General features: G+C 38.4%; 2 protein-coding genes across 3 annotated transcripts; both read left to right on the top strand.

Annotated features, from left to right (window-relative positions):
• Window positions 1-38,871: 38,871 nt before the first annotated feature.
• TSPAN7 (tetraspanin 7) lies at window positions 38,872-162,768 on the top strand. Its single transcript, XM_079122969.1, has 8 exons — window positions 38,872-39,031; window positions 139,739-139,927; window positions 143,721-143,795; window positions 146,201-146,296; window positions 148,156-148,311; window positions 155,129-155,212; window positions 161,408-161,480; window positions 161,747-162,768. Exons 1-7 carry the CDS (start codon window positions 38,951-38,953, stop codon window positions 161,474-161,476), a joined length of 750 nt encoding a protein of 249 aa, XP_078979095.1. The 5' UTR covers window positions 38,872-38,950; the 3' UTR covers window positions 161,477-161,480; window positions 161,747-162,768.
• An 84,926-nt stretch (window positions 162,769-247,694) lies between these two features.
• Window positions 247,695-249,977, top strand: MID1IP1 (MID1 interacting protein 1). Of its 2 annotated transcripts, none has more exons than XM_079124946.1 (2): window positions 247,695-247,960; window positions 248,238-249,977. In XM_079124946.1, exon 2 carries the CDS (start codon window positions 248,494-248,496, stop codon window positions 249,046-249,048), a length of 555 nt encoding a protein of 184 aa, XP_078981072.1. In that variant the 5' UTR covers window positions 247,695-247,960; window positions 248,238-248,493; the 3' UTR covers window positions 249,049-249,977. The 2 variants fall into 2 exon arrangements, with proteins under 2 accessions (XP_078981072.1, XP_078981073.1); XM_079124947.1 differs by lacking the exon at window positions 247,695-247,960 and adding an exon at window positions 248,068-248,091.
• The last annotated feature ends 26,793 nt before the right edge of the window (window positions 249,978-276,770 follow it).

Below are 276,770 nucleotides of genomic sequence, written 5' to 3'. Positions count from 1 at the left end.
AAGAATTGTTAGTCATTAGAACCCAGAAGTTATGAAGCTATTGGAATACAGAAATTATGACACATGCTACCAGAGGAAGTAGTAAAATCACTATTTAAAGACTCATTAGATACTCATTCATTTTTAAGACAGGATTTAAGAAAAATAATGAGATCTATCTTGTGGTAGTGCTGAGATATGAGCTAAATGACCCACGAGAGGTCTCTTCAAACCCAAGTGATTCTGTTTAAACGTTAAAATCCATCTGCCCGAATGGAAATTAAATCTGATAAGCATTCTCCTCGGAAAAACATTGCTTTATATGAGCAATGCTCTATTTGCTCTTCTCTTTCTTTCTCTTCATCCCTTCCAAATTAAAAACTGGCTCAAACCTATCTCAAAAGTAATTTTCTTGATATTAACCCCTAAGAATAGGATTCATAGCCTAATATACCAAGAATGTCAAATAGAATTCAACAGACTTCATCTTGATAAAGATTTCCTGAACTTTGTGTTCAGAAATATTCAGAAGCTGCATTCAGAGAACTGTGACTGGTTAGCAATGCCTGCCCTGCACCGGAAGGGGGATTAGAGCATGCTTACCAGGCATTTGCTCCTCCTGCTGTAGAACACCCTAAGGAATAGTGATAATTAATCACAATTAAAAAAGCAATCTAATATTTTAATAACTGAGGCATATATGATCCTACAGGTATCAGTGAAATTTGGTGCACAGTAGAATGGACTCCTTCCAAGAATATGGAAATAAGAAGTTAGTGGTTGTTTAAGACAAAGAGATTCAATAAAAGAGGAAAAGATAATACTGGTAACCTAAGAATAGATAAACTGTATTTGCAAATCTACTAGCTTAAGATTGGAACCCTAAGGAAAATATTTAGGTATGATTTAAAATAGAGAAGAATCAGAACTGGTATCAGTATTTTACATAACACATTGCTTAGCTTATTGGAGGATATTGATGGCAAAACTAATTTTGCAGGCATAGAATTGAACTTCAGTCATCATCCATTTCCAAAGCCATCTCATTAACCACAAAGCCACACTGTCCACACCTTAGCTGGAACTCTGAACTCTCAATGCTTAATAACTTTTATTTCTTTAGATAGCCAAGCCTACTCAGCTGCCAAGTAGCTGTCAAAGTCCAGAAGGTAAATCTTGCTGGTAAAATCACATTGGTTTTCTGAAAAGCTCTTCTTTCAGGGTCTCAACTCAGAATGTCTCAAGCCTGGAATCAAAACCCACATTCTTACTATATCATTTAAAGTTGTGTAGAGCTATTTTGTGGTTCTGGTGGCTGTGGCAATATGTAAGACCCTAGTAAGGTGCACACATTCTCCAGCCCCTACCTGCTATACCCAAGACAAGTTGAAAGGGTGTGTGTCTGTGTGTGTGTGAGAGCAGTAGCTGAGGATATGTTGGGGGGAGTTGAGGAGTTACTGCTTGACACAGTGTTGAATCTCAAAGATTTATGAACTGAATAAACACTTGGATGAATGAGTGAAATGATTGGAAACCATCTTAAAGAAAAGTGCCTCTTGTAGTTTGGGAACAACTTAACAAGCCAGAAAAACAGAAGCAGGCTGGGGGAGATAAGATTAGTACTTTCCTGCCCTACTGTCACCCACTATTCTCCTCCTAAGACCAGAAAACTGGAGTATTCTTACATAGGAGGTGTGTATGTCTGTGAGAAAATCCCAAGACAGGAAGGTTAGCTTTCAAAATAGCAGGGGTAGTTTATGCAGGTGTGATGACATTTAGCAGCATTTAATCTGGGTGTTCTCCAGCATGTATAGATGAAATAAGAGGGTTGTGCACAAGATCATTCAAATGTATAGTTTGTTCTGTCAAGCTGGCTTGGACAAATAAACTTTTTTTTTAACAATATACTGGTTGGTTGGGAAATAACCAACATCTAAAACTCAGGAGCCTTTAACAACTCCATTGTAAGAAACAACTGTGCTTAGGTATACTGACGAGAGAACTTGAGATCATTTCTGAATGAGAAATTTGTTTTTAATTTAATATTTTCAGAATGGCTCATTTTGGATTTTAAACTGTGCTGTCATTATTACTCTTAAAGTTTGGTGGTGTTTTACCATATAAATAAGTTAAGATGTAAGGCTGTATGTAATTGGCTAAATTTATGCTTTATTAAAAAGTGCAGATGCAGGACTGGGGCTGTAACTCAGTGGCAGAGCACTTGCCTAGCATGTGTGAGGCACTATGTTCAATCCTTAGCACTGCATATAAACAAATAGCTGGGCACTGTGGCTCACACCTGTAATCCCAGCGGCTTGGGAGGTTGAGGCAGGAGGATTTCGAGTTCAAAGCCAGCCTCAGCAAAAGCGAGGTACTAAGCACCTCAGCGAGACCCTGTCTCTAAATAAAATAGAAAATAGGGCTGGGGATGTGGTTCAGTGATCGAGTGACCCTGAGTTCAATCCCCAATGCCAAAATAAAATAAAATAAAGGCATTCTGTCTATCTACAACCATGAAAAAAGTTATTTTTAAGTGCTGATGCAGAGGATATACAGTTATGGGAATGAGAGATGTCTAGAATTTGGTACCAGAGCAAATTTTGTCTTTGGTGAATGCTAATTTTGTTTTACATTTAGTTGGACAATGCCTTTGCCTTTTGTGCTTCGTCAATTTCAGTTACTTATAAGCATATTATTACTGAATATAAAATTAAATATATAAGGCCAGGTGCAGTAAAGCACAAGTAATCCCAGCAACTTGGGAGGCTGAGGCATGAGGATCGTAAGTTCAAAACCAGCCTCAGCCTCAGCAACTTAGCAAGGACTTAAGCAACTTAGTGAGGCTCTGTCTCTAAATAAAAAATAAAAAGGGCTGGAGATGTGATTCAGTGATTAAGCCTCCCCTGGGTTCAATCCCCAGTACCAAAAAATAATTAAACCTATAATTTAATCTTCATTTGAGTTTTGATCTTCTAACTGAAATAGCTCACTATCTACTTGGTGAAATTATGTGGAAAAAAAGATATTCTGATATTCACTTACCCATTATCCTGGATTATTGTTGATTATAAACAGGTATTTCATTCCACCAGTGTGCTCTATACAGGCAGCATATTTTGAACCTAATGCTCTTTTATGTAATTTATTATACTGCTTATTCCCATCCCTAACTGGAAAATAGGCAGAAATATTTATTTCATTCTGCCCAGAATGCAACTGCATTTTTTCAGGAATTTAGAAAATTAGGAATTTACAAAATATGTGTTTTCATGTTTAATTAAGGAAAGTATAAAATTATGCATTTGGGGGTTGAAAAATTTTCATAGACTTCAGAATACCTACCAACATATTCTTCACTTATGGAAGGCCAGGCTATAAGTACTGGGAAATTAAAGCCCTTATCCAATGATGAATGGAAATTTGTGGATAAGCACGCTCAAGCTCCTCAGATGGGATCACTCTGAGGCACATGTTCTACATCATGGGTCAGCAAACTATTTCTGTTAAGGCTAGATAGTAAATATTTCAGGATTTGTGGGCCACGTGGTCTCTGTTGTAGTTACTCAGCTCTGCTGTTATAGAGTGAAAGTAGCCAGAAATAATTCATAAGTGAATGAACATGGCTATATTCCAATAAAACTTTACTTACGGACAATGAAATTTGAGTTTCATTTAATTATTTTTTGGGGGGTTCCTGAGGATTGAACCCAGGGGTGCTTAACCACTGAGCCATATCCCCAGTCCTTTTTACGTTTTCTTTTGAGACAGGGTCTCACCAAGTTGCTTAGGACCTTGTGAAGTTGCTGAGGGTGGATGGCTTTGAATTTGTGATCCTCTGGCATCAGCCTCCCAAATTGCTGGGATTACAGGCGTGCACCACCAGGCCTGGAGTTTCATATATCTTTTATGTGAAAAGTAAAATACCTTTTGATATGCTAAAACCATGAAACACATTCTTACCTGCTATAGTTTGGATGTTGAATGTCCCCCAAAGGTCTATGTGTTCAAGCCTTGGTCCCCAAGGTGGTGCAATTAGGAGGGAGTTGAACTGTCCGGAGGCAGGACCTTGGGGGTGGACCTTAGCTCACTGTGGGTATGCTACCAAGGGGGACTGTGGGGCCCTGATCCATCCTCTTTCTCTTTGCTTCCTGGCTTATGACGTAAGTGGCTTGCTCCACTACATGCTTCAACCATGATGTGACCCCTCACCAGATGCCCAAAACAATAGGACCACTAGATCATGGACTCCAAACCAAGGGCCAAAATACATTTTTTCTCTTTACAAGTTAATTACCTCAGGTATTTCATTATAGTGATAGAAAGATGACTGATATGTTAGCTAATAAGCTATATAAAACCCAACTGGATTTGGCCCGCGGGTGGTTATTTGCCAATCTCTGTTCTATATTATCTCTCAAAGTTTCTCTGGGGATTCCACAGTGACATCTTGCTAGAAAACTCTCCCCTTATTGCTTTCCTTCTCTTCCTTATCTCACTTTCCTATTCACTTATTAGTGTTCCCTGGAATCATCTCCCAAACAAGTTACTTATGACTGAATATTTGTCTTGATGCCAGCTTCCTGGGGAATCAAAACAATCACTATAACCAATTAATCACTGAACCAAACACTTCTTGCTTTGGCATCATGAAGACCCCAGGAAGAATTTCCAGAATCTTAAGAGTAGATTCAATAAAAGGCTCTTTCTAGTATATTCTCAGACTCACAGCACAGTGGGTTAAAGGAATAACCTTTATCATTCTAATCTCCCGACTTTCACCTGAGGTAAAATTGAGGGTATTAATATCTGCAATGAGCCTGAGGCAGCCATTTCACCTTCTTGGTCCATCACTCTTAAACCCTCATACTGGATTTATCAGCAGTGAGGACATCAAGGTTCTTCACAGCAGTAGGTGTCAGTGACTCAGAGTCAATGGAGCCATGTAACAAGTCCACAGGAATCCAGGGGTGTTGGGTGTGATGATAACCATAGCAGCAATCTCTGTAGTCATGGGGAATTATGAAATGTGTTCCTTTCTCAAAGCTCCCTGCAAATAACCAAAGGACTAAATTATTTCTAGATCAAGAACAGCAGGTGGGTAGATGGGGGCATTCGTTTTTGGGTCCCATCTTGCTTATTTTATGTAGTAATTGCTTTCTCTGCAAATTGTAAAAAGCTTTCCTCACCCTGTTCTCTGCTGTTCCAGATGGCTGTACCCTCTCAACCTGGCAGGTACCTGCCTGTTGGCAGTGAGGCTGTGAACTTACAAAGTGCAGCATTTTTCGATCTTCAGACACAAATGAAGCCACCTAGATTCTCCTATTAGTAACAGGCTTCTCTGTTGAAAGGAGAGGCCATGACATGTGGACTATAAGAAATTATGAACCTGTTTCAAGTTCTAAAGTACCAGAGACTTGTGCATTGTCAAAGAATTGATTAATGAGATTGATTTCTTCTAGCCCTACTTAGTATGCAACATACAACAAAAATATAATTGTAAACTTAAAAGAACAAAAAAGCTGACTATCCAGAGCCAGCTCTGGGATATTTACAAGTTCTAACAAAATCCTTCAAAAAATACACTTTAATTGGGTTTCTATTAGCAAGTCTAATCCATTGGGACTCCCTAATTACTAAGGTAAGTCTTAACTCCCTTTCATCATTATTCTCTCTCTTTCAGCCCAAAATAGAAAGAAAGAACTTCTCTTTATTAACATGCAAATTTTAAATGGCGCTTGAGTCCAGTAAAGTAAGCTATCACTGGTTCTTTCTGAGCCTAACCCTCTTGAGGGCTTCATTTAAAAATTCAAATACAGGGAGATTATCAGGGTGGTTTTGGCAGTGACATAATTGCCCCTAGAAGTAAACAAGTTGGCAACCTTGCAAAAGAGGAAGCGCTTCTCATTTATTTATTTATTTATTTATTTATTTATTTATTTATTTTGTATGGGAACTTGGTTCTGCAAACAAATCCCTTTGAGTACTAGGGTTTAAAAAATGCTGTATGGTATTCAAATGAAAAAGCAACATGAAACCAGTGAATGCTCATGGCCACAAAGTGTGGGAAGCAGAGGCATGATAATAAATACCAAAGTGCCAGGGAGTAGCCAACTAGTGCTCAGATCCATCAGCTTGTCGAAATTTCTAGTTTAGAATTCACATTCTTGGTTGAAAAACACCTTCCTCTTGATCAGACAGAGAGACCTCTGTTCCTGTGGTGTAGTAGGATGCAGTTAGGGTAGAGGAGGGAGAGAACTGGCTCAGGTGTAGGACACCAGGGTTATCTTCCTGCCTGTGACAGTCTGGTACCATATGCTGCAGGCTGAAGCAGACAAGAGAGTAGAGCTATTTCTTACCATCAGTTAGCTGCCAAGCCCTGGCATTCTTTCACCAAATTGTGTAACTGGGGACAGCAGGTATATTTCAGAAGCACATGGACCATTGCCCTACCTCCCCAACACACATTCACCTTACCTAGGTCTCCCTCCAGGCCCACTCCATCAAACACATTCCCATCTGCTTTTTTTTGGAGGAGGGGTAACCAGGGATTGAACTGAGGGGCACTTAGCCACTGAGCCACATCTCCAGCCCTATTTTGTATTTTATTTAGAGACAGGGTCTCACCGAGTTGCTTAGCACCTCATTTTTGCTGAGGCTGGCTTTGGAACTTGTGATCCTCCTGCCTCAGTCTCCCAAACTGCTGGGATTACAGGTGTGCACCACTGTGCCCGGCCCCATCTGTTTTTGAATGCTAGAAAGTTCCTAACTAGAGATTTATTTTTGGATGTGGGACCCTGTTTCTCACTAATATGCATATAATCCTGAGATGTATAACACCTCCTTAACTTTTGAATTCCAGCAACCTACAATGTTTTTTGTTATTAACTCCTCTAAAATGGTCACAAAATTAAAAGGGATAAGTCCTCTTAATCATTTCTACTTTACTATATACAGGTAGATGATTAGGCAAAGAAGGAGGCAGAAAGGGGAGACTGTGTGATCTAAATAATGATTAGGTCAACAGAAATGAAAATTCCCATTATTTTACTCAATCCACTTCTAATTGCCATGAAGAAAATGATACACAGGTGTTCATTTTTATATATTCTAATGTACATTCTTTTCTAATGACATATGTAATAAAATTAAATTAAAAAATAAGAATCAGATCGAATACCCAGTTTGGGAACATGGAAATGAAATTTATCAGAAACTCTTCATGATTTTATCCATTTGGCCTACAGAGATATTGTTTCATGGCATTTCTCCAAGTTCCCAAGCTTATTTATATCATTTTGCTATTCTCGTAACATCTGTGTTCTTAGGAGTATAGTAATATACTTAACTGAATACATTTCTGTTTAGCTAGGAAAAGATGCATAAAGACATGAAAACATAAAAATTGCCATATTGTGACCATATTAGAAAAATGGAATACTCATAAACTGAGCATAAGTCAGAGGACTAATCTGGCCATTTTATCAAAATATATCATGTACCATAATTTAAAGTAGCAGTACTTTCCCCAGAAACTTATTATATAGAAGCGCCCTAACAAACAAGTGAACCAAGGTACAAGATATAAGCAGATACAAAGATATTCATTGTAATATTGCAAATATGGTAAATATTGGAAACATGCTAAATGCTGATTAGTAGGTTAAATACATTATGACTTATTCACACAAAGAAATAGTACACCAGCTTATGTGTCCCAATGATATAGAGGTACCCAAGATATTTTATTAAATTAACTATATACACATGTACATATATGTATATATATTTATATATATGCTTTTCATGTGTATATGTGTATGTATGCATTCATATATATATATATATATATACACACACACATATATATATGAAATCACACATATATTTTTTATAAGGAGAAATAAATTGGCACTTTTTCCTGTAGTTACCTCAGGGGAAAGGATTTTGGTGGGGAAAAGTTTTTTAGTTTTCATTTGATAGTCTTCTGAACTGTTTGAATTTTCTTTTTGAAATGATCATTCATTAGGTCTGATAGAGAATAATAATATGAAAATACAGTAAAACAAAAAATAAAGGAAAAGAGAAAAGCAAATTGCCCTTCTGCAAGTACACTTAGACATCATTTTGGGGAACCTCCTCTCCTGGTCTGTGACTGAACTGGGTTAGAAGAGGTCAACATTGCCTTTCCCAATGTGCACTGAACCTAAGTGTCCCTGCATAGGTTATAGATTTGTCACCATGAAATAATATATATCTTACTTGAATCAGTGTAAATAGTTCATCGTACTTCTTGGCAGTTATAAATTTCATAAGCCATCATGCCAAATTCACACCCCTATCAGGGCTGCAGAGGGGAGAGGGCACTACATTTCAACCTTTCAATCTTCAAGAGCTACTTTCCAGGTGCAGGATTATAAGCACTGAATGGATAAGTCAATGTTCATTCTTCCATGTCTTTCAAAATGTATACAGACTTTGACTCTCTCTCCTTTTCATCCTTGTCTTTCCATGCAGAAGCATCCTAAATCTTTTCATCTGTCTTCAAAGAGAGAGGTCCCCTATTTTTCCAGCCATTTTTGTTGCCCTTTTCTGGGCACTTTTCAACTCCAGTATGAATTTTTTTGAGAGGTTTCAGAATCAGAATTGCAAATGGTTTCCTCAGCATGGTTGTGCAGGGATTTTATACACTGTTCTGTTTTGTTTCTGCTGCTTTTTTTCTTGACAAGTCCCACTGCTTGGCCAGCTTTTTGGAATTCGTTATCCAACTCCTTTCAGCCATTCTTTTCCCTCTGCAAGACACCAGAACTTCCTGATGAAAATGGAAAATATTCAGATGTTTCTAAATCATAGAATCCCAGAATAGACCTCAAAGGATCATTAGATATAATCTTGTCCAAATCCCCATTTTGTCTATGGGAGATACTGAGGCCCAGGGAGGTTAAACAAGGACTCTAACTTAAATCTGCCAATTTCCATGCCAGCCTCCTCCCCAGCACATCTGTGTGCAAAAGAGATACTAAAATATTTAATAGTTGTGTATAGCACTAAAAACTAAAGACTAAAGATTTATCTGCATGTTGGGGCAGGGCCCTAAAGGCATCTTGATAAGGTCAAAATACCTTTTTATTTGCTGGATCAAGGAATGGCATTTGGGGTCCTGGGGGAGTGAAGGAAGTGACTGTGATAGCAATTGAGGTGACTTTTGGAGCTCAGAGCAGCATCCCTTAACCAACCAATATGGAAGTATTTCAATATATTAACAACAGTCATTTAAGTGTATCCTGGTAGTGTAGCAGTTTTGTCTACATAGTGATTTGGTCTAATTTAGATAAAACTCAGCTATACTTTTTTCCTTCATCTGTAAGCTTTGATGTGTGAAGACTCAGAGTCTCTGGCAAAATGATGTGTTTTAATCTTCCAGTATTTAGGCATCATGAAAACGACTTCCAGGTACTCTGAACATTACACATAATAAACCAAAGTCTAAGTAAGGGTCTCACATATCCAGTAGCATTAGAGTACTGCAGGCTTTTAATATCAGTCATAAAAATGAAATATTTAAATTGCAAAATAGATGCATCTACATAGCATCTGTGAGCTCTCTAAAAATGCATGAGCTGCTGCTTATCCGTCTTCAAGGAAAAAATGAGTCACAGTAATGTTTCTCTTTATGCAACAGATTTTTAAATTGTGATTTATGCAGTTTAAAGGCAGCTAAGTAGCCCTTGTCAGTAAGACTATCACAAGATGATTTGATGGAGACCATTTTGGACAAATTACCTAATCAACACAATTCCTCCTTCCTTGGAGCAGAAGAGTGAGAAATAGCCAATTGCAGGAATGTGTGTGTGTGTGTGTGTGTGTGTGTGTGTGTGCAAAAAGGTTCTTTGTTCTTTCATTCTGTTTTCCTCTCTCCAGCTCCTCAGGAGGTACTACATGAGACACAGCATACATGAAAGCTAAACAATAGGATGTACAGAAATATTCCTCCCCCTCCCTTGCTTAAAACCAAAACATCTCTCCCACAGCTTGAAATCCCAACATTCCATCCTGCCTTTAAGTGTCCCCAAATAAAGCAAAATTATTCCAGCAAAGCCTCCTTCTCCCATGGGAAAATGGAATTTAGATTATCACAAAAATGTATTTTATCATCTATTTATTTAACAGGTCTTTTAAAAGTAATAAAAACGCCACACTCTGCCCCACTTTTAGAGAAAATTTCTATTAAAAATAAAGACTATGTAAATAAAGGTATGGAATAGACTTCATAAAATATCTGTTGAATGTTGGAAGAATGAAAATATTAAGCATTAGGTATGTCAATTAGATCTCAATAAAGCTATTTTAAAATTAATTCCTAGAAACTGGAGACTTCTGATGCTAAATTCTGCATCATATTGGGTTCAATCAGAGAAACCAAACCACTGCACATGCACACACGTACATACACACATACACACACAAAGGGATTTGACCTTACACAATTGTGGAAGCTATAGTAAAGTGGTCTTTGTAAGGTCATTGTCTTTGCTTGTGGTGCTGGAGATTAAAGACCTCAGGACAGATGTTGGTGGTAGGAAAGATGGATATGAAATGAGGGAAAGCAAAAATGAACTGGAGTCCATAAGTAGGCACTGAAAAAAAGTATGAGCTGAAATTCCTGAGTTTTTGCTTCTCCTGACCTTGGTAGCACAGTTATCCTATAGAAGCTGGGGAAAGCAGGGCAAGGTGGTCCATGCCTGTAATCCCAGTAGCTCAGGAGGCTGAGAAAGGAGGATCATGAATTCAAGGCCAGGCTCAGCAATTTAGTGAGGTGTAAGCCACCTGGTGAGACTGTCTGAAGATAAAAAAAAAAAAAAAAAAAAAAGGGCTGGGGATGTGGCTCAGTGGTAAAAGTATCCCTGGGTTTTATCTATAACACAAAAGAGAAAAAAAAAAGAAGCTGGGAAGCCTTCATTACAGAGCTAAACCCATATATCTAACCCAGGAGTAGAAGCAGCTGAAAGAGGATCCAGGGGAAAGTAGAGCAATTAAAACATAGTTGTTATCTCACTCCAACTAGGTGAGTTAGCAGGTCAGTGACAATATGGGCGATCTACAAAATGACTGTTGTTCTTCTCTACTCTCTAAATCTCACCTGAGAATCTCTCTTGTGGCCCACTGAAATCAGGAACATAAAAAGGACATCTGAAAAATATAGTCCAGCTTTGTCAAGTTGACACAATTACAAAGCCAACACAATAGTCATTTTATTCTAGGAGATGGAGAGAAACATCAACACATTTCTGAGAATCAGGCCCTCAAAAAGTGGGACTGAAGGTCTTTGCTCAGTAGGGCAGAGAAGAGGGCAAGGGTGTTGCGAGGAGAGGTAAGAAGGCATATAGTTGGTTGGTTGCCCCTTTCTTTCATTCATTAAAAATTGCTCATTGAGCATTTACTCTGTGCCACGCCCTGTACTAAATTGTATTCTGAAGATAGGTACAATAATATATCCCTTCAATCATGTTTATTTTGTAATGTGATACTGACACTCCTATATCAAGAGATGTAACCTATGTTGATTCCCCAGAAATCTGATGAGATCTGTGACTGGTAGAAATGACACTGCATGACTTTTGAGGCTAGGTAACAAAGATTATTAATTTCCACTGGGCTCTGTATTTTTTTGGAGACCTTCATCATTGACTTTGTCCACATGTTATGAGGTAGCCCAATGCACAGGAAGAGGTCATGTGTAGATGTTCTAGTTGACATTTCTAGCTAAGATCTTGGTATCAACTAACCAGCATCAATCCCTAAACATGTGAGTTTAGGGATGTGAGTTTTGAGATGATTCCTGCCCCTTGTCTTCAATTATTGCCCACCCTACACTGATGCCAGATAAAGCAGAGAGATTGGCTGTCCCATTGAGTCTTGCCCAAATTACAAATTTGTGAGCAAAATTAATGTTGTCATTAATTCAAGTCACCAAGTTTTGAGTGTCATTTGTTTTCATAGCCATAGTAACAGAAAAAGTCACTTCACCAGATCAATGAGGGATATAATGACTGATATATATATATATCATATATATATAATATATGATATATTATATTATGATATATATAATTTTATTTATATATATATAATTTTATATATATAATATATATATATAATTTTATTGAGTTATCCATAGTAACCTAAATTCTTTTATTTTAATATTGGGGCCATTGGTTTGAACTTAAATTTTTAATTAATATTTTTGTACAAATAATGGTATTTTGTTAAATTTTTGTCTTGAGATAACTGTAGATTTGTATGCAACTGTAAAAACAATACAGAGATCCAATATACTCTTTACCTAGTTTCCTTCAATAGTAACAGCTTTGCTTAGCATCTTTGCTTAATAGCATCATAACCCAGAAACTGACATCAATGAAATCCACCAATCTTATTTAGATTTTTGTTAAAATTCCCAACCTGTAGACATAAGGTCTATGAATTCTATTGTATGTAAATCTTACCTTAGCAATAGGCTAAAATTAATAGTTGAGTCTTGGCAGGGAACAACTGGACAAGGGTACTGCTAGCCTTACCCAACCAACCAATCATCTTCAAACAGGGAAGAAATGTCAGCTTCCTTGTTGGTATGTTGTATATGGGTGCATGTGCTAGACCAGTTCCACATAGAAATGGTAAATCATGTATGTAAAACACCTGAGAGAGAAAAATCCTTTTTTTCCCCAGAATATTCCCATCATACAGAAAGGCAATGCAAGTTAATGGTTAACAGAATGACTTGACTCAGATAGCATATATTAAAATTCTCGCTCTGTCAAATGTTACCAGGATAACTTTGAACAAATTCTTTTACTGTTCTAAGCCTCCTACTGCCTATCTGTAAACTGCGTATATGAGTCCTCTAGGCAAGACCTGAAACTGATGGACAGGGCTGGGGGTAGAGAGTGTGGTAGAAGAATAAAGGTTGAAGTGGGGTTAATAATGCTTTCTTCAAAGCGTTGTCATGGGAATTGTATGTAAAGTGCTCACCTAGCACAGTCATACACATAGCAAAGTATTCCACAAATGAAAGCATTTCATTCTATAGTCATATAGGGGACAAATGTCTAAACATCAACCTTTCAAGGCTTGTCTACCACCTTATAAGACTCTTGGAAGGAGTAACATACTGAGTCCTTAACACCTTAGTGCAAATTAATTTTAGCCAAGAAATGACTTTCTCAGAGACAAGCAAGATGGGCAAATCATAGGGTAATTTATTTGGGACAGATGTAGAGGAAAGCAGTGCTAAAGGAGGATGTGGCACTTAGGGTTGACTGTTTGCAAGTAACTGAAACAATCCCTGCTTTACAGATGGCAGAAGGTTGGAAAATCAGGCTTAATAGTCACTCGATAGGCCTAGTCCACAGAATCCATAGCCACCAACTAAAAGTAGGAAGTAAGTACTTAGTGCCTGTCCTCTAACTGTTTCTTTGCATCCATTGCTCAAGATTCAAAGTCCTAGGAGAAAGCATCAGTTAGTCAAGCTCAAGACAACTTTTCCATCCTGGTTCTCAAACTGGAGAAGGTAAGGAAGGACTGAACAACTCTGACTTCCAAAGAGTGAACCTGGCATTGCCTTCCACCAAATCTACCCTAATGAGGGATGGATATTCCACAAAAGAAAATTGGGATACTCTTGGAAAATGGAAGTAGATACTGAGCAGCTGAAAAACAACAAGTATCTACCAGAGAGAATTCAGGGTGGAGTAGCAGAGTGCCATAAAATGCCCTTTTCTCCATATCAGGTTCTTAGGTGTATTTAAAGCTCAATGACCTTTTCGATGATCCCATTATTAAATTCATCTCAATAACATCTATGAGCAGCAGCAAAGGACTATCAATTTATTTCCTTGTTAGTGACCTGTTATATCTCTTATTGTATTTCTTAATAGTCTAAGTGCTTTCTGTGGAGGTCAGCAAGAAGTCTAGTGCAAATATTTAAAAGCATCATTTGGTGGTACATTTTTTTCACACATAAAAGATTGGAATGAATTCTTTCACAAAACATAGGAAGCAAATATACTAGTAAGATATACACAATAGTCATCAGAATACTGAAATACAGAGAAATTTAAATTTTAGTTTATTTAAATGTTGCCAGAATATATTTTACTTCCATGGAAATATTACCTTAGTACTGCTCACTAAATCCTTCTAGGGAAGAAGGAAGCCAAAATATAAATTTGAAAATTGCAATGTGCCTAAAGTGTATTTTTAAAAAAATTGTCCCAGTCTTTACTATATGCATTCTCTTCAGCTTAAGAGAAACCATGTATTTCCATGCTAAAATATTTTTTGTATTAAATATCAATTTTACCATAAGGGTTTTTAACTTCTGTTAATCTGTGTGTATGTTTGTATATATAGAGATGTTGTGAATTTTGACAACTACCTTTTTCTATTTTGATTGATGTAACATCATAGGTTTTTGGAAACCAGTTTTGAATTATGTGTGCATGTCAACCAATTCTGAGTACAACTCTACTCCATAGACATCTTCATTTAGTAAAAAAAGAAACAAAACCCTTGTTTTTGCCATGACACTTTACTTCATGGAAAATTATTTTCATATTATATTACAAAACAACTGTATCCTCAATATTGAACTTTTAAATATAATTTTAAATAGGTTTAGTAATAATGCCATATTTTCCCTTTGACAGAATGTACTTCTAAAAACTTTATGTTGCTTCCATGAATTGGATAAAAATAAAATTGAGCCCACATTAGATTTTTAAAAATCATAATCAACTTTCTTGAGAAATATGAAGTCAGTAGTTTGGCATTAATAATCATGTACTTCAATTTTTATCTCATGGTAATTAAAAGGGTCTGTTGTAAAATTAAAGCATTATTAATGAATAAAGTCATTGTGGATTAGCATCATACAATATATGAAAAAATTGCAATAGCAAGAACATTTAAGATCATCTCCATATGAAAGATTGACAAACTACTGCCAGCAATCTAAATTCAGCATACACCTGTTTTTGTAAATAAAGTTTTATTGGGACACAAACACTGTCTTTCATATATCAGAATTGTCTATGGTTAAAACAGAAGTCCTATGACCTATAAAGCCTAAAATATTTGCTATCTGGCACTTTAAAATGTTGGCTTATACCCCTACTATTTTTGCAACATAGCTGGGCTAGTTGCTCTCTATTTTCAGCATATATTTTATATACACCGAACCCAGGATTTCACTACCTCAGTGCTATTGCTATTTTGGGCTGGATAATTCTTTGTTATCGTGGGAACAATTCTATGCATTGTGGGATGTTTAGCAGCATCTGTGATTTCTACTCACCAGATGCCAGTTTCACCCTCTCACTTGAAACTACCAAAAATGTCTATAGACATTGCCAAATATCTACTGGTGGGCAAAATTACCTTCAAATGAGAGTCACTCACATATCTTATAATTTCCCACTGACCATACAATTCCATACAATTTAATACATAGCACAACTGATTGGTACAACAAATGGCCAGCAGTGTGAAATACTTCTCTCACCAGATTCCAAGACCAGTGGGCATTAGCTGTCTGTAGTCATTGATGAAACACATCATCAAATCATTGAGTGTCCTGTATTCTATCCTTGGAAAGTGTGTAACAGTTTCTTTATCTCTGGAAAGGGTCAGGAAATGAGTAATGGGTTATAATTCTACTTGTTTTTTAGATTTAACTATGTGTTAACTAAAAGTTTGGTCCACTGCCTATGTATTGTACACATTACTACAGGAGCTTCATGCAGAAGCTTATGTAGAAAGTGGAGGCTCATCAAACCATGTGAGTTGAATGGGTAAATAAATAATGCACAATAAATCCAATACAAATTTTCCATATTCCTGAGTATTTGGATTCCTTCATTATATCACATTGAGAAACTTTCAGCATCTCAACTTCCTTTATTCTGGATCCTTTATTAAATCCAACTGAATAAACATTCAGAACCAGTCCCAGAATCTTAAGGTAGCATAATGAAATCAGAATCTCCTGGTAAGTGGTTTCTAAACAATGAAGTCAGTCTCATCTAGTGTTTTGTTCTGCTTTTCTTGGTATAGCATCCACTCAACCTATTATGATTCGGGCCAATACACATTAGTGAATTTGCAATTTGCCACCTGGAGCCTGCCAAGATCTGATTCTAGTTTAGGTGTGGCAGTAATCAAAAGTAGTGGGCTAAGAGTTCAGGAGAATTTTCCCCCTTTTTCAAGGTAGTGCTGTCTGCAAGGTTGTTACAGGATCTTCAAGAAATAAAGGAACAGCCTCATTGACCAGGAGAAGAAACATTCTATGGGGTTTGGTGTACTGAGTTCTCTGAGTCCTACAATATGATTCCATTCCAATTCTTGGGATCCCACTCTATCCTAATGCAAATATAACTTTTATGTACAGCATCTGCTAGCTCCATGATTTTTACAGCAGCCTAAAAATCAAAATTTCACTTTTGTTCTCAACTCTCTCAGATCCAATGGCTATAAGTGATGAGATTATTTGAATAAAGCCATTAAAATTCCACAAATTTTGTTTTTCTTGATACGAGACATTAGGGTGTTGAGGTTGCCTTTCTCTTTTCTTCAATCTGCCAATTTCAGCTGGAAGCAACTTGCTTACACTGCAAATTTGCAATTCTTTAAGCCTTTCATATCATTCTATGACAACTGTCACTAGATCCCTTAGATCCTTGTCCAAAACAAGCTATTATGTCTAAGAGGACAGATAATAATTTAATCAGCTGTTTTTTTTAAAGGGATGCATGTCTTGGACTGTTTCAGTATCAGTCAGGTTTTTAGAATCATCAACAACAATTAGAAAATATAATGAACCTAAGATTCCCCCCCACCACATACACTATTTTCATGAGGATCTGTTTCTTGCAACCACTCTTGGCACCAAATTCTTGATCACATTGGTTATTAAGGTGAAAAGGCATTCATAAATAGTTCTTAATATTGCTTAGAAAGCTGGAGAATTGGGCTTGAAGCTAAGCTCCCAGGAACAGAACTTGAAACCATATCTCAAAACAGACTTAATGAATTATTGACCCTGATCCCTAGAAAAAGCCCACTACCCTGGTACCAGATCTGTGGCAGGAACTCAATTTTTCAACCACTAGGAAACTACTGGCATTATTATGACTTGATGCTAGACACATCCTCAGAAGAAACGGGAACACTACATCAGATCATTCACTTCTAGAGCAGTCTCACATGGGTGCATCTCATTGACAGGGCTAGTAGCTACAAATAGTGCTGTGAACTCTAGTTTTTATCCCTGTTTTGGGAGATTGGACTCATAGATGGGGTTTTCCTTGTTCTAGTTTTGCACTGGTGTTGCACACACCATTCTACAAGTCAGTAGCTAAAAGTAACAGCATTTATTTTGCCTATAAATCTAAAATGTGGGCAAGAATCAGAGGGGAGAGTTAGTCTGTGTTTCGTTCGGGGTAAGCTGGAGTCTAGAATCATCTGAAATCCTAGCCACTTATGTATCTGGTGGCGAATGGGGGCTTTCCCACTGAGACCTGAACTGAGGCCATTGCCAGACATATACATGTTATCTCTCCATAAAAAAACAGTTTACCGCTACACAACTTACTTTCTGCATTAACCTGAATGTACTATTCTGTTGCTTTGTTAGCATGATTTTAGTATTATAATAGACTGTTCACCAGGAAAATAGAAGTTGCAAGCAAAATTATTGTATTTTTACAGGAACTCTCTGAAAGTCCAATTATTCTTCAATAGAGAAATTAACAAGCTAAGAGTCTTTCAGTGTCTAGCCTCGAATTATTCACCTTGAAGTGTCTACCAAACCTGAGATCCTTATCCTGTCCTAATCAATCCCTTCTGTTGAAAGACCACTGTAAAGCATCCAATTCTCAATATAACATCAAACATTGTCTTCCCCCCATCTGAGACTCTCTCTGACTCTGTGTGGTATTTCTTTAAGCAATATACTCTGCTTAGTCCTTTCAGAGTGTTGTTCTGGCAATCTCTGGGTATCCAACTAGGGTGCCACATATTCTGGGCACACCACATGGTGACTAGGTTTCAAAACTGATTATTCCCAAAGAGAGAGCTGTGTCAGAGTGATAGTTTTTTCTAACCTATGGTCAGAAATCACACAACATTATTTCTGTAACATTGTAATCATTGAGGTCACTACAAATGCTCATCTAATTTCAAGAAAAAGCATTAGACTCCACCTTGTGATGGGAGGAATTAAGAATTTTCATGCAGGTTTTAAATTCATCACATTCTCCAACTAAAGAAAGACCATGTAAAGTTAATATGCAGCCATAAATATGAAGACTGTGATATCAAAATATTGATAGTGTTTAACTTAGGGAGTACAGTTGTGGAAGGATTTTTCTTGCATAAATTTTCTTTAATTAATGCATATTCCTTAGTTGATTAAAAAAGATATACTTATCTTTGACTTTAAGTTTTATAACCAAGTCGGAAAACACTTCAGTATAAAAGGTTGAAAAAATACCTATAATCTAAATGTTTAAAAACATCATAATGGTTAATTTGAATTGTCAACTTGATTGGATTAAGAGATGATGAAAATTAGGCTTCTGGGTTTGTCAGTGAGGGTCTGTCTAGGAATGATTGGCATGTGGGATAGCCAACTGAAGTGGAGACCCTCCCTAAGTGTGGGCAGCACCACTCAATAGGTTGGAGGCTAAACTTCCTAAGTTGGACTAACAAGGAAGTAGCAGCAGATGCAAGCTCTAGTCTTCTTGAACGTGTTCTTGATTGCTGCTGCTGTCACCTAAGGACATCAGACTCTCTCACTCCTTTGCTTTGCCAAAGTGTACTCTGCCAGTGATTCTCCAGGGAGTTTCCAGAAGCCTTCAGTCTCAAACCTGGGTAGCATTGATCCCTCTAGTTCTGATGCTTTAGCCTCTTGAACTGCGCAGCTACTGGTTCCTCCAGCTCTCCAGCCTGAAGACGGCCATTGTGGACTATCCAACCTCTGGTCTTGTAAGTCAATCTAATAAATCCCCTTTTTATAATCATACCTCCTGTTATTCTGTTTCTCTAGAGAACCCTGACTAATACAAACATTTAACTGTTTCATTGAGATCTGATTTATATAGCATGAAGTTCATTCATTTTATGGCACAATCCAGTGCTTTCTAAATCAATGTATAGCTTGCAAAAATTGCCAATATCCAAGTTTAGGACATTTCCATCACCCCATAATACTCTGCATGCCTATCTACAAATATGTAGCAATGAATTCCACTATTCTGTATAATAATAATGCACCAATAAAAAAGACTCCTCATGCCCATTTTCAAGTCAATCTTCATTCTTACACCCATCTCCAGGAAACCACTACCTAATTTCTGTCTGTAAATTTGCCTATGGTGGAGGTTTCATATAGAGGCAATCAGATAGTATGTAGTGTTCTGTGTCAGGCTTTTTAGCAAAATGCGTTTGGGGTTTATTCATGTTGTGGCATGCATTGGTACTGTTTCTTTCAATTTGCTGAATAAAATTCTATTGTTTGGTTATATTATAATTCGTTTCTTCATTCTGCAGTTGATGGACATTTTAATTGTTTCTGGGTTTTGACTATTATAAATAATAAGGCTATGCAAATTTGTATTCAAGTCCATATTTATATGAACATTGATTTTATTTTTCTTGGGTAGATACACAAGAGTAGAATTCTGAGTTGTATGGTAAATTTATGTTTACATTTTTAAGATACTGCCAAACTTTCTCCAAAGTTGCTGTACCATTTTACATGCCCAGCACAAGTTAGTTTGTTTATTTATTTGTTTGTTTCTTTATTTATGTATTTATTTTGATACTGGGAATTGAATCCCAGGGCACTTTACCACTGAGCTACATCCAAAGTTCTTTTTATTTTGAGACAGCGTCTCACTAAGTTGCTGAGGTTGGCCTCAGACTTGCAATCCTCCTGCCTCAGGCTTCCAGATTGCTGGTATTAGACATGCACGCCATTGCTTCCTGTCTCACCACAAATTTATTAGGGTATTTTTTCCCCACATCCTCACTAACACTTACTAATGTCTCTCTTTTTTTAATTTGTTTTAATTAGTTATACTTGACAGTAGAATGCATTTATGCATTTTGATAAATCACAGATAAACAGTATTTGCCATTTTTCTGACTGTACATATTGCAGGATCACACTGGTCATGCAGTCATACATGTACATGAGGTAATAATGTCTGTTTCACTCTACTGTCCTTCCTTCCCCCATATCCCTTCCCCTCCCTTCACTCCCTCTGCCTAATCTAAAGTAACTCTATTTTTCCCCAGCATCCCCACCTTATTGTGAATTAGCATCTGCATATCAGAGAAGATATCTGGCCTTTGGTTTTTTGGGTTTGGCTATTTCACTTAGCATGATATTCTCCAACTCCAACCATTTACCAGCAATTATGGCATTTGCTGGTAAATGTCTATCTTTTTTATTGTAGCCATTCTTTTTTTTATTAAAAATCATAAATTTACATAGGGCAATGTTGTTTGATTCATTCTGTTATTTTTTTCCCTTCCCCCCCACCCCTCCCACCCCTGTAGCCATTCTTGTATGTGTGAACGCACCTCTTTGTATTTCCTGTTTGCACTTCCCTAATGATCAACAATGTCAAAAATCTTGTTGCATAATTATTAGCCATTTGTATCTCTTTTTAAATGTTAAGTTAATTTTAACCAATCCATAAAACATGAAAATTACACATGTTTATGATGTGCAATGTGAAGTTTCAATGCCCAACATTGTGTAATGTTTAAATTAGGTTAAACAGGCAGATGTGGTGACACACTCTTGCAATCCCAGCTATTTGGGAGGTTGAAGCAGGAGGATTGCAAGTTTGAGGCAGCCTCAGCAACTTAGGGAGATGTTGTGTTTAAGCAAAAAATTTAAAAGGGGCTGAGACAAAGGGAAGGGATGAGTTGGGAATAGGAAAAACAGTGGAGGGAACTTTCCTATGTACATGTATGAATACACCATAGTGAATCTCAACATCGTGTACTCATACACAAGACTGGGATCCTAGTTAGAATAAGATGTACTTCATGTGTGTATAAATAGGTCAAAATATACTTTACTGTCATGTATAACTAAAAAGAACAAATAATAAAAAGTACTCAGTGGTGAAGTTCTCCCAGGTTCCATCCCCAACAGCAAAAAAAAAAAAAAAAAAAAGGTTAAGCATATCCATTTCTTCAAACTTTTATCATTATTTATGGTTTCAATCAAGACCTTTTTTATAGCTTTTTAAAATACAGTAAATTATTGTTATTTATAGTCTGAATGTTTTCTTTGATGGAATATTTATTCAAATACTTTCCTCTTTTTTATTTTTGGTGCAGGGGATGATGAATTGAGTGTCTCATGCATGCTAAGCACATGTTCTACCACTAAACTGTACTCCCATCATTTCCATATTTTTAATTGGGCTATTTGTCTTATTTTTGAGTCCTAAGAGTACTTATTCTGGATATAAACCATTTATTAGATATAAAATTTTCAAACATTTTCTTCTAGTCTATGAACTTTCTCCCAGTCGGTTACATAAATTTTATGCTTTCAATAGTATCATTATCACCAATTACCACGATAGCAAAATTGAAGCAAATTTGAATTGATGAGAAGGTATGTATTGGTGCAGTTGTTTCTAGGGTTGGATGTTGAAAAGACAACTGCAGTTTTCTTATAGCTAGAGATAATTTAATTATTCTAGGAAGCTTGTAAAATTACATCTTGACCACCAACTTGCCTCAGGAAAAAAATAAAAAAACTATAAAGAAGATGACTAAGTATAAACCTGAAAAACAAAATCAATACATTTAATATATGTCCACCTTTGGTTTACATTCTAGAGGCATTAAAATTTGTTTTGCTTTGATTATCTAGGAATTGGAAACCAAAACACATATTTTCCAAAATGATAAACCAAGTTTTCTCAGATAAACATTTCTTATTTCAAAATGAAGGTAGCAGATCTAGACTTTAATTTTACTACTGAAATGTGAATCATTTTGACATTTTATCTGCAACAAGGCTGATTTCATTAATGTAAAATAAATCTAGTGTTTGATTTCAGCATGCATTTATTGAGCATCTGTTAAATGAATGTCTGTGCTAGGTGTGGCAAGAAATGCAGAGATAAGGTTAGTTGCTCATTTGTGGTTTAATAAATGAAATAACCAATAACCTAAGTGGTGAGATATGCAGGACAATTTTATGATAGTTGTTACCCAGTTCCATGTTCTACTAGCAAAGAGCAAAAATGTATAAGAGAATGTAAGAATGAAACTTTTTTTGGTCTCAGTTTCCAGCTCATGGAGAAAACCAATAAATTCCAAATATGTTCCCTTGCCACAGTGACACCCTGGAATGCCTTTGCAGGACTGGCAAAGAGGATGGAGCAAAGGAATGTTTTTAAATCCTTAGTACATTGTTTATCTCAAAGATATATAATTGGCTTTAAGGTAGCCACTCAGCTTCCCATATGCCTTTGGGTTCTGGGAGACTAATGTCTGACATTTTTGGAGACAAAGCCAAAGAGAAGCACATAAGGCTCACTGCCTGACAGCAAAATGAGAGGAGAATGCATCAGAAGTGAGATGCCATTTCCTCCACAAGGGACAGTGGGGCAAGATTGCTTGAGTTTTACCATGGGCCAATGGAAGGAAGAAGTTGGAACTCTGTCCACAAGATTCAATCCTATTCTGCTTGTCTATTCTTCAGCCTTTCCACACTTCTCTCCAGAGCCTGAGCAAAGGGCCTGCCATTCTTTCAAGTTTTCCCCTTCAGGTGGGCCATAGTTGGATGCTTTCTTTTTCCAGTGCTCTGGGGCCTAATGGTCCACAACGGCATTAGTCCCTTTTGTTGTTTGTAGGGATGTCAGGAAAAACAATTCACAAATGAGGAGGTTCATAATTACAGCAGGATGTTTTCCAAACACCTGCAATTATTTTCTTTCTTTGCCTGGACTCTCCCTGATGACAGAGTTAAGGCGTACTCAATCTGATAGCTATGCCTTGTATGTATTTCTCTTGGCATTTCCCATGTCTAGAAACTCACAAAGAGGGATTGGCTGAGTAGCTTAGTGGCAGAGTGCTTGCCTAGCATGCACAAGGCCTTGGTTTGATTCTCAGCACTGAAAGAGAAAAAGCAATTCGGTGTGGTCAGCATGTGTGGATCCTGTGAGTGTGTAGAAATACATGAAGACTGATGGATGGCTTATTCTGGCAAGTAATTCTCCCATAGCTAAATAAATTATATAGGTAATGCGGTATCTATAAGCAGTAGGGGAGACTTGGAATCCTTTTACAGGTATCAAAATGAACATTTCTCTACTTTTCAACATTCACAACTATTGAACCGTGTCTATTTGAACAGGTTCTACCAGAGCTCTGTATGCCTGCACCCCATTGTCAGTATGTCTTCAATTAGCAGTTCTTATTTAGTGCCTTTCACCTTTATCCTTGACATAGCTTGGTTCAAGAACTTGACACCAAAATCAAGTGAATTTATTATATCCTGAAAAAGGAATTACATGATGATTCAAAAAAATTTGGGGGGGTACTGGGGATTGAACCTGGGGGCACTGTACCATTGAGCCACATCCCCAACTCTTTTATTTATTTATTTGTTTGTTTGTTTGTTTGTTTAAACAAGGTCTTGCTAAGTTGCTGAGGCTGACTTTGAACTTGAGATCCTCCTGCCTCAGCCTCCCCAGTCTCTGGGATTATAGTTGTGTGCCACCATGTCAGGCTTGATGATTCAAATTTAACACTGAAAACATAGATGTCTACATGAGCTGTTTACATTTGTCCACTGACTTTCATGACATCTAGCTTAAACTCTGATGGATGAGAGAACCTAGCAACACACTTTGGGAAACATTTTTTCAATTACCAGTACCTTGCCCTTTATAAAGAGAAGGATTAACCATGAAAATTTTATTATTTTATCTCCAGTTTTGAGAGGGTGCACATGTTTGGTGTGTGTTTGTTTATTTTGCCAGCATTTGAAAATAAATATTCATATTTTCTCCTTTTTTACACAAAAGTTAGCATATGCACTGTATGGCATCTTGACATTTTTACTTAAAATATTTTAGAACATAAAAAAATATTCCCAACCATTTTATAGTTGCATAGCTTTGTATTGTGTGGCTGTATCACAATTTCTTAAATCAATCCCCAATTGACAGACATTGAGTGTCTTCCAAACTTTTACTATTACCAAAAAAGCTTCAATAACCAAAGTTGCATATACATGTTTTCACATGTGTGTGTGTGTATATGTGTGCATGTGTGCACATGTAAGTTCCAAAAGAATTTCTGGGTCCAAATTACATGTATAATTTTGATGGCTATTCCCTCTTATATGTGAGAAATAGATATAGTGGTCCATTTTCAGAATATAATATTCAGGCTTAATTGGATCCAATTGTAGTCATTTTAATTATAGCCCTTCCCTTTGCCCCAATTTTAATATTAGCCAAATCGCATAGATTGTAACCCCAAGATCCACCAATCAGGATGAAGGGCAATGCTGCATTAAGGATAAAAGCAAGCAGAGTCCCCGCGAGATGTGCTTGCTAGCCTGGTTCCAGTAGCACACTCTCCTGGCAGAAATAAAGTTTGCCTTGCCCATCCACTTTCAAACAACATTTGATTTCTTGGGACACCTTGGTATTTCTAACAATTTTGGCACCCATCGTGGGGATCCACTCATCACTGAGGGGTGTGGGGACCCCCTCTTTAGAGGAGATGCATTTGCTGCCTTATTGCAGTGGACTTGGAGTGGGGGAGAACCTGATCCCTGAGGCTGACAAAGAACCCAAAGTCAGGCTAGAGTTATGGCTTAGTGGGAGAGCACTTGCCTAGTATGTGTGAGGCACTGGGTTAGATTCTCAACACCACATATAAACAAAAAATAAAGGTCCATCAACAACTAAAAATAATCAAGAAAAAAAGAACCCCAAATCTGAAGTGAACCAGCAATGCAGGCAAAGGCCACAAGCAAGCACCGTGGCAACCAGATGCATGGACCAAGGTAGGAAAATCTGATCTGAAGCTTGAGAGAGAAGTTTTTTCTTGGTTTCCTCGGTGGTTGAGACATCCCAGAGGTTGTGTGAGTGTGACTGAGACACGAATGCAAGATAACCCCCCAAAAGGGCAGGGGTTGAAACTCTGTTCAGAAACACAAGACCACACCCAGGAAAAGGGGATAGGGGTATGGAATAAATCCCTAATAAGTGAGATTGAGCATACAGGGGACTGGAGTGTACAAGAAACCTCCAATACAGGTGGGTTGAGTACACTTCTTGTGCTTTAGGAGTCTTGTTGAGGAATTTGGTTCCTAAAAAGACATGATGGACAGTTGGACCTACTTTTTTATCCCACTCCTTGTTATATACCCAATGGACTTAAATCAGTAAACTAGAGAGTGATACAGTCACATCAATGTTTATAGCAGCTCAATCCACAATTACTAAACTATGGAACCAACCTAGGTACCCTTCAACAGATGAGTGGATAAAGAAAATGTGGTATGTATACACAATGGAATATTACTCAACCATAAAGAAGAATGAAATTATGGCATTTGCTGGTAAGTGGATGGAACTGGAGATTTTTATGCTAAGTAAAATAAGCCAATCCCAAAAAAACCAAAGGTCTAATGCTCTCTCTTTTATGTGAATGCTGACTCACAATAAGGGGGAAATAGAAGTTCATTGGATTAGACAAAGGGTAATGAAGGGAAGGGAGGGGGATGTGAATAGTAAAGACAGTGGAATGAATGGAACATCACTTTCCTATGTTCATATATGAATACACGACCAGCGAAACTCCACATCATGTTCAACCACAAGAATGGGAAGTTATACTCCATGTATGTGTAATATGTCAAAATACACTCTACTGTCATGTATATCTAAAAAGAACAAATTAAAAAAATTTTAAAACCTCAGTATCAGAGTAGCAAGGGCTATATTCAAAGCATGAGGTGGACCACTGTTAAAGCCAGCCAGAGTATTGGTCTCTATAAAATGTTTAAAGTGCAATGTCCATTGCTTCTAAAGATTTTCTTTGACAGGAATAACTTAAAGTGACAGGAATACATAAAGTGCTAACTAGACTTGTTTGATATCTTGGTTTTCATGGGTAACCTAATTTAGAAATGGGTAAGTCAGTTCTAACATAAATGGGATTAATATTCATAAATGTGTATGTTAGAGGAAACATCTGATGAATTTGCAAAGTTAAAATACTAAAACATTACCTGAGTAAAATTTAAGCACTTTTGACTTCTTAAATTCCATGAGGTAACATATACTTGGGTCTATTAAATGTGTTTTTATAAATTGATAAATTAAAAATAGGGTTTAAGATTGCTGGTTTCTGGATCTCAACCTAAAAGCAAGTTTACTCAGATTTAACATTCTAACAGGTGTAATTCTATATGCATACACAAAGTTTCAGCTCTGTTTTGATTAAAGTACTGTAAAGAGTAAAGTATTTCATTTAATTAAAAAGGAGTAAGGTTTGTTTAAATGAGAGACAATGTAACTCCTGTCATTCAAGGGGGAAACTAACAGAGGTTTTATAGCCTCTGGATAAAGGCATTAATCAGAGTCCATGATAAACAGATATTTTTAAAAAGTATCCTTCCTAATGGTTGGAATCTAGTTGTCCAATCATTTGCGTCCACCCCCACCTCCATTTTCCTGCTGCTACAGGACAAAGGAGTTGACTGGAATGTTTGGCATCAGTCAGGGGGTGGTCTTTACATTTGAAAAATACCTTAATTGGGGCCCATCATCCTGAGTGCCTGACAATTAACAATATTCTTGTGCTAAAGTCCAAGATGAAAGAGAGGAGACAACTAAGGATGTAAACAAGTTGTAGAATGTCTAAGCTGCAGAAGGTTTATGGAAGGAAAATTTCAAAGTTTGTGTATGTGATTAAATTGGCCATAATTAGCACCATCAGTTAAAGTTAAAGCCCAGCGGTGCATGCTAGCCAGGTTCCAGTAGCACACCCTTTGGGCCGAAGTAAAGTTTGCCTTGCCCACCCACTTTTAACCACATATTTAATTTCTTGCAGCACCTTAGTATTTCTTCTAACACAGAAATATAATATTTTGTACCAGAAATGTACACAGGTGCTTGCTTGTTTATAGAAAGGGCTATAGTTTTCCATGTACTCAGGCTTTTTGTTTTTTAAACTAAAAAAAAAAAAAAAAAAGTTAAATGCCAACCAACCAAATGAAAACCCTCTAGTTTTTAGTTCCTCACTCAGGAACTAAAGATTGATTCTAGTCTTTATTTTTTTCCCTCTCTAGACAAGTTCGTTCTTCTAATTTGCAGATGAGCGAACCCATGTGTGAATAGTTTTAACAAAACCATAGGCCTTAAATTAGTTCATCTTGAAACATCTTCTGGTATCTTTTAGTTTCTGTTTGTATGTCATTCCATTTAACTATTACTTCTTAAAATTTGAACTATTAGGTCCATCAAGCTGGAATGGGTCAGGGGCAGTGGAGAATGCCTGTAATCCCAGCAGCTCAGGAGGCTGAGACAGGAGGATCGCAAATTTAAAGCCAGCTTCTGCAATGGCAAGGTGCTTAGCAACTCAGTGAGACCCTGTCTCTAAATAAAATACAAAATAGGGCTGGGGAGGTGGCTCAGTGGTGGAGTTCCTCCAAGTTCAATCCCCTGTAACACCCCCCCCCCAAAAAAAAAAAGATGGAATGGTGGTAGGTCCATAAGGACAGATAGACTTATGTTAATACATACTATAAAATCATCCCACTTCTTCACTCAAAGAATAAGTGTCCTAGGCATGGGGATGCATACCTAATTCCACTTACTCAGGAAGCTGAGGCAAGAGAATCACAAGTTTGAGACTAGCCTGGGAAACAGTGCGACTGTGTTGCAAAATAAAAAATAAAAAGAGCTGGGGATGAAGCTCAATGGTAGAGCACCCTTGGGTTCAATCCTTAATACTGTCACTAAATAGATAAGGGTCCTTTGAGGCTAAACATTAATGTATTTGACCTTATTGTCAGAAATATTACCAGTTTGTGAGATAAAAAGTCTGGAAAGTCTCACACATTTAGAGTTGATCCTTTTATGCTTTATTATATAAGTGAAATTTTTTAAAATATAAAACCACTCATTTAGAAAAGATTTTTTCAGATAATTTTTCCATAAAGAAAAATTGATTTGCTTTTTCAGAGAAAAAAAATGAACTTGGTGATATGATTAACATATCTTTTGTTTGGTATTGGGAATTGAACTCAGGGGCACCCAACCACAGAGTGGTCTACATTGTGTTTTATTTAGAGATAGGGTCTCACTGAGCTGCTTAGTGCCTCACTTTTACGGAGGCTGGCTTTGAACTTGTAATTCTCCTGCCTCAGCCTCCCAAGCCACTGGAATTAGAGGTGTGAGACTCCACCCCCCAGTCAGCCCTTTTTAATTCTGTGACAGGCTCTTGCTACCTTGTTTAGGGCCTCGCTAAGTTGTTGAGGCTGACCTTGAATTTGTGATCCTCCTACCTCAACCTCCCAAATTGCTGGGATTACAGGCGTAGGCCCCCATGCCTAGCCTGATTAACATACCTTAATGTTAAATAATGATATGATATTGATCAATAATTTATAATTTTTTGATATATAAGCTCATATAACAACTAGGCAGAATTTAGGGTCCTCTTTAGGTGTAGTATTATAACAATAACCACAATAACTCCCATGTGTATGGTGCTTTATAGTTTTCAAAGCTCGTTCATGTACATGATAATTCCAATTCCCATTGGTTATATATACCAGGTACTATATACTAGAAAATATTAGTCTCTTTTTACCCAAGATGGGAGCAATGAAAATGCACTATTATAAAAAGTCAGCCGATGTTAAATTATAAAGAAAGAAAATAGAATGATGGCTGCCAGGGGCTGCCAGGAGTGGGGAATGGAATGTTATTGTTTAATGGGTGTGGAGTTTCAATTTGGGAAGATGAAAAGAGTTCTGGAAATAGATGGTGTTGACAGCTAAACAGCAATATAAATGTATTTATGTAATGCCACTGAACTGCACAATTAAAAAAATGCTTAAGTTCATACATTTTATGTTATGTACATTTTACCACAGTAAAAATTGGGGGGAAAGGCAGTGAAGAGTGGATCCAGATTTTGATTTTATTCCTATCTAACCTTTGCTTTCTTATAAGTAGTTATTATCCCCATGATACAGATAAGGAGACTAAGCCCCAGAGAGACTGAATTGACATAAGCCACACAACTATCAAAAGGCGGAGTTGGAGTAATCTAATATAAATGATTTTCACAACCAGAGACTTAGCATAGGATGTCAAATTAAAACCAGGAGTTCGTCTAAACACTAAGGACTGGGTAATCTTCGGTTAATCAGTACACTTGTCTGGACTTTCATTTACTCAGTTGTAAAATCAAAAGACTGATGAAAATCAGAGATTTTTTAAATTCATTTTTTTCAAGACTTACAGTAAGAAATGTTTCATATTGATTCAGTACACACATGCAAAGTCCCATTTTATGAGCAATCCTATGATGACGTCCATGATATGGACTCTTGTGACAAGGAACTGGGGCCTGCCAACCATCATGTGTATTTGAAAGCTGATCCTCCAGCCCTAGTCAGGCCTTGAAATGAATGCAGCTCCAGATGACAGCTTGACTAAAATCTGAGACTTGAGCCAGAACCACCTGGCTAAGTTGCTCCTGGATTCCTGACCTTCAGAAACCAGGTGAGATAATAAATGCTTGTTGCTCTAAGTGACTGGATATTTGAGAACTTTGTTATACATCAACAGATAAATAATATAGCACATTAGGCTAATATGCCACAAGTAGCTGAAGGGTAGATGTCTCAAGAACTGGAAGAAAGATTCTTTAGGAAAGAAGCACAAAGACACGGGGGGAGGGCAGAATCAGGGGAAGAGACTTGAGGTGATACAGGCAGTGTCAATTGCATCTGCTATCCCCCTAAAGCTAACATTTCATAAAACAACACATTCTTACTACATGCATTGCACTCTGATATTTTCTATTCTTTCTTGTTTTATTAAATGCTGAAAGAAAGTCTTTGAATCGATTTCACAATCCACTAACAGATTTTTGTGAGTTGAAAACATTGAACACAGTAATCTTTAAGGTCCATTTTAGATGCAAACTTCAGAAATTAGGAGGTGGTGCAGTGTTGTTATAATGATAACTAACATTACTGAGCACCTTCTATGTCAGAATTGTTCCAAATACATTACATATTCTGTTTCACTGAAGACAATAAGATAGTTTCTATTAATACATCTATATGTTTTAATGTTTAAAGTACATTGCACTATGACTAGATAGAAGAATTTTTATATATTCCTTTTTATTGTTTCATTGTTATAATGCACAGATAATTCTCTAACAAATACACCTAACTAAAATAGATGTCAGCATCATGTAGAGAGCATTCCTTTGATTTAAAAAAATAAGGTCAATAAACATGACATAAGTGTCCAAAAAGTGGTAAAATTTGTGTGCAGGACCTGGGTAGCTGGGTCTATCACTTTTTTGCTGAATTCTAATAAGCCAAGTCTCTATCAATTATATCTTTCATGTCATAGGAATGTAGAATGGAGGAATGGGAGCCTAGCTCACAAATCACCTTCTGAACTCACTGAGCAATCATAGGCAACAGATTAGAGGGACGAATATTCATCAGGTTCTGGGGAAGGCAGGGAAGTTTTCTAGGAATCCAGAAACTGTCTATTTTCTTTCCTTATATGGTCTTTCCTGGTTGCTTCCACGCTGATTATAAACTATCATGGCATGCTAAACTATCATTAGCATGCAAATTAGATGATGGTTAAGTTTGAGGTCCACTAGAAGTCATTTGAGCAGCCATCTTGGACCCAGCTGGTTTTAGCTTATTACCGTGAAGGACATTCAAGCATCCTGCTAAAAATAAGCATGATTAGGGAATGGTAAGTAAAGCAGGGTAGGCAACACAGGCTGTGTGGATACTGTATTAGATGACAGGTGGAAGTAGTGCCATTAAAGGATATATTTTGTTCTTGGCCCCTTCCTCTTTGTGTGAGTGTGTGTCATGTCACCATGAGCTGAGCAGCCTTGTTCCACCATGTGCTCCCTGTCATGAGATTCTGCCTCACCACAGGCCTAGAAACAATGGAGCCAAATGACCATGGACTGAAATGTCTGAAATTAATGAGTCAAAATAAACCTTTTGTCTTTTAACCTTTTGTTGCTTCCTCTCAGGTATTTTGTCACAGAGATGGAAAACTAACTAACACATTAGGCAATGACAGTGGCCACAACCTAGCTTGGAATACTTTTAGCAGGGAAAAGCAGGCTTTTCATGTCATCTATTGTTTTGGGAAAAAAAAATGTCATTTTGAATATGCCACTAAAATGGGGGTTGCAGAGGGTACCATAACTCCCCTAAACCAAATATTAATCTAAAAGTCTTAAAAAATTAACAATTCAAAATAAAATGTTTTGCAATTGTAAAATACATGCTTTCAAAGAACATTTAGTAAATGCAAAAACCATAGAGAATAAAAGAAAAAATCTCAACCAGATATTGAATCATGAAGTAATAATTATTAGTATTTATGTGCATATGCTCATCTCCAAAATTTTGTGTATATGTATACTTTTTGCAGTTTCCCTTATAATGTGAGGAAATCATGTCAAAACGTTCCACTTTAACATTCACTCGACAGCTGTATAGAATTTCATTCTGTGAACATAGTATTTGGTAGTGTCCAGTCAGGCAAGCAGAAATCACTCTACATATTTAATGCAGAAAAGGACTTAATGTTAATAATTTGCTACAAAAATATAAAAAGTGCTGAAATAAATAAGAGTAAATATCAGCTAGTTATTGCTCCATAACAAGCCACCCTAAACTTACAGGAGTGTAAGAAACTTAAAATCAGTAAGTTTATTTAAGAAATAATTCTGTGGTGAGCAATTTAGACTGAGTTCATGTAGATAGTTCTCTGGTCTCAGCTGAGCTCCCTCACATTTGTGGTGGTTATAGTTTGCCATTTTTTGTTTTGGCTGAGCTCGCTTACATATTTGACAAATCAACTGGGATAAGAAGCCTAGCTAGACTCTGATGCACATAGTTTTTCATTCTTTAGCAAGCTGATCTGGGCTTATTCCCATAGTAGTCCCAGGGTTCCAAGACAGTGAGCAGGAGCCCATGAATTCTCATGAGGCCTTGGTTTGGCATTATTGCAATGTCATTTTCACTGCATTCTGTTATCCACTGTAAGAAGCAAGGCCAGCCAAGATTCAAGGAGAGAGGAAACAGATTCTTTATGGGAAGAACTGTAACCTTGCAATGAAAAATAGCATGGAAAGGGAGAGAGAGAATTCTGGTTAGTTTTGCAAACAACTGACAACAGTGAGTGTTCCCTATAGACCAGAGAGCTCTACTACTCCTAAGCTAGGCCCACAATCCTGAGCTTGATGCAGATCTACAAGCAGCACCATCACTGCCCCTTTTGGAAGTGCTGCTATCACTGCATAGGAATTGAGGTGTTCACAGCCTTACTAATGCTGTTAAAACTGCCACACAGCCAGTGGCACATGCCTGTAATCCCAGTGGCTTGGGAGGCTGATGCAGGAGGATGATGAGTTCAAAGCCAGCCTCAGCAACTTAGTGAGGCACTTAGCAACTCAGTGAGACCCTGTCTCTAAATAAAATATTTTTAAAAGGGCTGGGGATGCGGCTCAGTGGTTAAATGCCCCTGGGTTCAATCCCTGGTACCAAAAACAAAAACACCCCAAAACAAAAACAAAAACAAAAAACCCTGCCACACATGTTGAGAACAAATAGTTGCCTGTAGTACTGTTATTGTTACTCCTGATCTGGAGGGTTTTCCAGAGACAGGAAAAAAATTTCTTTTTTTTCCCCATGTAGTCCCACCACTGGGGCTTCCCACTGGTGAACCCAACAGGAAGTCAGTTGGAAATGGAATCTGTAGTTTGTGATTCAGAGCTAACTGAAAAATTACTGCAAAATAACATCATTTTAAACCTAATTCCCTGTTGCTGGATATTTAGATCGTTTCTTTTGAGGCACAACATAAATGTGTAAAGCAAAACTATCAGTGGGATTGTTTCCAAACTTTCCAGGGACGGTATTTAAGAATGGACATGTTCTCTTAGAGCTCAACAAGAAACAGTATGTGAAATAGAGCAGGTGTAAATATCTCTGCTCTATCCCTCCAAGAGTAGATTTGTGTTCATCACAAAGGGAACAGCACTGGAGTTCTATTCATGTGGATCTATAATCATATAGTTTACTTCAAAAACTTGTCTTTCTGGGTGTGGTGGCATACACTTGTAATCCCAGCAACTCAGGAGGTTGAGGTAGGAGGACTGCAAGTTTGAGGCCAGACTCAGCAATTTAGCAAGGCCCTAAGCAACTTAGAGAGACCCTGTCTCAAAATAAAATATCAAAGGGGCTGGGGATGTGGCTCAGTGGTTAAGTGTCCCTGGGTTCAATCCCTAATACCAAAACAAAATAAAACATTAATATCTTCACATTGTATCTCCATTTGGTTGAGATCTACCAGGATTATTTTAAAGTCATAATTATGATTTTTGGGGAGGTACCAGGGATTGAACTCAGGGGTATTTGACCACTGAGCCACATCCCCAGTCCTATTTTGTATTTTATTTAGAGACAGGGTCTCAATGAGTTGCTTAGTGCCTGCTTTTGCTGAGGCTGGCTTTGGACTCACCAACCTCCTTCCCCAACCTCCTGAACCACTGGGATTACAGGTAATTTTTGTGTCCCTAAATACAAAAAGTTTCACTCACATTTCCCTATGTTCCAACAGTCATATTAAATACAAGATCTCAATAATGATTCTCAGGAAGCATTTATAGTTTTGAGCTCTATACATAGCATTTTTTTATAAATAGCATTTGACAAATATTTTCATTGTAAATGCAGAATTGTTTGTAGAAAATCAAATCAACATTTTCAGAGGTAAAATTTCTTCCTAATACCATGTAAGTTTATCCATTTTTCTGATGAACACTCCAATAAATTTTATGATTATAATCACAGAAGTAGGATATTAAAATTCTCTTCTGTAACTTACATGTAAAAAGTTATGTATGATATAGTCTATCCTGATAGACCTTTCGCTTTAATACAGCTAAATGTATCTAATACTTAAACATAGTATCAGAGACTTCTATAGTATGCATATACTAAAATTTATTTCATTGTTTGTCTTCACCAGTATGGTACGAGTTCCCTGAGGACAGGGATCTTGCTTTTTGCTCACAGCTGTATTTCCAGTGCTTAGAAAAATATCTGGGAAAGAGTAGGTATCCTATAATATTGTAGAATGAATATATGGTGAATCACTATGGATGAATACCTGGATTATTTCTAATTTCACTATTTAGGTAATGGTTTGTGCAATTAATATTCTTACAGATATATTTTGTACATGTATTTCTTTTTGTAAGGAGAATTTATAGATGAGGCATTGTTGGATCAAAGAGCAAAAAAAGAATTAGGGCACTACAACTCCTCTCAAATCCCTTCCAATATGTTCAGGAAGTTCCCAGTGTGAAGAGCAGTGACACATGAATTTACAACCCAGTATTCCTAGCCCCCAGCGAGTGCTCCCAGGATCAGTCTTACTAATATAGTCCTGTTACTAAGTGACACTGACCTTTTCCTTCTTTTTAACTTGTTCTGTTTTAAAGGAAGTTGAGTCTCTTATGTTTCCACCCCATGTTCTGAGCCATTCAACTGTCATTCTGTTAAAACGAGAACAGTACTTTTTGTCCCTGCTATTTTTTGTTAAGCAGGCTATATTGGCTATGAAACTTTGTGTGCTCTCAATATCTTTATGACTATTTTTTTAATCTAGTCTTTTACAAATTTATCTCCTTAACCCCCAAACTTCAGGGGGAGTCTAAGGAGGAAAGCTGAGAACCTGCGACTATCACTCATTTCATGTTTCTATCAAGCCGTCACCTAAGCAACCATCCGATGCTTACCAAGTCCCCTTGAATCAGGTTTGCTAAGTTCAGTTCCCTTCTCTTTTTGGTTGAGTGTTTTCCTGAGTACTTTTTGTGAACATACCCTTGGTAGATCCAAACTCAGTTCTGTAGACATTTCTGATTCCCAGAGAAAAATGATTTGGGGAGTTCAGTTAGGAACTTTGGAACAACACAGATGTATCAATAAAAATAGAACTGTATATGAATGAACATATGCTCAAACTTTGTATAAGCATTCTCGCACTTTGAGACCCTCCACTGTTCTTGCCGTCTATGCTAGGGAATCTAACTTGGCCTTAGGCTGAGTAAGGACGACCTTCACCACAGCTCATCCAACATTTCTGCCTCCTTTCCTCCTCCAGGTCCTGTAGGGTGCCTTCCCATTTTCCTGAGTAAGCTTTCTGTTTTAGTTCAAGCTGCCTTTGTTCATACTATTTCCAGTCTGTGATGAACTTCTTAACAGGTTCTCAAAGACCACCATTATCCTAGCCATACTTCAAGGCCCACTCAGTTACGACACTCTTATTCAACCAGTCAACAATTGTCTATTTAGTCACTACTATGCACCAATAATCTGTTCAGTAATTTTCTTTAAGTTCCTACTGCATCTAGGTGCCAAGGATGTACAGTAGTCAATGAGACAGACAAAAATACCTTTCTCTGTTAGAGTTTACATTTTAGTGAGAGACATGGAAAAACAAAATAAAAAGCAATAACATAAACATGAAAATGTTAGAGAAGTGCTATGCAGAGAGTTCAACAGAGTAGCTATTTTTGACTGAAATGGCCTGAGGAGGTGATATCTATACTGAGATTGGAATGACAGCAAGAAAGGGATGAACTATTTAGAGTTTAGGGTGCAAAACATGGAAAAAATGGACCCCGCCAGTGTGAAAGGCCCTCAGAAGGAATGAAGCCCACTTTTCATGCCAAGGCAGCTGAAGCGCAGGGCCAAATGGAGAGCAGTGGTAGAGAAAGCTGGAGCCAGCTCATATATGCTTCCTCTAAGACTCTAGGTTGAATTCTTCCTTGCTTCTTTCTAGCTTCTGGTGGTGACCATCAATACTTGATATTATTTGGCCTGCAGGTGCATCACTGCAGTCTCTTCTTCTGTTACAACCTGGCCTTCTCCCCATATGACTCTGTCTTCATATGGCCCTCTCCCCTTGTCTTCTCTTTTAAAGTATACCAGTCATATTCCATTAAGGGTCCACATTACTCCAGTATGACCTCATCTTAAATTATTATATCTGTGATGATGTTACTTCTACATAAGGTCACATTTTGAGGTACTAGGGTTAGGCCTTCAATATATCTTTTGGGGGACACTATTCAATCAGTGACTGCCTGACAAAATAATTACTATGCATCTGAATCACTGGGGATCTTGTTCACATGGGCTTGGATGGGACCTGAGGTTTTACCTTTTCAACAAACTCTCCTGGCAGATGTGAGTACTGCTAATTTGGGGATAGGGTGACCAATTTGTTCTGGTTTGCCCAAGACTTCTGGTTTTAGAAATGAAAGGCTTGGATGCAGGGAAATCCCTCAGTTCTAGGCAAACTGGAATGGTTTGTCACCCTATATCACAAACCACAATTTGAGGAGCCAGAATCTAGTTATGAGGTATTTTAACTTACCTATTATGTTACCATGTATTTATAATTAAATTGTTTATTTTTGTTAGAACAGTTCAAGTTTTCAAGGATCTACACCTAATTATATACTCTAAAAAAGTTCCAGACGAACTGTGAAATGGAGAGATAGTTTAAACTGATGGATGTCATCTGTGAATATCATACATGAACTCCTCAAATTATTTATGCTGCTTAGCAGAGTTCCTGTTGAGCAATGGCCCTCAACTTTTGCTTCATGTTAGAATCTCCTGAAGAGTTTTAAAAAATGCCGAGCCTCTACCCCACACCAAATGACTCAGAATAGCTGGGATTGGACCCAGGAATTCATAGTTTTTTTAAACACTCTTCAGATGATGAAAATGAGTAAGTAGCAGAGAGAATCAACATGCTGTCTTCTTTTTTAATAGCGACACCTTGCTTACCTATCCCTAACCTTCTTCCATCTGCAGCCATATTTCCTCTCCACTCCCCCTTTGTTAGGATTGATCATTTCCTTAACCAGATTGTTCTCTTCATTGTATTTGTACACTTTATACAATGACTGCACTGACCTGGGACCATGTGTGACTCATTGAAGGTAATAATTACTTGTACAACAACTGACCCTGGAAGACTTTTGCCAAGCTTTATTGACTCTTTTTTTAACTCTTTCACAAAAAGGTATTCTTAACATTACCCACGACAGAGTTAGCTTGTGATAGTGTTGTTGTGAGTGTACATTCTCTTAGGAATCAATCTCCTACAGGATCTGTATTGTGTTCCTTTACAGACCAGCTATGGGAAATTTGGGTGGAGTGTACTTTGTTTTTTATAGTGATATAATAACATGCAATAAAAGTCATGCAATTCAGTAGTTTATAGTATATTCACTAAGTTCTGCAACCATTGCCATTATCTAATTCCAGAACATTCTCATCAATACAAAACGCAACCCCCTACCCATCAATAGTCACTCCTCTTTCCTGTCTTCCCCAACCACTCATCTATTTTTGTCTCTATGGATTTGTCTATTCTGAATGTTTCTTATAAATGGATCATTCAATGTGTGGTTGTGTCTGACTTCTTTCACTAAGTATATTTTCAAGGCTCATCTGTATTACAGCATGTTATGAGTAGTACTTCATTCCTTCTTGTGAATAATTTCCCATTGTACAAATACACAATCCGTCAGTTGGTAGACATCTGGATTGTTTCTACTTTTTGGCTATTATGAATAATGGTAATGTAAACATTCATGTACACTTGTGTTCATGTGTGAACATGTTTTCATTTCTCTTGCATGGATACCTAGGAATGAAATTCTTATGGTATCTCTGTATTCAACATTTGGAGGAAATTTCAAGTTGTTTTTGATATTTTTTTTACTTCCTTGATGCAGTTCTCCTTTATGAGTGTGAGGTGGTCTGTACTTGTTAGGTGGGGCAAATGATTCTCAAGCCCATTAAATTGTTATCTGTTAAACATTTTATATGTAAGAATGATGTTTCATACAGAATTCTCTTGTTATTTTATAATTTCCAAGTGTGAGAAAATCTAAAAAATGGAGCTCCTGGGGAGACTAATACCTGTGGTGGTGAGGATTTGGGTCTCTGTCTGAGACCCTGGGTTCCTGACCATCCTTCCAGCTGTATCTCTGTCCACCTGTCACAGTTTGTCCCTGACACAGAAAAGGCTTGCTTGTTGCCAAGGACATGACTATTGGGCCTCTTCCATCTGAGAAGACCAGCTGGGCGTCCAAATGTAGAAACGTGACTGATCGCTGGGGACACCCATAAACTTCATGTAGCCAGGTGCAGACATCTTGCAGATTTAAGACTGTACTCTGTTCAAAGCAGAAACCTAAATACCCTGGAGGTCTGGGAGAGGTTCCTGGACCTCTCACGGCCTCTAGACTTCTTGCTTTTCCTTCCCCAGCCCCACCCTCACATGGGTTGGGGGTCTGAGCTTGCGCGGGATGCAGGCGCGGGCCGCCTTCCCAGCATGCGCAGTCGCTCCTCGGTTTGCTCCTTCAGCGGGAGCTCCCGCGGGGTGCGCGCTCACGCACACGCACGGCCTCGCTTGCGCGCGCACGGGGCCTCGGGCAGCACGCGCCCCCGCCCCGCCCCGCCCCGCCTCCTCCCCCCTCCCGCGCGCCCGCCCGCCGCCTGCCGCCACCGCCGCCGCCGGAGCTCTGTAGTATGGCATCGAGGAGAATGGAGACCAAACCTGTGATAACCTGTCTCAAAACCCTCCTCATCATCTACTCCTTCGTCTTCTGGGTGAGTGCCCACGCCTGGCCGGGGGCCGGGCATCCGTCCATCAGTCTGGGTGATGATGCTCTTCTCTTAGAAAGGAAAGTGGGGGAAAACCCAAACCCAAAACCAAATTTTGGCCCCCTTTTTAAGGAGATAGGCGCGAGGTGTTGGGTCGGGGCTGCGGGATCTCAGGGCACAGGTCTGGGCTGCTCGGACCCTGGACTCTGCCTGGCGCAGGCTGCAGTTGGCTGCGTGGTGGGGGTGACTGCAGGTTGTCAACCTTACAAAAAAAAAATCATTTTTAATGTATTTATTTATTTTTTAAGCTCGCGGGATAGCGTCAGCCTCTGGGGAAAGTTGCGGGTTTATTTGTCCGTTTTCCTTTCTGGACTCCCCTTCCTACCCTACCTTACCAACCGGTTCGCGGCGCCTCTTGGAGCTAACCTGTGGCGGACTAGAAACCAGCAAGGGAGCGCCAGGTTTGATCCCAGATTCCCACTTATCCTCGACCCTGCTGGGCTGCAGAAGAGAGGCGCCCAAAGCCCCTGCCGGCTTAGGCAAGGGCGATCGAGTCCCCCGAGCGCACTAAAGCGGGGCAGGCGCAGCCACCGCGTGGAGGCGCGCAAAGGGGAGAGGGTCTTATATAAGCTAGGGGCATCTTTGAGGTTTCTTGGAGACCTAGAAGATGGATCTTACGACCCCTTTCCTTTCTCGTCCATCCTTATAGTCCCTATCCGCTCCTTCTGTTCACTGCATGAACCCAATTCACAGTGTCCTGGGGGAGGACCCCTGGCACTTGGTGATAGCGATAGCGCCCCAACTCTTTTCCCCATCTAACTGGTGTTGCTACCAGTCCTTGAAGCTCAATGCAGAAGGGTGACGTCAGCCCCCTCAGCCAGGGCCGCTGGGGGCTGCGTGGTGCACCTCGCTGAGCGATGCGCCCTTCTGCGCGCGGGAGGAGGAGGGGGAAGAGGAGGAGGAGGGGGCTCCAGACTTGTGCCTTACCTCATCCTGTTTGGCAATTCGTGGAATCAGTGCAGGGCTGACACTGCAGTGATTCACTTGGAGAGGTGGGTGGTACCTAAAGACCATTGCTTGTTCTTTCTCTTTCCATGTAGATATCCCCCCTCCCCCAGTTGCCATTTGCATACCAAGCCACAGTTACTCCGCAGGGGAATGAATATCTGTGCCCCCCCCCCCCCCCCCATAATCTGGGTCATTTCAGCTTCCAAGGCAGTCATTTTGAAATCTGAGGCTCTGTAGGAAAAAACAGTCCCGCCCCTGGTTGTTTTTTTCCTTGCGACCCCCCTCCATATTAGCCCTAATTTTGCTTTGAAACTGGAGCACAGTGCTGTATGAAGTACCCACAGTCGGCCTGATGGTGAACTGGGCTGTTTTCAATGGCCAGGGCAGAAACTGAGATTTATAAAGGATTAAAAAAAAAAATCCCTAATGTCCCCGGGCATTTCCTTGTCACTGACACTGGTGATTCTTCAGGTTTGGAAAACTATGGACTCTGGGGACTGGCATTCCAGGAGCTCTGCAGTGAGATAGGATAGAGTGGATTGCATTAGGCAAACACAGAAATGGACTTTATTTGGACTGAAAACAACACAGGTTGAAACATCTCAGTAGTGGAATTGTGTGCCGTGCACGCACAGATCCTATCATCAGATGTTTGCCTGGAAAAGCAATAAACACATGCTGATTGCTGAAACTTCCCTGTAGTCATTCCTGGGAATCGGTTTAGTTTTTTATGTATTTCCTTAAATCTGTTTTTGTTTGTCCCTTTATTATTTAGTTGACTTCCTATTTGTTGCTGGAGTAAACCATATGGGGGGTTATTTTTAGCCTCCTGAGGTTTATAATGCTCAGGAAGGAAGTTTGTTCTCTCAGCATCTCTGCAAACTGGTAAAGAAGGGGGTCTTCCAGGCCTAGGCATTTCAAATGAGCTCATTCACTCTCTGTGCTTCTACCTCTCCCCCTACACCATGAATCTGATTACTTAATGCTCCCTAATATACCTATAATTGCTGTACTTTATATCCAGGGCAAGTTCCTTGATGTCACGGAATTTTAATTTTTTTTAACTTTCAAGATTTTTGTAGTTATACATAAAATATTTACCTGGATTTTTTTCAATAGTTTAAGTAGCATTCAGTGATCACTTCCTACCTGACAACCAAAAGAATGAGATCTCTCTAGGTGTGAGGGTATTTTTTTTTTTTTTTTTTTTTTTTTTTTGCGGTGCTGCGTATTGAACCCAGGGCCTTGTGCTTGCAAGGCAAGCACTCTACCGACTGAGCTATCTCCCCAGCTGGGTGTGAGGGTATTTTAAGCAAAATCTTTTTGTCCTTAAGCCATGGTGTAAATGCCATGTTTTCCAGTGGACCTTAAATGCTGTTTTTTCGAAATGAGCCATATTGAGACGTAATTCATATGCCATGAAAGTCACCCATTTAAAGTATACAATATATAAAAATAAAAACAGAATATATAAATAGTATATATTTTATGTACACTATATATATAATATATAAATAGTATATTCACACCATTACTACTATTTGAGAACTGTTCATCTCAAAAAGAAACCCTATCACATCCCTTTAGCTGTTATTCCATTCTCTCCTAACCCCCTTCCAAATCCCTCCCACTTGCCCTATGTAACTATTAATGTACTCTCCATCTCTATAGATTTTCCTATGCTGGACATTTCCTATAAATGGAGTCATTTAACATTTGTCTTTTTGTGACTGGATACATTCACTTAAGTATAGCATTTTCAAGGTTCATCTCCATTGTAGCATGTATCAGTACTTCATTCCTTTTTATGGCTGAATAATATTCCATTGTATGGATATACCACATTATGTTTATCCTTTTGCCCATTGGTAGACATTTGGGTTGATTGGACCTTTTGGCTACTAGAATAATGGTGCTATAAATATACATGCACCAGTCTTTTTTTTGTGTGTGAACATGTTTACATTTCTCTTGGATATATACCTGGGAGTGGAATTGCTAGGTCACATAGTAACTCTATGTTTAATTGTTTGAAGAACCGCCAGACTGTCTTCCAAAGCAACTGTACCATTTCCTAGTTTCTCCAACAGTGAGGGTTTCAGTTTCTCCACATTCTTGTCAACATTTGCTATTTTCTGACTTTTTAATTGTAGCCATCCTAGTAGGTATGAAGTAATATCTCATTGTTCTGATTTGAATTTGCCTGATGAATATTGATGTGGAGCATATCTTTACATGATTATTAATTATTGATTGGTATATTTCCTTGAAGAAATGTCTGTTCATATCTTTTGACATTTTAAAAGTTTTATTTAGATTATTTGTCTTTTTTATTGTGAAACCGTAAGAGTTCTTTATGTATACTGGATACAAGTCCCTTATCAGATGTATGGTTTGCAAATATTTTCTCTTATTCTGTGGGTTTGTCTTTTCACTTTGTCTTGGTGGCCTATGATGTATAAAAGTTTTGAAAAAAAATTTAATGAAGTCCAGTTAACCTGTTTTTTCCTTTATTGCTCCTGCTTTTGGTGTCATAAAAAAGAGTCCATTGCCAAATTCAAGGTCACAAAGATTTACCTGTTAAAAGTTGTTTGTTGGAGTGATTTCTCAATTCAGTAAATGGAGTTGATACAATAATCTTTTCTACACCTCCTAGAACAACGTTTGGCATATGGTAAGTACTCAAATATTTGTCAAAACTACTGGAACTATGCTAAGTAATTAACAAAAAGATGACTTTGGTATTCTTTTAAGTGGAAGATGGAGAAAAGATTAGGCTGACTTATTTCCTTCATGTTATTTGTGAGTTGTTTTAATTGAACCTTTTCTCTTCCCTTACCTCAATTAAGATTTAAGACTAGGGCCAGGCGTGGTGGCACATATCTGTAATACCAGCTCTGGAGGCTGAGGCAGGAGGATTGCCAGTTCAAAGCCAGCCTCAGCAATACAGTGAGGTCCTAAGAACACTTAGTGAGACCCTGTTTCTAATACAACATAACAAAGGGCTGGGAATGTTGCTTGGTGGTTAAGTGTCTCTGGGTTCAATCCCTGGTACAAAAAAAAAAAAAAAAATTAGGTCTAGAAGACATTTGACCTTAAAATGGTCAAATGGGCAGTAGCATGAAGAAGGCTAATGTACTTGGGCATATATACTAAACCAGAAGTCTACAATTATGAATGAGAGATCATTGTTTTACCTGACCACTTCTTCTGTCCATAATCACTCTCCCTCTCTGAGGTGTTTTCTCTAAAGTGGTAGAACAGGAGGCAATTCCCACAATATTTGGCATTGTCTGAAAACCCCTTTTTTACTGGAGAGGGTACTACTGCATCTAGTGAGTAGAGGCCACAGATGCTGCTAACCATTCTAGTATGCACAGGATAACCCCTTGTAACAAAAAATTATCTGGCTCAAAATGTCAACAGTGCCAGCAACTTCTGCTGTATTGGACTTAACATGGTCCAAATCCTATGGTAGTAAATCCTATGAAGAAATATGGAGCCTCATGCAAAGCTCATGGTACTTACTGGTATTTGCAACCAGAGCATACTCAACACAATTACATGTAAGAAGAAAGGCATTGTCTATGGTGTATCATGACTCTCTACTTGAAGACAAAAGGTAGGTGGCTCTTTATGTAATTGTTCTAATGGATAGGATGGTTTGTTTTCTAGTTAAATAATATCACCTGAATGCTAAGTGAGCAGATCCTTTATTTTCTTTGATTTGTATGCTTCATTTTCAGGTTTAGAGGAAAGATGGGGAAAGCACACTTAGGAGTAAGTTATTGTGCTTTAAATAATGGCAAACAGCACCTGGCACTCAGGAGATTTACTCAGGAGATATTTGCTTACTTAATGATGACTGAATAATGAAATTTATTGACGACTCCTGGGCTTAGTTATTTATTTCAACTCATCTCAGTGGAAGGAGGCTTTTTGAAACATGTTGTTTTCAGTCTCCCTGTGGCAATTTAAATGTTCTTTTGCCAATAACATAGAAAAATGGAATAGAGCTCTTTACAGGGACTTGCTTATCTTAATGATATTTCACTTATATATTTGTGATCTAGTTTGCCAGACATTTTAGCCATCTAAATTTGTAACTGCAATTTAATTTGTTAAGCTTGAATAAAAAGGATATCTGTCTTGCCTTATGTAAAACAAATCGTCCCACCTTTATGATGAATAGAATTTGAAAGCAAACAAGAAAACTTTATAAATATGTTACTTTTACCAGGTAAACTGTTTTGATTCTTAAATGCTCATCTGAGTTCTAAGCTAAGATTTAAGTCCATCACATCTGAATCTACTAAATAATGTTGTAAAGAGAAATAGCTTTAGCTTCATTCCTGTGTTTATTGGATTTGATTTCCTCTTGACTATGTAAGAAGGTAATTAGCTTATCAATAGTGCTCTTAAATTCTCTTATGGTGAAATATCAATTTTTTTTTTCATTTGAGAAGCATCACTAATGTTTTGTGGAGAAAAAATTTTTTAAAAGTAGCCAAAATGTTTTTTTTTTTCATTTTGTCATCAAGAAATTTTAGCTACTTGGGTTATATAGAAGGGAAAAATCTTAAAAATAATACCCTAAGTTTTTTCACAGTGTTTCAGTTTGGGCATGTACTGAAACTTATAGTTATTTTTTTGCATGTCAGTGCAATTCATCAAATATTCATTGAATGTCTGTTATGTGCCAGATATTGAGTATTCAGTAATGTGTTTACCAGTTTACTAGCTGCTGCTTTTGGAATTTTATCTGCATTTCTGCATTTTGACCCTCAACTTGGATCAGTGTTCTAAGGGCTTTTGAAAGAGTGGACATCATTATAATCACCTTTTGTCATTATCCTACATTGGATCCTCAGTTCCCTAAATATTCTTTCACTTCCTTGGTTTGTTCCCTCATTTTGGTGGAACAGATTTTCTACGAACTTCCTGGAAAAGGATGCATGGAAGGTGAAAATCTTATTTTACTCATATTTAATATGATAGTTTGATTGAATAAAGAATTGTAGTTTGGGCATCATTTACCGTCAGCATTTTGCTGTCCACATTCCTCCATGAAATCTTCTTGTTCTTGTTATTAGTGTTCAGAAATCAGATGTTATTTGGATTCTCCTTGAATCCTTTTCTCCTCGGAAACTTTTTGGGATTTCTTGCTTTTTTTTTCTTTTAGTGCTCTGAAATTTTCCACTTATACTCTGATGTATGTGTATTCTCATTTCTTTCCTGTGTATCCTTTCAGTCTGGAAACTCAAGTCCTTACATTTGGAGAAATTTTCTTGAAGTGTTTGATTTCTTTTCTTTGTTCTAGTTGGATATTGGACCTTCTAGACTGATTCTGTACGTTTTTCCCCTTCTGTTTTCTGCCTCTGTTTTTTGCTCCACTTTTTTGGAAATCTTCTCTTACTCTATCTTATTGCTGTTGCATCTTTTCAGTTTTATATTTAATTTCCAGGAGTTCCTCTTTGATGTCTGAATGTTATATTTTACCATCCTGCTCATGTTTTATGAGTATAATATCTTTAAAATCCCTCTGACAATTTAGGAATTTTTTTGAAAAAATATTTATGTCTTCCTGTATAGTTTCTCCCAAACTGGTCTGTTTTATGGCATATTACAGTTTTATTTCAAATTTCTGGTTATATTTTGCTCATTTGTTGCACATGTTTAAGATGGGTTGCTGAAAGACTGATTGGAAGCTGTTAGCATGAAGCCATTCCCACGTTTGTTGATTTTAAGTTGGGTAAATTAAGGTGTTGAGTTTTGGAACCATGATGAATATCTTTAAATTCTTTCTCTTGATCTGATCAGGTTTCCTATAGAAGAATATTTTAATTTCTGAATAAAGAATGTAAGGATATGGGAGTCTCCACATACAGTGTATAAACCTTTGTTAAGCTCCTATTTTCAGTGCTGAATACATGTCCACTGTTCTTGTGTTCCCAGTTCAGAGACCTTCTGTTTTACCCTCTAAAGAAAAAAATATCTGAACCTATGATAGAATGGGAAAGAAGGCAAAGGTAGTGTTTTAGTCAGTTTTTTTTTCTCTGCTGTGACTAAAAGGATTTGACCAGCACAATTATAGAGGAGGAAAAGTTTATTAGAGGGCTCACAGTTTCAGAGGCCTTAATCCATAGAAGGCTGGCTCCATTCCACAGGGCTTGGGGTGAGACAGAACATCATGGCAGAAGAGTGTGATGAGGGTAGCAGCTCACCTGGTGATCAGAAAGCAGAGACTGTGCTCTTCAGACACAAAATTCATACCCCATAGCCACACCCCCAAAGAACCACCTCCTCCAGCCACACCCTACCAGCCTTCAGTGACCACTCAGTTAATTCCAGCAGGGATTAATTCAATGCCTGGGTTAAGGCTCTCACAACCCAATCATTTCTCTTTTGAAGCTTCTTGCATTGTGTCACACATGAGCTTTTGTGGGGATACCTCACATCCAAACCATAACAGGTAGGAAGTTGGAGGGAACCTAATTGCTCTTTTTACTGGATTCTCCTTATTTTAGCCCCCTCTCATCCCTAGTTCCAGATGTGCATGAAGCTACTATCTCCTGTCTTTTAGGGGTGTTTGGATGCAAATAAGATTTGGCTTTTTCTTAGCTTCCAAGATATCATTGTGGCTGTCTTTTCTTCCATCTATTCTCTTTGTTATTCCGGGTTTAAAAATTCCTTTTAGTGTCAGTTTTGGGAGATAGCCAGGTAAATGCATGTGTTTTATCCATCATCTTTAACTGGAAGTCCTTCATGTTCACATCTCTACACTATATGGTACTAATTAAGTAAACAATTGATTGTGAGTGATTGAACATAGCATCTGAAACAGCAATAGGTGGGATACTTCTATTGGTATCATTTAAAAAAAACTTTTAAAGAGATTTTGGGTGTCATGGGAAGTGTTCTAGGTTGGAACAGCTTTACTAAGGCAAATAAGGTCATGTAGTCATCAGGGACTGGACAAATGGGAATGTAGCTTTGAAGGTTGCCACTACATTTTCTGCCCTTTTCATTTCTTCCTACCAGGTGAAAGCCCAGTGTGTCTTCTGACCTAATTCAGTCCTTGCTGTATTAATTTAATATGGAAGCAGCAGTTTATAGTATGGTGTTTGTGTGTGTATGGGGGGTTTATGTTAAACTGATGATTGCTGTGCTGTTTTTCTACTACTACAATGATAATCTTACTGTTTGTTATGGAACTTGCATATTATAATCTGAAGTCTTTTCTTATTTAATTAACTTTACCTTCCATATGTAATATGTAGTTAGGATGTGTGTATTACCTTTTATAGCATTTGGAGAACATTAAACCTTTTCTGCTTAGTAGTTGCTTGGAAACTAGCTGAATATTTTTCCAAAAAAATGAAATGCTTTTCTCCATTTTAATCACAGCTAGAGTTCTTCATTTGATCTCACCATGAGCTACATGATGATGATTCATTGACTGTTCAGAGTTATATACTGTTTTAAGTAAGTACTTCAGAAGGTGCCAAGAATTGGAAGTCATCTGTGACTGTGTTTCTTTGTTTAAGCATGCTAAACCCTTGACACAGATGACTAATGCACAATTTGAAGCAGGCTTTAAAAATATATTATGCGTTTTTCTCCTTTGGTCCCAATTCAGCATCGTCTGATTTGAGTTCTTTCCTCATGGAGACAAGCAGATCACTGGATTGCTGCTCTTAAATTGCTTCTTTTGGTTGTTATCCCTCTTTCTGTGACAGTGCTTTTCATTGTCAGCTGAACATTTTTGTCCTTTTTTGTAACACCCCAACTTTCCATCAAGAAAAAAATGTAGGGGAGAAGACAGGAGAGGGTTTTTCTTTTGGTTTTTGGTCAGTTGAACAAATAAGCAGTTTGAACAGTTTGGTGATGGAATTAGGGATCCCAGTCATGTAGTGAAATATTTTCTTTAGTCCTTGCTGCAAGGTATGGTGAACTTAGGCCATCATCATGTGTTTCAGGAGAAATTTGGGGTGCATAAGGAGGTAGATTGGGCACAGGTGGTAGTTGAGCAATCTAGGTTAGTGATTCTCAACCCTGCTTGTCCATCTGAATTGTCTAAGTTCCCTAAAAAAAAGATACTTAGAGTCCATCCTAAGGCATTCTGATTCATTTGTTCTGGGTGGGGTGCCAGCATTGATATCTTTAAAATAAGCTCCCAGGTGATTCAGCTATGCAATTAAGATGGCAAATCATTGATCTAGAGAAATTTGGTAGATAATAGCAGGCCTGGTTCATTTTGAGACTCCTGGATCTGGATGTATCTAGTGCTCTAGTAGCTAGGAGGTATCTAGTATTTTTCTGTTGATTTAGCCTTCTTTGCCTAAGAGTCTGGGGCCAGGTCTCCATAGTCTTGTACTAAACTAAAATGGTCTTTTCACTCTTAGGAGACTGTGCTAGTCATTACTGAATGAAAAAAGCAACTTAGCAGGATTGCTAAAGGTCTTTTCAAAACAGAAATGCTTAATCCTATCTCTTGGAATTTTAATTTTAATTGATGTGGATAGGGTCCTGGGTGTGTACATTTTTTTAAAAAAGGATCCTCAAGATAATTTTGATTTCTGGGAGGTGGCTCTATGGTCTTTCATGCAGTTCATTATAAATGAATACTTGCCTACTGAATGCTTTCCTCTGGTGTGATCTGTAGGACCATAAAGTTGGTTTCAGGTGAGCGTTCCACCAAGTATGAGGTAGGTAATATTTTTTTTTGTATCCACTGAACTGGGCTCTGGCAAGGATCTCCAAGTGAACTCCTGGATTTGGGGTAGTTTTCATCTCTTAGAGACAATATATTTTTGTTCAGAGTTGCTCTAAGAAATTAGGAAGAGTCTTGACTTGCCTTCTGTTAAAAGATGAGGGCATTATCTAGTATGTAAACAAAAAACTGAATTCCTTACTTATCAAAGTATGAGAGAGCTATATTAGTCACGCAGAGTTTAGAAGTAAAACAGATTACTGATCTTTTTTGAGAATCATAGTGGTATTTGGAGGTCTTTTGGTCATAGAGACATGAATGGTTGAATTTGAGGAGAAATCTATTTGTGTGAAATGATTGTTGACTGTCTCTGTGAAGCATGTTCACTGTAATGTGTCTGCAGTTGATTGGTTGACCTTGAATTGTGTGAGACTGTCCTTGTAATTGCTTTCCAGATATGTGTTCTCTGAAGCAAGTTGAGTTGCCATTGATTAGAATGAGGTGAATTCTCATTGATCAGGTAGGTTTAGAAGTAAGTCCTTGTGGTTACCACTTACTGTGACTACTGACTAATCAATCTTTCCTCCCATTTCTAGGAGTAGAGTCTTTTATTCTTGCCTCAAGTTACTTGGTGAAATGAAGTTTCTTCTGTACTTCTGTTTCCATTTTCTAAACATGATGATAATGCTCTGTAGAGCTCCTGAATTAATTCATTGTCATAATCATTCCTCAAACACTAATAGATTTTATTGATTTCTAGGGATTGGACTAGGACTTCCCAAAGGTGGACCCGTTTGGGTTGAAAAGGACCCTAAAGCTTCGTAAAATGAGACTGGGTGGGAAATATTCCTAAACATCCCTTCTGCATCCCCATTTCTACTTGGGTTCATGTTCCTTGTCTAATGAAGCTTCTGAGAACTTCTCATTCCTCCCAAGATTTGTTTCATATTCTAGACTGTATCACTCACTTGGTATTTTTTTGATTATTGCCTTCTATTGCAGGGAATTCAAAATTAGACCTATGCGAAGTCTTGTTTGGATAATTACTGTATGACGTTAGGCAAGTCAAATAGTTTCTGTGAGCCTATTTCCTCTTCAGAATTTAGGATATCTGTGTTTACCCATCTCAGTCAAGTGTTGGCAGTCAAATGAGATTGAAGCACTTAAGTGTGATGCATCTATATTTTGGCAAAATTATTTCTTAGAATGTAGAGTATTGCTTTTTTCCTTTTTTGCACATGGGAAGTCCTATATCAGTATGTGTCGAATTAATGAATTGACCAAAACAATTCCCTTTCAGGGAATTAAGGGTGAGTCCCTTCTTGGGTTTTATAGTTTGCTAACAAAGAGGTGGTATCCAGAGGGTTTGAATAGAAACTAATAATAAAATGAGTTTGGGTACCTGAGTTCAGTCCTGTCATTGGAATAAAGGTGTTCCTATCTAGAGTGAATGAATGTAAACCTGACACTTAAAATTAAATGCACAGTTGATAATTTTCATAATTTTTAAAATGAATTTTAAATTTTAGAACAGTTCTAAATTTATAGAAAAATTGAGATAATATGTACAGTCCAAATATTCATCACATAGTTTCCATGTTAATAACTAATATTGATACATTTTAAATCAATGAAAGAACCTACTTCATTCATATTTCCTTCATTTTTGCCTAATATCATTTTTCTGTCCCAGGATCCCAGTCAGGCTACCACATTACATCTTGTAGTCATGTTTCCTTAAGCTCCTCTTGACTGTAACAGTTTTTCAGATTTTCCTCAGTTTTAGTGACCTTAACATTTTTGAAGAGTACTGGTCATGCATTTTATAGAATGTCTCTCCATTTGGATTTTTTCTGATGTTTTCCCTGTGATTAGATTGGGGTTGTATGCCTTTAGGAGGAAAACCACAGAGGTAAAGTGTTGTTTCCATTCCATAATATAAAGTGTAAGTACTATCAACATAACTTATTGTTGATATTGACCTTGATTGACTGGCTGAGATAATTTTCAGGTTTCTCCACTATAACTTGATTCTTATTCCCCCTTTCTATACTGTACTCTTTCAAAGAAAGGCACCCTATGCAGCCCATATTGAAGGTGTGGTATTATGCTTTATCTCTTTAAAAGTGGAGTATTCACTATTACTTTTAACAGAGATGATTTCCATTCAACAAATGTTAGAACAGTAAGTATTCATTCAAATAAATAGTTAAATACTAAAATCATTTGAGTCAATCAAGAACTAGATAGGGTTCTTGTTTAGTATTACTACTTATGATTTAGTTTGTCTAGCAAATGCGATGACAAATAACAATGGAGAAAGAGATATCTCTTTATATATGCAGTTGTATATTAAAAACCCCCGAAGATTCTGGTAAAAACTACTAAAAGAATTTGATGGGGTGGCTAGATACAAGGTATATATACAAAATTTAATTGCTTCTTATTATTTTAGTATATAAGCCTTAGAAAAGGAAAGGAGGGAACATTTAATTCATAGCAGCAACAGAAATCATAACTACTTCACAATAAAGTTAATAAGAAATGCTCTTATAAGAAGAAAACTAAAATCTTATTGAAGGTCATAAAATATGGTCATAAACCCGTATTGAGCATCACAAAATAAAACTCGACGAGATTAAAGAATGCCTAAGTATTTTGGGGTTGAGATTTAATATCATAAAGATATCAATTTTCTAAAATAATTAATAATTTCCATATAGAATCCCAACAGGATTTTTTTTTTTTTTTTGGTACCAGGGATTTAACCCAGGGGCACTTAACCACTGAGCCACATCTCCAGTCCTTTTTTGTATTTTATTTAGATACAGGGTCTCACTAAGTTGCTGAGACTGGCTTTGAACTCTCTGTCCTTCTGCCTCAACCTCCTGAGCTGCTGGGATTACAGGCATGCACCACTGCGCCCAGCTGGCCAAAAGGATTTTTTGGGGGGAGGATTGGCACTTGATAAAATTATATTATTTATATAGAAGAATAAATATCTGAGAAGAAAAATTGGGGGAGAAAAGGAAGTATGTGTCTTATTATCAGAATACACTATTGTGGCAGACAGTCTATAAATTGGCCTCCATGAGCCTCATGACCTGGTATTTATGCCTTTGTGTACTCCCCTCTATTTAGATGTGAGACCTGTAACTTGCTTTTAACTAATAGAATACAACAAAGGTATCAGATATGTGTGAATACACGTGCAAGATTGTATTACATAAGATTGTAAAGTCTTATCTTGCTGAGATACTCTGTCTCTTGCTGGCTTTGAAGAATCAAGCTGCCAGATTGTTAGAGCAGCCTTATGGAGAGGGCCATATGGCAAGGAACTAAGGGCATTCTCTGGCTTGACAGTGAGCAAGAAACTGAGGCCCACAATTTGATAATCCGCAAACAAGTGAATGCTGCCAACAATGAAGTGATCTTGGAATCAGGCTTTTCTTCATTTGGGCTTCTAGTGAGAACACAGCCCTACCTGACACTTGATTGAAGCTTTGCAAGATCCTGAAACAGAAGACCTGCTAAGTTGTGCCTAGACTCTGACCTTATAAAAACTGTGGGATAATAGGTGTGTTTGTTTTTAGCCTCTACATTTGTGGTACTGTAGTTATGCAGCAAAAATAATACAATTATAAAGTCATGAGTTAATTCAATATGATGTTGGCTTAGAAATAGATGAACAGGCTGGGTGTGATGGTGCATGTCTGAAATTCCTGCAGCTCAGGAGGCTGAGGCAGGAGGATTGTGAGTTCAAAGCCAGCCTCAGCAACTTAGTGAGGCCCCAAGCAACTTAGTGAGACCCTGCCTCAAAATACAAAAGGGTTGGGGATGTGGCTTAGTGGTAAAGTGCCGCTGGGTTCAATCCCTGCTACCAAAAAAGAAAAAAAAAAAAGAAAGAGAAAAAAGAAATAGACAAATAGATCCAAGGAATGCAGAAATAAGCTAAGGAATGCAGAAATAAGTTCTAGTGTGTATTATTTAATAATAATAATAGTAATTATTTAATAATAATAGTAATTATTTAATAAATGAAAAGGTACATTCCTTTCAGTGAGAGAAAGCTAGGTTTAAATGATTCTGGCACTACCAGATATCTATATTGGAGAAAGCAAAATTGGAGCCTTTACTTAAATTTTATGAAAACCAGTAGTTTTCAATGTTCAAATATAAAATAAAGCAAAATCATGCTGGAAAACATAGAGACCATATGTATAATAAGGAATCAGTGATAGAGCCTATTAAACTGGAGTCTCAATTAAATATAATATCAAAGTATTTAATTATAAAAATTTTAAAAATTAAATGGCAAATGGTATAATAAGGTCAATTAAACATTGTGGGGGGATAAAGGAGCTGTGCCAGACTATTAATTCATAAACTGCCTCCTTCATTCAGACATTCACACAATAAGTATATCTACTTTTGATGCAAACTCATCAGTGTGGACTGATAAGTTTGCTGGCCAGCAGTGGTTCACTAACCACTCTTGGGAAATTACTGCCATAGGGAACTTACTGGCTAACCTTTTCTTTTCTTCCTTTCTTTTCTTTTCTTCTTTTTTTTTTGTAAAATCTTCATAGCATACTTTAAAGCCTATTTCTTTTTATTGAGTTTGTATATTTGCTAAACCTGCCATTTTCTATATATATATATATATATTTATATATATACTGGAAAAAAATATATACATTATAATTTTTTTTTGGTGCTGGGGATTGAACCCAGGACCTTGTGCTTTCAAGGCAAGCTTTCAAAGGCAAGCACTCTTCCAACTGATCTATATCCCCAGCCCTAACCTTTTCTATTAAGGGTCAGGCAGTAAATATTTTAGGTTTTGTTAGCCATATCATCTCTGTTGCAGCTGTTCAACTCTGGTGTTTTAGTATGAGAACAGCATAGACAATAGTGTAACATTTGTTTGACCTGGGGAGAAGATCTGACTTTTGGATATTTGCTTGTTGGCTGGTCCAGTGGAGCTTGAGATGATCAGTGTTGTGTTGTCTGAATGGAGCAGTTCTTTTTTAGGCTTTTGAACTTGCAATAGAAGAGAGGTGGGTGCACGGCACACACCTATAATCCCAGTGACTCGGGAGCCTGAGACAGGAAGATGATGAGTTGGAGGCCAGCCTCAGCAACTTAACGAGATCCTAAACAATTTAGTGAGACCTGGTCTTAAAATAAAAAACAAAAAGGGCTAGGGATGTGGCTCAGTGGTAAAGCACCCCTGGGTTCAATCCCTGGTACCAAAAAAACAAAACAAAACAAAAAAAACCTGGTTGGTATAAGTACAAGAGAACCAGGGGGGAAAGTAGCAGACACGAGTGCAAGAGAACTGGAGGGGGCCAGTGAAATGGTCAGTAGGCTGTGTAGGCTCCTGGACAGCCCCACCCCTCGTGCTTTTCTCTTCTGACCTGTAAGAGTGACTTTTTTTGATTCTAGGGAGGCCTGGCCATGTGGGTGTGATTCCTCACTTCCGTATTTCCTCCTCCTTTAAATCCCTTTGATAAACCAAGAAGGATGATTTGTTGGATGTTTGAAGTGCTTAGGAAGGAGGATTGGAATTGTCAGAGAAGGCTGGGGTTGACAGGCCAAGTTGTGAAAAGCCAGTAAGTTCTTTTAAGACCTATGAGATAGTAAATTGGATCCTTTTCAACCACATAATATGCCCAGAGTTCTAAATGCAGTTAATGTGAAGTTGCTACCTGATAATAGGTGTAATAGGGTGTAGCAGACCATTTGGTCAGCAGTGCTAATGGAAGCCTGTGTTTCCAGTAAGTCTTGTCTAAGGGATAAAGGTTCTCCTACAAGGTAGGAGCAAATGATTTGAGCCAGTTACTTATTAATCTCCTTAACAGCAGCTGCTCTATGTGGGAAATGAGACTGGCAGTTGTTTTAGTTTATATTCTTCAGATATGTTTTAAGGACAAACAAGTACCTGCTTTGCATGTTGTATTTTTCAAAAAATAAAGTCCTGGTATACAGAAGGAATAGCGAACCCAACAGTTTTATAAACAACTTAGAACAGGCAGCTTTGAGGGCCTTTCATAAAAGTCTAGAAGACAAACGAAGGGAAAATGCTCTTCCATGTCGTTGGGAATCAGATCAAAGTCTTTGAAACTAAGATGTTGGAAATGAACTCTGGGTAGATAGTGAGCCAATTATTTTGAAATAAAAAGTACAGTAAATGAATGTTCTACTAAAAATTCCTGTTCAAATAAGCTGTCTACAAATCAATATGTATATATAGTTTTCCAGTTTGGGAAAGATAAAATACATGTAACAAATACTGGAGAGATACCCATGTCAAAATGTTAACAGTTATGGTTGGGTGGTAAAATAATTTACGGTTTACTATTTTCCATGTGCTTTTCTTTATTTTTTTCAAGGGTTTTCCCTCGCTTTACAAAATGAATTACTTTTTTTTTTTTTGGTACCGGGGATTGAACCTAGGGGCACTCATCCACTGAGCCACATCCCCAGCCCTTTTAAAAAATATTTTATTTAGAGACAGGGTCTCACCAAACTGCTTAGGGCCTTGCAAAGTTGCTGAGGCTGGCTTTGAACTCGTCATCCTTCTGCCTCAGCCTCCAGAGTCCCTGGGATTATATCCAGCTAGAATGAATTACTTTTGAAATGAAGAAAGCAGTACTTTTCTCTTATTTTAGAAAACAAAATTACTCTGGTTACTTTGTAGGATATAGTTTTATTTCTCACAGACAGACTTTTTAACCACATTTTCCCATATATAATGTAGCGTTTCATTGACTTAGTTAATTTTAGTCATTGGATTAAATTAATGTGGAGTAAAATCACCTTTACTTGATTTTTAAGTCTCGTCCTTCAAAATAAAGGAAAATGCCTATTCCTATTGGGCATTAAACATTTTTGTGATGTATTTTAAATGTGATACCAAGATAATAATATGATAATCACCTGTGTATCTACTAGCTAGTTTTATGAGATCTTAGCATTACACCTTTTATGCCTCAAGTATTTAGTTTTTAAAGAAATATGAAAAATTTGCAGTTGACTCCCCAAAATCTCCTATCATAAATTCAGAAGTTATCTGTTGAGCCTTTTTTCATACATTTACTCATATTTACATGTCCATAATAAGTATACAATATTACTTTCATATTTTTAAAGTATATGAGAAGATCATGCTATACTTATCATTTTGAAACTTGTATTTTTGCTTAATGTATTTCTGTGTTTCCATATTGATAGATGTGGGGTTTAGGGTTTGGGAAACTATGGCCAGTGGGCCAAATCTAGTCAGCCATTTCTTTTTGTAAATAAACTTTATATGTTGTCCATGGCTGCTTTTACACCAAAACACCAGCTGCAACAGATCCCATTGTAGTGGAGGCTAAAGAACACCTCTATCCATTCTACTTTCTAAGTGGGGTCTGTGGCTGGGTCTAGGAATTAAATTGACACAAGACAGATTAACAGGAGAAAATATGTACAAGTTTTATTTCTTTTATGTGCACATAGGAACTTCAAAAGAGAGTACAGACCCAAAGTCTTGTTCAAAGCAGAAAATGTTTACTCGTTTTAGACAAAGAATAATAAATGTGTGAACAAGTAACAGGACAAAGGAATCTAGGGGTAGTAAATTCTAGGGATGTCATTAGGTGATATATGGGGGGTGTAAACCTGGTAGAAGATAAAGGTTATTTCAGTAAGTTTATTTGTATGGCCCATGGCAGTAACAGTTCCCAGTCTCAATGATTAAGTATTATTTCTCTTCCTGATATGGGGAAGGCACCCCGCCGAAAGGAATCTTTATGACTTGCTCTGTGTAGGAAAGGGTAGGACAGCTAGCCCTTAAGTTTTCAGATGTTTTCAGCTTGAAATAATCAATATAAAAATCAAATTTTATATGGCATGTCCTCAACTCTTTCACGGTATGTCCTGGAAAGCCTGAAATATTTACCGTCTGGCCCTTTGTAGAAGTTTTCCAAATCCTAGTTCATTCATTGTGTGAACATATTATTTATCCATTTTTCTGCCCATAGACACTTGTTTATTTATAAGAAGTGATGCTTTGGTGAACATTGGTATGTATATATACTGTGGTATATCTCCTTACTGTGTGAGTTATAGAGTCTCCAATATAGCACATAGAACATTAAACAATTCAACTTCTGTTTTTTTTTTTTTTTTAATATATTTAGCCAAAATGGACAACCCAAGGCAGACATGGACCCTGTTGTCTGCTGGGCATTTTAGTTAGTGGTTTCGGTTTGAGAACATATTCTTCATATAGTTTTTTTTTCTCAAAGCAGATTATTATTGCATAAAGAGAGAAAAGGACTATGTTGTCCATATGGAACAAAGTGAACTCGGATTGTAGCTCAGTGATAGATTACTTGCCTAGCATGTGTGAGGCCATGGGTTCCATCCTCAGCACTAAAAAATAAAAGAAAATGAAAAAGAAACAAAAAAAGACACATATTGAGTAAAGTGAGAGTTATGAATAGTGCTGTCAGTAACAAAGGACTGCCCACTGTATGCAGTTAACTGAATGAGGTTAAAGCGATGCTATTACTATTAGTAACCACCACTACAATATGATTATTGAGCCTTCAATAAAGGTCAAAGATACTGTTAAGGACTTCATGTACACTATCTTGTTTAATCTTTATAACAACCTGTTGAGGTAGTAATTATGGCTCCTTATTTTGACAGGAGGCGACTGAGGTCCAAAGCGTGACCCAGGGTCCTATCTAAAGTGAGGTTTTAGTTTGGACCTCTTCACCCCCACTGGGCCTAGTGCTCTAGGTCCAGGAGCACATTTCTCTACGGAAAAATTTGGAGATGGGTTATAGGATGCTCTGAGAATCCTTACTGCTCTGAGGCACAAATTCTCATTGGCTGAGTCTCCTATAAGCTGACCAAAGCTTCATGCACAAGGGAGAAGCCTTAGTTTCTTTAAATTGTCAAAAGTTACAACTGCAATGGGAATAATTATCCACGTGCTTCCTTTGCAGAAATCTGAGGCCAGGGCCATCTTGTCTTATCCTTTTTTGTTCTCCCAGCTCAAAAGTTAGGTTTCCCAAGTGAGGATTATAATGCTTTACAGATAGTGGATGCTGAAGATGGTCCAAGAGACGATAATGCCTCTCGTGAACTGGGCAACTGCTCATTCATTCCAGTGGTTTAAATCTATAAAATATCTTTCTTCCTTTTTAATTTATGACTTGTGTGGGAGACATAAGAAATCCTGAAAACTTTCATGGGGCTAGTCTTTCCACTCTGTCATTTAAAACAAAATTATCTTGTACCGAAAAGACTCTAAATTGCAGCCCAAAGTGCATGAATATTATTTATCCTGCTGTTGTGAAATATGGTAAGGATGTGAACTTGACTCCCATGACAGTAAGCCCCTGGCCACTTTGAACAATCCAGAAACCAAGGCATTAAAAGCTGCTGGACATGCAGTTTTCCCCCCTCTTTATTTGCTCTAAAGAAACAAAGCTGAAAGCAGTGGGAATTATCAGGCATTTTCCTATGGAGCTGACACTAGCTAAACAGTTATCTAATCCACACATGGACACAGATAAGGCTCATTGGCACAGTTGCTAAGTAAGGGTTTGTCAGTTGGGGTGATCTTGTTTCCTCTCCCTGAACCTACTCTTAGGAAACAAATGTGACTAGTTGTTTATACTCCCTATGAATGGCAAGAAGAATTCTTACCTGTATCCATGTAATTAGCTATATTATCTCTGATGAGAAGAATTTAAGGCATTAGAGAGCATTGGAGAAAATCTAGTTCTAAAAAAGAAAAGTTTCCCAGGCTGCTAAAGTCATATTTTAGCCAAAAAAGGTCTGTACATGGCCCCTTTTCCCACTTGTAAGATGAACTATACAGCAACAGCAGTGATAATAGTTTATCATGCAATACAAATACAAAAGCTCATTAATATGAATTATTCCTTAAGTTATATTAGTTAATGAATGTGTGTTCTACTTCTATTATCACAAAAAACTGGGCCTACTCTTCTGTCCCTGATCTATCTCAGGTGACAACAGGAAGTGTTTTGGATCCTTGGGCCTGTCAACTTAGGGTCTGGCTCAAATCAAGACTTCCTGTGTAATCATAGTGGTATTTTAGCCTTCCTTTGTTTGGGACCACTGACTTCCCTGTGCATTAGGACCCTATAAACATAAAGATTTGACTAATAAGGATTTTGGAAGATTTCTGTTTTAAAAAATCTATTTGTAGCCAGGCATAGTGGTGCACACCTGTAATCCCAGCAGCTCAGGAGGCTGAGGCAGAAAGATCGTGAGTTAAAAACCAGCCTCAGCAACTTAGCAAGGCTTTAAGCAACTCAGTGAGACCCTGTCTCTAAATAAAATACAAAAAGGGCTGGGGAGGTGGCTCAGTGGTTAAGTGCCCCTGGGTTCAGTCAGTCCCTAGTACTATGTATGTATGTATGTATGTATGTATGTATAGTATGTATGTATATACATATATATGTATGTATGTACATACGTATATATATATTTTTTTGTGGTAAAATTGGAGCGTTGGCCAGAGACAGAGAAAGCTGCGTTCAGGTTAAGCCTCAATTAGGCAGAATATGCAAAGTTATCATCTTGTCTTTTGTATGTAAAATAGTCCCCAACACCATCTCCAGCAAAGAATTGGAGTTTGTCTTTTTTCTGTCACTCCTAGCTCCCCCCAATCTCTCTCATATATGTTTTACCCACTTGCCTACACTCTAAACCCTTGATTTTGGCTTGACTTCACTCTCTCTCATGTACTGTGAATCAGCAACTTCTGTTGAATCTAATTATTTTTTCCCACATTTTTTAATCAGTGCATTGTAGTTGTACATATTGATGGGATTTGTTGTTACATATTTGTACATGCACAAAATATAACAATACAATTTGGTCAATATCACTCCCCAGCACTTTCCCCCTCCCTCCCTGCTTCCCACCCCTTGGTCCCTTTCCTCCACAGATCTCCATTTGATATTTAGGAGATCCACCCCAACATTTGTTTTCCTTTCTTCTCTCTAACTTTCGCATATGAGAGTAAACATACAACCTTTGACCTTCTGAGTTTGACTTATTTCATTGAATGCGGTAGTCTCTAGTGTTTAAGTAGCTCTTGCACTCTGTCCCTTCTCTCCATCTCACTGCTGTCATCCTTCTTATATTGTTCTTTGGTTATTATTTTAATTGTATGAATTTAGGAAGTACAGCATAATAATGTGATCTATGTATGTAGTGTATACTGATCACACCCGTGTCAATGTCTTTTCTCGCATGCACCATTACAGCTATTTCCTGTTTCCCCTACCTCTAGACTCCTCATTTCACCCCACCTATTCTGTTGAACAGTTATTCTAAACTGATTAAAAACACTATTTGTTTTATGTTACTTCCAATACTAAGTTTAAATATTTTTGTGTGTGCTGATAAAAGATTCTTTATAATTCTCATGGTCCCCCCTCTCCCCTAGTTTCACTGCATTCTGGTCACTGGCTCCAGTTCCTCTGATTAGTGAATCTCACTTGTCTTAGAGATTTCATTCAACTGTTACATTCTCTGGGAAGCTTTGTCTTTTGTGACAACCTCTCCCTGCCACTTTTGAGTCAGTCTCTTTCCTTTATGCCTTCTTTGAACTTTGCCCATCTATTATAGTACTTGTGTTATGTAGGAATCATTTATTTGCCTCCCTGGTAACCTATCCCATTCATTCATTGCATTTACTCAGGGAATAGTCTAGGAATATTGAGTACCTGTTAAATGGCACGTGCTGGGATTTAACTGTGAACAGAATGAACAAGATGATTTGTTAGGAAAGGGGGAAAATAGACAACACACAAGAAAATACATATGATGATTTCAAGCAATGGTAAGTGCTGTGGGGGAAGAATTCATGAGTTGAAGGCATAGAGGCCTACTTGATAAAGACATCACACAAGGCCTCTCTGAGCAGGTGACATTTGAGTTGAGATCTAAAGGATGAGAAATTTCATAATCTAGAATCTAGGTGATTCAGAATTCAGTGAGCTTTTTAAAAATTTTCTGACCATTTAAAATCTGATTATTCCAGTTATCTGTGGTGAAGCAGGTGATTTAGAAATCTATTAAAGATTTGGACCATTATCATTTCTCCAATTGACAGCAGCAATAGATTTGTCTTCCTAATTATTAATTGCAGCATAAAAATATGAATCTAATTTTGGTTTTTTTGGGGGGAGGTATATAAATAGTGAAGTAGAAATGGAAGAAGATTGTCTTGGATAATGTGCACATGGGCAAGAAAGAGATGGCTATGAATTAAAGCACTTTGTTATTAAACATTGAACAAATGAAATTAGGGCTGCCTATTCTGTCATTTCCTGAATCTTTCCAGATTCTTCCTTCTTTCTCATCTCCTTAACATCTAATCTTGGAAATTTCTCCTCTTATTTTTCTTATCCATGTTGATCTGTCTTCATAGCTCATTCACACATAGAATCACTAGCTTCAATTTTATGATGTTTGCCACTAATTAAAAAACCCCCACAGTACCCTGCTTTGTAGTGACAAAAGTATTTTGCCATGAAACATAATTGTCAGTAAGGAATTTTCTGTGGCTAATAACTTTCAATTGCAGATTCAGCCCACATCTAGCCTTGTGTACACAATCTTAAGTCTCTCAAATCCACCTTGTGTGTTTGCCTTCTGAAAATATCTATTAAGCATCAATTCAGAGACTTGTGGTTAATCTAAACCCATTGTCAATTGGACTTCTTTTTGTGTATTGATTTTTTTGACACCACCAGCTCTAGATTTAATCTGTTATGTGACATCAATCAAATAGTTTTGAAATTATGAACCTAAGCACTCCTACAGGACGAGCACCTGAGGAGCATTTCTTTGTCACAGCACTTCCAATTAACCTGTGGTCTTTTTCATCATACCTTCCTATCTGAGTAGTTGTGATAATCCTGAAAACACTAACTTTTGTTTTTCCCACTTAGTGTTATTCAGGTGTTGACTTGAATATGTCTAAATGTTTGGGTGTCCTGTTTTATGTTTGAAAAATGAAGTCTTTATGTTGTGGGAGAAACATAAAGGACTGTGAAAATATGTATATATAGCTTAAAATAATTAAAAATCAAATACTAATGTAATTAACTTGAAGGTTTAGATCTAGAAAATGGTCAGTACCCCTAGGACCTGCGTAAGTTCCCTTCTGTGTGATGTCCTCCTCTTTCTATTCTCTCATATCCCAGGAAACTTTATACAGACTTATTCAGCCACCTTGATTTTTCTTTATACTTGTACCTCTTATAAATGAACTCTTTAAATGGTCTAGTTTCTTTCATCTTCTTTTGTGGTTTATTTTTAACATCATGTAAATTGAATAACACTGTGTTTTGTGACTTCTTGCACTTAATTTTCTTGTTTTCCTTTTACTTAATGTTATTTGAGATCCATTTTTACTGCTGCTTGGGGCTATATTTATTCTTCTTCATTGCTGTATATCATTTAATTGTATGATCATATCACAAGTTCTCCATCCTGTATTGGACATTTGGGTCATTCTTAGTTTGCTTTTAGGAATAATGCTACTATGAACATTCTTTTATTTCCTACAGAACATGTGTGAATATATACATGCATCTTTAACTCTACAGATCCTGCTAAACTGCTTTTAAAAGTGGTTGTATATTGGTGAGAATTCTAGTTAGCCCACATCTTAAGCATTTTTTCTAGTTAAAATCCTCAGTATTTTTCATGGTGCTTTCATTTTGCAATCTCCTTGTTAATAATGAGAATGTGTATATTTTCAGATGTTTGCTGCTCATTCTAATATCAATTTCAGTGCCATATTTCATTTTCCCATAAAAGGCATTTTATTTTTTAACTTATAATTTAAAGTTCTTTGATTAATAAGTTGCACTGTTAGGAAACAATGTTTTTATTAATATAATTGTATATTTGCATACAGTGTATTTGTGGACAGTACTTGCAAACAAATAATTTCATTATAAAACAGAAATATGTAACCCTTTATTGGGTCCTTCCTCCATCTAAATGTGCTTATTTCTTTGTTTCTCTGAACCTTGCAACTTAAAACCACTACCTAAAGTTTTAGCCTAGGTCTTTTTTTGAAGTCCTGAAAATGCCCAGTGGTCCTTCTCCATTAAATTCAAGTCCCTTCAACAATTCAAAGACCTGTCATTGGACAAGATGGATTCTTTCAATCACCATCTATGTCTGATAAAGTATGATGTGTTTGTTGCTTTGCCTCACTTTGCAGAACTGGGAGTAGTGAAATATTTGATAGCAAGGATGTTTTGAATGATTTTGGTCTAATTTTTTGGGGGAGTTATTTCCTTGAATATATTTCCAAACATGAAATTGTTGAACAGTTTGTTTCTTTTTACCTTTTATGTCATAAGTTAGATGATGAAAAGATCAAATTAGCTGTTTACTCAGTCTGTCTCACATAAGGCTTTATTTAATATGCATTTTGTTTGTTTAATTAGTAGGCAGGAATCATATAGATTTTTCTTTTAATTTAGCTCAATGTTGAATTTAGGGACTTGAATTTATAAAGTCAGTTTCTTGAAAAACCATTTATTAAAAGTCTAATGCATCTTTGCATTCCACCCTCAGAGTATATGATCAATTTTTTAATAACCCCATGTTCTACTGGAACAAATGAGCAGTTTATGAAGTTATTGAGAGGGCTGGTCAATGGCAATGATTTATGGTTATGAAACTCAGTATGTGAGTTTAATGATGACTCTTGGAAAAGTGTACTTGAGATACTTCCACATTTGCATGTGCTCATTAGCTAGGGAGAAAGGCATAGACTATATTGATTTCCTATGTTCAGAGGTGCCCCAAATGACCCATAAGCCACCAATATTCTTCATTTATTTCCTTTTCTTTGGGATTGTCCATAATGCTTAGCTGAATTTATTCTAAGTGTCTTATGCAGAGATTCTCAGCTAGGGATAGTTTTGTCCCCCCGCCCATCCCACAGGGCATTTGACATTATCTGGAAAGACTTGGTTGTCACAACTGAAAGGGAAAGGTTATGACTGGCATCTAGAGGATAGAGACCAGGAATGCTGTTAAACATCCTCCAAAGGCCAGGATAGCCCCCACATCAAAGCATATCTGGCCCAAAATGTCAGTAGTGCTGAGACTGAGAAAGCTAGTTCTAGTGTGAAATAGTTTTTCTCCTTCCTTTTATTTGCTTCCCTTTCACTGTTAATTCCATGTTTTATGACTTAATTTTCAGTTCATATTCATGTGCCAGGGGTCTCTAATATGATTAATATCGTTTGATCAGCACTGTTACGGAGATTTTTTTGTTGTTTTTTGTGTTTTTTTGATACTGGAGATTGAACCCAGGGGCTCTTTATCACTGAGCCACATCCCCAGCCTTTTTATTCTTTATTTTGAGACAGGACTTTATGAGTTGCTAAGTCTGGCTTTGATCTTGTGATCCTCCTTCCTCAGCCTCCAGAGTCGCTGTGATTACAGACATGTGTTACTGTGCCTGGTAGGATTTTTACATACACACATACACGCACATATTTACCTATGGTATAATAATGAATTTTGATAAATGTATTCAGTTGCAGGATCACTACCATAAGTATTTTTAATCGGTTTACATTTTAATTCTATAATTTGACATGCATTTATTAAATGATATTCCAGGACAGAAGGAGACTTAAAGTAATTTAGATGTTGTTGGGTAACTTGTGACTAATAGGTAGAATATATTTAGTAATTAATGTTGTCAGGGGATAACAGCCTTGAATTGAACTCTGAATTTTATCCTATTTTAATATTAATCTAATGCTTTTCTATGTAGAGGGACACATTTAGACCTCAGAATGATTAGCCAAGAGGATTGTTTCCACATTGTAAAGGAGGAAATCCATATTAGCCTCTAACATAAAGTATCAAGTTTTATGTCCACAATTTCTGGGTTCACATGGCATTTTAGGGCATTTTTTGATCTTGCAGATATAGAGCAAAATTGAATATGTGAAGCAAAAACAGAATATGTACTTCAATCCTAAAGGATAATTTTCAGAATATTGACTGCTTTGGTGGTTGGATTTAACCTCGATAAGTAGTAGCAGTTGTCTGTGGTAAAGTACATGGAAACCCATGTTTCCATTGCTGAACCACCTTCTCAGAATGAGAGGTTTGCCTTGACCGCTAATTGCTGTAATTGGAGCTTGGGAGATGGTTTGAGATGAGCCTTGAAATGATAAGTGAGTCTGACTGCTTGGCAGGTGTTTTCTCTCCAGTCAAGGTGGAACATTCAGGGTTTCATAGGCAATTTGCCAACATATTTCCAGAATAAACAGAAAAGATACATAGAATGGGGATCAGCAGTTATACTGGATTTACGTTCCTATCATTGTGGTATAATGAGAATATTCTAATTCTTGTGTGATGACAAAAAAATGAGGTATACACTAGAGCATTCAAACATTAGAGGGATTTGACTACATCTAGATACTATAGACCATGGCTCAGAATAACCATAGGAATCTTACTGGTTTTATTTGTGGGCTTGTTTTAGGCGAACGATCAATAGTACTGAAATTATACTCTGGGAAAAGGGAAAAAAAAAAGAACATACTCCCAAGTTTAAAATGCTGCATTTGCTGTTTTTACCTCTTGGTCTTATCCACCAATCAAGAACTGCTGGAGAAAGAAATCCTGTTGGAATAATCCTGCCAAATCCACTATGTAATCTTGGGATTATTTGTGTCACCCCACAGGGTAACCTTAGTATTTCAGAACATTCATGATGCATATAATCTCCAAGTTGAGAAAATCAGCATTCATTTGGAATAACATTTCAAATGCTAAGGAAACACTATAAAATGGGGGGATGTTTGTCCTCAGTCCTTTTTTTCCTCGTCATCTTAGCCCAAGGTGCCATTTTTTATGTACCATGTTCCATGAGTAAATGTCTTGTCTGGAAGAAGGGATCTTTTGAAATGGCCTTATCTCTTTTGTTTTTTGAAAGAAAGCACTAGTAGCAGTGTCCCAGTTTATTATTAATAATGAACTAGATCATGGACAAAAAGACCCCAGGTATTTAAGTTCCTCATTTGTCCCTGCTTTTCATTAACTACCTACTCTTTTCTACCACCTACTTTTAGTGTCTCTCTTGACATGGAGGCTGTTTTGCTAATGGATTTGTGACTATGGTATCCCCCATGCTGAGGTCAGGTTAGCATTAGAAGGATGAATTGATTGAGTTCAGAATTTCTATTTTGTAGTGTCCAAGCCTTCATTTAGTTGGTTAGCCACTTGATTGGCAGTAAGCCACTAAGAGGTTATAATTTGTGCTTAAAGAGCAGTGCAGAACTTTCAAAATCTGAGGGAGTGAGATAGATTTGGAATCATGCTGTGTCCTGACATTTTTCATTCAATTACAATTTTCCCATGTCTTTAACGATTCTTTAAAAAATATTAAATGACCATGTAATTTTCCATCCTTAGCTTCATTTATTTAGCAATTTCCCTTTTTTGCATATGTAGGCTTTTTTCTAGTTTTTCACTACTGTAAGATTGTGATTAGTAGCCCTTCAATTTGCGCCTTTACATTTCGTTTTTTCCCCCACATTTTCTTTCTTTCTTTTTTTGTTTTTGCTCATGGTTGAATTAAGTATGTTTTTAAATTTTGAAAACTTTAGCGAAAAGAGCCTTCTAAAAGAATGTTATCTCCAAAATTTATAAAGAACTTACAAAACTTTACGACAAAGATACAAAGGACCCAATTAATAAATGGACCAAGGAACTGGACAGACACTTTACAGAAGAAGACACTACAAAATAGACACTATTACCCTATGTACATGTATGATTACATGAATGGTGTGAATCTGCATTGTGTACAACCATAGAAATGATATTATGTACCCCATTTGTGTATAATGAATCAAAATGCAGTCTGTAAAAAAATAAATTCTGGTCTGGTCTGGTTTCTTCTTCTCTAACATTTTATGAGCTCCCCCACCCTACCACATTCCTGGGAAAAGTTACTTGCTTGTGATGTATTATCCTTTTCGTATATTGTAGGATCCGATTTGCTAAATTTTTTATTAGAATTGACTTCCATGTTTATGAGGATCGTTACTATGTAGTTTCTTTTGTAATGTCTATGTTTTTATAAGAATAGAATATTGGCCTCATAAACTAAGTTGGTGAGCATTTCTGGAAGCAATTGTAGAGAATTGATATTAAGTTTTCCTTCATTGTTTGGTAGATTTCGTCAATGTAACTATCTTGGCCTGAAGTTAGTTTTGTTTTTAACTATAAATTCAACTTATTTGATAGATACAGATCACTTTGGGTTATCCATTTTTAATGTTTTTATTAGTGTATTATGATTATACATAATATTGTGGTTCATTTTGACATAATCATACATGAGTGGAATTTAATTTCTCACATCAGTCCCTAGTACTTCCTCTTTCCTACCCTCCCCCTACTCCTGTGCCCCTTACTTCCTACTGGTTTTCCTTCTATTTATTTATAGATTTTTTTAAATTAGTGCTTTATAAATATACATAAAGGTAAAATTCCCTATGGTATATTATATATGTAGATAGCATAATTAGGTCAATTTCATTCCTATACTAGTTGTGGTAGTTTGTGTCTTTTGGGGAATTAGTTCATTTTATCTTGGTTATTAAATTTATTGACAAATTTTTGAATAATGTTCTGTGATTATGCTTGTCATATCTGTAGAATCCGTAGTGATGTTACCTTTCTCAAAACTTATATTGGTAATCTATGGCTTCTGTTTTTTTCTAGATCATTCAGTTAGAGGTTTATCAGTTTCATTGATCTTTTCAACAGCAAGTTTTGGTATTGTTGATTTTTTTCTTTACCAATTGTTTTGAACAATTTTATTATAACTTTGTGTTCACACACTTTCTTGGCTTCTTTTATGGCAAAGTGGTATTTGGAAACTAGGTCTTGGGTGTTAGGTGTATTTCTTGGTACTGGAGTGTCATAGCTTCTTGGCCGTACTAGCAGTTAGGAAAAGTATGCAAATATAATAACCATGCAAAAATATGTCTATCTATCTGACTATGGTTTAAATATTTGTTCCCTCCCAAACTCATGATGAAATTTGTCCTTGTAACAGTATTAAGAGGTGGGAACTTATAAGAAGTGATTACTCTGTGAGGCAGTTAGCCCTCATAAATGAATTAATGTCATTATTGTGGAAGTGGGTTTCTTATATTGCAGGAGTAGATTTCTTTTAAAAGGACAAGTTTGTCCCCCTTTTGGTCTCTCTTTCTGTCTCTCACCTTCTCTTTGCCCTTCCACCTTGGGATGACACAGCAAGAAGATCTTCATCAGTTGCTGGCACCTTGATCTTGGACTTCTCAGCCTCCAGAACTGTGAGAAATACATTTCTATTCTTTATAATTTTCCCCAGCCTCATGTATTCTGTTACAATGGACAAAACAGATTGAGTCCCTTTCCTTCCTTCCTCTCTTTTTTCTCTCTTAGTTTTCTTCCTTCTAATTTGTCCATCTTTCTATCTGTCCATCTATTCATCCATCCTTCCTCCTATCTATCCATCTATAAAAATTATGAGTTTCTGTCAATACCTTTGATTCTAATCTAACCACATTATTCATGCTAACCTTCTTTCTCTCAGAGTAAGAACCCTAGCTCTCAATATCTATAATATATGTAAATATATTCCTAAATATATGTTTACTTTAAAAATCTTAGTATACACAAACTAAGAACTACTAACCCATTCCCTATGAGAAATACATTTGATAATTTAAGTATAGTTCTACATACCGTTTTTTTTAACCATCCAGTAGCCAGTTAAGATACTATTTTACACATTTAATAAGGTTAGTTCTTTTCTTCCCCACATTGTTCAGTGTGGTTATGTTATTCACCTCTGCTATACTTAGGTTATTTTCTTAGTATGTATATTCCACTTTGCCTCCTTCCCCCAAACAAACATATAATGGTTGACTTTATTACTTACTTCTATTTTTAGTATGTTAAACATTACTATGCTTCTCAGAATCAGGGCTATATCAAAAGGTATACTCAAAAGTGTCATTTCCTTATCCCAGGATTCTTCCCATTTCTCTTTTTTATATCCCTTCCTATCTGCTATCTTAGAAATTCAAATGCTTTAGTTTCTGGTGTAGTCTTACTGTATTTCTTTTTTACAAATGAGAAAATACATGAATGTTTTCTTATGTTCCCTTCTTTCTTAAGAGTTTTTGTTTTTTTTTTTCCTCTGAGGCACTGGGGATTTGAACCACAGCCCTTGCTCATCCTAGGTGAGCACTCTCCAAAATGAGCTATTTCTTCTACTCATTTTTTAAAGAGTTTTTTTTTTGTTCCCTTCTTTCTTTACCCTATAAAGCATACTTTGTATACTTTCTCATACTCTGCTTTTAAAAAAGTTTTATTGACAAATAAAAACTATATATATTTTTTTCAAGGTATACAATGTGATGACTTGATACATAGGTACATTATGTAATGATGACCACAATAAAGTTAATTAACCCATTCATCACCACATAGTTACCATTTTTATTGTGTGTGTGTGTGTGTGTGTGTGTGTGTGAAGAACACTTGAAATATTCACTATGCTTTTCTCATTTAGTTTGTGTTGCAAATCATTTCACATAGTTCATAGGTATCTTCCTCATTCTTTTTTATAACAACACAGCACTTCATCATTGTGGTTTTACCATAGTAATCATTGTCCTTTGGGCATTTAAGTTGTTTCTATTATTTTGTAATTGCAAACAATTATTCAATGAAAAATATTTTCCATATATAAGGTGTTTCCTTAGGGCAGATTCCTAATGGTGAGATTCCTGGGTCAAATAGCCCTTTTCATCCCTCTGTTTCCTTGAAGAATTTCTGATCTGTATTGGAAAATAGCAGACTTTCTTTGCATTTCCTTCGTCCCATGATTTTGAGTAAAGCAAACAAATTTGTACAAAAATATAAATGAGGACTTTTTCTGATATGTCAAATATAGTCCTTCTAATATCTAACTTTTATTCTTTAAACACTGTATTTCTATAGTCATCCCTCCTCTTTCTTTAATATCTCTTTTCATAGACCTCTCTTACTGTTAGTCACCTTTTCATCACTGTGACCAAAAGACCAGATGAGAACAAGTTAGAGGAGGAAAACTTTGTTTGGGCTAATGTTCAGAAATTCAGTCCATGGTCAGCTGACTCCATAACTCTGGGAATGAGACAGGCAGAACACCATGGTGGAAAGTCATGATAGAGGAAAGCAGCTCATGGCAGCCAGAAAGCAGAGAGGGCTTGAGTGCAAGGAGCTAGGGATAATATAATCCCCAAGGGCGTCCCCCCAGTGACCCACTTCCTCCAGACATGCCCTGTCTGCCTACAGTTACCACCTCGTAGTCCATTCAAATTATTAACCCATCAAATGGATTAATCTGCTGATTAGGTTTCAACTCTCATAATCTAATAGTTTCACCTCTGAACATTCTTGCATTGTCCCACGTGAGCTTTTGAGGGACACCATGTATCCAAACTATAACACTTACATTCTAAAATGTTCTCAATTCTGAGCTGAAATTTGTCCACCAAGTTATCTACGTTTTGTCTTTATCTTGTCAATTAAAAAATAGGACAAAACCAGCGTTCCATTAGTGAGACTTAGTCAAATGCAGACAGTTATTTTTTTCTTCTTAAGTTCAACTGGTACCATGTGTGCTGAAAGAAACTTAGTGTAAGGAAAAAAGACAGCTGTGGAGAGTTCTCAAGTAGCATGGAAAATCAGACTGGCTTAAGTGGTGGAGAAGCCTATGCCCAGTCTCAAATGGAACTTTGAGTTTTTTAAATTATTAAACAAACTATCAAATTGTAGTCAGTGGTGTGAAAAGATGGATGTAGAGTGTCCCAAAGGCCTTTCTTTCCCTCTGTCTTCCTTGAATGTCTGCTTCTCTGAAGTCCTCATGCACACACTCTTCTTTTCATCTGGTTTGTGGTTCTTTTTTAAATTTTAAATTTTTTTTAATTTTTAATTTTAATTTTTTATTTTTGTAGATCTGCAACCCTTTGTGGGAGAATAATGCTCTTCTGAGTTATACCTTGGAAATCAAATTTCCACTGGGCTTTTTGCATCCAACTGCCCTTCTCACAGGCTCTTTGGTGCCAGATTTCCTCCCAAAATGACAGGTTGCCTGATCTGCACTTCTTCTGCCCTTTATTTCACAGAGTCATCTTTGATTTATTCTGTGTATCTGGGGTAAGAGTGCAGAGATGTGAGAAGCAAATGACTTTATCTGCAGATAACAGCTTCCTAATAATCCCAGCACTTATCCACATGTTAGAATGAACAAGTGGTGATGTGCTTGCTTGTGTCAGTTGCCTGCAAATGAAGCTTTCTGTACTTTTCAGCTGGCTGTTCCTTACTTTTTAATGCAGTCAGTAGTCTGTTGGGAAAGGAGGAAAAACACTTCCATATCTGAGGTCCTATTTGAGAAGCAATAATGACATCTTAAAATACTTTGTTTTATTTTCCTTGCAAAACTGATAGATTTAGGCAGGCATATGAATAGCATCATCTATTCCAAATTATTTCACATGTGTATCTGTTGATATCCTGGAAGATATTATTTTTATAATATCTTGATATCCTGGAAGATAGTTATTTTTAAATATTTGATGTGCAAACCTAAGCTGAAGTGCTTGTTCCTCCTTTAATCTAAGTAATTATCATCATTGGACATAGGTCCATGTTGGGCTGATGAATTTCTTGAGGGAGTGTGTGATGTATGCCTTGGCTAGTCAAAGCATGTACAAAAATCAGCATTATCTGGGAGGTGGGTAGAAAGGCAGGATATTCAGTCCTCACCTCACGCATCCTGACTCAGAAGTTGTACTGTTTACAGTATACAAGGGGATTCATGAGCATAGAAAAGTTTTAGAAATACTATCATAGAAGATGGAAATTTGACCAGGCATGGTGGCACACACCTGTAATCCCAGTGACTTGGGAGGCTGAGGCAGGAGGGTCATGAGTTCAAAGCCAGCCTCAGCAATTTAGTGAGGCCCTAAGTAACTCAGCGAGACTCTGTCTTTACATAAAATGTTAAAAAGGGGCTGGGAATGTGACTTAGTGGTTAAACACCCCTGTGTTCAATCACCAGTACCAAAAACAAAAGAAGATGGAAAATTCATTTAGGAATCAGGGAGTCTAGTATTTATTCCTTCTTCTTTCCTCTCCCTCTCCTTCCTCCCTCTCCTCCCTCCCTCCCTCCCTCCCTCCCTCCCTTCCTTCCTTCCTTCCTTCCTTCCTTCCTCCCCCCCTTTCTTTCTTTCTTTCTTTCTTTCTTTCTTTCTTTCTTTCTTTCTTTCTTTCTTTCTTTCTTTCTTTCTTTCTTTCTTTCGTATGCTTCTTGCTTTTCCAAAACTTTGATTTTTCTCATATTTAAAAATTGATTTAAAACTGAGTTTTTCCTGGTTCATGGGATATGAGCAAAAGGGTTACATTGATACAAAGTCTAAAGAGACACTTTTGAACTCCTTCAAGGAGAAGAGATAACTATAAAGATTTGATATTGTTGCTAACTTGTTCTGCCCTTTTGAAAGCTCTGCCATATTTGAAAAATAACTAATCTTCCCTTTTGAAGGGCAGGGTATGGTCTCTTGGAAATACAGTTCATCCTCATTATTCATGGACTATGTATTTGAGAATTTGCTTACTTGCTAGAGTGTATTTGTAACCCCCAAATCAATACTTGTAAGGCTTGTAACAAGCCAAATAGGTAAAACTATTTGAATCACCTGATGTGCATATTCCACACTGAAGTCCAACAAGGCAACACCTTCCTGTTTCAGATGTCAATGTAACAAGTATTCTTTTCACCGTCTCTTTAGTGCCATGTTTCTGCTATTTTTGTTCTTTTTGTTGGGGATTTTGCTGCTTAAAGTGACCTGCAAACATGGTGCTGAAGCACTGTCTGATGTTCCTAAGCAGAAGGCCATGATGTGCCTTGAAGGAAAAATATATCTCTTGATGAGCTTCCTTCTTACATAAGTGATAGTGAAGTTGGCCATAAGTTAATGTTCAGGAATCAACAATATTAAATAAGGTATGTATGAACAGAAACACACATACAACAAAGTCAGGTATTGATCACTTCACAAAAATGTGACCAAAGCTCATAGGAACCTAATCCTAATTTTCCCTAGGAGCAGAGGTTCAGTATTTGTTAATTCAGTGTTTGTGGTGACTTTAAAGAACTTGACTGCAGCAAATACTGAGAAAGAAGTGCATGTTTAAAAAATTATTGGATTAAGATTCCAACTGAACATCACTTTCTCTTTTGCAGATGATAGATGAGCTTGTTGGAAGAAAAGTTTAGTTGCACTCTGTAAGCACAATATCAAATAAAGATATCTTGTAATTTATAAAAATCATGCTTTAATATTTGGAGCCTTCCTGGGGATTGAAGCAATATTTCAGACAGGCTTTTTTCCTCCTGTGATTAAGGTGGTATTTTTTTAGACACTTAAGACAGATGTACTGCAGTTGCTTTTTTACCACTTGTTTGTATGTTAAGCTCATTTTTTGCGGGGGCCTGGGTCTGTGTGTTCTTTTTCAGTCAACTCTGCCACATGAACATCACATGATCCATGTAGCTGCCTCAGTTCATGTTCATATCATGTAGACCTGGGCCCTAGATTAGTGTTCCAACTGCCCTTACCCACAGTCGACCCTCCAATGTCCATTTTCCAGCATAGTAAATCTGATCCTATCCCTCATCTATGTGCAATCTCTAAGTAACTCCCTCAGATAAAGTTGCTTTGGGATAAAGTTCAAGACACCCTGAGATTTGACCTGAAACTTACTTGCCACTGTGCCTGGACACCTCTGACTGCTTGATAATCTCTTCCACATGTATGCCTTTGATCTGTCCCTCTGCTTGATACACCCTCTTTTCTTCATCTACCAGGAAGTATCCTTCTGTGCTAAGACTCTGTAAATTATCTCTTGTAATGCTATAGATTTATTATTATTATTATTAATTATTATTATTATTATTATTAACTACTCTCCATTAGGCAGTGAGAGCTCTGAGGGAGAGGAATGGTTTTGTTCATCTTGGTGTCATGATTGTCATGTATCTTGTATAGGAGTATGGGTCTGGCCATGAGGTCACTGGAAATGATGAATAAATGAAAAGTTACGGGTGAGTCTAATCTGATTAGTTTTTTTAAAAAAAAACTTTTAGACATTTATTTATTTAATGTGGTGCTGAGAATCAAACCCAGTGCCTCACATGCCAGGCAAGCGCTCTACCACTGAGCCACAACCCCAGCCCCTGACTAGTGTTTTAATGGACTGCTTTGTACCAGCAGCCTGGATCTGCATCAGTTGTGATATCACTAATCTTTAAGAAAACTCCGTATAAACTATGTAATCCTGGAAAATACAAAAAATTAAGGGTGAAGAAATTACTTAGGAAGTAAAGTACAATTAAAACATGGCAATGCGTTTTATATGTCTAGTTGTCTTCAAAAAATAATGCTTATTTAGCATTGTTTTGTTAAGGAGCAAAGAATGTGGAATGAATTAATGCAACAAAGTATTAATCTAGATTTTTAATTCCTGCTTTCATCCATTTACACAATGAGTAATGTACAGAAGTAGAAATGAACGAATCATTTAATATACAACACTAAGGATGGATTGTATTAATACAGTAAGTTAAAGAAGGTCCCTCAGGATTGCATGATAGGATTATTTCAAAGATGGGCACATGATTCCTGATAGTGGTTATCTTGGTATAAGGGAGGCAGGGGCAGGGAATGGGGACCATTATAGAGGGAGATGTAAGTTATTGTCCATGTTCTAGTCTCCATGTTAGATAATGGGTTCATGTATGTATGAATATAATAAACACAAATGAACAAGACCATGATAAGTTCATAGTTAATCAAGGATTTTAATTAATATGATTTATCCAATTCTCTGAGCTCTACACTTTAAAAATCCCTATGTCAAGTACTAGGACAGCTTCCATCCTTTGACCCTGTGTTGAAGATTAACCAAGCCCATATGTAAAAAAATATATTTTTTAAGGTAAAAAGGGCAACAAAATGACCAAAATATAAAACGTAGTATTAATAGTGAATTCAAGGACAATAGGCATTATGAAAATGAGAAAGTAATGAGAACACCGCACAGATAGCCAGTCTTTTTTGACTCAATCAAGGCCTGGGAATGTGGAGCTGAATTGCAATCAGCTTTAATGGAGTCCCATTTTGTGGTGCTTGTGTTAGCTTGTCCTACATTTTCTTGGCAGCAGGAAGGAAGCAAAGGGCACTATTCAAAGAAAGGCAACTGTGCAAGGCTTGTGAGAAAAATATGCATCCTATTTTTTTTTTTCTATGTTGCATGCCACAAAAAGAAAGGCTTGCCTTCCAATTTGTGAGAAATACTCTTCATCTGAAAATGATCTTAATATTTCTCCTAACCACACTCTTTCTCCTGCTCAATTGCTTGTCAATCCTACATTCTCTTTTCTGCTCGAATCCTTGAAATCACTTTCTAGTAGCAGTTGGTGCAAAACAATGTGCATTTATTTTGGCGGCAGCCTTTTCTAGGGTCCATGCCAGAATGTCTGCCTTCACAATGAGCTAGTTTTAAGGCACTTTAGATTTCAGCTGATTCCCAGTATCAGATGTGAACAGATAAAATTCTCTCTGGGAATAAAATCTGTCTTTATGCAGGAGCTTTAGTTATCCTCTTGGCACAGTCCAGAGAGAGGAATTGAGCATTGTTTGGTTTCCCAAGTCATTTAAAAAACTATATCATGAGTGTCTTCCTGTCTCCTTGGTGATATGTGGCCATTTTCTTCTGGAAGAGCTATTCCATATATTTTTAGTAAGAGCAGGAGAGGATGGATATTTGAGTGAGCTGTGTACCCAGCTGGAAGGCCTAAGCATACAAAGGGTCTTAAGTTTCCCTTGATGTTGTTCCCCACACCTCCCTACTTTTTTTTTTTTTTTCTTTTTCATAAAGCACAGAAATGGAAGGCCCACTTGTGAAAAGCATCTCACTTAGGGCTTACTGGCTGCCATTCTATTCTTTGGCTCTTTGTTCTGTTTCTTCTGTCAGCAAGAAGTGCATAAGCTCTGCCAGCTGTTTGTCACTTCCAGAGACATTAGGCTGTTTTGGTCACGACTGTCCAGCTTAGCCCAGTTAACAGTGAAATCTTACAATTTGATGACCTATAAATCGAAGAACCGAGAGAGTATAAGTTAACTTGGTTTTTGTTTCCCAGGCCTCTTTTCTCTTGTCTAGTTAGCTAGCAAGAGTCCTAGACTTGTAATTGCACTTGGCATCATGTCAGCATACCTCCCTTTCAGGATCACACACCCAGGGCTTAGAATGGACTGTGACTTTAGGAAAAAGGTTTTTTTGAGATGGTAGTAGTGACATTTTTTTTTCATCTTCCTGGTATAGGTTAATTTGTCCATTTGGAGCCAAACTGTGACCTCATTAATGCCATCATTGAAGAAGCCAGCCAGCTGTGTACAAGCATTAGATTGAACTATCTGAATCTCCCTTCATGCTAGATTGGGAGAAATCCCATGAGTGGGCCTCTAGGAGGCCAGCTTAAACTTCATCACAACATAGCAGAAGAGTTCCCAGAAGTAATGCACAAGGATTCTTCATGCCTGTGCTTACATAACATTTGCCAGTGTTCCACTGGCCAAAGCAAGTCACATCACCAATTCCATGTCATTGTCAGGGGAGACTACACAAAGGCTTGGGTATGGGGAGGTGTGACTTATTGGGGGGCCTTAGTGTAATTATCTCCCACAGTGGAGCATTAAGTTGCTGAAGACTTTCATTAAAATGGAAACAATGCTCTGATTGCTAGGATGAGGTGTGAAAGCTAAGGACAGGAAAACCACCCTTCTGCATTGATGCGATGAGTGTGTTCTGAATAAGAAATCATAGGACAGTCTGGAGAAGGGAATTTTATGAAAAGTGTCTTTAAGTATGAAACCTCATCACTTTTGCATGTTCTTGGGCAGAGAAGGCACCAAAGGTAGTGAATAAATGTGAAGATTAATAGATCAGTTTACATAAAAATAAGGAACCTTTATATGTCAGACACCATGAATAAACAAGGAAAACACAAACTGGGAAGATTATTGAAAATAGACAAAAATTAACAAGAAAGACAGAAATGGTAAAGGATCTGAATAGCTGTTTCTCCAAGGCAGATATGCAAAAGGCCAATAAGCACAAGAAAAATATTTAATTTTAAACCTTAGGAAGATGGAAATGAAAATGCAATAAGATACCACTTAATGTTCACTAGAGTGTCTATAATAAAAAAAGACAGTGTCGTGAAGCATGTGCAAAAGTTACAACCCTCATACATTGCTGGTAGCAATATAAACTGGCATTTCCTTAAATGGTAAACATACAGTTACCATATGATCCAGCAATTCTACTCCTAGATATACACCCAAGAGAACTGAAAACATACTTCAAATATACACTTGTATGTAAATGTTCAGAATAACATTACTCGTAATAGCCCTAAACAACCCAAATGTTCATCAGTTGATTACTGGATAAGTAAAATGTGTGTGTGTGTGTGTGTGTGTGTCCAAACAATGGACTATTATTTGGCAATTAAAAAGAATGGAGTATTGGCTCATGCTACATCATGGATGAATCTTGAAAATATTCCGAGTGAAAAAGCCAGTCACATAAGGCTCCATATTCTATGATTCCACTTATATAAAACCCCAGAATAGGCAACTCTATAGAGTCAGAAAATAGATTAGCATTTGCCTAGCACTGAATAATATGGAGGAATTTGGGAAGAATAACTACAGTGTGTGAGTTTCTTTAATATAGTGTAAAATATATCATTTTATGCATAACTAATATTTTTAAAAGGAATTCAAAATAGGTTGGTTTCAGGAAATTCAGTGATAAACGGAGATTAAAATTGAAAAGCATCAGGACCTAGCCCAACTGGAAGTGTCAGAGGGAGGAAGTTAGAAAATGTCTTAAGACAAGGTATTAATTGACTTTGATCTTGGGATCTAGAAGAACCAGAGTTGCAGCCTTTTTCAATGTATTAGGTCATATTTTCTAAAATAGTAGCTGATGTGGTTAAGTGTAATCTCTTGGTCCTGGAATCCTGAATCCTAAGTCTATAATACCTGCACACGATTAATGCAACCAAAGACATCTGTCCTCATATTTCTTCCTCACTAGAAGCTATTACTGTGACTTTCCTGCACCTCATGAAGATGCACCTAAATTGGAGCTTGGACACTTTTTCCCCAGTGGCAGCATTTTTAAATGATTAGATTTCTTTACGATGTCAGTTTTATCGTAAATCTATTGTGATTAGGCATTTAAGATCATTCGTAACATTGTTTATATGAGGAAATGTGTCCCAGTTTTAAACAAATGATTTAGAAGTGATCTTTTAGAAACCCAGCAGTTTTTGTGAGACAGAACTGCCTACATTTCAGCATTCCTCCCTGAATTTTGATGTGCTTGTAGAGGAGGACAGCCTGAGAAAATAAGATAAGAGGCCCCAGTTCTTTTTTTAGATTAATACATTGTCAAATTGCTATTCTAGCATATGCTGCTCCGATTTTCTGGGAGCTAATGTAGAAGTCTGCACTTTAGCTTGTTAGATATGATTTGCATGCAGTTGACATACCAGAACTCCCTTGTATGATGAATTTCATTAATCTAGTGACTTGTAAAAAGAGCTTGAATTAAACGCTTCTTCATGCTCCAGAGACTGCATTGGGCTGCTCTGTATTGGTTTCCAGAGTTTCTCCAAGTGTAGTGATGTAAAAACGAAAAGACAGCTAGGAATGCAAGATAATCCAGAGGCCTGTGGGTATAACATTGCAGATATTGAAACAGGGAAAAATAATATAGCTTTATTTAGATGTCTCATTTAGTATAGCTATTTTTTTCTCTCTTCCTTCATAAGACAATCATACCCTCAGTTTCTCTATAATAGTAGTTCATACTTAGGTAAGTTTCAGGCATCTGTAAATCAAGTAACATGCAGAGACCTAGACCCCAAACTCAGAGTTTCAGATTCAGTAGGCTAGTGGTGGGGCCAGAGAATCTGCATTTTCAACAAACACCCAAGCGATCAATGCTGCCATTGCTACATCAGCTCCCCTCCTTTTAGTAGCATTCATCTAGAACATTTGGAAAGCCATTTTCAATTCTAATGTATCTTAATTCTGTGATTTCATTTTTGGATATCTGAGGTATATACATGGGACCAAAAAATGAGCACTGATCATAGAACTTGCTCAGCCATCTTTAGGACACATTTTCTTTCTGGCCCTGTAGAAGACAAAACATGGCCATTTGTATTATGTGCAGAATCTGGGCTCTGGTCTAATTTTAGGCTTGAGGAACAACAACAAGGCATGAAAGAGGAGAAGCCAATCTGAATTGGAATTAAGATAATTGAGTTTTTTTTTTTTTTTTTTTTTTTGGTACAGGGGGATTGAACTCAGGGGTGCTTTACCACTGAGCCACATCCCCAGCCCTTTTTATTTAGAGATGGGGTCTCACTCAGTTGCTGAGGCTGGCTTGGAACTTGCAATCCTCCTGCCTCAGGCTCTGAGTTGCTGAGATTACAGGTGTGCATCACCATGCCCAGCACCAAGTGAATTTTGAGTAGCTTTGAAGCTGTACATTTTTGCTTTTTGGGCATTACCCAACTCTGGAATCCTCTGAATCTTTCCTAACTTACCTTGTTCTCTCATGGGGAAGAATCCCAGTCTTTCAGAAATATGGGAGAATTGGATAAATAAAGCAAAGGGGAAGGAGATGGCGAGTGCTGAGAGTTGTAGTCTAGTAAAAAGGGCCACCGAGCTGTTAGTTCCTTTAAACATTTGTTTCCTTTAGACTGTTTGCACTTCCTGTTCCTGTTTTCTTGAGATGCCATTTAAGGAGAACAAAGTGAAGTAACTGAACTGTCAATTTTTACCAAGGGTCCTGACAATCTAATGTTCCAAAACATTTGACTGCTGACCATCACTATGGCAGAATACAGGATAGGCAACCCTCACTTAAGAGGATGGTATATGATTTTAAAATGCTGAATGCCATTGCTTTTATTTTCTGGCCATTTCTTAGTGGAGCAGAGCTATGTGGGCACTTTCTCAGGTGCCATTTCTGAAGTTTGTTGGAGATAATTCTTGAGAAATATTAAACATTAAAAAATGGTCTACTCCGCCTCTTTATTATTATATATTGCCTATTTGATATGTCTTCATTACATTTAATTTTTTACTTCATATTTTATTCATTCCCTTATATTATGACAACCACACATAATCGAATAATCAGAAATTCCTGGCCCAAAGAAAAATTCTCCCAATTCCATTCATTAGAGATAACTTTCTTTAACATGTTTTGAATTTGAATTTTCTTTCTTTATTTATTTTCTTTTTCTCTCTCTCTTTCTTTCTTTCTCTTTCCTTCCTTCTCTCTCTCTCTCTCTCTCTCTCTCTCTCCCTCCTCTCCCTCCTCTTCTCCCTCCTCCTCCTCCTCCTCCTCCTTCTCCTTCTTCTTCTTTTTCTTTCTTCTTTTGTCTTCTTTCTTCTTTCTTCTTCTTTTGTACTGGGGATTGAACCCAAGGGCACTTGGGTTTAAAGAAATACTGCATGCCAAGCCCCCTTTTTATATATATAGTTTTTACTTAGGGACAGGGTCTCGCTAAGTTACTTAGGACCTCATTAGGTTGCTGAGGCTGGCTTTGAACTTGAGATCCTCCTGCCTCTGCCTCCCTAGTCTCTGGGATCACAGGTGTACACCACTGCCCCCGGCTATTTATTTGTTTCTTAATTAACTTTTTTAAAACAGCATTTTGCCATACATCATTCTGTATATTTTCCTAATGCTTAGTATCCTTATTTTCTACAAAAATGGACTCCTGCTATCTGAACAGCCTAATCACTTTTTCCTGATAATAATATTGCAGACACGTTTTCATTTATCTCAGTACATTGCTATGATCCAAGTCTACATTGTATGAATACACCTGCATGATATTCTTGTTCTTTATTTTGCCATTGAGCCCTGTTGTGATGACCTATCCTGCATGTGCATTTTTTAAAATATGTATTTTAAAAATATATTTGTTGATAGACCTCTTTTTTATTCATTTATTTATATGTGATGCTGAGAATAGAACCCAATGCCTCATACTTGCTAGGCAAGTGCTCTACCACTGAGCCACAACCCCAGCCCTTGCATGTGCATTTTTACAGGAGTGTCTAGTCACTTCCCAAGGGGAACTCCTTAGATGCTGAATCCTGGGTTCAAGTATGGATACAATGTAAATGCTTTTGATGCCCAATGCTACATTGCCCATAGAGAAGTGGGCCTGTTCACATACTCTGTCAACAATGTCTGATTAGCAATCTGTGTTTGAAAACAAGTTGCTATTTTTTTTAAAAAGCAACTTCATAGTGTTAGAGAATTTAAGTGTTATTTTCTGAATGAAAGCATTAGCAAGCTGAATGTATTTGAAATGTTGCTGGTGAATATTGTTTGGAGCTGTCTGTCTTCACACAACCCTCCTGCAACATTTTTGCACTGCCTGGATAATGAACCAGTTCTATTATTAGTGGGAGATAGTGGGAGAGACTACAAAATGTTTATCATCGGCTTTCCTCTGTGTTTAGAACTACATGTATAAAAATATTTTTCCTCAAATACTATTTTATATTTATCTGTGTAGTTGAAAAGCATATGCAGCCAAATATCTGTTCACACATCCATTTCAAGACTGCATTCAGTTTTGATCTCCAACTTTGATACCGTTTAGAATTAATGGATTTCTGTGCATGGTTCTTGGCATGCAGTATTTCTTTAAAAAGAAAAAAAAAAGAAAAAAAAAATTCAGGGACCTCTGTTTCCTACAAGGGCACAGAGAGCCCTTTGGAAAAAAGAAAACACTCCTTTATTTTCTCAGCAAGATAGTGACATATACCTTTGAAAATAAAATTTTAGAATTCTAAAGCTGTTCTTGACAATTCCTGCAAATACAGTGCTCAGATTTCACACCAGGTTATTAATGGAGACATGGAAGTCTAAAATGATGAAGAAAAGGGTGGATGCAGCAAAAAAGAATGTTGCTATGTTATGTTAAATTTCCCTGTTGGATCTCAAAAAATGTGCCTTTTGCTAAAGCTAAAGTTCCACTATCAAAATAAGAAGTACTACAAAATGTTTGAGGGATTCTTATTCCCAAAATGTGCTTTTGGCATCCCAAAATTTTGTCTGATTTTCATTTATTCTTTAGTTAATTCAGTGCCAGTATGTGTGTGTGTGTGGTTTTTTTTTTTTTTTTTTTTTTTTTTTTTTTTTTTTTTTGCGGTGCTGGGGATTGAACCCAGGACCTTGTGTGTGTGAGACAGGCACTCTACCAACTGAGCTATATCCCCAGCCCTCCAGTGTGGTTTTTTTTTTTTAATAGTTTCTCTTTAGGTCTTGACAGAAACTTATAGTTGACTATTTAGTAAACATTTCTTTTTTCTTTTTTTGGTCCGTGGGATTGGACCCAGGGGCACTTAGCTACTGAGCCACATCCCCAGCCCTTTTTATTTTCTGTTTTGAGGCAGGATCTCAATGAGTTGCTTAGGGCCTTGCTAAATTGCTGAGGCTGGTTTTGAACTTGTGATCCTCCAACCTCAGCTTCCCAAGCTACTGAGATAACAGGTGTGCATCACCTGCCCAGCTATTTAATAAACATGTCTAACGCATCTTGTAGGCATTTTATAAATTTCAACTAATACCACTGTTCTGTGAGGTATCTTCACAGATGAGGAAGCAGAAGCACAGGGCAGCTGTAAAGATTGCCTGAGATCAGCCAGTGAGTGACAAAGCTGGTAGTCCAGCTCAGGCAGTATGACTGGAAATTCAGTGCTCTTAATCACTTTGCTGTGCTGTGTGGCATATACACATGATGGTTTTTAGGAAATGTTAGTTTATATTTTGGACCAGAGGAAACTACTCACCATTATTATTCTCCAATAAACCATAGGTCTCATGCTTCAATGCACATGAAAATCAGCTAGCTGGGCAGCTTTTAAAAACAACCTATGCTTTACCCCTGACCTGATAAATCATTCTGGGGAGGTGCGATCCAGGCCCCAGTAGTCCTCCCCAGGTGATTCCAGTGACAGCCAGGGTTGAGAAGCTCTTGATTTCGGAGCCTTTTGACAAAAGAACAGTCTTCAAGTGGAGACAGTTTAGGTTTGGGGAAAATTACTCCTTCTCAAGATTCTGGTTCTGATGATATTTTAGAAAAGTCAGGATGTGAATCCATTCATATCAAAATACATTAGCTAGCTGTTTCACTTTATTACTTGGGTGAGTGGAATCTGATGCTTGTACTGAAACCAGTGCCCAGTTAGTTTGGACTCTCTGCAACTGAACTTGGTGGTGAATCTGAAAAGAGATAAGAGGACATCGGTGGTGGTGGGGCAGGCAGGCCATGTTTCAGCCAGATGGCTGAACAGTGTGAGGCTTGGGCTGTGGTATCCTGAGTTCTCTGTGAGTGCTGTAGAATTGTTCATTTCTTTCTTTGACCACAAAAGGGAAGCATTCAGCACATGAGAATTTGGAAAGAATTTTTCTGTTGGAGTGACTTAATGAAATGGAATAGCAAAATGCCTTTCAAAAAAGTTACTCTTAGATGTGATGGTATGAGCATAGCATTTGTAGCTTTTAAGGAAATATACCAAACATGGATCAGTAGTTAATGATAAACATTTTTACTGCTTCATCTGAATCATGCTGAGAAAGTGAATCTGTTGTTTGGGGAATTTATTTTGGAATTGCCAGTTTGTTCAAACAAGACTAAATCCTGTTGGGGAAATGGCAAGAGCAATGTCTTCTGACTAGAAACTGGTTTCTCTCTGAAGCCTGTCAGCTTGCAGGAATCCCACTGGTTGAGGGGCACTAGGGCATTTCTCATTACGGCTGTACATGAAAGCTAATTACAGAGGGGCCTGTTTCTGTTTGTTCCTGCCATAAAGTGTCTCCTAGAATTGCGTTTCTGTCACTGCTGTTTTGGGGCACATAAAAAGATTGCGATGATGGGAACAGACTTTGTCTACTGCTGTTTTGGGGGACAACAGAGACAAATGGTACAGATTGCTGTATCATGTGTAATATAATCTACGATCCAAATTTTTTTAAATTGGAAAATGTATTCTAAACACAAAAGAATATTTAGTAGATACAGGCATTGCATAAAGAATAATAAAACACATTCCCCTGAGCTCACCCCCCAGTTTAAGAAATGGGGTGACTGCAATTCCTTAAAGGTCCTCCCCGTTTCCTTGCCCAGTTGCATTAAGACTCCATCCTTCCACAGGTAACCACTACTCTGACTTGTGTTCCTCAATTTCTTGCTTTTATTTTTAGCATACCCCAAACAATGTATTATCTGGTTTTTTTGAAAACAGAGCAGCCAGCACAAATATAGCTGTGTACGGAAAGGGAGAGATAACGTCTGTTGGATGAAGGTCTCTGGTGGAGAAATCTGATGTCAGCATCCCCAAGCTTATTGTGGTGAAATTGGTGGGTAAACCATGAGTGAATCAAGGAGAGAATGGGGCTCCCCTCAATCAAGAACATTAGAGTAGAGTGGGCCAGGTTCTGAGTGTCCAGCAGGAATGCAGTCGGGGACACAGTCCACTCTGCATTTCCTTCTCTTCAGCTCATTGAAGAGCCTCCAGGTGTCCAGAGTAAGGTCAAAGCAGAACATTGCAGTGGAAGGAAATAAGAGTCCTCTGCTGGTTCAGACAGCAGAGAAGAGCAGAAATCTCATCATTCCTTGGCCAGAAACAGCAGAACGGAAGAATCTGGATCCAGCTCACCTGCTCAAATTTAATAGAAGCTGTGCAAATTTAATAGAAGTCGTCTGCATGTCCTTCTCTTGATTCACCTTGCTCCAATCTTGACTGCTTGCCCTACTTTTGGTGCACATTGACCATTCTGAGACCATCCTTCACTCTTGTCTACAGCTTCTCTTCCTTCTGTGTCATGTCTTCTTCTTTGCTTATTTTGCTGGAACTTGTCCTCCAGTAACTTTGTGCAAAGGGGTACATGAAGTATATTTTTTTGAGGCCTTACATGCCTGAAAATGTCTATGGTATCATTACTCGATGAGAATTTGGGAGTAGAAGAAGTCCAACTTCTAAAGCAGAAATCTGGGTCCAGGTTACATAACTCAGTGGTATAGCATGCACTTAGCATGCACAAGGCCCCAGATTCAATCTAGGTATAAATATATAAATTTATACCAAGTATAAATAAATAAAGTAGAAATCAAAGTTCTAAAGGAAAATCAATGCATTGCTTTATTGTCTTCTAGTTCTCCTATTGCTGTAGAGAAGGGTAAAGCTGTTTTGATTCCTGATAGGCTACTTATGACCTGATTTCATTTTTCTCTCTACAAGCATTTAAAGTCTCTTTGTCCCCAAGGATCTGAAATGTCACACTAATGGACCATGGCATGGGTTTGTTTTCATCTACTGTGCTGGATGTTCTCTGACATACTATGTACTATTTCATTCTGACACCTTAATTTTCTTGAATTATTTCTTTTTAACTCCATTTTTCTCTTTTCATTCTGCGGTGAACATCCAGGAGCTGGAATCTCTGAAGCAGTTTTTATGATTTCCTATTTTCCCCCCTATTTATAATCTCTTTGTCTTTACTCTAATTTTGGGCAATATCTTCTAACACTTCTATTGCTTTCTATTTCTCTATATTTTTCAATTCCCCAAAGTTTTTTTGACTTTTTAATTTTATGTTTCTTTTTAAAGGTCATTTTATTATTTCATGGATGCAGCATCTGATCTGTCCAAGAATATCATTGATATATATTTGCTTATTTTTTTTTCTCCTAGCTGTGGAGTCTCTGTTCCAAGTTGCTCTTTTGTTTGCTTGTTTTGATCTGTCTTCCTTGGCAGAGGCTTTTCTTAGATGTCTGGTAATCCTTGGTTGCTTGGGAACTAGAAAGCTGCTATGAAGCACTCACTAAGCAGGTGGGTGGAACTTGTCTAATTTGCTCACTCTAAGGTGATCTGGGTTGGACATTTATTGGAAAACCCCAATGTCAGTTGCTTTAGGTCTTTCACCGTTGATACCTTAGGTGCCCTAGAGAAGATTTCTACTTTCCTGTTGGGAAGGGTAGGTCTGGTGTCCAGTGTCAGGGAAGAGGACTGGGGTTGTATCTCTGCATTCAGGAATTGGCATGCATCTGGTTACTTAATGTCGCTGTTTTCAGTAAGACCCAGAACATCTGTTTCAAGGCCCAGATGTTTTTCTGAGTGGGGAAGGGGCAGCCCCTCAGTGGAATGGAATGGGGTGCTGGATGTAACCAGCTTCTCAAACAGCTTCCTTTCCAACCTTTGTACTTCCCCTTTCCCTTTGCCCCAGTTCCCCTAGAAGCCAGGGGCCCACTTTCAGCTGTCTTCTCTGCCCATTTGTGATCATTTTTCCCCTTGTCTGTTGAGCTGGCTGCCACTGATTTGCCTTCTTCACAGCTTCTCATACTGAAATGCTCTTGTATCCCTCCTGTTCTCCTAGGCTTGCTTTTTTTTTTTTTTTTAAATTCCTCTAAGTGGTCTTAGTGGGGTTTCAAGAGAGTGAAGTTGGATGCCTATGTTTTATCTATCCTAGAGGCTGGAATTATTTTTTCTTTTTTTTACATGATTTAACTCAGTACCTTTTTAAGTATTCAAAGCTGGAAGCTTCTGAGCATTCATGTAACACCTTTGTGCCAGGTACTGTTCAAACCTTTGCATGGCTAGAGATGCAAGTAGGAATAGATGTTATACTTAGTTTACAAAAGACAAAATGGAAAGTCAGATTAAGCAGTGCTCCCAAGGTCACTGCTAAAAAGTAGCAATGCTGGGATCTGAATGCAGTCCAAGATCTAGGTTTGGAAACTCTGTGAAAGTTTTTAGCAAGTCTAGCTTTCCATGTACCAGGGTTTGATTTAAAAAAAAAAAAAAAAAAAAAAAAAAGCCTGTGAATCCTATCAGGGTCTCTAAGAGTTAATTGGACTTTGAAGGAGAAAACTATCCTGACATGTATTGAGTTGAGCAACCTTGCCTGGGCTTTTAAAGAGCAAATGGGGCACCCGCAAAGCATGAGAAGCACCTGCTTTCCCCAGCTGCTCAGACTCTTTCCTCTCTGCTAGTCTGTGTCTGAAGGTCATTCATGGTCACTGTTGTGCCGTCTGTCTGGAGAACAAAGCATGCATGGTTTTCTGGCCCACCCAGTAGAATGTGTGTCCTATGAGTGAGACCGTGCTATAATGAAGGACTGATTTTCTATGTGGCTATGAGGCTAGGTAACTCATTACATATTCAATGTCATGAACGTCAGCCTCTTGATTCCCTATTGAGGCTTTTGCTTTTTTTCTGCAGCAGTATGAAGCCGTTGATCTGCAAAATGAATATGGCCATAAACGGGAGCTTTAGAATCTTCATACATTTAATTATTTGCTTCTATTATTTTTTGCAAATCTTTGTCAAATCATTTTTTTCATACTCAATTAGGCATCAAAAATGTTTGTTTCATTTTATTTAAATGTTTCAGCACTAAAGAGCTGTCTATAGCTTTGAGTATGGGCTGGGTAGTTTCTAGTATTAGAGTATTAGAAATATTGATAAACAATGCAATTTTCTCCTGGGTACTGAGAGTGTTATTCTTAGAACAGGTTTCAGCTTCAGTGAGCTTTCTATGCATGGCTGCTTAGTTGTTAAGAATAAGAGTCTGTTTATAATCCTTCTCATAACTCTAGCTAGCCATTTGCTTAGAAGAATATAAAATAAAATGCTAACAAATAGTTGAAAATAAGGTTTTTATGCCAAGTATTATCAACCTGCCTCTGCCCGTGAATCCTTGAATTGAGCTTGGGTTCCATTTTAATATAACGTTTTGAACCAAATTATTTTTAGTCTCTATAGAGAAAGCCTTTTCATTTAAAGGGATTAAGAGCACTGGACCCATTTCAACCACTTTAAAATGCACATTTGGGGCCTTTTTACATTCCCTCAAGTTCTAAAGAAAAGAGCATTATAAGGACACTTGGTAGACTGCTTTACTGTATTGACTTTCAGATTTAACTAGACTTTTTACCTAGGGGAGAAAATGATGGGGAACATTTGCCTTGAGTATTTTATTTGAGAGAAATCAAATACTTGACCTTGTATTTTAATTTGTTTTCAACATTTCTTCATCATGGGGATATCTTCTCTTCCATTCTTACCAAAGAAAAAAATTTAAGTTTCTCATATCAGAAAAATATAATTTTGAATACCAGAGAAATTCACAGGCCCTTGTGAATGCAGACCTATAATGTTGAGGTCACCATTACTTCAGAACTTCTACAAGAGAGTGTCTACTAGATTTGGAGTTCGATCCAGGTTTTAATTCTGCTTCCATCTTTTTTTTTTTTTTTTTTTTTTTTTTTTTTTTTTGCGGTGCTGGGGATTGAACCCAGGGCCTTGTGCTTGTGAGGCAAGCACTCTACCAACTGTGCTATCTCCCCAGCCCCTCCCATCTTGTTTTCTTAAGAAGAGTTTTTTGACTTCTCTGGGCCTGTTTTTGTATCATCAAATAAGGTTTAGAGAGAATGTACAGTGGGCCTGCTGGAGCAGCTGGTGTGTAATTGGGAACTCTAATCATGGTCATAGCACTGACTGAGAACACTTAGTCCCTGTTACTCTGTTCTAAGGATTTTAAGTCACTTTCTTTTTTTGGTGGTACTGAATTGAACCCATGGGTACTCTGCCACTGAGCTACATCTCTGGTCCTTTTTATATTTTTTAAAATTTTGAGACAGGGTCTCACGAAGTTGCTAAGGCTGGCCTCTAACTTGCTGTCCTCCTGCCTCAGCCTCCTGAGTAGCTGGGATTATAGGGATGTGTCACAATGCCTGACTCGTCTAAGGATTTTATGTGTGTTAACTTATTGAAGCCTCGCAACTCTCTATGATAGGTACTCTATCAATATCCTCACTTTACAGGTGAGAAAACTGAGTCACAGAATTTAGTGTGCTCAGTGTTATACTGCCAGTAAGTGTTGGAACTGGGCTTTTAATGCAGACAGTTTGACTCCAGACCCTCTGTCTTAACTGCTGTGTCTTAAACACTAGGGGTGGCTAAAAATGGTGTGGTGGACTGTGGGCATCTTTAGAGCAGGGTCCCTGTCCCATTCATCTATGGGATACACATTGCCTTTGGTAGGTGGTGATAGGTCCTCCATAAGTGTATACTGAATGAATATGTGAAGAAATTTACTGAGGCAGTCTACATGCTTCTTAAAATGTTTTTCCTCAGAGCTTCTCCATTCAGTTTCCCTGGGCCCCTATAAACCTCTCATCTCTGAGTGCTGGTGCCAAACCCTGTGTCAGTATTTCTACTGAGCTTTCCATAGTGTGGCTGACCCCATGGCCAACCTGGCCACAGTTGCCTTGTAGTGACTCTGAAAGATTTGATCCATAAATAGAGAGCTTTGAAAGCTGTTCCCCCAGAACCAGGGGTCAGCACAATTATTCTGTAAAGGCCCAGATTGTAATATTTTAGGCTTTGCAAGACATAGGCTTTCTGTCACTACTCTGTTATAGCTCGAAAGCAACCACAGATAGTGTCTGTGGCTATGTTCCAAGGAAACTTTATTTACGAAGAGCCTGTCTGGCTACATTCTGCCTGAGAGCTGTCATTTGCTAATCTTGACTTATAGTGCTGGTTTTCCTACTTTGTAGTGTTGAAGAATCACCTTTTTAAAATAGAGATTCCTGGTCCTGCCCCTGTTAAAAGGTAATATTCAGAAAAAAGCAAAATCATTACTTTCATACAGATAAAAATGAACATGTGTTGGAGATTTTATTTTACTTGTATATGAGGGAACCTGGCAGATGTTATAAGCAGTTCAAAGGGAACAAATCAAAAAGCATCGATTTATGTTGAGTAAAGGGACTGAATTATAAATGGAGTTGAAACTGGTTTTCCCCACTGTAGGGGATAGGGAAGTCAAGCAAAATGGGACAATGACAGTTTTTGTGCCCATCAGTCACCTTTAACTTGTGAGGTTACAAGATAGCTCAAAGGCAAAGAGTGCTTTGGAACTTGATAACCTGGAAGGATGTGCTGTATGTTGGCAACGCAGTGTTTTCCTCGGGAGTGTGAATTCTGGATACTCCAGAGAGACTGCTTCTGTAGAGTTCATGCAAGACTCAGAAACCTGTGTTTTGAATGGAACAGATAGCCAAAGCTTTGGTCATGCAGGGAGGCTTCATACCACACTTTGAGAAACACTGTACAAAGCTCATTGTGTGTTCTTTTCCATTTCTGCTTTGCGAGTCTCTCCTCTGATTTAGGGAAATCAGCTCTCGTCTTGTGAGGTTCACCATTTCATTTGACCAAATGGGTGACAAATAGTTTTCTTTGTTGTGGGGTCAGGGGGAGAATGGATATTGGGAAGAACTCCTCTTCATATTCTACCTTCAGTGTTTGTTTGTTCATGTCAAAGAGAAGGACCAAAGGAAAACTTAATCTGTATTGGTCATAAAGATATATATCTATCTCTATATACCTGTCTGTATAGGGTGGCCTGTCTATCTATCTATCTATCTATTTATAAATAGACAGATATAGGTACGATACAGATATATATCTATAGTGCCAATATTTCTATATCTCTCTATAGACATATTGGCACTGAGGTAGCACATAGGATTAAACCCAGGGGTGCTCTACCACTGAGATACATCCCTCACCCATTTTATTTTGTATTTTGAGGCAGAGTCTAAATTGCTGAGGCTGGCCTTGAACATGTGATCCTCCTGCCTCAGCCTCCTAAATCACTGAGATTACAGACATGTGCCACCACTCCTGGCCATGAAGATATTTGAGATGGAATAAGGAAAGGGTGTTTGCAATGGAGGAGGAGTGAACCTTGGAAGCTCTTGGTACAGTTGTAGGAAGGTAGAAATAGGTAGAATGGGAGAATCAGGCCATCAATGGGAAGGACTATTGGGTGTCACCGAATGGGAGAGCAGGAAATGGACATTGTAACCAGTCAGGAGGACAGAGACCTTAATAAGCATGTTAGGGAAGTCAGAACTCATTAAGTTGACAATCCATTATACATTTACTTTTTTGCCAATCTTTAGCTGCCACTAGCTGTTCTGCTGTATCATCTGTTTTCCTCCCTGGAAAGAACAGCAAACTCAGTTTGCACATTTCCGGAAGATGGGAAAGTTCAGAAAACCCCCAGACTGTCAGAAGGTCAGCAGGCTGACTTCCTTCTTGGTGCATTTTCTCTCTTTGTGGAAATGCAAAGGGACCGATGGACAGATGGATGGCATTCTCTGATACAGGGTATTTGGAAATTACCATCATGTCAGGGCAAAATTTCCACCTCTGATTTCCTTTCCAGTGGGAGCAGTCATTTGTGGCTGCGAGTGAGAGAGTTATGAGGATTCAAGTCAGGGGCAGTGGCACATGCCTGTAATCCCAGTGGCTCGAGAGACTGAGGCAGGAGGATCATGAGTTACAGGCCAGCCTTAGCAACTTAGCGAGGCCCTAAGAAACTTAGTGAGATCCTGTTTCAAAATGAAAAATAAAAAAGGGCTGGGGATGTGGCTCAGTGGATAAGTGCCCCTGGGTTCAATCCCTGGTACCAAAAAACAAACAAAAAAGTAATGAGGGTTCAGTTTTTCACCAATCTTTTGCTAAAATAGTCTGACTTCTTCAACTATACCCCAGATCACAGTGCTGCCTTGAGAATAGTACAACTTCACACTAGCTGGAGGGTCTTGATGTTAAGCACTTCGCTTAGCGAGTTCAGTAATTTATAGGGCAGACAGTTCTTAATGATGAGGTGCTAGATCCAGGAGCATCAGCAAACAATAGGCAGTTTCTGGTCATTTGGGATTGGACTCTGTGGTCAGAAGTCTCTCTGTGGAGAGTGACAGGTTGGGGAGGCATGCCAGGGGCAAAGACTGTGGGACAAAGTAGTTGCATTCTGCTGAAAGCACAGTGGCTTTTCTTCCTGGCAGTGAAAGTGTGACTGAACACATTGTGCTCTTTTGGTATTTCTGTCTGCTGCAGACTCTGTTCTCATCTTGTCTTTGCCCTGAGACATAATCATAGAATCTGCCAGTTTTTCTGGGACTGTCAAAGGGTCCCCACTCATTCTGAAATCTCAGCCCAGAAATGCAATTTTCTACTAGTGTCAAGAGCCTAAATGATAAGACTATCCAGGTGGTGGTCATTTGTTGGCCACTGGGATACCTTGGACCTCCTGCTTGACCAAGAAGCAGAGGAGGCAGCAATTTGGCCCCCCACTGGCACCTGGAATGTAGCATTGGAGTCTACCCTCCTGGAATTTGGGGTACCACTCCCTGTTGTGCTAACTCTACCTTGAGTATCTGGTGCTTCCAGAAACAGTAGAGCAGGTGTGCTGTACTCCCCACCCCCAAGTGATATTCTTCATGCTCTCACCTTGTTCAGAACTTCAAAGGGCACCTGAGATGGGGTGCATTATCAGTAATTATCTAAGGTATGGTCTCAACGTTGAGTTTCTCCCTGAGTACTGTGGGGAAAGGCCTTCACATTGTCTTTGAAATGATTTATTGCTACCTATTTCCAGAATTGAGTACAGAAGCCTTAAGGAGGCTGATAGCTGTATGAAAGGCAGGAGCCTGCTATTTATTTATTTTTTTAAGTATACCAGGGATTGAACCCAGGGACCCTTAACCACTGAGCCACACTTATTTTATTTAGAGACAGGGTCTTGCTGAGTTGCTTATGACCTCACTAAGTTGCTGAGGTTAGCTTTGAACTCTCAGTCCTCCTGCCTCAGCCTCCTGCCTCAGCCTCTGGAGCTGCTGGAATTATAGGCTTGCACCACTGTGCCCCATGCCCAGCAGGAGCCTGTTTTCAGGCAGGTCATATTGTCATTTTATATTCATAACCCTTTTTTCCTAATTAAGACTACAAATCTGAGCAACTGTGGGACTTCCAGAATATATTGACATTCTTGATTTTGTGTTCTTGGGTTGCCAACTCTGCATATTGAGATAAAACTGAAAAATATTTCTTTCCCTTTTATTTTTGTAAATTTTATTTTTAATTGGAAAATAATAAGTGTATGTTTTATGAGGTACAGTGTGCTGTTCACTACATGAATGTATTGCGCAATGATAAAATCAGGGCAGTTAGCATATCCATATCCTCAACCATTCATTATTTCCTTGTGGTGAGAACATTTAAAATCCTCTCTTCTAGCTATTTTGAAGCATATGATATGTTATCATTAACTGTAGTCACTCGACTGAGCCATAGAACATCAGAACTTAGTTTTCTTATCTAACTGTTACTTTGTACATGCTGACCAACACCTCTCCTTTTCCTGTTCACACTGAGCCTTCATGAATCACCATTCTACTCTCCTACTTACATAGGCCTGGCTTTTTTACATTCTACATATAAGTGAGATTATGAGGTATTTATCTCTCTATGCCTGGCTTATTTCACTTAATATAATGTCCTCTAGATTTATCTGATAAATACATTCCTATTTTTTTAAATGTGGAGTCTTACTCCATTGTGTATATACAGTTTTCAAATCCACTTAGCCATTGATGGACACCTAGCTTGTTCCATATCTTGGCTATTGTGAATAATGCTATCATTAACATGAGAGTTAAACTGCAAAATTTTATACAATTTCCAAATAGACTTTTAGCATTGTAGGGACTTTCCTGTATTGTACAAACCATCTTTTGTTGGAGGGATTAGAGATAATAAATGCAGAAGTTTGAAAACTCACATTGGAAGATGAATTTTTTTCAGAAAGCATGAAAGCAGTAAGCTATCCAAACTAAAAATGAAGCTACTCAGATTTTCCTAATTTAAGGATAATACATTGTCCCATTCATTTCTCTGAGATACTTGTATCCTCTGCAGTAGAGAAATGTGATTGATGTCTTTGTTCTCGTGCAGAACTGTTAGGAAGTTCCTGAGGGACATGGCAGGGGTGTCTGCCAGTGTATTAACCTTTTAAGAGAGAAATGACGTGGAACATGGAGGAGAAGCAGGTGGTATAGGCTGACTTCCACAAGAACAGTCTTGAACTTCTCTCTGCTTTGCAGTTATAGCTCGAGCCCATGGGTGATGAGAAATCATCAGGAAAATCCTCTTGTTTGGTCTCATGTACCCTGACCAACACCAAGTAATGAATTATTTTCCTCATGGGAGCAGACAGCACCCCCAGACCTAACTCTTGTCTTTTGTTGTCAAGTAAAGCCCTGACTTGGTCTTTGAGTGCTTTCCTTGAAGATAGGCCTTACACATGGGACATATGAAAATCCTTTTCTTAATCTTTGGTTTAGAGATTGCTTGCCTTTTCCATTTGACATTGGGAGCCAGGTTCTTCTTAATTCTGTTCCCTAATGAAGCACAAGAGTGTCACCATGAACCTACAATTTCCGTCTAGAGAAAAGTAATGAAAGGGGTCAGAATTCCCCCTCCCAAACTCTAGTAGTGGCCTGATTTGACCTCTAGTGACTTGACTCTAAGGTGGGAGCAAATCCCCTGTTGTCCACTTTCAGCTGGCAAGGGAGCAACCGCAGCTCTGGAGTAGTGAAGAAACCCACCATCAGGCAGTGGCTGTACAAAGGGTAGCTGGGGTTGAATATGTCTTGGCACCACATTTGGTAAGGAACAAACACTGTGGGAAAACTTGTGCCTGATCTCTGTGTTGGTGTCCTGAAATTGCTGACTCATGAAGGCAGGGCATGTGGTTTTTCTTGTTCTATTCCCAACATTTAGCAGGATGCTTGGCACTTGCAGAAGCCCAGTAAATAAGTACATAGAGTCTGCCAGAATTAGGGATGCTTTCTCTTCCAAATAGGACCTATGGGGCCTGAAAGGCAGGATACAAACAAATAAATAACTCTTTCACTGATTTTTTAGAAGCAAGATTCACCTATCATATAGAATTTTATTTTTTTACTTTTTTGGGGGGGATACTTGGGATGGAACCCTGAAGTGAGCCAGGGGTTCTTAACCACTGAGCCAACCCTAGCCCTATTTTTTACTTTTAAGGAAAATCCTGTTTTTTTTTTTTTTCAACCTTCATTTGAATTGCAGTGATTTAAAAAGTCCAGGGTGGGTTTACCCAGTTATTTTGTCACTGGTAGTGCTTTCAACTTTCAGGAAATTTATCCTAGTAAACCATACCTGGGTTAGTTAATAAGATGTTGTTTGCCCTTGTAGCTATAGAGTGGTAAACCATGGCTTTTCATGGGTTTTATGAATGCTCTATCTTAAGCCAAGAGCACAGAAAAACTCTGCTAGGGAAAGGACAAAGTACAATGATAAGATCTGAGGATATGAGGAAAAGAGTGGAAGGTCAGAGGAATTCTCATCAGACAGTCCCCTGTACACAAACTAGTAAAGGTGGTTGACTTAAGGGAGGAGAGTAGGGAGGTTAGGGGCTCTGGGTGAAAGGTAGATTCTCTTCATTTATCCCTTTGTATCTTCCAAATTTTGTATCACATTCATTTCTGATCTTTCAGAACTAAATTGGTTAAAAAAAATCAGTGCCTTCCTAACCAGGAAGAGGGAATAATTGCTTTGTCACTTGCCTTTCAGAAACACAGCAGCCAAACTCTGATGGTGTTTGTGGTGACCCATGCCACTTGGTTTTGCTGATATAATTACTTTCTCCAGTGAGGCTGATTTTAGAAACAGATGCAGATGCAGAATTTTAATCCAGGGTATGCTGTTTTGATAAGTAACTTCTGCATTTATCATCTTCCATTTGGCTTTTTATAGCTAATAGTTCATAAACATCCCAACTAATTCATAAAACCAGAAAGGACTGGTTTAATGTAGTACTGAAGTGAGCCAGAAAAATTTCAGGTTTCCAAACTTTGACCATACTACTATATTATTGATTGCTGACCTTGAAATTACTTCTTTATAAGAACTTGAAATTGTTTATAGTGAATTCTGAAATGTAGAATTCTTTCATTTGTCTGGGTTTGAAAGGCTCAGATTAACTGAATGTTATAGTCTAAACAAGAAGCTAGAGCTTTGATTATGACCCATACATGATTTCTTGGTCAGGATGGGGTGCTGCTTGGAAAAGTAGGAGGCTGATTACCATGTTGGTAATCCTTCTTCAGCAGAGTGGTAGGACTGTGGTGAGGCAAAGAAAAGCCATCCTAACTCTCATGCCTATGTCTGATTTTCATTTCTCTAACTTGTTAAGTTCAGACTTGGTTCTTTTGCCACTCATTCTCTTATGTGACCTGCAAAGAGGTATGCAAATATTAATTTGCTTATTTCTCTTTGTGTGATCACCCTGCTTACTGAGTATAAGAAGCTGATTTTTTTTCTCCTTTACACAATTCATATGGTGTGGGAGATAGAATGAAAGATTTGTAGTCTGAAGATCCAAATTCTAGTCTGGCTTTTTTATAATCTAGATGGTTGGCCTTAAATCCTGACTGAGTTATAGATTACTGTTGTTTTTATTTGTCTTCACAGATGAAACTAACTTTCTCATCTCACAGGGATGATATAGAGATGTGAGGAGAGCCCTGTGAGGCAATACTTTGTACACACTGAAGTGTAATCATTGTGGGTTTTCTTTACTCCCATTCATAAGTGTAATTGGTAGGCCCTTTGGTTTCTGACCCTTGACTTTCATTGGAACCATGAAACAAGATAATGAAGCTAATGCTGCCTTGTAATAAGATCAAAAGTCTTCCTTTAGCCCAGGGTTGAGATGAAACCTCAGTCCTTGAATATTTTAAAGGTCATCATACATTCTGGAAGTTTCTCTTAATGGCTTCCAAAGCACCCCATTCTTTTGGTTTTTCTCTTCCCTCACTGATTGTTCTTTCTCAGCTTTCTTTACTAGTTCTTCCTCTTTCCCCCAATCTCTGAGTGTAGGGTGGATCCCAGGTCTCAGTCCCTTGATGACATCATCCCATTTCATGATTTAGAATATCACCTCAATCTGGAAAACTCCCCAACTTTCTCCTGAAATCCAGGCTCACCACCTACATCTTTTTCTACTTTCACATCTCAAACTCAATACAACCCCAAACTGAACTGATCGGCCCTGAAAACAAAACAGAATAAAACAAAAACCGTTATATCTAAAGCTGTACACTTCCATACCCTTTTCTTTCTCTCTCAGATTATTTTCTAGATACTTCTCCCTGTTCCCCTGTCCCTCTGATAGAGTCACAAAGAGAAGAAATAAGTATCTCAGTATTAGACATGAAATACAACCTGTGTTGTCTTCCACTGGGCTTATTTTAAGGATGAGAAAACAGACCCAAGGTCACACGGCCAGGTTTCTGGGATTCTTGTCCTTTTGGCAAAGAACTCTGTGATCTTTTGGGAGTTTTGTTTTTTTGTTTTCAGAGACACCTAGTATAGTCATTTATAAAGATAGGATACCCCAGGCTGGTTCCAGGCAACAGATGCATCAAAATATTGCATTAACCAAACTTTTCTGCTCAGTGTTTCTGTTTTCTTTCCTAGTAAGCTGTGACCCTGCTCTCACTCTCAAAGTTCTGTTATTTAAAACTTTGAATCATGACATTATATCAAGCCTACCAGCTGGAGGAAATGTTGCTGCCAGATTGATTCTGGCCATGCACATCTCTTGAATCCCTTATACCAGATTCATGGGGAAAGGTGCTATGGAAGGGCACATCATCATATTTATTTTTAGATTATTAAATTATTTATGTTAACAGTAGAGAGGCTTTTCTGCTTTTTGAGCAGTAAATACTGACATCTTTAGTAGGTCATTATTCATGCCCAGTAATCCCACAGATTGTTTACAAATAGGTTTCAGTTAGCAGTGTTCTCTAAACCAAGAAACATTGCCTAGAAAGAGTTCCTAGAGCCTAAAGGATTAAGGGAAAAAAACCCAGTAATTAAGACAGAATTATCTTGCCTGGGTATTAGTATCATAATTAATTTTTCTGTATCTTGCCTACTTGAATTAAAAGGCAAAAATGTGATATTGAATGTCCATTCCTCTAAGATGGTGGTTCTTACCCTTGTCTGGCTGTCTGTATCACTGGCAGTGCTGATTTTAAAAACTCCTCAGGTGATTCTAATGTGCAGTCAATGTTTGAGAATTCCTGTAGTAGGACTTGAAAATACTTTTGCAGAGGTCTGTCTTAATTTTTGCTTTCTGGAAGAGACTAGAACCTCCTTGGACTTTTTAAAATCATATTTATGGAAGATAGGAAAATGACAAACAGTTCCCCCTCACCTTTAAGCATTATATTTTTCCAGACTCTTCAGCTCTAGCTACATGCACATAGCCAGTTGCCAGGGCATGGAGTAGATATATTTCCAACACTGTAGAGCTTAGGAGATTTATTAGTGTTGCCCCTAATCTGTCTAAACCCTGAGACCAACTCACAATGACCCAGTCAGTAATTGCAGGCCCAAAATTTGAACCCTGGATTTTCTGATTCCATAACTCCTTTGCAAAGTCTACTGGGATTTACCAAAACCCATTTTCTCCTTCTGGGCACACAGGTATACAGATCGCCTTCCCCAGCCTCCCTCCACATTACCTATGGTAATGTAACTGGGCTCTAGTTGATATAACAAAATTGGGAGTATTATATGCCACCTCCAGACCTGGCCTCTGCACATGACCCCCATTCTTTTCCCATCAGTTGACTGCAAGCAAAGATGACCTTTGGCTGGCTACCTGCCAAATACCCACAGTGTGATTCTGTGTGAACAGGGAAAATATGTTTAGGGAGAGATTTGGAGGTTTATCTGTTTGAACAGGTAGTCCTATGTGAAGATAACTACTGTGACCCAGTGGAGAGGGAGAATAATAAAGAAGAGAACCTGGGAGGTGGGCATCCAGAGCATAAGTGGAGGTCTTCGTCTTGACCAGGTGAAAGGATACGTCTTTGATTTTGACAACTGGAAAGTAAGGAAGAAGTCGATGTGGAAGCATATAAATTTAGATGTATGTCAAGAAGTTGAGGCCATTTTTTTCCTGACAGCTTCAATTTTCTTTGTGAATTCTAAGACAGAAGTCATCTACGGGCACTTCATGGGGCAGGATAAGTAGAATGAGGAGATAACTGTTCTGAGAAGAAGCCCTTATGGAGAGTGAAAAAGAGATACAAAGGAAACAGTAGTGGTCAATGTCAAGAATCTACTGGGGATGGAAATCACATGAATTTGTCCCACTAAAGACTATGTTTCTCATTCACTTCTATTTCCCCAGTGCTCAGCATTGGGCCTGAGACAAGGCAGATTTTGAATAAATGATTTTCTGATTGAAGAATAAATATAGTGGCACTAAAGAGGCAAGAGCTGGGAAAGTGGGGCTATGGTCAGAAAATGGGATTTTAAATAGAATATTCTAGAGGTAAAGTGTTCCATGTGCTGACAGATTTTATGTTTTGTCCATGGAAGTAGGTGACAGGTGACAGCCATGGAGTGGAGAGGAGGATCATTACCATTAGAGGTACTTTTGGGACTAAGATGCCAAAGGCAAGAGGTTACCCTGGATGATAGGGCATGGAATTGAAACTATAGCCATCAACCATCTGTCAGTGTTTTAAACATATAAAGGGATTGGTACTTGATGTTAATAGGAAAAGATAGACTGTGCTATCTGGTATAGGCAGATGGTGTGGGCATTAGGGAGCAGCATGGCTACTCAAGAGTGGAAGGGCAATGGTCTGGAAGTTGCATTGGGGCATGAGAGAGATGTTGACTGTTCCTCATGGCAGTGAGTGTATTGGGTATGGGACAAAAGGGACACAGAAGACAGTATTCTCAGATGAGATCTGGGTAATGGAGAGGGCCTAGGAGGTGAAAGGCACCTTCAGAAGAGAGGAATTTACTCCTCAACAATGGTACTGTGTTATAGTGGGGAGACTTTGGAAGGGATCTAGTGTTCCAGTTATCTCTTGCCACATTAATACTCTATTACAATCAACCATGAGAACATGAGAGTATATAATAGTATTTATTGTATATATTTCTGGAGTCAGATGGGAGTCACCTTCATGGCTCTGATGATCTTGCTTGGGTTTACTTACATGTGTGGTGGTAAGCTGTCAGCCAATCTATGCTGGCCTTGACTCGAATACCTTGGCTCTGCTATGTGTGTATCTCATTCACTTTCTGGCACCCATGGACAAGCCTGGGCATGGTCTTATCAAAGTGAAGGCAGGGGCAAGGTTGAGAGCAAGTGCGATTGCTCAATTGCTTTTTAAGCTTCTGTTTGTATCACATTTGCTAACATTCCTGTTGATCTGAGCAAGTCACGTAGCTAAGCATCCCAAAGTGCTGCACCGAAGGGTATGGATATAGTGGGTGGAGAACTAGGGTCATTTTGCAATCTACTACATGTTGGGAAAGACATGGAGAGAAACTGAAGACTGTGACTAGAAAGCTTTACAATGAGGGATGAGCAAGTAAGTAAAACAGGTTTGCTATTTGACCAACAGAAGCATTAGTTTCTATAGGCATCTGATGGATTGGGAACGGGCACTCTGGGCCATCTCAGAAGAAAGCATGATCCACTTACCCTCTTGGCTTTAGTTTACTCATAGGTCAATGAAGATATTGACATTTTTTCAGGTTTTAGGTTATAGTGATGTACTACTTTTGAAAGTATTGTGTAAATGCTGAAGTTAAGATCTGGGATAAGTGTGCATGTACATGTCCATCCCTGTTTTCCAGCACAGATCAAACGATAGCTAGTAATCCCAGGCATTTGAGTAAGCCTAGCCAATATCACCAGAGCCACATTGAGGAATATTGCAGCCATGTAAAATCCGTATTACCATATAATAGCTGTGTAGTTGTCTTAAATCCCTATTAATGTTACAGTGATGCCAACCATGAATCTCTTGAAAAAATTTATTTTCTATTTTTAGAAGACTGTATCAATTGAGTGGATTATGCCCCTGGGCACTGATAACTTTCTTAGTTCTTTTTGTGTTGCTATAACAAAATACCCAAGACTGAGTGCTTTATAAAGAAAAGAGGTTTATTTAGCTCACAGGTTTGAAGGCTAAAAGTCCAAGATCAGGGGGCCCTATCTGTTTGGCCTCTGGTGAGGACTTTATGGCAATGTTACAACATAGTTGATGGCACTGTAGAGGGAGCACATGCAGGAGAAACTAGTGGCACATGGGAAGAGTTCACATAATGAGAGAAGCAGCAGAGATCAAGGAGGCACCAGGTTCTCTTTTATCACAACCCATTCTCACAGGAACTGAATTGGTCCTATAAGATCTATATTATTCCATTCTAAGGGTAGTGTTCCCATGACCTAATCACCTCCTACCAGGTTCTGCCTCTTACCACTCTACCACATTTCAAAACCATTAAGTTGGGGGCCAAACTTCCAGCACAAATGAACTTTTGGGCAACACACTTTACCCTTTAGAGGCTAATACTAAATCCTCTGTTGGCCACAGAATTCTACAGCTCTTTCTTTCAGAGAACCTGCTTAGAGAGATACGGGAAACAAGCCTAACTCAGAGTGGCTTGCATTGGGCTGGCTCTCTGACTTCCCATGGATGAAGATGCACTTCCCTACTGTCTAGCACAGGCTTTACAGATGCAGGGCATCTCCATCCTATCACCTCCTCCTACATGATGTCCACAAATGGGTCCTCTGGTCTTAATACCAAGTACCCTTCCCATGCCTCCCCCACACATGGGGGCTGAGTTGGCATATGGACAACCAGAAGTATCCTCCAGGTCCCAAGTCAGGTGTATGGATGACTCTTGGAGTGATTCTGGTTACATCTATGAGTAAGGACCCATTTGTGACCATGAACAAAGCTTCAGAGGAACTGTACCAAACATGAGGTTTTCATCTTGGGATCACTTCTGGTGACAATTTTATACAACAAAACAAATCAAAACAAAAAACCCAACAATTCCATTTTTCTTTTTCCTGAATAGGGAAAGTCTTTCATATGTGTGGTGTGGGTGGATTATAGTACCCATTTGTGGGAGCTTTCAGATGAATGTCATGCATATGACTTAATTAGTACAATAAAAATCTCTGCATGCAAGCTTGTGCTATTTGCCTGATTCTGTTATGTTTCACCTCAGGTCAGTATTAGAGATGAATGTCACAGCTTCTTATTTTATATTCAGCTGTCAACTAACTGTTGTCATGGTTTTTAACACCTCTGCCCTCTTGACCATTCACTGGTGGATTTGGGAAGCTGAGTTGTTTTAAGCATTTATATTTATCAATTTATCGACATGGATCTCTCTCTCTTACTGAGTATTTTTGGGGGGCGGAATTGATGGCATCATCATTAAAAGGTACTCCATTCACTAGGGTGTATTTAGGTTTGTTTTGTAAAACTGACATATGGAGTAGATCTAAAAACAGATCATAATGAGAAATTGCTGCCCATTTATTTTGGAAATCAGTCATGCAATTTAGTATTGACCCAGAGTTGATAATGTGGATTCCTACTATGAAATTTTAAATTTTGACCAGTGGCCAACTTGGTTACAAATTTACTTAAACACAAATGTGTTACAGAAACTTGGCAAACAATTTCAGAAACTCCAAAATAACCAGCCTATTCTCTGCTATCATGTTTAAGAAAATGCATCTGCCATTGAGCATTGGACTCTGTAGTAGGATTTATCAGAATCAGGGTGGGACTGTCCCTCCAACATCCCAAGGGGTGAGACAACGAAGCATTGTCCATGGCTCTTCTGGTTGGGGCTTTTATAACTCATGGGAGAGTCAGTCCTCAGCTTCTCTATCCCTCAGCCACCATAGTCTGCTGAGATGGATGTCTTTGATTTAGCTTGACTTGGGCTCAGAGTTTCTTCTTCATCAATTTTGTACCTCTTTGCTGCGCATCCTATTTTTCTAGATCACCTGCTTAGGGACTTTGATGGAAGCAGGACTAGCAGCAAGGATAGGGGAGTAACATTTTGAAAGATATCAAAAGTACCTCCTTTACTTTGAAAGTAAAAATGAGAACCTCTGACCTCAGGAATTAGGAATTTAGTGCAGTGCAGGTGACTTTGCATTGTTTTTTTTTTTTTTTTTTTTTTTTTTTTAGCTATTTCTCAATGGCCAGTAACTTTTTGGCTTTAGGGATCCTTTGGGCTTGTGCTAAGTAGCATGCATATGCCATGTATTGTCAGTGTTTTCCCCTTTGGCATTTCGTTTCCTTTTTAATTACTATCTTTTATTTTATTGGTTCCTTTTAGTTTATATAATAGTAGGTTCATTTTCACATAATTATACAAGCATGGGATATATCATATTCTAATTCAGACCCCAGCACCTCTTCTTCCCCTTCTCTTTCCCCTCCCCTGCTCCCTTCTCTCTATTGATCTTTCTGCCATTTACCCATAGTTATTGTTTATATCAATTTCTTGTGGATGTACACAATGGTGAGATTCACTATGGTGTATTCATTTATATACATAGGAAAGTTATGTCAGATTCAAAAAATCTTCAGAAGTTTGTTCAATCTAAGACTCATATGTTACATTTTTCTAGTACCCACATTAAAATGTAAAAAGAAACAGGTATGATGCTTAGATATGCCAGGTGCAGTGGTGCACACTTATAATCCCAGTGGCTTGGGAGGCTGAGGCATGAGGATCACAAGTTTAAAGCCAGCCTTTAGAAACAAGGCACTAAGCAACTCAGTGAGACCCTGTCTCTAAAGAAAATACAAAACAGGGCTGGGGAATGTGGCTCAGTGGTTGAGTGCCCCTGAGTTCAATTCCTGGTACCTCCCCCCGCCAAAAAAAAAAAAAAAAGGCTTAGATATTGTTTTAGTCAGCTTTTTCATTGCTGTGACTTGAAGACCCAACCAGAACAACATAGAGGAGGAAAAGTTTATTTAAGGGCTTACAGTTTCAGAGGTCTCAGTCCATATACATCCAGTTCCATCATGGCAGAAGAGTATGGTAGAGGGGAGCAGCTCACGTGATGATCAGGAAGCAGAGAGAGAGGTCTCCACTTGCCAGATACAAGTACATACCCCAAAGCCTCACCCAATTCCCACCTCTTCCAGCCACACCCACCACTTCAGTTACCACTCAGTTAATCCCTATCAGAGGATTAATTCACTGATTGGGTTAAGACTCTAACAACCCAATCATTTCTCCTCTGAACCTTCTTGCATTGTCTCACATGTGAGCTTTGGTGGGACACCTCACATCCAAACCATAACAGATATTTTGTATACTCTATTTTTCATATTCTTTGAAATCTGGCTTATATTTTAAACTTACAGTACATCTCAGTTTGTACTAGCCACATTTCAAGTACTGAGTGACCATTGTGGCCAATAGTGACTGCAATGGCTAGCACAGATCTATAGTATTGTGAAAATGTATGTGATACAATATGGAGGGTCTTCTACCACAGTTCTTTTAGGTTTTTTTTTTTTTCCATTTTTTTGTTGTTGTTAGCAGCAGCATCTTGATTAAATTTGGGACAATTCACCGGAAGTATTTACATTGCATCAGTAATTGTCATACCATTTGCTTGATCACCATAGCACTGGAGGAAGAGTTGAGGACCACTGCTGTTTCTGAAAGACCTGTGAAATAGGAAAGCTACACCAAAATATTCAGTCTAACTGCTGTGAGGAACAGATAGCATTCATGTAGGTGTGTATACACGATTAAAGATTTACCATGTCAGTCACTCCTCTTACCAAAAAGGACAGGAGGTGTGATACTCAGGGCTAAAATATCTAAGAGCATTAGAGCTCATTCCAGCTTAATGCCCCTCTGACCTGAGGGCCTCCAGTGCCCTGAAAGATGGCTAGCTTTGCATGTATATGTAAGACTTTCAGGAATTTGTCCGTTTCTATGGGCTCCCCCAGCCAGACTTGTTTCTGTTTTGGGTCTCTGCTCCGTTTAGTATTTACTGATCTCCAATGATAAAGTGTCTTTAGAATCTTGTCTATAAACTCTGGAAACCCGTTCCTCCTTATCTAAATGCCACTGACTTTTTTTCTTTGAGATCTGGGATTGTCTATTGTATATTTATGGCTGGAATGAATTTGGCTTCTTTACTATGGAAGGTTTAGAATTCTTGTGGTCATGCCTGAAAAGAATGAGATGTTTTCAATATTTAGAATGTTCCTAAAGGGAAAAGAATAAAAACTGTTAACTTTAATTTCTCCATTTTAATTTAACTACTTTTGTGTCCAGTTACAACCCAAATTATCCAAATCAGATGAGGAAATGGCTCGTGTCCTTCATGTTATCTAAAAAGTGTTGCCATGCACTGTTAAATTCATGATTTTGACTTATTGCCAAATTGTTATTAGAAGAAAATATGGAGTGGATTAATGTTTTTGGAATGTCAACAAGTTATAGGTTTAAAGCACAGGAAATACACAAGCCTCTCCTAACAACTATTAATCTGAAGGTTTTCATTTTTTAGTTTGTTTCTATTTCCCATAGAAGGATTGAAATGATCTCTATCTGGACTTAAAAGTTTGGCCTCTTGGGCCTGTTGGTGAGGGTTATGTCACACTGGCATGTCCAGGTAAAGACTGTTTATGGATAGAGCAACAGCCTTGATATAATGTAATTTTAAATCCAAACATACAAACAAGGACCAAATATATGTAGCATGGTAGTGAGTGAGTATATCTACTATTCTGAAGGAATGATTCTGTTTACTGTACACATTTAGACCATTTGGGGAGCTAGAATGTTCTTTTTAATCCCTCTTATTTTTTTGTCCATTCTTTAGAGGTTTCTTTTAAGGTGGTCTAGGATAAATCCAGATTATTTCTTTTTATTTCTAAGTCTCCTTGAGAAGGCCTCTGCAATGTAGCACCATAATGGAGCACAAATGTCCATCTGCAATGAACACAGCTTGTGTCCACCTCTATACAGTGTGAGAGCAGAAATAAAGCACGAAGAACTAGATAAATCTTGAACCCTAGACCTTTTGTTTACACTGCCTATTTAGACATTTCTTTAGGGCAAGGAGGGGTGGGTGGATTTTTTTCCCCTTTATATTGATAGCAGATGAGTAGTTAGAATTCTTCATTATCCAGATATATTTTTAGGAATATTCACTGCTTTTATTTTCTTAATTTTCTTATCTGCCCTGCATTAAATTAAATATTTTTCATCTGAATCCTTTAACCAATTGGTTATGAATCTTTTAATTCTGACATCCTGATACCCATGGTCTCTGCATTTTATGGCAAGAAGTTTGGAGAAAAAATTAAAATAACAGGGAGGATTAGTGTGGATGTGTTTTTGAATGCCACAGTCCTTTTTGGAATTTCAGTTTAACCCCTGTTTGCATAGAGACCATTTGAATAAGCATTGCCTCAGTCTTCATTTTGATGACTTTGCAGAATTCCATGTTTAAAAGAGCAGTTGCTAAAGTTTCAAGACATTTCATCTATTGCTCCCTTAATTTGAATGGGAGAAATAGCAGTTGCTTCTTGACTGTTGATCTTTTATCCTTAATGGAAAATTGAATGTACTTACCTAACTTCTTGGCTTTCTTATTGTGACAGTACCCCTCCAAGACATTGCTTTCAATAGGTGTAAAACTTCCAAAGGCTTTGCATTTCCAGCTCTGGTACATCTTTGATAGATCCTTTGCAACTCTTTTGTAGGTCTTAGGACTGTGTTAAACTATGGAGAAGACACATCACTTCGAGGACATTCTTCTGTGGATTGGATCTAAAATTAGAATTGCCTTAATTGGTATCAACTGCTCATCTTCTAATTGTGCTAATGCCATTAAGGTTTCAACAGCACTGCATTCTGAAGTTGCCCCAGACAGTACATCTGCATTTTGTATTTGTACCAGTGATTTTGCTAATTGGTAATATGCCCCCCAACCCTGATAGGGTTGTAGGATTCCAAGCTAGCATATTATTTGTTTGGTTTGCATAAAGCTCTTCTATACCTAACTGCTCCCAAATCAGTGTCTTTTAAACCTTTTTTAGAACACTCTATTTCTAAGCAACCCTATTAAATGGTATTCTAAAAAACAGCATCAATAAAATAACAGGTTTGGTCTGGGGGCAAAAATAATTGGATTAACAAGAAGAACCAGAGTTAATTTCAACTACTAATTCTCTTGAGATACTCTACCTTCAGGAGTTCACTTCCATTTGTCTGCTGGCAGCCAAAATGGAAGATTTGAAATGGTTGGCCTTGTGACATTTAATTAACCTGGGAAAAGTTGAAGTCCAGTTCAATTTCAAGACTCCTGCCTTAATATTCATTGACTATCCTTTGCCACCATTCTATTACTGGGAATGCATCTCTACCAAGTGTTACATGTGTTACTATCTACAGAATTCTGTTACCAGGGAGGGCACATTATAAAACTTGAATATTCATCACTGTTGTCATCATTAGTAAGGAGATTTTTTTTTGTGCCAGTGCTCAAGAATAAATACTACACCATTAACTAATAAACAGGAAGGAAGATAATCTGTAAGAGAATAAACATAGGGAGAATGTGTGGCCATAGATTGATAGAAGGCCTGAGGTCATCTGGTCCAGTTAACTGTAGAAGTCTCTCTGCTGTTTCTTAGCATCCATCTTCCAGAGATAAGGTGCCTACCACTCTATCAAGTAGTCTGAGGCAGTGTGGTTTACTAAAGTACTAGGAATTTTTCTTTAAGATGTTCTTTTGGTCTTGCCTCTGCTTTGGGGAGCAAAGCAGAATAAACCTACTTGAACTTACATGTGATGAACCTTGAGGATATTTAAAGATATTTATACTTTAATACTTTCCTGATGCTGAAGACTATCTACCTTATACTATTTGTCAGATAGAAGAATTATTTTAGTTTTATCTGATAAGGAACTGATTCTCCTAATTGATTCAATCATTGGGTAGTTATTAATACTTTGTTGAAGGCATAACAAAATTAATTAATGCCTGAATTTGGCCTTATGGGAACTTGTCCAATAATCGAATTTATATATACAAATGATAGTTGCTCAGTGGACCACAAACTACTATTTTTATATAGATGACATTAAATTTAATTTTTAAGGACACCTCTAGTTCTTTTAGCAAAATAATGATGTCAAAACTTTGTGTTAACTAGTTAGTATATATTTACAGTGGTGACTGAGACATTGATATAGATATTTTTCCAAGTAAAGCTAACTGGTTAACTTAATCATAAACATTTTCTTTAATGTATACATTCATAAAGCAGTGGTATTTTGATACTTTGTTCATGTCAACATAAACTTATTTTGGGGTGATGTAGCTAATTGGACATTTCTTATCTTAGGGTTACTGTTACTTGGTTTCTCAAATTTTATTTTTTTTCCCATTTCCAAGTGTCTTTTCAATTTGAATAAATGGACCATAGAAGGAATCATATTTTAATAGCTATAAATTATATTGCTGTTTGTTTAAAAGCTACTTATTTTAATGATCTTTTGTACTGTGTTCTTACATGATATTCACCAATTTGCTAACTTGTTAACTAACTTTAGCCTTCAGATTTCAATATATTTGAGATTATTGCTACATGCCTATGTCAGAACTAGTTCATTCATATCAGTAAAAGAATGATGTAAGATAATACTATTCTAGCTTATGGTGGTTGGTGCTTGCAAGTATACAAATCAAAGTTTTTAGAATCAGTCATTTTTACTTTTAATTCAGATTGGTTTGCATATTAAATATGTATGCAAATATGCATATGACGTTCTTAATGCAAAGAAGTACCTGACAGAAAGGCACTTGGAAGTCGGGGACCTGATGGAAAAGGCTACTGGGGTATCTGAAAATTTGGGGGCAAGGACAAGGTAAATTTGACACACTCTGGGAATCTGAAAGCTCTCCCAGGCCTGTGTAATAATGCTTTAGAAAATAAATACTATTGAGCACTCCTCTATTATTCAACAGCTCAGGTATATAGTGCATAATTTCAAAACCTTTGGTATAAGGTTTGTTCATATCATTTTAGAGATCTGTCTTGCAACTGATTTAAAACAGAACTGGTTCTTGATTTCTGGGATTTGACTCTTCCCTTGTTCCGCTGTTAAGGCTGTGATTCCCCTGGTCATTGTTTCACTAGGCAGACCTCCATCCAATTATTTTAGTCAGTCCCTGGCTCTATTCCATCTCTCCCCAAGACAGGGTGTTTTAGAAGTGGGCAGGATAGAGCTGCTGAAGTAGCAGGATTACCAGTTCCTCTGTCTACTTAGGAACTTAATTCTCAGCCTCCAGATTTTGTTTTTCTTCATAAGGGACCTCACATTTATTGACCAGTTCTCTGCACCATCCATCAGATCCTCTTAAAACATCTTTTCAGCCTCTTGGGAACATGAGAGAGACTCAGAGGTGCAAGAACTAGCACTTGAACTTCAACCAACTGATGTTTCTAACTGCTGCTGAGTGCAGAAACTGATAAGAAACCATGTTCAAGAGCAATCTGGGAAGTGAGCCCTTCCCCAAGCACAATGAGAGGACATTTATCTAGGGCAAAGGCCACAGGGAAAGCAGGATGTGGCCCCTCAGAGGGAGGCCATTGCCCTGATTCTGACATTGTGGTGAACTTCCAGGCAGTGAACTTGGGTACATACTGTCTGGGTTCTGCATACTCTACTGCTGCTACTTTAAATTGTCCCTCCCCTCCTTGTGTATTTGGGGACATTTCTGTGACTTAGGACTTTCTTCCACAAGAGTAAATTACACCTTTACCACGATCTCTGAAGGTTGAAAGAGAAAAGAGCTAATTAGTCCAGTCCATTAGATCAAGGATCAAGGGTTTTCTAGAAGAGGCCAAGATGCCTTCAACAGAAGAAAAAAAATCATGAAAAGTTTCTTCCATTAAGTTTTGGCAAGACTTTTGGGGGCAGAGGTGGTGTCACAAAGGGATCTTCCTTCTGTACTACTTGATTTCCTGAGGAAGATGATGTAGGTCTTTGGTTACATTTCTAAAGAGATAGACACCATTTCCCATCTGTGTTGATAAGGAGTAATGATATTTTGTTTTCAGAAACATCCTTGCCAGAAAGAGGAAAAATAAAGCAAACTTAATGATGATAATACTTAATATCTTTCGAACACTTACCATATGCCTCATATTGCCTGGAAATTCACCATGGAGTCAGAATCTCATTTAGTTCTTAGTACAACCTTGTGAAAAAAGGAAGTAATATTACCTTCATTTAACAGATGAGGAAGCTGAGGCAGAGAATGAGTCACTTGCCCTAAGTTCTACAATAGTAAATTGCAGAGTGGGACTCTACTACAGCTCTGTCTGATCCCAAAGCCCATTTTCTAAAATAACTACTGCAGTGGTATGCATGGCACTACATTTTGAACTCCAGGGGGCGCTATGCAGGCCTCATTTTATGAATAGCACTCGTTGAAGTTTATGTCAGGCTTTCCATATTTGGCAAATTTATTCAGTTTTCAGACAAAATGTTTGAAATGTTTACTGGCAGCCTCAGTAAATGTGCATGTCCTTGCTAATTAGAAATTAAAAAAAAAAAAGCTTAAATCAGACAGGACCACTTTTAGGCCAAATAGTGCAAAACCTTCTTGCTATTGATAATCAGAACTAAGTTTACCTGCACTCCCACTTGTCATTGTCCTTGCTTGCCATTAAGGACAGAAGTCATTTCTTTTACTGTCTTCTTTCTCCTTGCTCATACAAGCTGTATCATAATCATTAAGCTGACTTTGGGTGAAGAACTGTTATACTTTGTCTCTTCATAGAGAAATGTTTTTGTTTTGTTTGTTTTTGCAGTGCTGGGGATTAGAACCCAGGGCCTTGTGCTTGTGAGGCAAGCACTCTACTATCTGAGCTATATCCCCAGCCCTGAGAAATGTTTAAAATTGCAAATTGCCCCCTGTTCTGAACAGTTGTCCCTGTTCACAAATTTCTTGCATTTAGGATCAATGAAGCTGCTCAGCAAATCCCTGAGCTAAGTGTTAGGATGAGAATTAGCTCAAAGTGAGTGGAGCATCATGGAAAATGTTGCAACTCTAGCCCCAAAGCCATCATGTGAACCAAAATTGAAAGATGACACCACCAGTGAAGGACACTGCTGTGGCATTCGATGGGATGAGCAGAACCCCAGGCCTATACTCCTTGTCACTGGCAGAGTTGGCGGGATGGGTGAGCAAGGATCCCCCCCTCCACTGTAACTTTTCTAATTAAACTATAGTCCCATTGAAGAAACATCACAGGGCATATAGCCAAGTTGTGACAAAGCACGAGGCTTTAAGAAATGACTCCTTCATCATCCAGGTTCATTATTGCATCCTGACATTCTGGGATGTGTTTCCGTAACCTGCCACACTGGAAGTTCCTGTGTACTGGTAGAATTTCAGCTTACTGCTGCTTTTTGTATCTTGCACATTGGCCTTTGGATATTCTAATGGGGAGATTTCCTTCCTGTAAAATTCCAAAAACATTGCTTAAAATTCATATGACCTGTATGTTTCTGTGAATATGGTTATGCTGATGTTGCTTTAACCTTGTGTGCCCCGGCAAATATTTGCTTCCTCAAAGACTCCTTCCTCAGTTCATTTCTGTTTTACAAGCTCAAGGCTGGTCTACTCTAAGATATACATAATCTTGTGTCTTCATTCTTAGACGTAAAAAATGTCCTGAGAGTCATTGCTTTGGTTTAGTACTGGATCCTACCAGTGGCCCAGTTCAGAAGGTCTTGTTTTCCTTCATGTCCTGCTTAGTTCTTGCTGGGGATGCTGAAGTCAGTTTTTCCTTCCCGGTGCCTCTTGAAACATAGCCATTTTTCCTCACAGGAGAGCAAGCCCCTGCTGATAGGAAATCTTTCCATGTGCACATGAACACAACAATTTGCCAGCATGGGCGGCTGCCAACAGTTTTCTCCTAGTTGCAAGGAGTTTATTTTCCCTGGACAGCAGCGCTGTACCACACAGGTGGCCTGCGATACAGTTGGCTCCCCATTGATAGAAGCTTCTTTGTGAGAATTGCCTCCAATTGACTTGGTGTTCCCATGACATTTGTGACAGTTGAATTATGAAAAAAAACAAATGTTTTCCCATTGCAGTGATATTCCGTCTGTTATGTAGCAGAAGGATGGGTCAATACTAGGGTATGCTGTAGGCTCCTCAAGAGGTAATGGATTGCCCCGGACCCAGGAGGGTGAGTTGGCTGTTCAATCAGACCTGGAGCCACCAGAGAGCTCCCTATCGCCAGCCATTTATGACTGACCTGTTGAATGGAAGTGTTAAAAGATTCTCCAGCATGGACTCGTACTGTATAGGACATGGCAAGTGTACCTTGCTAACCCTGTAATAGGGGAAAAAGAACAACCCATGGAAGTGCACCTTAGGAGGCTATGTCTTCCTCCCCACAGACTTTAGTAAAATGCTGTAGCCTTTAATCTTTTGTAAATTCTAGTAAAATGCTGTAGCCTTTAATCTTTCGTCTATTTTTAAAATTGAAATCGTATTGACTTATCTCCTTCATGCTATGTGAATTTTCCTGAAAATACAGGGCAGGCCCCCAATGGTGCAAAAAGTACTACCTGTAAGAAGGATTTTCATACCTTGGGTTACTAAGATAACTTAATGGATCATGGCCAACCATTTAAAATGTTAAATATAATACTGTAGAAAGCATCAGGATATGTGTTCATAGAGAGGGTAAGTATGGCCTTGAGAAACCCTTGTTTAATTCGTATTTGTTGTATGCATATGGGTTTCAGTCTAAATGTTATTTCTTGTGTAGATCATGGTCAGGTTTTAAAGCCCTGACTTGGAAGACCCTATCTTCTGTCTTAGTTTCCAACTGCTTCCCTCTCCTATCAGCTTGCTTTTGCAGTTGGCCCAGATCCTGCTCTGCAAAGCCTCAACTATGTGGAACCTTCCTTAATTATATGGTTGAGGGCACAGCTAGGTCTTAAATCATCAAAGACAGATTAAATTATGGCCACACTGCATGTTCTAAGGCAAGGGATATACTCATGAATTTAAGACTTTTTATGAGTTAAGAAATTTGGTTTTCTATTAATTCTTGGTTAATAAGAAACTCAATGACACACTGTAAGCATTTTGGTCATTTACAGCATTTCCCTAGAATGCAAGACAGCAATCAGGGACCTTGCTGGTGAAAGGCCTTGGTGTCTTCAGGAAGTTAAGTAACTTATCCAAGATTGCATTACTTGTGTGGTAAAGAAGAGATTTTGCTGAGTCCAATACAGAGACCTAGCAATTGCATGCCATTTGGATGGCCCCTTGGTGTTGTCTGATTTGGTTATTGTAGTTTTCCTTCTGCCTAGAATGTTCTCTCTTGTCTATCTTCAACCACGAGAATCCATTTTATCTGGCATGGCCTGGTCTCAATGCTAATTTTCATGATAACCATTTTTGCTTCCCCTGGTGAGAAGTGATTTCTTCTTCTCTGTACTCCTGTGGCACGATTGCCCCTCTTGTGGCATGTCATATTCTGGCACATATTAGGTTATTGTTGTCAAATGTAAATATTAACCTGTTCTGAGGTTGCAGATCTCATTTGGTGTTTCCTTTTGTTGTTGTTAGTTTTGGTGCAGGAGGACACATTGTCTTAAGCAGTGGGCTCTGCTTTGAAAAGTTTACATTCACCCTTTCCCTCATCTCTGAGCAGTGGTTCTTGCCCTTGAGCAATGGGAACATTCTCCTTCACCTTCATAGTGATCAGCACATTTTATATGAGGATTGTTTATTTTCTGATCATGATTCTATTTGATGGACTGTTTCTTTCAGAATCCCCTGTCATGAATGATGCAGGGCCTTTGAGAATATATGCACAAGCAAACAATGACAGTTTTGTTCTATACTGGATTAATGGATTGCTTCCATATTTTGCTACTTTCATGAGTTTTGAAAAGGGATAGGGAGGAAACCAAGAAGAATAGAAGTAAGTTTAAAATACTTTGGCATTGAACTTGAATTTTCATTGCATTTTAAAAGTTTGACCAATTAGAACAAATAAAAAAATCAATTAAAAAAAAAGCAAAAACAAAATGTCTGAATGTACTAAAATAAAAAAACTTACCAGGATTGTTAAGGTGTCTTCCTTGTACAAGAAGGGAAGCTACTGTTTCTTGAGCCCCTGCTTTGTGCTGGGCTCTATATGAGACCTGTTTCAGCTCCTCCTGGCTTTTCCCCTAGCCCTTTTCAAAATACATAAAGAGCATGACAGCAAAATATGGGACCAAATGGGCAATTCTCACGATTCTGTCTTATCACTGTTTTTATAGATATAGAAACCAACTCAGGGAGGTTGTGCTCAGTTACACAGTACCCATTTGTTAAAGCCCCAGTTGGAGCCCAGGCCCATCTTATCCCAAAGCTCTTTGTTTATAGCATTCCTGCTCAAAGAGAACCCCAGGAATTTTCTATGTGTGATAACAGGGAAACTCTTTCAAAGGGTGCCTCCTGAATAAGACCTTTGCCCCTTTTGCCATGACTGGATTTAATCACATGTACTTTGGGAGGGAGTGCTATTTTACTGCCTCTTTTAAGGGTGTTTTTCTCTCCCCAAATGCTGACATTGGATTACAAAAAATGTGCCTTTAAAAGTGAAATTTCAGGAACTCTGGCATCTATCTGGGAAGGAAAGATCAGAGCAGGAGACATCTGCCTATGAGTAAAGACTGATTGTGCTTTGGAGGTAAAATAACAGTGGTTGGCAATACATCTACTGAGTACTTGTTTGTTTGAGACCCAGTACTAAGCAGTTTAGCTATTTCTCATTTACTACTTGCTATACTTCCATAAGATGGGTTATTGCCTTTGACATATGAGGTAAGGGAGGTTTTGCCCAAGGTCACATGTTAGGGATTTGTGGGAGCTGGGTTTTGTGTCTGTCTGATGAAAAACTAAAGCCAATGCTCAGTCTTTCAGCTGGAGGATTTGTGTGTAAATTCTTGGCCTTGGAGACTGGGGCACAACCTCCCAGTGGGAGGTCTCAAGTTTGTTTGCAGCATGATTGATACTCAGAGCACAGCTCTCTCTCCCCAAGAATTTCTTTAGCCTGCAATTCTGAAGAGAGCCTTTGAATTTTCTCAAGTGAAGATTTTCCTGTGCTGTGTTTGTTCCTAGTTGAGAAACAAGAAAATTGTATAATGCTTGTGATACAGTTTCCCTTGGAAGACATATATTCCATTCTTAATTTGCTGAACCCCAGTTCCTGCTTATCTTTACCTTCAGGGTGATGTTGATAGAGTTAACTATGAGGGAAGGAGTTCAGAAACCCTCTCTGAAGGAAGCAGCTGTCTGCTGACCGGCTCTGCCTGTTGGCAGGACTCTCTTTGTGATGCCCTTCCCTGGTGTACCCTAAAACTGAAGTGTATAGGAAGGTGCCATCACTGTCTCTTCCCTCCTCCTTCCTTTCACTTTCCTTTCTTTCTTCATCTTGTTGCGGGAGTGGTGCACAGAGAGACAGGGCACCAGGGCGTTCCACAGGAAGCAGTGTTTATTTTGTGCTGGCATAGACTTGGTGGATTCTCATCCAAAGGCTGACCGCCCCCAAAGGCAGAGGGCCTTCACCTTATATAGCCCCTGCTAGTCCCCCTCTTCCTTCACCCCCCTTTACATATTATCCCCTTTCTCTCCCCTATATGGAAAAATACATTTTGTCTGGGTGTTCTATACTATAAAATCATAAGGAAGTTAAGACAAAGCTGCGCAGGCACACAGAAAGGGGGGTGGTTTGGCGTCTTGTGCATGCTCCCTGAGTGTGCCACATCACCTTTTTTTTTGTCTGGGAAATGCATGTGCACATGGTTACTGTAAGGAATCCCATGGAAACCACGCCAGACACGGGAAATCACATAAGGGAGTTTATTAAGCAAACAGAGTGTCTCCCTGCAGGATAGGAGAGAAAATGAGAGAAAAAGAAAGGGAACGAGAAAGGGTGCACACTAGAGAGAGTGTGAAAGCCAGGAGGATAGAGAAAGTGAGGAGGACAGACAGAAGGATGAGAAAAGATGGTGGGGAAGCTACAGTAAAGCAATTGAATTCCACCGGGCTAACAGGGGACCAATATGGGAGAAGGATACTTGCAAGCTGACTGATGAACCAATAGCTAGCTAGGATGTTCACAGATTGACAAGTGGTTGGCAGGCGGGGAAAATGACTGCACCGGAAAGGTCAGGGGAGCAGCTTTGTACATTACAGTTACTGAAGGCACCAATGTTGTCCAACAGAGTCACTCAAGCACACAGATACTGGCTGCATCATGTTGCTTGACCAAGTTGTGCGTGTGTTCACAGATACTGGCCTGGCTGCACCATCTTGTCTTTGATTGAAGAGTGCTCCTACCAAAACCTTGTGATCCTTTCTTTAAATTTCTCTCATATGTTCCTTCAAGCTCCTATAAATAATAAGATCTGAATTTTGTCTGGTGGTGAAGTTTCACGGTGCTTTTACACTTTGTCCCCTCAAAGCAGATATCATCTCATTTTACCAATTGTAGGTTGAGGCTCAAGAGATCTTAGCCAAGATCATAGCAAATAAATGGCCTAGCTAGGATGAAAAAAGGAGAGAGAGAGGGTAAATAAGGAACAAAAACAAAAAAGAAGAAATGTTTTTCTCTGGGTCTTCTCCTTCTAGTCTTCTGGAAAGCTTTTTTATTTTGTCTTGGGATTTGTGAAGTCTGTCTCCACTAGCTGCTGCCTCATGCTGTTCTTGCCCCTTGATTTTCATTACAAAGTGTGAAATAGTGATTTCTGTTAGGTACAAAGAGTCCTCCTCCTTTTACAGCAGGTATTTGTCATGTTCTCCTGGAAGCCATTAGCAGTTTCTTTTGTTCTGTTTCTGGCATGCTCTGGGGTGTGTGTTTATGTTGCAATAGAAGGTCCACAGCTTCTCTGAAACCCTGTCTGCTGTGGTTTCCTGGGCTAAAGGAGTTGCTAGGTACATTGGGCAGATATGGCTAGGACATCTCGAGACTGAACTTAGTATTCAGGGGGACCATGAGTAATTGGAAAAGTCAACAAAATGGTAATAAATAAGGGCAAGTAGGCAGTAACATCATAGGAGAAAAAAATTTACCCAATCTCCCAGAGGATATCCATAGGACAGTTATGCTTTCTTTGTTACTGTACTGAGTACTCTGGTAGACCTAGAAAAGGGTGGGAGGTTGTCTGTACCTTCCAGGAGTTTAAAATCTATTTGGAGAACTCAGATCTGAAAACATGAACAAATAAGGAAAGAATTCATTACTGCGAGTGTAAACAATGGATTTGAGTCTAGGGTGCTAGGAGAAATTGACTAAAAAACAGCAAATGCTGAGAGGATATAATATTCAGTAAAATCTATCCTCCACCCTACAAAAGCCTCTCTCTATTGCAGGGATGCATATGCAAATGGTTAATCCTGTGATAGAAACAGGTACAAGAGTAGGCAGCTGAAGAGCAGTGGTTAAAAGCACAAATTGGGGGCTGGGGAGATAGCTCAGTCGGTAGAGTGCTTGCCTTGCAAGCACAAAGCCCTGGGTTCGATCCCCAGCACCGCAAAAAAAAAAAAAAAAAAAAAAAAAAAGAGCACAAATTGGAATGATGCTGCTTTAGTTCAAATCCTGGTTCTGGCATTTACTGGTACTTGGGCAACTTCTTTAACTGGTTGTACCTCCATAGTTACAAAGATTGAATACGTTAACACACAAAGAGAGAGGAGGGAGGGGAGGGCTCCTAGTCCATGGTGGTGACTTGTACTTTATGGCAATGGTGATATTGAAGAACACTCCAGAAAGGGAAGAGGACCTCTGCTGGAAAAGAATAGGGTGGAGACGGGGAATGGCACACGGTGGGTCCTGAGAAGGTATTTTAAAGAGTCTAGGCAAATCAAGGTGACATCACCTCTGTGTCTAAGACCAACCAATCAAGAAGTAGCTCTCACTCACCCCATAGACTCTCTTTCTAACCTAAGACTTGGACTACTTTGTGCTGTCCTTCCTCTCTTGTCTACAGCCAATACATGTTCAACCTCACCAATTTATGCCTTCTTCTCTTAATAGTTTCTTTATAAAATATGAAGCATTTTTCCAACTACTCTCTGGTCTTGCAGCTGGGTTTTTGGGAATTAGTCCCAGCATTTCTAATAGTTCAATAAATGCTTTTATTTTAGAGATCTTTTGTTCTTTGACTAAGTTTTGATTTAACAAGTTTATTTGACCTGATCGAGGGAAGCAACTGTTGTACCTCATGTCTCTGGAAAAAAAAATTGTAAGAGGGAAATGGATCTTTATTCATAAATGTCAACCCTGGACTAGCAACAAAATCACTGTACTGATTAATTCAAAACCAATTCAAAACCTGATGGATAGGGCACCTTGAGTCTACACCAGAATACACCCTGTGGTCAGGGCTCAGGGTCCTGAAAATCTTAGGGATGGCCCTGTTTGGGTATCTGACACCAATAAAGTGTAGGCAAATTCAGTTAAGCACTTGTCCCCAATCCTTCCTGAAATCTTCTTTGAGCTTGAGGTGATCATAGACATTGCCTAGAGAGGCCAAATATTGACCCAAAATTTTATTAGCAAGTTGACACAACATTGAATATTTATCAGTTTATAAATGAACTAGTGGCTCTATATCTAAGGAACTCTGTGAGCTTCGAGGAGTCTTTGATGCTCTTGAACAAATTTGTGTGTGTCCATATGTGAACTATTCCTATGGAAGTGTCTATAGATTTCCTTAGATTCTAAGGTATCAGTAACCCAATTTTCATATTAATCTTAAAAAATGAATTTGGATTTGAAAACTGTGGGTCCATTTTAAGATTTTATGTACTTACATGCTGGCCTTATAAAGATGTTTATCGTCTAGGAATTTTTAGTGACTTCAAAATTTCTCTGCAAAAGTTTCAAAGTTTTGTGGGTAAGTATGAAACACCTAAAATTTCTGCATGTTTAAAAGTAAGTCAGATGGCTTAGGTTGCAACGATAGGTTTCATCCTCTCAGGACCTTAGAAAAAGCATTAGTTTAACCTCCCCTTCTGAAATATCCTGGTTTTCCTTTTTTTTTTTTTTGGTGCTGGGGATCGAACCCAGGGCCTTGTGCTTGCAAGGCTAGCACTCTACCAACTGAGCTATCTCCCCAGCCCCTTTCCCTGGTTTTCCTGTCTTTTTTGAAAACATCTCGCTTTGCTAAGGGTGGCCTTGGAAAGGAAGTGAATCATAAGTGTATCTTCCTATAATCTCTTGCAGTTTGCATATCATATTTGCTGTATGTATACTAGTGAGATTGTATTTGCTTTCTTAAATTTCAGATGTTAACACTTCACTAAAAGGTTTAATTAAAGTTTTCATCCCATAAAAAAAAAAAGTGCCCAGGCAAACAACGAGAAGAGGCACTAAATGGTATGATGGGTTGGGGAGGAGACTTCAGCTGACTGAATACTATTGCAACATCAGATTTGAGTGCAGTGGATTTAAATCCTGGGGGGAAATATGACCCAAGTTGGGCTTTAAAGGATGGGTAGAATATTGATTGTTTCCAGTTGGGGAGGATGTGTGAGCAAAGGTATAGAGGCAAGGCTGTTTGTTCAGTTAAAAAAAGTATGCATCAATAGACCAAACAAGGTCATGAGGGAAATGCATTTCTACAAAGTGGTTTGTTGGTAGGACTCAGCAGAAAGTATTTAAGCATGGAATTAAGTTTTAGATTATAATAAAATAGAATTTCCCCTATTTTACTAAGGAAAGCAAAACTACTGATATGGAAGCCGGACATGGGAGGACATACATCAGCCACCAGAAGACTAAGTCTACGTGAAGAAATTCATTGCAAACTTAGAATTATACCCACTTTCCTTTGATGGCAATGAATGAAAGATGATGGGAAGAAAAGGCAGGAAGGATGGTATCTCACTCTGACAGCATGAATGTTGCTCTTGGTATGGGACATATGGCTCCTGCGGGTGTGATAAAATTAGCAGAGCCCAAACTTGCCACTTTCATAGACTCTACTGACCTCAGTAAACTATGCACAGGAGAAAGGTTTTGAGTCAATAGGGTGATGTATAGGCTAAAATCATTCTGCAGTGCCTGTTTGGGGGAACATTTTGCTGAGAAGTGCTGATGCTTCTGAGCTTGAGTTTAAGAAATAGTAACACAGTTGTTCTGGTGGTGGTCTGTGATATTAAATCTTTATCTCAATCTTGTGTGATCGACTGGAAGGTGATTAGCAAGAGGGAGAAGTACACTAGTGTGACAATCAATCTGCATACAGTATACCCTTGTCAGGTTCTTCAGTTATTTAATGTGTCCCTTTTGATTTATATGTTTTGCATTTCCTTAATGAATTTTGAATTTTAGAATAAGTTAAATTTTGTCACTGTAAATAGTCCTGGTAAGTCTACCCATGATCCCCAGAAACTCTCAGTAATAGTTATTTAGAGACCTCCAAAGGCAGCATTCTGAAGGACTCTGTATGGATAAATAAATGACTTGGATTCTAGTCCTAGCTCTGTGTATAACCCACTGTGTGATATCAGGTCAATATTTGGCTTCTCTGGGCCTCAGTCTTCTCATTTGTGAAATTGTGGAATTTGATTCGAGTGATGATGTTGATTAAAACAGTAGCTGACATCGATTGAATGCTTCTGATACACCAGCTATTTATTCTAAGGATTTTAATTCATTTGATGAATTAATTCAATCCTCTTATTGACCCTGTGAAGTAAGTACTTGATCATCACTGTCCCCAAGATGCAGATGAAGGAATGCACACAGAGGTCATCGTCAAAGGTCTCCTAGCTGGTATGACATGTAGACAGGGTTATTCTAACCCAGAAGGTTGACGCCTGGGCCTGTTTTCCTGGGCTGTTAGCCTCCTGCCTCTCACTCTGTTCCTGCTGATAATGGAGAGGGGCAGCCTTGGGACCCTTGCTGGTTTCTGCACTTGTTTAGTTCTTCCCTGCATAACTCTTGCTGCCCGACTTGGTCTGTCTCTCTTGACTAAACATCCAACATCCATCCTATAACCAAGCTGTGGATGAAGGAGCTGACAAGCTTTGTGCCATTTCCAAGAGCTCAATTTAAAGCCACTACTGTCAATGATTACAAATTAATGACAGCAAGCTTTCTCTTGAGAAGTGAGCTAGAAATGGCTGTGCAGAAAATAACGAGGTCAGAATTCTCTAGTTGCAAAACATTATGGTTTATTTTACCTAAAAGGCAGGGCAGATCTCTGGATTCCTAACTGTCTAGATACTTAACAGAATAGACTTTCCCAAGAGGCAATTCAAAATATGAAAGAATTCTAGGCAGTATAGATTTTTGGTAGTATGTATGGCTATGGAAATATTTGGACATGCTAAATAATAACAATATTAATAATAATAAAATAACAGTGGGAAAACCGCAGCTTTTATTTAACATTTTCCTGCTTACCAGAACTGAGTACCTGCCAAGTCTATGAGCCATATTATCTATGTAAACCAGTCATCTACCCTGTGAAATAGTAAAGTCAAGCTAGTTTATTCATGAGAAATTTGAAAGAATAAGTTTTTTTGTTTGGTTTTGGTGACTGCCTAATTTATGTTTAAGTCAGTGTACTTGTCATTCCTGTGGTAATGAGTTGCTGATCTGGCAAATTCTTGACTATATTGGTCAAACAGTTTTAAAACTTTGATTTTTAGCAAGTAATAGTTGGTGTGCTTTCTAATGATGTTTATAAAGATGTTAAAACTTGGGAAAAAGTCATGTAACAAAGTATAGATATAATTGCACAGAATGTTTTCTGTCTTTTATGTTCATTAGAGAAAAGGCTGCAGGATTTTGTGACAGAGAGGATGTAGCTATGTCTTCAGTTAGTAAATTTTGTTTGGCAGTTTGACTCATGCAAATCTTAATGTGTGTAGCTGTGGGATTTTGTAAAAGTAGTGTTCATTTTTACTCTTTCCCTGAGATGGCAGTGGAATCATTCAGAAAGACTTCTGGGGATGAATACACATAGAATAGGTTCTTCACAGATGTCAGAAACCAAAGGAAGGAGGTGGATGTAGTTGGAGAAAAGTGTGTTCACAATCCTATTGCTTGGAAGAGATTTTGAACTTCCAGATAATCTTAAAGGAGGACATGAGCTGTAATATGCTGACCAAAAGGAATATCACTTTAAAAATGAAGAAACTCTAATTACTTCCCAGTTCAAGTGTATAATGATGTGTTATTTATATACTGTAATTATATGCATTCATGTGGTGTGGAAAGATTATAAATTTCAAAAATTGCTCGAAGGCAATAGGATTTGGGGATGTCATTTAAGTTTTAAAATTCTGCCTGTAAGAGAGAAAGTACAGGTGCAGCCCAGCAACTTCATTGCTTTCATCTTTACTTCTGGGATATTTGTGTCTTTACATTGCCAGAGATTCGTGGCTGCAGGAAAGCAGGTTTTCTCAGTTCATGGTCCCTCACTGAGGTCAGTGCTTATATTCCCTAGCAGTCCACTTAGAATAGTCCTGATCTGTATCTCTAAGGTAATGCAACCTGAAAACCATGTGACCTGTGATGAGAATTAGGGGTGTACTGGGTGAGAAGACAGGCTTTACAGTTTGGACAGTTCTGCCCTGTCTATGATCTTTCTTCCAATTACACTTGGCAGGAAATGCGTACGTTTAAAAAATTATGCTCAAATTGACTGAATTATGCTATGTACATTTATTAATTTAGTACAATGAATTTTGCCTTCATGTACATCTATGAAGCACTAATTTAAGAAATTGTAAGTAAATTGAAGAAAGACCAGTAGAGTAGAAGAAAAGAAACAGGGAGGAGGAGGGAAGGGAAAGGGGAAGAACTGGGGACTGCATTGGAGCAAATTACATTCCATGCTTGTATGATTTTGTCAAAATTACCCCAATATTGTGCATAATAATAGTGCATTAATAAAAACTTTTAAAAATTAGGCTCACTATTCTAACAGAAGTTTCTACAGGTTGGTTTTGCTAGCTCGAATTCTTTAATTAAGCTCTGTAAATTATTCTCCCATTTGGATTAAAGTGAGACAGCTCATGTACTTAATACATAAACCATCACGGTGATTTTGTCCTGAGGTTTACTGAGATACCTTTTAGTCTATGAAACAGAATTTTGCATGTAGAATTCTATTCTTCACAGTACTACTTTCTAGAAGGTACCAAATATATTGAGAAAAATAAGCATTTATTCAGTGATGTCCTATGTGTAGAATGCCATAGTGGTGCTCCTGGAATTTGATAAATCAAAATGCTTTTTAAACTGTAAAACACTTTACAGATTGTTAGAGGATATTTTAACTTGACTTTTTGCATAAAATTCAAGATCCAATATCTTCCTTCTGCTATCTCTAATGATTGTATATTAACATTTCTTCACTTTTTTTTTCTGCTTGTGCCTCGAACTTCTCCCTCACAACATACCCCAATTGAGATAAAGAACATTTTCATTACCCTTCCTGTCCCTGCCACTCCCATGGATGGTCACTGTTAGGACTTCTTTCGCCATAGGTTAGTTTAGGCATTTGCATTTTCTCATAACTGAAGAATTAACAGAGGACAGTTGTGTTATTCCTGTTAGGGAAGGGATACCCCTGCTGCATCCATGGATTCAACCAAATGTGGACCAAGGATATTTTTTAAAGAAAGAATTGCATATATTTGGGACACATACAGATTTTTTTCCTTGTCATTATTCCCTAAAGAATACAGTGTGAAACTATATACATAACATTTACATTGTATTAGGTATTCTAAGTCATCTAGAGATTTAAAGTATACAGAAGAATATATGTGGGTTATATGCAAATATTGTGCTTTTTAATATAAAGGACTAGGACATGTGTGGATTTTGGCATCCACTGGGGATCCTGGAACCAATCTCCTATGGATACTGAGGGATGACTATGTGTCCTTGGTTCTTAGGTTCTTTCTGCTTCCTAAATGAATATGTTAATATATCATGGCAGTGTGACACTGCTTCCTATACTATATTGTTTGCATCTTTCCTGACAGCTAAGCCCTTATCTTTTTTTAAATAATTTTTGAAATATTTTTTGTTGTCGATGGACCTTTATTTTATTTAATCATATGTGATGCTGAGGACGAAACTCGGTACCTCAAATATGCAGGCAAGCGCTCTACCACTAAGCTACAACCCCAGCTCATCCCTCATTCTTATTTGGGAGAATCTCTGCTCCTGTATTGGCAGCTGAGCTCACAAGTCAGGAGGCAGTAATTATCCGGATGTAGTGGAAGGCCCAGTGCAGGTGAGAGGATTTCCAAAGAATCCCACCAGTGCCATTGGATCATTTAAGATAGGCCTGCTTTAAATGGTCCATAGAGTGTAGTGAGTTGGCAGCAAGCCATTACTTGAGTATAGTGGCTTCATTTGCTTGAGGTCACTTGGCATGGAGCATAAAGTGTGGTCAAGGACCTGAGCCAGAGGGTTGTGCTGGTCATGGGTCTGCCACCAGCATTTTCTGGGACCGCACAGACTGCAAAGTGTTTCAAGTCAGGCTGAACACCTGCACTGTTTCGCAGTCCCTTTCCTGTATTCCAGGAGCAAAGGGATAGCTAAGTCTTATGGTGACAGGCGTGTTAATCAGTGGGTTGCTTTGCTGACAGCTCATTCTGAGTATGTGTTCTACCACTGACTGATAAGATGGGGTATTGGGACATGACCCTGCACCATCACAGCTGATGGCATCAAAGAGGTCACCTGACCTGAGACTGTCCCTTGGATTATCTCTTCCATGAAGTTAAAATTACTGTCCAAGACTGCTCATAAGTCTCTGTTGGATATTTGAATTGGGAGGTACTTTAACGTTAGACTTTTGCCATTGTACAGAGAAAGCCAGTCTGCATGGATAGAGGGGAATATGGCAGGGCAAGCACTCTACCGACTGAGCTATCTCCCCAGCCCCTCCCAGAGCCTTTTCTGTCGGGGAGGGAAAGAGTAGCTCCTCTGGCTGTCCCTGGAGTTGCCAGTTGCTTTTGGTTCCCCACAAGATGCCTGTGGCCCTGGGGAAACCATCCCTATGCTCAGAGTAGCTCATTTGACTTCTCTTTCCTGTAGCCTCATGATCTGTGGTTAAGATGCTTGCTGATTGAATAATACAAGGCAAAAATGAGTTGGGAGAATGGTTTAGCAAAAACTATGACACATTGAGCTCAGCATCAGAATATGTGGGACCTGCTACTTTACCCTGCCAGTGAGCCATAGTAGCCTAGTTAGTCATAGTCATTCACACATGCTAGTGCTTCATAGGATACTTGACTTCATGTCCAAACATACACTAAGATTACAGGGACTTCTCTGTGCCCAGGAAAACACATCCTTGTGTATTAACTTGTACAATAGGACTCAGCCCATTACATGCTATTTTAGGGAATGGTCAGTGGTCCAGTCACTTTCAGCCAATACTGCCAGAAGGGAAGGACTACACTTTTTCCTGAACAGACTAGCACTCTAAAGTAAATTACCAGTGGTAACTTTGGAGGAGGAAGGAGGCTTATATCAATGGCCTCTGAGTTAGGGGCCTGATTACCAAGCTGTGCTTTTCCAAACTACTAATTTGCCTAAGACCAAAGTAGTTATTTTCCCCCCTAAACACATTTAAGTAATGCAACAGCTTTTAATACTGGCGCCACATTTGACTGTCCTGTGTCCCTAGCCTTTTTACTTCTCAAGCCCCAGGACCTGCCTCTCTTATCCCATGTTCTTTGAATATTTCAGCCTAAAGTAGAAATGGATGTCTCCTAAATGATGGCTACCTGTGATCAAAAAGCACTCTTTCTGGTCATGTTTCATTATCAAAAGCAAACACTAAATGCCACAGGATGGTTATGTCTGTGTGTGTGTGTGTGTGTGTGTACACATAATCACATGAGGGACTTGTCTAGTTTTGAGAAGCATGTGACTGGAAATGCAGACAAGATGGTCAAAATCTTAAAATGCAAGGTGAATTGCCACTTATGATAGATACGTGGGCCTAGCCGCAGTGGTACATACATGTAATTCCAGCAGCTCGGGAGGCTGAGGCAGGAGGATCTCGAGTTCAAAACCAGCCTCAGCAACTTAGCAAGGCCCTCAGCAACTCAGTGAGATCCTGTCTCTAAATAAAATATATAAAGGGCTCAGTGGTTAAGTGGCCCTGGGTTCAATCCCTGGTACTTAAAAAAAAAGAAAGAAAGAAAAGAAAAAGAAAAGTGGAAAATCCTAAGCGCATTCAGAGGAGGAAAATTACTATCTTTGAATGTCACAAAAGACCTCTTGGTAGACGGGAGATTTGAATTGTGCTTTGAAGTGCAACTATGACCTAGCCAGACAGTGATAGGGCCAAGGAGGGAGAACCAGCACACACCTTGTAAGTGCAAGCTCAGCAGCAGTATTATGTAGGGATAAAAACTGGAGTTGGATTTGCCCTATGACCATCTAAGGAGCTATGTAATTGTTTTATAGAAATAGATCTCTGGTCAGTGGGTCAGTCACTTTCAGCTAACACTGGTGTAGCAGACCATTACTAATGGCCACTTTTTCTAATTCCAATGCGAATGTCACATTTTGGAGAGAATCCTTGTCTGTATGTGAAAAGTATGAAAGTCGCCTGTATAATTCTATAAATTTAAATTTAACCAGCTTTAGTTTCACTGAGTCTTAAAGTCAAGCAGGATTTCTGACTCTAGCTGAGACAGGAGAGAAAGCATATTTGCCTAGGGAAAATAGAGGTATTAAAGTAACAGGGCAAATGCTCCTTCAAGTGTAGAACACAGCTCATTTCAGTTGCAACCTCATTACACTGAACAGTTATTTCTATTGCTCTTCATGTGACAGAATTTCCTTTTGGAGATCAAAGGAAATGAAACTCAGGATCTGGGAAAATGGTTTCCCTGGTTCCTGTGTTACTAAAGCTCCTATTCATTCATGTATGAAAATCCAGGGAGATAATTGTCTAGGAAAATCACAAGACTTCCCAGACAATAGTTGGGATGAGAACAGCTTTTGAGAATCAGTGCAATTCAGTCTTTCCTGCTGACTTACCCTCTATAGGACTTCTGTCCTTGTGTCCTGCCTCTGGAGTCTCTGTGGGGATACCCAGAAAACTATTTACCTTCTGTTGTAACACCTCCCAAGGCAGCTCACTCCAATTTGGGCAGTGCCTATTATTAGAAAGTAAAATTCTTGAATTGAGCCAAAAATCTCTTTCCCTATAACTTTCCCTAATAGTGGCTTAAATATACACTTTTGAGTATTGGCCTAGAAACACAGCTACCATGTGTAACACTGTTTCCCAATGAAAATGCAGTTTTCGTTCCAAACAAGTAATGTATAAATAATATTCTGGAATATAGCTTAATTTGTCATTGGAGCATGCCCAGCGGGGGACTCAGGAAATATGCCCCAGGAAAGGAGAAAGGATGAGGCCAGCATCCACAGGGTCAATCTGTAGAGTCTGTTCTGGCCATCCTGCCTTGTCTCATCTTGTCTGGTTATTGACAATTTAAAATTGCCTAAGTGCTAGATGTGGTGGCACATGCCTGTAAATCCAGTGGTTTGGGAGGCTGAGGCAGGAGGATCTTGAGTTCAAAGCCAGCCTCAGCAACTTAAGCAAGGTCCTAAGCAACTTAAAGAGACCCTGTCTCTAAATAAAAATACAAAAAAGGACTAGGGATGTGGCTCAGTGGTTAAGTGCCCTGGGTTCAATCCCTGGTACCAAACCAAACCAAACCAAACTGAACCAAACCATTGCCTAGAAAACTCACTGTGGAAATTGGTTCAGGGTGTTGGCTTCCTCATTACTCACTCTCAGTAAACCCTTAGGCAGTGCAAAGAGAGTTGGGCTTCTCTTTATGACACAGAGTGGGTGACTGGGTAATATTGGATGAAGAGGAACTCAGCCCTAGGTCCTGCCCACATTGGTGTATAGTGCTGCAGGAGGCATTGCTCTCTTCAGGTTGAACAGAAATGGATTTGACTCTGAGCTGTACCACTTATTAGTTCTATGACTTTGACCAAGTTGTTAAACCTTTCAAAACCTCAGGTTTGCATCTGCAAAACTGATCAAGAACAAATGTGATGTGTCACAAATATAAGGAGCATAATACTGCTTGATAAATGTCCTCTCTCTCTCTCTCTCTCTCTCTCTCTCTCTCTGTCTGTCTCTCTGTCTCTCTCTCTTTCTCTCTCTCTTACACACACACACACACACACACACACACACACACACACACACACACAGAGTTAACTGTTTCCAGACTTTTTTGCCCTTTGTTCTTGAATGACCAGTCATCTTCTCCAGGTTGTAGGGTGAGCAGATTTGATGCCATTGCCTTAGCTGGTGACGTGGCCCATCTCTTTTGGGCTACTTTGAAAGACAAATGATTTCACAGCTTCAGAGAGGGTTCTCCTAATGTATATTTAAACTGTTGTCTCTTGTTTTTCTTTTCAGTGTCCAAACTAGAATATTTTATTCCTTAAACCTTTTTTTTCCCCAGAAGGTGTTGGTAGGAAAACAGTACACAAGACACTATAGCTTTTGTTCGTATGTCAAGCTCTACTAATTCTTAAGATTGGTCCTTCCATAAGTTTATGCTTAGTGCTTCTCATATTTAACATTCCTGGTTCATCTCAAATATACATGAAGATCTTTGTTCCCCATATTGGCTTTTAAAGTATTAATATGGCTTGGAGTGAAACATGTCTCCATTTCTATAGATTTACATGCTTGAAAGGGAGAAAATAATGGACAGCATTTTCAAAGAAATGAATTAATGATCATCCTGCATTTTAGTTTTTGATTATGGCAATCAAATTCTCAGACTCTGATTTGAACACTATCCTTGATTTGTCAGGCACAAATCTACTGCCAGATGGATGAAGCATCTAAACTCTTATGGAAGTTTGGTATAGGGATTTGGGAGATGGACAGGTTGCAGACAGGTTGAAGAGGATATTAAGGAAAGGCAGGGGTTGAAAGCCAGGGCTTTGAGTACCTATTTTGCCACTTAGTGATAATGACCTAAGGCAAGTTTCATAGGGTTACCAGGAGGGAGGATTGAGGCAGATAAGGCATTCAAGCACTTAGCATAGGACCCAGCAGAGAGTAAGCTCCCGGATTATAAACTTTTTAAAAGGGAGATAACTCTTTCTGGCATAAGCACTGTTCATTCTTTTGGCTCCTAACCATCAATTACAGACCCCTTGGAGTTTTAGGATGTTAGAACTTCAAATTACATTTCCATTAGTGGTGATGGATTAGAAGGAACCATTCCCGTGCTTTCTCATTTAGTCCCCCTTGTGGCCAAAAACAGACATGTATGAAGCAGTGGGCTGGATTAGAAAGTGAATTGGCCAAAGCACAGGCTTTTATGTGAGCACAACTGCACGGGTCTTCTAGGAATTGTGCCCACTATTTGGACTCCCCACTCAGTAGTGAAGATAGAGTTCATGGACTCTGAAGCTTGCACTTGCTCACCCACCTCTCATATTCAATCATTTAGTAAATATACACTGAGTACCTACTATGAACAGGCATTGCTTGTCCCTGGGGATATACCAATAAATAAGGCAATACCCTGCCCTCACAGAGCTTGCATGCATTTTGGGAGACAGACAATATAAGTAAATCAACAGTGCAGAGGCAACAAGTGCAGATGAGAAAAATAAAGCAGGAGCCCTGCTGGAGTGCAAGACTCTAATTTTAAATAGGGTCATCAGGGAAGGGCTCTTTGAGGAATAGAAACTTGGAGAAATGAGAGATTTTGGAAATCCAGCGGAGTGTACTAACCCAAAGTAAGAAGGCTGCGATGTCAATAGGTAACATCATCTTATGGGACCACTGTCATATATGTGGTGCTGTTGTCTGAAATATTTACAGTGCTTGACTTTACATCTGACTTGGTGGCAGTATCACATGTGGGTACAGTGTGGATATGGGAGTGTTGGGAGGAAATAAATCACTAATAGAAGTGGGCTTTTTGTTTGCTTTTCCTTAGATCGCCTCAAGACAAAGTTAGGACCACCAAAATGGAGAGCCCCGCCTCACTGTTTATATCAGAATACTTGTTCCAGAATACTGCATACATGTTTTCTGCCCCTGCTTTTCTCTCATTTAATTTTACGTCCTTTTCTGAAATTATGTCCCATCAGCTTTGGTTTCACCTAAAAGAAGGCACGAATTTGCCACCCCACCCACTCATAGCACAGACAACATGGAAATTCAGTGACTTCCTTTTCATCTGAGCTCTAGCAGCTTCTTGTTTACTTTATTTGGTACTGGGAATCAAACCTAGAGGTCTTCTTTTCCACTGAGCCACATCCCCAGCCCTTTTTGGTTTTATTTTGAAGCAGGATCTTGCTAATTTGCTTAGGGCCTAAGTTGCTGAGACTACCTTTGAACTTGTGATCTTCCCGCCTCAGCCTCCAGAGCAGCTGGGATTACAGGTGTACACCACCACACTTGGCCTGTTTACTTTATATATGTACATATACACACATATGTACACATATATATACATATACACATATATACACACATATAGGTATATATATGCATATGAACTGAATTTGTTTTGGTATTCGGAAGATGATAATCCTATAGACAACCTATGGAAAGAAAATACTCCCTTTTGAAAATAACGGGACTCTAGGAGAGCTAAATGTGTTCAACAACATGATTATGAGCAACACACGTGCTGTTCTGTCAAGATTAGCATTTAATTTAATATTTATGGTATAGTTGTTAGGATTAGTTTATCCAGGTTCATTCTCATCCGATAACTCCTGAGGACACAGCCACTGTAAGGAGCTGAATCTGAAGAAGAGCTCATCACTAATTCATTCTGTATTTGTCAAGCTCCCACTATGGGCTCCAGAGGGACATTGTACTATAGGCAGATTGATTGGTTTTCAAATTAAAAACTTGGACTCATAATCAGACAAGCAGTGATTCTGCTCACATGGATACTAGGACAGAATATTTGAATGACATGTCTTGGAAAATCAGGCAGAGGATGTGGCTGAGGCTTTGGTGGATATAAAGGAGGTAAAGGACTGGATTTTCTTTCATAGGACTCTTGAGATCTTGATGTGTACACAATTAGCAGTACAGGACAGGGTAAATGTGGTCAGCAGAAACCTTCAATATTAATGTAGTTTTAGCTCTTATTTATAAACTTATTCTGACATTTAAGAGTATCTTTTCTTAAAGTGGGATTTGTCCCATATTTTCATAGGTCTGGTCACCTGAGAAATGGAAGCAAGGGAAGCAGTCATTTCCCCACAGCTCTTCCTTCAGTCAGTGGTGGTTGGCCAAATGCCAGTGACACTAAGACTTAGTATTCCTGGCACTCATGTGGCCTCTCTGTGGGTTAAAGTGCACCAACAGATTTTCAGTACAAGTGAGATCAGCTTGGGGGTTTCATGAAGGAGGTGTGACAAAGAGGGAATCCCCCAAATGTTAAGCTTCTGTCACTTTAGCTACTACAGCTGGTCCTGATTTCTAAGTACATAAATCTCCTGGTAAGTGGCTTTGCTGGCCCTAATTCCTAATAGGCATTCACCTATGTGATGTCTATTTATATATCTGGGTCATTTTGAAAGTAGAGGTGTGAGCTACATCTAGAAAATTTTAAGCTCTGGTTTGCTCATTCTTTCTTCCTCTGATGTGCTCTTGAACACCTGAAGTTGGAGGAAGACCCTCCCTATCACTGCAGATCTGAATTCTAAGTCCTGTCTTAAACATTTTCAAGGAGAACTCATCAGTGCTTATAAATAAAAGTAATGCCAAGGGGCTCAGAAGATCCTACCTTTACCATTCTTCCCTGATGCTTCCAGCTAGACTCGCCAAGGCTAAGTACAGATCCCACTCACTGCAGGGCCTTGGCAAACTTGTTTGGTATCCTAGTTAACAGTTGGCTTGATCTTAGCCCCTCTGAGGACCTTTGGGCATTTCAAAGAAATGTAAAGAACTCTAGAAGTAGAAGAGCCCCTGTAGATGTCACTGGGGCCTGTTCTGTGAATATAGATGACAAATTAAAGCACAAATATGCAACATGACTGGTACAAAGTAGTGGTTACAACTTCAGAGATAATTGGAAGAAGGAAACATTGTTTGCTGGACTTACAGCATGCCTACGGCCATTTTCCATGAAATGATCATTTCCTTCACTACCTATGTGAAGAACCTATGAGGGACGCACAGTTATAGCTGGAATGTCTGTTTTCATAGTGTCCATCATAAGCCCTTTACAGTAATCTTCAAAATCATCTGTGATCTGTTAGGCAATCTGCATGTCTAATGCTGGTTATATGCCACTGATAAAATCCAAGTGTAACCAATTGCTCTAGGCTCATGACCTAGCTCCTGAAACTTGAAGTCTATGAATTGACTATAGGATGTAATATGTTTAAAATCAGAACATAATCTTGTGGGCCTTTCTGGGAGTGTAAGTAAAGAGAACCATGTCAGCTCATGAATGCCCTTCTCCCCATGGTCAATGAACTGTGCTGATGTTTGGTTTCATATAAGTCTTTAATGGAGCAAAAAAGAAGAAAGTGACTTTCTTCTACATCTTCTTCCATTGATAGCCACCTCCATAGATTTATCTACTCTGTTCTGTGTGTCTTCCTTTTTTTTTTTTTTGTGGTGCTGGGCATCGAACCCAGGGCCCTGTGCTTGTAAGGCAAGCACTTTACCAACTGAGCTATCTCCCCAGCCCTATGTCTCTTCTTTCTAGTGATGGTTTTCTTCAAGCCTTAGCCCTTGACCTTCTCACTACATCGGCTTTTGTTTCTTGAGATACATTGTTCCCTCAGCTGTCATTTATGGCTTCAGCTCTCACCTGCCACTTTGACACCCTCCTGAACTCCAGCCCCATATCTACAACTGCCTTCCAAACATGTTACCTATGTGGACTTTGGTCACCTCAAACCACATAGCAAACAGGGCCTATACCACATGCTCTGTGGATTTCCTGTGGGTTCTCAAATTCAATTTAAACAAATGAGCATTTAGGATCATCTCACTCCTCTCCCTCTTCAGCATCTATCCCTTTGTAAAGATACCATTCATCAGCCGGGCATAGTGACTATAATCCCAGTGGCTCCCAAGGCTGAGACAGGAAGACCACAAGTTCAAAGCCAGTCTCAACAAAAGTGAGGTGCTTAGCAACTCAGTGAGACCCTGTCTCTAAATAATATACACAATAGGGCTGGGGGTGTGGCTCAGTGGTCCAGTGCCCCTGAGTTCAACCCCAGGTACCAAAAAAAAAAACAAACAAAAAAAAACAAACAAAAAAAAACCACTTATCTCTCAGCCATGTCACATGCACTGGCTTACACACACACAAAACATGCAGCTCACACATACAGACATGACCATGATGGAGCAAATGGGCTTATGTGGCCAAATACTTGCCTACAAAGAAGTAGCTCAAAGCATATGTCTTATTTCTATTAAGATGACAGTCATCTTCATGTAAAAAGGGGCACTTTGATTATGCTAGTAAGCTTATGAATTTTTAGATATCTGTGTAAAATTTCTTGAACCCTTGGGCATACTTCTTTTCCTCTCTTACCTCGGAGCCTTACATCACATTAGAAACCTGGGAGAATAGTGAGTTTCTAGTATAGAAATGAGCTGACTCTCCTACCCTCACTCCTGGTGGTTTGGCAGTCACAAGGAAAACCTAATTTGCCCAAAGGCATATCTACAAATTTCCTTATATATGTTCACATCTGCAAATTTATTGCAGAGTGTATAAACATGTCACTTAGCAGAATGTCAGAGCTGGGAGGAGGTACTAGAAATCAGGTTCTTCCACCTCCTGATCTTACTGAAGAAGAAACTAAGGCACAGAAAGCTTAGGTGATCTGTCCAAAGTCACATAGCTAGTGACAGAACTGTAAACCCTGGTCTCCTAACCCCCAGCCCAGAGATCTACCATTCACCTACCTTTTAAATTTATTGAGTAACTTTCTGTTGCCCAGCTGGAGTGCTTTCCCAAGCCCAGTGAAAAATCCCAATAAACTCTGGTTCTTAGCCCATTGTAAAACACTTAGTATACACACAAATAATTCATAATAAAAACAAGTTGTAACTCATTAAATTTCTTGAAGTTTAAAGAGAGCATCACAGGATTATAGAAGCTGCTGATTTCTTTGCCTTTCTGGTTGCTTTCTCCATCTCCACAAAATTTGGTTCCCAACACTGTGAAGACTTGCCCCCCACCTCACCCCCCCCAACCCCTTGGCACACACACTCACATAAGAATTAGCTGAAAGAATTGTTTGCTGGTTACACTTCTTAATCTAACATCTGAGCTGGGTGCCTTGGCTCATGCCTATAATCCCAGCAACTTGGGAGGTTGAGGTAGGAGGATCACAAGTTTGAGACCAGTCTCAGCAACTTAGCAAGGCCTTGTCTCAAAAAGAAAAGCATAAAAAGGGCTGGGGGTATAATATAGTTCAGTGGTATAGCATCCATGAATTTAATACCCAGTACCAGTACCAAAACCAAAAAGATCCCAAAAAGTAAGGCATCTTTATTTTAACAATAGATGATGTGTATGGAGTTTCTATGTTGTGCATTTTTTCTGAGTTATAGAATTATCTGGAGTGAGGGAAGGATATTTGACAATACCTCTGTGTGTAGTCACCAAGAATGAATTAACCTGTAGACCTCTGGGATGATTGAATTGTGACTTTCACCCAGAATGCAATCTAGCTGAGATTTTTCACCTACTGCCTCTTCTGGACATTTCTTTCGGTCAGATTTTAGATGTCATGCTTTCTATCCCATATGACTTCTCAGAAAGGTGTCTCTTCTAGGTATTTTATATCTCTCTGATTAATTTTTGACTTCCATTAAATTTTTCTTTAATTGTATGATATGTTAAATATGAATTCATGCCATCATTAGAATGATGTGCATGTTAATTTAGAAGGTGGGATTCACAAACCAGGTATAGATACAGAGAGAAAGAATAGGAACTTTTTTCCCTCTCAGAACCAAACCTGGCATAACATGAGTGTAGCTGCAGCAATTTAATCAGAAAATCTGTGTTGCAGAAAAGGGAATGGGCATAAGCCAAAAGCCTCTGGATTGTAAAATGGCAGCTTGTCTTCCTTGGCTCTTCTTTGGGAATCAGGATACTGCAAGGTCTGCAGGGAGACTTCCTAGCATTAGCCAGGATGACCTAGTAGAAGGAAGGGGAATCACTGATATCTACTGACTGCTCCCCAAATATCAATTTTAGGATTAAAACGAACCCTGAAGTCTCTTGCAGAGCCTTTTGGGAGCCCCTTAGCATATGGTTTTCTTTAAGTAACATCAAGATAATATATACTATTACACAAACGTTTTTCTAGTTCTGATCTAGCTTTATGAATGCTACAATTATAGTTGTATTCAGCCTCATCACCAATCCTAAATTAGTAGTAGCTAGTGGTACGCTGTTACCCATAAATTTTGAGCTGGGGTGTAAGCACATAGGAAATGAGATGCTGGGAATGAGTAAGAGTTGGAGAACCTCAACTCGGTGACTACTGATGGAGCCTTGGGCCTGCCCTCCTGGCTTAGGGTTGATTTGGGAGCATGTGAAGTAGTGACGAGATCTCTGATCTCTTATCTGACTCCTCCTCAAACCACAACATTGACTGCTTCCTAATCACTTATGAGAAAGAAGCAAAACTGTCCTGAGAAACATAACATGGGTTAGTGATTAATTTAGGAATTTGAGGGCTCTGAAGAGTTCAGATACAAACTTGCTTTGAAAGAGAGAGAGATCAAAAGAATCTGTCCCTTGCTTTTCACTTTGACTTTCTAGATTTTGAGAAGTAGCTCCCCTATAGGAACTTGTACAGGTGTGTATATGGGTGAATGTGTGTTGAGAGGAACCAAGAAAAATATCATACAAATGACAATGATTTTTGTCCTTGACTTGTCTTTGTATATTTCCTATCCTTGGTAAGAAGTAATTTATAGTAGAAAATGTGAGCATGTGCTAGTTCATTGTGTTTCATGGCTCACTAGCTTTTGTTTATAGTTTATTTTCTTCAACCACTGGCAATTTCTTCTAACCCTCACCCCAAGTCCACCACCACTACCACTCACTAAGGGCACACATCCGTTTTCTTCTCTGTATGTTGAGTCCTTCCTTCTTTGTCTTTAGCATCATTATTTCCCCAGATTACTGTCCTGCTCAGTGAATCAGATTGACATTCTTGCATTTCTGAGAGGTTCTCACAGAGGTTCAGAGGGTACTGTGGGTGGAATGCTAACATGAAACTTTCCCCCTTTTTAAAAATTTAATTATACATATATATTTATATACATTGTAGATGGACACAATACCTTTATCTTTATTGATTGATTGATTGCAGTGCTGGGGATTGAACCCAGGGCTTGTGCATGCAAGGCAAGCACTCTACCAGCTGAGCTATATCCCCAGCCCCTTATTTATTTATTTTTATGTGGTAGTGAGGATCAAACCCAGTGCCCTCCGCCCCAGTGCCCCACACATGCCAGGCAAGTACTCTACCACGGAGCCACAACACCAGCCCCACTTTTCCCCATCTTAACTGCACACTTGACTGCTTTTTCATCCAGCAGACATGTACTGGGTAGTGATTGTGTGAAAGGCACACAGACAGCTCTTGCCTTCAAAGAAATCTTGGTCCTGGATATGCGTAGGAAGGGGATAGGTCACAGCAGGACCATGGCATACTACAGAATAAGTTTAAGGAGGCTGGAAGGAGTGGGTACAGTGTGGACCACAAGTTTAGGTTGTGAACAGGGAGTGACCAGAAGAATAGGAATTTTAGGTATGGTTATCATAAGCAAAAGTTGGGAACTACAGAGCACAGCTGTTTTCCTGGAACTACATAGGTGCATACAGGACAGTATGGACTGTAGTGTATGCAGAAGGCCTTATTTATGTGGAATTTGGGCTTCCAAACACACACCTTCTCCATCAGGAGTGTTTGAGTATGATAACAGCAACACTGGCAAAGGCCTTTCCTCTGTGGGTTATTCTTAGATTTCTAACACACAGGTGCTGGAAGGGGCCTATCTAACTTAGTCCCCACATTATTCAGAGGAGAATGAGTTCCTTTGAGAGTGGTTGACCTGCTCAAGAGTAGAATGTTGAGTTGTTTTTCTCCCTGGCAATATGATGCCCACAGTGTTTTTTCTTTGCACCCACTGGCAAACATTAAGAGGCATGCTAAAGTCCACAAAAGGAGTCCTTTTCTAAATTAAAAATAAAATAAAATAAAACTGGAATGTTTGTATAGTTTACATTATATGTATATTTTTAAAAAATGGTATTGTAGGGTTTGTACTTTAAATGAAAACCAGCTTCATATATACTTCATAAACAGAACAATGATTGTACCAGGGCAAATTATATTTAAAAGAATCAAAGGCATGAAAGTGGTCTTATGTAACTGCCTTAAAATCTGGATTTGTGTAAACTTTGACATACTGCATATAAGATTTGTTATGGTGGCAACTGAGCTTTGTGAAATTGCAGTTAAAGAAATGTAAGATAATATCAGATAATACATTTTCATTGATGCAATCCTATCCAATAACTGGTAGCAGTAGTACATAGTATACCTGTATATATCTGAAGTGTTATTAAATCTTTGGGAGTCAGAAGTCTCCAGATGAGACTGATTTTCTTCCTAAACAGTAACTGCCTTAGCTGAATTTTTTCAATACAGATACATTGTGGTATTTACAGGTTTAGGCAGATAATGTTAAAGTGGAAAGTATAGGGAAACTTTCTCTTTGGTTCCACTTTATATTACCTAACAGTATTTACCTAATGTAGAAATTTTTTAAGTATTTAGAATTGATTACAAAATATACATTCTAAGACTCAAAGATAGAAAATGTATTTCCATTCGTGAATACTAAGCACTGTGCCTGGACTGTGCTAGGCATTGAATAATAAGAAATAACTTCCCTTTTGTACATAGGCTTCATTGCATTCTTAATGACTTGAGAGTTGATTCTTAAATTTTGATTCCAGTTGGTAAAAAGCATATTTATTTATTTTATTAGTGCATATTAATTATACAGACTAGTGTGTTTCCTTGTGGCATATTTATACATGCATATAACATAATTTGATCAATTTCAATTCTGGATATATTTCCATCTGGAGGAGTAGTGACACAAGAGGCTGTTTAAGGAAGGTACATTTTTTTAGCAACCACCAGGTGTCAGCAGAGGATTTGGAACTCTTGGCAAAGTCTGTGATCTTGGTTTTCTTAATTCACCAAGGCCATCCCCATTGGCAGTCAACTCCCACTGGGCTACTGTCTCCCAAATATTAGTGTCAGTTACTCCTCAATACTACATTATAATTGTTCACCTTTTCCTAATAAAACTAGCACTCGTTCTTCAATCTCTTTTTTTCTGATATAAACTTTTAATGCTGTCATTCACAGTGGTGATTCTACAAAGTAGAGAGACTATTGGGGTGGGAGGTATCAGGGACTATCATCAATCTTTTGTTGTTTTGCTGACCTTTCACCCCAAATAGGTAAAGCTCACCCTTGTCCAAAGTGGGGAAAGGTACACAGTACATTCTTTTTCTCATACAAAGAAACAAACTGATAGTAGAGTTTGATAGTTCCAAACTAAAGAATGTATTTTCAGAGTGTAAAGGAGAGAGGCATTTTCTCTGGCCTGGTAATTTGGCTCATGGTGTAGAATGTATTTGGTGGCATTCATTCATAGATGTTGAAGAACAGCATGTTGAGTGACAGAGGAAACCTTGGCAAGGTGTACATTTGTATCATATTGGTTTTCTCATCTTCACTTTAGTGGGCTAGGCAGGTATCTGAGGTGTTTGATAGGAGACATTGGACTGTAGGGTGGGGCAAAGCTGAGGAAGTTCATCCTTGGATGCTTGAGTTTCTTTCAGGCCTCACACAGTGTCAGAAGTGGTAGCAATTAGAAGACCATCCATTTGAATGTGTTGCCAAAATATTGATAAACTGAAGAAGACATTTCATTGTGGGAAGATGGGTACATGGGTAGATAGGTAGAGGCCCGAAGCAACCTCTGACTTCAGCAGCCCAGTTGCTGGGGCCTGTGACCTGCAGGGAATGGAGACTCAAGCAGAGCACGAAACCCTGAGTGTAAATGCAAAATTCTAAAGTTTAGACATGCTGTGGGGGTTTCCTTTGGACTGATCAGTGAGATTGGACAAATCTCATTACAGCTAATTCCAGAAATTATTCAGATTCTTCTGTTGTTTTATGTTGAATACAGTATTGTAAATAAGGCAGCACATTAATAAGGATTAAAAATATTTGAAATATTTTATTTTTGTAGAACTCTTTGTGATACTGGTTAAAGAGAATCACCTTGTTCTTAAAACATCATGCAGGATGTCCTTAAAGTGTATGTTATACACTTCAATCCCCCACTCCCAACCCCCCCCCCCTCAGAAAAACCATATGATATACACACATGCCTTTGAAGAGGCAGCTGACATTCTTCCTGGAATTATACCTAGCTCAGAGTCAGGCAGCAGCTGGGGAAAAGCTCTCAGATCTTATGATATACTTTTTAAGCAACTGTTAAATAAAAGTTCCTCATTGTTGGCTTGAATTCCGATTAGCACAATAACTGCATGTGAGGCTGTATGTGGAGCTGATCTAATTGTACAAAATCAAAGTGTCTTTACCCTGTGATGGTTTTAGTTAATGGTCTCTGACACTTTCTTTTGCCCAAGGAATCCTACAGCATCCACCATCTTGCTCATGGAAACTTGAGTCTTCAAATTGAGCCACCTTGCTCAATGATTTCTCTCTTCTTTCCCCTTTTTAGATCACTGGGGTGATCCTGTTGGCTGTTGGAGTCTGGGGAAAACTTACTCTGGGCACCTATATCTCCCTTATTGCTGAGAACTCCACAAATGCTCCCTATGTTCTCATCGGAACTGGCACCACTATTGTCGTTTTTGGCCTGTTTGGATGCTTTGCTACATGCCGTGGTAGCCCATGGATGCTGAAGCTGGTGAGTATGTTGCAGTAAAAGACTACCTTCTCAAGTATACTTTTTTGTAAAAATACAAATCACGTGGGCTGGGGATATAGCTCGGTTGGTAGAGCGTTTGCCTCGCAAGCACTAGGCCCTGGGTTCAAATCCCCAGCACCTCAAGAAAAAAAAAAAAATACAAATCACGTGATGGTTGATAATGAGAAAGCAGTGGCCAGTGATACCAGTAGGCTGTTGGTGTCCTCCTGCCAAGATGTCCTGTTCCAGTTTTGAACTCTCTTAGAAATCTCCTCAAGCATATGATGCCCACCTTTGGGTGGGCAAGGCATCATCCAGAACATAAGCAGACTGTCATGTCCAAGTTCCCATCAGAGAAATATTTCCTGCCTCCTTGACCTTGGCCATACTTGAGTGTGGGTGCATGTTTTTCTTTCACTCCCTGCCTCAGTGCTGTTGGAGCTAAGCCAGAGGGCTGATGAAGTGGCAAGTGTGGTCTACCAGGACCCATACTTGGCTTCCTGTATTCTAATAGGATAGATGAAGCAGTGCTGAATCCCAGTGGGTAAAGGAAGACTATTGAAAGGTGATTTTTAACATTCTGGAAGACCAGCTGTTTAATTTCCTACTCACTATGCGTTTCATTGATGAAAGTTAATGTTGAAGAATTTTGTAAATAAAAGTTAACAAGGACCACTTCTCAGAAGGAACTTTTGTTTAAAAAGAGTTATTTCAAGCCACATGCAGTGGCACACCCCTGTAATTCCAGCAACTCAGGAGGCTGAGGCAGGAGGATAGCAAGTTTGAAGCCAGCTTGGGCAACTTAGCAAGGTCCTTAGCAACTTAGCAAGACCCTGTCTCAAAATAAAAAATAAAAATGACTGAGGATACAACTTAGTGGTAAAGCGTCCCTGGATTCACTCCCTAGTCACTTCATGTCATGAAAGTGGGGAAGCAGAGATTCCACTAGGATCATGTTGCCTATCTTTGTTTATCCTGAAGTTGTGATGATATTTAATGCCACCTAGTGACACACTCATGGGTGTGAAGGTGGTCCACTCCAAAGGAATCACCTTCCCAACTGGCAACAAAGAATTAATCATTTTGTTGGCGACCTCATAGAAGTGGTGCATGACTTGGTCATTTCTGTCCTACAGACCATGCAGGAAGCATGATACTTTAGCTACCACCAATTCTTTCAGGTTGGTGGAAAAACCATAATGAAGCTGTATGGGGATATATGCTACTGTCACCTGACACTCTATCCTTGCTTCCTGAGTCTAGCTTCTAGTACTTCTTATAAGCATTAGTTTCTTTTGGTCTAGTGCAATGGCCCTCAACTCTGGGTGCATGTTTAAATCACCTGGCCAACCTTTTTGAAGACACCTTTGCCAGGGTTCCCTCTCTAGTCAGTTAAACTGGGACCTCTGGTGGTGAGGCTGTAGCATCACATTTTCTAAAAAGCCCATCCGGTGATTCTACTTTGGAGCCAGTATTGAGAACCTTGGTAATGAATAGCAAGGTGAGAATTTAGAGGCATAGAAAAGAAAGATACTGCTGGGCACAGTGGTGTGTGCCTGTAATCGGAGCAGCTCAGGAGGCTGAGGCAGGAGGATCATGAGTTCAAAGCCAGCCTCAGCAACAGTGAGGCCCTAAGCAACTCAGTGAGACCCTGTCTCTAAATAAAATACAAAATAGGACTGGGGATGTGACTCAGTGGTAAAGTGCCCCTGAGTTCAATCCCCAATACCAAAAAAAAAAGAAAAAGAAAAAGAAAGATACTCGAAAACTGTCTTCACGAACAAGAAGGGAGGAGATCTGGTGATGATACCTAAAGACTTAAGCCAGTTAATGAGTCTTTATTTGCAGGAATGTAACCTTTTTAGGCCATTGTCCCCAAATATCAAAGAACATTATTGGAGTAAATCATGAAGGTTTCTTCTAGCCCAAATATTGTGACTTAAGATTTACTCCTAGGAGGCCTTCTGATCAAAGAGACAAATGTACTTTCTCCCAGTTGCCTCCTTGACACCTACTGTTCCACATTACTTTCTGGTGGATTCTGGGCTTGGTGAGGGACTCTCCCCAATTAGAAGCAATGCATGCTTCTAATTGCATTTTGTATGAAGTTGAGAGAAGTTGCATGCATGGGACATAATAACTACTTGTTTAATATTTTAATGACTGTGCTGTGTTTATGGAGAATTTTTTTGATATTTAGAAAGAAATTGGCGTTTTAAGCCAGTATTTCCTTTTTAAATGTATGTGCCAGTAACTGAGAAAAATAATTTATGATTCTGTGCATATATATTTTTTATAAGACATGCACACTTTAAAGGTAAGTAATATGGCCACATTCAGTCCATCCAAATTTCATGGCATCATTTCAGGCCACTGCAAACATTCAGAACTGTCGTATTTCATTTTGAGATGAGAAGAAGCAGATTGTAAGACATATGCCTTGTTGGTAAGGAATCAGTTCTTCTTTTTATCTGCTTTTCAGTCAAAAAATAGAAACCTTTAATATCTCTGAACTCAAGTACCCACACTTGCAAACACACACATGCGCGCACACACACACACACTCAGGAAGTACAGGCAGTATGAGATGAGAAGCACTAAGGGTTTTAGATACCTACAAACATTGTTATTAGTGCAACAGATTTGCTTTTTAAAAGGCTATAAGCCCCATGCGATATTCTGACCAGAGAAGTGAGCAGCCCAATGGGAAGCTGCTGAGATTCTGTGCTCAGGGGTGTCCAGCATACTGAAGAGGTACATCCTTCTGTGCACATTCTGGTCTGTAGGTCCAGATGGGAGGGGTACAGTTCAAAATGAAGTGATTTTGTAGCCATTTCATATGAGATGTGACCAAGGAAAGTGGAGGAGTTTGCCCAAATGAAGAGAAGCAGCAGGTTTGCATCCTGGCTGTGCTCACACACATGAAGGGCTAGTGGAAGTCAGAGAGATTGGTTCCTATATCTCCTAAAAGCAGAACCAACACCAGCAAGTGGAAGTTAGAAGTAGGTAGATTTGCAACCAAGGGAAAGGAAGTCTTTCCAAAAGTTGTAACAGATCCAAAACAGAACAGGCTGCAGAGAGTGGGCTTACAGGTCCTAGATGATCATCATGAGGAAGGTGGTAAGAAAGACTCACAGGCAGGGGAGAACTTTTCAGGACCCCCAGAGAAGATTTTTTTTCTAGTTCAAAGATTCCAGTGTTAAAAATAGTGGATACCTTAATTTTAATTGGTCCTTCTCAATTTCTCCTGGTTGAACTGAGCTGACAGGCACAATGCTAGTCTCTGATGGTCTTCCTGGGTTCCCCAAATTACGAATGCATATTAAACAGACACATTCTTATGTTGAGGCTCATGTGGGTAAATCTGGAGAAGATTTGGATTTAGTGGTACTGAGGAATGAACCCAGGGGTTCTTTCCCACTGAGCTACCTTCCCAGTCCCCCCTTTTGTGTGGCACTGGGTTTAAACCAACAGGGCCTCACACATGCTAAGCAAGAACTCTACCACTGAGTTATATTCCCAGACCAATCCATAGTCCCTTTATTTTTTATTTTGAGACCAGGTATCTAAGTTGCCCAGGCTGGTTTTGAACTTGTGATCCTCCTGCCTCACCTCCTGGGATTATAGTTACGTGCTGCTGTTCCAAGATGGATAAGAATATTTTAAAATGTTTTCTAAACTTTGTCTAAAATGATAATTTGTCTACATTCCCATGGCAGGAAGTAACCTGCCCTGAGAAAGCCCTCTTCTCACTCGTGACATCTGATTTTGTCCTTGTCCACTTGATTTTCAGTATGCCATGTTCCTGTCTCTGGTGTTCCTAGCTGAGCTCGTTGCTGGCATTTCAGGGTTTGTGTTTCGTCATGAGGTAAGTATACACAAGGTAGAGAACTCAGTTAAGGGCCTTTGGGAGGGGGATCTTTGAGACTGCTTGAAGTGCATAAAGGGTGCATATAGGCTAGCTGTGTTTCTCCAGTGGTATTACCATTTTCCAAATGTCATATAATATGGCTATGAAATTCCAAGTGCAGGAATTTCACCAAATTCAAAACCCTCATTGTGGATCCTGTTTCTGTATGTAGCTATTACATAAAATGATTCTCCACTCTCTTTTAAAGTAGTCACCTTCAATACAGATTAAATATTCCTTTAAAAATAGATGCTTTACAGGGCACATGTGTGTATCTGTGTATCAAGATTCCTGAGACTGTAGAGGGAAGCCAAAGTAATTGTCTTGCTGCCTTGGAAGTCCATTATTGTACCCCAAAAAGCCAGAAGGAGATAGGCATATACTAGAAAGAGAAAAATATAACACAATATAGTTTGAAAACCCACCAAGGTAGAGTGTTGCCATGACCCTTGAGTCTGACATCATCTGGCCCCACATCCTGCATTTGGGCTTGGTCAAGTTAAGTCCCATGGAAGCCTGCTTGGGTGCTTTCTGCCCCTTTCCCTGTTACCTTGGTTTTTATTTCCCTGTATTGGAGGCAGTATCCCAGATGTCAGAACATTCACGTGGGATTGCACATGGGTGATGCAGCTAGAATTAGACCTGCTCTGTTAGTCAGCTTTCTGTCACTGTGATAAAATACCTAAGATAAACAGCTTAAAGTAGAAAGGTTTATTTTGGCTTATGGTTTCAGTCAATGGCCACTTGGTGCTATTGCTCTAGTACATTATGGTGGGTGGGAGCATCTGGGAGAAAAGATTGCTGACCTCATGGTGCCCAGGAAGCAAAAACGAGAGGAGTCAGGGTCCCAGTATCCCCTTCAAGGGCACATCCCCAATGACCTACCTTTGTATACATAATCCCCACCTCCCAACAGCACCATGAGCTGAGGATCAAGCCTGTAGCATATGGACTCTTAGGGAACATTGAAGATTCAAGCTATAGCAATACTCATTCTTATTCTCAGGTGACATGAAAACAGATGAAGTCATGGCCTTAGTAGCTCTCAAAAGTGCCCCAAGTGCATGTGTGAACCCCAGGAACAGCCTGGCTCATTCTTCTCTGAGCCCTTGCCTACCTTCCTCTGGGATACTGTCATGACTGTGTCCCACATAGGGGTTTTCTCTTAATGGGTTCCATTCTCTATGACCTGGAAATCCTTTTCTCCCTCACCTCTTTTCATCTGAAACACTTTGGGGTGCAATAGGTAGGGTCGCAGTGCCACTCTTTGACCACCAGTTCTGGTCTTGAGTCTGGCTAAGCAGTCAAACTCGCATGGTGAAAATAGGTCACATTTAATGCCATTTACTAAGAAGGATGCTCAGTTTTCCCGTAGGGCAACAGCAGGCTTGTTCCATCAGCATGAATCCTCAGAATGGTCCAGGGCCTTCACTGGGTGCAGCTCCCTGGTCCAAGAGACAGTTCATTGAACTGAGACAACACAGTTGGGTGTGGTCACCACCTTGGCTTAGATAGTCCATATAACTAACATCTCTTTTCTTCCTTCATCTGTCCCATTGGACATAGCTGCTAGTATTTAGCATGGAATATGCGAAGTGAAGAAAGTTGCCAGATTTAGCCTTAAACTTCCCACCAGGTAATAATAATATGGTCATTTGCTGTCCAGAGGCATTTCACTAATCAGGGGTCAGTTTAACGTAAACCAAGTTACCTGTTAGCATGCCCAACACTCTATCTTCATCAGGTTCCCAGGAAAACAGCTTGAAAATTTCCCTAAGGCCAAATGTATTCACAGAAAAGAAGAAAAGGTTTTGTTAACTCCCTAATAACTGGAAAAGTTCATGTCCTTTAGACTTCTCTTATTTTGAGCTCAGTAAAGACAGGTAAATAAAAGTTGGTTTTGTCCCTCTCCTGTATGGTATGCTAGAATCAGTTTTTGGACAAAACATCAGTATTTCTGTCACCCCAATGGCGTTCTTTACCCTTGCTTCTGCACAAGAGCAGAGAAAGGTACAGAAAGATGGGCATTTTCCAGTGCAAAGAAAGTAACTGGAAAACTCATGCCTAACATTTGGCAGCTCACAATCCCAGCCCTTTCAGAAACTGACTAAACACTTCACTTGAACACGCCAGTCTTCCTCTAGTTTGGGGGTGAGGGCAACACTTTAAAAAAAAATCCTGAACTAATAAATTCCTTGGTGAACTTTCTGAGCTCTTTTGTCTCAGAAAACAGGGCATTCCCTCCCTGACCTACATTTATTCAGACACTCTCAGAAGAGGCTACAGTAGGTTGAGATTGGTATGAATCTGAGTCAATTTGGGTTGCAGTGGATCAAAACCATATTCCCCCTTGTCTTCCACAGATCAAGGACACCTTCCTGAGGACTTACACCGATGCCATGCAGAACTACAATGGCAATGATGAGAGGAGCCGGGCTGTGGACCATGTGCAGCGCAGTGTAAGTTCCAGGGAAGGAGATTGGGATGGGACCTGCCCACATGGTCCGGGCCTAGTCTTGTAGGCAGATAGGTTGAGCTAGCACCTTTTGCTCTGAATTTCCATTCTTCAGCTCTTGGTCAAGTACCATTTTCAAGACTTGACATCGCTACATGTCCAGGCTCCAGTTCTCCAGGTAATTGATGTCAAAGAATACCACTCCCTTGAGTGTGCTGTGTAAGAATTATAAGCATTCTGATGACAGCTCATTCGTGTTTCAAATCTGAATCCTGGGAAAGGACTTAGGCAAAGACAACCTGTCTTTGAGTTGGTTTCCAAAGGCTGGCTCTCTGGAATCCGTGTCTTTAAGACAGAGAGCTTGGATGAGCTGCATCTACCATCTAGGGCAGTGTAGTTGTTTGGGGGCAGTGTAGTTGTTTCTCCAAGAAACTGAAGATCTGTCAGGTGTGGGAATGGCCTGGGCTGCCTGGTGTTCTACAGAGAATAGGCGGGAAATAAATACAAGGGAGTTTTCTTGCCTAGGGGCCCTAAGGGTGGCAGGTGCTAGAGTCCAAGTCTGATTGCCCATCAGGATTACCTGGGAAGGTTTTGGCTTTGAGTTTTCTTGTTCTGTTTTTTGTTTTTAATATTACAGAAATAGTATTGAAAATTATTTTGGTATTTTTATGTTTTATTAGTACATTTACAATTATACACAATATTAGTGTTCATACATACACACAACATAATTTTCTGTATTTAATTTTCTAGTACTTCCCCTCCTTGACCCCCTTCTTTTACTCTACTAGTCTCCCTTATATTTATTTATTTTTAATTGATGCATTATAATTATACATAAAAGGATTCATTGTGCTATGTTCCTACATGCACATAGCATATTTTGGTCAATTTCATTCCCTAGTACCTCCCCTTTTCTTCCCTTCTTCCCTCCCCCTTGATTCTCTTCCTGTACTCTACTATTCTTCTAACTTTGTCAGATCCTCTATATTTCCATTTCCTTTTCTCTCTGAGGTTTCCACATATGAGAGAAAACATTCAACCCTTGATTTTCTGAATCTTATTTATTTCACTTAGTGTGAAGTATTCCAGTTCCATCCATATACCAAAATTTCAAACTTATAAGTTGAAAGAATAGTGCAATGAACCATATATCCTTTGCCAAAATTCACCAATTAGATATATTTTTGTCCTGTTTGTTTTAATATTTTCTACATGAGAGATTGGAAGACCTTTTCTGTGAAGGTTTATTTTAGGATATGAGGGGCTTGTACTCTGTCACAACTACTCTGCTGCTGTAGCACAAAAGCAGTCACAGATAATGTATAACAAATAGGCATGGTTGTGTCTCAATAAAACTTTATTCACAAAACAGGCAGCTGATGGGCTGTGGATTGCCAAAACCAGGGCTCTCTCTTCATCCATGTGCATCTTCTTTCTCCCTAAACCATTTACTTCTTAGTATAGATACAGTGGAGTGCTTTTAAAAACCATTATTTGCCTCAGCTTCCCTATCAACAATCCTGGTGTAGTTGGTAGGTACATCTCTATCTTTAATGGCACGCAACTCTCACAGGTGATTGTGTTACTTAACCAGGGCAGAGAAGCATGGCTTTGCTTTGTGGAGTTGGTAAGAAAGCCAGTTGACATATAAGCTAGATTTACTCCCTTCCCTGAGTTTGAATGGGCACTGAAATGAGAATAATTATCTGGAATCTTAGTTCATTTTTGCTCACCAAAGCTGTGCGTGTTGTCTTAGGAACTTGGCACATATTTCTCTGACAAGATGCAGGCCAGTGAGTGAGGAGACCACAGTGTTTTTGATCTACCACTCCTTGATTCTTTTCCTTTCTCTATTAATAGCTGAGCTGCTGTGGTGTGCAGAACTACACCAACTGGAGCACCAGCCCCTACTTCCTGGAGCATGGCATCCCCCCCAGTTGCTGCATGAATGAAACCGACTGTAACCCCCAGGATCTACACAATCTGACTGTGGCTGCCACCAAAGTTAACCAGAAGGTACCTGCTTCTTCCCAGCCCTAACAGGACTAGTTGTGAACATTTGTTTTTAATTTTTCACTTTTGAGGCAGGGTCTCACTAAGTTGCTGATACTGGCCTCGAACCTGTGATCCTTCTGCCTCAGCCTCCTGAGTAGCTAGTGTTAGAGGAATGTGCCACCATACCTGGCGGTTGTGAGTGTTTGGGAGGGCTTTGTTGTTTCTGTAAAATTTTGACACATAGGTTATAAAGGATAGTCCAGGAGGCTGTCAAGAGTCTTTCTTTGTGGTCTTTGATGGTCTGGGAGAAGCACTTGAGGCTGCTCACTTCTAAAAGAGAAAACTGGGGCTCAGATCAGCCTCGCACTGCTCTCCACAGTCAGCTTCTACCAGGCACAGTTATGAAAGTTCAGCAAGTGTTTCCTGTTAACTCTGGTGCTTGTGTCAGACAGAGAATGTTGGCTTTCTTCTTTCTGGGTATCTTTCTTCTGCTAATATACCATCTAAACATGAAATTATTTGCAGCTGGGTGCCAGTCTTTGGCAGAAAGAAGGGAGTGGAGTTGACAGACAGCATCTGCTTCTGCTAGGAGGGTGGCTCTTATTTTAGGGAGTTTGCCATTATAGGAAAAGAAATCAGCAACTCCAGTTCAGTTCACTGTCAACATCCTGATTCCCAATGAAATCAGAGTGATAAAAATATGGCTAAAAGAAATTTGAAAGTTAGTACATAGTGCAAATGATGGAGATGAAGTTTCTGTAGTTAGGGAAAAGGGAAATCAATTCTGTATTCTACTTTACAGAGAATACGATGAAGATATGACAACTATGTGTGAAAGCTGTCTATACTCTTAAACATTTAGAGAAATGCCATGTGCAAAATATGATTTAATGAAACAAAGGGGAGAAAATAAACCTACTATTGAGTTTTCCCGTGATTATTCAGCCATGGGGCAAATTATCCTACTAAGATAAAATCATATTATTATTTTTTTTGGGAGGTATGGGTACTGGGAATTGAACCCAGGAGTGCTACATACTGAGTGCTACACTGAGCTAGATACCCGGTCCTTTCTTTCATTTGAGCATTATAATTATACATAGTATCTAGGTTCATTTTGACAAAATTATATATAAGTAATTTGATTTCAATCCCCATTTCCCCCCTTTTTTCCTACCCCTCCCTCCCCCCTTTCTCCCTCCTCTAACTGATCTTGCTCTCACTTCTTTATATATTTATTTTTGATTGGTACTTGATATATACACTTAAAGGTGAAATCCCTTTGGTATATATATATATATATATAATTTAACACAATTCTGTTAAATACCACAACAGTGATTCAGCTGAGAGAAAGAAATGAAGAAAACCATCCCAGCCTTTTTCATATTTTATTTGGTCTTGTTCAGTTGCCGATGCTGGCCTCAAACTTATTATCCTCCTGCATCAGCCTCCTGAGTGGCTGGGATTATAGGCTATTCTGATATTTTCATAATCCTGTATGTTCTGGGCCAACTACTGAGATTATAGCCATTCTCTCCACATTAGAATGTTAAGAGGTGGTTACTGTATTTCACCGATTTAATGTTGGTATTTGTAACATGGACACTGTTGCCCTTCTGGAAGCTTGTTGTGTCATTCTGGGCTTATTTGCTCTTGGTGTGATTCAGTAAGCTGCAGTACTGAAAGCTTCCTGTCTTGGCTAACAGAACATCTGTTCCCAAACTTTGTGACTTCCTTCACCTCTCATTAGTTAATAAGATCACTTTTGGCTTTTTTCATGGATATCCTCACTGAGCACCATATGTGTCACTAGGCTGCCAGTTTATGACCTGCCAAGGAGACTTGGCACATGATAGACACTCCAATTTATGGAAGTCAAGAAGTGATCTATGACACATAATGGGGGGTGGGAGGAGGGCAAGAATGGAGGAAGGAGGGACTGTATAGAGGGAAAAGAGGGGTGGGAGGGGTGGGGGGAAGGGAAAAATAACAATGAATCAAACATCATTACCCTAGGTAAATGTATGATTACACAAATGGTATGCCTCTACTTCATGTGCAAACAGAGAAACAACATGTATCCCATTTGTTGACAATAAAAATAAATTAAAAAAAAGAAGTGATCTATGGCAATGAGCTATTTAGCTCATGAGGCTGGTTTGTAAAAGCAGCACCCATCAACTTTAGGTAAAATTCTTTTTTTTTACTCATCTTCCTCTTCTTTTTTGAAAGTAAAGGATCCAGAAATCAAGAGCACAAGGTCTGGAGTCATACTCCAGTTTAAATTCTGGCTCAACCACTTATAGGTTATGTGCTCTTGATCAAGTTACTTGACCTTTCTCAATCTTGTTTTTCCCATCTGTAAAATGGGGATAATAATACTTCCCATCCCCTAGAGTTGATGTGAAATATCTAGAGATCTGGTTTAAAATTCATTAAGAATGAAGGAGATAAATTATCTAAAGCACAGTGCCTGACACACATAAAGGGTACTGAAATCATTAACTGCAGTGATAAATGTTAAATGTAATGTAAATATGACCTTAATGATGATGATGAAGTTTGTCTTCCTCTGTATCACACCCTCTTTTGTTAGAAATGGTGCATCAGTTCCTTAAAGGGTGCATCTATTGTTAATATCTAAGAGAAAATTTGGGGACATATCATATAGTGCATCTATAATCTTTACAATAATCTTTAGAAAGAAAGACCTTGGCTAGCATTTTTTCATTTCATTGACAACCTATATATAGAACTCATTCCCCATCTTCCCACTACAGTCCTATTTTGTACTTCCCTGGGCACCTTAAATACTTGGAAGAGGTGCTTAACTTTTCTCTCATTGCCTTTGTGTTCTCTAGCCTGGTTCCTCCCAAGGAGAAAAAGTGGATGAACTCTGAAATTTGTCTACTGGGTTTCATTAGACATTCTCGTTTAATGCCCACATGAATCTCTGAGACAAATTACTTCTGAGTTTTATATACATCTTTAAAAGGGAAATGGGGATGGGGTGGAGAAAGTAACAGTAGGTGCTCATGTAGGCCAGCCCCCGCCACATTGACTTCTTTTCCTTTAAGCACTTAACTACTGCCACATCCTAGTTGTATGGAATCCTGTGGTTTAGAATAAACAGATCACCCCTATAGATCTTTGGGGGTTTTGAACCCCACACTCTGATAGCACAGAAAGATGATTCTTGGCTTTTATTGGCAACCCAAGGAAACCTGTTATCCAGATTACTTAGAGCAGGAGGGAGGAGATATGCACAGTTACACAGTATATTTATCATTTATTTTGGGGGACAGGTTTTGTTTTGGTTTTGCTACCAGGATGATGAAATGTCTGTAGTTTCAGTTGGCTAATAGCATTGACTGAGCCCTACACCATAGGAGTTCTAGCAATTTTGGAAGAGGAGGAAGAAGAAAGAGTTATTCTGTTTGGCAGCTACAGAGATACATCTTTCTGAAACCTGTCTGAAACTAGCCTTCTCTTCGTAGTTCAAGTCTGCCACTTGCAGATGTTTTCCATTGGTGACTGTGTTGATTTAGACATGCTGAGAGGGTAAGCAAATTAACTGTTCTGTTTCTGGGTGTTTCCTAGGAGACTTAGTAACTCTTGGTAGATTTATCTCATGCCTGACAACCAGGCTTTCATATTAAGAAATTGAGAGAGATTATTGTGGGTAGATAAGATCACACTTTAGTGCAGAACTTAAGGTTGAATGCAAACATGGCCTGTGGTTGTAATATCAAAGCAGGTCTTGCAGTCTGCAGAGGTATACTGGGACTTGCAAAATGGGCCCTGGGTCCATGTGGTGAATAACAGAAGTAAAAAAAAAAAAAAAAAAAAACCCAGAGATGGAAAAACATCTATTTTGACATCACTTTCATCTTCTCATTTTGATTAATCCTATTACTGATATGATGCATTAGTTTGCTTTCTTACTTGGCATACAAAATAGGAAACTTTTCTCACAGAGGAGTGCTTCTCAGACTTCAATGGGTATGTATGCGAAGCATCTGGAAATCTGGTTAGAAGCCATTAAAAATTAGTTTAAAATAACCTGGAATGTGGTCAGTGCAGATTCAGCAGTTCTGGGGGTAGGGTCTCCAATCGGGTAGTTCTTCCAAGCTCCCAGGTAATGTGATGCTGTTCATTTAAAAACCACATTTTTGGGGCTGGGGTTGTAACTCAGTGGTAGAGAGCTCACCTAGCTCATGTGGGGCACTGGGTTTGATCCTCAGCACCACATAAAAATAAATAGATAAAATAAGGGCATTATGTCCATCTACAACTAAAAAATATTTCTTTTTAAAAAAAGAACCACACTTTTGAGGGGCAGAGTTTAGAGAGAACTATTTTGCCACAGTTGTACCAGTACTAGGTAGTTATTTCATTTTTCTGAATCTTTTCACCAAAGTGACCTTATCAAAATAAATTAGGGCCGGGTGCCATGGTATACACCTGTAATCCCAGCAGCTCAGGAGGCTAAGACAGGAGGATTGCAAGTTCAAAGCCAACCTCAGCAATAGTGAGGTGCTAAGCAACTCAGCGAGACCTTGTCTCAAAACAAAATAGGACTGGGGATGTGATCCAGTGGTCAAGTGTCCCTGAGTTCAATCCCTAGTACCAAAAAAGAAAAAAACCAAACATGTAAAATAGGTTTAGGGATATAGCTCAGCAGTAGAGTGCTTGCCTAGCATATACAAAGCCATGGGTTCAATGCCCAACACCACAAAAAGAAGAAATGGAGTGGAAATCATAATTTTAAAATAACATATTCAGCTTAAGTGTAGACTTGAGACCAGTTGTGTGGGTGGAATCTGTGCTAAACCATTTTATAGAGTAAGAAAACAACCCACATTGCTTCCCTCTGAATGGTATTATCAGCATGTGTTTCCATATTTTGAGCTGACCTAATACTGGTGCTGGTCTGGAGTTCATTCCTTCACTGTGGCGAGAAGATGTGGTAATGATGGCCAGCTCTGCAAAATGCTATCTTAGCTGCTACCATTTGGGACAGTTAGAATATCCACTTCTCTTCCTGCTTTGATTCTTTCCTAACTCAAACTCCTCTCCCTTCTACTACCTTTTAAATAGTAGCGTATTATTTCACTAGTAAAAGTAAAAGCAGCAAGCTTCTGCTAGGGAGAATCGAATTTCACAACTCCTCATGAGCAATAATGTGCTCCCCACCCCTCATATTTGTGTCAGATAACTAAGGAATGCAGTTTGTGATTTGCATGGAAGCCATGTATCTATAACCATGGCTAAGTTAATGCACTTTTTGTCTGCAAACAGATTATGAATATAAAACATCATTTCAAAGACAGGACATTGGCAGAGTTTTCACAAGCTATGGCAAATGTTATATTAAGATTTGTATTTTAAAATGGGAGATGAAGGGCTGGGGATATAGCTCAGTTGGTAGAGTGCTTGCCTCGCAAGCACAAGGCCCTGGGTTCAATCCCCAGCACTGCCAAAAAAAAAAAAAAAATATATATATATATATATATATATATGTATATATATATATATATGACCCTTAAAATGGGAGATGAAGTGGGGTGTTTGTTGTTCTTCAGATGTTCATTACAACTTAGTATGACTTTCTTGATAAACAAGACCCACCTTTATCCTATTTATTAAATTAAATATTAAATTAAATGTCTTCATTTTTCACACACTGATACATTGAAGTTGAAGCCATTTATCAGAAAACTAGAAAAAGACCATATCTTCCCAGCTAAATAAATCAATTCAGGGCTCTAGGTTTATTTGGCTAGTTCCTATTAAATACATGTATAAACACATGCATACACACACATATATTCACATTCACATTCACACACTCCTACTCCTACTCCTGCCAGTTGACTTTAAAGTTGAAGATTTTGACTTTACATTTTGGGTGATACACAAAATTTGGTGTTTCCTGCCAGGTCTAGGTTGGTAAATGTAACCCAGAATAACAACAACAAATTTGTTTAGCACCATTGTTGAACCCAGCTAGTTCATTCATCTTAAATAAAAGTAATTCACTTTCTTAGTGTTAAATTTACATTGGAATTGGTAAAAATTGTTGAATTTAAGCATGCCATGTAAAAATGTTATAATGAATTAAAGGGAAATTTTACTTAGTTCTATGGAAAAAGTTATTGACATCCAGGAAGGGGATGTGACTTGTTCAAAGTTACATACTAAATTTTGGAAAGGATGACTCTAGAACATAGATATTTCTCTACAAAAACCAAAATCTTAATACTTCCCTTAGGCAGAACCCTAACACTCCAGAATGTTGGCAGGTATTTACACACTTTCTTCTAACCAGATGATTTGTCTTTGTTTATCCAAGATTTTCTCATTCGTTGTCAAAGTGCTTGTAACTATATTTATGATCCTTGGGTTTTCTGTTCAAGGTTATAGAATGCCTTTTTATCTGTTTCCATCTACTTCTCTGTCTGTACAGTGTTTGCTTCATAGATCTTACAGATTTCATGCTAAATTTAATCCTACTGAGACATTTTGTAGATGAAATTATGTCTGGGATTTACTTGAAAGTAACTCATCCTGGGAATGGAAGTCAGGGAAGTTCAGATGAAATAGGATTGACCATATATTAATTGTGATGTTAGGGGCAATGTCAGGGTTTGGGTTCATTGTACTATTCTCTATACCCTTTTGTACATTTAAATTTGTTTGTTTGAATGGAATTCTAGTGATTCCTAGGGTGAGTTACAATTCAGGTTGAAGCATGTAAGAGAATTGCAAGTGCATATAATCCAGCCTAGACTGGCCAGTACCCATCTCTGAGACCCCTTCTCTCTGTTTTCAGGGTTGTTATGATCTGGTGACCAGTTTCATGGAGACGAACATGGGGATCATCGCTGGAGTGGCGTTTGGAATTGCATTCTCCCAGGTAGCCTACATCATCGTGTAGGGCTTGGTCTAGCCTTGCCCCTGCCTCTAGCTCTGGTTTCCCTCCCTAGCCTCCACCTTCTCAGCCTGCCTTCCTGTGCCTTGGGAAAAGCTGATAGATGGGGTCAGAGCTCCTTGCTCGTTAGTCCTCAGGTCATCTGTTTATTGATTTTCCTTTTTCAACTTAAATGAAGTTTTGCCATCAAGGGAATATCGGTTACAGTTCAACTAATGACTAGCTCCAGAAAAACAACTTGCTTCTTCTGTAGGTCAAATGGAGGTTAACTGAACAAGGTGCTGGCTTAATTGGAGCATAAACAACTCAAAACATCAAATGGCTGATCCGGATTTGGGGGAGGTTTTTTGTGGGCTGACCTGTCCTTTTTTGTTCTTTTTTAGTTTCTGTGGATTATGCATGGCATTTTTCCCTTTAAAGAAAGCTCACATTTATCAAACTTCATCTTGTGATCATTACTTTAATCTCTAGCTTTGACTATTCTATTTCTTAAGAGAAAACCCACCTTTTGGGTATTCAATTTTATATCCCTTCATCTCTACCCTCCCCCTAAGAAACAATGGGAGAAATAATTATTCAGATTAAGTAAGCCTCACATACTCAAGGATGGAACAAGATTAAACTAAATCTAAAATGTAGTGTGTTGCCACCAGGCAGGGTACTATTCCACATGCTTCTGATCTCCCAGCAAAATGATACATCTTCACTATAATATTGCTGTGGGCAAAAGGATCAACATGTATACCTAGCAAGCAAATAAAACCTTTGTTTAACTCAGACCTTTTTCAGAACCATAGATCATTTGTGAGCAAAGTCATTTAATATTGTCTGAATCATGTTTCCAGAACTCTACTTTCTATGTAGGCCATCTCAGACTCCAATTTTTACCCTGCCCATCTGTAACCCTGTCCCTCCTGCTTAGCAATGCAGATGCACTTTAAATTTATTCAAGTTTGTTTCTAAAACTTTTTCCCCTTGCTTGTAGTTTTAAAATGTTTTTATTAGTGTATGATTGCTATACATAATAGTGGGGTTCATTTTGATATAAGCAGTCCCTAGTACTTTCCCTGTCCATCTCCTCCTCCCTCTCACTGTTCCCTTCCTCTTCTCTACTTGTCTTCCTTCTACTTATTTATTTTAATTGGTTTTTATAGATATACATAAAGGTGAAATTCAATGTGGTATATTTGCATATGGAGAAAATTGTTGCCAGCTACTCCTCCAACAGGGGATTATTATCCAGACTATATAAAGAACTAAAAAAAAAAAAAAGAACCTTAACACCAAAAACCAAATAACCCCAATCAATAAATGGGCAAAAGACCTGAAGAGATGTTTCTGAAAAGAAATAGAAATGGCTAATAAATATATGAGAAAATGTTCAACATCCGTAGCAATCAGGGAAATACACATCAAAACTACACTGAGGCTGGGTATAGTGGCACACACCTGTAATCCCAGCATCTCAGAGCCTGAAGCAGGAGGACTCCAAGTTCAAAACCAGCCTCAGCAACTTAGCAAGGTGCCAAGCAACTTAGTAAAACCCTGTCTCAAAATAAAACTTAAAAAAAGGGTTAGGAATGTGGCTCAGTGGTAAGTACCTCTGGGTTTAATCCCTGGTACCAAAACAAACAACAACAACAACAAACAAAACTACATTGAGATTTCATCCCACTCCTAAAACTTTATTGAAATATAGAATGTACATAAACACATGTGAATTATAAATTTACAGCTTAATAAACGATCACAAAATGAACAAACCTGTATAGCCCTTCCATAGATCAAGCCTGGCAGTTTGTTCTTGTGAATTAGAGAGCTTAGCTTCAGAAAGTAGAAATGTGTTTCTTCCTAAGCAGTTACAAAAACCTGCATAACATTTCATCTCACAAGAGCATGGAGACTTAGTCAATACAAGTACAGTTCTTGCTGCAGTTTCAAAATTTTCTTTTACCACACTGCATTGTTTTTGTAGCTCATGAAGTGAATTAAACCCTTAACATGCCAACACACAGACAAACCAAAGTGGTTCACAAACACTGCAATGAACACAGTCTCCAGAGACATTTCAAAGGAATGAGCACCCTGAACTTTCCTCTAGTTTGCTATAATATTTCAACAATAACATTCAGTAGCATCTCTATAATGACTGCAGGGGACATTTTAGAGTATCCCAAACTTTGCAAATGGGCAGGATGCACTTGAAAGCCTTGAACATACTGGTTCTTTAACACATTTATATGTAGCATCAGGTTGTTAATATCAGAAGGACAGACCTATGTTTAGTGTTGGAGAAGGACTGTCCCCTTGGAGGAAAAAAAAATATCACTGAAATCTCTTCTCATGGCTTCCCTAGAAAAATAAAGGAACATAATGCAATTACCACACGAGGAGAAAAGCACCTCAGCAAATCTGGGATCTCATGAATGAAGCGTCTTATTATGCAAGAATATTCCCGTGTGGCCTTGAGTGTATAAATGGTGGGGAGGAGGATCCAGTTTTCATTAGTGAGATGAAATCAAGTCAAATGGGTCCTTCTCTAAGGCATGAAGAATCTGATTAACACCTCTTCTCCACTCTTCTTTCACACATCCCTGTGAAGGAATTTATGCATAGACAGATGGTTAGCTGGCCTGTTGAGCATTGATCTCTCTGTGCTGCCTTAAAGAAATCCCTGACGTGGAGATTGTAGAATATAAGTGTGGCATACTGGGAGGAGAGAAGCTTTGGACCTAAGGAACCCCAATCAGAAACACTCTGCAACAAGTTTTGGTCTCATCAAGGTACCACATAGTTATGGGAATGAGAAAAGAAAATACAAAGCCCAGTAACATCACTCAGCCAGTACCATTTACCCCCAAAGCCAGGCAGGTCCAGCAGAATGGAGACTTCAGACCTCCTGTGCTCAACTTAGGACTTTTCCAGCCAGATGCACTACCAACTGTAGCTCTTTATGGTACCAGCAGCTTCAGGGTTTCTAAAAGCTGAGATTGGCTTCCAGATGCCAGTAGATCCGAGGCATCCCTGGGATGATGGTAGCCACCTACCACTTGCCTGTTTGGGAAGAACCAGCCGTATTGATCAGTGACCTAGAAGCAAAGCTTTAGCTACGTTTGTTCAGGAATTTTAGAGCCAGAGTTATAGTAAACCTCACAAATATTGACTGAGTTGATGAAACTATTGTGCCTTGACCTTCCTGTAAGTAAGTTCTACTGTGTAAAGGCCCAAGTGGGTAAGAAAGAACAGAGCTCTCTCCCTTTCTCTTTCCATCACCTCCCCACCTTAACCTTCTTCTTTTCTTTGCCCTCTCTTATGGTCTCAGTGCTATCACCTGTTTGAAGAAACTGGCCTTGCACATCTGTTGTCTCAGAGGTTAAAGATGGTATCAAGTACAAGGGAAACTAGTCTAGTCTTTTACACTTTGCCAGAACTTTGTCCCCTGTTAGCTATTTTGGTCAACTTAAAACTCTTGTTAGGACAGCAGGGTTCAGTCAATCATTTAATGCTTCTTTCCCCAAGCTCCCATGGCCTTTGACCTCTCCAGGAAAAGCCCATCTGTCAGGATTTGATGGGCAGGTCCTGTTGCCCTATACATTTATAGCAGGAGGTTGTGCATCTTTGAGTATGATGCTTCTTCCCTGCATCGCTGGCAGCTACTCTTTCAAGAGGGCTTGGGGGGAAGAGATCATGCATGTTCACACCTTCCTCCAAGTCCCTTAAATGGTCTAGAAGTCAAGGGGTATTGGGCCTGGACACTGGTATTATTCACTTTGTGACCTGCTTCCCACCTTGGTTTAATCATGTGGGGGCAGGGGATGGCCTCTGTACTTAACACTTCTGTATCCAAGGTAAGTAGACTGAGGGCTTTGCTAGACTTGAAACCTATTAGGCTGGATTAATCCCTTGCATTATGGAATGTGATAGTCCTGGATGGAGACCGTATAGCTGTTTTCCAGAGGAGAGGAAGGTTGAGCAGTTTGCTTGATGTTGGGCAGTTACTGCAGACCCAGAATTACAATACTGACCTCCTCACCTGGTTTACTATTTTAAATGTGAAGGCTGAAGATCATCCTTGCTCCACCTCAGGTAGTAGCTGAGGGGAATTCACCTTGTGCTTTTATAAAAACAGGGTTTAAGTCTGTTGATTAGAAAGAAGAAGATATTTATTAAAAAATACAGGTCCTGCTCATTGAAACCCATGCTTTGGTCCTTGCACCTCCTTACAGGGCCTTCCCCGGGGCCTACAGGCTGCTAGGATGATTTATTATGTGTCAGTCATTCTTTTTTGGACCATTGAGGAAACTGTTTACCTTTTCTATGTAGAGGACAGGATAAAGCTGGGGCTATTCTCAGATGATCAATATTCAAATTTAAGTTATGCATGGATTACCTCTGTAGTTAGGGGAAGATTCTTCAACTTCCCCTAAATCCATTTTCTTATCTGAAAAGTTAGGATTATAATATTGCACAGGGTTGTAGTAAGGAGTCAGTAATATGCCTGGACATGAGGAATGTACCTCTAATACTTATTTGGTTTTTAGGTGGAATCTAATTTTTTAACACCATCAAGTATTTTCTGGTGTATGGTGGTCCTGGAAAATGGCAGTTCTGATAAAAAGTGACAAGTTCTAAAGTTCAGAGTCTTTGCTCTCATGGGGTATATTTTAATTTCTCATTTGGCAGAATATTCTGAAGGATATAGCCATGATACCTTTGACCACTTGGCAGTCCATGATGTATATATTTTGTGCCATGAAATGTTGTTAGCCAGGGCCTTGGTGGGAGATTGTGTGAGTCCAATAAGTTGATGGGTTTTTTTAACCTGGCAGAAGTTATAGTTTGTACATTTCTTAGCTACCATTTTGAAAGGTAAGGTAGAAATTGGAGACTGGCACCTACACTGGTGAGCTAAAAGCCAGGAAAATAGAGTTCACTCTGGCCAACAGTGCAGACTAGAAGGGTCAGAGGAGTTTTGCCTATAAGATAAGGATGACTAGGTAGAATGAATGAGTGGTTCCTTCCTGTGGAGGGCTTATTAAAACACCAGTTTCAGGGCCCCACCCCAGAATTTCCAATGCAGCATGTCTGTGAATGTGTATTTCCAGTAGGGTCCAGGTGAAACTGATGCTGTTGGTCCTGGGGGCACATGTGGACTAACACTGTAACACAATATCTCTAAAGGTCATTCCCACCTGATCCAGTAAAATGTGCCCAGTTGCTTAAAAAGAAGAGACTACACTGGCCAAGGCAAAGCCGTCTCTATGCTCTCAAGTATACTGTTGGGCTCCTATCCAAAAAATGCTGATCCTCCAGATTCATGAAGGAGAACTTTGGTTTCTAATAAGCAGAGAGCCTTGACAGTGTCACAGTCATTTTTATCACATGCACCTATGCCACCGCATAGGTCAAGACACAAAAACAGGTGGAATACTGGGGTTTTCTGAGGAGGTGGAAGTACTCTGTGACAGATTGTTTTGGGGTTCCGGAAAAACTAGGAAGTGGGCCCTGTGTGTAGATGGTTCCATTTAGGCCTAAGATAGCCACGTGGTTGAGAGACAAAGAGAATATAAACCCCCCATTTCCTCTTTGCCCTCCTACCTCTTCAAAGCCATGACTTTCTTACCTCACAGGACCCAGTCAAGAATAGTGTCTGTTGCTGTCTCAAGGAAAAAACAGTCAGCTAAGTTTGACTAGAATATCGTATTGGGAAATCTTCCAAGTGCATGTGTTAATGACTTTGAATTCAGTTTTGGCCTTTTAGTTGATATCTTACTAATTCCATGTCACTTAATTTTTTTTTCATTACTTTCATAACATGAACACATTTTAATACTACTTAGTATCAAAAGTTGTTCTTAACTGACCAGAGTGAGCTTCTGCTGGAAACCTATGGCCAGTTCCAGAACTTCAGTTGGCTCTGTACCAACCATTAGACTTCCTCCAGCTCAGATCCCACAATTGAAATCTGGTTTCTTTTTTCTCTAGCACCCTTTCCCTGTTTACACTGCTAAAAATTACATCTAGGTATATCCATATTTCAGAATATATCACAGCCCATAAATATAGTTAATTATTATGTATCAATTTAAACATTTTAAATTAAAAATTACATCTGATGTGGAAGAAGGGTATAGTTCAGTAACTTGAATGTGTCCTTTTTGTTTGTCTCCCTGGCAACAGTTGATTGGCATGCTGCTGGCCTGCTGTCTGTCCCGATTCATCACGGCCAATCAGTATGAGATGGTGTAAGAAGGTGAGTGGCAATGGGGAGTATTGGACTTTGTGGGTTTCCCTGTAGTACCCATACTACCCTTCAGCCCTGCAGGAGGACTACCTGGCCACTTAAATACCTGGTCTTGGTGGCACTGGCCCATATGCAGAAATCTCATTTCCCTGGTGCTGGGAGGAGGTGCATTGGGTGCTATTGCATAAAATGTGGACATGTTCTTTTCAGCATGTTAGCTTTTCTTTCAAGTCCTTATTAATGGTGAATCACTTGTGTTTTAATTTCTCTCCCAGTCTTTCAAGAGCGATGGAATAAGAGACCTGTTTTAAAAAGAAACTGCAGCAATCTCTGAAAGACTTCCAAAGAATGTTAGAGCACAGTACATAATACACCTGCCCTGCTCCTGCTCCCCTCTTCCCCCAACCGTGCCCACCCTCCCCCTGCGTGCAACTGACACTCCTACCCAGTCTCTCTCCACCTTTAACCAGCATCATGTGTAGTGTCCATCTTGTGATGCCCTGTTGTGCCACAGAGTGTAGCCAGGCCCCCTGCAGCCAGTCCTAGTGATCCCTGCCCTGAGGCCCCATGCGTGCTAGCTCCTCTACGTGTACTTGGTCCAACTGCAGCTCATCATAGGTCACTGGTTATTACACCATCACTGGCCCCTTGGAGTCCTGCATGTAGTATGGGAAATTCCTGTTAGCCCTTCACCGTGGTGGATAAGTGCCACACACCTTTACGTAGATAAGCAGATGCTAGTTATCTGTTCTTTTGGCTTAATCTCATTTGGTTTGGTTTTCCCTTTACTAAAATACTTTCCTACCTTCTTTAAGCTGCCTAGGACAGGTAAAGGGACACAGCAGTAATTGTTCATACGGAGATGAAAGCATGTGTCACACATGATGGAAATGGTTTGGGAGTGTTAGGTAGCCTCCTTGCTCGTTATTGTTCTGTACCTGGGTGTGTAGAGACAGTTTAGTGAGCCTATGCCTCTCAGTTGAAACCTGTATAATCCTGTTACGAAGCTGTTCTTGCTTCCTGTGAAGGCAATGATATTACTTTTGTTTTTCCCCAATTAATTGCTGTTGTGTTATTTTACTTCTTCTTCCTGTATTTTTTTTTCTTGTGTTGACATTATAGATTTCAAGGACCTCATCAGATCAATTGATAAATGAGTGTGAAGGGGGAACAAAAGTCAAAATATTTTTAAAAGATCTTTAAAAATAATGCCTCTGTCTAGCATGCCAACAAGAATGCATTGATATTGTGAACATTTGTGATATATGTATTAATAAATAGAGCAATTACAAATGGTTGTATTGTGGTTCTGTTCTTTAATTGTTATGATTTTGGGGGGGGGGGTTGGTACCAGGGATTGAACCCAAGGGCACTTAACCACTGAGCCACATCCCTAGCCCTTTTTTATATTTCATTTGGATACAGGGTCTCACTAAGTTGCTGAGGGCCTTGCTAAGTTGCTGAAGCTGGCTTTGAACTTGTAATCCTCCTGCATCAGCCCCCCTCCCCCCGCCACTGAGATGATAGGCTTGAGCCACCATGCCTGGCTGTTATGACAGTTTTTGAAAATGCATTTCCATTCCATCTTGTTCCTTAAGACATTACATGTTGACCCAACTCCACACACATGCTATAACCCCACCCAAATAGCGTGGAGCTGTCAAAGAACTGATGGGTTAGTTTTTATTATTATTATTATTATTATTATTATTGTTATTATGGACATTTCAGAAACTTGAATCATTCATCATGGACAGGATAGGTTGTTGGCTGCAAAAATACAGCCTTTGTATTATTTCAGGCCTCTGCCATCCATGAAATAAATAAAAAGATTTTAGCAGAGTTCTTTAAAGTCTGAATTTCATTTAAAAAGCAAATAAGCATCTATTCTTTCCTTCATCATTTCTAATGAGCATATATTCTTCCCTTCCTTCCTCCTTCGCTGGGTTGGATTGAATAAATGCAATCTAAACAATTCATTTGTCCCAATGCCCTAATTTGTACTCAAGTATAAAATGCTTACACTTGATTTAAAGAGTATTTTAACAATAGGTGCAGTATAATATGTTATCTGCAATCAATTTTTTTCTTCTTGATGATTCATGAAGAAAAAAAAACTAGTAAAAGCATAAAGTGATCTGCTCCCAAATGAGCAGGTCTAAAAAGCTCCCTCTTGAGGAGGGACAGGAAAGGGGAGGAAATGTAGAATGAATTTGACAAAATTATGCTATGTGCACATATAAACATGCCACAGTGAATTTCACCTTTATATACATCTATCAAGCACCAATTAAAATAAATATGAGTGGGGAACAAACCTCCATCTTCTCTGTGCAATGAGCTTTATTTAAGGTGGAGATGGTTTTCTAACTATATGCATTTATTCACCTGAATTCTATATGGGCTAAACCGTACAAGGCTTATAGAGGGCACTGTCCAAACCTTCAGATGTTCCTTCTTCAATAGGCCAGCATTTTTAGAGAATCAAGGAGAGCTCTTATGTGCAAACTTTCATAGCTCAAAGCTTTTTGACTGAATTTTTAAATTTCCATTCTATATCAAAATGAGGCTTTTCTGTAAAATCCTAAATTGAGCCCAACCCGTGGCTCCTCTTTTTGCAAACCATGCATTGATTGGTATACTTTGGTAAGACAACTGTATACTTTCTAAATTAAATTTAGATCTCTACATTACATACTTTGTTTTGTTTTTGATATTGGGGATTGAACTCAGGGGTACTCAGCCACTGAGCCACATCCCAAGACCTATTTTGTATTTTATTTAGAAACAGGGTCTCACTGAGTTGCTTAGCACCTCACTTTTGCAGAGGCTGGCTTTGAACTTGAGATCCTCCTGCCCCAACTTCCCAAGCCATGGGATTACAGGCATGTGCCACCATGCCTGTTCCATGTTACATACTTAGAATGTGAAACATTTAGACCACTGTTCATTTTACTTCAAAATTGTGAAGTAATCATGTTTCAACTCTGAGTGACTTGTATGTAATTGATATCCCTCCTTCAAATGAAACTTTAAAAATGTAAATTGAAATACCTTTTCCTCTTTTTGAAGTATATTTACATATGGTTAAGTGCACAAAAATTAAAAATGCAGCTTGGAGTTTTACATATACAGAAACCAGTATAACTAGACAAGATACAGAATATTTTTAGCACTTCTGAGGTTTCCTTGGTGCCCCTTTTTATGTCAGCAACCCGCCTCTGTCCAGAAACAGCTATTTCTCTGCATTGTAGTACCATAGATTCATTTTATCTGTTCTCAGACTTCATATAAATAGAGTCATAGGTATGGACTGGTTCTTGTGTCATCTGCTGTCTGCAAGAATGACATGGTGAACATAAACATGGTCTTATTTACATTGTCATGTGGAATTCTACTCTGAATATAGCATAGTTCACCCATTATACTACTGCTAGGCATTTACATTGTTTTCAGGTTTGTACTACTATGAACAGAACTGCAGTGAGCATTATGGAATATGCTTTCTGGTGCACATAAACACATATATTGAATTACTCAGAAATACACTATGTTTAGCTTTAGAAGTTCCAACTTAACATTTTTCCCAAGTGGTTGTACTCACTTATACTCCCACCAGCAAGGATAAAAAAAATCTGGTTGTTTCACACCCTCACCAACACTTGCTGTTCTGTTTTATTTAAGCCATTTATTTAGTGGGTGTATAGTAGTATGTTTATTTTAAAATTTCCCCTCTTCTTATGACTAATGATAATGAGCATTTTCAGCTTTTATTGGCCATTTTGATATCCTCTTGTAAGATGTTCAAGTCTCTTTTGTTTTCTAAAATTCACCTGTCTTCAATGATTTGTAGGGATTCTTTATGAATTCTGGATATAAGTCCTTTCTTGGAAGTGTGGATTCCTTCCCATCTCTGACTTGCCTTCCTGAGTACAGTCAGTTCTTGAGTAATACTACTATCATTATATCTGAATTTTCACCTGAACTTATAACTAGAATCCCTAGATTTTTGTTTCTTGAAGGAGGAAAAGAGGAGGCTTTTGTTTCCTAATATAACATAAAACATGTAAAAATAAGCTAATGAACACAAAATTGATCCAAGAACAGATAAATGAACTCAACTGTAGTGGCTCTCTGCAACAAACAATACTGAATATGTATGCATAGAAGTTTTGACCCAGGACTGGGGTTGTAGCTCAGTGGTAGAGTGCTTACTTAGCATGTATGAGGCACTGGAATCAATTCTCAGCACTGTATATGAATAAAGAAATAAAGGCCCATCAACAACAAAAAAAGGTATTTTTAAGAAAAGTTTTAACCTACCTTGTGGTGTTTCCAGGGAGTCATATGATTTAATTGAAAGCTGATTATTTGAAGACCTACTGGATTTAGACTATGGAACATGTGAAGAAGAATAAAATATTCACTTTCAAACAATGTTGATTAATTTACATATACTTAGCAAATTGTAGAAGCTGATTATTTTTCTACCAGAATAATTCAGGTTTGTATATTTGATTGTGAAAAGGCTACTATATTATCTTCCATGAATACAACTGCATTAGTTAGTTATTTATTGCTGTATAACAAAGTACTCCATCACTTAGCAGTTTAAAATAACAAACATTTATTATCACAATTTTTATAGATCAGGAATCAATGTATGGTTTAGCTGGATGCCTCTGGTTCTCAAGTTCTTTCATGAGTCAGGCCATTGTTTAGGATTATAATCTCCTGTGGAGGTTCAACTTGGGTTAGAGGAATGAGTTCCTTGTTGGGGACTGCCCTTGGTTCCTTGCCATGTGGGCCTTACCAGAGGGCTGCCCTAAGACTTATCACTGACTCACCCCAGGATGAGCAATCAAAGAGAGAGTGTTCAAGACAGAAACCACTGTTTTATATCCTAAAGTGTAAAGTGATAGGCCATCACTTTTGTAATATTGTATTTATTGGAAGTCAGTGAAGAGGTGTAGCCCATGAACAGGGGGAAAGGATTATACAAGACCATGACTATCAGGAGGCTGCTATCATTGGGCATCTCCTTGGAGGCAGCCTACCACAACTATGTTTGATTTGCTTTCCTTTGGAACTTATTCAAAGACTCACATATTTAACTCAATAGAGAATGGCAAGTTAGAAAAAGGGCTGCTTTACAAACAAGTTTACACTCCACTCTCATTGATCTTGGTGTTTTCCATTTCTTTTCATGGCTATCCAAGGCTTTTTTGGCATCACTTCAAATCTCTTTAAGAATGAAAAGTCCCGATAGCAAAATCAAATGCTGCAAGTTTTCATAAATATCAAACTATTTTTCCATTTTCTTAGAAGATTTTCTAGTTTCTAGATACCTACTTTCTTCTTTAAAAATCAAGTAATTTTCTCAATTCTGTATTACCATACATCTCATGGTAAAGGAACCCTGAAAAAAAATCATTAAAATTCTTGGAGATGTACATGGTGGTCCACTCCTGTATTCCAGCAACTCGGGAAAAGGATCAAAAGTTTGAGGCCAGCCTGGGCAACTTAGTGATATCCTGTATTAAAATAAAAACAAATAAATAAAAATATCTGGAGATGTAGCTCGGTAGTAAGCCACCCCTGGGTTTGATTACCCAGTACCACAAATAAATTAATAAATAACTTAGTATTGATTTTATTTTTCCTTCCATTATGTTGACTTCATGAGAAATAATGTTTTTAAGTGATGGTTGGTACAATTAATGATGGGATTATTTTATTTGTAATTTCTTTGGAAGCAAAAAGATTACACTTTAAAGAGGACATTGAGAAACTGACAAATGAATATGTCCAAAGTACTCTCCCAAATAGTAAGGGTCTAGAAATTATGTTACAGTTGGAGAAATTTGATAGTTGGTGCATATGGCAGTGAGATACACGGGGGAGATAGGACAAAGCAGGAAATCATTTTCTTCTTTGAGTTCACGAGGGCTCAAACCTTGTTCATCTTCTCTATGTTTTTTTCCTGGACAATTTTATCCATCTCTGCTGCTTCAGTTACCAAATATGCAGTAGTGACTTCCATCTTCAAATACCCAGCTTACACTTTTCTTTGGAGTAATAGATGTGTACAATTCATCTGCCAACAACCACAAGGCTGAAAGTAGACTGAAAACCCAGAGTGGTGGTAATGGTGAGATCAGCTGGGACTCAAATCTAGGAAAGATTCAGATCAGTATGGTTTATATTGAAAAGAATGGGAATTTGGGGACTGGGGATGCAGCTCAGTGGTGGAATACTTGTCTAGCATAGGCGAAGCTCTGGGTTTGATTCCCAGCACCAGAAACAAAAACAAAACTAACACAAAGAAAAAAAATAGGAAGTTTTTGGTGGATTTTCTGTATGAAAATTTTCTGTAATTTTTCATTAAACACCATATGCCAGTCACTGTTCTGAGTGTGGTGCTCTGGTGGTCACAACACAGAGCAGGGTTTACCTTTATGGAGCATATGTTTTTGTAGAAGTTACCAGACAATGTAAGTCTATGAGTACATAAGATTAGTGATAGACTTTAAAAAATAAAATGAGTGATGTCGGTGATGCTACTTTACTAGTTGAACTTTCATTGTGTGTTTGAATTAGTTCATGAACCTGAGTAGTCAAGTTCTAACATGATCTCATCTGTTCATTTAAAGGTGGACTGATGTCAGATTTGGGCAAGCCAAATTGGGTGGGGCAATGCGACCACAGGTGATAGAAGCCAGCCACTTATGGTTATGTAAATAAGGCTGGCAACTTTCCCAAATTAGGATCCCAAAGAAACATTCAGAAATTCAATTATTTGCTAATTACAGATATCACCTTGTAAAGACGAATTGACTTGAGACAGATAAGCATAACAATGGTTATGGTATGTACATTAACAAGGAACATACATGCCATAATCATAGTTGACTCGTATTGTGGACTAACTGGCCCTTCACCTTCGGAACCACCCCAGGGCTACCTATTGTATATATGGGATTTTGCTGTAAGATTGAATTTAAAGAACTGATTTAATAGCTTTAAAAAATACTTGAAAAATCACAGAGCTAGATTATGCTAATGAGGGATTCAGAGCTTAACAAAATATCTGAACTGCAGAATCTCAGGCCCCACCTGGAATCTGAATTAGAGTCTGTATTTTTACACAACCTTAGAGGATTCATATTCACAAAAAAATTTAAGTAGTACTGATTTAGGATTTAGGCCACGGGTTTCCAAACTTAGCTGTACTTCTCAATGACCTGAGACTTGTGGGATAGGCTATGCCTTAGGATTTTTAAAAGCTCTCAGAGGATTCTGATGTGTGACCAAGTTTAAAAATGCGGATTTAGGCCACAGACTGAGTCCTGCTATGATTGATGTCCTAAATATGTGGACTCTTTGGCCACCCAGAAAACCAAGTTCATAGTGTTAAGTCCATCAGCCAAAACCTACCACTGGGGAGAGGTGACAGCCCCTTGCCCAACCTCTTCCTTGCATATGAAAGCTAGAACATAATGGAGAGTGGCTATTCTGGTAAGTGGGTGGGACAAATGTCAAGGGCATTGAGAATTCCTTTCCAGCAGATGGTATCATTTATCAGCTGGTTTAGACAGCAGCAAGATCTCATTTATATGCAGCAATTTTCCCTCTTCACCAGGGATTAACTCAGTAGAAACACTCTGACTAGCCTGCCTGCTACTCACCTATTCAGCTTGAATTTATTTTATGTAATTGTATGCAATAATTTATCTGTGAAATTCCTCCAGGGAAAGCAGCCACATGGATAGCTCAAGCCACTGAAGATAGTAAATAGAATGGCCTTATGCATTAAGTCATAAAGCAAACAGCAGGGGATTGCTGGAGAAGGGGAGAGGGTGACTGAACATTCCAAAGAGGATGCCTTTGGGGGTGCACACCCCTTCTATCCCTCTCTGTCTCCTGGAAACATGGTTTGAAAAATTAAATCTTCGGTAGGCATTTCCAATTTCTTTAAAAATGAAAATGGAATCATGGAAATGGGAAAAAGCATAGACAGTTTAAAAATTCCACTATGTTAAATTCTCCGTGGTCCCAAAGCCACTTTATAGTTAAGGGAAGGTATGTGTGAACTTCTGTCTGCTTGTTCAAGAAGCAGGCTGCAGTGAGCTTTTGGTTACAGCTCATGCACACATGTTTATAGTAACATGTAGGAAGTCAAAGCTGATCACCTGAGAGGTAGGTTTTTTTTTTTTTTTTTTTTTGTAAGTTCATGGACGATGGTACTGAGGCTTTCAAGAGTCATGCTCTTCCAGTCCTAGCATTCATGACAGCTAACCATGCCAGATTGTGCTTACATTGTAGGACTGGAATTCCTATTCCAGATGTGAGTCCCATTTCATATAAGTTACCTAGGCAAATACTGCTTGTCTACCAGGGGCACACGTGGTCAGTGGGTAAATGTAGAGTGACTAATCCACTTGGAAGTGAGTGATTCTATGCCCTCTAGCTCCCTTTCATATAACATCATTTCATTCCCAGAGACTCTGGTCCTTCTTTGTGGAGGTTTTGGATCTTCTTATGAAGTCTAAAACCTAGCCGTTTGCCCCAGAGTAACCCTTACTCCATGAAAATGTTTTGAATTAAGATTTTAATTTTTCCAGTGACTTTTATTCTCCTTTAATTCCTTCTAAACATCTCTACACCGTAAGATCCTTGTTATAGAGGGAATGGTGGACTAGTTTGAAGATTTTCCAATATTTTTACCTTCCTGATTCTAGGGTCTTTATATCTTCACTGTGAATGAAAATCGTGGTGGGATTGGGGGAAGGAGATGGTAACAATATTGCTTTTCAGATAATTTTCTGTTCAGCAACAAAACACACCTCCCTAAATGCCTTGTAATATATTTGGATCTCATTCTGTGTTTCTGCCTTGATTTATGTAATGGAAATAAAATTAATATATCATCTAAAAAAAAACAATATTGCTTTTGTATCAATGAAAACAAAGTTTCAAATGATCAATAGTCTTCAATACCATCACTGAATAATTTTTGCTAACTATATAGATCTTTGGGAGTAAATGTTAAATACTAATCTTCCAAATATTCACTTCTTGTATGAATGTAAGAATTGGGAAGATTTGGACAGAAGGCAGGGGGAGAGGAGAGATGCTCTGGAGATAGGGGACCATAATGTAGGTACAAGGCTATGCTGGCTGTATCTTTGTTCACATTTTAACCTTAAAAATAAATTTCAGGAAATTTTTGAACAGAGGTAACTTAATATAACAATTTTCCTGATATGGGTTGTGGTAAGGGTAGAAGGAAATAGAAAGCCAAAGTATTTGGTAACACTGCCAATGGAAAATCCACCCAAATTGAAGTCATAATGTCTTTGAAATCGTAGGTTACTGAGAATTTAGGATTTTAAAGAATTCCCTTGTACATAGTGTCTTCTTAGTTCCCATGCTCCAGGCCACCAGTAGTTTTTACTCATGAGCCTTACATAAGTGAGGGTCCTATTTGCAGCTTTAAGGATGTAGTTGTGCACTTGGGCCATGTTGTGAGAAATACTCCAGAGGCCAGTGTGTTTCTCTGAACCAAAATCAGCCATAACCTGGTTTCTAGACCACACAATGTTGAAGCATGAGCTTTCCTCCCAAAGCTGGCAGTAAGCTATTTCTACTTCAACATCAACGCTACCTTATCATACTTATCTTTGTAGCCTCCTAAAATTCAATCTAGACAGGAGAAGGTGACTCAGACAATCAGTTGCATCTCTTACCTTCGGGCAAACAACTTGTGGCTTTTTCATAAAATGGTGAAAATTATTATAAGTATTATGGACTGTGGCAAGGATGCTATCCTAACTCGGTATGGTCTTCTGCCTCATGCTTGATGAATGAAGGTCGGACACACAGAGAAGTGGACCCCTGTTGTAGAAGCAGCCCTGACTCTTGCATATCTTAAAATAGGAAGCAGTGATAACCAGGAGGCCAAAGCTTCTCAGGACCTGCTACCTACCTTGGCAAGGGGCAAAGTGTTCTAAATACAGAACGCAATTGCCTTGACAGCGTCTTGTATATTGTCCAATTTTCTGTTGCTTTATAATTGGTTCAGCTGAAGATAATCAAATATTCCCTTTTTCCTTTTTTTCTCTAAAGACAACAAATATGCTTTGTCCCCTGGCATATTCTGAAGGTCTGCTGCCAACATAAATCCCATTCATAGGAAAGATAACAAGGGTTACATTCAAAACCCTACAAAGGATATTGGGGACATGTGCTAGGCCTTCTTGCTGCCAGTTATCTTAATTCCTGGTGGCCTAGCAGGACAAATGGCTCATATGGGGATGAAAATAATGTAATAACCAGAAATGACATCTTCCCTTAGGTGGTAGTTAGGGTAATACTGCAGGAATTAGAGGGACAATTGGATATGTAAAATTAATTATCAGCAATGTTAAAATATAGATATTAAAAGCATTCTGATATGCTTCATAATATGGTCATTCTAAGTATGTATTTCAAAATATTGAAAGTATATGTTCACCAAAAAATAAGAATGTCAATAGCAGCTTTATTCACAGTACCTCCACATCAGATCAACTTGAGTGTCTATCAGGGCGATGGGTAAACTGTGGTATATTCATAGAATGAAATACTATGCAGCAATAATAGAAAGCAAACTATCATTGTGCACAATAACATGGACACATCTCTTAGACAAAATGTTGACTGAAGATTATACAAAAGAGTCTATTATTCTGTTAATATGAAATTCAAGAGCAGATAAAACTAATCAATAGTCAGAAGGTATAAGAGTGATTACAGGGAGCTTGTATTGATTGGAAAGGAACATGAGGAGACTTTATGGAATGATTTCTGGAATCTTCTTTGTCTTGATTTGAGTGATAGTTACATGGATATAAAAAGTATAAATTCATCCAACTTTATAAGTTTTAGTGTATGTATTTTAGAACTCAACACTTGAATGTGAGGTGATTTTATAAAAATTTCACGTGATGATATTTGTCAAGGATGTAGAAAAAAGTACACTTGTACACTGTTGGTGGGAATGTAAACTAGTATAGCTATTATGGAAAACTGGGTGGAGGTTCCTTCACAAATTAAAAATAAAAAAACTACCACTTGACCCAGCAATTCCACTTCTGGGTATATATTTAGAGGAAATGAAATCTGTATCTCAGACTGATATCTACACGTTCATATTCATTGTGGCATTATTTCTAGTAGTCAAAATTTGGAAACAACCTAAGTACCATCAACAGATGAATGGATAAAGAAAATGTGGTGTGTGCATATAATGGAATTTTGTTCAGCCTTAAAGAATGGAAATCCTGACATTTGAGATAATGTACATGAACTCAGAGAACATTATGCCAGGCACCCAAAAGGCACCTTCTGATTGCATGGTCTCACTTTATATGTAAAATCTAAAGAAAGCAAACTCATGGAAATGAGAGTGGAGTGGTAGGGACCAAAGACTGGGAATTTGGGTAAAAGGGTACAAGCTTTCAGTTATGAGTAAGATGGAGATTATTGTTAATAATAGTGTTCTCACCTCACACACACAGGTAACTATTTGAGGTGATGGATATGGTAATTATCTTGATTATGGTAATCATTTCACAGTGTTTGCATATATCAAAACAGCACATTGTACCTCTTAAATGTATACAACTTATATTTGTCCATTATACCTCTTTAAGCTGAGGAGGGGCAGGAAGTGTGAAAAGACAACCTGTCTTGAGAACCGCTAGTTCCCCAATTAAATGCCTTTGGAATGTTCCAAACTCATTTTTCACAAATACCTAGTTTTCTAGACCACTCTACATCAGTATCAGGATCTTCCACTCTTAGGGTAGAACACAGTCCCAACATTTAAATTGCTCACAAACAAGAAGTAAGGTGATATTAAGAGTGAGGGTGAAGTAAATGTCAATCAGCAATAATAGTGTCTCGAAAATGCCCTGTGAGTCTAATGTTACTGCTACACTAACATGGCCATGTCTGGTGAGCAGAGCTGTGGTGCTATGTAGCTGAAGCATGCCAGGATGGGAGTCCAGAGGGACCTAAGTCTCAGCTTAGGCTTCAGAATGTTCCAGGAGTCATGTTTAATCTCTTAAATGCTGTAACTTCATTTCCTCATCAGCAAAATGATAAGGGTGGAACTAGATGTTTCTAAAGACTCCCCCAAACCACTCGGATATGGCTCAATGATTAGTCAGTTCTTTGAGAATTCTGTGGACTCAAGACAAATGAGGACCAACTGAGACCTCTCCAACCAGAGGCAATAGTTAGCATTGTTGGCTTTAATGCCTGAGAATGTTCTAAGGGTTTTATAATATCTCATTTAATCTTTACAATGAGGATATGAACTAGGGAGTGCATTCAGTATCCCCATTTTGCAGATTTGAAAACCAAGGAACAGAGAGGTTGAGCAACTTTCCAGAAGGACACACCAGTGGAGCTGGGATTCTCATGGAATCAGAAGTAAGAGTGCTATGCTCTTAACCAGTATGCTATACTGCCTCATCTTTATTTTCTAGAATGATGCTACAAAGTGTTTCCTATGAAGCAATGCTTATGTGTGCACTCATAAAATGTTCAGGTCACCCAATTACACTCTCTTTTAATTAAAAACATGAACATTGCCTCTTGGAGTCCCAAATTTTTATCAATTTTCACTCATTTACAAACTGCAATATCATAAAGCATATTTATTAAGCACCCAACCTTCTAAAGCTCCTTTTCTTTTTCTAGACAAGCGTTTCAGATATACTATATGTTGGAAAGAAGAAATCAAAATTAGCTTCATGTACTCAATTCTATAAAAAAGTTATTAGCAATTAGTATAGACTTAAGGGGGGAGGGGAGTAATTAGCCCTCTTGCCCTGAAAATTAATGGGTCCTTTTCATTATACCCCTAAGGGGTATTTTACCCAATAACATTCCATTTCAGATTAATGTAAAATGAAAACTACATTATTTGAGAATGCTGGCTACATAACGATTACAAACCACAAGTCTCACAAAGATTAACAGAGAAGGAAGATCAAGCGGAACAACGAACTATTAATAATTCTAGACAGGATGAAGGCAATAAAATCAATGTGTCAATCATTCGACCAGAATCAAGAAGCCACAATATTTTTGGAAAGCATGGGCAAGCTTCTATAATGTAAGAGTTGGAACAGTTCTTTATAGGTTATGCTAGGCTTTCAGGAGCGGATAGTTACAAAAGAAATTAAATATGCTCCATAAATTCCAATTTTAAAATGCAAGGGTCTATACACAAAGATACTCTTTTCTCCATTTCCAGGGAAAATCAACTTCCTTTTCCTGAACCAATGGCAAAAAAAAAAAAAAAAATAGTGGTTCAGAAAACCATGTACTAGACCATGGGTGTAGAGACTGGTATTGAGACAAGCATATACTTAACCCCTAAGTGATGATGTAGAGGGTTCACTGCCATTTTCGTTTTTGATTAAAAATTACTTTTCATTTTGAAATTTCATATTTGTAAAAATTGCAAAAATGAAAAAAAAAGTACAGGTGGAAAGTGTTAGCAACTCCAAATGAACCACTAGGGGGCAGAAGCAGACAGAAGTGGACTAACAAGTTACCTGGAAAACCCACTCACACTCAGTGACTTGAGATAGACTGCTGATAATTGCTGCCTACATGTCAGGTTGAACTTGAATTTATCTTATTACCTTATTAAAAGCCAGGAACCAAGATAAAATTGCCCAATTTTCTCTTTTGTCTCTGTTATGCCTAAGTAACCATTTGTAAGAAATATCAGCCCAGCTAAGGTAACAGATGCACAAAAGCATGCATGGACAATGCTGTTTTATCTTCCTTTCCTATCCAACTCCAGTTTTACTTCCTTCTTCATCCTGATGGTCACTTGGTTCCTTCTGGCTTACCCTCGTGTTCATCTCACCGCTGGGTAACTTGTGGTCTGATTCCACAAGGAATATCGAAACCCACCTGACTTTATAGGGCAGGCCATTACCACACCCGTTTAGCCTATACCATGCCCATTTCGTAACAGGTTCACTTCTCCCACTCTGAGACACTGTTGGAAGTTTAGTCAGGAAAAGTTACAATTGAACTAAGTGTCAGATGTATGTAATCAGTCATGGTGTTTGTGCCAATTTCTGAAAACTTTGCCTACATAAACACACAAAAACATCCCTTTACATAAAGCAATCAAAGCTGGATTATGAAATACCCCCTAACAATATTATTTGTATTAACACAATTGTCTATGTGCTGAGGAACAAAAATTGATGGGTTTTCATTCAGTAAACTAAGCATTTAATGCATGTCAGAGCACGGGAGGGAATAAAATATCAGAAAGTGCTGTTTCTTAGAGAGGAGGACCCTGAATCCAGTATTAAAGGATGAAGAGAGGTGGCCAGGTGAAGAGAAGTGGAAGACCATTAGAACAAAGGACAGACATTTGGAGCAGGAGGCAATGCCAGGATAGGTATGGATGGTGGCAGTTGGGTAGGCAGAGACCACAGAAGTTCTGTGTTGCAGTTGTATTCAGTGGAGATTGTGAGAGACAAAGCACAAGAAGGCATGGACAGAGCTCTGTGGGCTTTATATGCCAGGCTGAGGATTTGAGACTTCATCCTTTAGGAAACAGAGCTGGAGAACTGTTTCCATTTGAGAAACTGGTATTCTGAAAGGCTTTGGGGGCATAAATCAAGTGTGGTGGCACATGCGTGTAATCCCAGCAGCTTGGGAGGCTAAGGCAGGAGAATCCAAGTTCAAAGCCAGTCTCAGCAACTTAGCAAGACCCTGTCTCCAAATAAAATATAAAAAGGACTGGGAGGGCTAGGGATATAGCTCTGTTGGTAGAGTGCTAGCTTTGTAAGCACAAGGCCCTGGGTTCAATCCTCAGCACCACAAAAAAAAAAAAAGGACTGGAGATGTGACTCAGTGGTTAAGACTCCCTTGGGTTCAGCCCTGGTACAAAAAAAAAAAAAAAAAAAGGAAAAAAAATGGCTACAATTATGCCATTTATTCCATGATGATGCAAGCCTGAGCTAAGGCACTGAAAGTTGGGGTGTAAAGGGGTGACATTTAAGGGTTCAGATTGACAGGGCTTGGTAATTGACTGTGTGACAATGGGCTGAGCATGACGGAGAAATCAAGAATGACACTATGGGCTGGGGATATAGCTCAGTGGGTAGAGTGCTTGCCTTGCAAGCACAAGGCCCTGGGTTCAATGCCCAGCACAGCAAAAAAATAAAAATAAAAATCAGGGCTGGGGAGATAGCTCAGTCGGTAGAGTGCTTGCCTTGCAAGCATAAGGCCCTGGGTTCGATCCCCAGCACCGCAAAAAAGGAATGACAGTTGGATTTTGAGTTTGGATGACTGGGAGGGTGGTGGGACCTTAGTGGAGATGAAGAATACAGGGACAGGAACAGGGTTGGGGTCATCAGTGAGTCCAGTATTAGATAGGTCAGAGAATCTGAGGTATCTCAGAGATGTCTAGCTATAGATGTCTGACGGGCATGCTCATATCAGTCAAATAAGCCTAAGAATGACTCCAGAGAGAGTAGGCTGTGCTTTTAAGTCACTGGCAACAGAAAATAGGAGGTCGATGAGATTTTTCTAGAGGATGGATAGAGCAAAAGGGTAAGGACTGAACCCTCAGACTCCACCCCCCAACATTGAAAGGATAGATGGAAGGTGTGAGATGAAAGAAAAACCTAAGGAAAAGCCAAATGGTGGGGGAGGGGAGGTCTAGAGGACTCTGGGAACAAGGAGGCCAAGAAGATTTCAAAGAGAAGCAGGACTTGGCTGACCTTGAGGGCCAAATGGGCAATGGGTAGAGGATTCACCAGCAAAGGAGAACAGGACACAAAGGCCAAGAGGAGGACGATGTAGCATCCACTGTGGATGGATCAGCTATTTCACTTTAGAGAATACAGACAGATTCTACTAAAAAGGTAGCTCAAAGCCAGGTCTTAAGGGCATGGATTCCCACCTGGAGACTTCAGATCTTATATAAGGGGAAATAGAAAGTTCAGTGCAGAAAAGGGATTATCCTCATCAACAAACAGTGACCAAGTGTGTATTCTTCAAAGAGGGGTAAGAAGAAATGCTCCTGACCTTCAGAGAGAAATCAAAGCACTGTTTCAGAGAAATTAATACAATGGTGGTATACCTTTTATTTTCTACTTTTGAAATCGCCTGACATATTAAATTTTTATTTCATTTTCAGAAGGTACAATTTCTCTGATCTTTTTGTTGTCACATTTCCTGGTTACTGTTATTTTCTGCCTAGCCCTCAAACTTCAAAAGAAAGAATAAAATGCTTCTTCAATGAGACCTAGCCTATGAGAACCTATAAACTTTATATTTTTATAGTAGCTTTTCTCCTTCACAGAGCCTGTGAGAAACCTAGGCCCAGATTCCTCAGAAATCACTAAAATATGAGCACATTAGCAGACTGAATGATAAACTGTAATATCAATGTGATGCTATAAAGCAAAAGAACTTTCTAAAATGCAATTGTCTTCCAACCTTATTTAAAATCCTTAGGTCTTCCAATTCAATAAAAGATGGGCTAGCAAGTTAATGGAAAAATGGACAAAGGGCATGAAGAGGTATTTCAGAGAAAAAGAATTGCATGTGGCTATAAGCACATGAAAAATGCTGCCAATTCATACTTATAACTCACTCATGTTCAAAGAAATGCATATAAAACAGACCAATCACTACTTTTTGCATATGAAAATGTGCTATCTCTTCTGTTGATGAAGGTGGAGGAACTCCTGTCCAATGTTAATGGGAGTGTAAATTGGTGCATCTTCTGGGAACAACAATTCGCCACTCACTTTCATATTGTAAACACACACATTCCTTGACTCCTAGAAATTTCTCCTACAGATATACTACAAATGCTTCAAGATGTATGTAAAAAGGATATCTGTTGCTGGATTTTTTTTTATTGTAGATTTTCCCTTTTCCTTTGTTAACCTTTTTAAAATTTGTTCTAATTAGTTATACCTGAGAGTAGAATGCATTTTGACACATCATACATAAATGGAGTATGGCTTCTCATTCTTTTGGTTGTACATGATGTGGAGTTCAAATGGTCATGTAATCACATATGTACATAAGGTAATAAAGTCCAATTCATTTTACTATCCTTCTTACTCCCATATCCCTCCTCTGCCTTCACTTCCTTCTCTCTACTCCAAAGTACCTCTATTCTTCCCTTGCCACCCCTGCTTATTGTGAATTAGCATCTGCTTATCAGAGAAAACATTAGACCTTTTTAACCTTTGTTTTATTTATTTCTTTATGTGTGGTGTTAAGGATTGAACCCACTGCCTCACAGATGCTAGGCAAGCACTCTACCACTGAGCTACAACCCCAAACCCCCCATTTTCCTTTTTTTAATAAGCAAAATCAGCTCATCCAGTAAAGAGGGGGGTGGTTGAATTCACCGAGGTAACTGCATACACCGGATACTGGAAAGTCATGAACAGTGTGGAGTGTGGTGTAGATCAAGGTGACCTTCCATGATTTACATCCTTAGAGACCCTCCCTTAAGGACACTGGTTTATTTCTGAAACCCTTGCCACTATGTGAAAAGCTGTTTCATGAAAAACTGCACATTAATCTTACTGGGAAGATTGGGTTGTGCTCTAACTCATCCTCAAATACCCCAAAATGTTTGTTTTGCATATAGACAAATAAATCAGTTGAACTGTAAAAGCAAGTTTATGTGAATAATAAATACCAATTTGCAAATGCGTGCATAAATGGGATCCATTGTTCTTGCCCAAAGGAGCAGATACTTGACAGTGGACAGCAGGTGGTGCAGTGGGGTACCAGGGAGTTATTCCACAGAAGGTGCATTCTGTTTTCTGAGTATTTTCTTACCATTTATGTGGGTTCATGGTTATCTTGCCTTGAAACTGTTCTTAAAAATGAATGTATACCATAGGAAAACACTTGGGGAACAAAGGCTAACGATGGAGTGTTTGATAATGTAGAAACAGCACACACTATACAGATGGAAGACAGGTGGAAGATGATAATACTTCATTGCTCCTGTTTGGTCTGCATAGCATTTGGGGTTCATCCAAACATGGTGCGCGCAGGGTTCAAATTAGATCTGTATCATAATATCTGACTATAAACTGTTATTTGAATAAATTGGCAAATGCATCCTTGACTGAAACCATAAAATCAAAATTCCCATTGTGATAATATAGTTATTTAGTGTGCTTTGTGAAGAAAAATTCACTATACTATTTTTTTTAAAGGATTCATTCAGCTAGGCATGGTGATGCATGCCTGTAATCCCAGCAGCTCAGGAGGCTGAGGTAGGAGGATCCAAGTTCAAAGCCAGCCTCAGCAATTTAGTGAGGCCCTAACCAACTTAGTGAGACCTTGTTTCAAAAATAGAAAGTGCTGGGGATGTGACACAGTGGTAAAGAGCTTCAGGGTTCAATTCCCAGTACCAAAAGAAAAGAAAAGAAAAGAAAGAAAAAAGAAATATTCATTATAAAAACAAGCAAGAGTAGCCAGTGGCATTCTGAAGAATATGTATATAGACACTAACTCTATCAGAATTAAAACATACGGTAACATTTTGAATATTAGAAAAGAGCTTGAATAAAGAGTGGGACCAAGGGAAAAGAATAGAAACTCCAGAAATTGAACAATATACATGCTGTTACTCCATGATAATAATGGTTGCTACATGATAAAATGGCATTTCTAATCAATACTCAAGAGAACTTTAGACTACTGGGTAGTGATCTGAAAAAATACAAAGTTAGAATCATACCTCAAACTGTAAAGCTGTACACTAGAATAAACTCTAAATCAACTGGAGGTTTTTTTTTTAATTTTAATTAACAATCATAAATTTACATAGGGCAATGTTGTTTGATTCATTCTGTTATTTTTTCCCTTCCTCCCACCCCTCCCACCCCTCTTTTCCCTCTGTACAGTCCTTCCTTCCTCCATTCTTAACCACCCTCCTTATCCCTAATCCTAAATCTAACCCTAACCCTAACGCTAACCCCTCCTACCCCCCCTTATATGTCCTCATCTGCTTATCAGCGAGATCATTTGTCCTTTAGTTTTTTGAGATTGGCTTATCTCACTTAGCATGATATCCTCCAATTTCATCCATTTGCCTGCGAATGCCATAATTTTGTCATTCCTCATGGCGGAGTAATATTCCATTGTATATATATGCCATAGTTTCTTTATCCATTCATCATTTGAAGGGCATCTAGGTTGGTTCCATAGTCTGGCTATTGTGAATTGAGCAGCTATGAACATTGATGTGGCTGTATCTCTGCAGTATGCTGATTTTAAGTCCTTTGGGTATAGGCCGAGGAGTGGGATAGCTGGGTCAAATGGTGGTTCCATTCCAAGTTTTCTAAGGAATCTCCACACTGCTTTCCAGAGTGGCTGCACTAATTTGCAGCCCCACCAGCAATGTATGAGTGTACCTTTTTCCCCACATCCTCGCCAACACCTATTGTTGCTTGGTGATTATCAACTGGAGGTTTAAATGTAAAAAGGAAACCATGAAAGCCTTTCAAGAAACATGGGTGTTATTTCTTGAATATGGTTTGAGAGTCCCATAAGCCTCCTTGTGTTGAACTTTAATTCTCATCGTGAGTTATTAAGGGAGAGGGAACTTATACTGACTATGGTGGTGATGGGTGGGGCCTTTGGAAAGTGATTATGGTTAGATAAGGTAATTAGGGTGAAGTCCCCATGATTGCGTCCTGGTGACTTTATAAGAAGAGAGAGACCAAAAGAGATGCATGTATACACACTACTAGTCTCTTGCCATATGATGCTCTATGTTCTGCCTTGGGACTTTGCCATCAAGAAGGTCATCACTAGATGCAGTCCCTCACCCTTAGACCACAACTATGAGCCAAAATAATTCTTTGTCACTTATCTAGTCTATGGTATTGTTATTAGCAACAAAAAACAGATTAATACAATAGGTGAATATGATGAAGAACATACATAGATGATTCACAGAAAAACTAACATAAACATCCTCTAAGCATTGTAAAAATATACCAATCTCAATCATAATTATAGACATGCACATGCAAATTATGAATGAAGTACAATTTCTCACCTCTTAGATTGACAAAAATCTAAGTGTATAATAACATTCTATCGGTGAGGTTGTGGGCAGCAAGCATTCTTATACATTACAGGTGGAAAGGCAAATGTTATCTATACTGAGGACAAATTTACACCATCAAATTAAAAATGTGCTTATCTTTCGAATCTATTCTACAGATGCATCTGCATATGTGAGAAGTGACCCATGTTCCTGATTTCTCACTGTGGCACCATTTGTAATATCAAAAGACAAGACCCAATCTGATTGTCCACAATAGGGGACTGATAACATAAACTTTGCTGTATCCACACAATGTAGTTCTATGCAGGTGCTAAAATAGAATGACCACACTCTTCTCTAAGTACTGATATGGAAAACAATCTAGTGTCTATTAAATGAAAAAAAAAAAAGGTGGATCACCATATATACAATGCTTCCTTTTTGTAGGAAATGGGAAACTTGAGAGTAATTAATTGTATTTGCTTAGGGAAACACTGGAATACAATAAATAGTATGGTAAAAAATAAATTTTTAGTTTTAGATTGACATAATACCTTTATTTTATTTATTTATTTATTTATTTATTTATTTATTTATTTATTTATTTATTTATTTATATGTGGTTCTGAGGATCAAATCCAGTGCCTCACACATGCTAGGCAAGCGCTTTGCCACTGTGCTACACCCTCAGCCCAACTAGTATAGTTTCTACTTAATGGGAGCAAGAGAAAAAGAGGTGGATGGACATAGTGGTAGGAAGTATATGTTTTTATATATGTTTTTTCCTTATCACTTTAACTATTAGCTGTTGGGAATACATTCCTTTTCCAAAAAAATGTAAATGAAAAATTAAAATATATGCTACAGAAAATTTTTGTCCAAGATAAATAGCACAGGGCTGAAGGAAAGCTTATAATTTAGAAGAAGCCTAAGTTGAGTGTGTTTCATTGTATTGTTAACAATGTCTCCTTATTAGAATCTACCATGATCCTTCTTTTGGCATGATGGTTGTATCACATGTCAAACAAGAATGTCACTGTCAACAGAAAAAGTCTGAGAATATTAATTATACCTTGGTAGATCCACAGATTCCAAGAAATCATAGATAATAGGCATAACATATGTTTCCATCAATTAAATTAGTCATTGAGTATACATATGATGGAGGATGTTTGGGTACTTTGTGAGCAAATAAAAATGTGATCCTTGGCTTCAAGAAAATGGCATGATTAGACATATCAGCTCCTACTGGGGACTCACAGTCAAGATTTCCTCCCTAAGATTAAGCCATTAAACACCATGATTGCTCGGGAAACATACCGTGGATTCTTGTTCAGCTAAGTGGCCCTGAGGCTGATTTTATCCTCCCCGTACAAACCCAAGAAGGTTTTTCTGTGGTGTTTTGGATCACAGGAGTGTTATAATTCAAGCTTTCTTTTTTTGCGACTGCATTAACATGTTTTTCTTTATCTACATCATTGGACCTTGTTCTGTCCTCTTTTTGTCAACGTGTTTCTCTCCCCCCCCCATCTTTCTGATGCTGTTCAGTCACCTAGAAAGATGTGCAGTGGCATTCACAGGCAATGATTGGCATCAGATTTTCTTCATTATTCTGCCAGAGAGTCAGCATTGAAATCGATGGGAAACCAAGTGCAATCACATGAAATTGATTGCCATTTGGGTCCTATTGATTATGCTGCCAAATCTACGACAAGAAGAATAGTTATTCTGGATGGCAAAAAAGGCAGTGACTTCACATACTTCAGCCACCATTTGGGATTGGCTGAAATGGCATCTGCCCATTGATCTAGATCAGAAAATATGAACGAGATGCCCTTACAGAAAACTAGACCAGTGAAGGGAAACCACTTATTCTTGCCCACTGATGATGACCTCATAAACGTACCTTCAGTTCAGACAATCACTAATTCTTTCTTTTCTTTAACCTAAAAATTTGTTTGAGAAATAAGAACTTCTGTGATTACAGTGGACTGGATTACTATAGATGATCTCACTACAAACCCATGGGATAGTGGATGAAATACATCAACAAGAACTTTTTTTGGTGGTTCTGGGAACTCAACCCAGAGTCTTGGGTATGTTAGGCAAACACTCTATCACTGAACTATTCCCAGTCCTTTTTTTTTTTTTTTTTTTTTTTTTTGCGGTACTGGGGATTGAACCCAGGGCCTTGTGCTTGCAAGGCAGGCACTCTACCAACTGAGCTATCTCCCCAGCCCTATTTCCAGTCCTTAACAAATAAATTTAAATATATAGTTTAGTTCCAAATAAAGGAAAGAAATCCATACAAATACAAAACTAAAAAGGAATAAAAACCAAGTCCCCAACTGAGTGAAGTAGTGCACTCCTGTAATCCCAGCAGCTCAAGAGGCTGAGGCAGGAGAATCATCAGTTCAAAGCCACCCTTAGCAACTTAGTGAGGCCCTGTCTCTAAATAAAAATTAAAAGGTCTGGGGATGTTGCTCCGTGGTTGAGCACCCCTCAGTTCAATCCCTGGTACCAAAAAATAAATAAATAAATAAATCGAGTCCCTGCAGGCATACTGGTCATAGTGTATAGCATCTGAACTGGATGTATATTTTCATGACCAGGTGTTGCAATTTAATGCCCACATAGGGGCAGAAGATGTGACCTCAGGTCCATGAAAGACAATGTGTTGGAATTTATTTTACTTTATAAAGCCAGGATTCTAGAAGTGTTGTCTCCTTAGTGAAAGTAAACTAGAAAAATTCTACTGATTGGTCCAAGGATTTGGCAAAGGAAACTTTCTTTGCCCATAATTCTAGGTAGATTAGAAAAGATTTCCTGTAAGAAAACAAAATTCCCATATTTGTGTCATAAGTGAGTGTGAAATGTGCATTTTCGTTACCCACATATAAAAAGTGATTTGGGGCCAGCAAAACCTCTAAGCTAACTTGCTAAGGGAAATGGAAAAACACTTGTAGGAATCCTTCTACAATGCAGGATACATGGAATGTCAGAAACGTGGTGGTCTAGAAAGTATTAATCAAAATTCCTGATAACTTCTCTCAAAGGTTGGGTCTGTGTCCCTCAACTTAAATCCAGGTAGGTTTGTGACAGTTTTGACCAACAGAATATAGTAGAAATGATGCTACATGATTTCTGAGGCTAGGGTTTATGACATCTTAAACCTACCCCCTTGTTTACTGAAATATTTATGCTACAGCCCTAAACATCCATGTAAAGAAGTCTCACTGTTCTGAGATTGCCACATTGGACAGTCAATGTGTAGGTGCTCCCACCTACGGTGTCAGCTGAGCATCATCTGCCAGCCCTGTGAGTGAGCCATCGTAAACATCTAACCTAGCAAGCAATAAATGACCACAGGCTCAACCGGCATCTGATTGTAACAGCATGAAAGAATCCAATCAAGAACTGCCTAGTCAAATCCTTCCAAAATTTCTGACCCACAAAATTGTAAGCAACATAAAATAATCACTCTAAGCCACTGCATTTTAGGAGAATTCATTTATAACAATAGGTAATCAGAACAAGGAGGAAGAAAAAAAAAAAACTCTGACAGTAGGGCTCACTAACATGAATCATAAACATAGGAAGATATGATGTTCCATGAAGGAGAAGTCCACAGACCATATGTAGGAAATTGCCAAGAATTAAAGACAATGCAACAATCTGAAAGAGATTATTATGAGACATGTTAAAATGATTAAAGAAGTTTGACAGCACACTCTATTAGTGAGATTTTGGAGAATCAGAGGACCCTTTTGTGCATTATTGGGTGGGAATGCAAAATGTGCTAACTCCTACAGAGAACATTTGGGTTATATCAGTCAAAATTACAAATGCACATATACCTTGACTCAGAATTCCCACATGATGATTAATCTACAGACACACCTGAGCACACATACAATGACACATATATATGTTATTTGCTGCAGTATTATCTGTAAAAGACTGGAAACAACCCTCATCTACCAATAAGGTATTGGTTGACCTAACTATGGTATATCCGTACAATGGAGTACTATGAAATCATGATCTTATTGAGAAAAGCAAGACATAATACCATTTATATATGATTCTATCTTAAGGCGATAAAAAGAGAAGACCAGAATATGTAGTAAAAAAAAAAAAATCCTTACATTTGCATTAAGAAATTCTGGGAAGGTATACTGGAAACTAATAAATGAATTCAACTTATTTTGGGTGGTAAGAATATGTTGTTTTAATTTTTAAGTTATGTAAATGTTAAGGGTTGAGAATGAGACATTTAAAATTCTAAAAATGAATCAAACTTAACAAAAGAAAAATAGATTATGACAAAAGAGAAGAATTTGAAAAGAAGGCAAAAAATAGAGTCATTGGGATAAAAATTCAATGCTTAGGTTAGACACAGCTGAAAATAAACTTGAGGAAATTACTCATAATTCTGCAAAGATCACTAAAAATTTAGAAAAAATGGAAAAGAGATTAAAAGACATGGACATGAGAATGAGCAGGTCCAACATACATCTAATAAGAAGAATTGCAGAAGAATTCCAGTGGCTCCAGAGACTGAGGCAAGAGGATCACAAGTTCAAAACCAGCCTTAGCAACTTAGCAAGGCCTTAAGTAACTCAGTGAGACCATCTCAGAGAAAAAAAAACAAAAAAAACAAAAAACTAAATAGAGCTGGGGATGTGACTGTGGTTAAGTGCCCCTGGGTTCAATCCCCAGTACCCGCCCCCAAAAGAGGACGCCATTAAAAATAAGATCAACTAAAGAAAAAAAAAGAAAGAAAGAAACAAGCATGATGCAAAGAAAATGCAAAATTAGATGTTAGAAATAAAGAAAAATCAGTAGCCACAAAATATATATGAAGTAATCCCCAATATTATTATATTTTTAATCAAGAAAGACTTCTAAAACATAGTGACACCAAAGTGTTAAAATTAAAGAGATGAAGAATGATATATCAAATGAAGAATAACACAAAGAAATCGGACATAGCAGTATTTATGTCAAGTGAAATACGTTTCAAGGCTTCAAGGCAAGAAAGTATTATTTGAGATGAAGTAGTTTATTATATAGTAACAAAAGAAAAATATAACATATAGATATAGCTAGATAGATATCTCACAGTTCAAACTGATATGCATCTAAGAATAGATCTTCAAAATATATAAAGTGAAAAACATCATTGCTTACAAAAACTAACAATGGTTCATGGAAAAATTTAACATTTCTCTTTAATAAATATATTGATCAAGAAGAGGAAATTTAATAAGATATAGATGATTCAAACAACATAATTCATAAGGTTTATCTTAAAGGGCATGCATATACAGTCATGTGCCACATAACATTTTGGTCAGCAAGGGACTGTATGTATGACAGTGGTCCCAAAAGAGTAAATCACTTAGTGACATCATAGCCATCTCCGTTTGAGTAAGTACACTCTCTGATGTTGACGCAATGAAGAAATTGGCTAACAAAATGTTCAACATCTCTAGCAATTAGAGAAATGCAAATTAAAACCACACTGAGATTCTATCTCACTCCAGACAGAATTGCAATTATCAAGAATACAAGGCTGGGGCTCAGTTGGTAGAGTGCTTGCCTTGCAAGCTTACAAGGCCCTGGGTTAAATCCCCAGTACCGCAAAAAAAAAAAAAAAAAAAAAAAAAATACAAGTAACAATAAATGTTGGCAAGGATGTGGGGGAAAAGGTTCACTCATACATTGCTGTTGGGACTGTAAAGCAGTATGGAGATTCCTAGAAAACATAGAGTGGAACCACCATTTAACCTAGTTATCCCACTCCTCTGTACATAACAAGGACTTAAAGTCAGCGTAATATAGTGATGCAGCCACAACAATGTTTATAGCAGCTCAATTCACAATAGCTAAGTCATGAAACCAACCTAGGTGCCCTTCAACAGATGAATGCATAAAGAAAATGTGGTATATATACACAATGGAATATTACTCAGTCCTAAAGAAGAATGAAATGGCATTTGCAGGTAAATGGATGGAACTGGAGGCTATCATGCTAAGTGAAATAAGTCAATCCCAAAAATCCAAAGGCTGAATGTTCTATCTGATATGTGGATGCTGACTCATAACAAGGGGCAGGGAGAATAGAAGTTCAGTGGATTAGATTAGACAAAGGCAATGAAAGGGAAGGGAATTGGAATGGGAAAGATAGAATGAATGGGACATCACTTTCCTATGTTCATATATGAATACATACATGCTAACTCCACATCATACATGTGTAACTCCACATCATGTACAACCACAGGAGTGGGAAGTTAAACTCCATGTATGTATAATATGTCAAAATACACTTTACTATCATATATATCTGAAAAGAACAAATTAAAAAAATTTTAAATATTTTAAGAAAACAAAATCTTTCTCAGCATGTACCCTCATTGTTAAGTGACACATGAATGTAATTGAGTCTGACAACTTGTGAATAGATATTTTTCTCAAGAATACCTAAGAATACAAAATTGACTGTATACTTGATTATAAAGATGTCTCCAAAATGTCAAATGGTATCTCACTACTAGGCAAAATTACTACATAGAAATAATTGTATGGCCTTAAATCATCTATCACTGGAATTGGTGTTTGTTCATGTGTATGTGTGTGCTCACACCACATGCACATATCTGGGAGACAGATGAAGAATGAGAACTTTCTTAAAGTATATTTAATGTAACAAAGGTTATTTTACCTAAATGTTGGAGGTACTGCCACAGATGATTTCATCATGCATGTTCTATGTTGCTATTTTCATTGTGTTATTGAGTTGTCAATCTGAAGGGTGGTTAATTGGCAACAATATTTATTCTTACATCTATGAATGCTGTGTTTCAGTTTGACATATATGTGAGGGTTTGGTGGCAAGGATGAAATGTAGGGTAGTAGATGAAATAAGAGTTCTTAAAAATATCTTTTTAGTCTTTCTTGTCAACATAGTTATTCATTCTTATTAGCTTCATAGTCTTACAAGAAAATAATTGAAACAGAGAGACACTCATTGCTTTATTAAACATTCCTGTGATCTTATTCCTGTGAACTTGACAGCATAAGAGAACCTGTATTGCTGAATGATGACAAACAAATAATAAATTGAGTCTGACCTCTTTCTCTATCACAGGCTGAGGTGTCCCACTGATTTGGTTGAAAGATGTTTTTGTTTTTGTTCCTTTTTACATCAAGCTTGGTACAAAATTCTATGGTTTTCAACCCTGTGATTACCGCCTTGCATTTATGACGAGTTTAAGAATTAGGCCTGTCTTTTTGAAAAGTTGCAGCTGTTACATTTTCCAAACAGTATTCTAACTGTAGATCGCTGGGGACTGGGATGAAAGATCTTGTCTATATTACAGAAAGCTGAAGATGTATTCTCCCAATCTCTCTCATAACTGCAGAAACTTTGGTGGCATGGACTCGATTTCAGATCATCAATGCAGAGCTTATAGTATCAATTGATACCCAGTTGTTGAGATTTGTAAACCTATTATATTGGGTTGATTTGAGAGAATATTATAAAGAATGAAGGCCTATAATTGTACATAAAATACATGTATACAAAAGTTAGCCATACTGGTACTTTTTTTAAATTCTAAAAATATCTACTAAACCATCTATGTTCATAGGTAGACAGATTGGTAGGTAGGCAGGCAGGCAGGTAGTTAGACAAATAGAAGTCAAAAAATTAATCATAATTAGTTATAATAATGATTATAGAATATAGTGAGTGAAATATTTTAGTTAATGTAATGATTAGGAATTGCAGGGTCTCAAAGTAGTTTCTGAATCATCAAAAAGGATGTGTTCAGTGTCCTTAAACGTGGAAAACTTTTATTCCATTTTCAGTCTTGGAAAAATTGCTGATTCTTTCATAGTATGAAAGGAGCAGTAGAAAAAGAAAATGTTTATTGACTGCCTACTATATGCTGCCACTGAGTTAATCCCTTTGCAGACATTATCGAAGCCTCAGGATAGTCTAGTGTACTAGGTGCAGCTGTCCCCATTTGCCAGACATGAGACAGATTTGGCAACCTTCATTCATTTCCAGGGTCATGTAACTAGTGAGTGACATTTTAGCATTTGATGCTAGATGTTCCTTATGTTCTTTCTGCCACATTATGGTGCTGTGAACTGTATATTTTGAAATAATTGTTTAATTCACATGAAGGCACACTTTAAAATCAGCATCTTGCAAAAGAAAGCCAATATAGTTGCATAATTTAAATCCCAGAAGCAGCTCCCTTCTCCCATACTTTGAAAGATGTGTAATCAGTCCTATTGCATTTCATGTAACAACCCGTCACAGAAAAACAAATCTCATGATTTAGTTTGCAGCAACTGAATTCTACAATTATTTACTCACTCATTTGTTTCCCCTTCCCTTTGGTACCCGTTGAACCCAGGGGCACTCTACCACTGAGCAACATCCCCAGCCCTTTTTATTTTTCTATTTTGACATAGGGTCTTGCTAAATTGCTGAAGCTGGCTGTGAACTTGTGATCCTTATGACTTGTTCTCTTCTCCTTTTCTTTTTGGTGCTGGGGATTGAACTCAGGGCCTTGTGCATGTGAGGCAAGCACTCTACCAACTGAGCTATATCCCCAGCCCCCTGTTCTCTTCTTTAACAGGCATTTATTAAGCATAATGTCTATTATGTGTCTAGTATCACAATGGATTTCAGAGAAGAGAGCAAGCAATAGAAGATATGACATCTATCATGGAAGAGTTATAACCCAGATGGAGAAAATCACATACACGTATAAAATGAAAACAAAAAAGTAGAGTGATTCTAAAATAATATTTAGGCCAATATGAAAGCGTGTGATGAACTTGGGAATTTAAAGAAAGGCAAATGTCAGTATAAAGTGGCCTTGATGAGGAAAGTCGTGACTGAAGGATTGTGAAGACTTCAGGAAGAGTGTGATTTAGTTCAGCTAGGATGGCAACTTGGCTTTAGAAAAGAGAAGGACTGGGCCTCGGGATGTAGCTCAGTGGTAGAGTGCTTGCCTGGCATGCATGAGGCCCTGGGTTCAATTCTCAATCACACACACACACACACACACACACACACACACACACACACAAATAGCAGGAATGAACAGGAGTACAGGATTGCATCCTTCTGACTTCCTAAACTGATTCAGGCTTCCTCTTTGTTCCCTATGTGAGCAGCCATGAGTTTTTTCCCCCCTGAGAACATATGAGCCTGCCTGCCTAGTTTCTAGTAAGCAGGGTCTCAGTCACTTCATTTAAACTTCTGTGGCATAGGAGATTTCCCATGTATCTGGAGAATGGGTGAATGAATGACAAGTGACCTTTGGTTGAAAAAGGACTTTGTTGGGACATCAGGGACTATGGTTCTAAAGATTCTTGATATCTGCCCTGCTTCAAGAGTCCTATGCTGCCAAAATAAATAATGCTGCATACACTGAGGGAAAATTTCATGTTATTGCCTCATTTTACTTACAGTAAGTAGGCTTTCTTTTTTTCACAATGGTGTGTCTTTTGCTAAGTGTTGATTGATTGGTCAACTCTTGTTTGCTTTAATTATTCCAAATTAAAAAAATCTTTTACTGTTGAGGGCTTAAATGAGACCACATGTGCCTTGCCAATTAGAATTACACTGCATCTCCTGCTACTTCACGTTTCAGTCTTTTGGATAATATGTGTCTGAGTACAGTTGTAGAAATCAGTCTGAAAATCTGGTGTATCATTCCACATTATTTACATGTTTCAAAACATCACATTGTACAGCATAAATATATACAATTATGATTGGTCAATTAAAATAATATTAATTAAAAAGCAAAAATCTGGTGTTGTGTGTAAATAATGCTTAATGATTCTATATTCAATGCATCAAATCCAAAAATTCTTATGTACCTTCCAGTTGGAGGAAGATTATGATGGCAGTGAAAATTTTTAATATGTCCAAGTCCTCCCCTACCAACCAGGATTATAAAAGAACCATGTTTAACAAACGTAATTGACAAGTATGCCCATGAACCCCTTTAGCATTAGGACCCCTTTGAATTTAGGTACTGTGTGAGCTTAGTGAAGGGAACGTTAAGGGGTATAATGACCATCTTAAAAGACACAGGGCACAGAAATTGCTAATGAACACGGATTTCTGAAAGAAGAGCATTTTGCTTTGAGTGGGATGCTCAGTGAGCAGACATGAGAAAGGCGTGAGCAACATCTTCAGAGTTTCTGTTTGTAGGTGAATCCAGATAGGACTGTGAGGAGCCATGAAGAGGCTACAGGAAGGTCACAGGCCACAGGATACAGGAAACACAGAAATATGCAATACATCCTGCCTGAAGAATAACTGAGACTCACCCTGTGGGGGCAAGAATGTTGTTGGGAGTGGAATTGAAATTGAACAAGCCAAAAACGAGAGAGAGAGAGAGAGAGAAAGTTTCACATACTGGCTGATACTGGCTGGGAGGGATCCAGAGGAGGCCAACTTCAGGGCTTTGCAGGCAGTTACATGGAAAAGGCAGTGTTTTTAATATTCCTCAGTGGGACCAGTTACATAATTTACAGAGCACAGTGCAAAATAAAAACCCAGAGCCCCTTGTTCAAAAATCTATTAAAAATTTCATGACTGCAATAGCAGAGCATGAAACCTGGAGCAGGAAGGACCCTGTGTGACTGCACAAGCCATATGCCCACGAGACCAGCCCTACTTCTCAGTCAAAGAAGAGAGAGAGCTCTCAAGCAGGGCAGCTAGGAAAGCAGCTGTCTTAGTCCATTTGGTGTGATATAACATGTCCTGTAGACTGGGTGGCCTATAAACCACAGAAATTTATGTTTCACAGTTTTGGAGGCTGGAAATCTGAGATTGGGGTGTTGCCATGGTTGGGTTCTGTGGAAGGTCCCTTCTGGGTTGCCTAATACTGACTCCTTTTATTCTATCTTTACATGGTAGAAAGAGAATGAGGGGTACTTTGGGACTTATTTTCTAGGGACGCTAACCCATTCATGAGGGCCCCACCCTCATGACCTAATGATCCATCAAAGACCCCACCTTCTAATACCATACACTAGGGTTAGGCTTTCAACTTATTAATTTTAGAGGGACATGAACATCTACCCGCAACAGCAGCTCTGCTTTTCTCACTTACTATTCAAGATCCTTATTCTGAAAGTGTAGGAAAACACACCTCATTTAAACATAAATGATAGAAAAAGATTGTGATCAAACCCCTTACAAAAGATATTGTCAACAAAAAGAATGAAGGAATCAAATAACACATCAACGGATAATAAAGGCACAGCAGAAAAATATGAAAAAAAACCCAGATGAAACCTGTTATATAACAATACAAATGAAATTAAAAGAGAATAAGGAAGCTATGAAAACAGCAGCATAAATTGGAAAGGACAAAGTTCTGAAATGCTAAGGCTAACCAACAGGAGAAGGTGAAAACAGCTTTCAGGTCTTTGGGGAAAATTAGGAAATAAAGAAAAATCATTTCAGAAACAAAGGTTCAAAGTAACAGAAGTGCAAAGAGAACCCATCTCAAAGTACAGTAAAGGAAATAAAGAATAAGAAAAGAAAATGAAAGAAGCAGAAATAAAATCCTTCTGGAAAAATCAAATTTCATAATCTCTAGCCACTTGAGTCTCACTTGACAACAAAAGCTGCAACATTTATTTTTCTGCTTTATTTGTTGAAGTTTGATTAATCTTACCCAAAGAGGTTATAGTTAATTAATTTTTAAAAAATCCAGTTTCAAATAGATGGTCCTGAAACCAATTTCACATCCATATTCTTCCCAATTCATTTGATAATTTGAACACATTAACAAAAACATTTTTAATCTGCTTTTCAAAGGGAACATCTGTGCATTATTGTTCTTGACAGTGGCTTTGTCATAGCAAATGAAACATCTGGAGAGACTTGATTACTTGTTGACAAAAAACTCCAATGCAAAACATAGGTGAATGATAATGTATTCTCACTGGGCTTGAATGAAATAAGTCCAGCCAATGGGGTCAACATAAGCTAATATGCTGGAGAACAGCAGTTTTGAAGTTCTTTTTTCTGAGCCATTCCTTTTGGTGAGTCTATATGTGTGGCCAATTTTGGTTCTTACCCAACTTAAAAGAACAGGATTTAAGACCTTTTAGTTTATGGCTTTTACTCTGAATACTAACTATGCCCCATTTGGTATTTTTCTTGGGTTAACTCTCAGCAGAAACAAACAAAATGAAGGTTCAATATCCAGGTTGTTTGAATCTGTGTTGAGCGCATTTGTCCATCTTTCCTTTTAATAATGAGTTTCAACATATTTGATTATTAGAGTTACAGTAATTTCCCTTATCCACAATTTTTATTTTCAAGGATTCAGTCACCATGATCCAAAAGTAGTAAATGAAAAATTACATATTAGAGAGAGAGAGAGAGAGAGACCACAGTCATATTATTTTTTGTTACAGTATATTGTTATGCTATTTATTACTAATTAGTGTTGTTAAACCCTCACTGTGCCAATTTATAAGTTAAACTTTGTCAGAGGTATGTGTATAGAGGACAAGACATAATATACATGGGGTCTGGTAGTATCTGCAGTTTTCAGCCTCTATGGAGGATCTTGGAACACAGTACTCATGGATAAGGGGAGAAATTGTTATTGGATAGTATTATTTGTCAAAATGAATAGCTCTAGGGTTGCAAAGATAAAGAGATAAACAAGTGTCTTCTAAAACCCCAAAGATAATTTAATGCTTATTCTAGTTTCATTACAGCCTACTTAGGTAAATGTCATAATGCATGTGATGGTGCCTAACAGAGAGCTAGGTACGTGCTAAGAACTCAGTAAAAGTGGTAGACATTGTTGGTTATAAGGACACAAACTATTTCCTACATTCTTGATAGCAGAGAACCATCCCGGACACTGAAAATACCAGCTTCTCATTTTCCAGCCTCCCTTGCAGGTAGAGAAGGCATGCACATATGACCCAACTCTGGCCAGTGAGAAATGAAGAGGGGAAGATTCTGGAAAAGTTTCTTTCCTAATAATAGATCTCTCATGAATAAAGACATCCCTGTTCTTCAGTTAGACATTTTAATGTTTATATTCAATGCCTGGAACCATGGCAGCCATTTTGCAGCAATGTGGGGGAGTGTCTAGGTACCTAGGGAATGCCCTGAGTAAGGCAGAGCAAGAAGATGGAGGGAGCTTGTGTGCTTGGTGCTAGTGTTATATACTCGTGTGCTTGGTGCTAGTGTTATATACTTGGTGCTAGTGGAACTTATAAACCAATTCTGAAACCATCAGTCTCTGGATTTATGGGTATATTCAATGAGAAGTAACCTTAGTGCATCCCAAAACAATAAAACTTACACACCAAAAGAACACTCTCATTTTCAACTATTTCATTAGAATCCAAACCCAGTTTTCCCTTAATGAGCCCCACAAAATGTGTGACAATATGTTGCTGCTGGGAGAAACAAGTCCTTACCAAACCCCAAGTCCATCTTCATATTCATCAGTGTTGGTCCTCAGATTTTCTTCCATATCCACTAAATGGAGATTGTTCCTGCTTTTCAATTCATTAAGTGTTTGTGATGACTGCTAGCCTCATTGATTCGTGGTCCCCAAATTAAAGACACTAGAAAGCATTTTTTATGGGTGGTTTTCCATGTGAGCTCTGCCCAGTCTTTGCAGTAATTTATGGAAGTGCTAACGGACTAAAGGACAAAGTGATGTGTAATTCACCGGAAGAGCCCTGAGAGGCTGCATAATGTACATTACTTCCCATTATCACACCTGTAATAACCATCAAACACATTGGTGGCAATGAGTGACTCCCTTGCTTCTCAGTTGGTCCCCTCCATTGAACCAGAGCCCTGAGCCCAACTGTCTGGGATGAAGACACCCCAAAGAGATGGGGGGACCCAAACCTGAGGAGAATGAATCAGCCCGTTGCCTTCCAGAATCTGACCCAGATTTAAAAAGCAATGAACAATTACAGGATATCAGATTAATATTTAATGAAGATGTAAATGATGAGAGTCAATACTGAATTGCTTGGTGAAATCTATTCCAGCAAGAGAAAGCAGCAGTGGTCGGTAGAAGGAGGGAGAACTGTCTTTCCTATTAGCTATTGTTCTTTAACTTCTCCCCAGCTCTAGCTGAGGCCTGGGCTCAGATTCCCCAAACAGCTGACAGTTGCAGCGAGAGTGAAATCAATCTTATAATCCTCCTAGCCATTTTATTCCAAATTTCCCTCTTTGTATGCCCTTTCTCTGTGTTCTGACTGTACACTCGGTAACAAACTCTGCACAGGGTTTCTGACATCAGACTTGACTATTGCCAACATTCTGTCTGTCCCTCTGTCAGCTGGGTGTTTGCACTGATGAGAGAGGCATGATGGCTCCAAGGCAATTCATCACCTCTGCGACTCAGAGAGAGCTGCTGAGCCCACTTGTGTCAGAAGAAGCTGCCAATTCCTCAGTCAGAGGTTGGGAGTGGGTCTGAAGGTGCTGGTCCATGAAATAACTCTGGGGAAAGGGAGAAGGCTGCCAGAAGCAGTGGAGAGACAAATGTGGGCTACAGGATGGAAGTGAAGAATTCTCACTGCTTGTGCAGGACTCTCAGCTCCTTAGGGGTCAAAAGCTGCCAGGGGCAGTCTCTATTGCTGGGTTTACTCTTGGGCCTCCACCCAACAACGTCAGGGGCAATAAGCAAAAATTGAGTTTCCTAAGAAAACAATTACCCTAGCCAAGAGCCCCTTCTCCCAACTAAGATACTGATGGAAAGATGAGGAATCAAACCCCAAAGCTTATTTTCTGTTTTCTTGGTCTAGGGAAGGACTGTCTCTTGGTTCACCAGAGAGACAAGGATGTATTGTCTTTCCTGGTCCACTGGAGTACAGACCACAGAAGTCTATATAAACTGGTTCAACATGTTGGTGATTTAAATCCATTATAAGAGCAGCCAAGTCATGACATCAATAAGCAATATGGAGCCCTCAATGAAGCCTTCCAAGCCCCAGAGGAGTTGGACTTTGCCCCCTATGATCCTAATCATGTCCTCCCTTTTTGCAGTCCTTTGGTCCCCCTTCCTCCTGTTACAGCCTCTGAGGGAGTCTGCAAAGGGGAATCCCAAGGATGGCTGCTTCCATCTGAGAATACAAACTCTCACTCACACACCTCTCCCTGCTCCAAAATGATTGCTGCAGAGAGGAATGGTGAGAGGAGCTGCTCAGTCACTCTGTCATCACCTTTCAGAACTGTTGCTGCGCTATCTGCAAGCTCAGCGGGTGGCTTTCTGTCTTAGCCTATTTTATTTGTGAAGACTGATTTTAGGACCTACAGGACTCTTGGTCCCACACTAATTTTTTTCTTTCTCTAAACAGACTTGTGAAGGCTCAAGTGAGGCTACATGTCATAGAAGATGAAATGTTTTCCCCTGTAATGTTAGAAACCACTCTAGGTATTTCAAACAGAGGGAGTCTAATACCAGAAGTTAGTTGCATGGGTCAGAGAAGAATGAGAAGTTAAAGAGGAGCCAATAAGACAACACAGAGATTAGGCACAGCAGTCAGTCTCTACCATTTTAGGATTGGGGAGACACAGGAAGAGGGAGTGTTACCAGAGACCTGAAGCCAGGGCCATATGACAGGAGACAGAGACATGGTATAGACTACAAGGTAGGTGATGAGACCAGAGAAAGAAGGGTTCCTAGGTGGGGACTGTATTTGACTATTGCTGTGTAAAAAAGATGATTCTGAACCTTAGCTGCTGGAAACACCAGACTTATTATCTTATAGTTTCTGTAGGTCAAGAATCTGGGGATATTTTAGCTAGTGAGCCTGGCTCAGGGACTCTCATGAAGGTTTCAGCTAGGGCTAAAGTTATGTTAAGATTCAACTAGGAGGCTGGGAACATAGCTCAGTTGGTAGAGTGCTTGCCTTCCAAGCATAAGGTCCTGGGTTCAATCCCCAGCACCACAAAAAAAAAAAAAAAAAAAACAAAAAAAAACACAAACAAAAACAAAAACAAAAGATTCAACTAGGAGAGGATAACCTTCCAGGTTCACTCACATGGAGACCAAAAAGCCTCACTTTGTAGTTGAACATATCACTTTCATGCCAAGTGGACCTCTCCATAGGGCTTCTTACAATATGGAAACTTTCTTTCTCTACAGCAAGGACTCCTAGAGGCACAGCATGCAAGAAAGGGGGAAGAAGATGGAAGGCACAGTCTTTTTATAACTGAATCTTGGAAATGACATTCTAAAACTTTAGCCTTATACTATTTGTTAGAAGGAAGCCACTAAGTCCAGTCTATACTCAAGGGGAGGGGACAGATAACAGGAAACAGGGCTCAGAGACAGGGAGACTCTTAAGAGGATTGGAGACAGAGGCAGAGTCAACTCCAGGTTTGAAGAGGCCTGAAGCTTACACTATCTGATGAATGCTTTTTAAGTAAAAGAAAGTAAAATTACAAATACAAAATCTTACACAGGCATGTCAACTGTTGAATGTGTAAACAAAGTAGGGAATATCCAGTCAATGAAACATTATTTGGTAATAAAAAGGGATGGAGTATTGGTATATGCTCCAACATGGGTGAACCTCAAAATATTCTGCTCACTGAAGGAAACCAGTCACAAAAGACCACATACTATGATTCCGTTTATATGAAATGTCCAGAATAGGGGAATCCATACAGACAGAAAGTAGATTAGTGGTTACTATGGCCTGAGTTTGGGAACTTACACTGACTAAAACAGACTCAAGGGAATTTTGGGGAAAGGTGATAGAAATTTTCTAAAACTGTATATTGGTGGTGGTTGTCCAACTCATAAATTTACTAAAAACCATTGAATCATACACTTACAATGGGTGAGTTTTATGGTATGTAAATTATATTGCAATAAAGCTGTTCAAAATATACATGCAGGGCTTTGGAATAGGCCTGTGCAAATGAGAGGCCTTAGTGCTTCAGCTTCATTAATTTTTCTGGAAACTTGTCTGTGGATGAGACATAGGTATTGTGGAGATGGTGCCTGAGGCAGTTGCAGGACTGAAACATAGCTAGCCCTCTCCCTTCCTTTTCCCCTCTAGTCTTCTGTTGGCCTAACCTGCCCAGTAGCCAGACAAATGGAGTGTTTTGTGATACAGAATGGATGATAAGAAGGGCTGGAAAAAAATGACAGACTCATGGGTCAACCCCTACTCTGGTCAATGCCAATGCCACTCAGAATATCTACCTTTCAGTATTGAAAGATGTCTTGAGAGGAACTCCAGAGAAGGCCCATGCTTCCAAATGAAGCCCTAAGCTATTGATTATTTGTCTTCAAATAGTTTAAGATGCCAGATTTGTCAGTTTGTCATTCATTGATCACCTGAAGGCTCAAAACCATCTACTCGTGTGCATGTGGCTGAGGGAAATGAGGAGATAACTCATGAAAGAAGATGGGGTGTGTTAAATATTTACTATTGAATGTATTGCCCTGGCAGCTTATCTCATTTAATTTTTCTTTTCGTACCAGGGGCTGAAGAACTCAACCCAGAGGCGCCTAAACCACTGAGCCACATCCCCAGTCCTTTATTATTATTATTATTATTATTATTATTTAGACACAGGGTCTCACTAAGTTGCTTAGGGCCTTGCAAAGTTTCTGAGGTTGACTTTGAACTTGCCATCTTCTCTCAGCTTCCCGAGCTGATGGGATTATAGGTGTGCACCACCCTGCCCAGCCTATCATTGAACTGTTGGAAGAAATAGGTACCAACAGCAGAGCAGTGGGAGCAATCTTTCTGCCCTAGGTGCAATCGACAAGAGGATACATTGTTTGGAGAGAAATTAAAAACAATAATAAGGGATGGGTTGTAGCTCAGTGGTAGAGCGCTTGCCCAGCACGTGTGAGGCACTGAGTTTGATTCTCAGCACTGCGTATAAATAAAATAAAATAAAGGTCCACCAACAACTAAACAAATATTAAAAAATAATAATAGTAAAATTAAGCCCACATTGGTATCTTTTCTTAACAGCATGTCCAAGTTTTTTGAAATCATGTCAGTGATAAAATGCTATTCTCTTTTCCCGACCCTCCTCAGATATCTTTTTGGATTAAGTTCTGCAATTGTGGAGTTTACTGTTGAGTCTTAAATGACACATCTGTAAGCTTCAAATGGGCACATCGTCATCCCTTACCCTTTAATAGCCAGTGTTTTCTGCATGGAAGATAATGCAGAGTCCCCCCTCCATCAGCCCCAGTGAGTTTGCTGACACACACATCCTCAGCAATGCATACTGGCTCCTAGAGTAGGTTTGAGTTGGTTCAGAATCATTTGAGCTCAGTTCAGATGCAGTTTGCATCTCCAGTCCCTGCAGTACTACATATCCCTGCATTTATACGGTAAATTTGAAAACACAAGAGACTTATCATTGAATATGCAAATCAGCCTTGAAATCTTGTGATGTTCACTCACTTGGACAATGTTTCCTCATGTGGGTCCTCCTTTCTGAAAATGCATTAATATAAATAAAAATGTTAATCTAAACATTTTCCCTTTTTGGTCTATAATATTTAAAAATTTGTTCCCTTTACTCTTTTACTAGTGTGAAAGTTTAATAAAATAAAAAATGTTCACCGTCTGTGTTTCTTTGGGACCATTATAATGGTAGGTTTCATTTCCTGATTACTCCTGAAAAGATTTTGTCATATAAAGAGAGGAAGTGTTCAAAACAATCTGCTTTGGGTGTCAAAGCAGTGCTTTCAGGTATCCCCAGAAATAAGAAAGCTGAAGCTCAAAGAGGTTAAGAAATTTGCTTAAAGCCAAACAAATAGTATGTCACAGAACAAGGACTCAGAGTAGTATTGTACAGCCAGACATGGTGGTTCAGGCCTGTAGTCCCAGCTACTGCTTGGGACAGCTGAGATGGAAGGAGTGCTTGAGCCCAGGAGTTTGAGGCCAGCCTGGGTAACAGGACAGTATTATCATTCCTATTTTACAAGTGAGGGAATTGACATGCAGAGAGGTTAAATGACTTGCTGAGAATTCACAGCTAATAAATGGCAGTATAAGGATTTGAACCCTAGTGGTATTGCTCTGGTCACTACCCACATAACCTTCACACTGGGCATTCTCATCAACCCAGGCCTACTACTAAAGCCAGGCTCAATCTCATGTCTGCTGCAGTCCTGCTGCCGGCTGCCATCCTCTCCCACCTTGGGGGAAATCTCCCAGCAGATGCATGTGGGAATTTCTAAGGGGTAAAAATTACAATGTACTCTGAATTCAGATCAGCTTGGCTATTTATCGAAGGCTTTTAAGGGAATGGGAAAGAAGTCAGACTCTTTGGAAATTGGATCTCTGTGTGGTTTTCTAAGATACAGTGAACTCCCATAGATGTCGATGCGAGCTCTAATGAAGTCTGGTGGCAATACTGACCTGCAACGCTAGATGGCAAAATGGTGCTACGGTACTGTGTTGTGACCTGAAAAAGCCTAAACCTTCCACCCACCCCCCCAAAAAATCAAATCCACTTTTTTTTAAAAATTTTTAAATGTATTTTAGGAAAACAAAGTTCCATATGAAGTAAATATCTTACTTTTAAAAATCATCGTTTAGAAATGCCCTATTTGGAATTGTCCCTGTTTTTCCAGCTCTATCAATTAGGTAAATACATGTCTTGCTGCCTAATGGCCAGCTGGTCAAAAGCTACCTCCTAATTGATCAGATAAAAATGGGAGGATAACAGAAGATAATGGAGATAGTATGAAATGCACTTTCAAAAGCTGCATGTTAACATAAATGTGACAAATGTATATGGCACAGATGTCATCTGTCATGGCCTCTTCTGTTTAAATAAACTTAGGAGCAAATAACAAATTGGACACACTGCTGCTCCTCATTTTGTTCATTCAGAAATAAGCACCTCTTATGTACAAGACAGTTACAGGCAGCACAGTATGCGAAAAGAATTCTACTTTGGCATTTAAACAATCTGTGTTCTAGAAGGGGACAAAAGACAAATGTACCAGTACTGTCAACAGTCAGCCCCTGAACCATTCTTCTTCTAGGGACCCATGGGCAGAGCTGCTGATCCCCCTCCATTCCCCTTCACTGCAAGCCTCAAGACCACCCAGGGTCCTGGTTGGGGCAAACAGTACATCAACATATCAAGACTGTGGCCCATGCAGCAGAGGCTCAGGGTGAGTTGCCTTGGCATATCAGATGTAGCCTAGTGCCTAACTTATTAGAGGGACCCAATAACTGGTAGCAGGAGGAAGACAGGAATCAGGATGTAAGGCCATTGAGGAGAATTGGTTGAGGAAGTTTTCTAGAACTTTGCCACGGACAATGATGACAGGATGGAATTATAGGCATGCAAGATCTCCAGCCAAGACACAGGGGCAGAGAACTCTTTTGGCCAGAGCAGCCTGCAGTGGTTAGAGGAGTGGTTCTTAAATTACAGTTGGCCCAGAAGCATCAGCATCTCTGAAAATTTGTTAGAAATGAGAATTTTCAGGCTCCATCTCAGACCTAGTGAATGAGAAACCTGGGAGTGGGGCCTGGCCATTTTGTGTTAACAAGCCCTCCATGTGTTTCTCAAGCTCAAGGTCGAGAACCACTGGGTTAGAGTATAGCTCCTGCCAGAGAGGGTTGATAAACAAGGCAAGGTACACAGGGTTAGGTCTTGAAGTGCCTGGGGCTCAGGAGATTGTTTTTTTCTGATCATTTTATCTTGCAGGCAATATGAGAGCCAGTGAGGGTTGATTTCTAAGCAGCAAAGTGACCAGAACAGATATTTGCTTCAAATCTATCACTTTTGCAGTGGTGTGGAGCAGGATGTGGGAGAAATGCCCTCTTTCAGGGCTAGCCTTGTCTCCTACTGCTCTCACCCACTCTTCTGGGGTCAGCCACCCGCCCCTGGCAGGTGACTACCACACCTACCTCTCTTTATCAGGTAGGCTGGTTCAATTTCCCAGATGTCCACCTCACACAAAGCACAGCCAAATCTGAACTTGTCATCCACAAACTAGTTTCCTCTCCTGGCTTCTTGACTTAATGCTACGACCAACTACGTTGCCATTTGGACTTGAATGCCTTAGTGGTCATCCCCAAAGCTTCTTCAATCTCAGACTCAAGTAGGCACTTCATCTTCATCTTTCCAGGAGTCCTTGGCACATGATTTTATTCTTAACACATTGTCATGTGTACTGGTGCCTAAGGGTGAACACCTTAAGGGAAAACTGGGTTTCATTTGCATTTGTATTGCACTGATACCCAGCAGAAATGGGGCAGACAATGGATGTGTAGTGAATGAAGGAGCGAATTCTGCCCCCTTAAGCTGAGAAGAGGGAGAAAAACAGAACAGGGAGAAGTACAGAGATGCCTGCAGAGCTGATAGGTACAGGGGATGCAAACCCCATAGATGGCCCTGGGTAAACCCTTGAAGCACATGCAACCAGGTGCTATAAGGGAAAGATTTATTATCAGGAAGTAGAATTAGATTATAAGAAATTAGCAGAGGAAGTAAGAGTTAAAGCAGGGGGGAGCAGGGATAGATGAAGCTTTCTGGAAGCGTGGGGAAGATGGGAAGGGAGATGAACTAGCAGTTTAGAGAAGGAAGGGAAAAAGAAGGATATAGCCTGTTTTTAAAGGTAGGGGAAATGTAAATATGCAATTCCAGAGAAAGCAAACAAGCAAACAAACAGCAGTAGTGTAGGAATACTTAAGATGAGTGGTTCAAGGCATGCTCAAGAATCTCCAAAAGGGAGAGGTAGTTGAGATCATGGAAGGAAGGGCTGGTCTAGGAGCAGAGGATCTGGCTCAAAGGGGTCAGCAGCAATGCTGCATTAGTAGTTTCTGAGCATGTCATCTCTGAGGTCAGGGAGGGGAAGGTGGCTACAGATAACAGTGATGCTGATTAAATCAAAGATTAAATAAACATAGTTCCATCTATTTGGGATTTTTTTCCCCAGAAGAATGTACTTTAATTGTTTAGCCTTAAAAGTAATTTTATTCATACTTCTCAAAATTATACTTTTATAAAGCTATAGATTCAGAACCGGCCTCAGTGAATTCTGAACCATAGGTGCTTCATTATTCCTGGTTTGGCACAGGTTTGAGGTTGGTTGCCTGTTTTTCCTCTGTTACTAAAAAATGTTAATAGACACAATAAAGTTCTTGCCCCTAAATTCAGTTCACATTAAGCTTCCTTGTTAAACTGTGATGGCTTCTGTCTTGAAAGGCATAGTAGAAGCCTGTCTTTTTTTTCTTGGAATTAGCCAGAGTAAATTCTAAATATGCAGTTTAATTTTTAAGTACATCCCAGGAAATTAGATTTTTAGCTAACTCAGAATCCTTCATTTAACCCCTGCCACCAAAGTGGGAAATAAAATGAACTCCTGAAGTCTAAAAATATAAGGGAAATATGTCCTAATCCAAACTTCACCCACAATTTCCTAGAGGGTGTGGGGTTCTCAGCAAGAAGAATGTGGTCGAAGCCATGTTCTAACATTCCATCTCCACTGATGGCTGCCATGTTCTCTGAAAGTCTGAAGATAACTCTATGTATTAAACATATAGATTTCTTGGGTTTCACTCCCTTGAGATACTGATGGGGTTGACCCGAGATTGGGCCAGAGTATATATATTTTTTAAAAATATGTAAGGTTGAGTTCTTTCAGAAGCAGACCCTGAGACAAGAATGTAAGAGCAATGAGTTCAATTGGGAGAGGATGCCAGGTATCACACTGATGCAGGAGTGAGGAAAGGGAGAAAACCAATAAGGCATGTGTTATTGAGCAGATTGACCCTGTGGGAAACTGTAGCTCAATCCCTATGGGGACTGTTCTGGTCAGTAAAGAGCACATCTTTGAAATACTTCACCTTAGTTGCAAATATGCTGAGGTGTCAACTTTCATTATTGACTTCCTGGCACTGCCAAGTTGATATCCAAGTGACCCAAGGGGTCTTGGGCAACCAGAAAAAATCCAAAGGCAAAGTGTTGCAGGTGTGTTCAGTGGAAGCCTATCTGGTTGGCTAGCACAGTGATGCTGATTATCTAGGGACTGTGACTGGGATATGAACGTGCCTGCTGTTGGAGGTAGAGTCAAGGCTCAGAGTAGACTAGATTTGGGGAATCTCACCAGGATTTTATGCAAAATCCCAATAGTTTGAACAATTTGCCATTTTTTTCATGAGCTTTTACTCCCTCTTTTGGTAACAATCATTATCAAAGATGGCAACTCCAGGTTTTTACATTAAAATAGCCTTAAATCCACTCTGTAACTTTAGCTATAACATTTATTACCAAAGAGTTCATGTGAACAATGCATAACTGACTAAAAATGATTTAGACTAGAAGGAAAATAAAGCACATGGTCTGCTCTAATGTGAAAGAGGAAGGAGAGAAGTGTCATAGCCTACATCGAGGTGTCTTAATTATCTCAGCTTCTATGGAGTCAAGGACATCGACATTTTCTGTGCATCCAGACTGCTTGGAATGCCTTCCAGCTGCAGCATTGGGACCTTAATAAACGAGCCATATTATGTTTATACTTTACTGTTTAAGTAATGCTATTTCACTCTGTGTAAAGCCACTTAAAACACCAGTGGAAACACATGCATGGACCATGAAACAACTTTAAATGGATAATCAATTTTTATCACATATTGAGGGTTAGACTGGTATATCCGAGTGAATTATGAAAGTCTGTATGTGCTCTAGCGAGGAGTGTTTGCATACCAAATCTTTGTCTTTGTTACAAAACCAGTCTGTAGTGAGAGAGCTGGAGGTTTACCAAAATCTAATACCCAAAATCTCCTTTTGTTCTGGGAGAATTTGTCAGAACTTAAAAAATATGGGTGTATTTTATTTGGGCATAAATGCGAAGGGCTATATTAGAAACCTTAATTCCTTTGGACAACAGTTTTCCTCTAAAATTGAGGGGTTTTGTTTCATACCTAGCTTAGGCACCAAGAAAGTATGACCAGGGTGTACACAAGCTTACTGAGGAAAACCTAGACTGTACAGTGCACTCTAAAACTTATGGGGCATGGTTTAAAACAAACATAAAGAACTTGTTTATACAGTGACTAGAAAACACATGGAACTCATTTTACCCACGTAGCTGGGCAGGATGAGAAAGGCGAATGTGGTCAAGGTGAATTTGGATCAATTCATGGATAACAGAATCATAACAGTCACTAAGAGGAAATTAGGCAGGTTCAAGTTACATCCCTAACCTCTGAGGATTTCATGCATGCAAATTGCAACATTCTTACAAAACATTGGTATCACCTTTGGAGACAGCACAAGAATGGTGGACCACTGATATGACACAGTATGACATTTCTTATATTAAATAGAGGATATTGAAAATGTCAGATAATCTGAGTACTCTGAACCACCAAGAAGCTATCAGCTCTTGGATCTTCCAACTTCCTTGAAGCACTTGTCAATCCTTTTCCAGTCCCAAAATTGAGCAGGGTAGAGAAGGATCCCCATCACCATTACCCTCCCTATGTACTCCACCAAGTACACACCAGTTGTAAACTAGGACTTCCTAAAGCATCTTCCAAAACAGATATTATCCTCTCTTTGGAAATTAGGACCCAGAATTGTAGGGTAATAGACAAATCTTAATTGTTTAATAAAATGACACATGCTTCATCTAATTCATCCTATTCATTCATTCAGTATTTTTTAAATCACGTTCTAAGTACTAAACTAGGGTCAGGATCTGTACTCCCTCCAATATATCCTAATCACCAGTTGGTTTCACTTTTAAACCAAGCATTAAGTGAATTTTAACTAAGTGACAAGTCAGGTGAGACTATTTCAATGGAATCCTCTCCTCTCCATTTGCTATTTGAACACTTATCACATTTGCACAAAAGCAAAACCACAGGGGCTACACATATTCCCTAATGTGAACCTTCACATCAGGTTTGTATCAAGAGTTCTGATGCTTCGCATGATTTTGTGCACACAATCATTTTAATCTTTACTGATTTCATTACTTGTAGACTTTTTAAGAACCAGAGTCTGACCTGTGTTGAAATGGATAAACACCTGTATTAATGTGTTCTCACTCTTATATGAGAAAGAACATTCTGGTTGTTTCAGGTCTTGTTTCACACAGATCTTTTCTAACTCATGTTATTTTTCAAAATGTTTATAATCCCCTAAGGATTTATTTCTATTACCTCTGCCCTCCCCCTTTTTGTTTGTGGGAGAAGAAGAGAAAGAACAGGAAGGGAAGTGGGAGCAAAAGAAAAGGAGGAGGAGGAGGAGGAGGAGGAGGAGGAGGAGGAGGTGAAAGAAGAGGAAGGCCACCTGGAAATGAGAGGAGAGAGAGAAGGTCAGAAGAAACTGAAAAAGACTTCATTTATTATCAAAGAAGAATTGATTTGTGCATAACAAGTCAACAAAGATTTAGACCAAACCTTGTTTTCAGTGACAAAAACATTAAGCTCATTTTAAAAGTAAATGATAGTAGTATTAATTTGATATTAAATTAATCACAAATAATTTATGGACTTTTTGCTTTAAGAGAAAAATAACTAGAAAAATGTTGCTATAAGATGACAGACATTGGAATACAATATAAGGATTCTGGTCAAATTAAGGAATATTTTGAGGACAAAAAATGCATGAGAAGTATTTTAGCAATTAAAATCGAAATGACTCTGCTTAGTAAAGGTCATATAAAAGGAGAAAAATTATATTTTCACTTGCTTTCAGTAAAGCCTGGAACACCTACTTTGATGTAAAGTTGGCATAAAAAATAGAAACACTCAAAAAATTGAAGAAAAGATGAAAAATAAAAATGATTATTACAACTGAGTCCAGAAAACTATAGCATTCTAAAGTTTTTTACATTCCTACAGCAGTTCCTTAAACTTTCTGTCTAAACTACTAAGATATGTCAATGGTAAATAATATCAAAGAAATACATTCATTCATTTGTTTAAAAGAGACTTTTAAGTACCTAAATGTCTTATGTAATAAGTGCTTTATAGGAATTGTTGAAGGAAGGTGCAAAGGAGTTACAAAACATTTTTAAGTTGTAATTAAATTGGGAATCAAAACAAAACAATGAAGAAATTACAAAATAACACACTAATAAGAAAAATATAAACTAAAATAGCATAAACTATACACATAAATACAGAATGGACATCGATGGAAATGTCTATTTCAGGTAATAAAAATAATTTACACACCATAGTAATTCATCAAATTAAAAGATATATTGCATAAACATATACACTACATACAAACAAATATGCAGATATACATATAATTAGACATTTCTGTTGCTTCCAGGTAATCAGGTATTTTTCTGGTTAATACCGTATCCACTGTAATATTTTTCATTCTCTAGTTGGAGTTTGATAGTGATATTTAGCAGCATTCAACAAACTGTAAATTATGAGGAAATTGCAGATAATCTTCTTAATGGGGAAATCCACATATACCCCTGAAGTGAACTTTAGTTTTAATTCATATATAATTCCTCACATATTTGTTTCCAATTCTTCCCCATTAGGCAAAAATATGTGATATTGCAATGTTCTACCCTCGTATTCTTGTTCCTCATGTATCTAAATCCTGACACATCTATAACATTCATTTGATGAATAATAACATTTCAGTGCACTAGGTAATACATATGTTTTTTATTTGCCACAAAGAACTATATTTCCTCAGCTGATTTATGTACCACCTGGACAAAATTATTTTTATTGTGGTTTATTTCATTTTCTCCAACATCCACAACCAAAAAATACCTGTAAACTGCCAATGACACAATGACAGTGGTGAAAAAAAGAACAACCTTGAAATTCAAAATCAAAACCTCGCATTTCTTCAGAGAACCCCAATAAAAATACAGTTACAATGCTTTTAAAATAGCAAACTCAAGGTAAACACAAACAGCAGCCTTTTGATGACTACATAAACTTCACAGACAGTTCCAAAATTTTTCAAAACAGAGATAACCATAAGGGACTTATAAAGAAACTATCCACACCATAAAAAATAATCATGACATCATAACAAAGAATGGTAATGATATTTTCTAATCATGACTTCATTTCCTGAATTATATTTCATCTAGGTCCTGAGAAAAAGCAGAGGGAGCTTTGTACTATCTCCAATTTATAAGTACTTTTCCATAGATTACAATACTATTTTTCACATGCAATTCTATGCTATATTGTTCTGATGTCTTCTATGGACTTTTCTTAGTAATTCTCTGATCAACAAAATTACAACACGTAAAGCCAGTAATTCACAGAGTGTTTGGGAAACATCTCAAATATTTGAGGCCATTTGCCTAATGAATATAACATGGACTTGTTTCATTCTTCCTTTCCTGGAATTGCTTTGAATTTCAAACATTTGTTAGCCATTAACTGCACTTTGCATCTAATACTGTATAATGCATTTAGGGTCCACATATAAAACTAACTTATTTGTGATCCTTTAACTATACTAATTTTCCTTCACAATAACCACTTCTATCAACACCCCCATGGTGGAATAATTAGTTCTGGCCTCAGTTTAACAGATTAAAAGAACTTTTTATCTGAAGATTCTTTCTGTGTTTTTCAAAGTCAAGCAAGCACAGTTCTCGAGAATCTTCTCTAAATAGCTCTTTATTCCTAATTAGCTTAAAGTCCTACCTAAGTCGACACTTGCTATAAGTCCTCCTTCAAAATATGGCGACCAGGGATGGTGGAATGAGACAGACATTATTACCCTATATACACGTATGATTGCTCTGCACCATGTACAGTCAGAGGAATGAGAAGTTGTGCTCCATTTGTGTACAATGTGTGAAGATGTACTCTACTGTCATGTATAAATAACTAGAACAAATTCTTAAAAATGGTGACCAGTAATTTTTGAATAATTCTGTAAAATCAACCAAACTAAACATGCTCAATTGTTGATGAAAAGCCTCTCAAATATAGGCCATAACATGTGCACACAAACATACCCACATCCTCACAACATAGGAATGTCTTGACTCAGGAACGAACCACTTATGAACATCTTTATGCATACAAATAACTAACTGATGCCACCATCTGATGCCAGTGCATGCCTTAAGAGTCTTTACAGCCAGTAAACTCTACTTAGTTTAGTTATTTCTCAGTGTCCCCATAACAAACAGTGACCCCATTTCTGTGGGCAAGCCTCTGCAAAGGTAATTTAGGTCCCAAATAGCCAAACAGATAATCCTCATTCATCTATTAAAGAATGAATTTATTCCACATTTACTGGGCTCAGAGTTATGCTGACTTGTGGACAAAAAGGACACAGCACAACAACTAAAAGAAGAAGAGTGAGAATCTAGAGGTAGGAAACACTACCTTGGACCAAGGTGTTCAGGGAAAACTTCATGGAGAAATTCTCTGGCTATACCTTAAGACATGGATGTGCATTCAATGGGTGGGAATGGGTTGGGAGTAGGGGATGGGCATTTGGACATGGAAGTTAGAAAGGAGCAAAGTCACTGAAGAATAAAATATGATCAGAACATAGTGTACACGATGGAGAGAAGATGAAGCCAGAGAAGATCAGTAACTGGGAGCAGATACAGAAAACCCAATATGATGGGGAATTAGGTGGGCAATGGAGACACATGTGGCTTTCATTATTTGTTTTTAAATGATTTTTCTATAACTTTTAAATATCATGGAAGTGAATAAGTCATAAATGTTCAACTAAGGGAATTGCCATAACTTAAATACCTAGGTCAAAAAATAGAACATTGCCAACCCATGACAGTGCCCCCCGGGCTAACATGTCCTCCAAGTCACTATATCAGGTCCTCAAAAGTAACCAGGAATCTGACCTTTATGATAGTTACAACCTCACTTTTCTTTGTAGTTTTACCACCTAAGCATGCCTTCCTTAAATAGTTTAAGTCTGCTGTATTTTGAACTTTATATAAGTGCAATTATGTAGTATAAGATATTTTGCATATGGATTCTCACATGGTGTTGTTTCTATGAGTGCCATTCACATTGTTGTGGAAGCTATGGTTCATTTATTTTCATTGCTGTAGAGTATTCCTTCGTGTGACTGTTCAATATTGATCCATTCTTTTGTGGATGAATATTTGGATGGTTTCTAGTTAGGGGCTATCATGAACAACACTGCTACAAACATTTTTGCATCTATCTTTCGATTTTCTTTTTGTTTTTAGCATTTGCCAGAGGAGCAAGGAAACAACCCATGATTGACTCTATTGATGGTCCACACATGGCCTACTTCCAGTTACTTTTTCATTGTTTATTTGATCAGTTGGAATAATATAACAAGCATCTGCAAAGCCACAGCCTCAAACAAAAGCAAGGACCATGGTAATAACTACAGCTAACCACATGTTTCTCCCATCATTCCATCTTCTGGCTTCTCCCTACCTACAGTAAAGGTATTTTTGAACATTACGTAAAACCCTCAAAAAGGACTATTGACCCCAAGTAAGTATCCATTTGTGCTAGGCAAGTAGAAAAGAATATTGATTTCATTCTCTTTATGTCCTATTACTTCCAGGGAGGCAGATAAATGATAAAACGATAAGTTGTGTGAATCATGTGAACACACATTCTTTTGGGACAAAGCAACTGCAAAGGCTTTTCAGGTTTATTTTATTTATTTTTTTGTATGTGACTACTCATTCCCTTTAGAAAGGTTTCTACCAAAAACATAACTTGTACAATAACAGACTTCAAGATGAGACAGGTGATCTGAGAAACCTATTCCTTGATCACAAAATTGAACAACATCTTGAAGTTTAAACTTCTTTCCTGCTATGATTTTCCACCAAAGTGGCTTGATTTTCCATTGAACCATAAATATACATACACATTTAGTGGACTGAATACTGCCAGCACACAATGTAAAGGAATCTGAACATCACGGACTTGAGAAAAGAACGATAAACCCAGTATTGCAAAGTTACAGTAGATGGTGCTAGATGGGTGCAAAAGATCCAACTGCCATCTGGGCCACCTTCAAGATTTCTCCTGAGCTTAGCAGTTTAGAAAATGTGCATTTTAGATTTATCAATTCAGGAGAGGCCCTCAGATAAAACAGTTGAATTAGTGAGATCAATGAATGCAGAACCCTATAATTAGACAATGTTGAGGTTTTTATGGAAATTAACAATGAAGACAACTTTAAAGCCGAGGTCAAATCGTCTATCTTTCTGGCGTATTGGTGCCAATGTTAAATTACTAAAAGAATGATTTCCCATTCATTTAAAATAATGTCATCTCTAAGTTAGTTTTTAAACTAATTGCCTCTCAGTATTAGTTATTTATCTTTTATAAAATGTTTGTACACTTTGTAGGTTGCCTTTGAGATTTAAATGTCCTATATAATGTATGTAAAGTGATTTACAAAGCACTATCTACAATAGAGTATTCTACACATGTAAAGTATTACTATTTTTCTTAACTATTACCCAAAACACTTTTAAAGTATTTGTGTTCATCACTGTTTTGTAGCTACTTTTCCTTAGGTGTTCTTCTTCCAGTTTTTATGTGAAACGGCTGAGACATAGGATAAGAAGTCAATGATATGGATGTTGTGTATGCTCCCCTTGTATTTGTAGCCACAGTACCAAATGGCAGTTGAATCTCCTAAATCATCAAGCCAGAGATTAGGCAAGCTGTCCTTGATGACCGGGCTATCTAGGCTTAAGAGAGACTCCCAACCATTTCCCTGGCACATCTCATCTCTGGAACAGATGCTTCCCTCCCATCATTTGCTGAGTGCTCAGTGGATGCCTTGGTCCTTGGCTTCCCTTGAGAAAGGAGCCACAGGACAGCGCTAACCACATTCAGGATGTGGCTTATCTCGGAATCTGTCAGCAACTGCAGGAAAATCTTGGATCCAGTTATGTCATCCAGAGCCATGTTCAATTTAGGTTCATTTGTCAGACAGGGTGTGGAGGAAATTCTTTTTCTGAAAGGTAACCCACATCCCCCAGCATTCCACAATCTGTCCAGCCTAAAATACCATCTTAAATGCATATTAGCAAATCCCTGGAACTCCAAAGGCTTTTTTCAGTGGCTGGAAGGTCAGACTTTAAGTGAACTCTCTATATTTATGAATCATTATGGCTATTGACTGAGTTGTGAGATGTAGTTCTAATGCGTCTGTCTCCCTTATCTAAACAGAATGTCAAATGTCCCATTGACAGAGCTACTATCCATAATGACGATGTTTTAGTGGTGCTTTGCTTTTTATAGAACCCAGCACCTAAATGTTTAAATACAATTAATATTAGTACTAAATAATAACAGTAATATAAATATCTCTTTTATTTATTTTCCAATATGTATTTAGTGTATTGTCCCTGGAAGAATCTGCCTCGTCCTTGCTGTAATCAATAGTCACAGTAGTCACAGTGAAGCTTCTCCAATTGCACTGACAGTATATCCACAAACGAATATGCAATAGGCCTGTCCAGTAAGTAGGAGGAGAAAAATCCATATTTTTAAATGTCATAGAAGCTATTCCTGCAGTTGCCCAGCAGCCGACTTTCAAATGTTAATAATTAGGCTGTGGGCCAGTCCTATTGCTCAGCAGCTAATACACTGTGTGGTGCTACTACATGGGAGACCTGGAGCTGAGCTAAGACTGGCTGGAAGCTCTCCTATCTTACAGCTGGAGTAGGGAGCGCTGTGGAGGTGACACTGGGCGCCTTAGAGGAGAGAGCTGCGTGATATATCACCACTCACCAGCCCTCACTGGAGACCTGTTTAAAGCAAGATTACAGTCTCAGCAGAGCCTCTCATTTCTCCTGGTCACGGGGTTACCGAGCACTTTACAACTCGTGCTACAGGAGGACAGGGAGGGATTTAAATGTGAGACTGTAAGAGACCCCCCATAAGCTTCAGCCAAGAAGTTTCTGTGTCGGCTGACTTAGAGACAGTGAAATCACTATTTTTTTTAAATATAAACTTTAGAGCTCTTGCCTAGCATGTGTGAGACACTGGGTTCAATTCTCAGTACCACATATAAAACTGAATGAATAAAATAAAGATCTATCAACATCTTAAATTTTTTTTTATAAAATGTAAACTTTAAACAGGGGATGGCATATGCTTTGACCATATTTCATCTGGTCACAAATTTAACAACTTGGGAAGCTGCTGATATTCTGGCACTAAAAGGGTTCTTTCTCAGGATTGACCTGTCTTTACTCTTGATCTCTCTGGAACACCTATTACTGATGAGAGAACAACCCTAATAAGGTCAACAACAATATTCTTAGTGTTCACTAATAGTACTACTTGGGGACTATTTAAAATTGTTCCTGCCACAGTCTCTCCCATGGATGAACTCATTTACTTCATTTTTAACCATTGCTTGGAATTCTGATTTCCAAATCTGCACCTATGTTCCTCACCTTTAATTGACAATTTCTGGGGGCAGTCTCAGTGGTTTTTGAAGGTTAATTCATAAAACAAGAGAAATATTCCTTCCTTAAAATTGCTGTCAATATGAATATCAAAGGGCCCATCAACCTTCCAGATATGTAACATGATCACTTTGTTTTCCCTCCTCACCTTTGCCTCGCACATACATTTACCACAAAGCCCAGTTGTTCATTTTTTTTCCATCCACGATATCTCTAAGGTCTATTTGTTAATCCAATAAATATTTGCCAAAGGATAGGCCTGGGCTCTAGTTTCTATTTTTGGACTCACCATCCTGGACCAACAACACTGTGGTGGACTAAGATGACTACAGATTCTTTGACAGTTCTTCTGTTGGGAGGTTTGACATATTTAATGAGATAAGCCTTTTAAGGTATAGACTTTATGTTCTATACATAAACCAAATACATGACTCATCACAATTAACATTTGCTAACTCATCAAAAATATTCTTGTCCACTAGAACTTGACAGAATCACATCAGTATTGATGTGACTTCTAGGGATTTTCCAAAAAGTCCAGAAAGACTTTGATCCTAGAACCAGAAACTTTATATTGAATTGTCCAAATTATGACACAATTTCCTGGAAAGAGTTCATTACGACTCTTTCTTATAATGATTAATAAAACTCTTGGATTTTTTTTTGTTTTCTTATAACAAGAAGAAATAAGAATTACTGAAGGGTGTCTAGTAGATTCTAACAGGTCATAATCTGTATATGTGTTAAAGAGACCCCATAAATAGTTTCAGTCTGTCAGGTCACATTCATTGGGAAGTGATAATCAATGGCTGGGACTTTTTTAAAGCTTTATTGAAGTATATTTGCTATTCAAAAAAAATGCACACATTTAAATGTATGTATCTTGACATGTTTGGTCATGTCCAAACATGTTTAAATGTTGATTTTAACTTATCATTGAACATTCAAACGTTATAAATGCATGGCAGTCATTCTAGACAGAACCTAAATAACTTAATTTGAAACTTAGTGTAGATGGCAAAAAGCTATTAAGAAGAAGGTTGATATGTCAAAGCATGGTAATTCAAAAACTGCATAAATATGCTGTAAAAACAAAATAACAATCTTCAATTGTTCAGAGAATTCTATTTCTTCAGGAATTGCTTTGGACCCTCACCCCATTACCAAACAGAATAAAACAAAGCAAATAAAAAGATGAGTGACATGTATTTGTTTTTTAAAACCATAAGCACTGTTGGCCCTGGTTATTATGTGTGCTTTAGTTTTACAGACATTTAATAAAAACAAACAATTCAAGGAATATATATTGATCAGTTAACCATGTAACAGCCCTGTACAGCAGTTATGTCTCCAAGATCTACTGGGGCGGAGGTGGGTGAGAAATGCACAAAAATAACCAGAAAATTGTTGTATGATATAAGTTGCAAAAACAAACTCTAAAAATACTAGCATAATGCTTTAGGAATACCAGAATGGAAATGATTAATTTGAATTAGAGGAAGGTATGGATGGGGACAGTAATCAGTAAAGGGGTCCTGGAGGAGAGTGCTTTTTTCTAGGAAATGACAAATGATTTCAGCCAATGTAGAAGGCAGAATTAGAAGGGGGGACAGAAGGGAAGACTATCATTGCAGGAACTGTGTGAGCAACCTACAGGGGAAATTTGGGAAAGGGAGAAGATGAGATCCCTTGTGGATGCCACTCTGGGTACAAGGTGGATGGGGGTGGGTGGGAAGTGTAGAAAGGAAGACTTGGATGGACTTTTAAAACCCTCCTAAGGCAATTGGATTTTGCAAGCAGTGAAAGCCATAAAGATTTGTGAGCAGGGGAGTGACATTGCTATCAAATATATTTTTTATTAAATTAGGAATCAATGGAAAGATTTTAAAAAACATGTGTTATGGTTGAGATATTAGGTGTCTTCCAAAAACTCTTATGTGAGACAATGCTAGAAAGTTTAGAGGTGAAATGATTGGGTTATGAAAACCTTAACCTAATCAGTACATTAAACCCCTGATAGGGATTAACTGGGTGCTAACTGTAGACAAGTAGAGTGTGACTGGAGAAAGTGGGTCCCTGAGGGTGTGCTTTGTTTAGCAGAGCTCTCTCTCTCTCTCTCTCTCTCTCTCTCTCTCTCTCTCTCTCTCTCTCTCTCTCTCTCTCTCTCTCTCTCTTTCTCTCCTTCCTGGGGTGATGCTCTGAGAACTTTCCTCCACCACACTCTTCCACCGTGATGTTCTGCCTCACCTCAGTCCCTGAAGAATGGAGTAAGCACTCTGTGGATTGAGACCTCTGAAACTGTGAGCCCCAAATAAACTTCTCCTCCTTAAAATGCTCTTCTCAGGTCTTATGGTCACAGTAAAGAAAAAGCTGACTAAAACACTATGAATTCAATACAGAAGACTGGTTGGAAAAAAAGAATATATCCTCACAGTAGAATATTAAGCCAACACAAAATGGTGGAGAATAACTTCTACACATAAATGCATCTCTGGAATACATCATTAAGCAGTGTTTTTAGCATGCTTAGTGAGCTAACAAGTTTTCCTGCTGCCACCACCACAGTGCTGTCTCTGAATGCATCATGATCCTTGGTTTGCCTGCCCAGAGAGCTCAGCATAAGCTGTTCTTACCACAAGTGCAGATCCCTATTTGACCCTCAGTCACTAACCACTTTGATGTCACTGCTTCCAAGGCTGCTTGAGTCACTTCCCTGAGCAAGTTCAAACCACTCCATGAGGTAACTTTGTTCTGACTTCCCCAGTCTCTCTCAGTGCAGAAGTTCCTTGAGGCTGGGGGAACAATATGTAAAGCCAATTCCATGTTATATTCATTAAGCAAATGGCCTCAAACATTTGAGATGTTTCCCAAACACTCTGTGAATTACTGGCCAACTTGAGAAGCACCCACCAGCCCTGTACTCTCAGCACCCAACTGATCTAGACACTCTACAGAGGCAAAGTTCCTGCCATATCCTGGACAATGGGTAACTTTTCTTTCATTGTATCACGATTTTTCATACCTCACATACAGATAAATCTTCTTTTGTATCTATTGATTATTTTAACAATGTCAGGAGGGTTTTGATGGTTTCTTTACCTGGGTTTGGGTCCCAGCTCCAGCACTTTCCATTTCTATGACCTTGGGTAAATTACATAATCTCTCTGTGCCTGAATTTCCTCATCTGTGAAATGGGAATATCATAATACCTACCTCACGGGTGGTTGGGAGGATTAAATGAGAAAATTCTTATAAAATTCTTAGCCCATTATTGCTGGGCACAAAGTATTTATTAATGTTCACTATAATTTAAAATATAATGCTGAGGGGAAATGATAACATGAGAAAACACCCATGACTTGATAAACATATATTGTGTTGTGCTTATAACAACCAAATTAACACATCTTTTGCCATCCACACTGTAAACTAGATCCTCTGAATTTGTTCATATTATAAGTTAAAGAAAGAACTCTTGACCAACATCTCCCCATTTTCCCCTATCTCTGCCTTGCCCCTGGTAACCATTGTTCTACCTTTTGCTTCTGAAATTTGGACCTTTCCACAGGTAGTGAGATCATATAGTATTTGCCTCTTTATATCTATCTTATTCCACTTAGCATAATGTCCTCCAGGTTCATCTATTTCGCCAATAACAGATTTCCTTTTTTTTATGACTGAATAATCTTCAATAGCATATACCATATTTTCTTTATCCATTTATTTATTGATGGACACTTTAGGTTATTTCTATTTCCTGGCTGTTGTAAATAATGATGAAATAAGCATGAGAATCCAGATATTTCTTTGAGATAGTGATTCTATTTCTTTGGATATATGACCAGAAGTGGAATTGTTGCATCATATGGTACCTTTGTTTTTCATCTTTTGAGGAATATCTGTACTGTTTTCCATAATGGCTGTACCTATTTATATTCTCATCAACAGTGTGTAAGGGGTCCCTTTTCTCCACATCTTACAAAAAATCGTTCTCTCTCTCTCTCTCTTTATTTTTTGGTAATAGTCATCCTAACAGGTGTGTGTGATATCTCAGTGTGGTTTAAATGTGCATTTCCTTGATAACTAGTGATGTTAAGCACCTTTTTATTATACCTGTTAGTCATTTCCATGCCTTCTTTGGAAAACAACTATTCAGATCCTTTGCCCATTTTTTAATCGAGTTCATTACCTTTTTGCTATCAAGTTACTCTTTCAGGATAAACCTCTCAACAAATTAGCATAGATGTAATGAATTTGAAAATAATAAAGGCCACATACCACAATGTCATAGCTAATATCATACTCAAGGGTGAAAAGTTGAAAGCCTTTCCTCTAAGATCAGGAACAAGAAAAGGATTCCCACTCTCACTACTTGTATTCAACATAGTAATGAAAAGCCCTGGCTGGAGCAATTAGGCAAGAAAAAACATCCAAACTGGAAAGGAAGAAGTATAATTTCGTTTACAGGTGTCATGATCTTATAAAGAGAAAACTCTAGAGACTCCACCAAAAAACTGTCTAGAACTAATAAACAAATTCAGTTAAGTTACAGTTACAAAATCAACATACAAAAATCAACATTCAAAAAAATTAAGAAAATTATTCCATTTACAAGAGTATTAAAAATAATAAAATACATGGGAACATATTTAAGATGGCAAAATATCTGCATATTGAAAACTATAAGATATTGATGAAACAATTTGTAAAGGGCACACTTAAATGAAAAGATAGCTCGTGTTCATGGATTGGAAGACTCAATATTATTTAAATGTTCATACTACTCAAGGTGATCTACAAAATACATACAATTCCAATCAAAATTCAAGTGGTATTTTTCACAGAAATAGAAAAGACAATCCAAAAATTCATACAGAACCACTAAAGAGCCTGAATAGCCAAAGAAATTTCAAGGAAGAAGGACAAAGTTAGAGATATCACACTCCTGAATCTCAAACTATTTTACTAAGCTATAGTCATCAAAAAGTATAGTACTGGCATAAAAGCAGATACATAGACCAATGGAACAGGAGAGAGCTCAGAAATAAACTCAAGCATATATGGTCAAGTAATCTTTAACAAGGGTGCCAAGAACACATGATATGGAACGGGAATTCTCTTCAATAAATGAGAAAACTGAATACTCACAAGCAAAAGATTGAAATTTGACCCTTGTCTGAAACTATATACAAAAATTAACTTGAAATGGATTAAAGATTTCAATGAAAGATATAAAACTATAAAACTCCTCAAAGATAATAGGGGAAAGCTCCTTGACATTGGTCTGGCATTGATTTCTTGGATATGACACTGAAAGTGAAGCCAACAAAGCAAAAATAAATAATTGGGAGTACATTAAACTAAAAAAATTTCTCAATCAGCATACTGCAGAGTCACAGTCACATCAATGTTTATAGCAGCTCAATTCACAATAGCTAAACTATGGAATCAACCTAGATGTCCTTCAACAGATGAATGGATAAAGAAAATGTGGCATATATACATGATGGAATATTACTTAGCCATAAAGAAGAATGAGATCATGGTATTTGCCTATAAATGGATGGAGCTGGACAATGTCATGCTTAGTGAAATAAGCCAGTGCCAAAAAACCAAAGGCTGACTGTTCTTTCTAATGCATGGATCCTAACTCACAATAAGGGGGCGGATGTAGGGATGAATAGAAGGACTTTGGATTAGACAAAGGCAATGGAAGATACATGAGGAGGAATAGGAACAGGAAAGGTAATAGAATGAATTGGATATAACTTTGCTATGTGCATACATGAATACACAACCAGTGAAACTCCACATCATGTACAACTACAAGAATGGGAAGTTATACCCCATGTATGTTTGATATTTCAAAATATATTCTACTGTCATGTATAATTAAAAAGAACAAATAGAAAAAAGAAGAAATAAATTTCTCATATGATAACAATTAAAAAGTATTTTGTGGGTTGGGGATATAGCTCAGTTGGTAGAGTGCTTGCCTGGGAAGCACAAGGCCCTGGGTTCAATCCCCAGTACCGCAAATTAAAAAAAATATTTTGCACAGCACAGGGTTAGGTGGAGACAATCTATGGAATGGGAGAAAATATTTGCAAACCATATATCTTATAACAGATTTTTATCCAAATCATGTAAGGAACTCACACAAACGAACAAGGAAGAAACAATTAGGTGATTTTCTTTTTTTAAATTTCTGTATATTTTTCAAGTCTCTACGACTGAATGCAGTTACTTTAATAACTTGAAAAGGAGCAATAAATGTTATCTATAAAGAATGAAAGAAGATGAGAAAGAATGAAGCAGTCCAGATTTGAAGAGAAAGAAACAAGATGAGACTGAAGGGTTAATTGAGCTCAGCCAAGTTGAGCCTTGGGAACTATCTTAGAACTTTTGAGTCCTGATCTTTGAATGGCATCAGGAGGTCTCTGGAAGACTTTAGCCATAGGAGGAGCAGGGTCAATCTGAATTTCTAAACACATTAGATTCAGGGTTTCTAGAAAAAGATGCAGGTAACAGAAATATTAGATATGCACTTTTGCTCCAAACCTACAGATTTGAGTGAAGGAAATAAAAGAAAAAATATATCCATGATGAAAGTAAGAAATGGCTACTATAAGCCAAATAGTGAAGAATATTTGCCAGATACAATGAAACTTGGACAAAATTATGGACCAATGCTGGGATCTAACATTTATAACTTTCCAGATCTCAAGGAGAATATAAATATTTATGCACATAAATGAGAGGCATTTGAGGTGTCTATAGGTAAGTGTTTAGATGTAATACTGAGGGTTGAGGCTATGGAATGAGTGGGCCATGGTGGAATAAGGATCATCACTGTGTAGACATTTTTCATACAAAAAAACTATAAGAAAAGCAATGAGACTGAAGAAAAGCCATTATGGCTATGCCATTTTTTCTTTCCCCAGCTCAGATAAACTTCCTCTAGATGAGTCAGGGGTGACTCCAGCTTACCAGAAAGTGGCTGGTGGTAAGAGTTAGAAAGCAAAGAAAACTAATACAAGAGAAAACCCAGTAAGTCCATGAAAGTTAAGCTCAGTAAACTGAAAAGCTGGACCAAGAGATCTCCCATGTGATTGATAGTCTCCCCTTAGAGGTGTACCAAGAGCTCAGGTAGATGGGTTGCCTCCTGGAAAAAGATCTAGATCTGACCACAGTTTTCATAACCAGCATACCTGACCTAAAAGCAAAAGTTACCACAGTATGCTCCCAATTATCTTCCTCGCAGTTACTTTTTTGTTTGTTTAAAAGCAAATTTACCTACAATAAATGGAGTGATTCGTGTACGATTCAATGAGTTCTGGCAAGTATATACATCTCTGTAATCAGTATCTTGGTCAAAAACAAAATAGAACATTTCTATTACCCAAGAGAGTCTGTGTGTGCCTCCTTATGTTCAATCCCTAACTCCCCTGCTTCTCTCCCCACCATAAGTAACCACCATTCTGATATCCATCATCATCAATTTGTTTTGCCTCACTTTGAACTTGATATCATTGTAATAATAGGAGTGTATGCTCCTTCGCGTTTGGTTTCTTTTGCTCATTATGTCTTTGAGAATTTTTCCTGTTGTTCTATGTATAAGCCATGCATTCTTTTCTGTTGCTGACTGGTATTCCATTGTATGAATGTACTACAATTTATTTATCCAGTTTGCTGTTAATAGACATCTAGTTGATTTCCACTTTGGATTATTATGAATAAGGACCTATACATCCTTGTACAAACCTTGCTGTGGGCACAAGTTTTAATTTCTCTTGAGAAAAATGAAGTGCAATTAATGGGCCTATAACAGGTGTTTCACTTCATGAGAAACTGACAGTTTTCCAAATGGTTGTACCATTCCACACTCCCACATTCATGTTGAGTTTCAGTTAATTTACATCCTCACAAGTATTTAGCATAACCAGACTTTCAAATATAAGCCATTTTAGTAGGTATGAAGTGGTATCACATTGTAAATTTAATTTGCATTTCTCTGATAACCATGATGTTGAACACTTTTTCATGTACTTATTGGTCTTTGTCTATTGTTTTTCAAGACTTTTATTTATTTACTTATTCATTTTTTAAAAATTAACAAAATTGTATGCATCTACTGCATACAACAAAATTGTTTTGGAGTACACACACATTGTGAATGACTAAATCTAGCTAACATATGCATTAACTCTTGTAGGTATCATTTTTGTGGTGAGAACAATTTATATGCATTCTTTTAGCATTTTTCAAGAGTACAGTATATTATTAACTATAGTCACCATGTTGTTCAATAAATATCTTGAACTCATTCCTTCTAAAATTTTACAACCTTTGACTAATATATCCCTAACCCTTCTCATTCCCCTAGCCTATCCAAATCACCCTTTTTGTTCAATTTTTTATGCAGTTTTAAATTGAACTGTTGGTCATTTTATTATTGAAAACATTCTTTATAAATTCTAGATGCAATTCTCTTGTGAGACATGTATTGTACGTTGCAAATATTTTCTCCCAGACTGGCTTGCCTTTTCATTTACTTAATTGCCTTTGGATGAGCAAAAGTCTTTACTCTTGATAAAGCCCAATTTATAGTTTTTATTGATTAGTTTCTTACATCTATGGTTCATCTGAAAGTAATCTTTACATTTGTCGTGAGATAAATTTTTAACATATAAATAACCAGTTGTTTTAGCAAAACTTTTTGAAATGACTTTGTCCTATTGCATTGTCTTGGCCTCTTTGTCAAAAATCAGTGCATATCTGTCTACTTATCTATCATCTATCTTTATATTATATTTAGTTTAGTTCATTTGCTTATCTTTCTCTCTGCCTTGATGTCTGTTTTGGTTTTGGTAGCTTTCTAGTAATTCTTGAAGTCGCGTAGTAATTTGTTGTTGTTGTTATTTTTATCTTAACACTGGATTAGGTACTCTAGGTCTTTTTCTGCTCACTTCCCTCCTCTCTAGTTACCCTGTCACAAAATTCCAAGTGCTTCAGTTGCCCCAAACTCTAAGCTCTTCTGCTCAGTGAGACTAGTTTACTCAGCTTGGTCTGTACCTTCCCGCATCATGATCCAAAAAGTACCTAGAGGGAAAAAGGTGATGTAAATGCAAGGCTCACCTTGTGTGTCTCCTGTCTCTCAAGGATCACACTTCTGTACTGCCTTATGCCTGAGAACAGTTGTCTTATATTTTGTACAACTTATGGTGAGTAGATAAGTCTGTTTCCAGTTACTCTATCATGGTTGGGAGCAGAAATTCTTCTACAATAATATTAAGATATGGCCCTTTCCAGAACTTCCACCATTCAAAGATGAGCAAAATGAAGGAAGAGTCATGCATGGTCCATACATAGATAATTGCAACACCACCACTCTCCAATCTGAAAAGATAAAAAAGAGAAAAAAATAAAAATATAACACAAATTAAAGGAAGAATTTATATCAGAAAAATCATCCTTAGAAACAACAAATAGTCAGATATGCTAGACCACCACTGTCCAATAGAACTTTCAGCAATGGTGGAAATGTTTAACCTCTGAGCTCTTCAATATGGTGACCGCCAGCCATAGCTGGCTGTTGAGCACTTCAGTTGTGACTAGAGCAACCAAGGACTAAATTTTTAATTTTATCACATTTTAATTAATTTTAATTTTAGCTAATTTAAATGTATTTAATATAATTAATCTAATTTAGACTAGTGGTAACCAAATGGGTAGCACATGGAATCACTGGGGGATAAAATAGTAGAAATTCAGAAAATCAAATCAGAGAAGGGAGACTGGCTTTAGCAAACATCAGAAAATACCAAAAAGCTATTTTTATCAAATCAATATGACATTGATGTAAGAAGAGATGAAATTATCAGTGGAAATGAATAGAGGATCAAGAACTATACTCCAGTATATATGAGAAATTAATAAATGACAAAAGACATAGTTCAAACTACTTTTTTTGGAAAAGAATGGATTCATTAAGATGAGTTATATGTCAAAATTTCATATCCCTCTGGAAAAACATAAAAATGGACTTCATCTTTCATGAAAAAGAAAATAAGTTTCAGAAGATTTAGCAATGCAAATGTAAAATTAAGCAACTAGAATCTTTAGAAGAAATTATGGACTATATGTATAATATAGATTTAGGGGATATACTTTGAACCAAGACTAAAAGCAGAAGGTATGAAGAAAAAGATGTCTGGGCATGGTGGCTAACATGTAATCCAAGGGATTGAGGAGGCTGAAGCAGGAGAATTTGAAGTTTGAGGCCAGCCTCAGCAACTGAGTGAGCCCTTGTCTCAAAAAAACAAAAACAAAAACTGGGAGTATAGCTCACTGGTAGAATGCCTCTGAGTTTAATCCCCAGTACCGAATAAAAAAGAAAAGAAAAGAAAAAAACCCCAAAGCTATATTTGGCTATAAATTCTCAAAAATGTAAATAAGTTTCAAGGACAGCTATTGATGGTAGAGGCTTACTGGATGAGTTTGTCTGGGACAGGGACCCCAGTGTTAGGGCCTTTGGGAATGGGAATGTCTATCCTATGCCAAACTTACCATTCTATTTTTGGAAGCTGATGACTTCTTTTCTAGTTTCACAGATCCAGAGATAGAGAGGAATTTTGCTCCAGGATGGGCCATATCAAACCTCATTCATACCTGATTCAGTTGATTTAGAGCATAAGATTTGAAACTCCTTGATATTTTTAACTTTTTGAGGTGATGATATTTTGGATTTAGGGTTAATGTTGGAATGCGTCAAGATTTTGGGGAGCACAATTTGCATATGGGATGGCTATAACTTTTTTGAGGGGGACAGGCAGAAAGCAGAGTACATCTTTAAATAATGTTCCTGAAAATGTTATATCCATGCAGAACAACAGAATGTGAACTTATCTGGAAATAGAGTCTTTGAAAATGTAGTTAAGATAAGGTGATAATGATGTAGAGAGGGCCCTAAATGGAATGACTGGCATCCAATAGGAAGGTCACATGAGGACCCACATGAAACAAATACACTACTGTATCTCAGCTCCTTGGGTTAACCCAAGTGGGGTCCTTCTTTTAGATTAGAATTATTTGAGCCTCAATCACATGTCCTTCTCAGTTCTTGTTCTCCTTTTTCAGTTTTATTAAGGCATAATTAAAATATCCTACTTTATTTCTCATTTGCATGAACTAAGAATTTGAAGGAAGCTCCAGGCAAATGTCATGACCTTCTTTCCTTCACTTGACCTTTTGATGATTACATCAATTTAGCCTCCATACCAATGTTTCTGAAATCATTTAATTAAATAAGTATTTAAATAGTAAAAACTGTCACAAACCAAATATTTATTTGACAAAGAATATCATAAACAAAGACCTGGAAAAATATTGAAACCCAGAAGACAATGGTTTAATATCTATCATATACAAAGAGCTCTTACAAATTGACAAGAAAATTAAAAACAACTCAATGGAAAACTGAGAAAGGTATAAACAAACTAATAATAGAAGTGAACATTCAAGTGGAAAATTATATAAAGAGATGCCCAAATTCATGAGTAATTAGGAAAATGAAAAGTGAAGAAGCAATGAACTATGATTTTATGCACAGTGATATGTCAAATACTAACAAAGAATGATGCCACAGCCTCTTGAAAGTTATGTAGGAAAGAGTGTTATAAATTGCTGGCATAAGTGAAGCATTGCAGCTTTATTTGAAAAGTAACCTGGCCATTCATGCTAAAATTAATGATAGATATATTTTTTTGACACAGGAAATCTATTCTGGAAAATCTACCTAAAAGAGATAAGAGTTCTTGTATATTCAAAGATTTTTTAAGTATATTCAAAGATTTTTAAAGTATATTCAAAGATTTTTTTCTCTACTAATCAAATTAGAAACAAATAGAATGCTCATTGAGAGGGGAGAAAGATGCTAACAATTGTACTAAATTCAGAATAGGGAATAACATGCAGCCACTTAAAAATTGTAATAAGAGATAAAATAAGATGACTTACAGGTATTTCTACTAAGTGTTGTTGAGAAAAGGGAGATTAAAAAAAATTACATGGTAAGATTTTTTTTTTTTGTGGTACTGGGGACTGAACCCAGGGGTGCTTAACTACATAGCCACATCCCCAGTCCTTCTTATTTTATTTTGAGTCAGGGTCTCACTAATTTACTGAGGGTGGCCTTGAACTTGTAATCCTTCTGCCTCAGCCTTCTGAGTTACAGAGATTATAGGTGTGCTCCTCCATGTTCAGCTTGTTAGAATTCTGTTTTCAGAAAGCAAACATTGCTCAAATGAAGTCATATGTGTTTGTTTTTAATATTTATGTGATAGATTACATTAATTAAAAGGGCCTAAATTTTGTACCCTTTTCTGTATCTGTGACTTTTCAATGTAACTTCATAATTTCTTCAAGAGAGGGAATATATTTCTCCACTCATTGATTATGAATTTAGACAGTGGGATGTGAGCTAATGTAACGCAAGCAGAAAGGTGTTTTTGTGGTTGACCTTGCCTGCTGCACTTCCACTATCCCTATTGAAAGGATATTCTTGCACACTGATCCCAGAAGAGGATGAGAGACATGTGAAGCAGAACCTCTGTGGCCAAGTTATTCCAGACAGATCAACCGAGAGCAGAGACTCCAACCAACCCTGAGGTTGGCATGGCTAAGCCTAGCCAAGAGAGACCCAATTTGAATCTCATGATTTATAAACTATATAAGTAAGTAATGGCCATATTAAGTCACACAGTTTCAGGGTAGTTCATTAGACAAAATAACTAATTGATACTCTGTGTGTGTGTTCAATTCTATGTGTACGTACATTTTGTCTCTATCAGATCAGAAGTCTGAGGACAAAAGTGAAAGGATACATAATAGGTTAGCCTGGATTATGGGGATGAGGATGGGAAGAGAATGAGAGAAGGGTAGGTGGGAAGAGAAGAAGGAGAAGAGTCAAGAAAAGTAAAACACATATCAATAAAGATAAAAATAGGGCTGGGGATATAGCTCAGTTGGTAGAGTGCTTGCCTCACATGCACAAGGCCCTGGGTTCGATCCCCAGCACCACACACACACACACACACACACACACACACACACACACGCACTAAATAAATAAATAAATAAATAAATAAAGATATAAATAAAAGGACTACTCTAAAATAAAATGATGTACCCAATCCCACTTATGTATGCTTAAAATTCAATACATATGGTGTTATATATTGAATGGCATCCCTGCCCACCAAAATATATATATCTCCGGAAAATATATATCTACCTAGAATTTCCAGATGTGACCTCATTTAGAATAAAGATCTTTAAAGATGTATTTAAGATTAGGATCTTGAGATGAGCTTGTCCTAGATTAGGTTGTACTATAAATCCAAAGGCTGATGTCATTATAAGAAACAGAAAAGGACACAGCACAGAGGAAAAGGCCATGTGAAGACAGAGGCAGAGATTATAGTGATGCATATACAAGCCAAGGAAAATTGAAGATGGCCAGCAGCCAGGAGATAAACATGGACTAGATTCTCTCTCAGAGTTTCTAGAAAATACCACCACTGATGAAACCTTGAATTTGGACCTTTGGCCTCAAGAATGTTGACAGAATAAATTTTAGTTGATTTAAACCACCAAGTTTATGATATTTTGCTATAGCAGCCCTAGGGAACTAATACATACTATATAGGTGGTGTTCATCAGTCAAGATGGTTTTCAGCTGTAGATATCAGAAAATTGACCATAGTAGCTTAAATAAATAAGGATTTATTTTTCTCATATAGCAGGAAGTATGGGTGTAGACAGTTCATAGTTGGTATGGCTGCTCATAGATGTCATTTATACTCAATTTTCTTATAGATTCATGCTTTATTCTCAGTGTGTGTGGTACTCTTCCTTGTGATGATAAATGGATGCTGCACTTGAGGTACCCAACTGCTTTTCTGACAGTAGGAAGAGACAAAGGGCAAGTAGAAAAAGGCAAAAGGCACATACCAATGTTGTCTGTTCTATTTTACTAAGTTTTTCTAGAAAGCTACAGAAAAATTTCTTCTTTCATATCACTGACCACACCTGACTTCTCCTAGGCACATGGAGACAAAGAATGTGATCATATTCTGGAGTTAGTTTGAAACTGGAGCCAGCATTTCTTGATGAGTGAGATGTGAAGTTATGGTAGACAGAGCGAAGCCAAAAACGCACAAGGGGGAAATGCAGCTGCCCTCAATTAAGGAGAAATGTGCAATTATAAATAAATTACATAGAAAGATTGTAAGGAGGAACAGAAAAAGAGCTCAAGGAAGAAAGATGGTAAGATGCTAAGAAAGAGATGGAAGACTAGGCTGGCAGAACAGGAAATATGGATAATAAAAAATTATACAAATAAAAAGCACATCTGTAATATAAACTATGGATTTGGGGTGATGATTGTAAATGTAGGTTCATTAATTTTAACAAATATACCACTTTGATGCTGGATGTTGGTAGGGGGGATGCTGTGCTTGTGTGGGGGAAGGGATATATGAGAACTCTGTGCTTTCCATTCAATTATGCTGTGAGCCTAAGACTATGCTAAATAAAAAGTTTAATCACTTCTTGGCCTTTTGGAAAAGGTCAAGTGTAAAGCTGGGCAGAGTGATGCATGTCTGTGATCCTAGGAACTTTGGAGACTGAGGCAGGAGGAACATGAGTTCAAGGTCAGCCTCAGTAACTTAGTGAGGCCCTAAGCAACTCAGTGAGACCCGGTCTCTATAAAAAATATATATAGAATATATAAATATACATATAAATATATGAAGGGCTGGGAATGTGGCTCACTTCTAGGTTCAATCCCCCATATCAAAAAAAATCATGTGTAAAAGATAAAGTCTATAGAAAAATACAGAAAGTAATAAAGCAATCTGTGTACTTCCAATATAATTTTATCAAATGTCAGCACCTTCTCCACAATTTCTTAAAATATTTTTTTAAAAAGAAAGTAATTCATATTGTTGAAAAAAATTGGAAGATTTGAAAGACAGAACATAGAATAGATAATGCTAATATTAAAAACAAATAATATGGAAAAAGGCCTGAAAATGAAAAATATGAAGGAAAAGGGCAAATAAATAGGGGGAAAACAACATGGAAGAGAGAAAAAAGAATGCTAGTAAACTACAAAATAAAAGAATACAGAAATCTAAAAGAGAAAAATTATTCAGTGATAAAATTAAAGGAAACTTTATTGAAAAGAGGTAAGACACAAACCTATGAATTGAAAAAAACTTCTCAAATTCAGGGAAAAGTTCATTTACCCTGGTAAATACACATATACTACTGAAATTACTGGACTTTTGTATGTTAAATCTTATCCATGAAACAAAGCTAGAAGAAACCAGGTGAACTTCAGGCTTTGCACAGTATCATTCAACTGGGAAAAACTGTCATGTATCCAGACTTCTGGGGGGAGAAAGTGACCTAATAATATTATAGTTTGTCTAGCTGTTATCCAGATATTTTAAAAACCAGAAAGATGTTTTAAAGCATGCAAAAACTCAGAGACTACTGCATCCACAAGTTGTTTCTGGAAAAAATAAATCATGTGATGACAAAAGCCAACCAACCAAAAATGAATTAAAATACTCAAGGAATATGGGAGCTGACCAAATACAATTATGGCAAAAACAGTTTGATATACAAGATTTAAATTAGAAGAGTGATAAAAAATGCATCAGACAAGTTGAAACAAAATGAAAGAATAAATCAACAAAATAAATACCTGGTAAGGTTGAATTAAGAAAACATCAAAATGGTAAAGAGAATAAATTTTTGATGACAAAAGGTACAACTCAAATAGAGAACTAACATTTATTCATCAAATAATACAAAATCAAAATACGTCAATTAAAAACCAAAAAGGAAGAACTACAATGAAAAATTGATAACGTGCTCTAAAGAGATCAACCCTTCTGTTTGCAGTGAGCTAGATCAAGTATCCCACCAACTTCCTGTCTACCACCATCATCAAAATCGAAATAAGAATATTATAGAGGATTTCAATCACATAATTAAGATAATTGAATGAATAGATATATATTGAACTCTATTGCTATGAACTGAATCTTCATCTCCCTCCAATTCATATGTTGAAATCCTAATCTCTAAAGTAATTGTATTTGGAGATGGAGCCTTTCGAGTTTAATTAAGTCATGAATGTATAGCTTTCACGATGGGATTAGTGCCCTTATAAGAAGACATAAAAGAGCTTTCTCTCTGTGCATATGAGGTACAGCAAGAGAACCACTCGCAAACTAGAAAGAACCCAACAGTATTGGCACCTCTGATCTTAGACTTTCCAGCCTTCAGACCCATGAGAAATAGTCTGTTGTTTAAGCCATCCAGTTAGTGAAAATTTGTTACAGCAACCTCGACTGACTAAGAAATCTATACTCTGAAAATAGGAAATACCTTTGTTTTCATGTATTCATAAAACAATGAAAATACTATGTCTTTAATTTCAAGACACAAAAAATACACCAATAACTCAATAGGAGATGTAGGGGGAAAGACTAACAACTGTTAACCTCAATAAAGATTGTGATATACATTACAATTTTAGAATGATTTAAATAAATAAAGCCCATTCATCAAAATTAGAGCACCATCAGATTGAAAGGTTTAACATCTTATTTTACATTAGAAAGCAAGTGTTACCAACTATAACTGCAATTTCCATAAGATGGCCTATTTCAGAGACATTAAAATATGTCTTAGAATCAATGAAATGGGAAGTAAAATAAAATATGTATTAGAAACGAGGGAATAAGGCATAAGCAAAGAAAATGTAAATATCCCCCAAAGTAAAAATCATGCAGATTATATTTGCTGACCACAATACAATAACACCTGTATATGTAAGGAGGATACATTCCAAGACCTCCAGTGGATGCCTGAAACTTGAGATAATACTGAACTCTACCTATACTTTTTCCTATAAGTACATATCTATAATAAAGTTTAAATTATAAATTAGGCATAATAAACATTAGCAATAGTAACTAATAATAAAATGGAAAACTAACAATATATTATAATAAAATTGCCAACATCACTACTCTTGAACTTTAGGGCCTTTACTAAGTAAAATAAGGGTTACTTGAATACAAGAACTGCAATACAACAGTTGACCTGATAACCAAGATGGCTACTAAGTGACTAACATGTGGATTATTAAAATAAGGAAATGCTGAAAAAAGGATGACTCACATTCTAGATGGGATGGAGCAGGATAGTTCAAGATTTCATCAGGCTACTCAGAAGCAGCATGCAATTTAAAGCTTGCAAATGGTTTATTTCTGGAATTTTCCATGTAATATTTTTGAACAACAGTTGACTGAGGGCAGTAAGCTGAAACTTTGGAAAACTCCATCAAAAAAAGGGAGGACTAATGTATAGAACCTTTAAAACTCTCAAACAACTCTTTGGTTGAAGATGATACAACAGCCATAAACAGAATTTATCCAGTGAAGAATGATTAAAAACAACTAATGTAGTAATTGGAGAAAAGATCATATCCTTAAACACTTTTGTGACTAAGTAGGAAAGATGAGAACTAAATAATCTACCTAAGATGTTTAAAAAAGAAGAAAATCAAAGAAAGCAGAGGGAGGAATTTATAAAATAAATTTAAAAAGAGTAATTTAGAAAACTGGTAAAAATCACAAATAAATTCAAAAGCAGTGTTTCTTCAGAAAAAAGTAAAAAAGTAAGGTAACCCAAACAAGAAAACTGTGAAGGATACGAAAACAAATACAACAATCTACATATAAGGTTAATATTATCATCATAGAAATAGGAACTTGAATGAACAAGAAAATATTTGACACAACTCTGGATGAAATGGATATTTTCCCCCAAAGATAAAACTAGGAAAATTGACTTATATTTTAGAAACCCAAGCTGGGCCCGGTGGTGCAGGTCTGTAATCCCAGTGACTTGGGAGGCTGAGGCAGGAGAATCTCAAGTTCAAAGCCAGCCTCAGCAAGTTAGTGAGGCTGTAAGCAACTCAGTGAGACCCTGTATCTAAATAAAACATAAAACAGGGCTGGGGATGTGGCTTAGTGGTTAAGTGCCCCTGAGTTCAGTCTCCAGTATCCTCCAAAAATTAAATTAAAAAAACCCCAAATGTGCTAATAACCAAGAAGGTGGCGTAAGTATCTGTCTAAGAAAACAGAAACTACCTCTGTATTTTAATAGAGAGGTTTTAATATGGGGAAATAATTATAAAGGTACTGGAGGGATGAAACAACAAAAGGAAGATCTGAGGTCATGTGAGCATAATAGCTATAAGAAGAAGCTACCACCCTTAGGGTGGGGAAACAAGAAGGAAAAGGCTGGCTTGCATTACTCAAATCTAAGATCTCAGAAGAGAGGCCCTGCAAAGTTGATGCTCAGACTTTTGAAGAGTTGCCCTACCCAACTGCTGCTGGGGTCCTTATGCTCAGAGCTGGTACTCAGACTTCTGAGGAAGGCTGTCATATTGCAGTTGCTGCTGCTGCTGCATCTTAGGGGATAGCATGCAGATGGTTCTGAGAGTACCAAAAGGAGCTGCAGGCTGGAGGCACTTCTGTTGCTGGAGTGAACCACGACTGCTGAGGACATCTGAGAGGAACAACAGAAAAGGCAAAGGAAGTCCATCTGCCCTCAGCTTACCTTCTGATTTCCCTCTATTCTTCCTATTACCAGACTTGACAGGGAGCTGGCTGGCCAAGGAATCTGGAAAAAGTAGTTTGCAGAGTTCCAGTGCCCCAACATTTTCCTTTTTTTTTTTTTTTTTTTTGGTACTGGGGGTTGAACCCAGGGGCACTTAACCACTGAGCCACCTCTCAGCCATTTTTTGTGTCATATTGGTTTGATAAATAGAATCCATCAATACATTAAAAGAATGAAACCCAACAATTGAACAATGTTTCATGTAGAAATTTAAGAATGGTTTAATACTAGGAAGCCTACTAATCTAATATGTCATGCTAACTGATAAAAAGAGAAAACCCAAGAAATCATCTCAGTAGTTGCTATCAAGGCATTTGATTTAAATCATTCCTGATTTAAAGAACTGTTAGTAATTGGGTGCAGAGACACATGCCTTTGACCTATCCCAGCAACTGTGGAGGCTGAGGCAGGATTGCAAGTTTGAGGCCAACCTTGGCAACTTAGTGAGATCCTGTCTCAAAATGAAAAAATAAAATAAAAAGGATGGGGAATGTAGCTCAGTGGTAGAGCAACCTGGGTTCAATCCTTAGTACTGCAAAACAAGAAAACAAAGCATAAAACAAAACAAAACAAAACAAAAAAGACAGAATAATAACAAATAAGAACCCAAATCCTGTCAGTATATTGTAGGACATATTTGCTTATCAGAAATCAAAACTTAACTCATGCATCCAGCCAATATTTAATAAGTGCTTCATGTATCAGACCCTGTACTAAGTTTGGGGTATATAGCAATTAGCAAAACAGGCAAGAAGCCTATCTTCTTATATCCTATTTGGGGAAAGCCAATAAACAAATACACAAATTAATAAAGATAATTACAGACTGCAAGGAATACTACAAGGATATCAACAGGATAATGGGATCTGCATTAACACTAGGGGGATTTGTCTTAGAGTGATTAGAGACAAGAACAAGTTAGCCATACATAAAACGACAAGAGGACAGCAGGCTAAGGCAAGGTTTCAGATAGGTTTAGGACTTCATGACTAATTAGATGTGAAGAATGAAGGAGAGGGAAGTGTGCAGGATGATTTCTGAGTTTCTGGCTTGATAGTGAGGCCCTTTCATAAGAAAGTAATAGTGAACGGGAGCACGTTTGTTGAAAGCATAGTTTGGGATATGTTGAGTGTGAGATATCTGGGAGGCATCAATATGGAGAAGTGGGCGAGTTGTAGAATCTATAGACCGGAAGCTAAGGTGAAGGGGAGGGGTTTTGGCTAGTGACACATATATTTTTTAAACTTTAAATTTGTTCTGTTTAGATATACATGGCAGTAAATTGTATTTTAACATATTCTACATACATGAAGTATAACTTCCCATTCTTGTGGTTGTACATGATGTGGAGTTTCACTGGTCAGGTATTCATACTGTCTTTCCTCTTCCCATTCCCTTTCCTTTCTTCCAATTCCCCTTTGTCTATCCAATGAACTTCTATTCTTCTCTCCTCCTCTTATTGTTGAGTTAGCATCCACGTATCAGAGAGAACATTTGGCCTTTGGCTTTTTGAGATTGGCTTATTTCACTTAGCATGATAGTCTCCAGTTCCATCCATTTACCAACAAATGCCATAATTTTATTCTTCTTTAAGGCTGAGTAATATTCCATTGTGTATATATCTCCATTTTCTTTATCCCTTCATCTGTTGAAGGACACCTAGGCTGGTTCCATAACCTAGCTACTGTGAATTAAGCTGCTATAAAAATTGATGTGTCTGTTCGTGACACATATTTTTGAGTCAACCACAGATAAATGATATTTGACACCATCAGTGGCTGAGATTGCCCAAGGCCAAAGTAAAAGGTAAGAAGAAAACAGTGTGTAAGAGAGAGTCCTTAGGGTCTAGCAATGGAGACTGAGGAGGAGAAAGGAGAAAAACTGGAAGGGAGAGGGGATATATGAAGCTAAGGAAAGAGCCCTTTCAATGTAGAGGTGATCAACAATGTCAAATGCTGAGAGTGTCAAGAATTATGAGAATTAAAAGTGGATTTGCAACAGGAACAGTGATTAGTAACATCAGCAAGAGCAATTTCTGTGGAGCACTGGCACTGGAAGCCAGGGTGGGGTGGGCTGAAGATTAAATGGGAGGGTGCAGAGGATGCAGGGAGGCTGATAAAGGACAGAGAGACAGTGGATGAGGTGATCAGGGATGCTCATGGTTGGTGGTGTATTTTTATACTCAAAGCCTTTTTTAGTCCATTACATCCTTTTGGGAACTAGAATTTGGGGCAACACTTTAAAAGAAATACTTGATTCAGACTCCAATATCTCATCATCTATTTTCTTTCTTTCTTGTTTTGTTTCTTTCTTTCTTTCTTTCTTTCTTTCTTTCTTTCTTTCTTTCTTTCTTTCTCTTTTTTTTTTGGTACTAGGGATTGAACTCAGGGGCGCTTAACCACTGAGCCACATCCCCAGCCTTTTTATTTTTTTTATTTTTATTTAGAGACAGGGTCTCACTGAGTTGCTTAGGGCCTTGCTAAGTTGCTCAGGCTGGCCTTGAACCTGTGATCCTTCTGCTTCAGCATCCTGAAAGATCCCTTCTTGCTGTCTAATAGATATTTCAAAATGAACATGTTAAAAAGTGAATTTTTATTACCACATTCATTCCACTGTATTTTCTATTGCTACCCCTCCTCCTTTCCCTTCACTCTCCTTTGTCTAATCCAATGAATGAATGAGTTCCCCCACCTCTTCATTGTATGTTAGCATCCACATATCAGAGAGATCATTCAACCATTGGATTTTGGGGATTGGCTGTACATCCACTAGACTGGATTCCAATTAGAATAAGTTATGTTCCATGCTTATATAATAATGTCAAAATGGACTCTACCGTCATGTATAACTAAAAAGAACCAATAAAATAAAATAAAAGGGAGAACAGTGGAGGAACGGGACCAAGGGATTGAAGCAGGGAGGGAGGGGAAAGAGCTGGGGAGTGATATTGGCCAAATTCTCTCATTGTATTATGTGCATGTAAGAATATGTAACAAAATCCAACACTATGTACAACTATAAGGCACCAATAAAAAAAATGTGAAAAAAGAAAGAAAAGTGAATTCTTGACCTTCTCAAACATGCTATACTATCAGTCCTTTGCCTCTCAGTAATGCCTATCTTTTTCTATTTTCAGTCATTTGGCTTGATTCTCTACTTTATCTCACCTCTAACTAAAATTTCAGCAACTTTGATTTGTTCAGCCTTCAAAATATACACAAAACCACAACCACTTGTCACCATCATCACTTTTGTCTAAACAACTTTCATTTCTCTCCTGGATTATTGCACATCTAAGTTTCTACCTTTATTCCTCTAAAGTCTGTTGTCAACCTGGAGAACAACACAGGGCTCCTTTAAAATGCAAATCAAATAATGTCATGCCTTAGCTCAGAACACGCTAATGAAATATCTTTCCCCAGTAAAATTTGTCTTTAAAATAGCTTACAGGTCTCTACATGATCTGATCTCAATGCTTCTCTGACCTCATGTCCTAAACACCCTTCTCCACTCTATCTGCTCCAGACACATTAGCCTCTTTCCCAATCTGAACATGTTTGTGCCTTTGGCCTTTGCACTGGCCACTTTCTCTGTGTGGCCTGCTCTTTCCTCAGATATCTTCCTGGTTGACTTCCTCTCCAATTTATGAGTTCTTTCTAAATTACTCGTTCTTCAAATACCATTTTTCTAAGCCTACATAGTTGGAGAGATTCAAATGATAAGTGGTACAAATATTCACCTTATGTATAATCAGGATTTGTGGATTGTTTATGAATATGTGCTGACATGAAAAACATAGTAAGAGGCTTGACAAGAAAGAAGAAAAGAATGACAAAACATTACATAGCTCCAAAATTTGCAAGTTGGAAAAAGTTTATGATCCCAAGTATTGTTTTACACTAGGCAAGATAGATGAAGTACAAAAAAAGTATTTTCAATCACAATTCTCGTTTATGGCCTTATGATACATACTAATACAATACGCAGCGAGAAAGTCATGCAACACATTCATATTTACTATCATGTGCTTGTTATTCTCCAAGGTGCACACTTCATTTTTAAAGCTACAAGGTGAGGAAACTGAGGTTTACAGAGAGTAGGTGATTCCTCTGACACTACAGCCTTAAAAATGGCAGAGAGAATATTTACAGGAGGTGGGGGTGACAAAGGATAATCCTGACTCCAGACGTTTTGCTTTTTTTTGTTACAGTAGGTGGTCTGTCATCCCTACTCAAGTAAATAGAATACCCATTAGAGAAAATTGATTTCAACCTAATTTTGATATTATAACAAATGTACTCAGCTGCTTCTATGGCCTTTATAGGAATGTAGTAATAATTGCAGAATTGTCCCTTTGCTTAGCAATAAGTGGTGAGGCTTTTTTTCTGTTTTGTCAATTTATTATATCACCTTCCGTAGTATCTTGTAGGTGAATGTGAACTCCTAAAACACCTTGCTTTTTTGAGTAGATGACAGAGAATTCCAGAATCATTAGGGACTTGGAAGTATATTACATTTCCACCAGGCATTCTTCCCATTTCAATTTCTGGTCCTGTAGGAGAGAAGCGAAGCAAGGAGAAGAGAAGTCAGGAAAGAGAAATTGTCTGAAGAATACCACAGAGTGTGAGAAGATAGGCAAGTGAATGCCTTATAGCTAAATAAAGAGAAAACAAAAATTTGAATAAACATTACATTAGGTAGTTATAACGCAAGCACTCTTATTTTCCAACCATGGAATAATTATAAAAATGGTGCAAAGAAATGTGATGTATGTGAACCAATTGATTGAACCTATGAAAGGTCTGGTCCCTTCAAGAGGTCAAGAACAACATTTATGAAAGTAGCTGAACTGGTCATTTATTTTATTTTATTTTATTTTATTTTATTTTATTTTAATTTGTTTCAATTGGTTATACATGACATGCATTTCAATGCATTATACACAAGTGGAGCACAACTTTTCATTTCTCTGGTTATACATGATGCAGTCACATCAATCATGTAATCTTACATGTACATATGGTAATAATGTCTGTTTCATCCCACCACCTTTCCCACATCCATCCCCCTCCCCTCCTCTCATTCCCCTCTGCCCAATCTAAAGTTCCTCCATTCTTCCCTTGCCCACCCCATTATGTATCATCATCCACTCATCAGAGAAAACATTTGGCCTTTGGTTTTTTTTTTGGGGGAGGGGGGATTGGCTTATTTCACTTAGCATGATATTCTCCAACTCCATCCATTTACCTGCAAATGCCATAATTTTATTCTTTATGGCTGAATAATATTTCATTGTGTAAATACACCACAGTTTCTTTATCCATTCGTCAACTGAAGGGCATCCAGGTTGGTTCCACAATCTAGCTATTATGAATTGAGCTGCTATGAACATTGATGTGGCTGTGTCACTGTAGTATGCTGATTTTATTTTGGGTATAAACCAAGGAGTGGGATAGTTGGATCAAATGGTGGTTCCATTCCAAGTTTTCTGAGGGATCTCCACACTGCTTTCCAGAGTGGCTGCACCAATTTGCAGTCCCGCCAGCAGTGTATGAGTCGAACTGGCCATTTCATAGCCTCCAACTTCTTCATCTTGGATATAACAAGTGGAATGTACAGTCTGAGATTAAACAGCAAGAAGAAGATAGAATGGAATGAACAAACACTGAACCTATACTCAGAATTTCTTAATTTAATATTTCATAGACTCCCAAGAATCTTCAATTTGGAATATTCTGGATCCTGCATTGAAAACCCAATGATTCAGATAATTTCTTTCTGGTGAACAAGGAGATTAAACAACAAAGATGTATTTTAATATCTGGCTATGCTGCTTTTTTTCCCCTTTTACTCAACAGACATTTTGCTAAATAAACCAAGTTTGTTTTTTCTAAAATCCAAGATCTAATTACAATGTGAATAGCCTCAGCACTTCCATTTACATTTGTTAATAGTTTAAATCAGGACTGGAAAGATATTTGAATCTGTCCAGCAGAAAGCAAAGGGTCATTTCTATGGATACCATGCAATCCCAAATAAATATTTACAACAAATATTACTGAACAAACTCCATGCTACAAATACTTTACACTTGCAGCCAAGGTAATCAACCACTTTGCACAAAATGAAATTACACAAGATACTCTGTGTCTTGAAGATGGAAGACAGAAGTTTTTAGTTTAATACTTTGCCAGAAACAAAATAATAATTTTAGCAAAGATTGAGGTGCCTACTAAAGGTGTACCCATAAATTTACTTCCAAATTTCTACTAATTGTGAAATCACTTAGGAAACAAGGAAATTGACCATGTGCCCCAGTTGGATTTTGGACTGCCCAGGACTAATGTTGATCTGAAGTCCAGTATTTGCAGTCCAAATTGGTAATCTTTGTACTGCAGCCTGGTTGAAAGAATATATAGATAAATACACCTGGTTGAAAGAATATATAGATAAATAATATATCCCTGGCCTGATCTAAGTTTGTAGAGAGATTCAGAACTCCACTTATATGATCTTTTCTATCTATAGGATTGGAAGTACAGAATTCACAAAAAGGGTAGTAGACATCAGGTTTCCAGATATTTCAAATAGATCTGGCCAGGCAGTGGTGAATGCCTATAATCCCAGCAGCTTGGAAGGCTGAGGCAGGAGGATTGCAAGTTCAAGGTCAAGCCTCAGCAATTTAGTGAGGCCCTAAGCAATTTAGTGAGACTCTCTTTCAAAAATTAAAAAGGGCTGGGGATGTGGCTCAGTGGTGAAGCACCCCTGGTTTCAATCTCCAGTACCAAAATAAATAAAATAAACTAGATCAGCATAACAGAGGTGAATATCCATATATAAATGTGCTGTATAATTGTTATGGAGTAAGCAGTGGCGACCTAATACTGCCGGGGGAAAGAGGTTATGCCACATCACTTGCTGCTCCAGAAATATTGGGAGTCAAATTGGTAGGAAAATAGCTTTTATTCAAAGCCAGCTTTGAAGGAAGATAGAAGAAAGTCATCTTTTCAAAAATGTCATCTTTAGAATCTCTGAGGGCAAGAAAAGCTTTTAAAAGAGAAGAGGCAGCAAAGTGAGACAAAAGACAGGAAATACACATGTGCCGATTTAGTTAGCCTGTGCTACACAGGCTGGGGGACATGGTGATCTCCACTCTGTTTCCTTGGCACCCACAAGGGGGTGGGGTTGTAACCCTTCAGCCTGTACTGTCAGCATAAAGAAGTTTTTGTCAAGTTTAGAGGTGCCCAAACTTCAGTCTGTTTCACAATGAACATGTAAAAACACTAGTAAGGGGGGATTATAGAAAAACACCATTTTTACAGAATCACCATCAAGAATATCATCTCTCCAAGAACAAGACATGGGAATCCCTAACATTGTCCTTCTTAAATTATAGTTGACGAAGGCGGAGAGCAAGAACTGTGGCTTTTGCCCTAAGCAGCCAAAATTTAGAGGGCTTACTGATTTTCTGCTGCTACTTGAGTTCACAAATGTTTTTATCCCCCTGAATACTGAGAGCATTTAATTCCACATCAGATAACTGGATCAGATTGTTGACTTTCTCTTTTTGCCCTCCCCAAGGATTTTGTATGAGTGGAATTTCAAAAAAATGTATCCAAGTATAATTTATATACAGAAAAATTTTCAATCATAAGTGTTAGCTTCACAAATTTTCACAAAGTGAGCATATTTGGGTAACCTATCACCCAGATGAAGAAACAGAACATTGTAGAACATACTACTTTAAATGAGATGTTAAATTTAATTTTTGCTTGAAAAACTCTTTTTGGTTCAATCCACCACAGGGATCGAACCCAGCCATGTCTAACCACTGAGTCACATTCCTACAACTTTTTATTTTGAGAGAGGGTCTCCCTGAGTTGCTTAGGGTCTTGATAAATTGATGAGCTGACTTTTAACTTTGATCTTCCTGTCTCAACCTCTTGAGCTGCTGGAATAATAGGCATGAGCCACCACACCCAGCTAATTTTGCTTGAATTTTAAGTACTAACTGAAGTGTACTGAAAGAAATACAGAACTTTTAAAGCGATTCTTTGCTACAGAATATATCAGTTCTTCAAAGATCACTCTAAGTCAAGAAAAAATATATTGAGAAGTGTTAAGGTGTTAGTGTCTTCATTTTTTAAATTGCATAATTTGGTTTTAGACATCACTGACTCATCTGCTGTAATAAAAGCTGATTAGCTCTGCCACTATTTATTCCCCCATCTTCCAATTTTGTTGCTTACATTAATTTTTCATTGTTGGGGTTTTAAATATTTACATTCTGTTCTGCAACCATAGTGTCCACACTGTTTAATCTTATTTCTATATTTAAATGGATTCAAGCCCACTATGAATCTCTTCATTGGAATTTTTTTATTTCTCACTTTTTAAAAGTTTTGACTCATTATTTTTGGTGGAAAGATTTTACCACTGAGTAAATTTTTCAAGAAAGTTCTGAGTTCATGTTTGAGAATGTCTATCTATTGTCTTTTTACTTGAGAGATATAATATTCTTGAATAAAATATTCTTTCGTACAGCTTCACTATCTCCTTCAACGAATGTTCTTGTAAAGCTGCCTTGATTCTCCCCCTCCCCTGCACCTACTATCCTTTTGGTGACTTTGTTTCCTGCTTGGTGTGTGAAGACTTCTTTCTTAAAGTTGAAAATATAACTAGCTGTTTTTCCAATTGTTCTGAATAATTTTACCTGCTTATACAGTGCATCTACCAGACCTGCAGATAAACAAATTTTTTTTTTTTTTTTGCGGTGCTGGGGATTGAACCCAGGGTCTTATGCTTGCAAGGCAAGCACTCTACCCACTGAGCTATATCCCCAGCCCCAAACAAAATTTTTAAAAATATTTTCAGACACAATACCTTTATTTTATTTATTGTAGTGGTGCTGAGGATCAAACCCAGTAGCCCACACATGCAAGGCAATCGCTCTACCACACCACAACCACAGTCCCCAATACTTTGGGGGGTACCAGGGAGTGAACTCAGAGACACTTGAACAAGGAGCCACATCCCCAGCCCTATTTCGTATTTTATTTAGAGACAGGGTCTCATCGAGTTGCGTGGTGCCTCACTATTGCAGAGGCTGGCTTTGAACTCACAATCCTCCTGCCTCAGCTTCTGGAGCCACCGGGATTACTGGTCTACCCCACAGTGCCTGGTGATAAACATATTTTGTCAAGGGAAATTTTCCATATAACATCTAATTTTTTTTCTATTTGACTTGTTAAAATCTCTTCTTCAGTGACATGGATTATACTTAGATTGCACTGTCTTCGTCTTCTATATTCAGCATTTCCTTTAACTCTTGTGTCCATGTGTAATTTGAACCCTTCACTGTATGCCTTAATTTAATTCTGGCACGCCTGTTTTGTTCCTTGGTGTTTCTAGTTCATTTATCAGCTTTCTAGTGATGTTTTGGTTCAAAATTTGTTTCCTTTGCTCAACAATTTCATTTTTCAAATCTTCCCAATGGTTTATTATCTTTGCTTGACTTATCAGTCTTCAATAGCTAGAAGGACTTTGAGTTGTATTTGCTTCCAGACCTATCTTTCATATGTTATCATTTTTTGGCTTTAGTTGGTCATAGTATTTCTGTTCTTGTTCATAATTATGAGATTAGCTTACATGCTCTGTAGAATCTTGTATAATATAGGTGAATTCTCATGGATTTCGATTTTACCTGGGGCTAGTTTCTTTTACCATTAGGGTGAAAAGAATAATTATAAAAGACTTGGACATGGAAATTGTTCATCAGATAATATTTTATTTATGACACTGAGGCCACAACAAAATGCATATGCATGTATATGTGGAGGGGTAAGACTTGAGCATATGAAGGATCAATAATTATATCTTTTCTCCCTGTGCTAATTCAGTGTTATATGTTATAAATGCTAAACTTAATTTCACCAGTTAAGCTAACTAAATTGACCACATTTAAACAGGATAGAGTAAAGGAGGAATATTCTCATTATTTCTATGAAGGTGATGATACAAGAAGGTCCTGGCATTCTAATAAATGCAGGAACAACCAAATTAAAAAGTTCTTGAATGGTAAGAAAACCTGAAATGAGTCATGCCCTTTCCTATCTGTCATCCCCAAATAGAACATGTCATTAAGGAAGGTTAAACACACACACACACACACACACACACACACACACACACACACAAATTATGACAAAATGCCAACTCCAACATAGTCAGACATTCCAATACCTGAAGGTAGAAATTTTGAAGCTGGCAGATTCACTACTGCATGTTTCTGGGTTTAGGCCTCATTCCATTTACCTTCTTTCAGCTAAATCTGCTTGGTGTTTCCTGTAAGGACAATAGCAATGAATTTCACAACCCTGCCCAACATTAACTCAGAATATGAGAATGTTATTTCTTCTTTTGGGGGGTATCATGTGATAGTGGTTTCTAACATATGACAAAAATGTTCTCCTTGACTCCTTAGGAAGAACATGGCCATTAACTTGGGACTTCAGTAAGGCCTTTAGCAAGGTGTCTTATAATGTCCTGTGCTCAAAAAGAAAAACCCAGGCTGGATGGAGTACAGTTAACATGATTAATAGCTGGTTGAAACAATATATGCCAAAAGGTGCTAATGAATGGACTGATATCAAGCTGAAGATACTCTCTGGTTGTTCTGCAGCTTTCACCCTTTGCCCACTGGTGGTACCTATTATCAACCTTGAATGAATATATATATATAATAGTTATCAAATGTATAATCCAAGTGTCTTAGAGCACAGAATCATAACCCAAAATATGAAAACAGGTTGCAGTAGTAGGCCAGATCTGAAGAGTTAAATTTAAGTGGGATAATACAAAGTTCTGAATATTCCTCCAGAAAGATTCCCACTACTCAAGAATAGAATGCAAAAATTTTGTTATATGGATAACAACACAGGGATGTACCTTTTAAAATTGGTCAAGCGTTACGCAGCATTGTAAGAAACAGTTATCTATCAGGGAGCAGAAAGAACATTGGATTGGGTATCAGAAAATTGGGTCAAGCCCCAATTCTGCTACTTTGGCTCTTCAACACTTTCACTCTTACTTTCTTCTCAGGGTTTTTGTGAAGTTAAAATGAGTTATCACATCTAAGTTCTAAGTACTGCTCAATAAACATGACCTAGAAAAGTTACCATTCACTAATAAAACAGATGGCTTTGCCACTCCATTTTATCCCAGAAAGGATGGTACTTGGAAGAGTTTCAGATGCTATACTCAAAAGCAAAGTAGAGCTACTACCAAAGACAGCCACTGAGACAGATTGAACAACTCCAAGGAAAAAGTGAAGAACTGCTTCATGAACCCAGGATAACTGACTTGAAGACTAGTGGATTTAAGGAAGGCCATACCTATCCTCAAACATCTGATTGGGTGCTTCATGGCTTTCTGGAAATCTCCAAAATAGTAGAACTAATATTGGAGAATGAAAAACAAAAGAATGTGGGTCAGGGCAGCCACTTGGTGGAGATGTTGTGAGCCATTTCAAGACAAGTGGATGGTTGGACTACATGGCCTTTAACAGGACAGTTTGATTGTCATATTTCCAGGACACTTTTCATGAAGTTCTGTATCAAAGTAATCCAGTGTCTCCACTATCTTGGGTTGTGCTAGTTTCTAACCTTAAAATACCACCTTCTTTCTAACTCTAGGCCAGACCTCTTATTTTTAAGCTCTGCCTTCTCCCACCAGTTTGTTCTTGCACATTACTTTCTTTAGGGATTTCTGGTCACCTTTATAAGACTATCTTTTCCCAGACTATTCAAAAGACACAGCAGAAGGGACAATTTGTGGACTTTTTGGGAGATGAGCCAGTCAAACATGATTTCTTGGTTGTTGAAGTAAGAAGGTAGAGTAGGAATAAGAACCAGGATTTAAGAACTCTGGAATTCAAGTTATGTACCAAGAAATGCAGTAGGTGTACAACCTCAGATCAGGTTTATTTATTTATTGGTGCTGGAGATGGAACCCAGGACCTCATGCATGCTAGGCAAGTGCTCCACCACTGAGCTACACCCTCAGCTCTCAGACCAGACTTTTAATGGGAATTTGGATATTGTTCAGGAAGTAAGGGACCCAGACCCTTTGCCTTGAATCTGTTGACTTACTAAAAGTATACAAAAGTTATTCGTTCAAAGGATGACTTCCCCTGTTTTCTGGAGGCAAAAAGAGTCCTGGGCAGGTTGCTCAACACCTTCAGACCATCCAGATCGCAATAGCGAAGGTATCTGGAGAAACCAGAGAGGCTGTCCGCTTTCTGAAGGGCCTGGTCCATCCCGTTCTGCTCCCACGTTACCCTAGGGAACCGTTTTTATTTTTTTACCGCCTCGCGGGCGGGGCTGGGGCGAGGGGTTGGCTGCAGGGCGGTTACCAGGGACGCGGCCGCCAGTGCGGCGGGGCTAGGGTGAAAGAGGACGCTGACGGGGGAGGGGTCCGTGGTTTCTGACTGGCTGGGTTGCAAAGACTCATTTGCATAACATTCTCTGACGTTTTCTGATTGGCCGAAGCCAGAGGGGTGGCGGTGGGGTGATTCCAAGGGCCGGGAGCTCTGGCCCGAGGACCTTTTCGTTCCGGAGTTACCCCGGTGGGTGTGAGTTGTTGCGTGGGCCCAAGGGAGCTGGGTGGCCCGGTTTGGGAAGTTTTTCAGGCAGGTGCATGAGCCATCTTTCTCTGATAGGGTTTAAGAAATGTGCAAGAACAGTGGCCGGGAGTCAAGAAACTGGGAGATCCAGATCAGACAGAAGGAAGGAAACGGATCAAGGGAAGGGTGGAGGGCAAAGGGAAGGAGTTAGGAGTTTCTCTCAAGCTGGACTTTTTTCGGGATGGGATCCCTTTGCTAGGTCACTTGGTTTTCCGTCAGTTATTAACCACACTGTATTGGAACTGGATAGAAGAAAAAAGGAGGCAGGATTCCAACATTTAATAACTCAAATCTGAATGCTGAGTTTTCAAGCGGACGCATTCCTAACTTAAAATATCAAAAGGTTTTGGAATGGGGGACAAAGGACATTTTAATTTATGAGAAGATCAACTACTGAAACTGGATATTTGTTTTTCTCGAGTTTTCCTCTTACAACGCATGCTCTTTCCATCTCTGGGCATAAGAGTTTAAAACCATCTTGAGCTATTTTATACTCTTGTGCTGCCTAAGCACTTGGGGGAAGGATCTGTGGCTCATCATGGCCCATTTCTACATTTTGTGAGGAATAAACAAAGCTACACTATGAGGTCCTATACTAAATACAATTAATCTTTGTATAGTACTTAATAATTTACTTAATGATTTTTGCATCCATTATTTTACTTAACCAAAATCCTTGGTACAGCCTATGGGAGAAGCTCTGATTTTATTGACAAGGAAACAGGCTGGAAAGTTTCTGCGTTCCCATGTGTGCAAAAAGGAAGGGTGAGATTATTTTAATACTTAAATTTTATATAATGCTTCTTTCCCTTCTACATTCTTCTTTTCATCGATCTCTTAAAATAGGTCGACAAGCAAGTAACAACTCAGTTTTACAGATTAGAACGATCTAGAGCTAATAAGTTAGGAAGGGGGTCTCCCAGACTGGGTTCCAGGAGTCATCAACGACTTTTCATTCTGTTCTTTGCACCAAGTCAGCTTTCATTCAAAATACAATTAGAAAAATGGTTTGTCATGGAGAATACTTAAGTATAGGTCACTTAAGTATAGGTGTTTAAAGTGAGAGAAAGAAATCCTTTGATAATGTACTTGTTTTTGATACTTTGGGTCCTGTGGGAAAATACTGTACTTACTAATGTCTCCTCCCTCCAAGATTTTAGAAGCAAGGGATTTAAAGTTAGAAGCCTCAGTCAAAATTATCTGTAGCACTGTAAGAGAAGACTGGTGAATAAGGGACGTGGCAAGGGTGTGAGATGGGAAAACGAAAATGAGTTATGGTTTGGACATCCCAAAGTGAAATTTAAGGTGCAAGGCTCTTGAAAGTTACATCCATAAGTTAGCTTATGCCCTATTAAATGACCCTGTGCTGAAGACCTATCTTGAAAACACGTCACACACACGCTCTCAAAAAAATTATTGGATAAATCTCCACATTTCTGTTAAATGATGAGAGACACCCAACACCAGGCCTAAGTACTGTGACTCCCTCCTAGCTTTTGGCAGCCAAAAGGTCACATGGGCCCCATGGGCTTTCCAACATCATTTCTCTCCATTGCCATGTTCTGATCTCTCGGAAAAAAAGTAGGCTGCTCTTCATTCCTGGCAGCAGTTGTTGAAGGAAAGATTGGGAAAGACCCTGCCAGGAGGGTGGCAAAAGCCTCTGACCTCCCCTCCCACAACAGCTGACCAAGTCCAGGGCCATGGCGGGAGCACCGCTAGTCCACGTGCACCCGGCATGTCCAGTCGCCCCTCTTACATAAGAGTCCCAGGTTGGAGTTGGGGCAGCTGCGGGTCCCTGTTCCCAGGTGGCTAATAATAAACCGAGGCATCAGTTTCCAGGCTGCAGTCACTGTAGATTCGGGGTTGAGGGGCTCACTTTGCAACCCCGACCCGTGCATACCCGTCCTCCCACCCGGCGAGCACGCGTCAGGCCCGCCCAGCACCAGAGCACCAGCCAGCCCTCCCGACGGTCGCGACTCCAGAGCTTTCGCTGCTGTGCCTGGCTCTCCCCCAGCCGGCTTGCCCTGGGCTTGGTGCTGGCGAGGCGCGGCTGCTCCATCCCGCTCGGCCCTGCCTTGCCCTGCCCTGCCCTGGCGCCCTCCCTCAGCTGGGGTATCAGGCGAGAGGCGGAGCCGGCCCGGCGCGCCCCGCCCCCACTGTAGAAAGAGCCGGGCCAGTGTTACTCGCGGTCATCCCAGCTGGGGCCTTTTATCTGGGCGCTCCTGGGGGAGGCAGGAGGAGGAGACACCGGGGGTGGCACTGGACGCCGGCGACACCTTTCCTGGACTATAAATTGAGCACCTGGGATGGGTAGGGGGCCGACACAGTCGCCGCCTCCTACAGTCACAGTCAGGCCACTGACCGAAGCAGCGCCCTTGGGCAGCAGCTGCCCGCAGCGAAAACACTGAGCTGCCAAGGAGAGGGGGATCTCGAGGCACAAGAGAAGGTGGGTGGGTGCCCTCGCCCCATCGTTGCCCCCGGACAGAATGGACGCTTGAGGTCGGATTTTTCGGAGAGAGAAGCAGGGAAGAGGGGTAGATCCCTTCTCTCCATGACCCTCAACTAGCCGGCGAAGAGGTGGGACCATCTGGTCGCGGGGAGCCACCCTGGCGCCGTCCCGGGCTAGCAGTTGCCAGGGAGGGGAGGAGCGCGCGGGCAGGGGCTCTGAGCGCGCTAACCGGGTGAATAATCTTCCTGTTCTTTGGTCCCTGTCTCCCAATCAGGCAAGGCTCGACCCATCGACCACCCACCGCCATCGAGAGCTTCCGGACGCCAAAGCAAGGACAAGCCGCGCAACGAGCAGGGCCGGGCTGCGAGAGAAAGGAGAGTTGGAGAGGGCGGAGGAGGAGCTGGGAATCCCGCCTCACCGGCTATAGCTCGTTCCTCTGTGCGGGCCTCGGAGAGCGCTTGAAAGCTGCCACCCCCTTGCCCGTGCCGACCATTCCTGTGCCCCTGCGTTTCGACTCCCGCGCGGCCACCATGATGCAAATCTGCGACACCTATAACCAGAAGCACTCGCTCTTTAACGCCATGAACCGCTTCATCGGCGCCGTGAACAACATGGACCAGACGGTGATGGTGCCCAGCCTGCTGCGCGACGTGCCCCTGGCGGAGCCCGGGCTAGACAACGACGTCGGCGTGGAGGTAGGCGGCAGTGGCAGCTGCCTGGAGGAGCGCACAACCCCGACCCCCAGCCCGGGCAGCGCCAACGGCAGCTTTTTCGCGCCCTCCCGGGACATGTACAGCCACTACGTGCTGCTCAAGTCCATCCGCAACGACATCGAATGGGGAGTCCTGCACCAGCCGCCGCCCTCGCCATCAGGGAGTGAGGAGAGCACCGCCTGGAAGTCCAAGGACATCCTGGTGGACCTGAGCCACTTGGAGAGCGCGGACGCCGGTGAGGAAGACCTGGAGCAGCAGTTCCACTACCACCTTCGCGGTCTGCACACTGTTCTCTCCAAACTCACCCGCAAAGCCAACATCCTCACCAATAGATACAAGCAGGAGATCGGCTTCGGCAATTGGGGCCACTGAGGCGGGGCGCCATGGCTACCCTGCACCCACTCGGTCCCCATCTCTCACCCTCTCTTTCCTTAAAAGCTGTTTTCTTCCTGGTTGTGGGGCGCGAAGGGCAGACTGCAAAGTTGGGCTGTGTACGTGCAGGGGGTTGGTGGGGCTGTATGGAGATGAGGGTCCCCTTGGGGAGCGGAGAGGAAAATGGTGGCAGGACAGGGGCTCAAGGACCCCCCAGGAGGGGGTCTGCCTTCTACGTTGGTGGGAATGGAACTGGGCTGACGCCCCACATTCAGCCTGTGCCTTTCCTGGGGTTTCTTTTCTGTTCTTTCCAGAGGAAAAGGGCCTGAAAAGGGGCCATGCCAGGGTGCGGTGCTGGGTTGCCACACTTGGGAACGCAAGCCGGAGCTGGGTGCCGGGGAAGGCGGGGCGCGCAAACTCCCGCCCGCCCTGCCGTTGAGCCGGTGGAGGCCCTGGCGTTGCTAGGATTGCATCAGTTTTCCTGTTTGCACTATTTCTTTTTGTAACAGGGCCCTGTCTTAAGTATTTCAGATCCCCTCCTTGCTCTGAAACTTAAGCGATTCCATTGTGATAAGCGCACAAACAGCACTGTTGGTAACCGGTACTACTTTATTAATGATTTTCTGTTACACTGTACAGTAGTCCTGTGGCACCCCACCCCATCCTTTTCACGCTACCCCGCCCCCATCCCAGTGTGTGTAAACTGGTAGTGCACCAGCTCGAATGAAGCTTGCCACTCAGCCAGTGAAATTAATAACATGAGAAAGTGGATTTATCCCAAATGGAACCAACTGACATTCTATCTATATTGTACATAGAATGATGAAGGGTTCCATAGTTGTTATATGTTTTAAGTTTATTTAAAACTTTTTTTTAATCCAGATGTAGACTATATTCTAAAAAATAAAAAAGCAAATGTGTTGACTAAACTGGACAAGTGTGTTGCTCTTTAATCTGCCAGTGAGTGGCTTAGTCGTTAAATAAAAATAAATTGATTTTTTTGTATAGCAAAAGTAAACTTTATTTTCTCTCTGGTATTTCAAGGTGGTGGATACTCATCTCTGCAAGTATTTAGTTTTGTTTGGAGAGTAGCAACTGACTAAGATTTACTTCCAAGCTTTATTGCTAATTCAGTACACAAGTAGGATCCTACATCTCAACAAAGAGTCAAATATTCAGTGTTTGGGAAGGTACATGTATCTTTCAACCAATTTGGCTAGCTTACTGGAGTGCTTAATTAACATTTTGAATTCTTAAGATTCTCAGCTCCAGCTGAAGTGGTTTAAGGCATAAAAAGTCATTCTTAAGTCTGAAATTTGACTATGGACAATGGAAGATTTACAAAGAAACACCAACCAATACTTGTGTGTCCACCTTAGCAGGTCTTTATTTACAAGTCTCTTATGTTGATATTAGGTATGTACATGTATTAAAACATAAGCAATGCCCTTTTTCGGTAGTTCCTAATGGAGTGCTAAGCCTTGTTGATCAGTGTGCCTAGCATTGCTTCCAGGTTTTTAGTGACCCAGTCTGCAATCAAGACAGCATATCTGCTCAAGGCTGCTGTGGGCCCCTTAGGAATATTTTTTAGATGCCCCTAAGGGAATGGTGGGACAGGTAAACAGCACTCTGCATTTTATTTCATTATTTGTGTTGAGGGGATAAGTATGAGATCAACTTCAGTTTTCAATCTTGAAGTCATGAGGCATTCTTTAAACAAATAAGGCTTGAATTTAAAATGCATATAATTTTACAATTTGGGAAAAACTATTGCAGGCAGGCACAGCTCAAGTCTATTATCAGTTTTTAGCAGCAGTGGAAAAAAGGGGGAAGTCTCCAGACAGCGTTGCCTGCCAGTTGCCAGAGAAAGTTAATCGTTAATATATAAAGATAAGCTGGGTAGCACCCAAAGTAAGGTGTATGGCCTCTTGTGTTCCTTTTTAAGTACAAGCAAAAAATTCAAAGGAAGGAAACTACTCGGCCACATGGTAGGAAAAAACACAAAGACTTTGGAGCCAGAAAATTGTGCATATAAATGCTCGTTACTACTTATTAGTTTTGTGTATTTAGCTTTCATAGCCTGTTGCTACATTTGAAGTCAGACATAATCATTTAAATGCTTGTTTCTTGGAGTTGCAATGAAAATTAAGTGTGATGGTATGTGTGTAGAGATAGTTTCACACTTAAGTTTCCTCAGGCACTGCTGAAATACCTTACAGGTTTCTTTCTTCCTAGATTGGTTCATATATCCATTTCTTCCCCCTCCCCTGCTGAAATACCTTACAGGTGTCTTTCTTCCTAGATTGGTTCATATATCCATTTCTTCCCCCTCCCCTCCATGAAAATACGAGGCTTTGGACAGTATGTGTACTTTAAGGAAATGCATAATTTCAACTACATATATGAAAGTCTTATTAAACTATTTCTTCCAAGTCATGAGAGGGAGTCCAAATTAAAACTGAACAGTCATAGCGATGGCAAGAACTTTATGTGCTGTTTGTTAGGAGCAATTTGTTTTCAGAAAATTCTGGTGGTATATAGAATACAGAAAAGTACATGCAGCTAGTAAAACTAAATACGGATGTATCAATTATGAGTTTTATTTTTGAAAACACTGCTGCATGTGTGTTTTTATACATAAATAGTGATTCTGGCTGAGGAGTAATGATGTTTACTGCTAAAGAGCATTGGATTTTTTATGAACCAATAAGGTTTCCCAGGCCCATTAAGTACTATTCCACTGAGCATTTTATTCAAGATCGGTTTATGAAATAAAAACCAGGACACATCGCCAATAAGATTCACCTGGTAAAACTTCTCAAGTTATTTACAAGTTTGCTCAATTTCCAAGGTAAAGTGATAAGTGACTTTCATCTCTGCAGAAGGTCTTTGCATATTTGCAAACATTGTGAGGCACCTTCCTCAGAGGTGGGAGAGAAAAACTATCCCACAGTGCCCCTTTCCATATCATCTTATGACTGAAGGGAAGATATGGTTAGATGAACTGGACAGAAAGCGACAGCTCACATTGGAATTGATTACCCTCCAAACATTAACATTTGAGAAGAATTTTCTACATCAAAACCTCAACACTGCAGCCTTTGAGAAAACCTGGATTTATGTCTCAAAAACAGTTTTCTGCTTTGCTCACCTCAGGATTTTCACTTTTTGTGTTTACACAGCATTCCTTAGTGGTTTGGGCTAACTTAAGTTTCTCTGTACCTGAGCCCAATTTGTTGGAGAATATGGCATGGCAGCCGGGTTTCTTATTATTTGGACCAATTGAAAACTGAAACTGATTTACTGTTGATGATTTTTTTTAAAAGAAAGTTATTTTCGTTTATGTATGCCTCATTGTGTCCCCTTATTTCTAGTTACTGAAAAAAGTCATTTGGGAAATATTGTCTCTTTCTCTCTCTGTGTGTCCTTCTCTTTCTTCCTTTTTGTCTGTCTCTCCTTTATTTTACATTGCCAATGGTTCTTAGATGTTAGCACATTGGACATAGTTTCAATACACTTAGGGTTCAAACCTTATACTGTATATCTTTAAAAAATAAGGCACTTGCTGGTTACAAATTCCTGAATACACATGTAATCCCAGCTATTTAGGAGGCTGAGGCAGGAGGATCACATACTGGAGGCCAGTCTGGGTAATTTAGGGTGACCCTGACTCAAGAACAAAGGGCTGAGGATGTAGTTCAATGGTAGAGAGCTCCTGGATTCAATCCCTCCCAAACAAACAAAATAACCAACAAAGCATTTTATCATTTTTATGGGGCATCTAGTACATTTTTTACCAATCATTGCATCTTTATGTCATTTATTTTAAAGAGTTCTGGATAAAGTAATGCCAGAAGGAATGTTTTCTTTAAAAATTTGGAAGTGAATTTTTTGCCCCCAACTAATAAAAAAGCTTATTTGGAAAGTTTTGGAAACTTTAAATGTGGGATATTGGATTGGTCTTTTAAAATTAAATATTAGGTTTTTTTAAAATATTAGTATTTTAAAGTTTAAAATTGATATAGCTCTGCCAAGGATAAATTGCTTTAATTAGCAAGGTAATTTAAGCAGAATATTATTTTTTTCTTTTAAGTAGATGTCCATCTTTTTAAATAACTCAAGAGAATTTAAAGGTTGTTCTTTAGATACTCAAAACACTTGACTTCGCCTCTAGTTCATTTAGACTTGTGTAGAGCTTTCTGTTAGTGGGTGGACGTGATAGTCTACTACCAATAACAGTTTCTTTATCTGGAAGTCAGTACCATCCTTTGACTCAACATTCATGTTTCCTGCCTTGGAACTCCCAATGTAGAAGGCCCTCACTCTGTCCTAAGGCCTTGCCATGCCCCATGGAGTAATGAGTCCTCAGAGCTGACATAATGCGCAGAGCTTGTGCCCCTACTTCTTGACCGTACTCTGGGCATGTGAATTCCCAGGGTTCCCTGTCTAAATGACCCAAATGGTCCAGTCCAAGAACTTCATAGGTGGCTAGCTTGGGTTTGTTTTCTCCAGTGGTTGATGAACTAGCGGGGTGTGCAGCCCTAGACCAGAGGTTTAGATATGGACACCAGGTTTTCCATAAGTTTGCATGCAAGACCCTTTTCAGTGCAAAATGGAGTTTGAGTGGGAAGGTAAGGAGGCAGAACGTAGGCTAGGAGTCCTATTCCTCTGTCCTGCCTCCTTGGCTGTCCAGATGAACAAAGGGTGTGAAGCCAACAGAAAGGGAATAAAAGGTGAAAGCAGCTGAAGCTTTAAAGTCTCTTCTGAGTTCAACTAATGAGGATTCCATGGCTTTTCTCCCAACCTTCCACATTCCTCACCCTCCTCAGGAGTCTCTTTACTCCATTGAAGAGTGGTATTTAATTAATGAAATATAGGGTAAGGAAAAGGAAAACCACATTGTACGCAGAACATTCCCAGCTGCTTGCTCTTCAGTGCTACAATGGTGGCAAATGTAGTAAAGACAGCTACTCCAGACCCAAACAGATACATCTCCCACGAAGCAGTGAAGATTTCACCTCCCCAAAAATTCCTCCATCTTTTTTAAATTTGGTAGCTTTTTTCTTTTTAATGTCAATGTTCTTAGTCAAGTTTAAAGTAGAAAACATATAGTTGTGCATCTGTCTAAATGAGGCCGACTAAAACCACAACCATCTTGTCAGTCCTTCCTGTTTTGGTATTCTCTGTTTTTAAGAAGAACATTTTTGTTTGTATCTTTCCAAGCTTTTTCTTATGTTCTGTTACCACTCTCTAGTCTTTCCGAGTCCTCTGCCTAGCAGTTTTTAAAATATTATCTGTTCAATGTGCCCAACCTGAAGCTGGTAAGGATTTGGATCACAGAATGTTCTTATTGCCAGTTATGAACAGGGTTATAGATGGTAAGTTTCTGATCTTGAACTGTCTAGAGAAAGTGGTTTCCACAGTAGATAAGAGTAGTAGGAAAATACTAGCAAAACATAGAGCCTAGTTCTTTATTTTAACTAGTACAATAAACAATGGTGGGGGTGGAGCATTTTCTAGAATCTATTTTACTTTTCAATATCAGTCTTACTAGTGTTTATATGTGCACTTTTATCAACCAGCGTTCAGTTTGCAGGATGAAACTGGACATGATTCATTTGATGTTTTCAAAGGTAGAAACTAACTTTGTAGTTTTTTTTTTCCCCCCTTTTGAATACCACACTGCTGAGGTAAAGAATGTTGTAGCTTGTGGGTGAGCTCAATAGGGCCAATTAAAGCCTGACTACTCTTCCACCATGTTGAAATACCTGACAGAACTTGCTGTGTCCTTGGATAATGGCCTTTTTTTTCCTTCATGGCAGATATCTAATTGAGGAGATTTCCTGTTTGGTAGTCAAGGAAAGATGAAAATGAAAGTACCATGTTGTTGGTTCTGACCAAGGTATTTAAATTTTTCCAGTTGTTCACATGCAATATTAATTTTAAGCACTGCTTTTTAAAAAGTAAAATATACATCTTGTGAAAGAACATTTATATGTTCCAGAGTAGCCAAAGTATGTGCAGAATGCAAAGAGTGTAGTTAGTGTAGATTAGTCATTCAAAAGAAGGTGTAGTATTTTATGGTATCTAATTGACATTGCAGCTTGTAACTCATGGATGCTTTGGGAGTATAATTTGTTTCTGTTGTGCTAAGTACTTGTTGACAATTCCTTCGTAGCTTAAGTGTTTGGAGAGACAGTGCCAGAAATGTAGATGGTTAACCCTGGTGTTAGAGTCTGGGAGGAATCTCAGAAATCTAGTGGGTTTGGGAGCTGAAGAAAATGTCTGCTCCTCACAGCCACGTTGGTCCCATGTGGAAAAAGGGAAGTGCCAAGATAAGACTACCTAATTTAGGCTTTCAGAATTTACCAGATGTCACCCCACCATCCCTGGGTTGGTGTGAATAAGGGAAGTGAAAAATCATTTTCTCTTGGGAGCAGGCTGTGGTACCTTTTTCTCTGACTGGAAAGGCAGCAGTTTTAAGTTGAAGCCATTTTTGTAGGTCCCAAGTGGTGAATAATCCCTGATTTCAGCAGTTAGGTGCCCCTCTTGTGGAGGTGCTGAAGTCCTTTTCCACCACCTTATGAAACTATTGTTTGCCAAGTCAGGATTGTCCTAATCTTGAGGTAGAAAGGGTTTGGGACAAAAATATGACCAAAGGGAAGGAGCAATTATATAAAGGAGACACATAGAGTAGAAGAAATGGAAGGAGACAAGAATGAAGAGAGAAGATAGAACAAAGGCAGGGAAACTGTGGCAAATCATATTTTCCAAACAGGGCTGTCCTTATTTCTGGTCCTACATGCTGTCTCACAACTTTGCCACCTTCCATCACGAGGTATAATCTCCAACTCCTCCCCTTAAATTTAGAAGGGTCATTGTGACTTCTTGGACTACATGAAGGTGGCTGTCACTTCCAAGGCCAAGCCACAAAAGGAGATACATCTTCCTCTTATATGAAATACATGCCTGTCTCTTGAGATGCTGGTCCTTGGAACCCAGTTGCCATACTGGGAGGAAGCCCAAGTCACATGGAGTGACTATGTGTAGGTATTCCAGCTGACAGCACAAATGAGGACCCAGATAACAGCCACCGTCAACCCCCAAACATGTGAGTGTGCCATCAAATGATTCCAGCTCCCAGCCTTTGAGCCACTCCAGCTGATGCCAAGTGCAGTAGAGACAAGCTGTCCCCGTTGAGCCCTGCCCAGATTTCAGATTTGTGTGCAAAATATTTTCATTCTTTTAAGCCACAAAGTGGTTTGTTACACAGTAATAGATAAGTGAAACAGAGGCTTTTTTCCAAATTTCAGAGGATTGTCTAACTAAATGAAAACAATTCAAAGTCAAATGTAATTTATGGCAGGGAGTCTGTTTTATCACATTTACCTGAGTGGTCATGATGAACCAGGAACTTTTGGAAACATTCATCTGATGACTGATTCAGAGAACAGAAGGATTAGAAATAGTATATGGGTGGACAGATGCTATAAATAATGTTTTATACTTGTGTTAAAGTTTAGCAGAGTAAGCAGAACAATGATACCCTCAAATAAGCCCATGCCCAACTCACCAGAACTTGTGAATATATTAACTTGCATGGTAAGGGGTAATTAAAGGTGCAGATGGAAATGAAGTCATCTGGCCTTCAGATGGGGCAAATCATCTTGGATTATCTGGATGGGCCCAATGTAATCACAAGAGTCTTTAAATGATGGAAGTAGAAGGCATAAAAGTCAGAGTGAGAGGGATACAGTGTGAGGAAAACAACTTGTCATTGTTGGCTGTGAAGATAGATGGGAGCAGGAGCCACTAGCCAAGAAATGTAGGTAGCTTCTACTATCACAGCTGGAAAAGGCCAGGAAACAGAATCTTCCCCGAATCCTCCAGAAAGCATGCAGCCCCATCAATGCCTTCTTTTTAGCCCAGGGAGACCCATTTTGGGCCTCTGACCTCCAGAACTGTAAGGCGATAATGCTGTATTGTTTTAAGTCCCTGACTTTGTGGGAATTTTGTACAGAAGCAATAGAAACTAAAATACATGCTTTCTAGCGTATAGCTAGGAAATGAAAAGGTTACACACTCTTGGTACCTAATCTATTTGTTGCCTTTGGGCTGGTTAAAATAGAATTTCTAAGCACCACCTGAAAATGCTATCAAAAGGTTCTTTTTGTCTTGCTTTGTGAAAGACACTTGATTTTCCTTTTAGGCTTTAATATTGGTGACTGTGGCCCTGCATAAGAAGACACTATTTATGGAATTGCCATCATATTACTAAATAAGCTTGCTTTGAATATAGTGGCATCATTTATTATTGTATTTGTACTTAGGTTCTTACACCCATCCTTTTTCTTTTCTTTTCTTCTTTTCTCTTTTTTCTTTTTCTTTCTTTTTTTCTTTTTCTTTTTCTTTTTTTTTTTTTTTTGAGAATCAAACCCAGGAACACCATCATTGGGCTACATACCTAGACACTTTTAATTTCATTTTAAGGGCCTTGCTACATTGCCCAAGTGTGATCTTCCTGCCTCAGCCTCCTGAGTAGCTGGGATTATAGGCATGTACCACTGTACCTGACCCTTCTCCTTTTTGCTCCATTTTCATTTCTTTCCCTTCCAAAATATTTTGTGATTTTAACATAGTGCTTTCTATTTCATTATTATTTTTGCTCTGTCTCTGCATACAATTACATGTACTAAAACACACAGATATTAAGTATACAGTTCATTTAATTTTGACAAGTACATACAGCCATAATCAACATATCAATCAAGGTACAGAACATAACCATCAACTTAGAAAGTTATCTCATCTTCATTTCTGATCTATGACCATTTCTATCCCCTCCACTCTAAAGCAAACACTATTCTGACTTCTACTCTCATATAATTAGTTTTGCCTGTTTTCAAACTTGGTTGAAAGAGAATTACACAGTATGTACTCTTTTGTGGCTCCTTTCACTCAACATTGTATTTCTGAGCTTCACCTACTCTCTTGATTGGGTAGTCATTCCTTATTATTACTGAACAGTATTCTGTGGTATACATTTCTATGATTTGTTTATCTATTGTCTTTTTGATGGACATTGAGGTTGTTTTCATTTTATGTATTTATTTTAGCTATTATGAATAAAAGAACATTCTAGTCTAATCCTTTTAAAAAAGACCATAAATAACAAATGCATAGGAGTAAGAGTGCTGCTTCATAGGATAGGTATATATTTAATTTTATCAGAAGCTGCCCCAAGTGTTTTCCACAGTGATTACATTTACCCTCTTGCCAACAATGTATGAGAGATCCAGTTGTCCTAGGTCCTTTTGATTGATGGTGTCCTCACCATTGGTACTTAACACTCTTAGGTCTCATTGAATGGTAATGAGTTAGTGGAATAGTGCAGCATAAAAGATTTGCAATGGAGAGAAGTATATTAGGTGTCAACTCTGGGAACACAAAGGTCATACATAATAAGAGAGGTGGTTGTGGCAAGGTGAAATAGAGAGAAAGGTGGCACCCAGTAGTGAAAGAAAAATCATGACTTGGAATCAAATAATCTGGCATTAGCCCCAGTTCTGTCAATTTGTTCTGTTTCCTCAGGGAGTTAATTAGCTTCTTGGATCCTTAGTTTTCTCTTTTGCAAAATGGAGATACTACGTTAAATAGCAATAAACTATCCCTCAATATGCACTTATGGTGTGTACTTCCTTCCTGATAGGTTTCTTGCTAGGACTGCTACAAATCTCATTTATTCCTCCTAAGGACCCAGTGAAGCAGGTACAAATATTCTTAGTTTAAAGATGAGTAAATTGTGTCAAAGATTTTTGTTTATGCTGGACACAGTGATGCATGCCTGTAATCCCAGTGACTCTGGAGGCTGAGACAAGAGGATCACAAACTCGAGGCCAGCCTCAGGGCAAATTACAAAGGCCCTAACCAATTTAGTAAGACCCTGTCTTAAAATAAACATAAAAGGGCTGGAGATGTGGCTCTGTGTTAAATTGCCCCCGGTTAAATTCCTGGTACCAAAAGAAAAAAAGAAAGATTGTTGTTTACCAACACCTGTTCTTCCCTTCTTCCCCTATGTGTTACCTTGATATTGATCACACCAGATAAATAGATAATTCTCAGCATTCCTTGCAGCTAGAAGTGAGCATGCAACAATGTTTTTTTTGTTGTTGTTGTTCCAAGGATTGAACCCAGGGGCACTTGACCAGTGAGTCACATCCCCAGACTTTTTTTATATTTTATTTAGAGAGAGGGTCTTGCTAAGTTGATTAGGCCCTTACTAAGTTGCTGTGGCTGACTTTGAACTCACCATCCTCCTGCCTCAGCCTCCTGAGTTGCTGGGATTACAGGCATGTGCCACATGCCTGACAGTGAAAGTGTGATTTATGACTTCCAGATATCTTTAAAGGGTGAGAAAATCCCTTTAACTCCTTTCTCTTTCTTACTGGATGGAATGACATGGAATGGCTGGAGCTTCTTGACCACTGGACAATGCAATGTAGCAACATGTTGATAATAGCAGAGAAACAAGAGAAGGAACTGAATTTCCAATTGTCATGGATGGCTGACTTCTAGACTTTCTTACAAAATCCAGAAACTTCTATGTTTTCTAAGTCCCTGTCATTTCAGTTGCTCATTGACAAATATAATCCTAAATAATACTAAAACAAGGGCCTACAGAAGTTGTTAGAAGGCAAACTGACTCTTAAAGATATTATGAAGATTACATTATAACTTGCAAAATCTTGGAGTAAGTATCTGCTAGTTGTTAATTAAATATGAGGGCCAGGAAAGGAAGAAGAAAAAGGAACTCTTTGAGAAAGGAGCTTTTTTTTCTTTCACCCGACTTATTCTTTCAAGCTTTATAAAACAAACCAAATTCTGATTTATTATTCAATCTGCACATTTCCCAGGTCTCTTTCTTTTCCTTTTTCTTCTTTCATCCACTTCATTGCTTATTAATATATCCACCAATGAGAATTCACACTGGAAGCTTTAGATTCTTGTTGATAATTCTCATAAAGATTTGTAAAGAGCATAAACTCAAATTCAAAGCATTCATTCCTGAATTTGGGCCTCCAGGGAATGGAAAGCACCCCCCGCAAGGAACTAGACTGGTTCCCATCCCCCACCCCTCCCCACTGTGAAATTGGGAGGCAGAATAAACAGGAAGTGGGCTTTGAGGGGGGAGGAGTAGCTGGGAGAGACATTCCAAAACAGTCTGCACCTGCTCAATACAAACTCAGAAGGAACAAAGTTCTAAAACAAAGGCTCACTCCCACCTCTCCCTCCCCTCTTCTCTCTTTTCTTCCTTTCTCAGTTTATGTTAAGATGCAGCCGTATCAAAGAAAGAGCTTACAAGTGGTTCCAGGATTTTCCAGGCTCCCAACAAAGGCCAAATGTAGACAATCTAGCAAAACCATAGGGAGAATGGAGTTATGAAGAGCTCTAGGAACGTGCAGAAGAAAGCTTGCAGAAGTGGTGCTCATTCAGGAAAATGTTGGGGTACCTACTGTGTATCAGGCATTGGGCTATGTGCTGGTAATGATAACATTACATAGTCATTGCCCTCTGATGCTTATAATCCATATGAGGCTAAAAACAACTAAAGAGGTAATTACAATATAGCTTAAGAAGTGCTGTGATAGCTGGGTGCATGGTGCTATGCAAGCTCACAGGAGGGTCCCTAAATCAGGCCTGGGCATTAAGGAAAAAATTTTTGGACAAGATGACCTTTGTGAGATTTTAGAGAACAGTATGGATTAGCTAGGTGACAATGGGGCTGGTATGAATTTATGGGGCTATGTTTGAGAGCCTTGGATCTGGATGTGCAGAAGGTGAGAAATAACCAGGAGCAACATTAGGAAGAGAGTCTAAAAACATGCTAAGGATCTGCTTCCTGATACGGTGTGATGAGAAGGATACACCATTTCTCTGCTATTCCTGCCAAACATGTACAACCTAAATAGAAAACATTAGGCAGATCCCTATGGAAGGACATTCTACAAAATAACTGACCTATACTTTTAATAAGTGTCAAGGTTATGAAAGGTAATGATGGAGGAAACTATTCTAGGATAAAAGACACTTAGAGACTGAAAAACAATGCAGCATGTGATTTGGGAACTGAAACTTTAACATATATATGTACACATAGTGTCTTTTGCTATAAAAGACACAATTTACTTAATTGGAGAAATCTGAATAAAATCAATATATTAAATAACTATACTGCACCAATGTTATTTTATGATTATGATAGTTGTAAGTTATTGTTAAGTTATTCCTAGGAAGATAAAATCTGAAGTACTTTTGGGCAAAGGGTACTGTGTATACAATTTATATTCAAATGATTCAGAAAAAGAGAAGCAAAATGGCATATCTGGACAAGGAGTATATAAAAACATTTTTTGTATAGTTCCTGAAACTTCTCTGTAAATTATTTTACAACAAACTGTTTCACTAAGTTGCTTTGAGTCTTACTAGGTTGCTGAGGCTGGCCTCAAACTTGCAATCCACTTGTTCAGATTCCCAAATTACTGGGATTACAGGCCTATGCCACTGTGCATGGTTTGAAACAATGCAAAGTTTTAGCAAACCACCCTGAGCACTTTGGACTCTATCTAAGAATAATAGGCAATGGTGGACCATGGGAGGCTGTAATGCCTTTGAATAGTTGCCCATTTGGTAGTTATTTGAATAACTACCTCATTCCATAGTGCAGTGAATAGTTCAGTCCAGGGAGTACTCATTGCAAGTTTGGAGGCTCTTGTAATAATGCAGGTAAGAGAGGATGGTGGCCTCAAATAAAGTGGTGGCAGTAGATAAAGAGAGAAGTAGGTACATGCAATATTTAGGAAATAGAAATCAGAGGATCTGATGAGATGTTATAGAGTGAAGGAATGAAGGGTGGCCTTTGGTAATCTTCCTTGGGTGACTAAGTAGATCTGTGCCAAATGTCTGAGGTAGCACCAGAGGCAAAGGAGCAGGCTTTAAAGGGAAAGATGATTTTGGTTTTATACAATACCTCCAAGCTAGCTTCAGCTAGTAAGTTGATAACAACTCCAACTTTTCAGTTGCCCAGGCCCAAAATTTTGGAGGTGCCCTTGATTCCTCTTTTTCTCTCACTATCCACATATCAGGAAAGCTTATTGCCTCTGCCTTTAGAAAATATCAAATATGTGACACTCCTCTCCACCTCCATTTATATTATGCAAGTTCAAGTCCCCATGATGTTGCCTTTGGATTACTGCAGTAGCTTCCTAACAGGTGTGACTGCATCTATGCTTTCCCTCTCCAGTGGGGGCCAGATGGATGTCAACAAAACAAAGGTCACATGTCTCTCCTCTGATCTAAACCATGCAATGACTCCTCCTATTTCTTGGTGTAAAAGTCTTCCAAAGGCCATTCAAGATCCTGCATGGAATGACTTCCAGTACTTCTCTGATCTCACCTTCTCCTTGGTCACTCACTCTGTAACACTCTGTAACAGCTACTTTGATGTTCCTTAAACTTTCCAGTATGCTTTAACTCTGGGGTTCTTTCTCTTGCTGCTCTCTCTTCTAGAACATTCTTTCTCCAGATAATGTAACAGAAAAACCAGAAACAATACAGACTTAAATGAAACAAAATCATGTCTCACTCTTGCATAAAGGAAATGTGAAGGTAAGGCATCCAGAAACACTGTTGTGTCCCATCAGTGTGCCATTGGGCACAAGGCTCAGAAGTTTCTACTCTGTTGCCTGAGTGTCCCTCTTTAAGGATACTTCATGATACAAGGTGGATGCCAGAGCTCCAAATATCATGTTGTTTTCAAGCTTGCAGCAGGAAGGCAGGCAAAAAGAAGCAGAGGAGTACTAAGTGGTTGCTTTCAACTGAGTCATTTCCATTATAAGCCCCAACCCCAGTCCTTCCGCATATATTGTTCTGTGTATAGATCTTTGCTTACAATTTACTCACAACTTACGACTTGAAGGCTTCAGAAAGACTTTTGCTTTTACATTAACAGACTTTATTTAGTTGCTAGGAAGGCTGGAAAAATGTGGTTTCTCTCAGGTGGCAACAAGCCCAACTAAAAATTAGAGTTCTGTTACTAAGGAGAAAAGAGAGAGTGGATATTGGCGTCAGTAGCTAGCACTCTTTGCCGCAGACCTTTTCTTTCTGATGTTAATGATCTCACCATTCCCCTTATCCTCTGCCAGAGTGACCACAGGGCCTGGTGCCACATAGCTCATCTTTTGTGTGGGAGATGGGTGGTAGGGAGCCCAGGTTTTGAGACATACTGATGAGACGCTAGAAAAGGAAGGACAGGCTGGGAAAGAGGGTGTGGGAATCCTGGACATAGGAAAGGGGAGGAGAAATAAATGTAGGAATCAGGGTTCTTGTCCTTGATGAATCTAAAAGTAAACTGAAGCTCTGAGCTTCCTGTTGGTGTTTATTCTTGTTCTCTTTGCTCTGTAACCCTGTAACCCTAAACACGCAGGGTGGTCTCTGTGTGATCTGGCATGACAAGACCTAGTTATTCTACTGAATCTGGATGTGAAATGTGTCCTTGCTCAGAGTTTCTCATATTTCCATTCTTTGTTCATGTTCATTGCAGGGCAGGACAGTTGGTAATGCTTTCTAGCCAAGCATGATATTATCAAGTGCAACTTGTAGGAAAAGGCCCAAATATCAATGAGGTTTTGCTACATAGAGGTAAAAATAACTTTCAATTACAGTAAATTGCAATAATGTATTTTCTGAGGTATAAACTTCTTAGGGGCATGAATGTGTATTAAAATAATCGAAATCATCTATTTTAATAAACTAGCAGAATTAAGGGGCTGCAGGAGTTAAAAAAAATTAAACCCAGGGGATCATTTCCTAGAATTTGACATGTCCACAGATATTTTTAACAAACAAGGCAGGCAAAATATCCACATTACAATATATTCCCTAGGAAAATATCTTTAGGGGTATCTAATATTTTCCAATCACTATGTATCTGTGCCTGAGAAACAGGATAAATTTTATTTTCATCATTATTTTTTAAAATTATTGGTTTGTATTTTTATGTACATTTAAAAAATTTACCTGAAACCCCACCCTCAAAATCCAAGGCGGGTCATATAGCCAAGGGATGGCAAATATTGCTCAGTGAGGAGGCTGCTGACATGTATGTAAATGCTTTTGTGTGACACAAGCGGTGCAGCCTGTGGCACTGTGGCAGTGGCACGTGTTTTGGAGGTGGGGGGAGCATTTGCTTACACCAACTCCTGAGTTACCAAGAAACTGTGTTCTAACTTGGCACAAATCAAGGTTCCTTTGAGGAGGTGTGGTGTGCTTGAATAGTTTCCCATTCTGATGTAGGGATGATGACTAAGCAGGAGGCCCCTGTGTTTGCTTTGTTAAGAAACCAGGACACAATAATCAGATCCTAGCCAACACAAATGATGTGTTCTGCTTGTCTCTCTCTCTCTCCCTCTCTCTCTCTCTCTCTCTCTCTTTCTTTTTTTTCTCCTTCCTTTTTTTACTCTTTCTCTTTTGGGTTTCCAGGATTGAACCCAGGGATACTTTACCACTGAGCTACATCTCCAGTCCTTTTTATTTTTTATTTGGAGACAGGGCCTTGCTAAATTGCTGAGGCTGACCTTGACCCTGCAATCCTCCTGCTTTAGTTTCCTGAATTGCTGGAATTACAGGGTGCTCCACTGTGCCCAGCTACAAATGATTTGTTCTAACATATCCAACTCATATGGAGATTTACCATACAAATGCCTAGTTTGAGGAAGACTAGGGGGAAGGATTGGGATCTTTTAGGTGTGAAACACAGGGAAATGAAGATTGTTCCAAATTTTTAAGCCAACAATGATGAGGACCCTTGGCAAAGCATCTAAATGTATGTTGAGTATTTAGCAAAAGGGAAAGGTAGAGGATGGGGCCTTAGATACTGAATCTTGAAGAAATGGAGACTGAGATGAGATGGCATGATCAGCATAGACAGTGACTCTCACAACAGTAAAGAGACTGCTAGGATCCCAGGATAGCTGATCACGACAAACCTGCTGAGGAGGAGAGGGGCAGAGTCACAACACAAAGTGAGAGCCAAGGTCTGTGAGAATGGAGGATGTGAGTGAGTCAATGTCACTGTCATTTTTCTGGAAGATGCCTTTAAGAAAGGTAGAAGTAAAGATCTTCATATCTGTCTTTTTTTTGGTAAGATCAAACACATTTCTACCTCAGCAAGCTAAGTCTTTCTCCAAAGATGTGTTTGTAATTTTGCAGGAACGGCCTAGTTCTATGATGTAGTACCTGGTAGGAATTCTAGACTTTTCTTGATAAAGGTCAATTTCTCACCAACAATTCTTTTCTTATTGAGACAGAGATCTGATGATCATTCCATGATAAAATAACTGTCTACTCTCGTTGACTCAAAGAAAATATTTCTTCTATTGAGAAGATGATTTTATCTAAAAAAGTGTAAGTTCTTATTTGTAGTAGAAATTTCCCTTCCAAGATGAGCCCATGTTGCTGTTTATTCATGGATACCACATCTTCGTAGGTCATGGCAGCATGAGCATCATTGTCATATAAGAAAGAAGCCCTTTGATTAGATTTTATTCCTTCACTCAGGTAATTATGTAATCTTTATGTCTGTGGTGGGGCAATTTATTTATTTTGTCCATTTTAACAACATAATTATCTCTACTCATTCTGTATACCGGGATTTTCCAAATATGGTTCATTCACATTTGCAGCTATTCTATTTAGAGTTTGCTCAATTCAAAAGGGCAGTGTCTTTTGATTTTGAGCATGAACGTTAAAACACAGAAAAATAAGCCACTGTGTTATTTGACTCTGATATTTTAATCACCTAAGCCAAAGAAGTCAACGTTCCATTTTTATGGTAAATATAATTTGTAGATGACCTTAGTGTTCATTTCCATCTGCTCCTAGGGTGAATTAGGGGTTTTACCAAAATCTTTTGGTTTTACCAGAATAGTTACTGTGGTTTAGATTATTTGAGTGACATCAGAAATGTTCCTCCTATAGCTTTTTTTCTTCCAGTTGAAAAGCAGATGGGTTTATGACCTTAAAATGATCACCTGAATAAGGGATGCATCTCACTGAAGGATATTGTGAGGGAAGAGATGTGTCAAATACTGAAAACTCAGATAAAAAGGAGTAATGTGATACATGAAATGGCAAAAAATGATAATCTTGAGTGTATGAAAAGGAATGACCCAAGATGTGACCTTATTTAGCCCTTAGGATGAGAATCGATGTGGTCTGCTAGAAGCTTGCACTAACAATAGTTATACCCCTTCCCAGCTTCTCGTGATGGTTTCAGATTAAAGTGGCATATATTTCCTTCAGCGTTAACTCCATTTGTACATACTTCCTTCACAAAGCAATTGCTTCCCATTTAAATAATCCAGACTGACTTTAAAAAATCTCCTCTGAGAATTAACTTGCATATGCTACTTAACCACTTAGTAAACATTAAAGTGTCATGTGAATGCTTAATCTTACAACAGTGGGACATAAATCTACCAGAAAATAAAGAGGTGACAGGTCACGCTACATCTTCATCAGATCATAACTAAAATAATAACAATGAAGACATTTTAGTAGTATAATTCTAATAAATTGAGTAATAATTCTACATAAAAATAATTTAACAAATCCTTCTAATCTAATGTTCTCCCTCCCCAGGATCACTTTGAAGTGAGTTAAAGTAATTGTGATGAAAAAGTTGCTTATATAAATACATGTCTATTATTTATGTGTATTTTGAAAATCAGACAATGGAATTCATAAAGGTTTAGATCTGAAATGAACCTTAATGATCAACTAGTATATGTTCCTTCAATTCATGTGTGACAGAGGCAAGACTAGAATTTAGGTCTCTCAACTTCTAGGTCTTTGTTCATTTCATTGCACTGAGTTATTTGTTGTCCTTATTTAAATTGTTTGATTAGTTCAGAAAATCAATAATTTTACCAATGCTTTTAAAAACAATTTTATCCCTAGAGGTTAATTTCTAACATTTTTGGAATATCACTTACTAGCTTCTATGGAAAGGAATCATTTCATAATGTATATTATAAGTAATTTTTAAGACTAAGGAATATTTTTCTCTATATCAAACATCTGTTAGAAATGCTTACTAACAGGATAGGTCTCTCTTTTTTACCTTGAGAAGATTTTGTTTTCCTTTTATGAATTTTGTAAACTTTTTCTTCCTTGATGGCCATTTTGAGCCCCTATGTAATCCAAGATGAAATTCCCAAATCATTGTAGGAACATAAATGTTCAAAGTTTTGGTAGTGCAACTTTAAGGAAAATCTAGAGTCCTTTCTTTGTTGTTGTCTCATTCAGATCATAATAAATATTTCATCCCCAATCTAATGGATTTGGCTTGAAGGTACCTTACATAGCCATATTGTGATGTTAGGGTTTGGTTTGTTTTAAAAATTTATAGCAGTTCCTAGCAGAAGTTAGATCTGTTCTCACAACTGCCAATACCGCAGGCCATTTTCTATAAACATCTTCTCAAAGAAAATCAAACACACATTACCCACAGAACCAGAGACACAGCTGTTTCTGGTTCTGATCTTAAGAGACATCAACTTTTGCTTGGCAAAGTGCAAGTGAGAGAGGAATTGATGAAGTCTGATCACCTCTTCCAAGAAGTTCTGCCTGGGGATGGAAAGAATGGAAGAGGATGTCTCTGACATCACTTTCTTATTTAATTCGAAACTTATTTCCCAGCTGAGAAAGTAGAAGTAGTGAGAACATCCATATAATCCAAAATCAGATAAAGCACTGTTTATTTTGTCTTTCTTACATTTAAAAATGTAAACCCTTTGAGTTAAATGTATACTTACCATATGACCCAGCAATTCCATTTCTAGGTATTCATCCAAGAGAACTAAAAACACATGTCCATATAAAATCTTTCTACACAGTTTTCATTTTTTTTCCTAAAATTTCCAAACTGGAACCATCCCAAATGTCAAATAATAAAGTATAGTATAGCATACAGTTGAATAACAGTCAATAAAGAAAGGAACAAACTATGGGTATGTAAAACAACACTGATGAATCTCAACATTATGTGGAGCAAAATAAGTGAGAGATAAAAGAAGGAATAAAATATTATTCCACTTTTATGAAGTTCCAAACAGCCAGAACTACCCTATGGTACAAAAATGTCAGAATAGTGGTTTTCAGAGACAGGTAGTGAGGAGCACAAAAGACTTTTGTGGGGAGGAGCAGTCACATCATCATATCAGGGTCTCAACAATGGAACTACTGACATTTTGGACTGGATAATTCTTTCCTGTGAAGGGCTGTCCTATGTATTATAGGATGTTTACCCACTAGATGATGGTAGTTTCCATCTCCCCTTCTCTCAGTTATGGCAACCAAAAATGTCTCCAGACATTGCTGGATGTTCTCTGGGTGGTCAAATCACTCCTAGTTGAGAAGCACTGATGTGGTCCATCAGTCCTCATCAAAGTATATGCTTAAGATGGCACACTCTTATTGTTTGTAAATTATACCTCAATAAAATGAATAAAACTCAACACTTTGCTGTAAAAAAGAAAAGAGTAAATTTACACTGGAGAAATCTAACAAATACTACCTCAGTCATGGTCAAAGTCAACAATAACAATGGTCATTCACAGGTAAGATACCTGTGATGTCATGAGAATGATACTTCACCTCTATGGGTCTTCCTCCCCAAAACACATAGTCCCCAGTCTAATCATTAGAAAAACAGACAAATTCCAGTAGAGCGACTTTCTATAAGATGTAAGATCAGCAATTCTCAAAACTGTCAAGGTCATGAAAGACAAAGCCAGTTTGAGAAACTGTCACAGCCAAGAGGAGCCTTAAGGAGACAAGATGACTAAATGTAATGAGGTGTCCTGGATGAGATCCTAGAGCAGAAAAAGAACATTAGGTAAAACCAAAAAAATCTGAATAAAGACTGGACTTGAGTTACCAATATTGCTTCATAAATTGTGACAAATGTGTCACACTAACATAAGATGCTAATAATAGGAGAAACTGCATGAACTATGTTTGGAAACTCTGTACTATCTCTGCAATTTAGCTGTAAATCAAAAATTGTTCTTTTTATTGAATTGGATTAAATCCTACTCAGCAGGTTTTAAGGTCATCTATCAGATCAAAATATTAGAGGTGGGATGGCAATAAAAATGCCTTTTTAATAAATGCCATTTTAATAAAATTCCTTTATCATGTTTGTGGTTAGCAGTATTAAGAATAGAGAAAAACAACAAAGCAGACAACAGAAATACGTATATTTCTGAATGTTACATAAGCTCAGTGTCAATTCTAAAAGGGTTCATAAGAGAATTTAATTCAATTCAATGTAAATTTATTGAGTATTTACTGTATCCCAGGCACTGAACTTGTTAGGGACATGAAGATGGAGTTCTCAGCTCTCTAGGATGTCAGTCTTGAAGTAGGGCACTGTCAGGTGTAATGGAAGAGTTATTTATTATAGGAACATCAAGGTGTTATATATTATTTTATAATGGAAGAGCATTTCTTTTTCTCTCACAAAACTGATTCTAGTGATTCTGGCTAAGAGAAGACCCAAGCCTGATTTAGGTTGTAAAGAATCATTTCTCTCTCTCTTTTTAACTGATGCCCATTAATTATACAAAATGGTGGATTTCACTGTGATATATTGGTACATGCATGTAACATTATTTGATCAATACCACTCCCCAATAACCCCTTACCTTCTTCTCCTCCCTCTCCCTGGTTCCCTTCCTCTACATTATTGGTCTCCCTTCTACTTTCATGACATCCTTTTAAAATTTTTTTCCCCACTAGTTTCCACATAAGAGAAAAAAACATATAATACTTATCTTTTGGGGTCTGACTTATTTTGCTTAACATGATGCTTTCCAGTCCTATCCATTTTCCTGTATATTACATAATTTTGTTCTTTATGGCCGAGTAAAATTCCACTGTATACGTATACCACATTTTCTTTATCCATTCATCTGTTGGCAGACACCTAGGCTGATTCCATCACTTGGTTATTGTGAATTGTGCTGCCATAAACATGGGTATGCATGTATCTTTGAAGCATGCTGACTTTAATTCTTTTGGAAAAATACCAAGGACTGGTATAGTTGGATCATAGGATAGTTCTATTTTTAGTTTTGTGAGGAACTTCCGTATTGATTTCCAAAGTGGATATACTAATTTACGTTCCCATCAACAGTGTGTATACGAGTTCCTTTCCCCCTGTATTCTCACCAGAATTTATTGTTATTTGTATTTTTGGTACTTGAAATTCTGATTGGAGTGGGATGGAATTTCAGTGTAGTTTTAATTTGAATTTCCCCGATGGCTTAAAGATGTCGAACATTTTTTTCTTACTGTTGGCCATTTGTATTTCATCTTTTGAGAAGTGTCTATTCAGTTCTTTGGCCTATATATCGATTGGGTTATTTGGGGTTGTTTGTTTTGATGTTGAATTTTTCGAATTCTTCTCATATCCTGGATATTATTCCTCTATCAGAAGAGTAGCTGGTGAAGATTTTCTTTCATTCTGCAGGCTCTCTCTTCATGCTCTTGTTTTCTCTGCTGTGTGGAAGCTTTTTAATTTGATGCCATCCCATTTATTGATTCTTGCTATTATTTCCTGAGCTGTAGTAATCAGGTTCAGGAAGGTGTTGCCTGTGTCTATATGGTGAAGTGTTTCATCTACATTTTCTTCTGGTCTTATTCTAAGGTCTTTGATACTCTTTAATGTTGACTTTCATGCAGATTGAGAGATAGGTATCTAGTTTCATTTTTCTACGTGTGAATATCCAGTTTTCCTGGCACCATTTGTTAGAGAGGCTATCTTTTCTCCAAAGTATGTTTTTGGCATATTTGTGAACAATCAGATGACTGTAGCTGTGTGGGAGTGTTTCTGTATCTTCTGTTCCCTAACATTGGTCTGTGTGTCTGTTTTTATGCTAGTACTATGCAGTTTTTGTTACTATAGCTTTGCAGTATAATTTGAAATCAGGTATTGTGATGCCCCTAGCATTGTTTTTTTTTTTTTTTTTTTTTGCTTAAAACTTCTTTGGTTATTCTGGGTCTTTTACTCTTATAAATGAATTTTAGGAAGGCTTTTTTCTGGTTCTGTGAGGAAAGGCATTGGTATTTTGATGGGGATTGCACTGAATCTGTGGATTGCTTTTGGCAATATGGCCACTTCAATAACATTAATTCTGCCTATGGATACACATGGGGTATCTTTCCATCTTTTAGTGTCTTCTTCAATTTCTTTTTTCAGTGTTTTATAATTTTCACTGTAGAGCTCTTTCACCTCCTTCATTAAGTTTATTCACAGGACTCTTTGTGTGTGTGGGGGGGGTGAAGCTATCATTAATAAATTGGTTTCCTGATTTTTTTCCCAGTGAATTTGTTATTGGCATATAGAAAACCTGATTTTTTATATTGATTTTGTATTCTGTTTCTTTGTCGAATTTGTTTATTAGCTCTAGAAGTTTTCTGGTGGAGGTTTTTGGATCTTCTAATTGTAGGATCATTTCATCTGCGCAGAGGGATGATTTGCCTTCTTTCCCATTACCCCTTTTATTTCCATATCTAGTCTAATTGCTTTGGCTAGAGTCTCAAGTACTATATTGAATAAGGGTGGTGAGAGTGGGCATCTTTGTCTTATTTTTGATTTTAGAGGAAATACTTTCAGTTTTTTCCATTCAATATGATGTTTACTTTGGGTTTCTCATACATAGCCTTTATTTTGTGGAGGTAACTTTCTTCTGTCTCTAGTTTCTTCAAGGTTTTTTTATCATGAATGGATGGTGAATTTTGTCAAAGATTTTTTTCTGCATCTATTGAGATGATCATGTTACCATAGTACCTTTGAAGTCCATTGTGGTAGCCAACTGACCACAATACCCCATCAATTCCCACATTTTGTTATTTACATCCTTGTGTAGGATTTTTCCAAATGAATAGGGAGGACTTGGTTATCCAATAGGATAGGGTGTTTCCTGAGGAGTGTGACTTATGAAGCTAAATCATAAAAATTATTGTAGCCTCCATCTTGCTTGTAGCTTCCATTGCACAGCAATTAGCTCTGGGAAAAGAGAGCTGCCATGTTGTGAAAACACTCAAGCAGCCTTCTGGAGACATCCACATGATGAGGAATGAGGTTTCTTGTCAACAACCGGCACTGACATGCCAGTGATGTGAGGGAACCATTTTGTCAGTGGACCCTGGAGTCTCCGTCAGGCCTTCAGATGAATGCAGCCCTTGCTTCTGACATCTCATTGCACTCTCAATATGAACCAGAACTACCCAGTCAAGGTGCTTCTAGATTCACAAACCACAGAAAGTGTCAAGACAATAAATATTAATTTAAAGTTTTAGAGCAATGTATCATATAGCAATAACTAGTATAGTCACGATCTCAATCCACACTGTATTTGTTTTTGTTTCTTTGCTATTTTGTTGCTGTATTTGCTTTGGGGGACATAGCCTATGTTTGGGACTCAGAGCTTTAACAACGAAATTGTTTCCTATGTAGTGTGTTAGAAAACTAAATTCTGCTTTATTGATCTTCTCTTATTCCTTTAAGGGTAGGTAGCCACCTACCTTGCCATATGCCTTTTTTAAGCTAGGCTCTTAGAGGTGGTGATACTCATAAGCCAGCTCAAACTTATGAATGAATTGAAAGCCTAATGAATCCACGTTACTTGAAACACATTACTAATATTCTTATTTTACCTGTAAGCAGCTATGTATGTGTGTTTATGTGTATGTGTGTTTGTGTGTGTGTATTAACAAAAGCATTTTTTTTGTATAGGGAAATACATGCTGAGTCCTAACTAGGCCATACATACATACAGAATATGACATGCATGTGTATGTACAGATCCATAAAGAAGAAGGAAGACAGAGGAGTGAGAAAATGAGAAACTTTTATCTGTAGAAACTCCTGATATTGTGACTTGAGTTCTGATTTCTTTGCCTTCTTCCCAGAATTCTGGCAGTAATACCAGAAACATCTCATGTAGGTTTTCTTAGGAAAAGTTACTTTCCTAGATGAATGACTCTTCAAGTTTTGGAATTTATCCAGAGCAGGGACAGTTGTCCACTCCTTAATGTGAACTTTCTCACTCCATCTGTACATCTGGCTGTGCTTTCAAAAGTTGAGCATGGACAGTCTTTCTCTCTGAAGTTGGCTTGGGTTTTCCCTTGAATGTGTATTTTTTATTCCTCCGAAATATGTCTTCCCTGAAATAGCTCACAGTATTCCTTGAATGTGTATATCTCCTTTCATAAATAAATTTGTGTCTCTAAAATAAAAAAAAACATTGTGCACAGTTTAAAATATATAAAGGGGTCAAGAAGTGGTAGACAGGAGTCTTAAAAAGGTTCTGCTCCACTTTTATGGGGCGTCAACAAAGAACAGACATTTTGAACACAGGGGATTGTTTCACCAAGTATGAGGCCACTTGTCATCAAGAATACAGACAGTAATAAATGCTGGAGAGTATGTGGAGGAAAAGGAACATCTTTATATTGTTGGTGGGATCATAAATTAGTACAACCACTATGGAAATCAGTATAGAGAATCCTTGTAAAACTAGGCATGGGACTACCATATGACCCAGCTATACCACTTCTGGATATTTAGCCCAAAGAACTAAAATTAGCATAGTATAGTGATACAGCCACCTCAATGTTTACCATGATTTACAATAGCCAACTTATGGAACCAGCCTAGGCGTCCATCCATACATGATTGCATAAAGAATATGTGATATATGTGACATCTATATCTCTATCTACACACACACACACACACAATAGATTTCTACTCAGCCACAAAGAAGAATGAAATTGTGTCATTTGCTGGTAAACGGATGAAACTGGAGAACCTTATATTAAGCGAAATAAATCAAACTCAGAAGGTCAAGGGTCATATGTTTTCTTTCATATGTGGAAGGTAGAGACAAAAAAAGAAAAGGAAGGTGGGGGAATCTCATGGAAATTCAAGATAGATCAGTAGAATAGAGGAAAGGGACTAGAGGGAGGAAAGAGGAGATAGAAAGGGGATATACTAAGAAATGATATTAGGCAAATTATATTGTTATATTGTGTGCATTACAAATTTGTAACAACAAATCTCACCATTATGCACAACTCTAATGCACCAAAATAAAACTGTGGAAAAAAATCAACTAAAAAAGTTATAAGGACTGCATGTCAGCTGGGGTCAGAGAACCCAAGGATCGTTTTCTGAACAAGAAGTGTGTTACCATTCCAAAAGTATCTCAAAAGAAAAATTTGCAAGGATCTCACCTGAATGGTTTACATGTCTTGTCCATAAGTAGGACACTGATACTGGATCACATGACTTCAACCATATTTTGTCCACCTGTAAGATTTCATGAAAAGTCCACTTCTTCTATATGACATATTGCTTCCCATTTTTAAAAATGAGAACCAAGGAGATTTAATAGCTTCTGTCTTTATTTTTGTTGTCTTGTGTGGATGTGATTATAGAAATGTAAGATTCTTTCTCTTCCTACAGTTTTGTAAAGCAGATCTGTTCCCAATTTGAATATCTCATGAATATGTAGAAAAACAGTAGTTAACTATGTTTGCATCAAATAATTCAATAAGGCTGAGCAGGAGCAGCAATAGAGGTTAAAAGTAACTCCAATTCATGGACTAGGAACAGGATGAGAAGTGAGATAATTTATAGCCAACTGGCAGCTGGAAAGGTAGTGAATTGATAAGGCCACAGTCACAGACCTTTAATTGATGGCTCTACCATCTGTATAGAAACCTTGTGTAAATAAGAATGAATAGTTTGAGCACAGAGCTCAGTGTGTGTGATCAAGTCACAGAAAAAGAGATGGTAAAAAAAATCAATTTAATCCCCAGAGTTTATGTTGCTCAGGCTCCAACTAGTTGAAAATGTTTTCTCTGCCATGGCTTAATGAATGCCTTATCTTTATGACTCAAGTGGAGAAGCTTCTATAACAACGTGGTAACCACAGGACCACAAACCTCAACCTAACAATTATCCCTTGCCGGCATGTTCAGGTCAAGTTTCTGAAGCAACCAAGAAAATAACAATCATAAAAATGATCTGTATGCATTTGTATGGATGTGGCTTCATCATGTGGCTCAGGCAGGATTCAGGGCGCAGGTGTCAAAGTTCCCTGTATTTTCAGGTATCTTCCATGTGACATGCCTGTGGTGATTCAGACTAAGGATTATGATCTGATTTGACCCTGTTGTTCAGGTCACCATGTGGATCTCTGACAGGTGATGACTGGAGAAGGTTGAGCAGCTTCACCAGCACCAGAAGGTTTGTGACACCTGTTAGTTAGAAAGAATGAAGAGGAGGCATCTGTTCTCTTATAACCCACACAATAAAAAAGCAGGGTTACACAAAAAAATCCACCTTGATCCATTCACATCGTGCTATGCTCATAGATGTAGATATAGAAATGAAAACACAGAATCATACATTACTTTCTGATCCAGCAAAGTAAACGTGATGGTGCTCTCAGGGACAGACTGGAAAGCAGGCAAAGAATCTTTACTGCTGTGTAAGTTGATGTTTGTCTTGGTGGGACATGGATACCTCCCAAAACTCATATCCGTTTGTCCTTTTTTCTTTTTTTTTAATTATGCAATATTAACTGCAAGACTTTGTTTTTTACTCAACAACATTTCTGCTTTTCTCTTTATAAGAACAATATGTTAGCTTTAGTAAAAAGTAAGGAAAAATGCCTAAATTCTAAAGTAGAAAATAATAGTTACCCAGAGATTAACCCCTTAGAAATAACCACTGTTAATATTTGGTGCATTTCATGAAAAACCTGTTTTTCCAGTGTGTGCCAGTGTGTATTTCAAAATTCAAATTATATGTACAATTTTCTATCCTGTTTTCATTCAACAGGAAACTTTTGCCCTGCCATTGAAAGATAATTTTAATTCATAGTATTTTACCATATAGAGGTGCATCATGAGTAAGCGCCTTGGAGTCAATCAGATCCCAGTTTGGTTTCTGATTCCTTCAGTTTCCAGCTCTGTGAATGGGCAACAACCTCAGTTTCATCATCTATAAAATGGATATACTATTAGCTACTTCATAAAGTTTATGTAGGGACTGAATGAGATAATACCTATAAACCCTTATATTGTTCCTGTATATAATAGATGTGAAGTATTCTTCACCAGTCTGAATCATTGCCCAATGTTTGAAATGGAGTCTGTTTCCAATATTTTTGCTGTTTATAATGTTTTGTGTTTGCCTACATTTAAAATTATTTCCTTAGGATAAATTCTTAGCGGTGGAACAAAGGGCATAAACATTTTTAAGGCTTGATTGAAATGCCTCTCTAGACTGGCTTTATTTATTTATTTAATTATTGGTACCAGGGATTGAACCCAGGGGCACTTTACCGCTGAGCCACATCCCCAACCCTTTTAATATTTTATTTAGAGGCAGGGTCTCATTGAATTGCTTAGGGCCTCACTAAGTTACTGAGGCTGACTTTGAATTCACCATCCTCCTCTTCAGCCTCCCCAGTCACTGGGATTGCAGGAGTGCACCACCAAGCCCAGCTCTAGACTGGTTTTATCTATTTTATTCTCTCCCAGTAATGTTGTATAACTGGTCGTCTGGTTCCACCTTTGAGAGC

The sequence above is a fragment of the Sciurus vulgaris genome (genome assembly GCF_902686455.1).
Source record: "Sciurus vulgaris genome assembly, chromosome: X".
Lineage (NCBI taxonomy): Eukaryota > Metazoa > Chordata > Mammalia > Rodentia > Sciuridae > Sciurus > Sciurus vulgaris.
Note: the sequence above shows the minus strand (reverse complement) of the source record. Positions and strands in the feature narration are given on the sequence as shown.

What these genes read in the sequence shown, in the direction of transcription:
- TSPAN7 (XM_079122969.1), top strand. Translation starts at nt 38,951, where the DNA reads ATGGCATCGAGGAGAATGGAGACCAAACCTGTGATAACCTGTCTCAAA. An exon ending in CCACCAAAGTTAACCAGAAG is followed by an intron (nt 148,312 to 155,128) that starts GTACCTGCTTCT and finishes CTCTGTTTTCAG; the next exon opens with GGTTGTTATGATCTGGTGAC. An exon ending in TTGGAATTGCATTCTCCCAG is followed by an intron (nt 155,213 to 161,407) that starts GTAGCCTACATC and finishes CCCTGGCAACAG; the next exon opens with TTGATTGGCATGCTGCTGGC.
- MID1IP1 (XM_079124946.1), top strand. Translation starts at nt 248,494, where the DNA reads ATGATGCAAATCTGCGACACCTATAACCAGAAGCACTCGCTCTTTAAC.